Source organism: Eumetopias jubatus, unplaced genomic scaffold (assembly GCF_037043125.1).
Source record: "Eumetopias jubatus isolate StellerSeaLion01/CBP00866 unplaced genomic scaffold, mEumJub1_p1.0 scaffold_2, whole genome shotgun sequence".
NCBI classification, from domain to species: Eukaryota; Metazoa; Chordata; class Mammalia; order Carnivora; family Otariidae; genus Eumetopias; species Eumetopias jubatus.
Window position 1 is genome coordinate 60,437,535 of NW_028274808.1, and position 288,358 is coordinate 60,725,892.

At 35.7% G+C, this 288,358-nt stretch overlaps 1 protein-coding gene, 1 non-coding gene and 2 pseudogenes across 2 annotated transcripts; 3 read left to right on the forward strand and 1 right to left on the reverse strand.

Annotated features, from left to right (window-relative positions):
• The first annotated feature begins 3,492 nt into the window (after positions 1 to 3,492).
• LOC114210212 (U6 spliceosomal RNA) lies at positions 3,493 to 3,597 on the forward strand. The gene has a single exon (XR_003609484.1). It is a non-coding gene; the product is annotated as a U6 spliceosomal RNA (small nuclear RNA).
• A 626-nt stretch (positions 3,598 to 4,223) lies between these two features.
• On the forward strand, positions 4,224 to 111,460 carry LOC148164839 (putative ATP-dependent RNA helicase DDX60; annotated as a pseudogene).
• A 2,243-nt stretch (positions 111,461 to 113,703) lies between these two features.
• Positions 113,704 to 221,999, reverse strand: ANXA10 (annexin A10). Its single transcript, XM_028104337.1, has 12 exons — positions 221,877 to 221,999; positions 178,746 to 178,827; positions 164,090 to 164,184; positions 140,282 to 140,395; positions 138,533 to 138,623; positions 137,429 to 137,508; positions 123,049 to 123,102; positions 122,859 to 122,952; positions 122,067 to 122,162; positions 119,578 to 119,636; positions 115,760 to 115,882; positions 113,704 to 113,772 (listed from the first exon to the last, which is right to left on the reverse strand). The coding sequence occupies exons 1-12, from the start codon at positions 221,997 to 221,999 to the stop codon at positions 113,704 to 113,706; spliced, it is 1,080 nt and encodes a 359-aa protein (XP_027960138.1).
• A 58,472-nt stretch (positions 222,000 to 280,471) lies between these two features.
• Positions 280,472 to 280,975, forward strand: LOC114210189 (peptidyl-prolyl cis-trans isomerase A pseudogene; annotated as a pseudogene).
• The last annotated feature ends 7,383 nt before the right edge of the window (positions 280,976 to 288,358 follow it).

The following is a 288,358-nucleotide window of genomic DNA, read 5'->3' on the forward strand; positions in this document are numbered from 1 at the left end:
AGAAATGACCCAAATCAACAAAATCATGAATGAAAGAGGAGAGATCACAACCAACACCAAAGAAATACAAACAATTATAAGAACATATTATGAGCAACTCTATGCCAGCAAATTAGATAACCTGGAAGAAATGGTTGCATTCCTAGAGATGTATCAACTACCAAAACTGAACCAGGAAGAAATAGAAAACCTGAACAGACCTATAACCACTAAGGAAATTGAAGCAGTCATCAAAAATCTCCCAAGAAACAAAAGCCCAGGGCCAGATGGCTTCCCAGGGGAATTCTATCAGACATTTAAAGAAGAATTAATACCTATTCTCCTGAAACTGTTCCAAAAAATAGAAATGGAAGGAAAACTTCCAAATTCATTTTATGAAGCCACCATTACCTTGATCCCAAAACCAGACAAAGACTCCATCAAAAAGGAGAATTACAGACCAATATCCTTGATGAACATGGATGCAAAAATTCTCACCAAAATACTAGCCAATAGGATCCAACAGTACATTAAAAGGATTATTCACCACGACCAAGTGGGATTTATCCCTGGGCTGCAAGGCTGGTTCAACATCCGCAAATCAATCAACGTGATACAATACATTAACAAAAGAAAGAACAAGAATCATATGATCCTCTCAATAGATGCAGAAAAAGCATTTGACAAAGTACAGCATCCTTTCTTGATCAAAACTCTTCAGAGTATAGGGATAGAGGGTACATACCTCAATATCATAAAAGCCATCTACGAAAAACCTACAGCGAATATCATTCTCAATGGGGAAAAGCTGAGAGCTTTTCCCCTAAGGTCAGGAACGCGGCAGGCATGTCCACTCTCACCACTGCTATTCAACATAGTATTAGAAGTCCTAGCCACAGCAATCAGACAACAAAAAGAAATCAAAGGCATCCAAATCGGCAAAGAGGAAGTCAAACTCTCACTCTTTGCAGATGATATGATACTTTATGTGGAAAACCCAAAAGACTCCACCCCAAAACTGCTAGAACTCATACAGGAATTCAGTCAAGTAGCAGGCTATAAAATCAATGCACAGAAATCGGTGGCATTCCTATACAGCAACAACAAGACAGAAGAGAGACAAATCAAGGAGTCGATCTCATTCACAATTGCACCCAAAACCATAAGATACCTAGGAATAAATTTAACCAAAGAGGCAAAGGATCTGTACTCAGAAAACTATAAAATACTCAGGAAAGAAATTGAAGAAGACACAAAGAAATGGAAAAACGTTCCATGCTCATGGATTGGAAGAACCAACCTTGTGAAGATGTCAATGCTACCTAGAGCAATCTACACATTCAATGCAATCCCCATCAAAATACCATCCACTTTTTTCAAAGAAATGGAACAAATAATCCTAAAATTTGTATGGAACCAGAAAAGACCCCGAATAGCCAGAGGAATCTTGAAAAAGAAAAGCAAAGCTGGCGGCATCACAATTCTGGACTTCCAGCTCTATTACAAAGCTGTCATCATCAAGACAGTATGGTACTGGCACAAAAACAGACACACAGATCAATGGAACAGAATCGAGAGCCCAGAAATGGACCCTCAACTCTATGGTCAACTTATCTTTGACAAAGCAGGAAAGAATGTCCAGTGGAAAAAAGACAGTCTCTTCAACAAATGGTGTTGGGAAAATTGGACAGCCACATGCAGAAGAATGAAACTGGACCATTTCCTTACACCACACACAAAAATAGACTCCAAATGGTTGAAAGACCTAAACGTGAGACAGGAGTCCATCCAAATCCTAAAGGAGAACACAGGTAGCAACCTCTTCGACCTCAGCCGCAGCAACTTCTTCCTAGAAACATCACCAAAGGCACAGGAACTCAGGGCAAAAATGAACTATTGGGACTTCATCAAGATAAAAAGCTTTTGCACAGCAAAAGAAACAGTCCACAAAACCAAAAGACAACCGACAGAATGGGAGAAAACATTTGCAAATGACATATCAGATAAAGGGCTAGTATCCAAAATCTATAAAGAACTTATCAAACTCAACACCCAAAGAACAAATAATCCAATCAAGAAATGGGCAGAAGACATGAACAGACATTTTTCCAAAGAAGACATCCAAATGGCCAACAGGCACATGAAAAAGTGCTCAACATCGCTCGGCATCAGGGAAATCCAAATCAAAACCTCAATGAGATACCACCTCACACCCGTCAGAATGGCCAAAATTAACAAGTCAGGGAACAACAGATGTTGGCGGGGATGTGGAGAAAGGGGAACCCTCCTACACTGTTGGTGGGAATGCAAGCTGGTGCAACCTCTCTGGAAAACAGTATGGAGGTTCCTCAAACAGTTGAAATTAGAGCTACCATTCGATCCAGCAATTGCACTACTGGGTATTTACCCCAAAGATACAAATGTAGGGACCCGAAGGGGTACGTGCACCCCAATGTTTATAGCAGCAATGTCCACAATAGCCAAACTGTGGAAAGAGCCAAGATGTCCATTGACAGATGAATGGATAAAGAAGATGTGGTATATATACACAGTGGAATATTATGCAGCCATCAAAAGAAATGAGATCTTGCCATTTGCAACGACGTGGATGGAACTGGAGGGTGTTATGCTGAGTGAAATAAGTCAATCAGAGAAAGACATGTATCATATGACCTCACTGATATGAGGAATTCTTAATCTCAGGAACAAACTGAGGGTTGCTGGAGTGGTCGGGGGTGGGAGGGATGGGGTGGCTGGGTGATAGACATTGGGGAAGATATGTGCTATGGTGAGCGCTGTGAATTGTGTAAGACTGTTGAATCACAGATCTGTACTTCTGAAACAAATAACGCAACATATTTTGAGAAAAAAAAAAAAGAAAAAGAAGAAGATAGCAGGAGAGGAAGAATGAAGGGGAGTAAGTCAGAGGGGGAGACGAACCAGGAGAGATGATGGACTCTGAAAAACAAACTGAGGTTTCTAGAGGGGAGGAGGGTAGGGGGATGGGGTAGCCTGGTGATGGGTATTAAAGAGGGCACATTCTGCATGGAGCACTGGGTGTTATGAACAAACAATAAATCATGGAAACCTACACCAAAACAAATTATGAAATATATGGTGATTAACATAACAATAAAAAAATTAAAAAAAAACTAATGATGTAATGTATGGTGATTAGCATAACAATAAAACCCCTTCAATTTGTAAAAAAAAAAGTAATTTGGAATAGCTTATGCAAAGAGAGTTTATATAGAAACTCTGAAAGCATTTTATGTTCCATTTGTTTTAACAATGTGAAAGTTTTCTTTCTGAGAAACATGTACGGAGATCCTGGTGAGATTTACTGGAGAATCATTATTACCACCATAATTTATTCCTATCTTTTTCCTATGAGAGGAAAAAATTATACTGGCACTAGGCCTATAAATGGTCTTCTGGAAGAGCCATTTATTAAAAATTTGTATTTTGAGAAAATTATAGATGCAAGTGCTGGCATAAGAAATAATATACTGTGCTTGCTTCAGCACGGCATATACTAAAATTGGAATGATACAGAGAAGGTTAACATTGCCCCTATATAAGGAGGACATGCAAATTTGTGAAGTGTTCCATATTTAAAAAAGAAAAGAGAAATAATATACCCATGCATATATGGTTAATTAATATATGACAAAGGAGCCAAGAATATACAATGGTGAAGGGATCATCTCTTCAATAAATGGTGTTGGGAAAAATGGACAGTCATATGAAAAAGAATGAAACTGGATTACTATCTTACACCATACCCCAAAATTAATTCAGAATGGATTAAAGACATAAACATAAGACCTGAATCCATAAAAATCCTTGAAGAAAACTAGGTAAGTTCCCTGACATCGATGTTGGCAGTGATATTTTGGATTTGACACCAAAAGCAAAGGCAACAAAAGCAAAATAAACAGGGGGGACTATGTCAAACTAAAAAGCTTCTGCACAGCAAAGGAGACCATCAACAAAATAAAAAGGCAAAATGCCAAATGGGGAAAATATTTGCAAATGATAGATCAGATAAGGGGTTAATATCCAAAATATATAAAGAATTCATACAACTCAACAACAACAACAAAAAAAACCAAAACACAAATAACCCAATTAAAATGGACAGAGGACCTGAATAGACATTTATTCAAAGAACACATACAAATGGTCAACGGACACATGAAAAGGTGCTCACTAATCATCAGGGAAATGCAAACACCACCACAATGGGGTATCACTTCACACTTCTTAGAAGAATGACTATTCAAGTGTGGGCAGAAATATGAAGAAAAAAAGAAATGCTTGTGCCCTATTTTGGGAAGGATACAGCCACGATGGAAAGTAGTATGGGAGTCCCTCAGAAAATAAAATATAGAACTACCATATGATCCATCAATCCCACTTCTGAATATTTATCTGAAGGAAATGAAAACAACTCAAGAAGATATATGCACCCCTAATTCATTGAAGCATTGTTTACAATAACCAAGACATGGACTAAACCTGTGTCCATTGATGGCTGAATGGATAAATAAAATATCATATATATATATATATGAATATTATTTAGTCATAAAAAGGAATGAGATCTTATCATTGGCCACAACATGAATGGAACTTGAGGGTATTATGCTAAGTCAAATAAGTCAGACAGAGAAAGACAAAGATCATATGATCTCACTTATATGTGGAATCTCATACGTGGAAACAAAACAAAAATTGAACTCATAGCAGAGAAGAGATTGGTGGTTGCCAGAGGACGGGAGGTGGGGGTGGGCAAAATGGGTAAAAGGGGTAAAAAAAGGAGCAAACTTTCACTTGTAGAATAAGTAAGTCATAGGATGTAATGTAAAACATGGTGATTACAGTTAATAATGCTGTATTGTATATTTGAAAGTTGCTAAGAGAGTAAGTCTTAAGAGTTTTTATCACAAGAAAAAAAATTGTAATTATGTGTGGTGATGGATGTTAACTAGACTGTGGTGATCATTTCACAAAATATACAAATATCAAAACATTATGTTATACACCTAAAACTAATATGATATATCAATTATTCTCAACAAAAAAGAAATAATATAGAGAGATCCTATACGGCCTTTACACAGTTTTCCAAACTGTGTAACATTTTGGGAATGTAACATTTTGCATAATTATTGTATAGTACAATATCAGAATCAGGAAATTGGTATAAATATAAACCATTATTCAGATTTCATCAATTTTACATGCTCATTTGTGTGTATTTTATTGCATGTGTAGTTTTGTGTTCACCATTACAGTCAAGATAGAGAACAGTTCCATTACCACAAAGAAGCTTCTCCTTTTATTATTACAACCACTTCCCTCTCACTCCCTCCTGCTTCTCCCTTTCTGAGTCCCATCTGATTCCACACCCCTTCCCCCAACTTTAACCTCCACCAACCTCTAGATGTTCTCTATTTCTATAATTTTGTTATTTCAAGACCTATATAAATGGAGTCATACAGTACATAACCTTTTGAGATTATCTTTTTTCACTCAGCATAATTCCCTTGAGATTAACCCAGGTTGTTACATGTATCAGTAGTGTGTCCCTTTTTATTGCTGACTAGTATTCCATAGTAGTATGGTTGTACCAGTTTGTTTAAACATTCAACCCATTGAAGGACATTTGGGTTGTTTCCAGCTTTTGACTATTACAAGTAAAGCTGCTATTAATATTTATGTTTCTATTGTTTCTTGTTCTGTTTCTCATTTCTTCCCTTCCTATGAAATACCTAAAATTTTTTTGATTCCATCTTGATTTATTTATAGTGTTTCTGAGTATATCACTTTGTATAGTTTTTTTGGGGGTTGCAATATACTTATATGACTTATCATAGTCTACGGCATCAAAATTTTACTACCTTACTTTTACTTAAATCCATTTACTCTCTCTCCTTTGTGAATATAATTATTTTAAGTATTTCTCTACATACATTGAACATCACATCAGAACTTCACAATTTTTATTTTTATCATCAAATATGATTTAAGAAGTTCATGAGAAAAATATTATACTTAACCCTATTTTTACCCATTCTCATTTTCTTTTTCCCTTCTTGAAGGTGAAAGCTTTCTTTTGTAATCTTTCCCCTCTGTTTAAAGAACTTCCTTTACCTATTCTTGAAGGATAGGTTTGCTAGTGAAAATTTTCTCCATTTTCTTTCAGTGGACAGTTTTTATTTTCTCTTCATTTCTAAAAAAATATTTCCAATGGCTATAGAATTTATGATTGGCAGGTTTTTAAAAATTTCAGTTCTTGAAAAGTGTGCCATTTCTGGCCTTCATGGTTTCAGATGAGAAACCCAATGTCAATTGAATTAGTATTCTGCTATTGGTTTTGTGTTGTTTTTCTCTGTCTACTTTCAAGATTTTTTCTTTGTCTTTTGTTTCCAGAAATTTAATTATGATGTTTGCTTTGCATGTTTTTTTTTTTTTTTTAATTTGGGGTCCACTTACCTTTTTCATTCTATAAGCATAGTTTTTTTCTAAATTTGGGAAGTTTTCAACCATTATTTCTTTGAGTATATATTTAGCCCCACTCAGTTTTCCTCTCCTCCAAGACTCCAATTATATGAATGCTGGCTTTCTTATTTTGCCTTACAGGTCTCTAGAACTCTGTTATTTCCTTTTCAGTCTACTTTCTGTTATTCAGATTGGCAAATTCTATTGATTTACTGTAAAGTTCACTGATTCCATCATATGTTATCTCCACTCTGCCCTTGAACTCATCCAGCAATTTAAAAAATTTCTGTTATTCTATTTTTCCATTCTATAATCCCCATTTCATATTTTTGTAACTTCTATGTCTTTGCTGGGATTTTCTATCAAGAGAATGTGCATTTGTGGGACACCTTGTGGAGCAGTTGGTTAAGCTTCAACTTTTGGTTTTGGTTCAGGTTGTGATCTCAGCGTTCTGAGATCAGCCCCCTGTCAGGATCCACACTCAGCTCAGAGTCTGCTTGAGATTCTCTCTCCCTCTCCCTCTACTGCTCCCACTCATGCTCTCTCTCTAAAATAAATAAATAAATCTTAAAAAAAGAGAATGTGCATTTGCTTGTTGAAATATTTTAATGACAGATACTATAAAATCCTTATAATTTAATTTTGACATCAGCTTGATCTTGGTATCAGCATCAGTGTCTTCTCATTCAAGTTTTTTAAATTTATTTTTTAATTAATTTATTAGTTTAATTTATTATATGTTATGTTAGTCACCATACATTACCATAAATTGCATCATTAGTTTTTGATGTAGTATTCCATGATTCATTGTTTGCATATAACACCCAGTGCTCCATGCAATACGTGCCCTCCTTAATACCTATCACTGGGCTAACACATTCCCCCCACCCCCCTCTCCTCTAAAACCCTCAGTTTGTTTCTCAGAGTCCATAGTCTCTCACAGTTTGACTCCCCCTCTGATTCATCCCCTTCATTTTCCCCTCCTACTATCTTCTTCTTCTTTTTTTTAACATATAATGTGTTAATGTTTCAGAGGCACAGGTCTGTGATTCATCAGTCTTACACAATTCACAGGGCTGAGGATAGCACATACCTTCCCTAATGTCCATCACCCAGCCCCCCACCACTCCAGCAACCCTCAGTTTGTTTCCTCAGATTAAAAGCCTCTTATGGTTTGTATCCCTCTCTGGTTTCATTTTGTTTAACTTTTTCCTCCCTTCCCCTATGATCCTATGTCTTGTTTCTTAAAATTCTCATATCAGTGAGATCATATGATACTTGTCTTTCCTGATTGACTTATTTCGCTTAGCATAATATCCTCTAGTTCCATCCATGTCGTTGCAAATGGCAAGACTTATTTTTTTTATGGCTACATAATATTCCATTGTATATATACTCCACATTTTCTTTATCCATTCATCTGTTGATGGACATCTTGCCTCTTTCCGTAGTTTGGCTATTGTGGACATTGGGGTGCATGTACCCCTTTGGATCCCTACATTTGTATCTTTGGGGTAAATACCCAGTACTGCAATTGCTGGGTCATAGGGGAGCTCTATTTTTAACTTTTTGAGGAAACTCCATACTGTTTTCCAGAGTGGCTGCACCAGCTTGCATTCCCACCAACAGTGTAGGAGTGTTCTCCTTTCTCCGCATCCTTGCCAATATCTGTTGTTTCCTGACTTGTTAATTATAGCCATTCTGACTGGTGTGAGGTGGTATCTCATTGAGGTTTTGATTTGGATTTCCCTGATGCTGAGTGATGTTGAGCACTTTTTCATGTGTCTGTTGGCCATTTGGATGTCTTCTTTGCAGAAATGTCTGTTCATGTCTTCTGCCCAATTCTTGATTGGATTAATAGTTCTTTGGGTGTTGAGTTTGATAAGTTCTTTATAGATTTTGGAAACTAGCCCTTTATCTGATATGTCATTTGCAAATATTTTCTCCCATTCTGTCGGTTGTCTTGTGGTTTTGTTGACTGTTTCTTTTGCTGTGCAAAAGCTTTTTATCTTGATGAAGTCCCAATAGTTCATTTTTGCCCTAGCTTCCCTTGCCTTAGGCGATATTTCTAGGAAGAAGTTGCTGTGGCTGAGGTCAAAGAGGTTGCTGCCCGTGTTCTCCTCTAGGATTTTGATGGACTCCTGTCTCACATTGAGGTCTTTCAACTATTTTGAGTCTATTTCTGTGTGTGGTGTCAGAAAATGGTCCAGTTTCATTCTTCTGCATGTGGCTGTCCAATTTTCCCAACACCATTTGTTGAAGAGACTGTCTTTTTTCCACTGGACATTCTGTCCTGCTTTGTCGAAGATTAGTTGATCCTAGAGTTGAGGGTCCATTTCTGGGCTCTCGATTCTGTTCCATTGATCTATGTGTCTGTTTTTGTGCCAGTACCATACTGTCTTGACGATGACAGCTTTGTAATAGTGCTTAAAGTCTTGAATTGTGATGCTGCCAGCTCTGCTTTTCTTTTTCAACATTCCTCTGGCTATTCGGGGTCTTTTCTGGTTCCATACAAATTTTAGGATTATTTGTTCCATTTCTTTGAAAAAAGTGGATGGTATTTTGATAGGGATTGCATTGAATGTGTAGATTGTTCTAGGTGGCATTGACATCTTCACAATGTTTGTTCTTCCAATCCATGAGCATGGAAATCCTTCCCATTCCTTTCTGTCTTCCTCGATTTTTTTCATGAGTATTTTATAGTTTTCTGAGTACAGATTCTTTGCCTCTTTGGTTAGATTTATTCCTAGTTATCTTATGGTTTTGGGTGCACTTGTAAATGGGATCGATTCCTTAATTTCTCTTTCTTCTGTCTTGTTGTTGGTGTATAGGAATGCCACCGATTTCTGTGCATTGATTTTCTATCCTGCCACTTTACTGAATTCCTGTATGAGTTCTAGCAGGTTTGGGGTGGAGTCTTTTGGGTTTTCCACATAGAGTATCATATCATCTGCAAACAGTGAGAGTTTGACTTCTTCTTTGCCGATTCGGATGTCTTTTTATTTCTTGTTGTTGTCTGCTTGCTGTGGCTAGGACTTCTAATACTATGTGAATAGCAGTGGTGATAGTGGACATCCCTGCCGTGTTCCTGAACTTAGGGAGAAGGCTCTCAGTTTTTCCCCATTGAGAATGATATTGGCTGTCTGTTTTTCATATATGGCTTTTATGATATTGAGGTATGTACCCTCTATGCCTATACTCCAAAGAGTTTTGATCAAGAAAGGATGCTGTACTTTGTCAAATGCTTTCTCTGCATCTTCTGAGAGGATCATATGATTCTTGTTCTTTCTTTTGTTAATGTACTGTATTACGTTGATTGATTTGCAGATGTGGAACCAACCTTGCAGCCCAGGGATAAATCCCACTTGGTCCTGGTGAATAATCCTTTTAATGTTCTGTTGGATCCTATTGGCTCGTATTTTGGTGAGAATTTTTGCATCCATGTTCATCAAGGATATTGGTCTGTAATTCTCCTTTTTGATGGGGCCTTTGTCTGGTTTTCGGATCAAGGTAATGGTGGCCTCATAAAACGAGTTTGGAAGTTTTCCTTCCATTTCTATTTTTTGAACATTTTCAGAAGAATAAGTATTAATTCTTCTTTAAATGTTTGATAGAATACCCCTGGGAAGCCATCTGACCCTGAGCTTTTGTTTGTTGGGAGATTTTTGATGACTGCTTCAATTTCCTTAGTGGTTATATGTCTGTTCAGGTTTTCTGTTTCTTCCTGGTTCAGTTTTGGTAATTGATACATCTCTAGGAATGCACCCATTTCCTCCAGGTTATCTAATTTGCTGGCATATATTTGCCTATAATATGTTCTTATATTTGTTTGTATTTCTTTGGTGTCGGTTGTGATCTCTCCTCTTTCATTCATGATTTTGTTGATTTGGGTCATTTCTCTTTTCTTTTTGATCAGTCTGGCCAGGGGTTTATCAATCTTGCTAATTCTTTCAAAGAACCAGCTCCTAGTTTCGTGGATCTGTTCTACTGTTCTTTTGGTTTCTAGTTCATTGATTTCTGCTCTGATCTTTATGATTTCTCTTCTCATGCTGGGTTTAGGCTTTATTTGCTGCTCTTTCTCCAGCTCCTTTAGGTGTAGGGTTAAGTTGTGTATTTGAGACCTTTCTTGTTTCTGGAGAAAGTCTTGTATGGCTATATACTTTCCTCTTAGGACTGCCTTTGCTGCATCCCAAAGATTTTGTACAGTTGTGTTTTCATTTTCGTTGGTTTCCATGAATTTTTTAAATTCTTCTTTAATTTCCTGGTTGACCCTTTCATTCTTTAGTAGGATGTTCTTTAGCCTCCATCTACTTGAGTTCTTTCTGACTTTCCTCTTGTGATTGAGTTCTAGTTTCAAAGCATCATGGTCTGAAAATATGCAGGGAATGATCCCAATCTTTTGGTACCAGTTGAAACCTGATTTGTGACCTAGAATGTGATCTATTCTGGAGAATGGTCCATGGGCACTAGAGAAGAATGTGTATTCAGTTGCTTTGGGATGGAATGTTCTGAATATATCTGTGAAGTCCATTTGGTTCAGTGTGTCATTTAAAGACTTTCTTTCCTTTTTGATCTTTTGCTTAGATGATCTGTCCATTTCAGTTAGGGGCGTGTTAAAGTCCCCCACTATTATTGTATTGTTGTCAATGTCTTTCTTCACTTTTGTTATTAATTGCCTTATATAATTGGCTGCTCCCATGTTAGGGGCATAGATATTTACAATTGTTAGATCTTCTTGTTGGATAGACCCTTTAGGTAGGATATAGTGTCCTTCCTCATCTCTTATTACAGTCTTTGTTTTGAAATCTAATTTGTCTGATATAAGGAATGCCACCCCAGCTTTCTTTTGGTGTCCATTAGCATGGTAAATGGCCTTCCACCCCCCCCACTTTCAATCTGGAGGTGTCTTTGGGTCTAAAATGAGTCTCTTGCAGACAGCATATCAATGGGTCTTGTTTTTTAATCCAATCTGATGGCCTGTGTCTTTTGATTGGCATTTAGCTCATTTTCATTCACGGTAACTATGGAAAGATATAAATTTAGTGCCATTTTATTGCCTGTAATGTGCCTGTTACTGCATATTGTCTGTGTTCCTTCCTGGTCTATGTTGCTTTTAGGCTCTATCTCTTCTTAGAGGACCTCTTTCAATATTTCTTGTATGGCTGGTTTCATGTTTGAAAATTCCTTTAGTTTTTGTTTGTCCTGGAAGCTTTTTATCTCTTCTTCTATTTTCAATGACAGCCTAGCTGGATATAATATTCTTGGCTGCATATTTTTCTCATTTAGTGCTCTGAATATATCATGCCAGCCCTTTCTGGCCTGCCAGCTCTCTGTGGATAAGCCTGTTGCCAATCTAATGTTTCTAGCATAGTAGGTTACATATCTCTTCTCTTGAGCTGCTTTCAGGATTTTCTCCTTGTCTCTGAGACTTGTAAGTTTTACCATTAGATGTCGAGGTGTTGACCTATTTTTATTGATTTTGAGAGGGGTTCTCTCTGCCTCCTGGATTTTGGTGCCTGTTTCCTTCCCCAAATTAAGGAAGTTCTCTGCTATAATTTGCTCCAACATCCTTCTGCCCCTCTCTCTCTTTCTTCTTCTGGGATCCCAATTATTCTAATGTTTTGCCTTATGGTATTGCTTATCTCTCGAATTCTGCCCTCGTGATCTGGTAGTTGTTTATCTGTCTTTTTCTCAACTTCTTTATTTTCCATCATTTGGTCTTCTATGTTACTGATTCTCTCTTCTGCCTCATTTATCCTAGCAGTTAGCACCCCCTTTTTTGATTGCACCTCATTAATAGCCTTTTTGATTTTTACTTGGTTAGATTTTAGCTCTTTTATTTCTCCAGAAAGGGTGTCTCTAATAACTTCCATGCTTTTTTCAAGCCCAGCTAGTATCTTTAAAATCATCATTCTGAACTCTAGGTCTGACATCGTACTAATGTCCATATTGAGTAGGTTCCTGGCAGTCGGTACTGCCTCTTGTTCTTTTTTTTGAGGGGATTTTTTCCATCTTGTCATTTTGTCCAGAGGAGAATAGATGAATGAGAGGACAAACTGCTAACAGGGTAAAATGTACCCAGAAAATATACTCTAAACAAATCAGAAAAGACCTGAAACCAGGGGAAAAGAAAGGGAAAGAAAGAAAAAATAAAAAGAAAAAGATACAAACAATTCAGAACAAAGCAATAAAACCAGAATATGATTAAATATGATGAGGCTGGTGCATAGATCAGTGCCACACACTAGATTTCAGGTGTATTTTGGTCTGTTAAAAGAAAGTGCCTCCCAAAATTTTAAAGAAAGAAAAACTTACATATGTACAAAAATAAGGGTTGATACGATGAAGGGATGGAATATGACCGTAAAGATGAAAATTATAAAAAATTTTATAAAAGGAATTGATAAGATAAGAAGTTGTCTGAAAAAAGAAAGAAGAGGATTAAAAAAAAAGAATAAAATTGAGAGAATGTGATCAGTTAGGAGGTTAGAACAAAGCCATATACTAGAGATTTAAGGTATATTTTGATCTGTTAGAAGAAACTGTATCTCATAATTTTAAAGAGAGATCAACTTATATATATATGCTAAAAATAAGGGTAACTACTATGAAGGGATAGAATACGACTCTAAAAATCTAAAATAAAAAAAAAAATTTTAAAAAGGGATTGATAAGATGTTGGTTGAAAAAGGGAAAAACAAAAAAAAAGACAGTTAAAAAAATTAACTTTGAAAGACTTAAAGGATCATGGTAAAAAAGCCATGGATTCTATGTGCAGTATTCCCCTAGCGCTGGAGTTCTGCCGTTCTCATTGATCGGTAAACTTGATCTTGGCTGGCTGTTCTTGCTGATCTTCTGGGGGAGGGGCCCGTTGCCTTGATTCCCAGATGTCTTTGCCGGAGGCACAATTGCCCCGCCCTTGCCTGGTCCAGGCTAAGTAATCTGCTTGGGTTTGCTCTCAGGAGCTTTGTTCCTTGGGAGCTTTCCCTACAGCTTTGGAGAATGAGAGTGAAAATGGTGGCCTCCCAATCTCTGCCCCGGAGGAGCCAAGAATGTGGGGACCGCTCCTCAGTGCAGCCCCAGAGAAAAGCAGTCAGTCACTCCATCTCCCCGGTCTCCGGCCGCACTACGCGCTCACCTGGCCTGTGACCGAATGTTTCTATCTCTGGCACCCAACCCTGTGTGGAGGCTCCAAACCCAGCAGATCCCTGGTGTGCTCCCACACCGCTCCTCCCAGGGGAGGAAGGGGAGTCTCCCTGGATCTGCTGCTTGTTCGGTCCCAGCTGGAGGAGCAGTGGCCCGACTGGGCCGCGGATCACAGTTTATGGCAACCCCGAGCTGAGAGTTCGCTCCTCGGGTCCGTCTCTGCAGCCGGCTTCCCCGCTCTGATACCTGGGAGCTCTGCCTCACCCAGGCACCCCCGGTCTTTCTGTGACCCCGAGGGTCCTGAGACCACTCTGTCCCATGAGGGTTCCACCCCCGGCTTAGCCACTGGAGCGACGTCCCTCAGCGGAGCCGACTTCTAAAAGTTCTGATTTTGTGCTCTGAGGCTCTATCACTTGCCAGAAGTGGCTGATGGAGGCCCCCTTCCCCGCCATCTATCCTCCCACATGTCGCCTCGGATTCACTTCTCCGCACGTCCTACCTTCCAGAAGGTGGTCACTTTTCTGTTCAGAGAGTTGTTGCTATTCTTTTCTTTGATCTCCTGTTGAGCTCATAGGTGTTCAGAATGGTGTGATCCCTATTCAGCTGAATTCCTGAGACCAGATGAAATCCAGGTCTCCTACTCCTCCGCCATCTTGCTCCGCCCCCTAACATTTCTTTTTGTTTTTTTTTTTTAAGATTTTATAATTTATTTGACAGTGGGAGAGAGAGAGAGAGTGTGTACAAGCAGGGAGAGCAGAGGGAGAGGGAGAAGCAGACTCTCCGCTGAGCAGGGAGCCCAATGTGGGGCTCGATCCCAGGACTCTGGGACCATGACTTGAGCTGAAGGCAGATGCTTAACTGACTGAGCCACCCAGGTGGCCCTTTATTTAACATTTATATAGAAAAATATATCACAGAAAAATAAATTTTAATCATCTTAAAATTCTTAACACTTCGTATTGTCTCAATATGATAACTTGTACACAATTCTAATCTTTAGAAAAATCACTAGTTACTCTATTTTTATCTCTAATATTAATACTGGTTTCCTTTCTCTACAGGATGCAGAAAATATGTATTTTAATTACTTGAACTTCTTGTACTTTGTACCACATTGATTCAACATTTAGGACACAATGCTGATGTCACTATCATACAGAATTTTGCAATTGTCTGTCAACAGAATGGGAGGTATTTCTTACAGAATATTAACCATATTTCCTAATTGTCTCAGAAAAGGGAATAACACCTCATCAAACAGACTTTTTTTTTATGTTCAAACATTTTTATTATTCATACTCTTTAGAAGAAAATCAATATTCAGCAGCCTTTGGGAATAGTCAGATGTCCTTACAATTTGTGGATACTGTGCCTCAAGTTACTGTGTTCACAAATGGTTTTTTGCAATGGTAAGTTAGGTTAAGTTGCTCAGAAGAAATGAATGATATAATATGGGAAAAATTAACAGAGAACCAATGGCATAAGTCTTCATTTGAAAATTCTGAGTATAAAGAGACTCCGAAGGAGCATTCTAACACAGGGAAGGAGGGCAAAGATATTTTTATATGGCTTTAGCAACAGAGGTTCGTTGAAGTTCTTGTGGATTAAGACTTTGTGTGAGCAATTTTGAGAGATGGGGAGGAAAACTATGCACAAAGTTCAGATACAAGAGGCAATGGGGAGAAACAACTCAGAGAGGCCAAGGACATCTGAGGATCACAGTGGGAAATTCTCAGTCAGTGTCTTGTAAATAAATGTGTAAATACACATACACATATTCACATACTCACTTATATACTCCTATGTATTACATATGTATACTTTTTGTGTATATATTTTGTATATATAAGTGCATATATATTATGATCTGTGATTTTTCTATTCTTTTAAAATTAAGATAAAAAGATAAAAATTAAAAAATTAAGAAACATGATAGGGAAAATATTTTATTATCTTATTTGTTAGTACTTTTTTGTAGCTATTTTGAATGGTTATGTCCATTAAAAATAGATAGCTATGAATATTAAGGGTTTAGAATATCACTTACAATTTTCTTTCTTCCTCCCTCTTTCTCTCCCCTTCCTTCCTTCCTTCCTTCCTTCCCTTTTTCTCTTTTCCTTCCTCTCTCTTTCTTCGGTTCTCTTTCTTCCTCTCTCCTTCCTTTTTTTTTTTTTTTTTTTAAGATTTTGTTTATTTGACAGAGAGAGACACAGCAAGAGAGGGAACACAAGCAGGGGGAGTGGGAGAGGGAGAAGCAAGCTTCCTGCAGAGCAGGGAGCACGATGTGGGGCTCCATCCCAGGACCCTGGGATCATGACCTGAGCCGAAGGCAGACGCTTAATGCCTGAGCCACCCGGGCACCCCTCTTTCTTTCTTTTAATAAGAGACCAGTGTGGGGAAATACAAACCAATTATACTACTACTAAGACCAGTAGTTTCTTAATGGCCGGTTTATTAGAAATAAATGCATTTAAAATTTTCTTCTTATATTCAAGTAACCTCAACAGTGAACAGTCCAAGCCAAAAGAGTGAAAATCTATTTTGCTTGAACTGATGTTTTTTTCTGTAGCTGAATGATCATGAACATTATTTTCCACCTTGTATTTCGTTTCACTAGAGGTTTGTAATATGCATTTTTATTTGAACCAGAATATTTACTTGTGTGTTTTGTTTTTTAGAATGAAAAACATTTATGGCGTGCCTTGCCTGTCTACATAATTGATTACCAGAAGTCACAGGAAACAGAAATATGGTTATTTGAAACTAAACTTGGGAGACATGCAGAAAGGTAATAACACATTTATTTGGAAACTAAAGTTCAGCATCTAGGAAATATAGTTTTAATGATTTGTTGTTTCTGGAAACAAACATTTCCTTTCACAGCATCCATGTTCTTACTGATTATATAGACTTACATCTTTGGGATGTATTCACCATCAAGATGTATAGCACTGAAGCAGGAGGAGCCTTGCTAAATTTATTGATTACAAAACCCTAGTCATTTTCTAAAAAGAAAAAAAAAACAAAACAAAACCCAACTTTGTATAAAATATACACTAAAATTGAAGACAATTACTGTGTTAATTTTAAGATATCAAACTTTTATTTTTAAAATATACGAAGGACCACTGAGGAATTTTATTCTAAGAAGATAAGAATTTTTCAGTATTTTGGAGAGGAAAGATATCTATAGAGCTAATCAATGGAAGTTAAGTAATTGATTCTTTGGTAATCTCTCATGAAGAATATAACCAAAGTCAATGGTTAGTCTACCCTTTTGGTTTCTTGAAACACATCATCTGACATTGTTTTCCCTTCAACAGATCATTCTTTTTGAAAGAGTAGATATGATGTGATGATGTAATCAGGGTCCTATGACTCTGGATTAAATATGCTTACAAGCAAGGTATTTAATTTCTCCTGTATCTAGCAACTTATTAGACATCTCCACATTAATTTTTAATAGGCACTGAAGACTTAACATGGCTTAAACAGATCCTTACCCCAAACCCACTCCATTGGAGTATTCCCCATGTCAGTTAATGGCATCTCTATTCTTATAGTTGTTTAGGACAAACACCTGGGAGGTGTCCTTGACTTCACTCTTTTCTTTATACCCCACACATCATCCACCAGTCATCCTGTCACTATGCACCAACTTCTCACCATCTCCATCACTATGACATTAATTTAACACTATCGTCTCTTCCATGGACAAATGCAGTAGGCTAGCATACATTAACCTACTTATATTTCTCCTTCTGTCCTTGATCTCATATGATTTACTTTCTACACAGTAATCAGAGTGATCTTTTAAAAATATAAATATGATGTCATGTTACCACTCTACTCATAACTCTGTGGAAGGGTGTTAATCAATCTTAGAATAAAATCCTATAAACCTTACATAATATGTAGACAGTAAACAAACATTTTTAAATGAATGAATGAGGTTAAGTGACTTGTCTAATTAACATTGTAAGTTTTTAGGAGAAGCTAAGTTTTTTGAGATCGTGATACCCTGCCAAAGACAGAGCAAGATTTCTTAAGTCTGTGTAGCTACCTCCTGCTCTTATTTATTTATCTTGCTGAACTTGTCCATTTTTTGCACTTTTCCAACTTTCCCCAAATACAGACATTGTAGTGATAATATTGTTTAGTAGTAGTAGTTCATAATTACTAACCTATGAGAAGATAGCTGTTGAACATCAGATAAATACACAGTATTTGTCTTATTTGTGGCCACTGAAAAATGTCTGACCTGCCAGCACTAAGGAATTTACAGATTAATTATTCAGAGACTTGCAAATTAGGCATGGCTTATGCAGACTTATTAATAAGTATACAGATCCAGAGGAGAAATAGTTGTTAATATTCAAATGGCGCTTAGAACCTAGTGAGATACAGTGCATTCTCATTTTCCATTAGACATATTCCAACTGTTCTTTTCCCTTCTTAGGCATTTCTTTGATATTTTTTCTTTAATTTTTTGAAAGATTAAATTTTAATATTAATATTACTAATGGGAAAAAAAGAAACTCCTTTTTCTAGGGTTAAATATCACCTAGGTTTTGAATATTGTCTCTTGTAATCACTAGGCTTTTAAAAAAAATTTTATTGTAGGTGCATCAAACCTTGTCCTTGCTTCAGAATCTGTGGCTGGAAGGAGCTGACAGCTGAAGTGTCCTTTGCTCTGTTTCAGGCTCTGTGATACTAAAACTCTGTAAAAAAAGTTACATGCTACCCAAGACTGTGAAAGCCTTATTACATGCACCAAAAATCATAACACCCAAGTGAGATTCCTTCAAAAATTAATATTTAATTTTACTTTTAAAGATGTGACAGTGCTTATGAGTAGTAGCCAAATGTGTAACCTCATCATCAAACAGAAAATATGTGTTTGTTATGTGTTTAATAAACATTTGTATAAGTATATTGATCATATTTTTATGAAAGCATATAGGGCTCTTTTCAAAACAAGTTAAGATTTTTTTCCCTTATGGTGAGCTTGTCACTTCTTTCTTCCCTGACCAAAGAATAAATATCTATTTTATTCTTGACTCAGCTGATCCTCACTGCTGCTGAAATTTCAGAGGCCAATTTCAAGGCATAGGTGGTAATATCACACAGGAGATAGAGCTTTTATAAAAGCTCTTAGGAAAGGTGTTACTGGTGGCAATGATTATGGTGGTGATCAAGATATCTAAGCCATCTACTCTGTTGCTTAGAACATACATTTTCTGTTAAGAAGACCAATAAAAATGGTGATATTACTATTAATAGCAGTTAACTTTTGAGTCTTTATTTTATGCTCATATCAGGTTCATTATTCACATTATCATTAATTTTTTACAGCCACTTGGCACATTAGATATTCTTGTTATCCTGCTTTATAGGTGAATAAGAATGAAACAGCTAATTGATGGGCAGAGTTGGGATACAAACCCAAGTTTTTTTTGTTTGTTTCTGCTGGTATAGAGATCTTATCTCCTACTCAGCCCTGGTCTTTCACATGGGAACATGTATGACAATAGGAAGCTTTATCACTTTTCTTGTATTGCTGCTTTGAGATTGTAAATAAATACATAGTAGACATACCTCCAATGAGTGACCATCCTCCACCATTTTAAAAAATGCAAGTATTAGGGGCACCTGGGTGGCTCAGTTATTAAGCATCTGCCTTCAGCCCAGGTCATGATCCCAGAGTCCTGGGATGGAGCCCCGCATGGGGCTTCCTGCTCACTGGGAAGCCTGCTTCTCCCTTTCCCACTCCCCCTGCTTGTGTTCCTTCTCTCACTGTGTCTCTGTCAAATAAATAAATTAATTAATTAAAAAAAATGCAAGTATTAGATACAGTGAATGCTAGGCTCTATTTATTTTGAAAAATCTTCACTCAGGCAAAAGGACTAGTTATATTGCTTAGAAAAATAAATTATATGCTTATTAAATTTTTTCTTAAAATGATTCTGAAAAAAGAAATCTATCATATGGGAAAGCCATGGATAAGATACTTTAAGATACTGTTATTGCATACCTGAATTTTTACATTATCTATCTGTAGGTTGATACTTTCTAAATTCATGTTTTTCTAGGACTCCAGGAATCCCCAACACTAAATGAAGCAGCAAATCTTTGCAGAATGTACTGCCTTAGTGAGATTGTCCTTCAATACTTACCTCTGTTTCAAAGAGCTAAGAATAAAATTATTAATTCTATTTGGGACAGAACACTTACACCATTTCTAAAAATGGTAGGTCAACCACATGGAAATCCACAAACATTTTAAACTCAGTAAGGCAAAAGTTTAAAGGCAAAATACTTCGCTTTTCCAGATACTGCTTTTTTTAAATATGTGTCTTAAAAATTGCTACCAGCAAACAATGAATGTTTCTAGGAAAAATAGTTCCATCATATGTAAAAGTACTCAACAAGAGAAAGTATTTCAACCATATATAAAATGATACATATTCCTAAGAATTCCAGATAATAGTATAATTTCTTTGAAGAGACAACACTACTGATACACATTTACATTAAAGTAATAATTTACATAAATTGTGTGTTTATCCTTTATTAATTAAAGTATAAAGTATACTTTAGAGATAAAGTATAAAGAGAAAAAGGAATGTAAAAGTCATTTGTCAGCTATTGTGAAACTAAAGAATCTTAGTTTCCATATTTAGCATGGTGCTTCCCAGTTTAATATTATTTTTGTATAGTTTATTGCAATCTCATTTTGGATTGACACCTTAGCTCAAGAAAAAGGATACATTTTGGAGTGGATTTTAACCAAAGAACATGAAGTGGGAGAGAGAGGTTGTTGTCTCATGGAGTTGAAGAATGAATCTCGCAGACAAAGGAGAGTGAGTAAATCGATAAAATTTTATTAAGTGAAGATACAGAAAAAGCTCTCAGGAGTGAGAGGGGTCCCGAGAGGGTTGCCACTGAGGGCTTTTAGGGTTGGTCTTTTATAGAAAGCTAACCAGGGAACTTAAGTCCTTTTAACATCTCTATTGATAGCACCTTGGAGTAAGGACTAGTGATAACACCTTCAATGGCCCACTTCCTTTTTAAGGTCTGGTAATTCTCTGTTGGTCACAAGCAGCTGTTATAACAAGACCCCACCTCCTGACACCTAAGACAGGATGGTCTGGTTTGTTTCCTTATCTCTGGTTTCCTTACACATCCACATTTTGGGGATTTTTGTGACCCTGATCCCATAGCCCCCTACCTATCTCTCCCTACTTAGTCCCTGCCTGTCCCTTATTCAAACATCATGTAATATGTTGTTATAATAACTTAAGCCTGATAAGAGAATTATTCCCATTGCCTTAGCACAGTATAAGATAAAAGGATACTAAGTTACATGAAGCTAAAGCAATGCCTTTGTGAAATATTGAGAAACCCATATAATACAATACATTAAAGCACGGTTGTGTAGTTGTAAAACTACATTGTTGATTTTATTATCTAGTTGCTGTCAACACAGTATCACTGTGCATGCAAATGACATTCCATTGTATACTAAGAAATCCCTTTCGGGCGCCTGGGTGGCTCACTTGGTTGGCGACTGCCTTCAGCTCAGGTCATGACCCTGGCGTCCCGGGATCGAGTCCCGCATCGGGCTCCCTGCTCGGCGGGGAGTCTGCTTCTCCCTCTGACCCTCTTCCCTCTTGTGCTCTCTATCTCTCATTCCCTCTCTCAAATAAATAAATAAAATCTTTAAAAATAAAAAAAAAAGAAATCCCATCTGATATGTACTTGTGTTTTATTTAGGTCTAACCAATGAAATGATGCCATAAACAACATTTTTAAAATAATTCATTTATTTTAAAAATTTTATTATTTCTTCCTTGATATATAGTTGACATACAATGTTATGTTAGTTCTAGGTGTATGCAATAGTGAATCAACAGTTTTGTACATTACTCAGTGCTCATCATGATAAGTGTAGTTACCATCTGTCATCATATGATGGTATTACAATACTATTGACTACATTCCCTATGTTGTACTTTTCATCCCTGTGACTTATTCACTTTATAGTAGGAAGTTTGTACCTCTTATTTCCCTTCACCTATTCTCCTGCCCCATTCCAGCAATCACCAGTTTGTTCTCTGTATTTATGTCTGTTTCTGTTTTTTTTGTTTTGTTTTGTTTTTTTAGATTTCACAAATAAGTGAAACCATATGGTATTTGTCTTTGTCTGACTTCTTTTTTTTTTCCAATTTTATTTAAATTCCATTTAGTTAATATACAGTGCGATTTTAGTTACAGGGGTAGAATTTAGTAATTCATCACTTATATACAACAAGTGCCCTCCTTTATCCCCATCACCTGTTTAATCCATCCCCCACCCACCTCCTCTCCCATAATCATGTTTATTCTCCAATTTTAAGAGTCTGTTTCTTGGTTTTCCTTTCTCCCCCTTCCAATATTCATTTGTTTTGTTTCTTAAATTCCACATATGAGTGAAATCGCATGGTATTTTTCTTTCTCTGACTGACTTATTTTGCTTAGCATGATACTCTCTAACTCCATTCACGTCATTGCAAATTGGCAAGATTTCATTTTTTTATGGCTTTGTAATACTTTGTTGTAGATATATACCACATCTTCTTTATCCATTCGTCAGCTGAGGAGTGCTTGGGTTGCTTCTGTATCTTGGCCGTTGCAAATAATGCTGCAATAAACATGGGGATCTTTATACCTTTTTGAGTTAGTGTTTTGATTTTCTTGGGGTAAATACTCAGCAATGGAATTACTGAGTCATGTGGTATTTCTATTTTTAATTTTTTGAGGAACCTCTATGCTGCTTTCCATAGTGGCTGCACCACTTTACATTCCCACCAACAGTGCATTGACTGTTCCTTTTTCTCCAGATCCTTCACCAACACTTGTTATTTCTTGTCTTTTTGATACTAGTCATGGTGACTGATATGAGGAGCTATCTCATTTTGGCTTTGATATGCATTTCCCTGGTGATTAGTGATGTTGAGCATCTTTTCATGTGTCTGTTGGACTGTATATCTTCTTTGGATAAATGTCTATTCAGGTTCACTTCCCATTTTTAAAGATTTGTTTCTTTGGTGTTGAGTTAAATACGTTCTTTATATATTTTGGGTATTAACCTCTTATCTGAAATATCATTTCCAAATATCTTCTCCCATTTAGCAGGTTACCATTTTGTTTTATTTTTCTCAGTTAAAGAAATGTGAATTTTTCATCCTAAAACAATTAGAAGCTAGACATAATTGGAATGTGAATTTCACTGGCTTGCCTGACTTAACTGATAATATTTTATGGAAGAATATTGCTTATTATTATCATATTTAATACAGTAGAGGTATGTTTTAAATAACTGTATAATTATGTCTTTTATTCATTTTTTTGGTGAGTGGGTCAGAATTGTATTTGACAAATAATTACAGTTGACTATTCATCACTTAACTACAATTGGGTAGGAAGCTTTCTTCACAGATATTTTCTGTGAAAAATCTGTATTTTCACAAGGGGTAAGTGATTCTATTGAAGGTCTAGTAACTGACTATGAGATAATGTGAGGTATTTGAGAAAAAAGAAAAAGGAGGTTAAATTGAAGGAAACTATAGGAGCTACCCCTAGAATACTAGACAGTTGTTACCATTCATTATGTTACCTTTCCTAAATCAGATATTTTGCATACATAATAAAATTTGCTGTTGATCATTTTAAAAAAGGTATTGTTTCTATGAAAACTGAAGAGGAGTGTCAGATTGGAGTAGTATTATCTGAAGGAGGAAGATGGACAGTTCAAAAGCCCTGTCCCGCTTCACCCAGCATGACTTTCAGCATGATGTTGATTCCTGACTCCTTCACTTACCATATTGGAGCCATGGGCTGCCTTCTCATTGACCTATCTGGTTCTGTTTTCTGAGTGAGAGAAAAATATAGCAACACCAGTAACAAGTTCAAAGATACTTTACTGTCTTATAACATTAGTTCCAACATGAAAAATATGCCAGGACCTATTCTATTTTCTTTTAAGCATCCAAAATGAGATACAGACATAAACTTATGAAATAATTTATATACTCATAAAACAAAAAACATGGTGACTATCACTCAGACTTTAATTATAGTTTGAATATATTTTCTTGTTCCACACAGGGCTAAATTTAGGATTGAGTGACAATTTGATGCAGGAATATCAGAAGCTGTGGAACGCAGCCTTAACACTATCGGGGGTGATAACTTTGGAAGACCCATGCCCTTGAGGACAACATCCAGACCATTTCTTACATAGGAAGACCCATGTCACCAAGAAGTGCTGACAACGTTTTCAAGTTGATCTCATTCAGGACAGAAAAAGATTAGCTGTATAATCTTTGTATAGAAAATAGATCTTGTCCTTTAAAGTTTTGTCTTTTTGCAGCATTGGTCCTGCTGATTACCTGGCATACCTAGAGCACCTTCTTTGCCTTCCTCTTGTTATTTGTTCGTTTATTTAAGTGAGAACATGAGAAAGGGAGCTAACATTTATTAAGCACCCATTCTGTCAGGTATTGTGCTTTGCCCTTCACATGATATTTGAATTTCCTTTTCAAAGCAGCCCTACTTATATTACTGTCATTCTCATTTAATAGATAAGATCTTGGGAAGTTGTCTTAAATCACAGAGCAAATTCATAGTAGAGAGAAGATTTGGATTCAAGTCTGTCTGTCTCCACAGCCAGGCAGAGAAGATACCTTGTAGTACTATCTTTAGTGTATTTTCTATAAAAAGTAATAGTTTTGCTAAAGCATATTTGCAGAAACCAGCTTGTATTTAAATAGATCTCAGGGGATTGTGATTGACAGATTAGACCAGGCTGTTTATGTAGAAAAACTTTATTTGGGATTTAAATGAAATATATAAAGGTTCTTTAAGTTTCAACTATTCAGAGATACAGAATTAACTTTATTACTTTTCATTTTATTAATACTGATGATTACATTTAGAAAATTTTTATAAACTTTACAACTTGCTTCCTTTGGTCTATGGAAAAAATAGGTATATTTCTTACTGTGGCTCAGAATAAATACTTGTCTTTTCCAGATTGCATGGTGATCTTTTGACATTTCTCAAATGGGTTCAACTGCAGTTGAAAGGAAATTCTACATCAGTTCACTCAATATATTTTGACATTGTCATTTAATAGGTGTAATATAAATTTTATTTAAACATCCTGATTTGCAACAATTTCTATTGAAGTATTATTTATTTTGTAATAAATATTGAAAATGTTTAGCTTTGTTCTTTTAGAAATACTTGCATCACAATGGTAAATTCTTTAGAGTTCTGTGTTAAAATATTAAGTGTATTCCTAAATACTACCAGAATCAAATCAAGAAAATTACAAATCAGGACTCATTCCCCTGAAAATTGAGATTATAGTAGATTATGCTGGAGATATTTTGTCAGAACTACTTTTCTAAGAAAGTACTTATAGAAAAACTTTGCCTTGTTTGTGGTATTTATTTTCTGTATTATTGGGTATAATGAGCTGGATTTACTGTTGTATATGCTGTACATGCATGATTAAAATTCATACTGGGAAATAAATTTTAATGATAATTTTAATGAATTTTCTTTATACATAATTGATTATTATGATTTTAAAAACATTAAAAAATTTCTTCAAACAACTTTCCTTCATCCCTCGCATGTAAAGATACCTCTTTTACCTTTATTCTCTATAATGGGCATGATAAATTAAGGGTATAATTAAAGGGAGTGAGTGGCTGAGGTGTTGTGGTAGCCAAGATACAGAATTTAAAGGCCAGATGTGAAATGAATCATCAGTGTGGATTTTGAAATCATCAGGAACAATGAGAGAAGAAGATAATTAAGGGAAAGATTTTTATATCTTCAGTGAAAGAAAGGGAATAGCAAGGAGAATAACTGAGCAGGGAAAGGTGTTTGAAATTGACACTGAAGTAAGGCTGCATGAGGGATATTAATGCTGAAATGTATCCATTTTTTATCTGAAATTCAAACTTGTCCTACATTTTTATTTGCCAAATCTATTGGTCTTATGTCAGAAGCATGTATTTCAATGGAGTAGAAAGGGAAAAAGAGGTCTCGAAACAGCAAAGAAGAACAAGTAGTGTATTAAATTGCCTCTGGGCCCAATAGTAAAGGATGAAGAAAATGAAGAAAAATTAGCCAGACATGAAGAAGAAGCAAAGGAAGCAGAAAAATCCTCAAGAAAGAGTCAGGTGTTAGTCAGGAACAGTTGGGTAAAAGGAATATTCAGAGTTTATGGATATAGGGAATTATTGATCACAGTCCCTAAGGTCTAGAAGATACAGTGAGAAGGTTTGTTGAGGTTATAGAACTAGATTCATAGGAACATTAGAGTCTGGTTATAATTGATAGTGACCTTGTAAGTATAGTTGTTGGGTGAAGAATGAGATAAACAGAGGCGTATGGCTTGATGAAACTAATTTTAAATGTGGTTTAGGTAATCCAAATATTAACCATCATTCGAGGGATGGGTCTTTTAGGCATTAATGGTGATGAGACAAGGTATGCTGAAATGTGTATGGTGGGGAGAGTATGAACATTAATGGTCTCACAAGATTGGTGCATTTGGAAGCAAAGGTGATCCGACCAATTGCATATATGGCAGGTATGACAAAACAAATCATGGTGAAAATAACAAATTATTCTGCAAATATTATATGTTTTTTAAAAAAATGAAAGTCTATCCCTAGATGACACTATGCAACAAAATAAGTCTTAAGTTGGTAGAAATCTAAATGTGAAAGACAACAGTTGCACTTGTGGAAAAAAATATAGGAAAGTATTTTTATGCCTCAGGGTAGAGGTATTCAGAGCATTCAAATGCTATATAAAACTTACATCATTAAGAAACATGTGATACATTCGACAATATTAAAATTAAATGCTGTAAGGCAAAAATTGTGGAGATGTTTAAAATGTATATAACCAGCATAGAATTAATATAAAGGATTTAGTATAAAGAATTCCTAAAATTCATAAGAAAATGATGAATGAGAAAGAAGAAAAAGAACAAAAGAAGAGAAGCAGTTATTTAACAGAAGAACAAGTGTGATAATAGCCAATAAAACTGTGAAAAGATGTTTAACTTCACTGTTAATCAAGGAGATGAAGATTTAATTAGGATTAAAACTACAATTGGCCGTTATTCAACACCCTTTGTTTTGATAAAATTTACAAGACTGAGAGATGCCAAATATGTGTGGCAATGGAAACAATCTAGAGAAGCAATGGAAACACTGTTTATTTTTTTATTTTTTTAAAGATTTTATTTATTTATTTATTAGAGAGCGAGAGAAAGAGAAACAGCATGAGAGGGGTGAGGGTCAGAGGGAGAAGCAGGCTCCCTGCTGAGCTGGGAGCCGGATGCAGGACTCAATCCCAGGACTCCAGGATCATGACCTGAGCTGAGGGCAGATGCTGTACTGACTGAGCCACCCAAGAGCCCCTGGAAACATTGTTTAAACATCGACCTGGAGATAGAAGTTGGTAAAACCTAGTGAAATTTAAGATGTACATTTTCTACAAACTGTAGTTTAATGAGAGGAACTCTTGTATATTTGCATAAGGAAAAATTGCATTAATGATCATTGTAACATTGTTGCAGTAAGCTAAATATCCAGCAGTAGGATAATGAGAAGTAAACTTTGGGAAATTAATATAATGCAACACTTCACAATAAAGAGAAATAACTGCACACAAACACACACATATCAACATGCATGAATCTCAAAAGCATATTGTTAATATAACACAGAAAGTTAGAGAATGATACACCTGTTATGATTTGATTTATGTGCTGTCTGTTTAGCAATGGTATGTAAATACGCCTGGGCATGATGAATACAAGGTAGCAGTTACTTTTGGGAGAGAGATGAAAGTGTTTCTCAGAGGTAACTAGGAGGCTTAAAATATATCTGCAATGCTTTATTTTTTAAAAAAAACAAATAAGATCTGAAGCAAACCTAGAAAACCATTAACATTTGACTAAGTAAGTGGTCATTCCTTTGGTCACCTAGTGTCATGGTTTTAAATATCATTTTTTTTTTTTGCTATAATATCAGCAAGTCTTGAATTCATATCTCTAGCATTTTGCCTCTAAATTCCCAAAATTGTACCTTGATTCAAGTCTCTAAACTCCCTGATTCTAATTGGATGTCTCATAGACATCCCAAACTCTATGGAAATGCCAACTCTTGATCTCACGGGAATCTGGTCTTCCCTCAGTGTTTTCTGTCTCCATCTTCTCTTTTTTTCCAGTTTCTCAGGCCGGAATTCTTGGAATCATCCTTGACTTCTTTTTGTATTTCTCATATCCCATTCAGTCTATCAGTCCACCTCATTTCTCCTCCTTCAAAATCCATGGAGACTATTTCCTTTTCTTGCTTCTGCCCGTCCTGCCTATCCTGTACAATCTACCATCACCTCCTGATTATTGCAATAGCCCCTTACCGGTCTCTTACTCCTGCCTTTGCCTCTTTCACTATGTTCTCAACACAGCAGCCAGAGTGATGTTATGGGGGGAAAATCAGATTATTTCTCTATTTGCTCAAAGCCTTCCAAGGAGTTTCAACTCGCTCAGATTAAAAGGACTATTGGGATCTACTGCTCTCTATCCTCCAAAAACTACTCCCTCACTTCTTTTTTCTTAAGATTTTACTCATTTGTCGGAGAGAGAGAGCGAGCACAAGCAGGGGGAGCGGTAGGCAGAGGGAGAAGCAGGCTCCCTGCTGAGCAAGGAGCCCGATGTGGAACTCGATCTCAGGACCCGAGGATCATCACTTGATCCAAAGGCAGACCCTTAACCGACTGAGCCATCCGGGAGTCCCTCTTTCTTATCTCTTTGACCTCATTTCCTACTAATCCCTCCCAAGGTCTCTGGCCCTGTCCATGTTGTCCTCCTTTCTGTTTCTACTCACAACCCCTCCTACCCCCCGCCCCCACCCGACTTCTTAAGATATAATTGACATATAACATTGTGTAAGTTTTAGGTATAAAGTATGATGTTGTGATACATGTATATATTGCAAAATGATCAGTATAATTAGGTTAGATTAACACATCCATCACCTTACATAATTGCCTTTTGTTGTAAGAACACTTAAGACCTACTCTTTTGGGGCGCCTGGGTGGCTCAGTTGGTTGAGCGGCTGCCTTTGGCTCAGGTCATGATCCTGGAGTCCCCGGATTGAGTCCCGCATGGGCTCCCTGCTCAGCGGGGACTCTGCTTCTCCCTCTGACCCTACCATCCTCTCTCTCTCTCTCTCATTCTCTCTCTCTCAAATAAATAAAATCTTTAAAAAAAAAAGACCTACACTTTTAGCAACTTTCAAGTATATAAAACAGTATTGTTAACTGTAGTTAGCATGACATATATTAGATCTACAGGACTTATTCATCTTAAAACGGGAAGTTTGTATCCTTTGACCAACATCTTTCCACTTTCTCCATCCCTTAGCCCCTGGCAACCACCAAACTACTCTGTTTCTATAAGCTTGCTTTTTGTTTAGGTTTTTTTTTTTTTCTTGGTCTGGCTCTTTGCACTTAGCTTAATACCCTCAAGGTCTAACCATGTTGTCATAAATAGCAGGATTTCCTTCTTTTTTATGACTGAGTAATATTCTACTGTATATGTGCACCACATTTTCTTTATTCATTCATCTATTGATGGACATTTCAGTTATTTCCATGTCTTGGCCACTGTGTTTCTTGAAAACAACAGTTGCTCTCCCACCTCTCAACCTTCTTGCTGTTCTATTTGGTCAATTTTTTCTGACTCAAACAACCTTTAACCCATTGCTCAAATACCTTCTCAGCAAGGCTTTTCCTAACCATCTTGCTTAGAATCACACCATCTCTAGCTCCCAGAACTCACTATTCTGTCTCCCTGCTTTGTTTTTTTCCTTCATGCTTTTTTTTTTTTTTTAAGATTCCACCTATTTATTTGAGAGAGAGAGAGAGAGAGAGAAACAGTATGAGAGGGGAGAGGGTCAGAGGGAGAGGCAGGCTCCCCGCCAGTAGCCCGCTGCGGGACTCGATCCCAGGACTCCGGGATCACGACCTGAGCTGAAGGCAGTCGCCTAACCAACTGAGCCACCCAGGCGCCCACCTTCATCGTTTTTTTAATCATCTGGCATATTATATATTTTGTCTTTATATTTCTTTATTTTCTGTAAACTTCTGTTAGTATATAAACTCATAGACATGGTTTTTTGAATTTTTTAAGTCTGTGTTATTCACTGATGCAGTCTCAGAATCTGGAAGACTGCCTGGCACATAGCAGGCATTCAGCGAATAGTTTGGAATGAATGAATAATACGTTCACAGGTGTCTTTTTTCTCTAATCTTTTCTCCATGTTTGAAATGTTTTACAGATTCACACATACCCCCACAAACAAACAAGCTAAGATAATCCAGAGGGTCTTTCAATTTCAGAAATATCATGTTTTATCAGTGAGGCTATATCTCCTTCAACATTATTTGGTACTTCATTCAATCTCATATACACATAAATTCTTAGCATGTTCTTTTTATCACCATAGAGACAATTTTACAGATATTCCTGCCCCCTTCTTAACTATTTCTTCAAGAAATACATTAAGTTTTTTAAAACCTATTTTGCTTATTCATAGTTATAAAATTAAGGATAGAGACCCATTAAATAAGTTCATGGCTAGAACTTTTTAAAGTAGAAATTAAAAAAAATCATGCATATTATACTGTATGCCTTTCGTTTTTTTTTTTCCCCAGTGATGATCCAGCTATTTTATCTCTTTTTAAGAGGAGCGAACGTGATGAACTCACACATTGGCATCCTTTTAGACCCCTCAGTGATGATTTTGAAAGGACTAGGTGCAATAGTAATGGTAAATATAACTAATATCTAGTAAACACTTTCAACATTCTTGTTTATTAAAGAATTATATCATACATATCAGAAAAATAAAAGACTCATCTGAGATGAATGAAGTCTAATTCAAACTCTTCTTTACTCTCTCTGCCACCATACAAACTCCCAACATTTCGCAGCAGAACTGGAAAGAAACTAGTTTCTATAGTATGAAAAATGATATTTCAATTGATCTGTTGGGGTAAAAAGCTGTTTTGTCTAGACAGGATCTTTAGCTTTTTATTTTTCTTAGGTTGCTACAACATATTTACATATTATTATTAAAGTTTCTTTAGTTCTTTGTTCCTCTTGGTTAAAAATTCCTGTTGTATTATCTTGTAAGGCCCAATGCCTTCATTAATCATGTTATATTGTCATTGTTTCCAAAATTACTAACTACATTAGTTATTTGCTCTAAAATATTATTTAGTAATTGTATTTATTAAGTGAAATAAGGTTTAAATGTTCAAATAACCTACTAATTATTTTGGCAATAAGATATTATGGGCCAGTGTAGTTTTGTAATCTTGTTCTCTTCTTGGATTTCAAACTGGTACAGGAAAATCAGTGTAGGAAAAATTAAAAATCAGTTGCACACAATTAGGATTTCTTATAGTTTAGGAAGTGGCAGCCAGATTGGTATTGCAGATCTCTGACACACTCATTCAACATCTATCCTATGAATTGAGACCTACTATGTGCACAGCTCTGTGTCAGGTTCTGGGAATACAACAGGGAACGTGAAAGATATTTCTGTTTTTGTAATGCTTCACAGTCTAGCAAGGCAGATATTAGACAAACCATTACAGAGATCCTTCTTTAAAATTACGAATACTACAATTAGCTAAAGGGTATGAAGAGGGTACACTACAAGGGTTGGGGAATTTTTCCAAGCCAAATCTGAAAGATGAAAGCAATTAGCTGGGTGTGTGGTAGTGGGGGTGAGGGAGGATGTAGTCAGTAGAGGGATGCCATGACAGGAAGTGGCCAATGAGCTTGGAGTACAGAGAGTGATGTGAGATGAGTCTGGATCTTGCAGACTTCTGTAGGCCTTAATGAAGATTTTGAATAATAAAAGAGCAACAGGAAGCCATTGAAATGTTCAAACCACATGAGAGACATGATCAGGTTTACATTTTAGATTTGCTTTGGCCTCAGTATGGAAAAAGGATACACTCCTTTTAGGTGTATGTAGTACTGCTGCAGACTAAGAGTAGTCTGAAAATTGATAATATCTTGTTTCCAAGCCTACTCTATGATATCACCTGGAATTTGATTAAATTGTTTTAGCCAGTTATTTCTGACTTAATTCTGGGGTAGTTTTCAGAGACTCTGTTTCCAAATCCAATGCTCTTATGGAGTGTTCACATGCTTTGTTCTTGAGCTTGTGCTATTGCCATCAACAATGCCAAAGAGCTGGTGTTTTCTCTTGTGGTTTTGATGGCCCAGAAGGAAAGAAGGGCATAAGCTCACCATCAACTTATTCTATGGGATATACCCATAATGCCTAGTAGATTGTAAGAAAGTGAAAATGCAAATACCAGATGCTGATTTAGATCCCTCCAAGATATTTAAATATGGCTCAAATAATTTGAGTTCCTATATCTCCATCTCTAACATGTTTAAAATTAGATTAATGTGAGTTGTAAGGGTATCTGTCAAAGCCTTTTTCACTAATGAGACTCATAAATAACATTGTCAGCATATTTTAATAATTTATTTCCTACTGCTAAATCCAAACATGCCAAAGAAAGAAGAGAAATACAGAAATTACATCATTTTGATGACTTTGTCATGTGGGGGTCCTAAGGCTCTACTCCTTCCATGTGAGATCCTCATTAACAATATCCAGCATTGTACAGATTGATAATCTTGTGTTATTAGAGAAGAAAAAACTCATTTTTCTAAAAAAAAGAAATAGCTGCAAATCAAGCATACTCTAAATACTAACCATGAATTACAAAAGATAAAATAATTTATTCTCCTTTTAGAATAATTGTAAAATGAAGAAACGTGTAATGGAGCAAAACATCCTAATAGGATCTTCATACAGAGTTAAGTGCTGTTAGCATGTGCATTTCTTTGTACTCATTTTCCCTTTCATATTATTAAAAATTTTTTGAAACACAATTTTGTAGCTGTATAATTTGTACTATGGCCATGCTATTATTTGCTTATTTCCTTTTGAAATATGGCAAAATAGATAAGAAAAGAAGCTATCTTACAGATAACCACTATTATCATTTTGACATATAACCTTTCAGTCATTTTTATTCATATGGTGTATTTTTTTACAAGAAAAACCCCTTTCTATATTTTTAACATATTTCCCCACCTATCAACATACAATGGGCATTTTTCTGTGTTATTAACTATACTTCCATAATAGCACATTGTTTCCCAAATTTTTAAATAGCTTTAAAAAAAAGATTATACAGGCCAAACACATCTAGTAAATTTAGGTTATCTGGAAAAGTATCAAAAAAGTGAGAAATCATTAAAATTTTAACTCCCTCCAAAGTTACATCTATCAACTTTCGGGTGACTGTCCTTCCAAATATTTCAATCTGTACATATTTATAAATATACACAAAATTTTAAAATGTACATGCGGTTTTATTATTTTCCCTCTTACACAATGTATTTTGGAGAGCCTTCTGTTTCAATGAGCTAGAAATAAAATTTTCCTTTTAGTATTTGCATTATTTTCTATAATGTATTTATTTATATTATTGTTTATTATATTTTCATTACTTTACTGTGATAGCCTGTGCTATGAATCTTTCTACCTTTTTCTAATTACTTAAAGAAGTAATTCCTGGGTCAAAGACTATGAAAAATTTTAAGATTTCTCATATATACTGATACGTTCTTATTTAAAAGACTATAACAATTTTTATGCTTATTTTAATACTAATACATGTAATAATAATAATGTTATCAATTGGAGCACCTGAGTGGCTCAGTCGTTAAGCATCTGCCTTCGGCTCAGGTCATGATCCCAGGGTCCTTGGATCGAGCCCCGCCTCTGGCTCCCTGCTCCATGGGAAGCCTGCTTCTCCCTCTCCCACTCCCCCTGCTTGTGTTCCCTCTCTCGCTGTGTCTCTCTCTGTCAAATAAATAAATAAAATCTTTCAAAAAATAATGTTATCAATTTATCCAACTCTTATGTGAAAAACACTGTGCTAAGTTACATAGTGAGTCACTGACCCAGGCTGGACTCGAGAACCTGCCCTTTTGACCATTCAGCTATAATTACCATCACGAGTATATGAGAGCCCCTGCTTTTTCTTCCTGGAATCCTCTCAGGGATTTTAATCTCTTGAACACCAGTGACATGAGTATCTTTTCAAAATTTGGAGTTCTTTTGTGTCTCTTCCTTATTAATTTTCCTTTCATGTCCTTTATCTACTATTGCTGTAGTATTTTCTTTTTGCTTATTCATTGCTTGCAGCTACACATTTTTTTAAAGGTTTTTATTTATTTATTTGACAGAGAGAGAGACAGCGAGAGAGGGAACACAAGCAGGGAGAGTGGGAGAGGGAGAAGCAGGCTTCGTGCTGAGCAGGGAGCCCGATGAGGGGCTCCCGGATCTCAGGACCCCGGGATCATGACCTGAGCCGAAGGCAGACGTTTAACGACTGAGCCACCCAGGCGCCCCTTGCAGCTACACATATTTAAAACATAATATTCTTTGTCATATAGGATGAAAATCTTTCCTTAGTCTCCATTCTCTTTTGTGCTTAAGGAAGAACATGTTTCTGGGTGCTACCACACTTTCCAAAGATATCCTTTTACCCCTGGTTAGGTATGTGCTCCTCCTCAGGAGCTAACATTACTTCATTGGTACTCAGGAGTCCTTCATCCTATTGTTTCCATATAGAGGAGGTAGAGGGTGAAGGAGATCTGAAGAAGGACATGCCCTGAGTTCTGGAAAGAAAAGTTTGTCACAGATTGTCTATGGCAGCATTCTCTATTGCATATGGTAATCTAGATATTAAGATATTAGACCAAAGGACTGCTTCTACTGTAACCCATTCAGACTGATTAGATTTCTTTTGGGAATCGCTGGGCAAAAGCTTCATTTCTTCTTCTATGAAGTGCAGCATGCAACAGGCCTGGGCAGTTTTTGTGATTATACCACAATTTGTCTAGTCTTATAAATGATATCTATCTCAATTGAATATTAGTTTGAAATAGACTTTTTTTCTTAAACTCAACCGCACAGACTTGGAATGCCAGAACACTGATTTTCAGCATAAGGGATTAAGGAAATAATAGCTGAAGAGACAGACAAGGGAATGACAAATTATCATACTTCCATAAAGTATAGACATTTGCACTTTATTTAGGAACCTCAAGATCCAATTTGATGTGCTACTTGAATGTCCTAAATGGTAAACTAATGGTCTGAGATATTCAAGATTTCTCTCAAAAATATCAAATGTATTATCCTAAAAACATTTGTTTCATTGTTAATTTTTGTTCTATTTCTTTGTCTCATAGAAGGCAAATGCAGAAGGACTTATTGAAGAAAATCAAAGGAGACAGCTAAACTAGAGAAAAGAGAAGAAGAAATTTGTCCCTGTATATTAAAAAGGAAATTAAAGAAAATCATAGTTGTGGAATAAAAAGACTAGAAGATTTTCTCCAAACACGTTTTGTTAAATCTACAAAATTTACTGCAGAAATGGTAGGATTAGATGCCTGCTTCAAATTATGGATAGAATACTGTTCAAAACCGGGTATATAAGTATGGTAGTTTTAGAAATGTTTTTGAAATAAAAGGTCAAAAGAATTGGTATTGGCCACATAATTCTTATTCTTCTGTCCTGTATGACTTTGGGAAACTTTTTGATGTCTAAAGAATAAGATTTTCTCTTGTTTAATCCAGTAATAACATCACGGCTATTTGTGTATGTGATAGGTCTTGGTGGATGGATTCAGTTTGAAATTCAATTCAGGAAACAGTTCTTCAAGATCAATCATGAGCTAAGTATCTTGTTAAGTACCCATGGAGCTTCTGAAGAGAATAGCACTTGCTCTGCTCTGAAGGTGGTTAATAATCAGTATCTCAAGGGACTCAGGCACATGCTGAACTAACTGCAACAAAATGCAGTGACCACAACCATATATATATATATTTATATAATTTTTACACATTTATGGAATCATCATAATAATTGATATGTAAATTATAAAGTTTTATTAAATATGATTTATCATTTTTTATAAATTATCATTTATTATAATATAAAATAATATATAGTATTATATTAATATATTATATATGTATAAATTCTTATTTATTTCTCACAATTCTTTGAGGTAGGTTCTGATACCCTGATATTACATGTAAGAAATCAAGTTTCCAGGAAAACAAATTATACCCAAATGTCAGTGGAAGAGCAAGGATTTTAATATAATACTCTTTCTCCAAGGAACATGCACAAATTAAATAATCAGCAAATTGGGACACAACCATGTTGTGAATTAGGGCCAGAGAATGAACATTTTTGATTGGAGGGAAGATGAAAGACATTTATCTCTTGATTATGGTCACGGGAAAGTAAATATTAAAAGAGTAAAACATGGAAAGAAGATCTTCTTAAAAAATGTCAGTTCAGCCCATACTTTATATTAATCCTTATAATTAATAATAACTCCTGCCATTATGGTATCATTTTATGTGGATTAATTTGCTTAAATCATATAATAGCCACAGGAGGTGAGACTTATTAGTATCCTCATTATATGTATAAAGCAAATAGGCTTGGAGATGTAACTTTCCAACTTCCTAAATCAAGCACAGGCAAGTTAAATTTGAATTTCAGATAAACAATTAATTTTTAAAATATAAGTTTGTGTCATGCAATAATATATATCCCAAACTGGGTCTTCTATATTTTTATTTGCAAAAGCGGGTATTACTCCTCTAACTCAAGAGCCCACCTTCTTAACTGCTACTGTTCTAAGCATTAAGTGAAATGATGTATGTAAAGCATCTAATATATTGTCTGGATGTAAACAATGATCAATAATTGGTACTGTTCGCACTTGATTTTTATTCATTTTATTGCTTAAAACTCTCTAGGTCCAGCAGTTATTAAAAGACAGGATTTGACACTTTTGAGTGGCTCAGTTGGTTAAGTGTCGGCCTTCATCTCAGGGCATGATCTCAGGGTCCTGGGATGGTGCCTGCTCAACTGGGAGCCTGCTTCTCCCTCTCCCCCGTCCCTGCTCATGCTCTCTCTTGCTATCTCTCTCTCAAATAAATAAAATCTTAAAAAAAGAGAGAGAGAGCATGGACAAGTTCACGAGAGAGAGGGAAGGAGAGGGAGAGGAAGCTATTCTCAATTGTGCTGTGGTCGGATAAATGCTCTGTGGAATAGCCACTGATGACTATAGGCTTCTTCCTTCCCTGCAACTGTATAAAGTAGTCAAGAAGCTCTTGGCTAAATCAGAACTTTTCTCTTCACCCAGAAGGGACTCAGGGTGTTTCTTCCTCTCTCTTTCCCTAGGGGAACCCTTAATTGCAAGCCTTAAAGATGCACTGAGGGAAGAGATTCAGAATGCTTATGTTGGGAAGGATCATCTGTATTGTATGACCCAGTCCTCTCACTTTAGAGATGAGGAAACTGGGGCTTAGTGAAATTAAGTAATGCATCTATCATTGGATAGCTAATTCAATTTTTTAATAAAAAGCATCTGATTTCACCTGTACAGCTGTATATCACATTTATGTGGCATAGATTGTTGTTTATAGTTTCTAGCCGTCACATCAATAAACATTGTGTGATATATTATACATTAGGAAAAACTTTAAAATGGACCAGCAGGAACCATTTAGATACAAAGTACAGTTGACCCTTGAACCCAGGGTTGGGGCACTGTCACAGTCAAAAATCTGAATATAAGTTTTGACTCCCCCAAACCTTAACTGCTAATAGCCTACCGTTGACCGGAAGCCTTACTGATAACATAAACAATTGATTAACATATTTTGTATGTTAAATATACTAAAAAATGTATTCTCATAATAAAGTAAGCTGGAGAAAAAATGTTATTAAGAAAATCATAAGGAAGAGATAATACATTTACAGTACCGTACTGTATTTATTGAAAAAAAATCTGCATAGAAGTGAACCTGCATAGTTCAAACCTATGTTGTTCAAAGGTCAACTGTAATTCTTTTATTAAGAAAGAGTTATATAAAATTGGTACTGTACTTTTTTGCACGTAAATTGTTACAGACATTGGTTTACTTTAAACAATTTTTTACAGTCTAGTCAATAATTACTGAATAGCAGATTATGTCTTTAATGATTTAAGTTTCTTGTTAGTCAAATGGTAGAAACTGTCTGCAATTTATTTACCAAAGCACTGTCAAAAGGACTAGTGGTGTGTAGAGTTTTTACAAGAGATTACTGTCATAACACCTTGAATGATCAGGTTACTTAGAAGACATACACATGTAATAGATATTAACACATATTATGGCACTTCATTATGCACTTGAAGGTTTTAATGTGAGGATAAATTAAATTCACAATTTCCTTGACAAATACATTTGAATGGATTATTTATATGATTTTTCTTATTTAATAGTTTGGTCAATGTTCAAATAATTATATTTTCTATACAAAGTAGAATGCTTTCCTTATCTGACATTTTAACATGAGTAAGTAGCTTCCTTTAGTGGTGATGGTTTCAAACTGTAATGATTTCATATTCCCAATGTATTGTGTGAGAGAATATTTTTTAATGAAATAAGCTTAAGTCCTTTTGAATGCATCAACCACAACATACATTTGTTATGCAAATTCATTTCATTTTTCCACAAATTAGATTGTTGTTTTAATGGAAATGTCAATATGCACATACTGTGCCATCTAAAATATGTTATTAATTTTTTCTCTTTTTATTTTTATTTGCATTTATTCTGCAGAATTTACTCCCGGGCCATAAGTTTTTGTTTCTTCAATTTCTTCTGTGATATCTTCTTCTTCTGTGCAACCTCCTCTTCTGGTTTAGGAACAATCTGCTCTTTTTCAGTAAGGATCATCTCAATGTGGCAAGGAGAGCTCGTGTATGGGTTAATCCGACCATGAGCCCTGTACGTTCTACGCTGTATCTCGGGGGCTTTGTTCACCTGGATGTGCTAATGTTTAAAAGTTAAAGCTTGAACTTTTTTAAAGCATCGAGTCAAAGTTTCTCTATTTTTTAAATTTAATTAAAAAATTTCTTCAAATTTTTATTTAAATTCTAGTTAGTTAAAATGCAGTGCAATATTCGTTTCAGGAGGAGAATCCAGTGCTTCATCACTTACATATAACACACAGTGCTCATCACAGCAAGTGCCCTTTTTAATATCCATCAACCATCTAGTCCATTCCCTACTCACCTCACTTCATTAAGCCTCAGTTTTTTCTCTATCTTTAAGAGTCTCTTGTGGTTTGTTTCTCTCTCTCTCTCTTTTTTTTGGTCCTCCTCCCATATGTTCATCTGTATCGTTTCTTAAATTCCACATATGAGTGAAATCGTATGGTATTTGTCTTTCTCTGACTGACTTATTTTGTTTAGCATAACACACTCTAGTTCTACCCATGTAGTTGTGAGTGGCAAGATTCCATTCTTTTTGATGGCTAATATTCCATTGGATATATATACCACATCTTTTTTATCTGTTCTTCAGTTGATGAACATTTGATCTGTTTCCGTAGTTTGGCTATTGTTGATAATGCTGCTACGAACATCAGGATGCACATACTCCTTTAAACCTATTTTTGTATCCTTTGGGTAAATACCTAGTAGTGCAATTGCTAGGCTGTAGGGTAGCTCTGTTTTTAACTTTTTGAGGAATCTCCACACTGTTTTCCAGAGTGGCTGCACCAGTTTGCATTCCCACCAACAGTAAAAGAGGTTTCCCCTTTTTCTGCATCCTTGACAACATATGTTGTTTACTGTGTTGTTAATTTTAGCCATTCTGACAGGTGTGAGCTAGTATCTCATTGTGGTTTTCATTTATATTTCCCTGATGCTGAGTGATGTTGAGCATTTTTTTCATGTGTCTGTTAACCATTTGTATGGATTCTTTGCAGAAATGTCTGTTCATGTCTTCTGCCCATTTCTTGACTTGTTTGTTTGTTTTTTGGGTGTTGAGTTTGACAAGTTCTTTATTGATTTTGAATACTAACCCTTTATAAGTTATGTCATTTGCAAATATCTTCTCCCAGTCCATGGGGAGTTTTGTTGATTATTTCCTTTGCTGTGCAGAAACTTTTTATCTTGATGAAATCCCAATAGTTCATTTTTGCTTTTGTTTCCCTTGCCTCTGGCAATGTGTTTAGTAAGAAGCTACTATGGGCTGACATCAGAGAGGTTGCTGCCTGTGTTCTCCCCTAGGATTTTGATGGATTCCTGTCTCCCATTTAGGTCTTTCATCCATTTTGAATTTATTTTTGTGTATGGTGTAAGACAGTCCCCCAGTTTCATTCTTTTGCATGTTGTTGTCCAGTTTTCCCAGCACCATTTGTTGAAGAGACTGTCTTTTTTCCATTGGGTAGTCTTTCCTGTTTTGTTGAAGATTAGTTGGCCAGAGAGTTGAAGGTCCATTTCTGGGCTCTCTATTCTGTTCCACTGATCTATGTGTCTGTTTTTGTGCCAGTACCATACTGTCTTGATGACTACAGCCCTGTAATAGAACTTGAAGTCTGGAATTGTGATGCCACCAGCTTTGGTTTTCTTTTTCAATATTCCTCTAGCTATTCGGGGTCTTTTTTGGTTCCATACAAATTTTAGGATTATTTGTTCCATTTCTTTGAAAAAAAGTTGGTATTTTGATAGGGCTTGCTATGAATGTGTAGATTGCTCTAGGTAGCATAAACATTTTCACAGTATTTTTTCTTCCAATCCATGAGCAGGGGATGTTTTCCCATTTCTCTGTATCTTCCTCAATTTCTTTCATGAGTATTCTATAGTTTCCTAGGTACAGATCCTTTGCCTCTTTGCTTAGATTTATTCCTAGGTATCCTGTTGTTTGGGGTGCAATTGTAAATGGGATTGACTCCTTAATTTCTTTTTCTGTCTCGTTGGTGTATAGAAATGCAACTGATCTGTGTGTATTGATTTTATATCCTTCCACTTTACTGAATTCCTGTATGAGTTCTAGCAGTTTTGGTGTGGAGTCTTTTCGGTTTTCCACATAAAGTATCATATCATCTGCAAAGAGTGAGAGTTTGACTTCTTCTTGCCAATCTGGATGCCTTTTATTTCTTTGTGTTCTCTGATTGCTGAGGCTAGGACTTCTGGTCTATGTTACTTCTAGTACTATGTTGAATAGCAGTGGTAATAGGGACATCCCTGCCGTGTTCTTGACCTTAGGGGGAAAGCTCTCAGTTTTTCCCCATTGAGAATGATATTCGCTGTGGGTTTTTCATAGATGGCTTTTATGATATTGAGGTATGTATCCTATATCCCTGCACTGTGGAGAGTTTTAATCAAGAAAGGATGCTGTACTTTGTCAAATGCTTTTTCTGCATGTATTGAGAGAATCATATGGTTCTTATCCTTTCTTTTATTTATGTAGTGTATCACACTGATTGATTTGTGGATGTTGAACCAACCTTGCAGCCCAGGAATAAATCCCACTTGGTCATGGTGAATAATCCTTTTAATGTACTGTTGGATCCTATTGGCTAGAATTTTGGTTAGAATTTTTGCATCCATGTTCACTAGGGATATGAGTCTGGAATTCTCTTTTTGATTGGGTCTTTGTCTGGTTTTGGGATCAAGGTAAGGCTGACCTCATAGAACAAGTTTGAAAGTTTTCCTTCCATTTCTATTTTTTGGAACAGTTTCAGAAGAAAACATATTACTTCTTTAAATGTTTGGTAGAATTCCCCTGGGAAGCCATCTGACCATGGGCTCTTGTTTGTTGGGAGATTTTTGATTACTTCTTCAATTTCCTTGCTGGTTCTGGGTCTGTTCATGTATTCTATTTCTTTCTGGTTCAGTTTTGATGATTTATATGTCTCTAGCAATGCATTCATTTCTTCCAGATTGTCTAATTTGTTGGCATATAGTTGTTCATAATATGTTCTTATAATTGCTTGTATTTCTTTGGTGTTGGTTGTTATCTCTTCTCTTTCATTCACGATTTTATTTGTTTGAGTCCTTTCTCTTTTCTTTTTGATAAGTCTGGCCAGGGGTTTATCAATCTTATTAATTCTTTTGAAGAATCAGCAGCTAGTTTTGTTGATTGGTTCTACTGTTCTTTTGGTATCTATTTCACTGATTTCTGCTCTGATCTTTATTATTTCTCTTCTCCTGCTGGGTTTAGGCTTTATTTACTGTTCTTTCTCCAGCTCTTTTAGGCATAGGGTTAGGTTGTGTATTTGAGACCTTTCTTGTTTCTTGAGAAAGCCTTTTATTGCTTTATACTTTCCTCTTAGGACTGCCTTTGCTGCATCCCAAAGATTTTGAACAGTTGAGTTTTCATTTTTGTTTGTTTCCATGAATTTTTTTTAATTCTCCTTTAATTTCCTGGTTTACCCTTTCATTCTTTAGTAGGATGCTCTTTAGCCTCGATGTATCTGAGTTCTTTCCAACTTTCATCTTGTGACTGGTTCCAGTTTCAAAGCATTGTGGTCCGAAAATATGCAGGGAATGATCCCAATCTTTTGGTACTGGTTGAGACCTGATTTGTGACCTAGGATTTAGCTATTCTGGAGAACATTCCATGGGCACTAGAGAAGAATGTGTATTCTGTTGCTTTGGGATCGAATGTTCTGAATATATCTGTGGAGTCCATTTGGTCCAGTGTGTCATTTAAAGTCTTTATTTCCTTGTTGATCTTTGGTTAGATGATCTGTCCATTTCAGTGAGGGGACTTTAACAAGTCCCCCACTATTATTGTATTGTTGTCAATGTGTTTCTTTGCTTTTGTTATTAATTGGCTTATACAATTGGCTGCTCCCTGGTTAAGGGCATTGATATTTACAACTGTTAGATCGTCTTGTTGGATAGACCTTTTAAGTAGGGTATAGTGTCTTTCCTCATCTCTTATTACAGTCTTTAGTTTAAAATCTAATTTGTCTGACATAAGGATTGCCACCCCAGCTTTCTTTTGATGTCCATTAGCATGGTAAATGGACTTCCACCCCCTCACTTTCAATCTGGAGGTGTCTTTGGGTCTAAAATGAGTCTCTTGCAGACAGCATATCGATGGTTTTTTTTTTTTTTTAAATCAATCTGATACCTTGTGTCTTTTGATTAGGGCATTTAGCCCATTTACATTCAGGGTAACTATGGAAAGATATGAATTTAGTGTCATTTTATTTCTTGTAAGGTGACTGTTACTGCATATTGTCTCTGTTCCTTTCTGGTCTATGTTACTTCTAGGCTCTTTCTTTGCTTAGAGGCCCCCTTTCAATATTTTCTGTAGGGCTGATTTGGTTATTGCAAATTCTTTTAGTTTTTGTTTGTCCTGGAAGCTTTTTATCTCTCCTTCTATTTTCAATGATAGCCTAGCGGGATATAGTATTCTTGGCTGCATATTTTTCTCATTGAGTGCTCTGAATATATCCTGCCAGTCCTTTCTGTCCTGCCAGGTCTCTTGTATAGGTCTGCTGCCAATCTAATGTTTCTACCATTGTAGGTTACACACCTCTTGTCCCAAGATGCTTTCAGGATTTTCTCTTTGTCTCTGAGATTTTAAGTTTTACTATTAGATGTCAGGGTGTTGACCTATTTTCATTGATTTTGAGTGGAGATTCTCTGTACCTCCTGGATTTTGATGCCTGTTTCCTTCCCCAAATTAGAGAAGTTCTCTGCTATAATTTGCCCCAATATACCTTCTGCCCCTCTCTTTCTACTTCTTCTGGGATCCCAATTATTCTAATATTGTTTTGTCTTATGGTATCGCTTATCTCTCAAATTCTGCCCTCATGATCTAGTAGTTGTTTATCTCTCTTTTTTCTCAGCTTCTTTTCCCTCCATCATTTGGTCTTCTATATCACTAATTCTCTCTTCTGCCTCATTATCCTAGCACTTAGAGCCTCCATTTTTTATTGCACCTCATTAATAGCTTTTTTGATTTCAACTTGGTTAGATTTTAGTTCTTTTATTTCTCCAGAAAGGGATTCTCTAGTGTCTTCATGCTTTTTATATGTCCAGCTAGTATTTTTATATTCGTTATTCTGAACTCTAGTTCTGACATCTTACTAATGTCCATATTGATTAGGTCCCTGGCAATTGGTACTGCCTCTTGTCCTCTTTTTTGAGGTGAATTTTTCCGTCTTGTCATTCTTGCAGAAAACTATAAAGCTGAATTCCTGGGACCAGATGAAATTTAGATCTCCTACTCCTCCGCCATCTTGAACTCTCCTCTGAACCAACTATCTTTTAAGGGTTACTTCCTATTTACTTAGTACCAGGTACATTGATGGCTAAAATTAGACATGTTTTCTCTATTGCCAGTTTAAAAATGCTTCATACTTCTAGCTAGCATTAGTTTGATGAATTTTACTAGGAAGTAATTCAAAAACAAAATAGAAACAAGCAAACAAAAAAGGTAAACAGACTAAAACAAGCAAACAGAACAAGCAGGTTATAAATTTAGGAAGATGAAATGTAATTTGAACATTACTTCTCAGGTCTTTTTTTCTTTCTTTAAATTTTTTTATTGTTATGTTAATCACCATACATCGCATTACTGGTTTTTAATGTCGTTGTCCATGATTCATTGTTTATGTATAACAGCCAGTGCTCCATGCAGAATGTGCCCTCTTTAATTCCCAACACCAGGCTAACCCATCCCCCCACCCCTCTCCCCTCTAGAACCCTCAGTTTGTTTTTCAGAGTCCATTGTCTCTCACGGTTCGTCTCCCCCTCTGATTTTCCCCCCCTTCATTCTTCCCTCCTGCTATCTTCTTCTTCTTCTTTTTTTCTTAACATATATTGCATTATTTGTTTCAGAGGTACAGATCTGTGATTCAACAGTGTTGCACAATTCACAGTGCTCACCATAGCACATACTCTCCCCAATGTCTATCACCCAGCCACCCCCTCCCTCCCACCCCCCACCACTCCAGTAACCTTCAGTTTGTTTCCTGAGATTAAGAATTCCTCATATCAGTGAGGTCATATGATACATGTCTTTCTCTGATTGACTTATTTCGCTCAGCGTAACACCCTCCAGTTTCATCAACATCATTGCAAATGGCAAGATCTCATTCCTTTTGATGGCTGCATAATATTCCATTGTATATCTATACCACATCTTCTTTATCCATTCATCTGTCAATGGACATCTTGGTTCTTTCCACAGTTTGGCTATTGTGGACATTGCTGCTATAAACATCAGGGTGCACATACCTCTTTGGATCCCTACATTTGTATCTTTGGGGTAAATACCCAGTACTGCAATTGCTGGGTCATATGGTAGCTCTATTTTCAACTTTTTGAGGAACCTCCATACTGTTTTCCAGAGTGGCTGCACCAGCTTGTCTTCCCACCAACAGCGTAAGAGAGTTCCCTTTTCTGTGCATCCCCGCCAACATCTGTCATTTCCTGACTTGTTAATTTTAGCCATTCTGACTGGTGTGAGGTGGTATCTCATCGAGTTTTTGATTTGGATTTCCCTGATGCCGAGCAATGTTGAGCACGTTTTCATGTGCCTGTTGGCCATTTGGATGTCTTCTTTGGAAAAATGTCTGTTCATGTCTTCTGCCCATTTCTTGATTGAATAGTAGTTCATTGGGTGTTGAGTTTGGTAAGTTCTTTATAGATTTTGGAAACTAGCCCTTTATCTGATATGTCATTTGCAATTATCTTCTCCCATTCTGCAGTTGTCTTTTGGTTTTGTAGACTGTTTCTTTTGCTGTGCAAAAGATTTTTATCTTGATGAAGTCCCAATAGTTCATTTTTGCCATTGCTTTCCCTGCCTTTGGTGATGTTTCTCAGAAGAAGTTGCTGCAGCTGAGGTCGAAGAGGTTGCTACCTGTGTTCTCCTTTAAGACTTTGATGGACTCCTGTCTCACATTGAGGTCTTTCAACCATTTGGAGTCTATTTTTGTGTGTGGTTTAAGGAAATGGTCCATTTTCATTCTTCTGCATGTGGCTGTCCAACTTTCCCAACACCATTTGTTGAAGAGACTGTCTTTTTTTCCATTGGATATTCTTTCTTGCTTTGTCAAAGATTAGTTGACCCTGGAGTTGAGGGTCCATATCTGGGCTCTTGATTCTGTTCCATTGATCTATGTGTCTGTTTTTGTGCCAGTACCATACTGTCTTGATGATGACAGCTTTGTAATAGACCTGGAAGTCCGGAATTGTGATGCCACAAGCTTTGCTTTTCTTTTTCAATATTCCTGTGGCTATTCAGGGTCTTTTCTGGCTCCATATAATTTTAGGATTATTTGTTCCATTTATTGAAAAAAGTGGATGGTATTTTGATAGGGATTGCATTGAATTTGTAGATTGCACTAGGTAGCATTGACATCTTCACAATATATGTTCTTCCAATCCATGAACATGGAACGTTTTTCCATTTCTTTGTGTCTTCCTCAATTTCTTTCATGAGTATTTTATAGTTTTCTGAGTACAGATCCTTTGCCTTTTTGGTTAGATTTATTCCTAGGTATCTTACCGTTTTGGGTGCATTTGTAAATGGGATCGACTCCTTAATTTTTCTCTCTTCTGTGTTGTTCTTGGTGTATAAGAATGCCACTGATTTCTGTGCATTGATTTTCTATCCTGCCACTTTACTGAATTCCTGTATGAGTTCTAGCAGTTTTGGGGTGGAGTCTTTTCGGTTTTCCACATAAAGTATCATATCATCTGCAAACAGTGAGAGTTTGACTTCTTTGCTGATTCAGATACCTTTTATTTCTTTGGGTTCTCTGATTGCTGTGGCTAGGACTTCTAATACTATGTTGAACAGCAGTGGTGATAGTGGACATCCCTGCTGTGTTCCTGACCTTAGGGAGTAAGCTCTCAGTTTTTCCCATTGAGAATGATATTCTCTGTAGGTTTTTCATAGATGGCTTTTATGATATTGAGGTATGTACCCTCTATCACTATACTCTGAAGAGTTTTGATCAAGAAACGATGCTGTACTTTGTCAAATGCTTTTTCTGCATCTATTGAGAGGATCATATGATTCTTGTTCTTTCTTTTGTTAATGTATTGTATCACGTTGATTGATTTGTGGATGTTGAACCAACCTTGCAGCCCAGGGAAAAATCCCACTTGGTCGTGGTGAATAATCCTTTTAATGGAGTGTTGTATCCTATTGGCTAGTATTTTGGTGAGAATTTTTGCATCCATGTTCATCAGGTATATTGGTCTGCAATTCTCCTTTTTGATGGGGCCTTTGTCTGGTTTTGGGATCAAGGTAATGGTGGCCTCATAAAATGAGTTTAGAAGTTTTCCTTCCATTTCTACTTTTTGGAACAGTTTCAGAAGAGTAGATATTAATTCTTCTTGAAATGTTTGGTAGAATTCCCCTGGGAAGCCATCTGGCCCTTGGCTTTTGTTTGTTGGGAGATTTTTGATGATTGATTCAATTTCCTTAGTGGTTATAGGTCTGTTCTGGTTTTCTATTTCTTCATGGTTCAGTTTTGGTAGTTGATACATCTCTAGGAATGCATCCACTTCTTCCAGGTTATCTAATTTGCTGGCATATAGTTGCTCATAATATATTCTTATAATTGTTTGTACACAGACAATATACAGTAAAAGTCACCTTACAGGCAATACAATGACACTAAATTCATATCTTTCAATAGTTACCCTGAATGTAAATGGGCTAAATGCCCAACTCAAAAGACACAGGCTATCAGATTGGATTAAAAAACAATACCCATCGATATGCTGTCTGCAAGAGACTCATTTTAGACCCAAAGACACCCCTAGATTGAAAGTGAGGAGGTGGAAAACTATTTACCATGCTAATGGACACCAAAAGAAAGCTGGGGTGGCAATCCTTATATCAGACAAATTAGATTTTAAACCAAAGACTGTAATAAGAGATGAGGAAGGACACTATATCCTACTTAAAGAGTTTATCCAACAAGAAGATCTAACAATTGTAAATATCTATGCCCCTAACATGAGAGCAGCCAATTATATAAGGCAATTAATAACAAAAGCAAAGAAACACATTGACAACAATACAGTAATAGTGGGGGACTTTAACACCCCCCTCACTGAAATGGACAGTTCATCTAAGCAAAAGGTCAGGAAGGAAATAAAAACTTTAAATGACACACTGGACCAAATGGACTCCACAGATATATTCAGATCATTCCATCCCAAAGCCATGGAATACACATTCTTCTCTAGTGCCCATGGAACATTCTTCAGAACAGATCACATCCTAGGTCACAAATCAGGTCTCAACTGGTACCAAAAGATTGGGATCATTCACTGCATATTTTCAGACCACAGTGCTTTGAAACTAGAACTCAATCACAAGAGGAAAGTTGGAAAGAGCTGAAATACACAGAGGCTAAAAAGCATCCTACTAAAGAATGAATGGGTCAACCAGGAAATTAAAGAAGAATTAAAAATATTCATGGAAACAAATGAAAATGAAAACACAACTGTTCAAAATCTTTGGGATGCAGCAAAGGCAGTCCTGAGAGGAAAGTATATAGCCATACAAGCCTTTCTCAAGAAACAAGAAAGGTCTTAAGTACACAAATTAACCCTACACCTAATGGAGCCAGAGAAAGAACAGCAAATGAAGCCTAAACCCAGCAGGAGAAGAGAAATAATAAAGATCAGAGCAGAAATCAATGAAATAGAAAGCAGAAGAGCATTAGAACAGATCAACAAAACTAGGAGCTGGTTCTTTGAAAGAATTAACAAGATTGATAAACCCCTGGCCAGACTTATCAAAAAGAAAAGAGAAAGGACCCAAATCAATAAAATCATGAATAAAAGAGGAGAGATCACAACCAACATCAAAGAAATACAAACACTTCTCAGGTCTTTTGTAATACAGGCATTTGAAGGTTATATATTAATCTGAAAGTACTGTTTTAGCTACACTTGAAATATTTAATTTTTCAATCATTCAATTTAAAGTGTGTTTTAATTTTCATTATGATTTATTTTTTGGTCCACTGAATATTTCGAACTGTATTTCTTAATTTCCAAAATTACTATTTTTTAAACTATCTTTTTGTTTCCTATTTCTAGCATGGTTACATTTAGGTCAAGAATATAATATATTTTATTATTATATTCCATATTATATTTTATATTGTATTATATATAAGATAATACATAATATTATACATTATCTTATATATAATATTTTATTTTATTATTATATTCTATATTATATTTTTTATCCTTTGAAGTAAGTAATTTTCATGGTGGCAACATATGTTGAGGAAATGAGATAATCAAAAATTTTAGCAGTGGGGCGCCTGGGTGCCTCAGTCATTAAGCGTTTGCCTTTGGCTCAGGTCATGATCCCAGGGTCCTGGGATTGAGCCTCACATTGGGCTCCTTTTCCGCGGGGAAGCCTGCTTCTCCTTCTTCTACTCCACCTGCTTGTGTTCCCTCTCTCGCTATGTCCCTCTCTGTCAAATAAATAAATAAAATCTTAAAAAAAATTTTTAGTAGCATTTATAATAGCACAAAATATATGAAGTACTTCAGAATAAATCTTTAAAAAGATGTGTAAGAGTTTTAAAAAGACATCTTTAAACTTTACCAAGTGATATTTAAATTGAATTTTTAAACAAGTAATAAAACTATTTAAATAGAGATACATAGAGACATAGTCCATGTTTTTGTTTTGGAAAATTCAATATTATTATTATAATTGCCTGAATCTGTAGATCAGTTTAGACACACATATTATTAGGTCCCTAAATTGTTCTGTAGATTCAGTATAATAACAATAAGTCTTCCTGATTTTTTTTCCTTGTGTTTCCATTTTGGGGTGGGGGTGGGTGTGCTTGATAGGAGGAATGAGAGGTTGATTATCTGATTCTGAAATTTACGTGAAGATGCAAAAGGACAAAAGTATCCAAGATACACTTGAAAAAGATCAAGGTGAGCAAACTTGCTCTCTCAGGAGTCAGAGTTTATTACAGACCTATGATAATCAAGACAATGTCCATTGAAACCAGGGATAAACACAGTGGCAAAATGCACCAGAGAACCAGAAACAGAACCTCATATAGATAATTTATTTAAGGAAAAAGTGACATTGCAAACAGTATTGGAAAAATTGGGAATCCACATGAAATAAAATTAGATCACTTCTTCCCATCATACACAAAAATCAATCCCAAATGGTTTAAAGCATAAATGTGAAAAGTGAATGAAACTTTAGAATACAATATCTGAAGAGAAAATCTTCATTTCCTACAAGACACGTAGAGCACAAACTATGAAACATAGATTAGCAAATTTAACTATATGAAAATTAAGAATTTTTATTCATCAAAATATTTCATTAAGAAAATGAAATGACAAGCTACTGAGTGGAAGGTATTTGTAACTTGTAACTGGCAAATAACTCTCATTCAGAATATGTAAAAATTTCCTTTAAATTATTAAGAGAAAAGCTATTTGCAAATGATTTCCAAATGTCCAATACAATCCTGAAAAGAAACTCAACTAAAATACAAATTAAAATCACAATGAGATACATCCACCAGATCAGTAAAAATTAGAATCTGACTGTATCAAGTGTTGCAGAAGAAGTGGAGCAACAGGAGGCCTCAGAACCTGCTGGTAGGTGCTACTTTGGAAATTGTTTTGACAAAATCTAATGAAAATGACAATACCTTATGGGCAAGGAATTCCAGTTCTAATCATATACCTTAGCAGTAGAAAAACAAGACCGTTAACTAAGACAAATTAATACAACACAGAATAATTGTAACATAAAATTGAACAAAGGAAACTAGACACAAAAGAACACATGCTATGTAATTCCAATTATAAAAATATACAAAACTGGCAAAACCAACTTGTATTGTTTATGAACATACACATATGTATATAGAGAGAAGTATAATGAAAAAGGAGTCAGAATTTTTTTTAAAAAGCAACATCGCTTTCAAAGAAGGGCGCTATTATAATATGGATTGGATTTCTGAGGTCTTGGGAACATTTATCTTGATTTATGGGGATGTTTACTTTACTTTGTTAATCTGAATATTGCTTTGTTAGTATGAGAGTCTATATTTTATACAGTTTATTGACTGTTATATTTGGCAGTAAAAGATCAAAAAAGAATATGAGATTGATATCGATCTTAGATATGAATGATTATATTGCACATATTACTATACATAATATCTATCACTATTTTAATGTTTCTATGGGCAGTTTTTCTATTTTTTTAAGGATTTTATTTATTTATTTATTTGAGAGACAGAATGAGATATATAGAGAGAGAGCATGAGGGTCAGAGGGAGAAGCAGACTCCCCGCTGAGCAGGGAGCCCGATGCGGGGCTCGATCCCCGGACTCCAGGATCATGACCTGAGCCGAAGGCAGTCGCTTAACCAACTGAGCCACCCAGGCACCCTACTATGGGCAGTTTTTCTAAACAATTTCCAGCTATAAAGCCATTTACTCTTCAGAAAAACCCTGTGAGGTAAGTACTATTATTATAGCTACTGAATTGAGCCAAAGGGAGATTAACTTTCCCAAATTCACACAATGTTAAGTGGCAGAGCCAAGGTTAGAATGCAGACAGCCTTCCTCCATTTTTGTGCTTGCTATGTCACATTGCAGCACAGAGATACAGAGTTATTTCTACATGTAAAAAGAGGAGATTAAGTGTATTCAAACATAACACTGAATTTGAAAGCTACAAAATGTTTATGTTATTTTAAATCTTATCTTTTATAAATTCTATATTCATCTCTGATCTATCACTCTCTGGTACAGCAAATGTACACTCATAATTGTTGAACTCTATTAAAATGATCTAATCAATATATATTTGATGTCCTTTACATGCTTTTCTTTTCCTTTTTTTCTTCCTATTTTGAAGAAAAGTGCTTTGAAACCTTCTCTTTACTTCTTCACAGTACCTGTTACATAGCGACCTTTAAAGGATATATGTTTTAGTAAAAATCAGAAATAAAAAATACACACAGGACTTTTGAAACTGAATTATTTGTTTGTTTTTTCCTTCACATTTTCTTATTCTCTTAGATATAAGGCATAATATATATATGGATCTAATTTTACTAAAAAAAAACCTTTATTATTAGTTGAGAATTTTATAGAAAATTTTTAAGGGGTGCCTGGGTGGCTCCGTTGGTTAAGCGTCTGCCTTCAGCTCAGATCATGATCCCAGGGTCCTGGGATCGAGCCCCGTATCGGGTTCCTTGCTCAGTGGGGAGCCTGCTTCTCCCTTTCCCTTCGCCAGCTGCTCTCCTTGCTTGTGCTCTCTCTCTGTCAAATAAATAAAGTTAAAGAAATTTTTTTAATAAAAATCAAGTTCAGTTGTTCCTGCTTTCACATATTATTATTAATTGCACTATTTATTTATTTATTTATTTATTTATTTATTTTAAATTCAGTTAGCCAACATATAGTACATCATTAGTTTTTGTTGTAGTGTTTAATGATTCATTAGTTACAAAGAACACCCAGGGCTCATCACATCACGTGCCCTCCTCCAGATGCCCATCACCCACTTACCTCATCCCTCAACCCACCTGTCTTTCTGCAACCCTCAGTTTACTTCCCAGAGTCTAGAGTCTTTCATGGTTTGTCTCCCTCTCTAATTGCACATATCACTGTGGCAAAGTTATAACAAATCATTCATTTACCTTGCCTCCATTTACAGGCACAGGACTCAAGCTTTCTTTAGATTTCTAATTAGTATAGAATAAATGCTCTATGTACATTTACAGGCTAAGGACTGGAGTAGTTAATTGATTTCAAATTAATTTATTTTATAAACATTTTTTGTCTGTATTTCAGTGGTGGGATTGTGGCACGTAAGTAAATGTTTTATTTTGTAGTTTTTTCATATATTTTCTTTTCATGACAATCTATATTTTAACCAAAATTTCATTTGTAAATAAAAGTTACAAAATTTGTGTGTGGGGGGGTTGTTCATTTGTTCTTATTTATGAATTATTACCATGGCATGTAGCAATCTTTATTATAGTTTAGCTGTCATAATGCATGGTAGAGCAAGTTATTTTTCAATATATATTGGTGAAGTCTCAAATCCACTTTTATTCTTCTCAAAATCATGTTGGATTCTTTGACCAACTTTGTCAGTTGGTGAATGAATTACTGAATGTGGAGAGAGAAGGAAATAATAAGTTCTGGTAGCATAATAATTAGCATTTTGGAAAAAAATTGTAACTGATTTTATATTGAGTCTATTTAACCACATTGCCAGGTTTACTGTCTGGGGGCAGAAATTGGAGCAGTAGTTTGGGAACATCTTGTTGTGATTTGGTGTCCCTTCCTGCACTTTCTGCTAGTGTAAGTAATCCTGAACATCTCACTGAGTAAGCCTGAGTTTTACATTCGTTATTGTCACAATTAATAGATAGCTAATTCTATCTGGTCATGGGTTATTTAAAATAACCTCTAAGACAAAACAAAACAAAACAAAACAAAACAAAACAAAACCTCTCTTCAAACTTATTTTCTTTGAATTTGGTTGCATTTAAGTAGAAAACATTTTCTCTTATCCTTTGACTAGATGTGATTTACATATTTACCTGATCCCTTAAGAACTTCGTATGAGAGTGATTTAATTTTCCTGTTGATAGTTTGATATTTAGGTTCTCAGAGAACGGCAGAAGGCAGTTAGTTTAGAATTATCCTTGCAGTACACTTTGCATACTACTTTCTTATGCAAAACACCAAAAAATGTTTTCAAAATGGGACATGTATAGTGGAAATGGATATGACCAATATATTTAGTCAATGCATTTCTTGAGGAAATTCAAAGTATTAGTTCTTGGTATAAAAAGTAATAACTGACTAAACTATGTGAACATAAATATAGTTTTTAATGTGTTCAAAATTAGAGAAGATTTTTATTCTCTTAAAAATCACTTTTTAGGGGCACCTGCTGGCTCAGTCAGTAGAGTATGGTATTCTTGATCTTGGGGTCATGAGTTCAAGCCCCATACTGTGTGTAGAGCCTACTTAAAAAAAACTATTAAAAATAAATTTTTAATGATTTTTATTAGAAAACAAATGATACTATAGAATTGTTTTTCTGTAACAATAATACCTTTCTTTCTTTCTTTCTTTCTTTCTTTCTTTCTTTCTTTCTTCTCTTTCTTTCTTTCTTTTTTTTTGTTAAAACTAGATGGTTGGTGTTAACTAAAAGGTACTGGCAAAGTCTTGGGAGCACAATGGAAAATTCTGGTTCATCACAAAAAAGCTAAAAGAAACAACAAAGAAAAAGAATAGAAAAGCCATTGTACAGAGTTAGACTAGGTATGACTATGTCAACCGAGGGAGAGGGGGCTCAGAATTATTGAGCATACTCTATGTGCTTCTGACAGATTAGGGTCTCTTATACATTTAAAATAATTGGTCCTTATTTAACTCTGAAAAGAAATCAATTTTATTTTAATTTACAGAGGAAATAAAAAAATAAACTTAGTTCTAAGAGATTAAGTAACATGATGAAGTCCACACAGCTAATGGTAAACCTATTAAACTTGAAGATGAAGCTCTTTCCCAAAGATTATCTATTTTGAAATAATGTGATTTACTGCAAAATTTAGTGTGACTAAGGATAATGTAGCTAGGGTGTTTTACACCTTATTTTATAAGAACAAAATCAAAGTAAAAAACATATCTGGAGGGCAGTTTGGGCTTGAAGAAAAATAATTGCTTTGAAATACCTTATTTCACTTGTGGTCTAGTGCTACGCTGTCATTCCTGTTTCATACCACAGGAATCTCCTTTTTCATGTATTTTCTTGATATCTGGATTATTCATGTTTCTCTAAATCTTGCCTTGCTTTTCAATTCCTTTATCTGGAATGACTTTTCCTCCACCCTTGAGCAAATCCTATCTATTCATTATTTAAAAAATATTGTCTAGAGGCACAGCTCAAATACTACCTTGATTGTCTCAGTTCAAGTGCCATAGTATGCCCTACATTATAACATTTTCTACTGCCTATTATAAGTATTTTTATATGCTATATTTTCTTTGAAAAATGCTAGACATTTAAAAAATATATATTTAAGTAGACAATGTTATTTATATAATATATTAAGTATATATATTTGCTTTTATCTATGTCATGGTGTTTTATATTTTATATGTACTCCAAACATTTTACTAGTGAGTTAATGAATGTATCTTATACACTTATGACTATTTATTTTCATGCGGATTCTCTGAAGTAGTATAAAAGCATACTTTTGTGGATATTTTCCAACCAAAAGCAGCAGATCCCTATATGTAACATTCATGCTTTTCCTTAACAAATATTAAAGTGCCTAACATGTGCAGGCTCCATTCTAATCCCTAGAGATACAATAGGAAACAAACTCTTTCTTTTCATGCAGCTTAAATTTTAAGAACATAGAGATTAAGCAAGATATATAATAATAATAAAAAAAACCAAACGTGTAAATTAAAAAATATAGCATGTTAGGTAGTGATAAGTGCTTTAAAAAAGTCAAGGGCAATATTAATAGAGACATCTGGAATATCAGCTTTTTAAATTTTAAAAAATGGACAAGGGATGAAAGAAGACACATATTCTTTCTGTGACCCAGTAACATTATTCTCAAAGATGGGGAGATAGTAATACCTAATGTTCTTAATTAGATAATTGTATGACTATATATGGATTACATTACACAAAGGCATACTTTATAAGAATACATAAAGAAATAAATGAGAAAATCATAATTAAATACCAGGAACTGAAAAAAGAATGATAGATTGTAAGCGAAAATTAAGACCAGGAGGAAAAGTAAAGCACATATATGCAATAGAGGTCATTAAATCCTTTCTCTTTCTTTCTTTCTAATATATATATATATATATATATATATATATATATATATATTTCAGAGACAGAGTGAGAGCGTACAAGTATGAATGGGGGGGAGGGGAGAAGGAGAAGCAGACTCCCTGCTGAGCAGAGTTCGAAGCAGGGCTCGATCCCAGCACCTGGGATCCTCACTGGAACTGAAGGCAGACATTTAAACTACTGAGCCACCCAGGCACCCCCTTTTGAATCTTCTTTCGTGTTTCTTCCCACTGCAGAAAAACAGTTCTAGGGTTTTATTAACAATGGGCTCATGCATAGCTCTCCCTAGGCCTGCTTGTAATTGTAACATAATTACATCATTGTTTTGAAAGCAAATAGGTCTTGGTGATCATTTCAATCCTGTATTTACAGTATGTTACAAAGAGTGATGCAACGATCTAGAAAAGTATCTGTGTTTCCTAAAGGATAGCAACTTTCTCATTGAGCACTATCACCCATGTGCTGCACTTACAGTCAATCTTGTAAGTATAAGCCACTTTGGAAATGAGTAAGTATCAAGATTGTTAAAGATCTGCATATGGGATATATAATTAATAATTTTGCCTTTTATTGTTTTTAGGTAGAGAAACATGGAATGCCTTTAGACCTTGGATTTCCTCCTCAGGAAAGCATACTGCTTTCTGATGCTATGGTACACATTTGGCCAGAATGACCAAGAATGCAGGTATGTGTATATATATATTCTATGGCTGACATTTATAATCCTTTGCCTATGACAGTCCATCAGGAATGAGCATATTTATGAATGGTATCCTGGATTAGATAAGAGCAGCATATTTCATTGTTAAGGAGCTGAGATGGCCTTCAACAGACAAATGATAAAGAAGATGTGGTCCATATATAGAATGGAATATTACTCAGCCATCAGAAAGGATGAATACCCACCATTTGCATCGACATGGATGGGACTGGAGGAAATGATGCTAAGTGAAATAAGTCAAGCAGAGAAAGTCAATTACCATCTGGTTTCACTTATTTGTGGCACATAAGGAATAGCATGGAGGACATTAGGAGAAGGAAGGGAACAATGAAGGGGGGGAATCAGAGGGAGAGATGAACCATTAGAGACTATGGACTACAGGAAACAAACTGAGGGTTTCAGAGGGGAGAGGGGAGGGAGGATGGGTTAGCCTGGTGATAGGTATTAAGGAGGGCATGTACTGCATGGAGCACTGGGTGTTATACACAAACAATGGATCATGGAACAGTACATCAAAAACTAATGATGTACTGTATGGTGACTAACATAACATAATAAAATAAAAAAAAAGAGTATAAACTCTAGAACTGGGCAAATTAGTTATATTTTCTATATATGCATCTTTCCTTGCCAAAAAAGATAATATCTACTTTATAGAGTTATTATGAAGATTAACTGAGTTGTTATTTGTGAATGGTGTCCTGCCATATTTAGTTTTAAAATGAACATTTTAGGAATTTTAATTTCTTTTATCTCGAAAGCTAACTGCAATATTAAAAAAATTTGTGTGTTGATAGATTCTAATGAAAAGAGAATAATATTCAACCATTACATAGAGAACGTATCTATTAGCCTACATGTAGTTAACTCTGTAACTGAATATGGATGGGTATTGACTGCTTAAGAGATTTATTTCATAGTGGTATAAATGGAAAACTTTAGAAAGAATGATGACTTCATTTTCTTTGACATTTGTGGTTCTTTATTTTCAAGGAGTTGGAACTTGAAGAATTCAGCTGCCTCAAAGATAAAGTAGCCATCAAGGGGGCAGATGTGAGGAAATATGAAGAGGAATTGAAAAAGGGAATGATTTGTTGGATACAGCTGGACCCAAAACCATTTAGGATTTGTTTAAATGTAAGATTAATATGGAATGAGTCTGACTTCTTCTTTTAAGTTCAGGAGAATCACTCATAAAGCTCTTGTGAATTTGAAGGTGGGTATCTCATTACCATGCTTTGCTTTTCTACCTTAAATTTAGTTACCTGGAGGTGGAAAAATGCAAAAGATTATTACTTAGGCCCTACCTTGGACAACACATACATGCTGGTATCACATCCTTTTTGAATCTGAGTTTCAAACAATAAAACCCAAGTTGGGCTATTGCTTTTCATAGAAGGTAGGATTTCTCTGATTTCTGATACTACTAAGTCATTACCCTGATTTTTTTCTCTAATATTTCCCCAAGGAAGACCTTTTGTCTACTTCTTTGGAAAGGTGAATGCCCAGTTTCTTTCTGTAAACAAACTGGAGGGATAGGAGGAGTTTTTAAGAAGTATACTATTTATCTTACTTTGGGTTCTATTTCTCGACTTTACTATATTCTGATAATAAAAAATCCCAATGATACTTTAGTTTTTGAAAATGGGTACTGCAATATTTCAATGGCATGAGCAGTGGCACATATCTAAAGTTACCCGGGGCTAGCTGACTGGACTACTAGAAGGAAAAGAATCCAGATAAACTCATTCATATATATCAACAAGTAGTAAATATCAAATAATTTTGACCACTTGAGACCCTGTATCATGGTTAAGATATAATCATTTTTTGATCAGCATGGTCTCAGGTAAAGGAAGAAGTATTTCAATCCATTTTTAGTTCTCATCTGCTCATTCTATGTGGGAAGAAACCCATTTTTTCTTTTTAAATTTTAATTGCACACTGACTTTGGCAGAGTACCTGATCTGCCACCTAATGTCCAGAATTACTATTATATTAAATAGACATTTTCAACACTAGCTGCTTATTAAAATCACCTGGAAGCTTGGTCTCATTTCTAAAAATTATAATTTGTTTGGCCTTGCATGGGCCTGGGGCACTGGAATTTTAAAACTATGTTCTATGAAATTTTAGTGTGCAGTCATGGTTGAGAATCTTTGGTTCACCATTGCCATTATCTGGCATTTAATACATTGGGATATATAGATGTCAACCTAGATCAAATCTAATTTTACTTACTTCTCTTGGCTTGCTATCTTAGGAGGTGGCAAACTTCTAGGCTCCAATTAGCTCCATTCAGTACCCTCTCCAGCAAACACTAACCAGACATTTCCTTCCCTTTGAGTTTATGACATGTCTCATGGCAATAAACTGTGCCATTCATAACATGAAAATCCTCTTCTCTCCTGTATCTTGTTTGATAATTTTTTTTGGTTATTTTACATTCTTTTCACTTAAAATTTTAGTTTTAAGTATTGACTTTTTTATTTTTTAAATTTTAGATATTTTGTTAAAAATATTATTTATGGGGCGCCTGGGTGGCTCAGCTGGTTAACCAACTGCCTTCGGCTCGGGTCATGATCCTGGAGTCCCGGGATGGAGTCCCATATCGGGCGACCTGCTCAGCGGGGAGTCTGCTTCTCCCTCTGACCCTTTTCCCTCTTGTGCTCTCTGTCTCTCATTCTTTCTCTCTCAAATAAATAAATAAAATCTTTAAAAAAATATTATTTATGGACCAATAGGATATGTATAGGATATTGGTTGAGTGAATAAATGAATAAAACTGTCTCTTATTTTTATTTTTTTACCAGGTATCCTCTGATTTCACAAGTCATGGTACAGTAAACCAAATTGTGCTGTCAGTAGGGGCACCTGAGTAGTGCAGCTGGTTGACCTCTGACTCTGGTTTCAGCTCAGATTGTGATCTCAGGGTCATGAGACTGAGTCGCATCTCAGGCTCTGGACTCAGTGCAAAGTCTGCTTGAGATTCCCTCTTCTTCTCCCTTTGTCCCTCCCCTCTGCTATCTCTCTCTAAATAAATAAATAAATCTAAAAAAACTGTGTTTTCAGTCAAGAATTATGTGGACAACTTTTTCTTTCACTATATAATTTTCATTCAATATTCTTTTTTTTCAAATTTTTATTTAAATTCTAGTTAGCATTACAGTGCACTATTGGTTTTAGGAATAGAATTTAGAGATTCATTATTATATATAACATTATAACATATATTATATATAACATATATATATAACATTATTATATATAACATGCTCATCATCACAAGTACCCTCCTTAATATCCATCACCCATTTAGTCCATCCCCCACCCACCTCCCTCCATCAACCCTCAGTTTGTTCCTATTATCAAGTCTCTTTTTATTTTTATTTTTATTATTATTATTATCATTTTGTTGTTGTTTTATTTATTTTTTTATTATGTTATGTTAATCACCATACATTACATCATTAGTTTTTGATGTAGTGTTCCATGATTCATTGTTTGCATATAACGCCCAGTGCTCCATGCAGAACATGCCCTCTTTAATACCATCACCAGGCTAACCCATCTCCCCACCCCCTCCCCTCTAGAACCCTCAGTTTGTTTCTCAGAATCCATAGTCTCTCATGGTTCATCTCCCCCTCCAATTTCCCCCCCTTCATTCTTCCCCTCCTGCTATCTTCTTCTTCTTCTTCTTTTTTTTCCCCTGTAACGTATTGTTTCAGAGGTACAGGTCTGTGATTCAACAGTCTTACACAATTCACAGCGCCCACCATAGCACATACCTCTCCAATGTCTATCACCATCCCTCCCACCCCCCACCACTCCAGGAACACTCAGTTTATTTCCTGAGATTAAGAATTCCTCATATGAGTAAGGTCATATGATACATGTCTTTCTCTGATTGACTTATTTCGCTCAGCATAATACCCTGCAGTTCCATCCCCATCGAGGCAAATGGGAAGATTTCAATCCTTTCGATGGCTGCATAATATTCCATTGTGTGTGTGTGTGTGTGTGTGTGTGTGTGTGTGTGTGTGTGTGTGTGTATACCACATCTTCTTTATCCATTCAAATGTCAATGGACATCTTGGCTCTTTCCATAGTTTGGCTATTGTGGACATTGCTTCTATAAACATCAGGGTGCACGTACCCTTTCGGATCCCTACGTTTGTATCTTTGGGGTAAATACCCAGTAGTGCAATTGCTGAATCATATGGTAGCTCTATTTTCAAATTTTTGAGAAACCTCCATACTGTTTTCCAGAGTGGCTGCACCAGCTTGCATTCCCACCAACAGTGTAGGAGGGTTCCCCTTTTCTCCACATTCCTGCCAACATCTGTTGTTTCCTGACTTGTTAATTTTAGCCATTCTGGCTGGTATGAGGTGGTATATCTTTGAGATTTTGATTTGGATTTCCCTGATGCTGAGCAATGTTGAGCACTTTTTCATGTGTCTGTTGGCCATTTGGGTGTCTTCTTTGGAAAAATATCTGTTCATGTCTTCTGCCTATTTCTTGATTGGATCATTTGTTCTTTAGGTGTTGAGTTTGATAAGTTCTTTATAGATTTTGGATACTAGCCCTTTATCTGATATGTCATTTGCAAATATCTTCTCCCATTCTGTTGGTTGTCTTTTAGTTTTGTTGTTTCTTTTGCTGTGCAAAAGTTCTTTATCTTGATGAAGTCCCAATAGTTCATTTTTTGTCCTTGCTTCCCTTGCCTTTGGCATGTTTCTAGGAAGAAGTTGCTGCAGCCGAAGTTGAAGAGGTTGCTGTCTCTGTTCTCCTTTAGGATTTTGTTGGACTCCTGTCTCACATTGATGTCTTTCAACCATTTTGAGTCTATTTTTGTGTGTGGTGTCAGGAAATGGTCCAGTTTCGTTCTTCTGCATGTGGCTGTCCAATTTTCCCAATACAATTTGTTGAAGAGACTGTCTTTTTTCCAGTGGACATTCTTTCCTGCTTTGTTGAAGATTAGTTGACCCTAGAGTTGAGGGTCCATTTCTGGGCTCTCGATTCTGTTCCATTGATCTATGTGTCTGTTTTTGTGCCAGTACCATACTGTCTTGATGATAACAGCTTTGTAATAGAGCTTAAAGTTCGGAATTGTGATACCACCAGCTTTGCTTTTCTTTTTCAATATTCCTGTGGCTATTCGGGTCTTTTCTGGTTCCATACAAATTTTAGGAGTATTTGTTCCACTTCTTTGAAAAAAGTGGATGGTATTTTGATAGGGATTGCATTGAATGTATAGATTGCTTTAGGTAGCCTAGGTATTTCAACAATATTTGTTCTTTCAATCCATGAGCATGGAGCGTTTTTCCATTCCTTTGTGTCTTCCTCAATTTCCTTCATGAGTATTTTATAGTTTTCTGAGTACAGATTCTTTGCCTCTTTGGTTAGATATATTCTTAGGCATCTTATGGTTTTGGGTGCAATTGTAAATGGGATCGACTCCTTAATTTCTTTTTCTTCTGTCTTGTTGTTGGTGTGTAGAAAGGCCACTGATTTCTGTGCATTGATTTTATATCCTGTCACTTTACTGAATTCCTGTATGAGTTCTAGCAGTTGGGGTGGAATCTTTTAGGTTTTCCACATAAAGTATCATGTCATCTGCAACGAGTGAGAGTTTGACTTCTTCTTTGCCAATTCAGATGCCTTTTATTTCTTTGGGTTGTCAAATTCCTGAGGCTAGGACTTCTAGTACTATGTTGAATAGCAGTGGTGATAGTGGACTTCCCTGGCCGTGTTCCGGACCTTAGGAGGAAAGCTCTCAGTTTTTCCCCATTGAGAATGATATTTGTTTATTTTTTATTTTTTTTAAAGATTTTATTTATTTATTTGAGAAAGAGAGAATGAGAGATAGAGAGCACGAGAGGGAAGAGGGTCAAAGGGAGAAGAAGACTCCCCGCTGAGCAGGGAGCCCGATGCGGGACTTGATCCCGGGACTCCAGGATCATGACCTGAGCCGAAGGCAGTCGCCCAACCAACTGAGCCACCCAGGCTCCCGAGAATGATATTTGCTGTAGGTTTTTCATAGATGGATTTTATGATATTGAGGTATGTACCCTCTATCACTATACTCTGAAGAGTTTTGATCAAGAAACGATGCTGTACTTTGTCAAATGCTTTTTCTGCATCTATTGAGAGGATCATATGGTTTATGTTCTTTCTTTTATTGATGTATTGTATTACATTGATTGATTTGCAGATGTTGAACCAACCTTGCAGCCCAGGGATAAAACCCACTTGGTCGTGGTGACTAATCCTTTTAATGGACTGTTGGATCCTATTGGCTAGTATTTTGGTGAGAATAATTGCATCCATGTTCATCAGGGATATTGGTCTGTAATTCTCCTTTTTCATGGGCTCTTTGGTTTGGGGATCAAGGTAATGGTGACCTCAAAAAATGAGTTTGGAAGTTTTCCTTCCATTTCTATTTTTTGGAACAGTTTCAGGAGAATAGGTATTAATTCTTCTTTAAATATTTGGTCAAATTCCCCTGGGAAGCCATCTGGCCCTGGGCTTTTGTTTGTTGGGAGATTTTTGATGACTGCTTCAATTTCCTTAGTGGTTATAGGTCTGTTCAGGTTTTCTATTTTGTTTTGGTTCAGTTTTGGTAGTTTATACATCTCTAGGAATGCATCAATTTCTTCCAAATTGTCTAATTTGCTGTCCTATTGTTGCTCATAATATGTTCTTATAATTGTTTGTATTTTTTGGTGTTCGTTGTGATCTCTCCTCTTTCATTCATGATCTTATTTATTTGGTTCCTTTCTCTTTTCTTTTTGATAAGTCTGACCAGGGGTTTATCCATCTTGTTAATTCTTTCAAAGAACCAGCCCCTAGTTTCGTTGATCTGTTCTACTCTTCTTTTGGTTTCTGTTTCATTGATTTCTCCCCTGATCTTTATTATTTTCTTCTCCTGCTGGGTTTAGGCTATATTTGCTGTCCTTTCTCTAGCTCATTTAGGTGTAGGGTTAGGTTGTGTATTTGAGAGCTTTCTTGTTTCATGAGAAAGCCTTGTATTGCTATATACTTTCCTCTTAGGACTGCCTTTGCTGCATCCCAAAGATTTTGAACACTTGTGTTTTCATTTTCATTTGTTTGCATGAATATTTTTAATTCTTCTTTAATTTCCTGGTTGACCCATTCATTCTTTAGTAGGATGCTCTTTAGCTTCCATGTATTTGAGTTCGTTCTGACTTTCCTCTTGTGATTGAGTTCTAGTTTCATGGCATTGTGGTCCAAAAATATGCAGGGAATGATCCAAGTCTTTTGGTACTGGTTGAGACCTGATTTGTGACCTAGGATGTGATCTATTCTGGAGAATGTTCCATGGGTGCTAGCGAAGAATGTGTATTCCATTGCTTTGGGATGGAATGTTCTGAATATATCTGTGAAGTCCATTTGGCACAGTGTGTCATTTAAAGTCTTTATTTCATTGTTGATCTTTTGCTTAGATGATCTGTCCATTTCAGTGAGGGGAGTTGTTAAAGTCCCCCACTATTATTGTATTGTTGTTGATATGTTTGTTTGATTTGGTTATAAATTAGGTTATATAATTGGCTGCTCCCTGGTTAAGGGCATTGATATTTACAACTGTTAGATCGTCTTGTTGGATAGACCATTTAAGTAGGATATAGTGTCCTTCTTCATCTCTTACTACAGTCTTTTGTTTAAAATCTAAATGTCTGATATAAGGGTTGCCACCCCAGTTTTCTTTTGATGTCCATTAGCATGGTAAATGCTTTCCACCCCCTCACTTTCAATCTGGAGATGCCTTTGGGTCTAAAATGAGTCTCTTGCAGACAGCATATTGATGGGTCTTGTTTTTTTATCCAATCTGATACCCTGTGTCTTTTGAGGTGGGCATTTAGCCCAGTTGCAATCAGGGTAACTGTGGAAAGATATGAATTTAGTGCCCTGTATTGCCTGTAAGGTGACTGTTACTGCATATTGTCTCTGTTCCTTTCTGGTCTATGTTACTTTTAGGCTCTCTCTTTGCTTAGAGGACCCCTTTCAATATTTCTTGTAAGGCTGGTTTTGTGTTTGCAAATTCCTTAGTTTTTCTTTGTCCTGGAAGCTTTTGATTTCTCCTTCTATTTTCAATGACAGCCTAGCTGAATATAGTTTCTTGCATATTTTTCTCATTTATTGCTCTAAATATATTATACCAGTCCTTTTGGGTCTGCCAGGTCTCTGTGGATAGGTCTGTTGCCAATCTAATGTTTCTACCATTGTAGATTACAGATCTCTTCTCCTGAGCTGCTTTCAGGATTTTCTCTTTGTCTCTGAGACTCGTAAGTTTTACTATTAGATGTCGGGGTGTTGACCTATTTTTATTGATTTTGAGGGGGGTTCTCTGTGCGTCCTGGATTTTGATGCCTGTTTCCTTCCCCACATTAGGGTAGTTCTCTGCTATAATTTGCTCCAATATACCTTCTGCCCCTCTCTCTCTTTCTTCTTCTTCTGGGATCCCAATTATTCTAGTGTTTTGTCTTATGGTATCACTTATCTCTCGAATTCTGCCCTCATGATCCAGTAGTTTATCTCTCTTTTCCTCAGCTTCTTTATTTTCCATCATTTGGTCTTCTATATCACTAATTCTTTCTTCTGCCTCATTTATCCTAGCAGTTAGAGCCTCCATTTTTGATTACACTTCATTGATAGGCTTTTTGATTTCAACTTGGTTGCTTTTAGGTCTTTTATTTCTCCAGAAAGGGTATCTTTAGTATTTTCCATGTTTTTTCAAGCCCTGCTAGTATCTTTAAAATCATCATTCTGAACTCTAGTTCTGACATCTTACTAATGTCCGTATTGATTAGGTCCCTGTCAGTCGGTACTGCGTCTTGTTCTTTTTTTTGAGGTGAGTTTTTCCATCTTGTCATTTTGTCCAGAGGAGAAGAGATGAATGAGAGAACAAAATGCTAAGAGGGTAACAACGTCCCCAGAAAATATACAGTAAACAAATCAGAAAGGACTGAAACCAGGGGAAAAGAAAGGGAAAGAAAGAAAAAAGAAAAAATAAAAGAAAAAGATAAAAACAAACAAAGCAAAACATAGGAATAAAACCAGAATATGATGAAATATGATGAGGCTGGTGCATAGATCAGTGCCACATACTAGATTTTGGGCATATTTTGGTCTTTTAGAAGAAAGTGCCTCCCAGAATTTTAAAGAAAGAAAAACATATATGTACAAAAGTAGGGGTTAATCTGATGAAGGGATGGAATATGACTGTAAAGATGAAAATTATAAAAGATTTTATAAAAGGAATTGATAAGAAGTTGGTTGAAAAAAGAAAGAAGAGGATTTAAAAAAAAATAAAAAGGAGAGAATGTGATCAATTAGGAGACTAGAACAAAGCCATACACTAGAGATTTGGGGTATATTTTGGTCTGTTAGAAGAAACTGTATCCCAAAATTTTAAATGGAGAACAACTTATATATATATTCCAAAAATAAGGTTAACTACTGTGAAGGGATAGAATAGGACTCTGAAAATGAAAAATAAAAAGATTTTTTTAAAAAAGGGATAGATAAGATGTTGGTTGAAAAAGGGAAAAAGAAAAATTAAAAAAAAAAGAAAGTTCAAAAAAAAAGTTAACTTTGAAAGACTAAAGAATCAGGGGGAAAAAAGCCATGAATTCTATGTGCAGTATTCCCCTAGCACTGGAGTTCTGCCGGTACTCATTGATTGGTAAACTTGGTCTTCGCTGTCTGTTCTTGCTGATCTTCTGGGGAAGGGGCCTGTTGCTGTGGTTCCCAAAATTCTTTGGCGGAGGCGGAATTGCCCCACCCTTGTCAGTCTGGGCTAAGTAATCTGCTCATGATTGCTCTCAGGAGCTTTTGTTCCCTGCAAGCTTTACGTACAGCTTTGGAGAATGAGAGTGAAATTGCGGCCTCCCAATATCCGCCCTGGATGAGCCAAGAACTCGGGCCCCGCTCCTCAGTGAGCCTGCAGAGAAAAGCAGGCAGTCACTCCCGTCTCCCTGGTCTCCGGCCGCACTCCATGCTCACCCGGCCTGTGACTGAGCATTTCTATCTCTGGTTCCCGACTTGGTGTGGAGCCTCCAAACCCAGCAGATCCCTGTGGTGCGCTCTCGTGTTGCTCCTCCCACAGGAGGAAAGGAGTGTCCCCGCATCTTTCGCTTGTTGGGTCCCTGCTGGAGGAGCAGTGGCCCGACTGTGCAGCAGATCACAGTTTATGGCAACCCCGAGCTGAGAGCCCTCTCCTCGGCTCCATCTCTGCAGCCCGCTTCCCTGCTCTGATACCTGGGAGCTCTGCCGCACTCAGGCACCCCTGGTTTTTCTGTGAGAAAGGGGTCCTGAGACAAGGGTCCTGAGATGACACTGTCCCAGCAAGGGTTCCACCCCCCACTTAGCCACTGGAGCGACGTCCATTAGCAGAGCTGACTTCTAGAAGTTCCAATGTTGTGCTCCGAGGCTCTATCACTTGCCAGAAGTGGCTGACGGAGGCCCCCTCCCCTGCCATCTATCCTCCCGAATATTGCCTTGGATTCACTTCTCCACAGGTCCTTCCTTCCAGAAAGTGGTCGCTTTTCTGTTCAGAGAGTTGTTGCTATTCTTTTCTTTGATCTCCTGTTGAGTTTGTAGGTGTTTAGAATGGTTTGATCCATATCTAGCTGAATTCCTGGGACCAGAGGAAACTTAGGTCTCCTACTCTTCTGCCATCTTTCTCCTCCCCCTTATCATTAACTGTCTCTTATGGATTGCTTGCCTCTCTCTCTCTCTATCTCTTTTTTTCCCCTTTGTTCCCCTTCCCATATGCTCATCTGTTTTGTTTCTTAAATTCTACATGAGTGAAATCATATGGTATTCATCTTTTAAATTCATTAATTTTAATTGGAAGTTTGATTATAAACATTACCTTTTCCCAATCATTTTACTAGATAATCCTGTAATCATTTTGCTTTTTAGTTACTTCATTTCTTTGTGGTTTGATATTGCTTTGACTTATGTTACAATTTTACATGATTGGATGCCAACACACTTTCCAATTATGAATTGGGTACCGCTCAGCAAATATTTAACTAGTTCAAGTTGACATACTTCAGGATTAGGGCTCCTAACCTTTTTTCTTGCATTGGCATCTTTAATGATCCTTTGTTTTTCTGTGGTTCATGGAAGGTAATTCCTTCCAAAAGTCTAGTTTTACTATGTTCAAGAAGAACTTGCATTGTAAGTCCCTTTTTTCAAACTTTCTTTTCTTTGTCTTTTTTGGCATTTTTTTCCCTCACTTTTCTAGTTCCTTTTCTTACCCATGTTCCACCTCATTCTGTTCTTTTGGCACTGAATCTACTTATTTATATTTTCCAGGGCTTGTTATTCTGGGATTATTGTTCTGCTTCTAAATCCTCATCAGATTTTTGCAATCATTGTCCTGGATCTCTGTTTATTTTCTTCTTGAGAAGGGGTAATATTTCCCTTCTTAGAAGTTAGTAATTTTAGGATTGTCTTCTGAGCATTGTGAATATTCTGTTGTGGGAATTCTTTATTCTGTTATAGTCCTCTGAGGAGTACTATTTTATTTTATTTTATATTATATTTTATTATTTTATTTTATGAGGCAGTTAAACTCAAATTACAAACCCTCTCTTCTGAGGAACAGCTAAAATCTTCATCCTTTCATCCTTAGTTGGGATGCTTAGAGTTTCCTTTGCAGGTGTATGGGTCAGTAATTAGATAAATTTGGGCCTACATTATTCACAGACTTTAGGGATTTCCTTTTTTAGTTCTTTCCTTTCTGGGATTCTCCCCTCACTCTTAATGGCTATTGTTCTGAGCTCTGTTTTCTCTTTCTTCAGACAAAAAGATTGTGGGATGTACGGGAGGGAGAGTTTATCAACATTTTGGCTTCTCTACATGTCCCCAGGCTAAAAGCCATGGAACTGGGGTTTCCACTTCTGTTGTTCTCTTTTCCTGTTCCTCCTCCAGAACATCTCTGCTTTTGTTCACTCTTCAGTGACTTCCGGTTACTGTTTTGTATTTTTCTCAGAGGTTACAGTTGTACCTGCAGGAGGGTAGGGTCCGTAGGAACTCATTCAGCTGTAACAGAAGCAGAACTGATTTTCTTTTTGTTTGTAGAGAATTTCTCTCATATCCCTGAGGGGTCAGATATATATTCTAAAGGATTGCCATAACTCTCAGAAAATTCTGCTGGTGTTTTTCACATACACTGGCACTTTTCACATTTATCTTTCTGTTCTGTTTACCTAAGAATAAACTGACCACTGGTAAATGCACATCTATTTTTTTCTCAAAATATTGAGCAATAGTATCACAAAACCCCCCTCATTGAAAGGCAAAGCAACATTCATTCACACAGCAATTTTTCTTTAACTTTCTGTCTCCCCTATTAAAGCTAGAGATATTGAGGCTTGGTGGGGGTCATTTCAAAGGTCCACACCAGGGAAGGGTGAGTCACCAGGTTCTTGTGGACTGGATTAACCTCTACTTTATAATCTCTGCAGATGGCTCTGAGAAGTGCTTCTTCAGGGTGGCTTAGCTAATGAAGTACAAGTAATGAGAAGATGGAACACAGCTTGTTTGAAATTTTTATGATGTATTTCTTTATTATGTATACATTGAGTTATTAAAAATAAAAAGGTAAGGAAGCAGGGTACATATATTTTGGAATACAGGAACAGTTCCCCTAGTGTCCCATTCCTCCTTGAGCTTATATTGAGCTGCACACTGCTTTAATTCTAACATTTGTAGATTAGATCAATAACTGATTTGTTGTGTCTCTCAGGACTGGGTTCCTTAATATTTGGAGAATTAGCTGAATTCTGCTTTAACATAATTCCATTTGTTCAAGTTTCCTAATTTTACAGGACAAACCAGGTTTGCATCTGTTGTTTTAACTTAATTGTTAGTATCTTCCTCAATATTTACTCTCCATATTGGTTTGGGTGATAAATTGGAAGAATAATCTCTGACTTGTCCTTGGAGAGTTTTGAACAATTTTAACTCTATTTATGTTAAAATTATACTTATTGTATCCTGTATTTACCCTGTTAATAACCAACATTAATTTGTGACAGTCTTTATCCTCTTCCATGATCATAGTGCCATGGAATTACCTACACTTGATTACAATATTGTAGAAATATATAATCCAAGTTTTCTGAGATTTTAGTTTTATTTTTAAATATTTAGTGCCGATTTAGATATAATTCCTGATTCCTCCATAAAAATTCACTGTCTTGCAAATTTGATTTTCAATCTCAAATGCCAGTTGATTTTATTATCTTTTCTTCACAATCACATATATTTTATGGTATATCATTTTACTTATAATTTTGTTCAGGTGAATCAGTTACTAAAATACCTCAAACCTCAAACTTTTGACAATTGCAGATATTGAAAAGCAAAGAATGTTTCCCTGTTTTGTGGAAAAATGTGAAATGGATAGGCTGCCTGCAGGAGGGCTGGGTATTATACTCAATATTGTATGAATTTGGAGGAGGAGCAAGATGGCGGAGGAGTAGGAGACCTAACTTTTGTCTGGTCCCAGGAATTCAGCTGGATAGGGATCAAACCATTCAGAACACCTACGAACTCAACAGGAGATGGAAGAAAAGAACAGCAACAACTCTCTGAACAGAAAAGCAACCACTTTCTGGAAGGTAGGACATGAGGAGAAGTGAATCTGAGGCTATATTCCGGAGGATAGACGGCGGGGGAGGGGGCCTCCGTCACCACTTCTGGCAAGTGATAGAGCCGGAGCACAAAATCAGAACTTTTAGAAGTCGGCTCCGCTGAGGGACGTCGCTCCAGTAGCTAAGCGGGGGATGGAACCCTCGCGGGACAGTGTGGTCTCAGGACCCTCGGGGTCACAGAAAGACCGGGGGTGCTGAGTGCGGCAGAGCTCTCAGGTATCTGAGCGGGGAAGCCGACTGCAGAGACAGAGCCAAGGTGCGGGCTCTCAGCTCGGGGTTGCCATAAACTGTGATCTGTGGCACAGTCGGGCCACTGCTCCTCCATCAGGGACCCAACAAGCAGCAGATCTGTGGAGATATTCTTCCTCCCCCAGGAGGAGCAACAAAGGTGTGCACCACAGGAATCTGCTGGGTTTGGAGACTCCATATGGAGTCATGTGCCATAGATAGAAACACTTGGTCACAGGCCGGGTGAGCACGGACTGCGGCTGGAGACCGGGGAGATGGGAGTGATTGACTGATTTTTCTCTGGGGGCTCACTGAGGAGTGGGGCCCCAGGTTCTCAGCTCCTTCAGGGCAGAGATTGGGGGCTCGCCATTTTCACTCTCGTCCTGCAAAGCTATACGGAAAACTTGCAAGGAACAAAATGCTGCCAAAAGCAAATGCGAGCAGATTACTTAGCCCAGACTAGCAAGGCATTTAGGAACCATGAAAACAGGCCCCTCCCCCAGAAGATCAGCACGAATACCCAGCCAAAACCAAGTTTACCGATCAATGAGAAGGGCAGAACTCCAGCGCTAGGGGAATACAGCACATAGAATTCATGGCTTTTCCCCCCCTTATTCTTTAGTCGCTCAAAATTAATTTTTTTAATTATTTTTCTTTTTTTCTTTTTTTAATTTTTCTTTTTCCCTTTTTCAACCAACATCTTATCTATCCCTTTTTTAAAAAATCTTTTTATTTTTCATTTTTAGAGTCATATTCTATCCCTTCATTGTAGTTAACCTTGTTTTTGGTATATATATGCTGTTCTCTCTTTAAAATTTTGGCATACAGTTTCTTCTAACAGACCAAAATATACCCTAAATCTCTAGTGTATGGCTTTGTTCTAGTCTCCTGCCTGATCACATTCTCTCCTTTATTTTCTTTTTTAAATTTCTCTTTTTTTTCAACCAACTTCTTATCTTATCAATTCCTTTTATGTCTTTTATAATTTTCATCTTTACAGTCATATTACATCACTTCATCATATTTACCCTTATTTTTGTACATATATAAGTTTTCTGTCTTTAAAATTTTGGGAGGCACTTTCTTCTAACAGACCAAAATACACCCAAAATCTGGTGTGTGGCACTGATCTATTCACCAGCCTGATCATATTTCATCAATTTTTTTAACTTTTTTTTTCTTTCTATCCCTTTCTTTTCCCCCATTTCAGGTCTTTTTGATTTGTTTAGTGTATATTTTTCTGGGGTCATTTTTACCCTGTTATCATTTTGTTCTCTCATTCATCTCTTCTCCCCTGGACAAAATGACTAAACGGAAAAAATCACCTCAAAAAAAAGAACGAGGCAATATCGACTGCCAGGGACCTAATCAATACAGACCTTAGTAAGATGTTGGAACTAGAGTTCAGAATGATAATATAAAGAGACTATCTGGGCCTCAAAAAAGCATGGAAGATATTAGAGAAACACTTTCTGGAGAAATAAAGAACTAAAATCTAACCAATTTGAAATCAAAAAGGCTATTAATGAGGTGCAATAAAAAATGGAGGCTCTAACTGCTAGGATAAATGAGGCAGAAGAGAGAATTAGTGATATAGAAGACCAAATGATGGAAAATAAAGAAGCTGAGGAAAAGAGAGTTAAACAACTACTGGATCACGAGGGCAGAATTCGCGAGATAAGTGATACCATAAGACAAAACAACATTAGAATAATTGGGATCCCAGAAGAAGAAGAAAGAGAGAGAGGGGCAGAAGGTATATTGGAGCAAATTATAGCAGAGAACTACCCTAATGTGAGGAAGGAAACAGGCATCAAAATCCAGGAGGCACAGAGAACCCCCCTCAAGGTCAATAAAATTAGGTCAACTCCCCAACATCTTATAGTAAAACTTACGAGTCTCAGAGACAAAGAGAAAGTTGAAAGCAGCTTGAGACAAGAGGTCTGTAACCTACAATGGTAGAAACTTAAGATTGGCAACAGACCTATCCACAGAGACCCGGCAAGCCAGCAAGGACTGGCATTGTATATTCAGAGCACTAAATGAGAAAAATATGCAGCCAAGAATACTATATACAGCTAGGCTGTCATTGAAAATAGAAGGAGAGATAAAAAAATGTCCAGGACAAACAGAAACTAAAGGAATTTGCAAACACAAAACCAGCCCTACAAGAAATATTGAAAGGGGTCCTCTAAGCAAAGAAAGAGCCTAATAGTAACATAGACCAGAAAGGAACAGAGACAATATGCAGTAACAGTCACCTTACAAGCAATACAATGACACTAAATTCATATCTTTCTTTTTTTTTAAAGATTTTCTTTTTCTTTTTTTTTAAGATTTTATTTATTTATACATAAGAGACAGAGAGAGAGAGAGAGAGAGAGAGAGAGAGAGAGAGGCAGAGGGAGAAGCAGGCTCCCTGCTGAGCATGGAGCCCAATGCAGGACTTGATTCCAGGACTCTGGGATCATGACCTGAGCCGAAAGCAGACGCTTAACCATCTGAGCCACCCAGGTGCCAATAAATTCATATCTTTCAATAGTTACCAATACTATATCAATACTATTTCAATACTATATCCAGCTAGGCTGTCATTGAAAATAGAAGGAGAGATCAAGAGCTTCCAGGACAAACAAAAACTAAAGGAATTTGCAAACACAAAACCAGCCCTACAAGAAATATTGAAAGGGGTCCTCTAAGCAAAGAGAGAGCCTAAAAGTAACATAGACCAGAAAGGAACAGAGACAATATACAGAAACAGTCACCTTACAGGCAATACATGGGCACTAAATTCATATCTTTCCATAGTTACCCTGATTGTAATTGGGCTAAATGCCCATATCAAAAGACACAGGGTATCAGATTGGATAAAAAAACAAGACCTATCGATATGCTGTCTGCAAGAGACTCATTTTAGACCCAAAGACACCTCCAGATTTAAAGTTGGGGGGGTGGTGGAAACCATTTACCATGCTAATGGACACCAAAAGAAAGCTGGGGTGGCAACCCTTATATCAGATATTTAGATTTAAACAAAAGACTATAATAAGAGATGACGAAAGACACTATATCCTACTTAAGGGTCTATCCAACGAGACGATCTAACAGTTGTAAATACCTATGACCTTAACCAGGGAGCAGCCAATTATATAAGCCAATTAGTAACAAAATCAAACAAACATATCAACAGCAATACAATAATAGTGGGGGACTTAAACACCTCCCCTCACTGAAATGGACAGATCATCTAAGCAAAAGATCAACAATGAAATAAAGACTTTAAATGACACACTGTGCCAAATGGACTTCACAGATATATTCAGAACATTCCATCCCAAAGCAACGGAATACACATTCTTCTCTAGTGTCCATGGAACATTCTCCAGAACAGATCAAATCCTAGGTCATAAATCAGATCTCAACCAGTACTGAAAGTTTGGGATCATTCCCTGCATATTTTTGGACGACAATGCTTTGAAACTAGAACTCAATAACAAGAGGAAAGTCAGAAAGAACTCAAATACATGGAGGCTAAAGAGCATCCTACTAAAGAACGAATGGGTCAACCAGGAAATTAAAGAAGAATTAAAAATATTCATGCAAACAAATGAAAATGAAAGCACAACTGTTCAAAATCTTTGGGATGCAGCAAAGGCAGACCCAAAACGAAAGTATATAGCAATACAAGCCTTTGTCAAGAAACAAGAAAGCTCTCAAATACACAACCTAACCCTACACCTAAATGAGCTAGAGAAAGGACAGCAAATATAGCCTAAACCCAGCAGGAGAAGAAAATAATAAAGATCAGGGCAGAAATCAATGAAACAGAAACCAAAAGAAGAGTAGAACAGATCAACGAAACTAGGGGCTGGTTCTTTGAAAGAATTAACAAGATTGATAAACCCCTGGCCAGACTTATCAAAAAGAAAAGAGAAATGACCCAAATAAATAAAATCATTAATGAAAGAGGAAAGATCGCAATCAAACCAAAGAAATACAAACAATTATAAGAACATATTATGAGCAACTATAGGCCAGCAAATTACATAAACTGGAAGAAATGGATGCATTCCTAGACATGTATCAACTACCAAAACTGAACCAGGAAGAAATAGAAAACCTGAACAGACCTAAACCACTAAGGAAATTGAAGAAGTAATCAAAAATCTCCCAACAAACAAGAGCCCAGAGCCAGTTGGCTTCCCAGGGGAATTCTACCAAACATTTAAAGAAGAATTAATAATTATTCTTCTGAAACTCTTCCAAAAAATAGAAATGGAAGGAAAACTTCCAAACTCATTTTATGAGGCCACCATTACCTTGATCTCCAAACCAGACAAAGACCGCATCAAAAAGGAGAATTACAGACCAATATCCCTGATGAACATGGATGCAATTATTCTCACCAAAATACTAGCCAATAGGATACAACAGTACATTAAAAGCATTATTCACCACGACCAAGTGGGATTTTTCCCTGGGCTGCAAGGTTGGTTCAACATCCACAAATCAATCAATGGGATACCATACAGTAATAAAAAAAAGAACAAGAACCATATGATCCTCTTAATAGATGCAGAAAAAGCATTTGACAAAGTACTGCATCGTTTCTTGATCAAAACTCTGCAGAATATAGTGATAGAGGGTACACATACCTCAATATCATAAAATCCATCTATAAAAAACCTACAGCAAATATCATTCTCAATGGGGAAAAACTGAGAGCTTTCCCCCTATGGTCAGGAAAACGTCAGGGATGTCCACTATCACCACTGCTCTTCAACATATTATTAGAAATCCTAGCCACAGCAATCTGACAACAAAAAGAAATAAAAGGCATCCGAATCGGCAAAGAAGAAGTCAAACTCTCACTGTTTGCAGATGATATGATACTTTATGTGGAAAACCCAAAAGACTCCACCCCAAAACTGCTAGAACTCATACAGGAATTCAGTATGTGGGAAGATATAAAATCAATGCACAGAAATCAGTGGCCTTTCTATACACTACCAACAAGACAGAAGAAAGAGCAATTAAGGAGTCGATCTCATTTACAAATGCACCCAAAACCATAAGATACTTAGGAATAAATCTAACCAAAGAGGCAAAGGATCTGTACTCAGAAAACTATAATATATTCATGAAAGAAACTGAGGAAGACACGAAGGAATGGAAAAACTTTCCATGCTCATGGATTGGAAGAACAAATATTGTTCAAATATGTAGGCTACCTACAGCAATCTACATATTCAATGCAATCCCTATCAAAATACCATCCACTTTTTTCAGAAAATTGGAACAAATAATCCTAAAATTTGTATGGGACCAGAAAAGACCTGAATAGCCACTGGACTATTGAAAAAGAAAAGCAAAGCTGGTGGTATCACAATTCTGAACTTCAAGCTCTATTACAAATCTGTCATCATCAAGACAGTATGGTACTGGCACAAAAACACATAGATCAATGGAACAGAATAGAGAGCCCAGAAATGGACCCTCAATTCTAGGGTCAACTAATCTTCAACAAAGCAGGAAAGAATGTCCACTGGAAAAAAGACAGTCTCTTCAACGAATGGTGTTGGGAAAATTGGACAGCCACATGCAGAAGAATGAAACTGGACCATTTCCTTACATTACACAAAAAATAGACTCAAAATGGTTGAAAGACCTAAATGTGAGACAGGAGTCCATCAAAATCCTAAAGGAGAACAGAGGCAGCAACCTCTTTGACCCCAGCCACAGCAAATTCTTCCTAGACACTTTACCAAACGCAATTGAAGCAAGGGCAAAAATGAACTATTGGGACTTCAACAAGTTAAAAAGCTTTTGCACAGCAAAGGAAGGAGTCAACAAAAACAAAAGAAAACTGATAGAATGGGAGAAGATATTTGCAAATGACATATCAGATAAAGGGCCAGTATCCAAAATCTATAAAGAACTTATCAAACTCAACACCCAAAGAACAAATAATCCAATCAAGAATTGGGCAGAAGACATGAACAGACATTTCTGCAAAGAAGACATCCAAATGGCCAACATACATATGAAAAAGTGCTCAACATCACTCGCCATCAGGGAAATCCAAATGAAAACCTCAATGAGATTCCACCTCACACCAGTCAGAATGGCTAAGATTAACAAGTCAGGAAACGACAGATGTTGGTGGGGATGTGGAGAAAGGGGAACGCTCCTACACTGTTGGTGGGAATGCAAGCTTTTGCTGTCACTCTGGAAAACAGTATGGAGGTTCCTCAAAAAGTTGAAAATAGAGCTACCCTCTGACCCAGCAATTGTACTACTGGGTATTTACATTTGTATTTGTAATTAATTACAAATTTGTAATTAATTACAAATTTGTACATTACATTTGTAATTACGTTTTAATTGCAAATGTAATTACATTTGTAACTTAAATGTAGTGATCCGAAGGAGTATGTGCACCCCAATATTCATAGCCGCAATGTCCACAATAGCCAAAGTGTGGAAAGAATCAAGATGTCCATCAACAGATGAATGGATAAAGAAGATGTGAGATATATACACACACACACGCACACACGCACACACACACACACACACACACAATGGAATATTATGCAGCCACCAAAAAAAGAATATCTTGCCATTTGCAGCGACATGGATGGAACTAGAGGGTATTATGCTAAGTGAAATAAGTCAATCAGAGAAAGACATGTATCATATGATCTCACTGATATGAGGAATTCTGAATCTCAGGAAACAAAGTGAGGGTTGTTGGAGTGGTGGGTGATGGTAGGGATGGGGTGGCTGGGTGATAGTCATTGGGGAGGGTATGTGCTATGGTGAGCGCTGTGATTTGTGTAAGACTGTTGAATCACAGACCTGTACCTCTGAAACAAATAATACATTATATGTTTAAAAAAAAAAAGAAGAGAGTAGGAAGGGAAAAATGAAGGGGTTAATTGGAGCAGGAGACGAACCATGAGAAACTATGGACTCTGAGAAACAAACAGGGTGCTAGAGGTGAGGGGGGTGGGAGGATGGGTTAGCCTGGTGATGGGTATTAAAAAGGGCATGTACTGAATGGAGCACTGGGTGTTATATGCAAACAATGAATCATGGAACATTACATCAAAAACTAATGATGTAATATATGGTGATGCACATAATAAAATAAAATTAAAAAATATGAAGTTTTGCTTACAAAAAATATTGTATGATTTTGAAGACTTTAGAAAAGAATAATTAAGTCAGGACATACAATTTCTGATCCATATTAGTAAAATTGTGAAGAACCTTAACTCTATGTTGAAGTTATACTTACTATACCAAGTCGAGTATAGTATTAGAGGAAGGAGTACCTCTCCTATTAAATTATACTTTAAAACCTAATGTATAGTTTATTTTAGTTAGTACAGTGGGATTCTTTGGCCCATCAGTTATTTAAAAAGTTCTATATATCATCAAAGTAAGATAAGGGAAAAAGAATAAAACTGTGTTGTATCTTTGCCAAAAGATAAAATGTACATTAACACACACATGCATACACATATATACATATGACCTCACACTAAATATTTGTTTTGTACCTTGTATTCAAAGTGATTACATCTAAATCCTTCACTGAAAAGAAGGATCTTAGAAAAGTTTTAAGACAGTCTGCTAGTTTCCTGTTTCTATTGTTCCCTTTTGAGTGTTGAAAAAAGTTAGATGGGACTTAGTAGTGGCATCAAATAATTAGCAATCATGTCTTCATTGTACTTAAAATAATGGTTTTCCTTTGTAAAATATTTAGTTGATCTGTATGGATGAAATGAGTTCACATTCAGGTCATTTGTCTCTGCTTCTTGGTGCTGCACCCAGGACTTGTGAATGCATAAAATATTTGGACATGGCTGCCCTTAAGACATTGACAGTAGTTGGGAAATAATGATGTATATGACCCTGAAGCAGTTATAGTTGACCCTTGCACAACGAGGGTTTGAAAAGCATGAGTCCACTTATATGTGGATTTTTTCAATAAATACAGTATAGTACTATAAATTATTTTTGCTTCATTATGATTTTCTTTTTAAAGATTTTATTTATTTGACAGAGAGAGACACAGTGAGAGAGGGAACACAAGCAGAGGGAGTGGGAGAGGGACAGGCAGGCTTCCCACTGAGCAGGAAGCCTGATGCGGAGCTTGATCCCAGGACCCTGGAATCATGACCTGAGCCAAAGGCAGATGCCTAAGGACTGAGCCACCCAGGCGCCCCTCATAATGATTTTCTTAATAGTGTTTCCTTTTCTCTAGCTCACTTTAATGTAAGAATACAATATGTAATACATATAATATACAAAATTTGTGTTAATTGATTATGTTACCAGTGAGGCCTCCAGTGAATAGTAAACTATTTCTGGTTAAGTTTTTGGGGAGTCAAATGTTGTATGTGGATTTTTGGTGGTGCAGGATGTCAGCGGCCCTAACCCTCACATTGTTCAAGGGTCAACTGTAAATTCAGTAGTATAACCAGTTAGTAAATAAACATTTACTAAACATTTTGGGGTTCAAGGCATTCTATAGGCATTGTAGTGAATATGAGGAGAGATTTGGTACCTCTGGGAATTTAGGAGTAATATTTTATTATTATTTTTTTAATCATTCTTTTTTTTATTATGTTATGTTAATCACTATACAGTACATCATTAGTTTTTGATGTAGTGTTCCATGATTCATTGTTTGCGTATAGCACGCAGTGCTCCATTCAGTATGTGCCCTCTTTAATACCCATCACCAGGCTAACACATCCCTCCACCCCCTCCCCTCTAGAACCCTCAGTTTGTTTCTCAGAGTCCATAGTCTCTCATGGTTCATTTCGCCCTCCAATTTCCCCCCCTTCATTCTTCCCCTTCTGCTATCTTCTTCTTCTTCTTCTTCTTCTTTTCTTCTTCTTCTTCTCCTTCTTCTCCTTCTTCTCCTTCTTCTCCTTCTTCTCCTTCTCCTTCTCCTTCTCCTTCTCCTTCTCCTTCTTCTTCTTCTTCTTCTTCTTCTTCTTCTTCTTCTTCTTTTCTTTTCTTTTCTTTAACATATAATGTATTATTTGCTTCAGATGTACAGATGCAGTACATTATTAACTATGAAGTATATTCTTTCAAGGGCATGTAACATAGCATACATTCTAAAAAATGTGTGATAAAACATTAGGTGCTTTAGAGTTTAGTGTGGAGAGATAATGCAATGGGCTGGAGTGGTCAAAGGCATTTTCACAAAGAAGCCAGGTCTCAAAGGGTAGATATGCTAGATATGGAGGAGAACGGAAGGACTTTGAGCCTAGGTCCAATTTATTCTGCTCCATTTGAAACAAAACAAGACCTCTCCAAAAGAAACAAATGAATGATAGATTATGAGCAGAACTTATATTATACATATGTAATATAATTATACATATAATATCTCTTTCACATAGATCTCTTATATTATCTTATATATCATATATACCTCATATATTTCTCATTTATGTCCAGTGTATGTGAGAAAGATAAAGAGAATAGCTATGGCTTGAGATTATTTTAATTTAGGACTATATATTTTGATATGTATACATCCACCCACCTTCTTATAAGCTTTATATGCACATAAATATACAAATTTCATAGTTCAAAGGGTCATTTCAGACTAAATTATTAATGCCTTCAAATGCCTATAACAGAATTTGCATTTTATTTTTTTGTAAATAGGAAACTTTTTGAGCAAAAATAAAAAAGTTAAGCCAAGTATGAAGTACAAAAACATTCATAGAAACCCCCACAAATAAATTCCTAAACTGCATTTCATAGGTGAAAATGAACTAATGAGTAAAACAACAAAAAACCATAGTCTATTCTTCACAAGTATTCAGGAATCTTAATATAGGGAATGTTTAAATTGGGAAGAGAACAATTTTAATCCTAACGTTTATTTATTATAACTTTAAAATTAAGCTGTCTAAAAAATTCTGATCCCTTCTTTCACTCATACAAACTCTGGTTTGAGAATCAAAAGGACGGGGCGCCTGCGTGGCTCAGTCGGTTAAGCGGCTGCCTTCGGCTCAGGTCATGATCCCAGGGTCCTGGGATTGAGCCCCGCATCAGGCTCCCTGCTCGGCGGAGAGTCTGCTTCTCCCTCTCCCTCTGTCTGCTGCTCTGCCTACTTGTGCTCTTTCTCTCTCTGTGTGTTAAATAAATAAATAAAAATCTTAAAAAAAAGAGAATCAAAAGGACTAAGATGAATGGAAAGCAGAGAATTATATTGCCCAAAAAAAGTCCTTGCTTTTAAAAATTCTATTTAGTAGTGCAAATAGATTTAGTGTGATGTAAACATGCAATTGTAAGAAATTCTCACATATTTTAAATTTAGATATAATATTCACTCAGTGGAAAAATCAGCTTCATGACTTCTTGCTAATCATCACCATCAAAATTCTGAAAGAGTGAAGAAAAACTTGAACAAGAAATTATTGAAAGCTATAAGGTGTCAAAAGAGAAACTATGCTGTGGAGTATTACTAATTAAATTGTGGAATTAAATGTTTAGTTAAATGTCTGAGTACTTAGTTCTTTTTAAAAAAAAATTTAACTTAAATTCAAATTAGTTCACATAGTGTATTATTAGTTTCAGGGGTAGAATTTAGTGATTCATCAGTTGCATATAACACCCAGTGCTCATTACATCAAGTGCCCTTCTTAATGCCCATCACCCAGTTACCCCATTCCTCCATCCACCTCCCCTCCAGCAACCATCAGTTTGTTCCCTATAGTTAAGAATCTGTTTTCTGGCTTGCCTCTCTCTCTCTTTTTGATCTTATTTTATTTTTCCTTCCCTCTCCATATGTTCATCAGTTTTGTTTCTTAAATTCCACATATGAGTGAAATCATATGGTATTTGTCTCTCTGATTGAGTTATTTCACTTAGCATAATATACTCTGGTTCCATTCATGTCATTGCAAATGGCAAGATTTCATTCTTTTTGATGGATGTGTAATATTCCTGTGTGTGTGTATGTGTGTGTGTGTGTGTGTGTGTGTGTGTGTGTACACAGCCTCTTCTTTATCCATTCATCCATTGATGGACATCGGCTCTTTCCATATTTTGGCTATTGTGGACATTACTGCTCTAAACATTGGGGTGCTTGTGCCCCATAAAATCACTATTTTTCTATCCTTTGGATAAATACCTAGTAGTGCAGTTGCTGGCTCATAGGGTAGCTTATTTTTTACTTTTTGAGGAAAATCCATGCTGTTTCCCAGAGTGGCTACACCAGTTTGCACTCCCACCAAAAATGTAAGAGGGTTCCCTTTCTCTGCATTCTCGCCAACATCTGTTGTTTTCTGAGTTGCTAATTTGGTTTTGACGTGTATTTCCCTGATACTGAGTGATGTTGAGCATTTTTTCATGTGTCTGTTAGCCATTTATACTTCTTTTTAGAGAAATATCTTTTATGTCTTCTACCCATTTCTTGACTGGATTTTTCATTTTTTGGGTGTTGAGTCTGATGGGTTCCTTATAAATTTTGGATACTAACCCTTTATCTGATATGTCATATGTGACTATCTGCTCCCATTCTGTGGGTTGCCTTTTAGTTTTGTTGATTGTTTCCTTTGCTGTGCAGAAGCTTTTCATCTTGATGAAGTCCCAATAGTTCATTTTTACTTTTGTTTTCCTTGCCTCTCAAGACATGTCTAGCAAGAAGTTACTGCAGCTGAAGTCAAAGAGGCTGCTTCCTGTGTTCTCCCCTAGGATTTTGATGGATTCCTAGCTCACATTTAGGTCTTTCATCCATTTTGAATTTATTTTTGTGTATGGTCTAAGAAAGTGGCCCAGTTTCATTTTTTTGTATGTTGCTGTCCAGTTTTCCCAACACCATTTGTTGAAGAGACTGTCATTGGGTATTCTTTCCTGCATTGTTGAAAATTAGTTGACCATATAGTTGTGGGTCTATTTCTGGGTTTTCTATTCTGTTCCATTAATGTATGTGTCAGTTTTTGTGCCAGTACCATACTGTTCTTGATGATCACAGCTTTGTAATAGAGCTGGAAGTCTGGAATTGCGATGCCGCCAGCTTTGCTTTTCTTTTTCAGGATTGCCTTGGCTATTCAGGGTCTTTTGTGATTCCATACAAATTTTAGGATTGTCTGTTCTAGCTCTGTAAAAAATGCTGTTGGTATTTTGATACGGATTGCATTAAAAGTTAGATTGCTTGGGGGAATGTAGACATTTGAACAATGTTTTTTATTTCAATCCATGAGCATGAAATTTTTTCCATTTCTTTGTGTTATCTTCAGTTTCTTTCATAAGCGTTCTGTAGTTTTCAGAGTAGAGATCTTTTACCTCTTTGGTTAGGTTTATTCCTAGATATCTTATGGTTTTGGGTGCAATTGTAAGTGGGATCGATTCCCTGATTTATCTTTCTCCTGTTTCATTGTTAGTGTATAGAAATGCAAAAGATGTCTGTAGGTTGATTTTATATCCTGTGACTTTGCTGAATTCCTGTGTCAGTTCTAGCAATTTCTTGGTGGAGTTCTTCAGTTTTTCTTCATAGAGTATCATGTCGTCTGTGAAGAGTAAAAGTTTGACTTCTTCCTTGCTGATTTGGATGCCTTTTATTTTTTTATGTCATCTGATTACTGAGGCTGGGTCTTCTAGTACTATGTTGAACAATGGCGGTGAGAGTGGACATCCCTGTCATGTTTCTGACCTTAGGGGAAAAGCTCTCAGTTTTTCCCTGTTGAGGGTGATATTTGCTGTGGCTCTTTTGTATATGGCCTTTATGATGTTGAAGTATGTTCCCTCTATTCCTATACTGTGGAGGGTTTTTATCAAGAAAGGATGCTGTATTTTGTCAAATGCTTTTTCTGCATCTATTGAGAGGATAGTATGGTTCTTATCCTTTCTTTTATTAATGTGGCATATCATGTTGATTAATTTGTGGATATTGAACCACCCCTGAAGCCCAGGAATAAATCCTACTTGGTCGTGGTGAATAATCTTTTTAATGTGCTGTTGGATCCTATTAGCTAGTATCTTGGTGAGATTTTTTTTTTGTATCCATGTTCATCAGGGATGTTGGTCTGTAATTCTCCTTTTGTCAGGTCTTTGTCTGGTTTTGGATTAAGGTAAGGTTGGCCTCATAGAATAAGTTTGGAAGTTTTCCTTACATCTCTATTTTTTTGAACAGTTTCAGAAAAAAAGGTATTACTTCTTCTTTAAATGTTTGGTAGAACTCCCCCTGGGAAGCTTTCTGGCCCTGGACTCTTGTTTGTTGAGAGATTTCTGATTACTGATTCAATTTCTTTGCTGGTTATGGGTCTGTTTAGGTTTTTTACTTCTTCCTGCTTCAGTTTTGGCAGTTTATGTGTTTCTAGGAATTTATTCATTTCTTCCAGATTGCCTAACTTGTTGGTATATAGTTGCTCATAATATTCTCTTATAATTGTTTGTATTTCTTTGGTATTGGTTGTGATCCCTCCTCTTTCATTCATGATTTTATTTATTTGGGTCCTTTCTTTTTTCATTTTTATAAGTCTGGCTAGGGGTTTATCAAACTTTTCAATTCCTTCAAAGAACCATCTAGTTTTGTTGATCTGTTCTACTGTGTGTGTGTGTGTGTGTGTGCTTAATTTCTATGTCATTTATTTCTGCTCTCATCTTTTTTTTAAGGATTTTATTTGGTTATTTGCAAGGGGTGTGGAGAGAAGGAGAGAGGCAGAGGGAGAAGCAGGTTTCCTGCTAAGCAAGAAGCCTGATGTGGGACTCAATCCCAGGACCCTGAGATCATGACCTGAGCCGAAGGTGGACACTGAACCACCCAGGCATCCCTCTGTTCTCATCTTTATTAGTTCCTTTCTTCTGCTGGATTTAGACTTTATTTGCTATTCTTTTTCCAGCTCGTTTAGGTGTAAGTTTAGGTTGCATATTTGAGCCTTTTCTTGTTTCTTGAGGAAGGCCTGTATACTTTTCTCTTAGGACTGCCTTTGTTGTACCCTAAAGGCTTTGAACTGTCATATTTTAATTTTCATTTGTTTCCATGTATTTTTTAAATTCTTCTTTAATTTCCTAGTTGACCCATTCATTCTTTAGTAGGATGTTCTTTAACCTCCATGTATTTTTCGTCCTTCCAAATTTTTTCTTGTGGTTGACTTCAAATTCCATAGCATTGTGTTCTGAAAATAGGCAAGGTATGATCTCAATCTTTTTGTACTTGTTGAGGGCTGATTTGTGACCAAGTATGTGATCCATTCTGGAAAATGTTCCATGTGCCCTCGAAAAGAATGTGTATTCTGCTGCTTTAGGATGAAATGCTCTGAATATATCTGTTAAGTCCATCTGGTTCGGTGTGTGATTCAAAGCCCTTGTTTCCTTGTTGATCTTCTGTTTAGATATTCTGACCATTGCTGTGATTGGGTATTGAAGTCCCCTTCTATTATTTTATTATTATACATGAGTTTCTTTAAGTTTGTTTTTAATTGATTTATATATTTGGCTGTTCCTAAGTTAGGAGTATAAATATTTACAATTGTTAGATCTTCTTGTTGGATAGACCCTTTTATTATGATATAGTGTCCTTCTTCATCTTTTATTACAGACTTTAGTTTAAAATCTAGTTTGTTTGATAAAAGGATGGCTACTCCAGCTTTGTTTTGATGCCCAATAGCATGATAAATGGTTCTCCACTCCCTCAGTTTCAATCTGGAGGTGTCTTTGGGTCTAGAATGAGTTTCTTGTAAGCAGCATATCAATGGGCCTAGTTTGTTTGTTTTTTTTTTTAAATCCATTCTGATACCCTATCTCTTTTGATTGGAGCATTTAGTCCCTTTACATTCAGAGTAATTTTTAAAAGATATGAATTTAATGCCATTGTATTAACTGTAAAGTACCATCGTTCCTGTAGATTGTCTCCATTCCTTTCTGGTCTTTGTTACTTTGGTCTCTATTTACTCTCAAAGGGTCCCCTTTAATATCTCTTGCAGGGTTGGTGTAGTGTTCATGAATTCCTTGAGTTTTTGTTTTTCTTGGAAACTCTTTATCTCTCCTTCTACTCTGAGTGATAGCCTTGCTGGATAATGTATTCTTGGCTGCATATTTTTCCCATTTAGCATGTTGAACATATCATGCCAGTCCTTTCTGGTCTGCTGGTTCTCTGGACAGATCTGCTGCCAGCCTTATGTGTCTATCTTTGTAAGTTAAGGAACTCTTGTCTCTAGTTGCTTTCAGGATTTTCTTTTATCTTTTTAATTTGCAATTTTCACTTATAAAGGATAGCCATTAAAATATCAAACATCTAATTAGAGCAAGCTATCTAACATTTACTTTTAGTATAACTTTCAAGAAATATATTTTTAGGTTTTTATTGTAATGTCTTAATGTAAAATACACAAATGTGTAAAGAAATTGCTCTTTGTTTCATTCTAATGTATAAATTTACCTGGGAAATAAAATTATTTATGATAATAGTTACAAATACCCACCCTCATTCATGATTCTTTCCTGGTATTTGTCCTTACCTACTGTTGAAAGAAATGACCATAAATAAATTATTCTCTTCTGACTGTTTTGGGTGTATTTCTGAGATGGGGATGTTTGTACAGAATAGACTTGGGTCTTGAAAGAGTGAGATTCACATATCTGTGAACCCAGGTTTTAGTGGCCCAGAGGCCAGTTGATATCTTACAGGATGGCTGATACAGGCCTGTTCTAATGACCAAGGAGGCTCTTCTCCCTTCCTCTCTACATCATTCCATCCAAACAATGAGTTATTGATTGAGGAATACCCCAACATATCTCAAGGCTAATTTTGGCACCCACAGAAAGTCAATTACAGTGTATGTTAGAAAGAAGAGATCCTGGTAGATAAATTTTTTCTATACTTATCCAGCTATAAAGTACTTGAATTTGTATGCAATTGTTAGGATAATTAAATTTTTTTCATCAAATTGAATGTTAAAAATGCAATTCCACCAAATATAGAAAATAAGTAAAAATTTGGTGGGTATGAAAAGTGAGAGAGGTGCAGAGGTTTTTAAATTTCTTGTTAAATATATATTAATGCAAATTCATGCAAATTAATTAAATGGTAAGCTGATAGACAACATAGGTAATGCCTGATGAATATCCTCTAATAGGGGCAGTTATGTTTTGGGCTTGAATTACCTGGCATTCTTTTGACCTGGGGTCCATAGACATAACCTTAAAGTTAAAAAATAAAGGAACACATTATAATCAATATATTTACTAATTTTTCTGAGCATAATTTTATATTCAGTTTTTAAAATCAGTTTTAACAGCTTGAGTTCAAAGAATAATTTTGTGGATGGCTGAAATAAAAGAAATGAAGAAAAACCTTAAAAAGCATTATGAAATTTCTCTGGCTTGTACTTATACTGACTATGCAGTTGTGGATAATCAGGTAAGAGAAAAAAAAATGGGATACATTTAGTTTGCTAACACTGTTGTAACAAAGTACCACAGACAGAGGGCTTCAACAACAGAAATTTATTTTCTCATAGTTCTGGAAGGTAGAATTCTGAGATGAAGAGGTCAGCAGGGTTGGTGCCTTCTGAGAGTCGTGAAAGAAGAAACTATTCCAAGTCTCTTTTCCGGCTTGTAGATGGCTGTCTTTTTTCTCTATCTTCACATTATGTTCCCGTTTTGTGTTTGTGTCTGTTCATTGGTATCAGATTTCAAGCTTGAATGTTGGGTACTATGGAACTATTCTATTTAAATACCATGTATCAGATATTTTATAGGTTAAATAGGCTCTGGGTTCTAGCCTAAAACACAATTCTCTTTTTAGAAGTGTGTTTAACTCTGCACTGATTTCTAAACATTAAAAAAAAAATTTATTTAAATTCAATTTAGTTAACATATACTGCCTTATTAGTTTCAGAGGTAGAATTTAGTGATTCATCAGTTGCGTACAACACCCAGTGCTCAGTACTTCAAGTGTCCTCTTTAATGCCCATCACTCAATTACCCCATCCCTAACATATGACACAATTGTTAAGTTGAAGAATAAATGCTTTAATTTGATATTGTGTACTCTTTGGGTATTTCAGACTTTAAGGAAGATCTTACACAGACTGAGAGGAACAAGACAATGCTTTAAACTGCATTGTCTGTTACAGTGGGACATTGGATATATCATCACAGATCGATGGAGTAGAAACAAAAACAAATTGTAGAGATGCTTTTCAGACTGAGGCACATCAAGGTTGGTAAAGTCTGTTGATCATTTTCCTAAAAACACTGCCTTCATTCCTTTGGACTAAGTAGGGGAAAGAAATGTACCCTGATGGCTTATAGGAAAGTCACCCTATCTACCTTCTCTATAACCCTTCCACTTAGAGGGATGCTCTGCTAAGGTTTTAGCATATTTTATTCCATTCTTTTAAATACATTTGTACATGGTTAATATATAATGTGTATACAATTTGGTATCCTGTCTAGTTGCCTAATAGTAAATAATTAAGAATATTATTAATTGGCATTACATAATAAACACTTTATGACTGCATCAAGATATACACGTATATAATTTACTTAAATATTCTGCTAATTGTTGAAGCTTTTTGCCTATAAACATATATCAGCATTTCTGATTTTTGACTTGGAAATCAGTTGATTCTGCAAAGTGAAATAACAGTTCAGAGGGCAAAAGTAATTTTAAGTCTCTGAGAATATATTGCCAAATGTCTTTCCAGAGTGACTCTGTTTACTTCACCTTGACAAATTTTGAGTATTATGGTTAGAAAGTGGAGTTGTATATATAGTACAGAGTATCCTATATACCACACACCCAATTTCCATATTATAAATATCTTGCATTACTATGGGTATATTCATTACAATTAATGAATTAATACAGGTAAATTATGTTTTAACTAAAGTCCATTCTTTATTCCGATTTCTTCAGTTATTCCCCCTAATGTCTTTTGTCTAAAAGTTCCAAGATCCCATCCAGGAGACCACTTTACATTTAGTTGTTGGACCCCCTGACTGCCTCTTGGCTGTGACACTTTCTCAGATTTGCCTTGTTCTTGAAGATCTTGGTGGTTTTAAGGATTACTGGCTAGGTGTTTTGTAGAACATGCCTCCATTGGAATTTCTCTGGTATTTTTCTCATCATTAGGCTAGGGTTATGTATTTCTTGAAGGAAGACCACAGAGGTAATGTCCCACTCTTACCATATCAAATCAAGGATAAGACTACTGACATGACTTAACCACTATTGATGTTAATTTGGGGCACCTGGCAAAGATAGTATTAGTTATATTTTTCCACTATAAAGTTACCTCTTCTTTCTGTTTTCCATACTGTCTTCTTTGGAAAGAAGTCACTCTGTGTGGCCCACAGTTAAGGACTAGGTAGTCCTTATAGTCCAACTCTTTATAGTTGGAGTAGCTACATAAATTATTTGGAATTCTTTTATACAGGTGATATGTCTTTTCTCCTCCATTTAATTATGTATCCAACATTTATTTATATCAGTATGGACACATGGGCATTTATTTTACGCTTTGGATTATAGTTCAGTGCTACTTTATTTTTTTTATTGCTCAAATTGTTCCAGTTTTGACCATTGGGAGCTCTTTCACTTACTTCTTGCATTCCTTTGGCATGCTTCCATTATTGTGTGTTGTTGTTGTCATTATTGTTGAACACTTTCTTACTTTCCAGCAAAATAAGATGTTGCAGGCTCACCTTGTATGTTTCTTGTCCCAGTCTTAGAATCAGTCATTTCTCCAAAGAGACCTAATTTTTTTTGGGGGGGGGACAAGTCTGAGAAACTATTACAATTGAGAAGAGCCTAGTGACACATGTCTACTAAATGTAAAGTGATGCCCTGGATGGATCCAGGAAAAGGACACTAGGTAATAATGAAGAAAATCTGAAAAAAGTATGAATTTTTGTTAATAATCCAATATTTTTTCATTAATTGTAACAAATGTAAGTACAAACTTAAAATATTAGTAATAGGGGAAAGTGGATGCAGAGTATTTAGGAACTCTGTGCTATCTTTGTAAATCTAAAAAGGTTCTAAAAATAGAGTTTATTTAAAAATGTGTTCCATACATGAATTAAAAGATGTGTTCTACAGGTACTGGCTGTAGTGTCCTGTCAGGGTTCTTAATTTAATCTGTATTAGTTATAATTTGTTTTTTGGTCTTCTATCAATTACTGAGAGTGGAATTATTGAGAGTAGAAAGTGTTAAAATCTCTCACTCTTACTTAAAAAAAGTAAAATTTTTTATTTCTTTTTGTAGTTCTGCAAGTTTTAGTTAATATGTTTTAACATAAACTATATTGTATAAGGATATAGCCTTAAGGACAAAGCACATAGTAAGCTCCCTGAGGAAAATAGAGAGATTACTGTAACTGACTTCCTGAAAAGAAAAATTAAATCCAGATAAGTAAAAATTTACCTATAAAAACTGGAAGAAATAATCATCCAATTAGATTTTTATACAAAGCAAAGCTATCCTTCAAGAATGAGGGCAAGTGGAAAATTTTGGACTAATAAAAACTGCGAAAGTTCATCATCTCACCTGATCACCAAAATGAAACTAAACAATTCAGGCAAAATAAAGATGATTTCAGGAAAATAAAAGATGGTCAAACATACACAAAAGATTCTAGAAAATGTTAAATGGGAGTAAATTAAAACTATTATTATCTAAATAAAAAAATTTATTTTATTTTTATTTTTTTAAAGATTTTATTTATTTATTTGACAGAGAGCAGAGAGAGAGAGCACAAGCAGGTGGAGTGGGAGAGGGAGAAGCAGGCTCCCTGCTGAGCAGGGAGCCCGATGCAGGACTCCTCTCAGGACCCTGGGATCATGACCCGAGCCAAAGGCAGATGCTTAACTGACCAAGCCACCCAGGTGCCCTAAATAAAAAAATATTAAATAACATCTTAAAATAAATAAAAAGATAAAATATGTTACAATAGTATATGTTTCAGAAATGGGAGTTGTTTGAGGTAATGTTCAAAGGGAGGACAAAATTATTGATAAATTTTGGACTTTTTTCTTTTAAAGATTTATCTATTTATTTCAGAGAGAGAGAGCAGTGGGAAGGAATAGAGGGAGAAGGAGAGAAAAACTCAAGCAGACTCCATGCTGAGCACAGAGTCTGACTCGGGGATCAGTGCCATGACCCATGAGATCACTGCCACGACCCATGAGATCAGGACCTGAGCTTAACTGACTGAGTCATGCAGGCACCCCAGTTTTGGACTTTAATAGGATAAATACAGATTATGTAAATTTGTCAATACTCACCGAGAGAATAGAATTTGAGTGTATAATATCCAAACTGCAGAGGAAAAATGAATAGCATGAGAAACATCTAAATCAATCAAAAAGTAATCAAGAAAGCAGACAAAAAGATTTAAAACACAAATAGAAAGCACAATATAAAATGGTAGCTACATCATCAAATATATCAATTATATTAAATGCATTGGAGTTCTTGCTTTGTCTCCGATTTTATTCCCTACTCTTTTCTCTTAGAAATATTTTAACATAAAAGGAATACTCCTTTTATAACCTATTGGTTTTATTTATACAAAAAAAGAATGTTTACTGAATCCACATTATTTTGTAATCTGGATTTCACATAATTTTGTAATCTGGAAATGTAATATTAAGGAAAAACATTAAAGTGAATGCATATCTCTAGGAGACTCACAATTATTTATTCCAAATGAAAATGTAGTTTGCATTTTTGGCTTCCCATTGGATTTTACTCACAATTTCAGGGGGTCTAATTAAGTCAATATTTAGTGCCTATGTATACACCCATGTATTTGTATGCTAAATTTGTTTTTCTGATTTTTTTCTACCTTCCACCCATAGGTAGTAACAGCTACCTCAACCCTTGCTTTGGGAATTAATATGCCATGTAAACCTGTGGTTTTTAAAAAAGATTCTGTTTATCTGGATGCCTTGAACTTTTGACAGCTATTTATGCTACATGCTTTTTTACATTTGTATGCACAGGGATCTGGAACATCCATTCAGTAAGCCAAGGTAAATCACATTTTTTGTGAAACATTTGGAGACTACATTAAATATTTGAAAATCGGTTCTAGATATATGACATGAATATGATTATATTTAGAGATGTTTTAAGCAATCATTGACTGGCTAAACAGATTAGTTTTCTTGATAATATTCTTGCTTTGGTAAATTTTATTAAACTTGAACAAAAATAGTATGAAGGAGAGGTAACCACATCTTTGGAGTACTTGATTGGTTCCAGGCACCAGTGATTATAAATGGGCTGTCTACAATGTTCTCAGTTCAGAGTAATTTCTAGAAATACATTGGTAAATAAGATGAAAATTGTCTTGCTTAAAAATCATGATCTTCGAACAGGGATTACTAAAAAAGGGATTACTAAAATAAAAAATATATTACTACATTTTAGTAATATATTTGTAAAATAAAATATTTTAAACTTAGCTAAAATTAACATACCAACCAACAAAGGACTCTTTCAAGGTTTTTGTGAAAGTTTAGTATTTCACATGATATAGGTAAATTAGACATTAATCAATTACAGAGACAAGACATGAAATTATTTAAAAGTTATGTGATCATCTCTTTAGATGTCTGGTCATGCAGGAAGACGTGGAAAAGATCTTATAGGAAATGGGTTCTTCTATGATATTCCATTACCTATGATAGCACTTAAAGTCTAATTTGTCCATACAGAAGGGTCAATTTCCTCTAATAATATCTTTGGTTCTCTGACTTATGCTGTTAGTTGCTAAAGCAAATGACAAAGAGGATGCCAAAGCAAAGGTAAGCTGTTTAATATTATTTAAATTACTTTAATGAATATAATTATTTCAGCTCAACTTTATAATAAGTTACATAACATGAAGGGAATAAAATGACAATGTGCTGTAAATAAACTCACTGTAACATTTGCTTCTATTTTACAGTACCCTTATTTAACACAAAAGCATGCTTTTAACTTTCATGCTTTTAACTTTCATGCTTTCAAACATATGGAGAATTAAGCCCCTGATTTTTCTGTTATAATTATCCCTGGGCTCTGCATATGTTAAAAAAGAAACTTTTTTCTGTAAATATATATGGGCTAAAATATTTTAAAAGTCAATTTCAAAAAAATAATTAATGGTTCAAAAAATGTACAAAATACTGAAATGTTCATAATTCTTTGTTCTAAATTTTTGTTTACTTCTCACCTGTCATGCAATTGTGATTACTCCTCTCTCCCTCTGAATTTTTTTACCATTTTCTGTTTATACACACATGTATTTAATATAAAACATTACGAAATACCTAATTATAATAAGTATTACAATAATATAATAAATAATATAATAAAGCAATATGAGTGCCTAATTTAAAATGTAAAAATGTACCATACATTGTATATAGTTCATAAATATATATAGTAACATGTTCCATGATAGAAATGTTTAGTTGTCCTTTTGGGTATTACATTTGGAGGACCTACTACAAAATTTGCTTAATATCTAACTTGATATTTTGATATATGTCTCTATAGACATTATCAGTTCTCCAACATTCATTGACATTCTCCAAGCAACTAAAGATCAAGTTCATGTTAAAATTTTATTTTATATATTCTTTGCAATTCTGGGTCACAGAGGTAAGATTTAAACCTGTTTTTCACTAAGTCAAGGTGTTAGTACATGTATGTACCTCTACTGTACTAACATCTCTCTTGTTAGTTTGTTTGATAGTTCTTATTTATTTGATATTTCTGAGATCAAGAGACTAAGGTTAACATGTTAAAATTGATTTCTAGGAGTATGTGTGTCAAGAATGTATTCCCATTGGATATTCTAGACTTGTGTCCCATTTGCACTACCATGAACCTGTGAATTTTGTTTTAGTAAGCTTGCTAGTGAAAGGTTTTTTCACAGGTTGTGTATTCTGAAACATAGATGGTAAACAAGTTTTCCTTTCTCAAACTTCCACTCATTAGATAGTGTGCTTACACTGATAGAATTATAGCAAACTGTTTTCAGTTTTTTATTCCTTTAATGTTGTGATACAATACACACAATATTTATGAAATAAATATAATTCAATGATGATTACTTTCTATGATCCTTTCATGGAAAAATATAGACTCATATAGATTAAAGGCTTTATGGTGTGATCTAGTAGTTACTAAGGAATGTGATATAATATTATTTTAATTATTTTTATATAATGGAATATTACTCAACCATCAAAAAGAATGAAATCTTGCCATTTACAATGACGTGGATAACTAGAACTAGAGTGTATTATACTAAGTGAAATAAGTCAGTCAGGGAGACAAATACCACATGACTTCACTCATATGTGGAATTCAAGAAACAAAACTGATGAGCATAGGGGAAGGGAAGGAAAAATAACATAACATAAAAACACAAAGAGAGGCAAACCGTAAAAGACTCTTCCCTAGAAACAAACGAAGGGTTGTTGGAAGGGAGGGGGCGGGGGGTAATTGGGTGATGGGCGTTAAGAAGGGCACATGATGTAATGAGTACTGGGTGTTATATGCAACTGATGAATCACTAAATTCTACCCCTGAAACTAGTAATACACTATATGTTAACTAACATGAATTTAAATTAAAAAAAAAAAAAAGGAGAAGCTGAAAGAAAGAAAAAGTAAAAAAAAAAAAAAGCCGGATTCGTGGACTCCAGCTCTGCCACTTAGCATGTAGTATCCGGGGCTGTTTCTTATCTGTAAATTGGGAATCACAATACTATGTGCCTCAAAGGATTGCTATGAAGATTAAAATAATTCATATATGTAATTGGCACCGTTAGCTCTTAATTTCATAACTAGTGTTATTTTCAGATGAAATGACTGGCCACTGGAAAAGCCAAAAGAATCAACAGAAAAAAATGATTACAATTAATCATTTAGTTTAGTAAGTCTTCAAATGCAAAATAGGTATAATAAAATGTATAGTTTTCACACATTCTAAAGTTACAGAGAAAATAAAATGTAGAATAATCTAACAGTAAAAAATGGAAATTAACAAGATACTATAGTTCATTTGTTAATTTGGCAAAGATTGCAATTACTAGTTATGTTGATAGGGCTATAAATAGTTTTATGATTTAAAAATATTCTTTAATGTAGTAATTCTACTTCTTAGAATTTATAATAATTATATAATCAAAGATACAAAAATGATGTAAAAATATATTTTATTAGTTTCCTAAGGCTGCTGTAACAAAGCATCACAGACTGGGTGGCTTAAACAACAAAAATTTGTAAGCTCTCAGTACACTGGAGGCCAAAAGTTCAGGCAGGATTAGTTCCCTCTGAAGACTGAGGGATAATATTCCTTGCCTGTCTCCTAGCTGCTGGTGGTTTGCTGGCAATTTTTGACATTCCTTGGCTTGTAGTCAAATCAGCCCAATATCTGCCTTCATATTCATGGTGTTCTGCCATGAGTTGTTGAGTTAGCCCCTGGTACTGAACTCGAGACATCCTAATGCCGGTGGTGCTGAGGGCAACACCTGACCGGCCAGCAGGCTCACGATAAGAGGGATGGCTGTGGGGAATGTTGGGGGTGGCTAGGAAGTCTCCATGTAAGTGGGGCATCGCTCCCGGGGAGGACTGAAAGATCAGGTAAGAGACTGACAAGCATGCACGATTGATGGAGTGGGGTGATGCAGATATATACACCTTGATCACAATCCAGAAAAGTGTTGTTAGGTGCACAGACCTGACTGTGGCCCGTGACAGGAGAGGAAGGTTTCCGTACAGTGGTACTGGAGCCAGAAAGGGATAATCTGAGGTCCCCGGTGCCAAGGTGGGAGGTGATACGGTGGACTGGTTGAGGATGACACCTAGGTATTGGATGGGACCAGGCTTCATACAGATCCAGCAGTCAGACGCTGAGGGTGGATTTGAGTGGTTAAGCACTTGGTGGGAGGTGTTAATCATACCTAACAGTTGTTCTATAGATGCTTGCTGTGTGTGGATGGGGGACCGAGGGATATGCCAGGGCGAGTTATTTTCTGTCTGACTCTGAGGGTTGACTGCAAGGCTTGGGGCGAACATGGACTTAATCATAAACTTGGACATGGGGTCGGTCCCTATAGAGTGATATTCGCCCAACAGGAGAGTGATTCTTGTGGCCCATGATGTGGCACTGGGTTCTAGGACTGAGAGAGTGAGCGGAATACAATGATTGTTAGAGCAAGAGGATGGGGTGGTGTTGTGTGACAAGGAAATCTGGATGTCACTGTGCTGGATGAGGTTCCACCACCCATTGGACCATTGTTCCATTCCCAGCCAAGTTGCCACCCAGGACTTGCATCCCCAGGCTTGTGAGCAGAACTGGGGGCAGGTGTTTGGCTGTTTCATAGGGCCCCTGCAGATGTAGATATCTACCAGCCAGTAACCTGAGTGAGGGCCATGGTAGGAACACTGTCTATGAGGTTCCTAGGCAGTATCAAGAAGCTGGCATCCATCAAAATGGAGGTCAAACTTTGGTGTGTGCCCATCCCAGGTGGAAGAAGTCAGTGGGGGTGCTGGTGCGGGATTGAGGGGGATAAGATGGAAAGTCCATTTGCCAGTAATGGTGATACGAGAGTTTGCCCCCTTGCCGGGCTGGGCAAGCTAGAGGCAGTGAGGAGGAACAGCACACCAGGTAGCAGAAGACCAGGACTGACTGCGGCCAGGAAGACCACGGTGAAATGCGCTCAAGGGTAGACTGCAAAGGGCCAGTAAAAATGGGGTCTATGACCTTAGGTAGAGGGAGCCATCGTGCCTAACCCGAGAGCAGATGAAACCTGTGGACAAGTGAGTGCAGTAATACACCCTAGGGTGACCCAATAAGCAATGACAATAGTAAGCCTCTGGGGAAAAGTCCAGTCAGGAGGGGCAACAATGAAGAGTCTGACTCCCAAGATAAGGGAAATCATGCCAATGAGAGCCAGGGACCATGGTGAGCAGGTGTCAATCAGTCGGTGGGATCTTGTTGAAGGTGAAGCCAGAGCGGATTCATGTGGACTCTCCACTGGCATGGCTCCTTGTTCAAATGATGAGCTTTCTTCACTCTTGAGTGGTGGACCCACGGGGTGACACATGAGACCTTGAGGGCAGTAGGGGTGGTTAGAACAACAGTGTGGGGCCCTGTCCACTGTGCTTTGAGGGGGTTTTTCTTCCAATATTTGACCCAAACTGAGTCCCCTGTATGGAAGGAGTGTACCTGAGACCCTAAGGAGATTGGGGCCCTCTCAATGGTATACTTTTGTAATTTATTTAGGGTGGTCCCCAGGGCCTGAAGCTGCTCCTTTATTTTTTTATCTCCAACCTGATGTAAGTTTCCTGGAAGGCTCCCCAGGCATGGGGGTGACCGTCCATATATTAACTCGAATGGGGAGAAACCTAATGTCTCAGGTGTGCAGTGAGCACACAGGAGAGATGGGGTAGCAGATCTGGCCATGGGAGGTTAGTCTCCTGACAAAACTTTGCTAAGGTCCCCTTGAGGGTGTGATTCATTCACTCTACCTTTCCCTGAATTTGGGGGCTGGTAAGCAGTGTGGAGTCTCCAGGTGATGTTAAGAGATTTGGTCAAGACCTGTACAATGTCTTCTACAAATGCAGGTCCATTGTCACTATGATTGTTAATGGCAGGCCGAACTGGGGCACGATCTCCAGCAAGAGGACTTTAACTACCTCTTGGTTTTCCTCCATCCTGGTCGGGAAGGCTTCGACCCACCCAGAGTATGTGCATACTATTACTAGGAGATATCTGAACCCCCTGCTCGGCTGCACATCTGCGAAGTCTACCTCTAGATCCTTGAAGGGGGTTGCTCCCACCCTCTGGACACCTGGAGGGGGGCGCTTTGCCATCCGAGCATTATTTTTAGCGCATGTTATGCACTGTTCACTCATTGCTTGACACAGTGCTGGCAGTTGACTGATGTAGTAGTGCTTCTTGAGAAGGGCCTCTAATGCAGTTTTTCCCAGATGAGTTTGTTGGTGGTATTTCTTGACTAGATGCCCTTTAGTTGCTGTTGGAACAAAGATGAGCCTATCTGGCATTATCCACCATCCCTTTTCAGTCAGGGTGGCTCCCTCAGCCATGGCCCATTCTTTCTCTTTTTCAGTGTAACTGGGCAGAGGGACTTCTTCTGGGTGTGTCATGGCCATGGTGAGGGAAGGGGCTCTGTTCATGTCCTCACTGGCTGCGGTCTTGCCTGCCTCATCTGCCAGATGATTTCCCCATGCTATAGGGTCGTCTCCTTTCTGGTGTCCCTTACAGTGTGGGATTGCTACTTCCTTTGGAAGCCAGATGGCTTTGAGGAGTCTCAGTATCTCCTCCTTGTTTTTGATAGCCTTTCCTCTGGTGGTTAGGAGGCCCCTTTCCTTGTAGATGGCCCCATGTATATGTACAGTAGCGAAGGAGTACTGAGAGTCAGTATAGATATTGACTTGCTTGCCTTCACCAAGGGTGAGGGCTTGGACTAAGGCATATAATTCAGCCCGTTGAGCTGACCATCCAGCTAGTAATGCCTTAGTTTCTAGGACTTTAGTGGTTGTGGCTACTGCATAACCCGCTTTCTGGGCACCCTCCTATAGGTAACTGCTGCCATCGCTGAAAAGCGTGAGCTCTGGATTCTTTAGGACTTGATCCCACAGATCTGGATGGCTCACGTAGACCTCATCAGTTCCCTTGGAACAGTAATGGTCTGGTTCCCCCTCTTCCGTGGGGAGAAAGGTTGCTGGATTTAATTTACTGTTTCAAGGGTGACGCACGGGTTTTTGCAGAGGAGCCCTTGGTATTGTGCTAGCTGAGAGTTGGAAAGGAAGAGGTGCCCCTGTGTGTTCATGAGGGACACAGCTGTATGAGGGATCTTGACATTAACTTTTTGCCCCAGGGTGAGCTTGTCTGCCTCCTTGATGAGCAGGACTGTGGCTGCCAGCGCCCTGAGGCACAGTGGCCATCCTGCTGCCACGGAGTCCAGCTTCTTTGACAGATATGCAACTGGCTGTTGCCAGGGCCCAACAGTCTGGGTGAATACCCCGAGCACTATCTTTTCTTTTTCATGTACAAAGAGATGGAAGGGTTTCCCTATTTCTGGTAGGCGCAGGGCTGGAGCCAACCCCAGGGTGGTCTTCATCTCTGTGAAGGCGGCTTCTGCTTCCTTAGTCCAGGCAGGGGGTTCTCGATCTGGTCCCCCTAAGAGATCATAGAGGGGTCTTGCTATTGCCAAGAACCCAGGGATCCAGATATGGCAGAATCCTGCAGCCCCCAGGAATTTTCACAGGCCCCTTTTTGTCTGGGGCTGTGGCAAGGAGACGATGATTTTCTTTCTCTCCAGCCCTAGTTCTCTCTTCCCTTGGGTGAGGAGGAAACCAAGGTATCAGACCTGTTGTTGGCAGATTTGTGCCTTCTTCCATGAGACTAGGTATCCCAAGTCTGACAGGAGCTGTAGGAGGGCCTTTGTGCCTTTTGTGCAGTCTTCTTGTGTGTCACTGGTGAAGAGGAGGTCATCTACATACTGGAGGAGGGTGCATTGTGTGGCCTCTCTTGGGAAGCTGGAGAGGCCCACGGCCAGTGCTTCCCTGAAGAGGGTTGGTGAGTTTTTAAACCTCTGCGGGAGGTGCGTCCAAGTCAGTTGCATCTGGTGCCCTGTGTCAGGTTCAGACCATTCAAAGGTAAATGGTGGCTGGCTCTGGGGAGCTAAGTGGAAGCAGAAGAAGGCATCCTTCAAATCTAGGCAAGCGAACCATTTGGCTGACCCTGGGATTTGGCCGAGGAGGGTGTATGGATTAGGGACCACTTGGTGCAGAGAGATGGTCACCTTGTTGATGGCCCGCAGGTCTTGAACTGGTCGGTATCCCCCTCCTGGCTTCTAGACTGGCAGGAGTGGGGTATTCCAGGCTGACTCGCACTCGACTAGAATACCTGCTTCTTTGAGTTTGGCCAGATGTTCTTGGATGCCGATCTTAGCTTCTTGTGGAAGGGGGTATTTCCTTTGCATCTGAGGTTGGGCTCCTGGGATCAGTTCAACAATGATAGGGGCCTGATTCCGGGCTAGTCCAGGTGGGTTGTTTTCAGCCCATACTGAGGGAAGACGAGTCTGAACTCTGGCGAGCTGCTCGGTTGGGCTTGGGCACAGAATAGCCTCCATTCTTCTTCCCTCAGTGTGGTAATTGCTAGTACAAGAGACCCCATCTCCTCTTGCCTTGGGTTCAGTCGGAGGCTTGTGTGTCCAGTGGGCTTAAAGGTTATCTGAGCCCTAAGCTTAGAGAGTATGTCTCAGCCCAGGAGAGGGGTGGGGCAATCAGGCAGATAAAGGAATTCATGTCAGACCTTGTGGCCCCCGAGTTCACATTGGCGAGCCTGGCAAAAGGGCTTTGTATTGCCCATGTCCTGGTGGCCCTGAGGATGGTTGCAGTCCTTTAGCTGAAAGGAGCCACTGGGTAGGTGACAACAGAGTGCTCAGCCCCAGTATCAACCATAATGGTCACTGGCTGGCCCCCCACCTTCATTCTGATCATGGGCTCATGGGGGCCAAGGAAGAAAGAGCCTGGTCCCCCTCAGTCTGAGTCCATTCCTGCAAGGCCTATGGGGTCCTCCTCTCGGGGTTCTTCCTTGTAGCGGCTGGGCTTCTCAGCCTTTCCCCTGTTGGGACATTCATTTTCCCAATGCCCTTTCTCCTTATAGCAGGCAACTCTCTTGCCATGGGGGTTCTGGGTCTCCCCCCTTTTTGGTGGTCGGGGTCTCCCTGCCTTTGTGTTGTCCTTTTCTTTCAGGGTGGCGGCGAGGAGGCTGACTTTCTTTTTCATCTTTTTGTCGGCTTCCCATTCGGCTGTGACCTCCCTGCTCATGTAGACCTTATTGGCAATCTCTGTTAGCTGGGTGATATTCATCCTGGTGAAACCCTCTAGTTTCTGAAGTTTTTTTCTGATATCTGGGTGGCCTGAGCCATGAATCAGTGTTTACCATCTGTTGGCTTTCCTGTGCCTTGGGGTCAAATGGAATGTATATCCTGTAGGCTTCACGTAGTCTTTTGTAGTAGTCCCCGGGGGACTCCCCTGGTTGTTGAGTGACCGAGGATACCTTAGTCATGTTCATGGGTTTCTTAGCTCCTGCCCGGATTCCCCGGAGGAGGGCCTCCTGATGCCAGCAGATGTGGGCCTGTCCCTCGGTTGTGGTGAAGTCCCATGCTGGGTGCTCTTTGGGTGCAGCCGTATTAGCCCAGGCAGCAGGGTTGATTACTCCCACTGGTCTTCCTGGTACTGCCGTGCACCTTTCATTATTCTCCTACTTTCCTCTGTGTTAAATAGGGTGCAGAGTAACTGTTGGCAGTCTTCCCAGGTTAGCCTTGGTCTGGGGGTGCCAGTTGATCCTCTGGGCCTGGGCGCCAGTGGATCCTCTGGGCCCGAGGGCACAGGTGAGGCTGATGGCGGCAGAGTGTCTGGGGGCCAGGTGTAGACAGTCTTGGAGGTATGTACAGTCGGGGCAGGGTCGGTTCCCACTCGGAATGTCTGGCTAGGATTTGTGGAGACTGGGTCTTTTGCTGATTTTCTTTAGGTCACTTGGATGAGGTGATTAAGACTCTGCCCTGTCCCTGCCTATTGCAAGTGAATCGCACCCAGTGGGGGGAAGGTCTAGGCAATTCCTAGCCAGGGGTCAATGTACAAAAACTGGTCAGGGTGTCCTGGTTCTTCTGTTAAGACTCACCATACTCGACGAATCATTGGGACATCCAGTGTCCCTTCTGAAGGTCACCCGACATCAAAGGTGGGCCATTCCAATTCGCATAGGGTTCTCAACTTGCCAGGGTTCATCCTGACTCCATAGTCTCCCGAAAATCCCTTCTTGAAATTTTTGATCATGGTCTCTAGAACCATAGGTTTTCCCTGCCCTGACCCCATGGTGATGTCCCTGTGTGCGGTGTTGCAGAGACAGACAAAGGCAGGGATGCCTCCTGAGGTGAGGAGACCAATCAGATGCCCATCTGGCTGCGTCCCAAAGGAGCTTAAGTGAGGCTTGGCCATAGCGGTCTCAGCATTGTGACTTACGATCTGAAACAATTCTGATGCCACCATAGACTGCATGCCATTCACCATGGAATTGCAGATGGGCCCACTCAGACTCCATAGGCTTCTGGGGACTTTAAGGGTGCCCACCCGTGGAGTCACAGAATCAGTCTGCTTGAGCAAGCCAGGTCAGAGTGCACATTCACTCACACATTCACTCCAGAAGTTATTACATTCCCTCTCTGGGAATCCCTACTTGTGAGACCTCTAAGGTCTCTGGGGGGTGATCAGGCTCCCCTTCCACCCTGACGGGCAGGCCTATCTGGGTCCTGGGGCCCTAGGCCTTACCATAATCTGATGTCAGGACCAGGTCCTCACTTGTCAAGTCTCCTGGAGTCTGGCGGGAACAGCGGAGTGGGGCTCGCCCGAGGCGACCAGGGTAGGAGGCTGCCGAAAATTAGGCAGGGTGTGCCTTCTCCCTTATGATCTCTCATTCTGTCACTGCCCCGCTGTTGCCCCTAAACCGGTGGCAACAATGGGCCAGCATGGTTGGGTTTCCTGGTCAGGGAACCAAAAGTTACAGAACCTGGACTGGATTGCCTGACGGAAGAACCAAACGGCACTCAGAGATCTTGGATAGGAGGTTTATTTAATGCCGGCAGGCTCAGAAGAGAGTGATCTCCAAAGGTCTGAGCCCCAAGCACAAATAAAGGGGGTAATTTATACACTTCTACTTCTACATACTGGGCACTCTTGGTGTGTGCGTGAAGTGGGGCAGGGAGAGGAACCCGGATTGGCCATGCGTGGGAAGCAGAACAGAGAGAGAAGAACCCAGAAGAACCCTGAGACAGGTGCTGGGACTCCCTCGTTGGCTCGGTCGACCATCTTAGGACACAGATTTTTCCTTATCATTGGGAGAACTAACATTGCAGACTGGATTTTCTAGATTGATCCAACATAATCACAAGGGTCCTTATTAGTGAAGGAGAGGGGCAGGAGAGTAAGAGAGATGTGATATGAGAGAGATTTAACTGATCCTTGCCCGCTTTGAATGTGGAAGGGCTCAAGAACTGTGCAGCAGCTTGTAGAAGCTGGGAAAGGCAAGGAAGGAACCAGCACAGCTCTGACTACACTTTGGTCCAGAACTTTCATAACCAATTTAGGTTGTGTTAAGCCAAAAGTTTGTGGTAATTTGTTACATCAGCATTAGGAAACTAATACAGCTTCTGAGAAAAGGGACAAGTACATAAAAAAGAATGACAAATAATAAGCAATGTTTTTTCTTAAGTTTCTGTGAATTGAGGTAAAATTCATATAACATACAATTAATCATTTTAAAGTATATAGTTCTGTGGGCATTTGGTATGGTAAAAATGTGTGAGCACCACTTCTATCTAATTGAAACAAATATAATCAGACAATTAGGTTTTTTTTTTCTTTTAATTCCAGCTGGTTAACAGGATCAGGTGATTGTAACTGTTAAATAGAAACTATTTAGAGTTTCTATTAATAAATCCAAGTCATGCATTTAATTTTGGGGGCTTAAGGGTCAAGCATTAAACCCTTGTGTTTTTCCTCTAAAGTTGGGATTAACAGAACAATTAATGTGGAAGTGATATGGATGAGGCTGAATTAGCATGAGTTGCATTCTCAGTCAAATGTGGCTTACAAAACATAGCCCCAAGTGAAACTGCAATTACCTGTCCCCTAAATAAAACAGGAATGTCCCCCTCCTTAGATTCTGTCTTCTACGTTACTACATAATAGGGAAAATACAAGGGTGTACCTTCTTAGGAGGAGGGGCGTCTGAAATAGAGAGAAAGACAAAGAGAAAGGGACAGACAGAAAGACTGACAGAGGAAGACACAAAGAAGTGTGTGTAGGAAAGGTAGAGCTACATAAGGAGAGAGAAACAAAGACAGATACAGAGACAGACAATCAGGGAGAGAGAAGTAGGGAGAGATAACCAACAACATCAGTGTCCCCTGCTAGAAATGATGAATCTTCGGAGCCATCTCAAAACTAGTGAGTCCAAAGTACACAAACATTTGAGAAGCCCTGCTCTAAGTCTTTTTTTTTTTCATTTTAAAGAGTTTTATTACACGATGTTAATATTCAGGACACTTCAGAGCACCTTATACTTCTAATCAGATATTTGGTAACTGGTTTTAAAGTGTTACTTGAGTATTTTTCTCATACTGGCTTTCAGTCAAAAATACTACTTAGTGATTGTTTAAGAGATGTTAATTTGATTAAACAGTTATCCTTAGTAACCTGAGACATCAATCCATGGATAGCTTCTATGGTAGTTTTATAGCTGTCTCTTGTAGCTTTGGCAAGTTTGTCTTCTGACTTTCTGTCATGTGTTTCTAAACCCAACATGAAACTCCCTCGTCCCAGCTGGGCTTCTGACTGTTCTAATTTTTCAGACAAATCAAAGACCTGACCAGTGGTATAGTCTGCATTAGTAAGCAAACTAGAGGAACTCAGCGTGTTCACCCAGTATTTATTCCACAAAAGCTCAAGCAATTTGCGATCCAATGAGGATTTGAAATATGAGACTTCTAAGGCATAATATGGTTTGCAGTGTACACCAAAGTCTTCTATTTTATTAAGTGGGATAGTCTGGTACTCAGAAGGTTCTTTATCAGGGAGTTTGTAGCCCTTTGGGTATGTCCTAAAGGCTTCAAGATTCACTTTTCCTGCAGATATTGTTCTTGTTGGGTCAATTACTACGGCTATGAATGGTGCCTGGAACTGCTGCTTGAGCATCTGAGCACTAACATCAACCCCAGAAAGCCAGCAGCCATAGCCAGGATGGATGTGATACCAGCCAATTGCATTTTCAAGGCCACCAACCTGTTTGGCATTTTCTATATACGCAGCCATGTACTCATATGCAGCAGCCTGAGCATTTACTCGGGTTTCAGTGCCCTCTACAGGCAAGCAAAACTGTCCATAATGATCATGGTTTCACCATCCACCTTTCCCAGCATTAAGCCCATCACTTCCAAGTTGCCTCCTGATCTAGCATGCATCACCATTTTCAGTAGAGCCAATGCTGAGATTTTGCAGTACTTAAAGTAATGGTGACTCGCTAGGTTCCGGGGTGTGGGCTTCGGACCCTTCCCACCACAGGTGCAAACTCGTACTAGTCTCGGGAGGTAGCCATGACTTGCTATAAGTCCTTTGAGGGTAGTTTGTGTTTGTTTATTTTTATGATCCTTACACCTAAAAATGGTATATGGTACAGAGTAGAAACTCAATAAACATATATAAAATACTTTAATTTTTTAAACTAATGTAAGAACCACTTTGTTTACTGCCCCACATGATTGGGAGCAATGACACAGCCAGGCCCCCTAGACTCCTGACAGCATGTCCATAGCACTTTGATAGGAAATAAATTCTAATGACTACTCATATCATTTGCCCAAATCAGACAATTACATCCTGAAAAACAGTTTAAGAAAAAATAGGGGTGTATGGAAAGGGGAAGAAAAAGCGCTATTACTGTTATGTGTATCTGATACCAATATAAGTTTGTGGGCTCACAAGTATTTTTTCAAGAAAAATGGATTAAAAATGCAGTATATTTCTGAGGTTATAAAAGTAACTATGTAGCTTCAAATTTTGAATAAATTAGAGATATATTTTCTCTGGTTTCAAAAATAGTTTTGCTATTTTAAGTACTGGCATTTTTACTGATTTTATTTGGTCATTTAAAGTTTGGAGCATCTTAATATACTGAACATTTGACAATATTTCATTAAAATGTATTGGCTTATTGCTTTAGTTTGCTATATGTAAGCAAAGAAAAATGCTAACCAAGCTAAAATTTCTGCATATCCACAGGCCATGTTACAAACAGTTGATGTGAATGTAAACAATGTATCCACTGAATGCTTACATATTGGACTTCTACAAACATGGTTCCCTGTTAGCACTGATTGAGGGTAATTTTTATGACCTTTTCTATTTTAACATTCTTTATAGACATATGTGCTTAATTAATGTTTAATGTGGTATGACATTATGACGTGAGAATAATTTTAAGATGCAATAATTTTAGAGGTCATTAATATCTAAATTATTTTAGACTTTTTAAAATACGATTTACTACTGTTATTATTGTGGTGAAGTTTACATAACATTAAATAAAATAAACCACTCTGAAGAGAATTATTTAACATTTGGTACATTCATAGTTGTGCAACAATTAACTCTATCTAGTTACTAAACATTTTCATTAACTCAAAGGGAAATTTTGTGCCCATTAAGTGGTAACTCCCATTCTCTCATTCCTTCATTCCCGCAACCTCTGGCAACTACCAATCTGTTCTCTGTTTGTATGGATTGACTTACTCTGGATATTTAGTATGAATGGAATCACCCAATATAGGTAGCCTGTTGTGTCTGACTTCTTTCACTGTAATATTTCGAGGTTCATACCTGTTACAGCATTAACGGTACTGCACTTCTTTTTATACCTGAATACTATTCTTTTGTATGTTATACACAATTTGCTTACCTAGTTGATGGATATTTGGGTTGTTTCGATTTTGGGTTATACTAAATAGTACTTCTATGAACATACATGTACATATATTTATTTGAGTACTTGCTTTCAATTCCTTGGGTATATGCCTAGGACTACAATGGCTGGATCATATAGTAACCATATGTTTAACTTTTTGAGAAACCTTACCACATCTGTAATTTTCCTTTTTTAAAAAAAAATTATAGCCATTCTAGGTGGTATGAAGTGATATATATCTCATTGTGGTTTTTGTTTGCATTTACCTAAAAACTAACGATGTTGAGCATCTTTTCATGTTATGACACAATGTATATATTCTCTTTGGAAAAGTGCCTATTGAAGTCCTTTACCCAATTCTAATTATGTTGTTCTTTTTGTTCTTGATTTGTAGATATTCTTTGTATATTTTAGATATAAACCCTTACCAGATGTATGATTTGCAAATATTTTCTCCTATAAGGTATCTTTTCCTTTTCTTGTTAATGTTCTTTGGTACACAAAAGTTTTTCATTTTGATGAAGCCCAGTCTGTTTTTTCTTTTGTTGTTCACGCTTTTGGTGTTATATCTAAGGATTCATTTACAAATCCATATTAATGAAGATTTATCCCTACGTTTTCTTTCCTTTTTTTTTAAGATTTATTTATTTTGAGAGAAAGAGAGAGAGAAAGAGAGGGATAGTGGGGGGAGGGGCAGGTAGGGGGAGAGAGAGAGAGAGAGAGAATCTCAAGCAGATTCCCTACTGAGTACAAAGCCTGAAACAGGGCTCAATCTCATGACTCTGAGATCATGACCTGAGCTGAAATCAAGAGTTGGGCCCTTAACCAACTGAGCCACCCAGAAACCGCTCTACCTATGTTTTCTTATAGGAATGTTAAGGTTTAGCTGTTGAATCCATTTGAATAAGTTTTGATATATATCGCTGATACATTTTGAATAAATTTTGATATATATATGGCTTTTAAAAAATTTATTTATTTATTTGACAGAGAGAGAGAGTTAGCAAGAGCAGGAACACAAGCAGGGCGGGTGGGAGAGGGAGAAGCAGGCTTCCTGCTGAGCAGGGAGCCCAATGCAGGGCTCGATCCCAGGACCCTGGGATCATGACCTGAGCCGCAGGCAGATACTTAACGACTGAGCCACCCAGGCGCCCCTATATATGGCTTTTAAAACAGGGAAGTGTCTCTTACAAATTTGTTCTTTGTATTCAACATTGTTTTGGCTATTCAATGTCCTTTGAGGTTCCATTTAATTCAAGGATTCTTTTCTACTTCTACAAAAGGGGCTATGGGAATTCTGCTAGGGATTGCAATGAATCTATAGATTCATTGGGTAGCGTTGTCATTTTATCAATATTAACTCTCCCAATCCATAAACAAAATGTGTACTTCCATTTTTTAACTCTTCTTTAATATCTTTCAGCAATGTTGTAGTTTTCAGCATACAAGTCTTTATTTATCCTTGGATAAATTTATTCTTAAGTATTTTGTTTTTTTTGGTGCTATTATAATGGGATTTTTTTCTTTAATATACTTTTCAGGAAATACCTTGGTTGTGTGTAGAAACACAACTGATTTTTGAGCGTTATTATTGAGCTCTACAACTCTAAAATTTATTAGCTCTAATACTTATTTTGTGGATTCTTCAGGGTTTTCTATATATGGGATCATGTCATCTGTGAGATGTTTAGCTTTCTCCTTTCCAATTTGGATGCCTTCTTTTTTATTCTTCTTACCTAATTGCTCTGGCTAGTACCACCTGTAAAATGTTGAATAGCAATGGTGAAAGCAGACATTCTTGTTTTGTTGCTGATTTTAGGAAAAAGCTTTCAGTCTTTTATCACTATGTTAGCTGTGAGTTCTTCATAAATGTTCTTTCTTGTGTTGAGGAAGTCCTCTTGTATTCCTGGTATGTTGAGTGTTTTTATTGTGAAAAAGACTTTTTTCTAATGTTATCCTGTATTAACTCAGGTGATCATATAGCTTTTTTTTCTCACCTTCATCTATTAATGTAGTATATTACATTGATTGATTGTCTTATGTTGAATCACTCATGCATTCTTGGATAAATCCCACTGAGTTAGAGTGTATAATCTTTTAAACATGCTGTTGGACTCTTTCCTGGTATTTTGTTGAGGATTTTGCATCTATATTTATAAGGGATATTGGTGTGTACTTTTCTTGTGATGTCTCAGTCTGAATTTAGTATCAGGCAATACAGGGCTCCTAGAATAATGAGTGAGGACATATTTATTCCTCTTCTGTGTTTTGGAAGAATTTGAAAAAGATTGGTACTAATTCTTCTTTAAATGTTTAGTAGAATTTGCCAGTGTAGCCAGCTGGTCTGGACTTTTCTCTTTTGGGAGGTTTTTGATAACTGATTCAATTTCTTTACTTATTATAAGTTTTATTAGATTTTCTATTTTGAGTTGGCTTTGATAATTTATGTATTTCTAGGAATTTGTCCATTTAATCTGGATTATATATATATTTTTTGGTGTACTGTTAGCTGTTCATAGTACTCCTTATAATCCTTTGTATTCCTGTAGCATCAGTAGTAATATCCCCATGTTCTTTCTGATTTTATTTATTTACATCTTTTGTATTTTCTCTGTCAATCTAGCTATGTTTGTCAATTTCGTTGATTTTTTTCTGAGATCCAAATTTTGTTTTATTGAGCTCTCTATTGTTTTCCTGTTCTCTGTTTTATCACCAACTAATCTTTTTTATGTCCTTCCTTCTGCTAGCTTAGATTTTAGATTACTTTCCTTTTTCTAGTTCTTTAGGGTATGAATGAATGAAATGAAAATGAAAATGAAAAAAGCATTAACTGGTATAACTTTCCTTTGAGCACTGTTTTCTCTGTGTCCCATAAGTTTTGGTATGTTGTGCTTTAATGTCATTTATTTCTGAGTGTTTCCTAATTTTCCTGGGATTTTTTTCTCTGACCCATTGTCTGCTGTTTAATTTCCATATATTTGTCAATTCTCCAATGCCCCTTCTTAAGCTATATGATTTTTAATCATATAAATTTAAGCTTATGTGATTAGTTTAACCTTCTTAATCTTAATGATTTTTAGCTTCACTCCTTTATGGCCTGAAAAGATACTTTGTATGACTTAAGTATTTTTAAATATATTGAAACTTGTTTTGTGGGCTAATATATGATGTCTTCTGGATAATATTTGTACATGTTCTGCTTTTGTTGGGTATGTTGTCCATTGGGTCTAGTTGGTTATGGTGTTGTTTAAGTTAGTTATTTCCTTACTGATTTTCTATCTAAATGTTCTATCTATTATTGGAAGTAGGGTATTGGAGTCTTTATTATTTTAGAACTGTCAGTTTCTTCCTTCCATTCTGTTAATGTTTACTTCATATATTTGAGGGTTCTTTTTTGGGGGGTTTATATATTTTTAATTGTTATATCTTCTAGCTGAATTAAACCTTTTATCAATATATAATGTCTTTTTTAAATCTCTTGTAACAGTTTTTTTTTTTTAATTTATTTTTTTATTCCAGAGAGAGAGAGAGAGGGAGTGGGATGGGGGGTGGAAAACAGAGGGAGAGGGACAGAGAGAGTCCCAAACAGACTCCTCCCTGCTGAGTGTAGAGCCCAGTGTGGGGCTTAATCTCACAATCCTGAGATCATGACCTGAGCCAAAATCAAGAATTGGACGCTTAACTGACTGAGCCACCTAGGCACCCCCTCTTGTAACAGTTTTTGACTTAAAATCTATTTTGTCTGATATTAGGGTAAACTACTCAGTTCTCTTTTATTTGCTATTCGTATGGAATATGTTTTTCCATCGTTTCACTTTTAACATCTTTGTGTTTTTGGATTCGAAGTGAGTCTCTTACAGTCAGTATATAGTCAAATCATGTTTTTTTTTAATCCATTCTGCAATCTTCATCTTTTGATCTATTTACATTTAATCTATTTTACATATAAAATAATTACTGATTACAAAGAACTTACTTTTGTTGTTTTAATATTTGCTTTTTATAAGTTTTATGCCTTTGTCTTGTTTGTTTCTCAGGGATAGTTTCCAGTAATTTCATCTGTTAATTAGATTACTTCTATGTTTTTTCATGCTTCATAAATTTTTTTGAGAATTGTATGTTTTGAATATTATGATGCAGTAATTCTAGAATTTTTTTTTCTTCTTAACATTTGTTTTTGTTTCTAGCTGTTCACTGTAGCTGTAGTTTAGTGGCTTTTCTAAACAATTTTTTAATGTCTATATTCTTCATCATGTGTGGTCTCTGAAGTTCCTGCTTCTTTAGCTTGTATTCTGGCACTGTTTTGACAGAGATTTCTTTGAACACAGGAATGAGCAAGAATGAGAGAAGAAGAGGGGGAGAAGGAGGAATTAAGAAAAATATTTCTCCCACATTTTGTAGCTTGGCTTTGTGCTGGGATGCCCTTTCAATATTTAGATGATTTACAACTCTGCCTCGCCCTTCACTTTCTGCTTGGACTAATCCTAGAGGCCAGTCAATTGAAAGCTTAGGATCTTCTCAAGTGTTTTTAGCCATGTGTCCTGCCTTAGGCATGTGCATGGCTTTCTAAATCCCCCTATGTATGGGGAATGTATAGATTTCCCAAATTTTCTTCACAGGTTTTCATTACTTAATTACTTAATTACTGCTTCAACTGTAATCTTTTGCCCTAGACAGCTGCAAGTGGTTCATTTATCTTATGATTTTTCCTCCTTGAATGAATTCTGAGTTGGACAAAACAAAGACAAGTGCCTCAACTTGGTCCTTTAAGGAGCTCCCAGACAGAACAGACAGATAAACATATTCTTTGTTAATAAGCCAGATCTGCTTCTTCTAGAACAAGGAACCAGCGGTCCACCTTGGGGATAGGCTGCTGTCTTCAAAACTGTAACTGAGCTGGGAGGAGGATGGGGAAAGAATAAAAATGCTTTTTTTTGAAAAAAACTTTTCCTATCTTCTGTAACTTTTTCCTTGATTTAGACATAATTACTATTTTCCAGAGTTCTGACAAAGTTAATTCTGACAGTTTTTGCATGATTATTTTTGAAGCTTCTGTGGAGGGATGGGCCCTTACAGCAACCTACTCTGCCATTTTCAGTGACATCACATATTTGGCACTGTTGTTAACATATGTGAAATATTTAACTTTGGTGATAATAATATGCTATTATATAAGAACACTAAAAGTCATATTTTCTTAGCTAAATTATTAGCCTCTTTACAAATTTAACCTATTTAGGGCTAAACTGAGCGTAGTAAAATACTGAATGCAATGGACATAAACATGTTTCTGCAGCCTTTCCATATCTGATTTTATTTTGTCTCTGGAATGGCCAGCAATTCATTGGTAATTTACTTTCCTTTACTGGAGATTGGTAACACACTGAAAGCAAATTTATTCCTTTAAATTTTTTTTCCCCCATAGGTTAAATATGGGAGATGTTTTTTAATTTAATCAGAGATATTTCACTTGTTATTCAATCCATCAGGTATAGTAAACATTTGAAGATGATATAAACAGCTAAATAACATTAAACACAAATAACAATGATAATAATTTAGACACTTTTTTACAGGACTTCACTAAGTGAATTATGTAATGGTGAAGATGATAATGTTGTATTGGCATTTAAACAACTAAGTGAAGCATTCAAGACAAAACTTTGGAAAAAAAGACATTGACAATGTTGATCTTTACCCAAGCACTGTGATCCTGGAAAATAGAGATGATCAAGAAATTTCCCCACCCATTTGTGTTTCAGAAAATGGCTTATAACATGGAACCATTCTTTCTTATATGACTCAGATAAGACTTGCAGATGACCCCCTGTTTACCAATAACAGTCCTCAATACACCCTTCAAATTCCTATTCTTTGCCTCATAAATGATTAGTTGAACTGTTTTCCCCTACTGACCAATCTGGACAAAATGCATGCTAACTTGACTAAACTTTACTCAGGTTTCTTCCCTCACCACAGGTCCCTGGACTTTAATCCACCCTTTAGCTCCTGCTGAAAACTAACTAGAGGCATTCCCGGATCAGCTGTCCCAGATCAACTGTCCAATCTCAGATCAAAGACTGGCAATGTTAACCAAGACATTCCCAGAGGAATTGTCCAATCATACCACAAATTCATCCCATTCCCCCACACCTGATTCTTTCTAGTCTTGTTTATTCATCCCTATAAATTAAAAATCCTTTTCTGGCTGACCCTTGAGATCCCTGTAAACCCACATTCAGAACATTCTCTTTGTTGCAGTAGCCCTTCTTTACCTATTGCAGCTCCTATCCCCACTTATTGCAATAGACTTTTTGAATAAAATCCCTCCCTGTGTAAGTCCAGATTTGTTTTTGATTCAATAACAGCATGCCTTACCAAAGAAATAAAAGGTATTACCTAGCAAAAGTATAAATTTCACAATTTATTGAACTATTTACACAAAAATGTCCTAGCAAGGAAATTTTTTATTTAAATACCTAAATTCTCAGTAGGAATTCTAACATTTTTCTTGTATTAAAACTCTTATCTTAAAAATTATCTGGAAGAATAGCTATGCTAAATATCTCAAATAATTACTACCTTTGACTGAAATGTTAAAGATTTTTTTAAAGATAAAAATTAAAGTCAATTTAAAATGATATGACATCATACATCATAGCAGTAAGTTGAAATCTTGAAAGTGATTTCAGAAGTCTAATTTTTCTTAAATGTTTCATGTTGTGCCCAGTCACTGTGTTCTAAATGTCCTGAATCATTTCACCTGTAAGAAAACAGGTTCTGAATACGTTTTTCACTTCTCTTGAGACTGGTGAAGACAGATCTACAGGGACTGGGCTACAGGTTATTGAAAAAAAACCCTTCCATGTGGAACAGAGCACTCCTATCAACTTTGCCAGGTCATCTAGATTTATTGCATGTGTCCTCATTTTCCTAGCTTGACTTCATTAACTGCTGTTTCCTGTGATCTTGGGTTTTGTGTTTTCCCTTATATATATTGGGAGGCTTCTGTTGTGGACTCACCCATCTCTGTTTCTGCCTTTACTCTTGGCTAGTTTGTGGCATCAATCTAGATTCTCTCCCAAATCTGACCTCAGTATTTTTCCTTTGCTGTTCCTAATTTACTGAATCTTCAGACACAAAAGGGGCCAGGCTTTATGGATGGTACAAAGCACATAATAACTTCCAAATGGCTTTGATGCTGATGTTAAGAAGGGAAAACAAAAACAATGAGCAATGACTTTTCTGACATTGCATGGACAAATATTGGGTTGGTTAGGCACTCACATTAAAAAAAAATTAGCTAGAGATAAACTGCCTTTACCAGAATGGTTGTCAAATACCCACAGCCCCACCTCAAACACATGTCTGCACTCACACACAGATCCATACACCAATTTTTACATCCAGGTCTCTTACATATCAAAGCCTGACAAGCATCTATATGGTTGCACTTTGCTGTTTTATATCTTCATTTTCTTTTAAATAAAGGCAGCTTTAGATGTTCACTTTAGCTTTATTGCATTTGTACAAAAATCTTGAAAATTTCTCTAAGGGGGTTGGTCACACACCATGTTTTCCTCTTCCCAAGCATGCTAAGGACAGCTGTGAGCAGATTTTCTTGTTGTAGGGAATTGACAATTCACATTTAAATAAAATATATTTCAATGAAATTGTTTTTATTATTCCATTGTTTCATTATTCCATTTAGTAAATTGCTGATTTGAATGATAAGTACAAATCCAGTCTCATATAGTTTTATCAATAGATTTTTTTTTTGGCTTAGAATGATTTTAAAGATAGAAGAGAAAATATGATTCTATCGTTTTGCTATAATGCATCTAACAAGGCAAACATATCACAAACTCTGTATTTTGACATGTCTGTAAATAGGAGTGCAGTGTCCTCCACATCCTTCTTTTGACTTAGTAGTCTTCAGCATCACCGGCACAGATGGCAAGCAGAGCTTTCTCATAATGCCCTGAAGCAAAATTCTGAAACAAACAATGTATTTGAAATAAAATGTCATAGTATTTCTAAAAAGAAGCATGATTCCTCTGAATTATAATGAGAAAGATCCATGGGCCATTAGCGTTTCCAAAATTGTTGACTCTTTCTATCTAAAGATTTAATATGTTCTGAGAACTATTCCCAGGGGAAGTTATTGAAAAATAATACCATGGTTATAGTCAATAGAATAGGGTTTATATAAAGTTTATTGAATCCTAATGTGTATTTATGAAAAGAATAACTCACAGTAGAATTAAATCTCCTCAACTTTAAAAGCAGTGTCTTAATATTATTGTTATAAATCAGTTGAGAGTCTGTAGGGCAAATTGACAATATGCCTCCAAAGACTTAAAAATGTTTATACTTCCTAGTGCAGTAATTCTACTTCAAGAAATATATCCTAAGGAAATAATGATCAATTATTGAAGAGCACAAAAATGTACACTCAAAAATACAGACAACATTATATAGAATAGTGAAAAAGTAAAAAGCAGTATTTAATAATGTGGGGTAGTTTATGTATTTTTTAACTTATACAGTGGAATACCATGATTCAATAAAAGTATTCCTTTATGTAGTAAACCATATTAATGTTTACATATATTTTTAAAAAGCACCTACAATAACATTTCATTACTGATTGTCTATGGTGGAGAAAAAGGGCAAGTTTTATCTTCTTTTAGGGTCTTCTGTAGTTTCTAAGATTTTCAAGACAATAATAGTAAGAAATAAATGGAATTATAAAACCTATGTTAAAAATCAACTATCATATTAATGTTCTCTCACACAAAGTCATGCAATTACAATTCACTGTTTTAAATGCATATAGTAAAGTTACATTAATTACATGTAGACTTTAAGGTGGCTTGGTTAATTGCAGTATATATGTTAGAATTAGTTTATTTATTTAGAAAATGAGTTATGACATGTATTTCTCAATAAGAAATGTTTATTGCCGCTAAAAGTTTAGGGTTTTGAAGGTAGGTGAAGGAGAGTTTTATCAAAACAAAGGAATAAAATTTCTCCTAACTGCTGCAATGCCTCTTTTTAGAAAACACTTTGGCTATGCAAAGGCTTACAGGGTCTTCTGTATTTTTAGGGTCGTTTGGTCTTTAGGTTGTCAAGTTGCTTCTGGATCACTTTTAATAAACTAAAAAGCTATTTTATGCAATTGAAAATTTCAGTGTAAAACAATGTGAACAGGTAACAGCCCTTAGCTATGTGCAAATTATAAGGCAAGATTTATTTTCAGGGCCCTGTGCTTGGTTTAATGCTCTGCTGATGCCATCCCTAAATTCTTTATAAGTTTTTGAATGAAAGGTCAAATATTTTAATTTTAGATGGGGTGCCAAAAATTACATATGTAGCCCCAAGGCTTTGCTAGGTTTTATCAAAATCCAGAATAAAATTTAGACATATCAGAATGGGTAGGTTGGTTTGTTTACTTCTGAATCATTGTTGCTTTGCCCTTCAAGGGCTAAAGGGATAGGAGTGCATAGAATTTTACATGACTATCAGTGTTAAATCCCTCCAAGTTACCAGTTTATGGGATTCGACCTGCTGCGCTGCATTCTATGACCGTATGAGAGCTAAACTGACCTAAGAAGCCTCTTTACAGTTAGTGTGGCCTTACTGCAAAACGTTATTTTTCCTGATACTGATCACGCTTCAAAATTTAACTCACGAAGCACAATTACACAATTAGGGGATGAATGTTTTACATGACTCCATCAACAATTTTTGTTTGAAACACATCGAAGAGAAACAAATTCTGTTACTGAGGTGAAGGGGTTTCCTAACGTAGCCCCCGGTTGACGCACTAAAGGCTGTCTGATGTACTAAAGTAGATCATCTTTGTCAGAATAGTTAGCTTTTTAGACTCCAACATGAAGTTACTTAAATTAAAGCTCTTATTTCAGTTTCAAAAAGGATAAAATCTGGGACAAAATAAATCACGTGTAGGAGATTTACTTTGATGTCATGAAACAGGGATTTTCCGTATCTCTCTTTGTATCGTTTCCTGATGGTCATCAGATCTATTTCGCTTCTGGCGATTAGAATCCTGATTACGGTTTTATTATGGAAACCGAAGTCCTGAAAGATACAGAAGAGGAGAGAAAAAAATTAGAAAACAGTACCTTAAAGTTAATCTATCTAATACAGACTCATCCTCTTTTCTGTGGCCATTTATTCATCCTTTACTCCTCAAACACTGACATGGCGATCGGGGGAGTAGGGGCCCAAGTCTGACTCCGTCCCCTCTGAGACTTCTCCCTCTCTCATACGGTGTACATAAGGTGAAGTATTCTACCTATTTGACTTCTTTCCTTTGCTTTACTTATGTATTTTGTTGAAGTATAATTGACATACTATTGCCTCTTAGTTCCAGATGTACGTCACAGTGAGTCAGTATTTTTATACATTACAAAATGATCCCCATCGATCTAATTTCTTACCATACAGTTTTTTGCCAAACATTTATTACAATATTATTGACTACATTCCCTATGCTGTATATCACCATGATTTATTTATCTTATAACTGGAAGTTTGTACCTCTTAATCCCCTTTAGCTATTTTGCCTGTTTCTCCACCCCTCTCCCTCAGTGACCAATAGTTTGTTTCCTGTATCTGTAAGTCTGTTTCTGCTTTGTTTATTCATTTGTTTTGTTTTTTTAGCTTCTACACATAAATGAAATAATATACTATTTGTCTTTCTTTGACTTATTTCACTTAGCATAACACCTTCTAGGTCCATCCATGTTGTTGCAAATGGCACGATTTCATTCTTTTTAATGGCTGAGTAATATTCCTGTGTGTGTGTGTGTGTGTGTGTGTGTGTGTGTGTGTGTGTGTGTGACAGTCTTTATTGATGTACACATAGGTTATTTCTTGGCTATTGTACATAATACTACAATGAACATGGAGGCACTTATATCTCTTCAAATTGGTGTTTTTGTTTTCTTTGAGTAAATACTCAGAAGTGGAATTGCTGGATTCTATTTTTGAGTTTTTCAGGAAACTCAATACTGTTTTTCATATTGACTGCACGAATTTACATTCATACCAACAATATATGAGGATTCTCTTTTCTCCACATTCTTGCCAACACATGTTATTTTTTGTCTTTTTGATAATAGCCAGTCTGGCATGTGTGATATCTCACTGTGGCTTTGATTTGCGTGGCCCTGATGATGAGTGATGTTGAGCATCTTTTCATGGGCCTGTTTGGCCAGTTGCCTGTGGTGGGACTGCTGAAGCTGGTGTGGGTCAGGGGCCCGGGGCATGCTGGGGCCACCCTAGCAGGCTGGGTAGAGCATCTGGACCCTGTTTCTGTCTCTGCTATCAAGGTGGAGGGGGAATGTGAAAATTGGTGCTCATTCACACATACGACCCTAGAGAGGCTTCCCACAGTTCCTCACCCATTTGGTGGATGTTTTAAGGTTAATGAATGAATTTCCTTTACTTATAGTCTAGTTGCCCTTTAAACTGCTGTGTCTTCACTGTGCCCAGGGCAGGTGAGTCTGTGCACGGGGACCTCAGTGATATCCCTCCCTATTATAGGTCTTTGTGTAAAGGTTACTATGTCTCCAACTCTCCTATCCTTCTCTATGCGGACCCTTCATTATTTGTTGTGCAGAAGCTGTTCAGCTTTCAGTTCTTCAGGCGGAATTGCTCTATATGTAGGTGTAGATTTGGTGTGTCAGTTGGAGGAGGTGAGTTCAGGGGCTTCCTACATCAGCATTTGGGCCCCCTTTCTATGTTACTTCTTAAATGTCCCATATCTATTTCCAGTGTAACTGCCTAGATGCTGGCCCGTATCCTTTCACCCTGATTCTGCAACAGTTCCTTTTAGCCCCTGGCCAACCCTCACACTCTCTCCTTCCTGATTCTGCAACAGTTCCTTCCTTTTAGCCTGGTGTCCCTCACACTACATTATAAAATACAAATCTGATCATGTGCTCTTTCTAGGTAAAAATTCTAGGCCAGGGAGGGAGGTGGGTTTTGAATTATGTTAGATGAACTTTGATATGTCTGAGTGAGACAGCAATTACATTTTTATTTTACAGTCTATTACTAAAAATTGTAAAAATAAAAATTCCAGGTATTTGAAATATTTTTGGATTTAAACTCAAATACTGAAAAATACAAAAATAAATTTTTGTATACTAGCTCCAGAAAGAATATTGCTTTATAAACCAATTTCAACTTGTCTTTTCAAATGGAGTAATGGGGACATCCAGTGGCCAGTGAGCATAATATAAATATATATATGCATATATATATGTATATCTATATTTGAGGATAATAAAATTTTTGATGTCTGAATGTTTTGGATATAGACCTCTAAGCAATCTTTTCACAATTTGATGTGATTAAATTAAATGATTTATCCAAGTTTCCATATTTAGGTTGTATATCATTTACTTAGAGTGCACTCGAGAAAAATACCTGCAGTTTTCTTTGGTTAAGGGTAATATAAACAGCTTTGACCAATATTTTACATTTGAAGTCATTATATATCAAAAATTCAATTATTTGAGTATACAATCCTCCTCTTGTGAGTACATGTATATTCATTTTTGCATTGAAACACACACAGAAGGAATAGAATTTTTATTTATTATTAGAATAAGTAGCCCTCAATTTGGACAGATTTGGAACCAGACTAATTATGCTTATTTCCCCATGGTCATTCACAAGTGAAACTTCATTCTATTTTTTGGAGAAGGACACTGTTGAAATCATTCCATAACATTGTCCAATATATTATTTAAATTTTTTTTAAATCAAGTCAACTTTTTCTGCTTGGAAATAGAAAAAGATAGAAGTGAAGTCTGTGACCACAGGATACATGTGTTTTGAGGATACATAAGTTGGTTCTTGTACATAAATAAAAAATACACTTCACACAAGATATATAATAGAAATATTCTCAACTGTTATCATATTATCCCAGCATGCTAGCTACTTTTAATAAGTTGGTCTGGAAAAATTACTTTGCGGATAAAACATTGACTCTTAAAACTACTGTATTACTGACTTTAAAAAAAATAATTTTCACCGAGTTTTTGAAGGTATGATATATGTATAATGGTTTATATCAGAACTTTCTTTTTCTAAAAATGTGTTATGCACATTATGGATAAAATGTGCATTGTTTCATGCATTTAAGTGTTTGTTTCTTTAAAAATAAATGTACCAAAGGATGTGTGATTGACTATCACACTAAACTATGAACAACATTCTCATTTAATTACAAAATAGATTTAGAGTTTGTTGTTATCAGCCATCTCTTTTTAAAGTACTTTTTAAAATAACACTTTAGGTTTAAAAATAACCACTGCCATTATTTCATGTTTTTAAATTTCAGAAATGTATTAATTTCTTACTAAGGGTTTATAATGTTTTGACATTTCCTGCTTGACACTTTGTGTTTTGTACTTGAATTAAGTATGAAATAGGGGTCTTTGGCAAAATACAAAAGCTTTTGGATTTGCCAGTTTATTCATATGCTAAGAAGAGCTAAAGCACATGGGGGAGATAGGTCCCACGGAGTCATACTTCTCAGGTAACTCAATTTGATGCAGAAAGCAGAGTATTATTTATTTGGTGGTTCTTATTTTGGTGTATAATACATTTTTTTTCCGCTTGAGCATATTTTGTTTGAAATGAATATATTTGCATACAAGTTCAAAAATGTTTAAATAATAAAAGTAAACCTAGTGCTTTGAGAAAGTAGACATGATTTTCTGGGGAAATTTTAAAAATATGTGGGTCATACTTACATGGATTGCACTATATAGTCTATAAGCAAAATAGGCTGGTTTGTCTCGAATACAGAGAACTAGGAAAAATGAGAGAAAAAAAAGAAAGTTTGAGAGTGACGATATATATTTTCTTCAGAATTTGGGAAACAATGAAAACACTTCTTTTTTTCTGTTAAAATCCTGGGAGAGTGAAACTTTTTGAGTCCTATGCGGATCCCTCATTGTACATTGTAGTGAAATTTCAATATTTAGAATGGTGGTAAAACCATAACCTATAGAAAAAGGTAAAGTAACAATATTATAATGACTCATTCAGATTTTCATTTAGTCTATCTCTTAGAGATCTCTTAGTTCCTTTACAGTGTCTAGTGAAGAAAAATGTGTCCCTTTTATCTGAAAGTTAAATAAAGCTTCAAAGAGACCCAGGTTATCACCACTATTATAGATTTTTATTATTATAGAATTCAATATGCAATTGATTCACTTTCCCGAACACTATTTTTAATCCCTTGTAGACTTATGAATAGATCTGAGGTCTTTCTCTCTTGTTTTTAAAGATTTTTAAATTTATTTGAGAGAGAGAAAGAGAGACAGAGACAGAGAGTGGGTGGGGGAAGGGACAGAGAGAGAGAATCTCAAGCAGACTCCCCATTGAATGTGGAGCCTGCCACATGGGGCTGGATCTCACGACCCTGAGATCATGACCTGAGCCGAAACCAAGAGTCAGATGCTCAACCAATTGAGCAACCCAGGCACCCCAAATCTGAGGTCTCTTAAAAACAAAACAAAACAAAACTGGATGGGCGATAAGGGGCCTGGACCAGTGTTAGAAGTCATCTTACCAAAAGCATTATGGCATTAGAACAACTTACAGCCTAGTGAATTGTTGTACTTGACGGAGGTCAGTTGATGATTATTGACATTCAATAATGTTTATTTGAATAAGTAAATAAGTTAATAAATAAATGAGTAACATATGTGAGGCTATAACTTTTGGGTAAAATAAAGTCATCACAACAGTGCTTTCGCTATAGTTCAAATGATAATTTTAGATTGTAAGACCATGCCTTCATCTTTTACTTTTATTTATAACTGTGAACCTCATAGCACTCTTGAGTCACTGTTAGAATGTGGACACTTTGAGGAGAAGGAGCTTTTGTTGTTTTTGTTGTTTTACTGTTCCATTTGCAGGCACTGAATCAATGGACAGAATAGTAGATGACTCAATAAATGTTTATTGAATAAATGAATGAATCAGTTAAATTGTTTTCTGGTATTTCTCATTTCCATTATTTCCTCTCACCCACTGCTTTGTTTGTGGTATGGTCTATAGTGGAAAGAGAGCTATCTTGAAATTCAGATGACTTGAGTTCTTGTCATAACTTTGTTGTTCATTAGTTGATAGACTTTCAAGTATTCAATTAACCTCCTTGGGCCTTTGTTGTTAAATAAGTTGTGATGTGATATGTGGTTATTAAATTATATTGAGAATTAGCCACAATAAATGCACCATATTCTCAGAAAAACACACACATATTCATATATTATATACTATTTTAAGGATTTCATAGAACCCACCAAAGCTTTTTAATGGAACCCTTGCTTAAAACTCCTTTACAAACTAAGCTATAAAAATTCTGTTCCCTATAATGATGTAATGTATGGTGATTAACATAACAATAAAAAATTAAAAAAATGCACAGCAATCAAAAAAAAAATTCTGTTCCCTACTATCTCCAATGCCCATGTATGTTTGTGCCATTCTAGGAATGGAAAAGCATAATGTACATTTATCCAACAAATATAAGTGATTGCTTGATGTGTGTTCTCTCTGGGGATATTTCACAAAGACCCTTCATTTGTAGTTCCTACAATGTATGCTGTCAAGTCATAGCACAGCACAAGGTACAGCATGGGTAGTTTAATAGTAGTCATTATGGATAGCTACCACTGTTTTCCTCTCTGTGGGAAGATATCTTTCCTTAGGAAAGAGATGGAGGTGTGTCTTTCTCACAGTAGCCTGCAGAAATCACTACTGAGTAACAACTTGGTAAATTTTTATGGTAGAACTTACCCCTAAAGGCAAAATATTAAAGATGATGAAAAAAAAAAAAAACTCTTCCTCTTGGAGAAAAGGGAGCCATATTTCTAGCTTTTATCTGCTCTTTAACAAGGGAATGGAAATCAGTACATATAAAATGAATTTAAAGGTATGAGATCCCAGTTACCTGAGAGAATATCTGAGAATTCAGTTTCAGAGTATGAAAGTTGAACCAGCTATTAGAGAAGGGTATTTGTTCATTAAAGTTATCAAGTTGCCAGTTTAGTGCATTGTATCAGGAGTTAATGTACTTTCCTCTATAGAGTTAACATCCTTACTAAATAATTAAATTCAGGGGAAAGTGACTCAATGAAGAGCAAAGTCATGCATCTTTAATTCAATCAAGCTAATCGGCATTTATTGTGGAATGAAAGGTCTGCTGTACACCGAGTAAATTATTACTTACCAATTGCAACTAGCAACTCTTGGAAGTATCCATCATAGCATTCATTAATGGCATCTACTATGTCTTGCCCAGAAATATTTTGAAATTCCTGGAAAACTTCAACAAATTGATATAATTCAAAGGAGATTTTGTACATATTATAAATTTAAAATATAAATATTACAAATTTAAAATATAAATATTGATTAGATTGCTACAAATAGTGAAAGTAAATAAAGTATAGGGGTACAGGTTGAGTTGGGGTAGGCTGTCTTTTACAATTTTTTATAGCGTTTTACTTATGTAGAAAAAACAAAACAATTTTTTTAACTAAAAGAAACAGAAAAGTATAGAGGTCAAACAATGTGCAAACTAATATGAGTGCACCTCTGAGACAAATATGGCAGCTTCACATAAATCATGACATTAATAATAATCTCCTTGACTTGTAATGGACTAGTTAAACCATGTTTACTATATTCTTTTCAAGAAAACATATAATATGCCTAATAGAAAATAGCTGATTTATTTGAGTAAGTTCTCCATCAGAAACAGAGATGATTTTAAAAGATTCAGTATTTAAAGTTTATGTAATTCAGTTTTTGGAAAAAATAAAATTATAAGAAAATTTTATTCCTTAGTAATGTCATTAGATAAGACATGTCTGTATAAATGTAATTCAAAATAAGTACCTTTGTGATGACTAGTTTTCCTCTATATGTAATATTTACCTTTTTCTCCCTTCCAATTAACTACCTGCTTCCTATTATACTATCAGTTAAGTAGCTGAAAAGAAACCTGATTAATAATTACCCAGCCACAGTTGTTGATAACTTTTGTTGCACAGGATCATTTGCAGCATGGTTTTGTGTTCCCCTGTCTTCTGCTGACAGGCTTCCCACAGGACCTGAAACATCATACCGCTAGGAAGTAGCCCCATAACCACCCCAGACCATTTTAACAAAGGGTTTTCATAGTCACTTTGAGATCTGGTTCTTGTTACCATTGCATCCTGAGCAGCCAGAGCAGGGTCTGTATATCCTTCCTCTCTGGTTCCCTGTAAAATAAGCACAGGTTTTCCTTTGTAAATTTTCTTAATTAACAACCCATATAGGATTATTGGGACAAAAATCTTTGAACCCCCAAATACATTGGTAATTCCTAAGAAAATTCTATCATTATTTGGAGTTTACATTTGTTGAATACTATATGAAACATAGGTCCTTTTTAAAAATGTGGGTTTTATCTTTTCTTTGCACCAGTGGTCATCTTTCAAAGACGTTGAAATGTTTTTCACTCTTCTGTGCAGTTTCTTCTTCCCATCAAACTGAGCATCCAAGGCCTGGCAGTGGGTAATACAGATGGATTTAACATTTTAGAGTGAAAATGCAGAGAGAAAGAATGAGTTAATATTCTGTCTCTGACTTGTCAAATAGGATACATGCAACAATAAAATAATAATGAAATCCAGATTTTGTGGAGTAAGAATATTTTACAAATCTGTATCATGCCCACCACTCCCAACCATTTATCATATAAAGAACAGACATGGCCAAGTTGATCAGAGATGTCCATTGCAAACAGGATGGAAGGAGGGTTAGCCAGTGCAGGAGCTTCTGGTCTCCAAGGATTATGACTATAAGGGGTGGAGGGAAGAGTTAGGAGACATGTGATCAGACAGTTCATTTAATGTTTCCCTTGGGTTGAGATCTGGAGGGAATGCTTTTTTCTCTTCTCTTTTCTTCTTTCTCTTCTCTTCCCTTCCCTTCCCTTCCCTTCTCCTCTCTTCTCCCCTTCCTTTTTGTTTTCTTTCTTTCTTTCTTTCTTTCTTTCTTTCTTTCTTTCTTTCTTTCTTTCTTTCTTTCTTTCTTTCTTTCTTTTTCTTTCTTTCTTTCTTTCCTTTCTTCCTTTCTTTCTTTCTTCTTTCCTCTCTCTTTCTTTCTCTCTCTCCCTCTCTCTCTTTCTTTCCTATGCTGAGAGAACACTGAGAATACAGTGGTTTCTGCTCCCATCATGATTTTGGACTTGGAAATAGCCACATCACAAGGAACTCAGTGATATAGCAAGATCAGGCTGAGGAAAGTCCTAAACACAACTCTTTTGAATTGACCTCAATCCCTAAGTAGCATTAATGTGTCCCAAATTTCTTATCTGCTCCTGATGGAGGAACTTGCATGCTAGCTGAGAACCTGGCTGGGGAGCTTGAAAGATGGAGTCGTTTATGACCATGGCAGGGAGAGACTGTTCCAGTAGCCAAGAGCTATAAAGTAGACCACATTGGTAGACTGTGTGGGACCTAGAACTTAGGGGATTCTTCAGCTCTGGTGAGAGTAAAGATGAGGCTAAACCATCATAGAAGGTTACTCGGCTCTGACCAAATTGAGACAGAAAAAGGATCATAAGTTAACAAGCTCCGTGGTTTGGAAGCTGGTACTAAGAAATGCTCATACCCTGGACATCTATATTTCATCAGCTGCATGTCCAGAGTTGTTCAGAACTACCATTCCATAGTCAAGATGAGCAAGGATGCAGAAAATATCTTCATGATCTGAGGCACCATCACTCTCATAAAGATATCTCCTAAACCACACACAAATGCCTCTCCACCAACAGGGCCAGAAATCTGAGAGTTGAGTATTTAACTCAATAACTGTGTAAATGATACTGAACATGTACTCACATTGACTATTCAAAGTACTGTATGGATTAAATTTGTTTATTAAATTAAATATTAGGCTTTTTTCCTTGCTAACCCAAAGCTGGAAGCATATGAGAAAGATCAATTTATTCATAGGGAAATAAATAAACTACATACTTTTGTGAGTAAATCTGTAGCTCTGGAAAATTTAATATGTTTTAATTATAACTTAGAAGTTGTGTATCACTTAGAGGTGTCCCCCTAAGGAAAAGTTGATACAAACTATTTTTCAAGACACTGTATACATTTTTATTGAACCTTTTAGTTTAAAACATGAGGTAAAAGGAAAGCCAGTTCTCCTTAACCAATATTTTACACAAATGTAGTAAAATATTTCAAATTTTAGGGAATTATAATGGATTACATATCTTAAAAGTTGGGGATTGATTAAACAACATCCAACTTCTTGAATTTTCCTGTTGACTCTTCCTTTACAACAGTAACCAGTTCTAATTAGTTACATAAGTTTCTTCAAGGCCATGTTTTATTGTCGCTGGTGTCTTTATGTCTGAAGCATTGCTATTTCAATCAATAGCCATAATTCCACTTCAGAAATCGTTTTGCTTTGGTGGAATTTTGACATCAGGCTGTCATTTATTTCCATAGGCCCACTTTCGTTCCATCTCTAGTTGAGCCTTTTCTCTTTTACTCATAGTCAAGAGTGCTTCATCCCATCCTCTGATGACTTTGCCTATTCCAACCTTAAAACTTAAAGGCGTGGCATTTTTCTTCTCCTTTGAACTCTTTTGAATATTAGTATCAAAAACATTAGTATGGTAATTCATAGTCTTCATCTTATTTGACCTATATCAGTAGGGTTTGATGCAATTGCTCACTCTCTCCTCCTTGTTATGCCTTCATCACTGGGCTTCCAGGATCCTGCACTCTCATTTTCCTTCTTTGTACTTCCCTGGTTACTCATTCTCAATCTTATGTATTGGGCCCACCTTTTACTTTTCAATCTCTTAATACTGGAAAGTTGTAGTACTCAGTTTTTAGTACTGCTCTTGTCTGCATGTACAATCCTTCCCTTGTTAATCTTTACTGTTCATGTGGCTTTACATTCCATCTATGTTGTAATGATACCCAATTTTACATCACTAGCTTAGATCTACCATCTGAATGTCAGATGCATATATTCCAATTGCCAACCAAACATCTTCACTTGGATTTCTAATATACATATTAGACACAACACATTCAAAATCTATCTCCTGATCTCCCTCCAACTTAAAAAACCTCTTATATCCATAACTCTCCACATTTCAGTTTATGATAACTCCACTGTTCCTACTGCTCAGACTAAAAAACTGAGTAACGTTTTATTTCTTCTTTTTTACTTTATATCCTACATCCAGTTCCTCAGGAAATAATATAGACATTACCTTCAAAACACATGCAGAATCTGGGCACCTTTCATCACCACCAGAGATTTCCTATGGGTCCAAATTAATATTGTATCTTGACATTTTTTTTTTTTTTGCTGATATAGCATCCTTACAGGCTTGTTTCTATCCTGTCTCCCTACTTTTTCCTCAACATTGCATCTAGTGTGAATATTTTTTTTATTTAAATGAGTTGTCTCTGTGTGTATGTCTTTTCTCAAAGTAGACCAATAGTTTTAAAGACCAATGATGTTGAACATCTTTTCACATACTGTCATCCATTTATCTTTGGTGAAAGTATGTTCAAATATCTTTTTTCTTGTTGTTAGAGTCTTTGATTTGTTATTGAGTTTGGTTTTCTTAATGAACAGGTTTATTCAGGTATAATTGCCATGCAACAAACTGTACATATTAAAAAAAAAGATCATATCATTCCTTTTCTCAAAATCCAGTAATGATTCTCCTTTCTCCATTTCATTCAGAACAGAAGCAAAAGTCCTTACAAGGCACAGATTTGAACTTTCTGACATTACTCACCACTACTATAGAACATTTTCTTGGCTTGCTCAGACGGCACCACTTGGCCTTCTTGCTATTCTTCACAACTGTCAGCCACTCCCTTGCCTTAGAACTTTCCCTTAACTTTCCCTTTGCCTGGAATGCCCTATCATTACCATTTATTTGCTGACACATTCTTTCCAAATGTTTGCTCATATCTTATCTTCTCAATGAGATTTCCCTGACCAATCTATGTAATATTGCAATCTACCTACTGTGCCCAGTCCAACAATTTCTATCCCCATTATCCTGCTCTGCCATATCTTTCACTGCCTTCTAACATTCTATATAATGTACCTGTTCATTAGATTTCTCTTGAATTGTTCCTATTCCCCCATTAGATTTTAAGCTTCTTAAACACTGATGAGGTCCTTGTCTCTTTTGTTCATTGACAATTCCCTATTGCCTAGAATCATGCTTGGCACATTGCAGGCACTTGACAAATACTAATTGAATCAATACTAAATGAATGTAGGAAAGCTAAAGAAATGACTTTTAGATAGTGGAATTCAAAGATCAGTTGTATTACTCCAGCATTGTAATATAACTTGAAGTCTAGAATTATGATACGTCCACTTTTGTTTTTCTTTTTCAAGAGTGCTTTCACTATTTGGGGTCCTTTGTGGTTCCATACAGATTTTAAGATTGTTTGTTCTAGTTCTATGAAAAAAATGCTGTTGGTATTTTGATAGGGATTGCATTAAATCTGTAGATTGCTTTGGGTAGTATAGATATTTTAACAATATTTGCAATCCATAAGCATGGACTGTCTTTCCATTTCTTTGTATTGTCTTTAATTTCTTTCATCAATGTTTTATATTTTTCAGAGTATAGGTCTTTCACTTCCTTGGTTAAGTTTATTCCTAGGTATCTCATTATTTTTTGTGCAATTGTGAATGTCATTGTTTTCTTAATTTCTCTTTCTGCTGCTTCATTATTAGTGTAATAGAAATGCAACAGATTTCTGTAGATCAAAGGAACAGAATAGAAAGCCCAGAAATAAATCCACAATTATATGGTCAATTAAACTTCAACAAAGCAGGAAAGAATATCCAATGGGAAAAAGACAATCTCTTCAACAAATGGTATTGGGAAAACTGGACAGCTGCATGTGAAAGAATGAAACTGGACCACTTTCTTGCACCATATACAAAAATAAACCCAATGAATTAAGGACATAAATGTGAGACATGAAACCATAAACATTCCAGAAGAGAGCACTGGCAGTAATTTCTCTGATATTGGCCATAACAACATCCTTCCAGATATGTCTCCTGAGGCAAGGGAAACAAAGGAAAAAATAAAGTATTGGGACTACGTCAAAATAAAATGCTTCTGCACACCAAAGGAAACAACCAAACTAAACTAAAAGACAACCTACTGAATGGGAGAAGATATTTCCAAATGACATGTCCAATAAAGGGTTAGTATCCAAGACGTGGTAAAGAACTTATACAACCCAACACCAAAAAACCCAAGTAATCTAATTAAAAAATGGGCAGAAGACCTGAACAGACACTTCTCCCAAGAAGACATCCACATGACCAATAGATGCATGAAAAGATGCTCAACATCACTCATCATCAAGGAAATGCAAATCAAAACCATAATTAGATATCACCACACACCTGTCAGAATGGCTAAAATAAAAACCCCAATAAACAAGTGTTGACACAGATGTGGAGAAAAAGGAACCCTGATGCACTGTTGGTAGGAATGCCAACTGGTGCAGCCACTGTGTAATAGTATAGTGGTTCCTCAAGAAATTAAAAATAAGCTACCCTACAATCCATTAATCACACTACTGGGTATTTAGCTAAAGAATATGAAAACACTGATTTGGAGGGATATATGCACTCCTATGTTTATTGCAGCATTATTTACAACAGCCAAACTATGGAAGCAGTCAAAGTATCCATCAGTGGATGAATGGATAAAGAAGATGTGGTGTATATACACAATGGAATATTACTCAGGCATAAAAAAGAATGAGATCTTACTGTTTGCAATGACATGAATGGAGCTAGAGAGTATAATGCCAGACAGAGAAAGACAAATACCACATGATTTCATTCACACATGGAATTTAAGAAACAAAACAAATGAACAAAGACAAAAAAAGGGACAAATAAAAAAAACAGACTCTTAACTGTAGAGAACCAATGGATGGTTACCAGAGGAGATGTGGGGGTGGGGGATGGGTGAAATAGGTGAAGGGGATTAAGAGTACACTTATTTTTTTTATTATTATGTTCAGTTAGCCAATAAGGAATACACTTATCTTGAGGAGTACTGAGTCAATATATGAAATTGTTGAATCACTATATTGAGAGCTAAAACTAATATAACACCATATGTTAACTACACTGGAATTAAAATAAATAATAAAAAAATTAGTTAATAGATGTAGGAAAAATTTACGGATCATTGAAATTTTGAGTGATTTCCAATTAAACTACATAGCTAAGTAAACACCTACCCTTACAAAGTTTGTGAGAAATATTTAAGAATTTTCTGCAGTTCTCTGTATCTGAAATATTTTTTGAAACATAAAAGTTTTGACATTGAACTTGAAATGGTGCTTGTCTGTTCATTTCTTTGTGCAGTTACTTACCAAAAGTGCTTTAAGCAGACTGGTGGATTAAAAAATGTGAATAAGTAAATTGTGATTTAGCTTTTTCCACCGAGGGAGAATCAAGCTGGTTTGTCATGTAAAAAACCTAAGAGAACAGCATGGTGTGTGTAACTGATGTAAATGCTAGAGAAATAGCATAAATTAGTACAGGATTTGGGTTGGGGCAAAATAAAACTGTGGAAAGAAGAAATTAAGGGGATGAAAATCTAGCTGAAAATATTTGAAATAGGTAAGTTGACTACAGATGATCACTAAAATCTGATGGCAATAACATCCCCAGAAATCTCACTCTACAAGTTTGAGAAACCATTGTAAGGAAAATCCTAACAGCTAAAATGAAGAGTAAGCATCCAGTTGGGTCATTTCCTCTCCTTCTGTGAAAACATTTATCATCTCCAGTGTGATTTGCACACACCGATTAATTGGTCTCCAAGTGATTAATTTTTTATTATTTGACAGATAATTAGATCTAGTGTAAATCTAGTTAATAAAAGCATGCATGAAGTGTTGTAAGCACGTTTAATGATTGGCATTAGTTTTCAAGAAGAAGGTGTTCTGGCTGAGTTGTTTCCTTATTAGAAATATCCTTTTTGGAAAATACTAAGATTAAGTAAAGAATCTCTCCCAGAAAATATGACAATAATTTTCAACACTTTCCATTTCATGAATATCTTAAGGCTCCTATGCTCCAATTCCCTTAATCTCTATTAATTCACAAAAGAGGTGTGCCTGATTTTTATGAAGTTAAAAAGATGAAAGCCACAGACAGTCTTTACTTTGATTCTGAAAATCAAATAAAATGCAGAGGGAAGCAGTGGATGTAATTACAGTAATTGAAGAATTTTAGAATATTTGTATTGGGAAGGAATTGAGAGACTAATGGGTTCATATTCCTTAATTTACAAAGTAAATCTCCCTAATCTGAATCTCAAGAAGGTAAAATAATAAAGATAAGGACATACAATTGACTTATAATATGGTTAAGAGGAAAAGATACGTAGATATATACCTTGTTTTACACAGAGAATATCTATCTATCATCTATGTATATATATATATAGAGAGAGAGAGAGAGAGAGAGAAAGGGAAAGACAGAGACAGACAGAAATAGAGAGAGAAAGAGAGAGAGATTGAGAGAGAGAATAATGATCCCAACTTTAGGGTAGAAGAGACTTGTTTACACTAAAGTAGCCCTCAGTTATCTGGTTGGAACTCATCAGTCTAAATTGCACAACCTTTAGGAAGGAATTCCATTTCCTTTTTGTAAAATGTCTAGAGAGATTCTCTCTCAAGTGGTGTATACCACAGATAGTGGTCAGGGGAAGTGATAAACTTTTTCAGTTCCCTAAATTCACTTTTTATCTTTTCCCAACCTTCTAGATTTACTAATCCAAATGTTAAATCAGAGGCTCAAAACTGAAGAGCCGCTAATGTAGAAGTTGGGAGTCAATGGGAAATCTTCAAAATATTAAAAAAAATCTAAAAGAAATTATACATTTAATTATATATATCATTATTTATACATAAGCATTATGAATTACCGTGAGACTTCTGATCTTCAAAAAGACTATTAAAGGAGATTATACTAAGATACCTCTTTTTACTTCCATTTTCTATTGTAATTTAAGTATTTTCTATGAAATGCATATTATTTTATACTTGTAGAGTGTGTTTTACATTTTAAGAGAAATGTACTGTGGGCGCCTGGGTGGCTCAATCGTTAAGTGTCTGCCTTTGGCTCAGGTCATGATCCCAGGGTCCTGGGATCGAGCCCTGCATCGGGCTCCCTGCTCAGCGGGAAGCCTGCTTCTCCCTCTCCCACTCCCCCTGCTTGTGTTCCCTCTCTCTCTGTGTCTCTCTCTATCAAATAAATAAAATCTTAAAAGAAAAAAAAGAGAAATGTACTGTGAGACCTTACAAGTATTTAATCTTTAAGTAAACCTTATTAATTTTCCTTGGCTTCTTATAAAATCTAGGTCTCTGTTCACCCTCATTTTTGATATTCTCTATTGGAAGGAAAAGTTTACTACATTGAAAAGCTATTTCTAAGTTAAACACACAAACACAATTTAATGTTCCAACCCTAGAAATTGAAATTAATAAATAATACTTTATACTATAAAGTCATAACCCAAATTAGATAAAACCCCATGATGACATAAATTAGTGCATTGTTTTAAAATATGTATATCTATATAGATAATATTACTTTATATACAAATGCACACACATATAGACTTTATCAATAATAAAGCATTATTGTTTAATTTCACAGAAAAAGAACTACAATTATGAATAAGATTGATTGGCCTATTACATTGAGAAAACATTGTTCATTGATTATTTCCCCCATGACTTACTTTCCGTCATGCTTAATTTTCAGAACTCTGTGGTTTTTTTTTTTTCTGGAATATAAGAATCTTTGCTTTAAAAAAATCCACTGCAATCTTGATTCTGAGATGTCAGTACTTTTAAGTGGTTTATAGCTCAACCATTTAAGAGGCACAGAGATATTAAAAGGTTATTTGCATATTGGTCATTTGACATTTTACAAAATAGAAGTAGAACTGGAGTGGAGTCAAATGGGGTTGAAGATAAGAGAAATTAGATTTAAACAATGGGGTGATAGTGTACTTAGGCCTCTTTTCATATTGGCCCTCTCATTCAGTAGATGTGTAATGGTAATCCCTCTAAGTCTGGGTATCCTTGTCTCTACAAGGAGGAGATATAGCCTTTGGTTTCCTTGGAAAGCTGAGTCTGAGAGGAGATCAGCACATGTCTTATTTATTACGGAGTGGGCTTGGGAGAAACACGGAAGGGAGAGGAAGGAAGCAGGATTCTGGAGCAGAAGCTGGACTGTGATATAGCTTTAATGGAATGCAAGGTTATCCTAATAAAATACATTTTGTTTCCTATCAGAGAATGTATATTTTTCATCAATAAATTGAAATAAATTTCTATTTGGATATTAAGAAAATAGAAACTTGTTTGATACTAGGGTGCAACTCATGGATTTACAATGGGACCATTGGCTTTCCTTTATTAGGGGCAATGCCTATGCCAATATGAATTTCTGACTGGGAAACTGTTGTTTTAATTTATATTTTGTAGCATCATTAGTTGAAAATTAAAAAAAATTATGACTTTTTTATTTTTATTTTATTTTTTTAAGGATTTTATTTACTTATTTGACAGAGAGAGATACAGCGAGAGAGGGAACATAAGCAGGGGGAGTGGGAGAGGGAGAAGCAGGCTCCCCGCTGAGCTGGGTGCCCAATGCGGGGCTCGATCCCAGGACCCTGGGATCATGACCTGAGCTGAAGGCATATGCATAATGACTGAGCCACCGAGGCACCCCCAAAATTATGACCTTTTTAAATTGAGAGAATTTTTTAAAAGTTTTTGTTTAAATTCCAGCTGGTTAATATACAGTATAATATTAGTTTCAGGTACACAACACAATGATTCAACACTTCCATAAGACATTGGGTGCTCATCACAAGGACTCTGGGACCATGACCCAAGCTGAAGGAAGACAACCGAGTGAGCCCTCCAGGAGTTCCTGAAAATTTTTAATTTAATTGAAAGTCAGTGGATTTGCTTAGTACTATATCACCTTTTTCAAGTGAACAATTTGAAGAAATCCAATCAGTCCAAATTACCAATCTCTCCTTAATCTGGTGTAGTTAATAATTGGCTTCCTCAACAATGTTTTCCTTAGGGAATTTTTATTCCTAATTCAAAACTGAGAATAGCTTGGGAACACATACCCATGCTGCATAAAAAGGATAAAAAAGAAGTAAAATCCATGTTGTCTGGTAATGAATGGAGAGTTAGTGCTCCAATCTAATATATTTATTAATTCTTGAATTCAATAATACAAAATATGTGTGAAGTACAACATGACTTTTTTTTAAAGATTTTATTTATTTATTTGACAGAGACACAGCGAAAGAGGGAACACAAGCAGAGGGAGTGGGAGAGGGAGAAGCAGGCTTCCCGCGGAACAGGGAGCCCAATGTGGGGCTCGATCCCAGGACCCTGAGATCATGACCTGAGCCGAAGGCAGATGCTCAATGACTAAGCCACTCAGGTGCCCCAACATGAAGTTTTTAATCATAACAAATATATATTAAGGGAAACCATACCACCTGTGTTTGATTGGACATGTTAATCCACCCCAAATGAAGAAGACAGCAAAATAACATAAGAAAAGAAGGAAAATGAAGTAGTAATTCACTGCCATTGATATCTTAGAAGAAAAATTCATTAATAATAGTCATGCTCTCACTTTAACTATTTTTGTATACAGACTAGTTTTAGACAAGGTAGAAATAATTCTTAATTTTTATCTTTCTTGTGTACAGTAATATAATATTTTAACTTCAGAAAAGTTTAAAAAAACTTTGTTTTTTTTAAAAAACTAAGCTTTATAGAATTAAAAAAAATAGAAATCTCTGTAAGGTAAATATTTGAATTTGTAATTTCGGGACAAATCAGCATATGGCTTTGGGTGTGTTTTCCTGAATAGCTGGGGAATATTCTGTATTTTTTTTCCTATATTGAATGCTTCCTTGTTTCCTTGTTATTCTTTATTCACTCAGACTTTTTAAAGAATTTGTTCTTTGCAGCATTTATTTCAAAAAAATCTGACCTGCTTTCCATGTATCATACACAGACCCTTGTTCTAAGACTATAAAGTTGAATAGGACATAGTTCTCACGATTGGGAAACTGAAGCTACTGGGGTAGGTGGGTATGTAAACACATCCCACATTATACGGTAAGATAGACTAAAAATACATAAGACAGGCTCGGAGAAGAGCAATTCCTATGGAGCAGAAGGAGGCTTTGAAGAGTAGGGTCGGTCAGAGGCTTGATGGGAACTGATTACTCCCATGCTAGCTTTCATACTAGCATTTTTGAAATGTGCTTGTTGGAACAACTCAGCAATCAATCAATCAAGTACAGGTAAATGTTGGACTGATTTTTTTTTTTTTTACACATACATAGTTTATCAAGGCTGAACACAAAACAGAAGGAATAAAAGATTAAAATGGAGTTGGGTTTTTGTTCATCTCATATGAATTAAGTATCCATGATAGGATTAGTTATATAGAAATTTAAAATATAGCTAATATATTCAGATTAAAATTGTATACTATATACATAGTATATAGTATGATGAACATTATCATTCTACAGGTAAGATTAGAAGTAGGGCCAAGAAACTTTCACACAGTCATCTTTTAAAGATAATTAAAAATGGTGACGCAATAAGGATATGTCAAAAAACCTAAAGCATGAATAAAAATGCAAAGACATTTACCCTTTAAAGTACTTTTAAGAAATAATGCAGGACATTTTATTTGTTTCTTTTTTACTACATTGCTATCCCTTGGGACATTCTCTATTTTGTGCCCCAAATAGTCATCCTCATAGATTTCCTGTTTATTGCCATAAATGTCTTCATTCTTCCATCTTCTGTTGCTCACTGGCCTGTTTTGGTTGCAGCTTTTTAAGTCTCATTTTCACATTGATAGCTGATCTCCAAACTTGTTTCATCTTCTTTGAGGACAAACAACTGGATATATTTTACAGCTACCTTTGATATTAAGGGGAGTTATCTGATGGAGGTCTAGCCAATGAAATGTGAGCAAAAGTGATAGACATCACAGCTAGGCCCATAAAAATTCCTGGGAACAATCCTCCAGTGTCTTTCTGCTTTTGTAGATTGAGGACAGGCATGATGAAATTAGAGGGAAGGTGGAAAGATAGATTAGCCACTAGATGGAAAGAGACTGAGTCTCTGAATCACTTCTTGGAGGAGTGCTGTATTCTGATCAGTAGCACCTGTTCTGGTCTCCATGTGAGCTTGAGAAATGGCATTTACTTTATGCTAGTGGCCATGTATTACCAGAAAGAGATGAGGTCAGTAAATAACTGGCTGGTTTGCAAGCAGAAATAAAAGAGAATAGAGAGAAAGTCCAGGTGTTTGGTGTCTCTAACAGTTCAAAGGGGAAACCACTGACTCCAAGCATTCTTGAAGAAGATTTGAAAAGCAAACACCTTTTAAGACTCACCCCTGCAGCAAGTATCTGACTAAATTTATTATCTGAGAGGACTTTCAAGGCACTGGCTTTAAGTCGTGAAAAACAAGAAATATGGTCAGGGAGAGTGAAAGGATGCACGGAAATATGTCTAGGAGAGAAGTTTGGGTATGGCTAAGTGGTATACAGTATTCCCTGGAAGCAATTACATTAGAATTCTTCTAAGTTTCTTAGATATTTACATTTCCAAGGACATCATTAATCCAGATTAAAGAAAAGTGGGCTACTCAAGCTGCAAACAAACTGCTAGATCTCTAAATTTGCCAAAATCGAGCTGTGAAAGAGATACAACCCTCACAGAGGATATACTACACAGTACCACTTCAGATAAACCAGAAGAGGATAAAGGACAAGGAAGAATATCTAGAGTTTGGCAATAGTGGCCATAGAAATGTTTAGGTTAAAAAAAATCTAGCGACTCATAGAGGCAATTGGTATAGGAGTGGCTCAGGGAAAAGGAAGAAAGAACATTCCATGTTCTATCCCATGGTTTCATCTGGTGATTCGGACTCTCCCCCTGAACATGTGGGGCCCTGGGTTTCCCAGGTCCTCTGGCAGCATTCTCACCCTAGTCTCCTCCTTCTTGGTCTTTTGCTCTCTTTCTAGGTATTGCTCTTCCACCTTTATTCCCTAAAAGGGCTACCATTTATTCTTTTTTCTTTAAAGGCAATGAAGTCTTTTCTTAATTTTACATCCCCATGTATAAAATTCTATCTACTTAATGTTTCTTACTGAAATTTTGTGCTAACTAACCAACTACTTGGTTATGTTCTTGACATAAAGAGAAAAGTTTGGGGGATTTTTTAAAAATTTTATTTATTTATTTGTCAGGGAGAGAGAGAGAAAGAATACACAAGCGGGGGGGAAGAGCAGGCCGAGGGAGAAGAAGGCTCCCCGCTGAGCAGGGAGCCCGATGCTGGACTCGATCCCAGGACCCTGGGATCATCACCTGAGCTGAAGGCCGACACTTAACCAATAGATCCACCCAAGCATCCCAAGTTTGGGGGATTTAGAAGTGCTTCTTTCATTACACACACACACACACACACACACACACACACACACACACACACACACACACACACACACACACACAGATACTCGTACAACATAAACCAAACCAAAATACTGGTTAAGACATTTTTCCCATGAACTTTTAGATTTTCTTTCTGTTTTTTAAATTTTATTTTATTATGTTATGTTAATCACCATGCATTACATCATTACTTTTTGATGTAATGTTCCATGATTGATTGTTTGCTGTGAATTGTGCAAGACTGATGAATCACAGACCTGTACCTCTGAAACAAATAATACATTATATGTTAAAAAAAAGATAGTAGATTTTATTTTTTGATAGTAAAGAACTGCACATTGATTCTCTTTACATTCCTGAATGCCTTTGCTGAATTGGATGACAGGCATATTTAAGAATATGCATAAAACAAAGGCTAATTATATCTAAAAATATTATTACAGTGCTAGTATGTGGGATGTTTTCAAGAAATACTAATTGAATGAAATAATTATGTACCATCTTGTCAGTGCAGAAAAACAAAATAACTGTCAAATTTTAATTTTAATTTGAAGTAGTGTTCTTCTGTGGTAATGTATGGTACCACAGAATCTTCAGAGGCAGTGCTGAGGATCATATGCTGGCACTTGGGAGTCTATAGGATTCAATTCAAATTCTGGATTTCTCATTATTAGCTCTTTAGACAGAGAGCTAGAACCTAATATAATTATTTATGTGTGTGTCTCTAATCATAATCGTCTTATATATAGATTTTTTAGAATAGAAATGGTGTATTATTCATATTCATTTGTTTCTATAGCCAAGCCAAGTTTCTATTATAGTGCTTTGAATTTAGCTGGTATTCAGTAAATATTATTATACAGAATTTACTTTTAAACTGGAGTTTTCTGTTCTAGTTTTTGAAAATGAAACATATATATTTTTTACTAGTGCAAAATGGCGTGAATTTTTGAATTTCATACCTGGACCAGGTTCATGAGCGTATCTCTGAAGTGTCCTGAGGTCTCTGAGTAAATGTCTTCTTGAAGGTTGCTGCTATATTCTAGGAAAGAACTTCCATGTTAAAGGTATGATTTATAATAGAACCACATATCCACATACTTTGAGTAAGTTAATATTATTTCCTCAGTTGTGAGGGGAAAATACAGGAAATACAATCAATCTGTTGACATTTCTTTGTCTTTTACTGCTTTCTACTCAGATGAAGTCAATTTCCTAGAGTCCACCAGAGAAATGTGGACACCTAACAGTAACATAGGCACAAGTCTGTTTTCTTAAAAAGCCATTATCTTTATTCCAAAATTGAAAAATAACATGAGAGTCATAGCACATTCTCTAATTCTCAAAATTCAGAATTCTGCATTCTATTTCCATAGACTGCTACGCAGCTCAGCACTTTTCCCAAGTGCTTTGTTTCCTTTAATATTTTAAATGAAGGTTCTTACTTCATTCCCTTTGGGAAATTCCCCCTTGTTCTTGCTCAAATGCAGCAGAGGTAACTGTCTAGAATAGTTTCTTGACATTCAGTGAGAGGTAATACATGATGTGATGAAGCTTAAGGCATTAAACTTTTTTGAAAATGAAAATAGTTAACTTTTCTACTTTTAAAATGTGTAAAAATCTGATTTTGAGATAGATCACAGTGATTATAAGATTTATGTAAAGTGAAGTAGTTAACCGTATATGTCGAATTTGCTAAGCAGTTATTGTTCTTTGCTCTATTTTGTCTAGATACCTGGTTTCTCCTGGGTAAGAAATAAAAGGGCCCCTAAGCATGGTGCTGGGCACTTGCCTGAATTAATGTAAACACTCACCTCATAGAAACTTGCAATTATTTTCCTGGAAACTTTGCTTAACTTGATTGTCCAGAGAATCGGTTCAGTTTTGATAACCTAATCATCAATTTTACTTAGTGAGTTAATTGGTCTTGAGTGAGTGATATTTCAAATATAAGGGTGTCTTAGAAAATTTTTAAAAACACATAAGCTGGAATATTTTGTGTGCTATTTGAAAAATATAAAGCTTATATGTGTGTAAAATATATGTACATATGTATATTTCCTTACGCAAACAGTAGGTTTCTCGCATCTGGAAAATTTCTCCATTTGTTCTTGAAGCTAAAATATCAATGAGGCAATTTTCTTCAGTGCCTGCTCCCTGTAATACAGAGAAAGGGAGAAATATAAAGGCATTTGTATTGGGAATAATAGTGCATCTAATGTATAATAAGGATTTACAACATTCCTGGTATTCTGAGAGGCGGCAGAGGAGAAAGAAAGCGTGTTTGGGATAAAGATAGGCCCAATTCAGTTCTGGCTCTGCTATTTACTAGCTACTTGACCCTGGGAGGATACTATTTTCTGAAACCCTGTTCCTTCATTTAGAATAAAACAACATGGGCATTTCTAAATAATGTGGAAAAAGATGTTTGAACAAGGCTCATGACACTGATTTTTTTTTTTGCTACTAGGATATCAGTCTTTGGAAAGCTGAAATTAGAACCAGGGTCTCCTAGTTTCCTAAAGATGTTTCAGGGCTTGATCCCTGCCTCTCCCTAAATGTGGATTTTTGTACCATCTGTCTAAGCATTGGACTGGGTACTTTCTACGGTCTCTTACAGCTATATGCATCTATTTTTCTGTGCTAGTGATAATAAAGACAACACATCTTCCAGAAAGTTTCATAAATCCTTACCATTCCATGTGATACTGATAAAATATAAGTTTATCTAAACAGTAACCTGAGACTTCCTTCTTATAGTTTGTAGTCACATCATTTTGCAAGAGGTAAGAATTGCCATATGCAATTTATAAAAAAGCGATTGGTTGAAATGCATATGAATTTTATACAATGTCTATTCTCATCTGCAAATATGATGGCCAAAATCCAGGTTCCCTTAGTTTATTCCCCTTTCCTCTTTCCTGTCACATTGTTCACAGATTGAGTAATCTGGTCATTGGCAGGCATGGTATTGGAATGATTACAACAGTTCTGCAGGTGTTTAATATCAGTATTTGGAAAGATGTAAAAAGCCTTTTGTACCCCATCCGTAAGCAACAAAGTCTCTAACAAATCTGTAGTCAATTTATTTCATGGAAATGACTTTCCTGTAAGGACATTATTTTTAATTTTTCAGAAGTAAAATTTTTATATATTTGAGCAATGGTTTTTGTAAAGGACTTTTAGGGTCACAAAAATAAAGACATCATCTATATTTTGTCTGACTCAGTATCCCATTTTTACTTAGTGAGTCCAATTTTTACAAATAATTTAAAGAGGGTCACATGACTTAGAACATTTTTGTTTAATTTATTAATACATACTAGGGAGAGACGAACATGAACAACACTGGAAGCTTATTTAGTTTTTTCTTTTGGTAGTTTGGCATAGAGCTGGGTCAGTGGATCTGAGTTTGTACAGCAAAAGAACAGGCTGATCCCAGCTACTAGGGTGTAGAAGCCCCTCTTCTTAACAGGGTCACTTATCCTGAGCACAACATTTTCGTTGTTTTATTTTTGCTCAGATATTCCCTCCCCAACCCCTGATCACATACAGCAACATCACAGGGCAGTTTCCCCTCTACTGAAATATTGCCTTGTACTTATTACAGATATGACAGAGAGAGACACAGCAAGAGAGGGAACACAAGCAGAGGGAGTGAGAGAGGGAGAAGCAGGCCTCCTGCTGAGCAGGGAGCCCGATGTAGGGCTCGATCCCAGGACCCTGGGATCATGACCTGAGCTGAAGGCAGATGCTTAACGACTGAGCCACCCAGGCACCCCTATTACAGGTATATTTTTGTGTCAGACCACTACCTTCATGGCATGCCACAGTTCGTGAGCATCGTAAGATGGCGGTGGGTACATGAGGCCAACCATGATGTCTTTGAAGTGATCTGAAAGCTTCTCCTTCAGGTCACCAATTAGGTCCTATGGATGGAAAAGTAAATACTTTTATTACATTAGTTACCAATTTTACAAGAGAAATGAGATAATTACAGAAAGTCATCTACTAGGACTTCCTTTTCTATGTTCATTTCATGTAGTAAAAAGCCTGGTTTTGATGCACATATATGCACACACATGCACATACAAATATGCACATACATGGATAATAGGAACGATGGACTTGAGGGTTTGGAAATGACTGATGTAATCACATCTCTGCATGAGAGGTCATCTACATGGACATTCTAGTCATGTAAATATAAAATGATCTTCTTTCCCCAATTCCAACACCAACTTCTCTGTTGATCTCATTATGAAAATAAGTAAATATTGAAACCTGAAAACATTGTGGTTGGGAGTTCTTAGTTTTCTTGTGTGGAATTAATGAAACATTAGACCTTAAATAAAATATGCATTTTATTTTATCATTGCTGCAGTGTCTTTTAGCAGGAGTTTCTGGTTATCCTATTGCCAAAAAGCTTGTGTAAATGAATTGAGTAATCTAAGAGCTTTCATCAAATAGCCACATTAATACATATATTTTTTAAATAGTGAAAGTTAAACACTTAAGGAGAAAAACAAACATGCTGAATGTTTGTTCTTGGAATACATATTACAAAAGTATGAAATTGATCATTTTAATTTTGACTTTTATTTTATTAGTGTAGAATGGATATTTAAAAAAACATATGTTAGGGGTGCCTCAGTGGCTCAGTCAGTTATGCATCTGCCTTTGGCTCAGGTCATGATCTTGGGGTCCTGGGATGAAGCCTGGGTTGGATCCTCAAATCAGGCTCCCTACTCAGTGGGGGAGCTACTTCTCCCTCTCCCTGTACCCCTCTCCCTCTCCATCTGCCCCCTCCCTGCTCATGCTCTCTCTCTCAAATAAATAAAATCTTTAAAAAATATATGTTAGATGTATTTTTTGTTAAGGTTACAAAGATATCTGAAAGATGTTTAAAACTTAACATTTCCTGCTAAAATATATAGAGTATATTCAGTTTTACTTTAAAAATATGCAATATTTTAGTTCAGAGGTGATTCAATAATAGAATTCAAGTTAAAGATACCAATGAGGCATAATAAGCTCTATTGGAATAAAAAAAATGAAACAGTCATTATTTTTATTTTATTTACTATAATCTGACAACACCATTCCTGTATTTCTTTTTAGCAAATAAAAGCACTTATCCATAAGGTGGTAACTGGTAATACAGAGAATCTGTTGAATTTTTGCTAGGGTCAGTACAATTCATTTAATGAGCAATTAATACATGTCTAGAGTTGTGTCAGGTGCTTGGAGCATATACCAGCAGCATAAGATCCCCTCTTCCATAGAACTTATATTGTATTTAATTCCCTCCTTATGCACCATTGACTATTTCTAAATTCTTTACCAAATGGTTGTTAAAGTGATATGAGCCAGGCACTCTTCTAGGTACTGGGGCTATATCAATGAGTAAAACATATATATCATATATATACATATGAGCCTGTGAGACATATTCTTATGCATTCTCATGCAGGAGCATACAAATTTTTTTTGAATGAAAGATTGCAGTTATTCAATACTGTTTCATTTAATACTGTTTCCAAGACACAGTGGTAGGTGCTGGAGAAATGCAACAGAGTCTCTGTTTTCAAGGAGATTCACATTCCACAAACCCAGAGATAACAAGTAAAAATGTGAGTTAATACACTTTCTAAGGCTTTCAAATGTCATTTTTCACAGCATAAGATCCTAAAGTAGTAGTACAAAATGGTTAGAAGAATTCAGATAAAAGATCAGAATAGATTTATAGGATTAGGGAACCAGGTCATTTTTAGACCAGAGAGGACAAGTAACTCTGTGACAGGAGATGAAAAAGCCATTTGTATGGTTAATTTTATGTGTCAGCCTGGTTGGGTCACAGTACCCAGATATCAGGTCATACATGATTCTAGATGTTTTTGTGAAGGTGTTTTGTAGATGAGATTAACATTTACATCAGTAGGCTTTGAATAAAGCATTATTCTCCAAAATATGGGTGGCCCTCAGCCAGTCAGTTAACAGCTTTAATAGAAAAGGCTAACCTCCCTTGAAGAAGAGAGAATTCTGCCAAGAGACCACCCTTGGAATTCAATTGACGCTCTTCCCTGAGACTCCAGCTTGCAGGCCTACCTATGGATTTCTGAGTTTGCCAGTCACCATGACCACATGAGCTAATTCCTGAAAATCTCTCTCTCTCTCTCTCTCTCTCTCTCTCTAGCTAGACAGAGATAGATCCTGTCACTCTCCTTGAACTGTTTTCCATTGCTCTTACAGGAAATTTTGAGCCCCTTATCATGCCCTGCTATAAGGTCTTACATGATTTGGAAAGGGAGAGAGCGAGTGAGGGAGAGGGATTGAGGGAGAGAGAGAGAGATTTTTTTTTTTCCTTTTATTTGCTATGTAGGAGGAGTAGGTGTGGGTCTGGATGGCAGGGCAGGGCCAGGATGGGCTGGGATGTGCCAAGCGTCAGAGGTGGGTCAGAGGACGGTTGAACCAGGCCTGCGGCCTGCGCAGGTGAACAACTCTCCCCAGATGGAGCCCCAACTCGCGGGATCTCGGAGCTCCTCCACCCGAGACCAGCGCCGGCAGGGGATTCCTGTGATGAGAAACACCTGCGTGCTGCAGGTGCCAGAGACCCCCTTCCCAGGCTCGTCCGTAAGGAGTCTGGCTCACGCCACCTATCAAGCAGATGTGCACATATAGTCATATTATGTTGGTTCTGTTTCTCTGGAGAACCCTGACTAATCCACATTCGAAAAGGTAAGTCAGTAAAAGAGAAGTGCGCAGCTGGGGGTAGTCCTTGTGTCTCCGTATGTGTGTTTTCATATGCGGTGTGTCTAAGTCAATCTGAAGGGACTGAAAGATCCACTTGAGGAGGAGATGAGTATTAAATTAGACTTATAGCACAGAATTATGTGATGACTGGATCTTTGCTCCTGTGGGAACTCAGGAAGCAGGGCAGCTTTTGGTGACAAAGGAACTCTAAACCTGTGTTCCTTTAATTCACCAAATAATTATGCTTCTTAAAATGATGATTTTTTAAAAAGATTTATTTATTTGAGAGAGAGAGAACTCATGAGCAGGGGGAGGGGCGGAGGGAGAGGGAGAGGGAGAAGCAGGCTCCCCGTTGAGCAGAGAGCCCGATGTGGGGTTCCATCCCCTGAGGTCATGACCTAAGGTGAAGGCAGAGGCTAAACCGACTGAGCCATAGAGGTGCCCCAAAAGTGATGATTTTTTTCTGAATATGCATTGTCAAGAGAGATAATCTTGATTAATATTACTATTTTAACTTTAATTTCTACTCCTTAAAATTTTTCAATGTAGTATCTTTTGTGTAAAAAACAAAACAAAACAACAACAAAATACCAAACCTGTGCCCTTGGAATTATTTCCACAAATAATTTCCCATTATTTAGTTGTTTTAAACATCTAGGATACAATGCTTGCTTTTTTTCTTAATGGTCTCTCTCAGATAAAATTTTAAGAAAATACTTTTTTAAATGGACTCATATTCATGTGGGACTCTATCAAAGTCTGCAATAGATCTAATAACTACCTTTTATTAAAAAATTACAAAGTAATTTTAATCTCCCTTACTCTTCCTCCTCTCTAAGTCAAATTCTACCTTGCATAGGTGTTTTGAGGGTGAAGTCGAGTAGGTGTGGTACTTGGCTCTTGACAACCTACACTCAAACTTCAACTTTGTCCTTAGGATCATGCTTTCTGTCTTAGACATGGAAATAGAAGATTAACTCCCCAGCTATGCTGTCCTGACTGGGCTTTCTTTGCTTTCTCAATCCTCTGCCCATTCACTCTTTCCCATGCCCACCTGTAGCTCCTTGAGATGTTTCCTTCAATATGGCTTGTAATGTGCCTCTTTGTGACTTTGTTCTCTCACTACAACGCAATTAACTTCAAAACGAAGGATAAAACTATATCTGGAGAATCCCAGATATTTGGAAGTTAAAAAATGTATTTCTGCATGATCCAAGGATAAAATTATAAATCACAAGGAAGTTAGAAAATACTTTCAGTTTACTGAAGGTAAAAACACAACATGTTAAAATTTGTGGGATGCAGCTAAGACAGTGTCTGAAGATAAATTTTTAGCTTAAGAAAAACATATGAAATAAATAACCTAAGGTTCCACATCAAAAAAACTGGAAAGAAAATTAAATTCAGAATAAGAAGGAAGAAAATAATAACAGGATCAGAAACCAATAAAATAGAAAATTGATAAATACTAGAAACTGTCAATAAAGTAAAAATCTGATTCTCTAAAAAGATCAGTAATGTTAATAAAATTCTAATTAGATTGATCAAAAAAAAGAGAGAAAATACAAAATATCAATATTGGGAATGTAAGAGTGGCATGTACAAATACCACAGACATTAAAGGAAGAAGTATTATGAACACATTAATGCCACTAAGTTTTAAAATTTATTTGTAATGGGCCAATTTCTTGAAAGATAGAAATTATCAAAGAAAACTCAAGCAGAATTTTACACTCAATCTGAATTTCCTTATATTAAAGAAACTGAATTCCTAATTAACACTACCTTGCCCATCTCTAGACCCCAGTGGAATCACTGATAAAATCCATCAAACATTTAAGGTAGAAATAAAGTCAACTCTATACAAAATCTTATAGAAAACTGTAGATGAAAGGGGAGACTGGGTGGCTCAGTTGTTAGGCGTCTGCCTTCGGCTCAGGTTGGGATCGAGCCCCGCATCGGGCTCCCTGCTCCGTGGGAAGCCTGCTTCTCCCTCTCCCACTCCCCCTGCTTGTGTTCCCTCTCTTGCTGTGTCTCTCTCTGTCAAATAAATAAATAAAATCTTTAAAAAAAACTGTAGATGAAAGATGACTTCTCAATCTATTTTATGTGGCCAGTATTGCCCTAATAACAAAATCAAAAAAACTTCACATGCAAAGAAAATTGCACATTGATATTCCTTATGAATGCAGATGCAATAAAAATGTGTGCCCAAATATTTATAAATCAAAGCCATCAATATATAAAATATGTCAAAAGAATAACATGTAATGACTAGGAATGCAAGGTCAATTTACACTTGAAAATCAATAAATACAATTCCTCATTTTATCAGTAAAGGAGAAAAGCTGCATGATATCAATAGATATAGCAAAAGCATTTGAAAAAAGTTTAACACATAAACATAGTAAAAACTCTTAGGAAATAATAAATAGAAGGAATTTCCTTCATGTTGATGGAGGGCATTTATAAAAACTTTAGAGTTGAGATGGTACCTAGGAGTGAAAAGTGAATACTCATGCCCTAAGATTGGGAACAAAGCAAAGATATCTGCTCTTACTGTTTGTATTTAACATTATGTGAGAGGTATACACCTAAAAAGAAAAGCTAAAACTGTAAATCTTGTAGAAGAAAGCATAGGAACAAATCTTTGAGTCTTGGTGTAGCAAAGAATTCTTGGTTAGTACATAAAAGTAACAATCCATAAATGGAAAAAAATGATGAATTTGACTTTATCAAAATAAAAACTTCAGTTCTAAGGAAACCACAGGTATCATTTCACATGTCTGACAATAGACTTTGCCCAGAAGGTATAAAAATTTCTTAAAACTCAATAATAAGTAAAAACTCAATAATAAGACAACAACCTGATTAAAAATACAGACAGGATTTGAACTGATAGTTAACCTGAGAAAATAAGCAAATGGGAAATAAGCCCACAAAATGATACTTACCATTAGTCATTAAAATAACAGGAAGTAAAGCCACAATGAGGCAACACTACACATTCTTTTGAATGGCTAAAATTACAAAGACTGATAATATCAGGTATTAGCAAGGATGTGGATCATTTGGAACTATCATATTTGTGAAAACTCACCAAGTTGTACTGAAATGAATGTTCTATATAAATTGTACCTCAATATTGTGGATTTTAAATTTTATTTTAACATGTTATTTTGGCATCTACAAAGTGACTATTTTCTAAAGTTTCAATTTATTTAACTCTTTCAAATAGAGTTACTTTACTATATTTATATGCTGTACTAGTTAATACCTAATTTCAAAATATCATCTAATTTAGTAGTTTTTAGCATTTTTTTTCCACACTAGAATTATACACCCATCATAACACTGGTGTGATAAAGCGATGATTCTTTAATTAGACTGGGGTGGGGGGCCATATGAGAATCTTAGGTGAGAGGAAGAGTTTGTAAATTTATTCAGATGAGTAATATAATATCCTGTTTGGAGGTAGGATGCTTGTTCTTTCATTCCAACTGAACATTACCGAAATGGAGAAGAACAGGACATATGCAGTTAACTCTAGCTCTAAATACACATTGAATTGATTTGGAAATCTGGATGTTTTGAAAGAGACTTGGATGCCAGTTATTCCAATGTCCCTTCTAGTTCAGAGAGAAAAGGTCCTAATAGTGGAGATTTAAGCAGAGGAGTGTGATGATTATATTAACCACTAAGATTTAATGTTCACTATCTGTTAGACAGGATTCTGCATATTAGGGTAACAGTAATAGTTCTTTATGACACGGAACTATGAACATCCCGTGATATAGGTGAGAAAATTGTGGCACATGGAGCTTAAGTAGCAAGTTCTGTATAAGTAAACAAGTGAGTGACAGAGCCAGGATTCTGGCCTCTTTTTCCATGTTATATATGCCATAGAAAGCCACTAGTGATATATAAGCAAGTTAATAACAAAACATATAGGTGGTGAATGTAGTGGTTATGAACTTCTAAATCTAGTGGCAGTGTATCGAAGGTTTAAATGCAGACGGACCAATGTAATATACTTTTATTGTGAGAAGATAATGGTAGCTGGCAGTTGATGGAAAGGTAGAAATATTAGAATTATCATTTCTTATGAGCTTTCCTCTAACTCTAACTGAAGTTGATTATTTCTTTGCCACCATTGCTCTATCTTTGCATTTATTACACTAGATTTTCCTGACTATATTATATGCATTTATTTCCAAATTTTACTAAATTCACCTTCAGTCTCTAGTGCTGAGTATAGAATGTTCAGAGAATATATTATATATATAATTTATAAATGAATATATAAACAAATGTAAGAATAAATGAATGAGTGTTCATTCATTAAGAGAAAAACCCTATTTTACTGATTATATGTAAAGGATAAAGTCAGTGTTCAAGCTGACAGTCACTTGGGCATTGCAAGTCGTTTATTTGTCTACAATATCTGTGATGACCATTCCTCCCAAATATTTGTAACAATATCTTCAGTTACTCTGCATATTATGCCATCCTATGCATAGTAACACTGAACACGGATCTATGTATTCCACCGCAGACCGAGATTAGTCATGCCACTAGATGGCGCTGGTATATCTTTGTTTTGTAACTCAGGTGTGCGTGTGCATGTACACGGCTATGGTAAACCGATTTTATAAAAGATGGCAATGAAATTATGTAATTTCTGTGAAAGAAGCAGTATCAGATATCAGCTAATGCCATTAGAGTGTACAGGTTGGAGAGGTAAAGTATTTAGGTTTGTATCCTGGGTGTGTGAAGTGGCAGCTGTGAGATTGCAGGCAGGTTGCTTAATCTCTTTGTATCTGCTTCCCTATCTGCAAAGTGAACATAACAACAGCGTCTACTTCACGGGTTGATCTAAGTGTAAAAATATTTAACTCAAGTGAAATTCTTAAAATATTTTCTGGCACATATTAGGTACTCAAAAATGTTTTTTTATTTTCTTCAAAAACTACTAAATAATTTGCTACAGATCAAAAATGGCTGATACCGGACTGTCTCCCTTGCTCTCCTCTCTATCTCTCTTTGCTCTCCACATCAGAATCTTGTCTATTATATTGTATTTCTCACAACTTTTGTATTATCCAATTGTCAGTAAATTCTATTGTCTCTAACTTAGAAATATATCCAGAAACTGAGGATTTCTTACCACTTTCACTGCTACAACCCTCATCCAGGCCACTACCGTCACTCCCCTGTGTTAAGGTAATAGCCTCCAAATGAGTTTCCCTTCTGTCTTTGCACCTTACAGTCTCCCCTCAACACACCCTGACAGTGTGATCCTGTAAAAATACAAATCAGATCAGTCACTTCTCTGCTCGAAATGTCCTTTCCCTCTCTACACTCCAGGATAAACTAATACTGTTTTCATGTAGTTGATCTCAAATTAAGCAAATGAGCCAGGTATTTTATTCCATGCCAATGCCAGTGTCTTTACAGTGACTCACAAGGTACACAATATGTTCTTGGTCACTTCTCTGCCCACATCTCCTACTCCTCTTCTCCATGCTCCTGATTCCTCTCCCACTTACAGCCGGCTTCTTACAGATCCTGGAATAGCAGACCTATTTCTACCTCAGGGCCTTTGCTTTTGCCTCTCACTCTTCCTTGAGTGTTCTTTCTCTAGATATTCACATGGATCACCCCCTCCCTGTCTTTTTTTTTTTTTAAGATTTTATTTATTTATTTGAGAGAGAGAGTGAGAGAGAGAGAGCCCAAGAGGGGGTAGGGTCAGAGGGAGAAGCAGACTCCCTCCCTGTCTTTTTAATAAAGCTTACCTTTGTCACACTATTTTAAATTATACCTGGTTCCCTAATACTTGCTAGGAACTTAGCAGGCTTTATCTTTTTTTCCATAGCACTGTTACTTTCTAACAAGACACATTTTACTAATTTTTTTTTATCTGTCTCACCTGGGTAGAACATAAGCTCCATCATGGCAGGGCTTTTGGTCTGTTTTATTCATGGCTATTTCACCATCCCATAGCACTGTGCCTGCTACATAGTAAGCACTTACAAAATTGGTATACGATAAATAAATGGATGAAGACTACTTATAATTCAACAATTATTTATTTGGAGTCATTCTTGGCTATTCAAAGATGAACAAGCGAAGGTCCCTATCCTCAAGCAGTTTTATTTAGTGGAGGGGGCAGAAACACAGGAATTATAATTACCTTGCAATGCAAAATGTGCTAAGTGCTATCGTAGTAGAAATAGTCTGATATTATCAGGACATCTGGAAGGAGATATTACTTTCCGTGGGGAAGATAAATATTGAATAATATGTTTAAATAGCTAATCTCTGCATGTTCAAAGAGGAACCTTCAAATAGGTGCTCTAATTAAAACCTTAAATTTTCACTGGGAGTTATATAAATAACTCTGCAGATGCAACCTTTGGAGTGTTACTTTCCCCAGCCTGACTGACTCTACTTTCTTGTTTGCCAAAAATTTGCCCTAAAGGAACTCTGTAGGAATCACAGCTTGGCCTTGCATTAAGCTAATGAGTACTTGCTCTTCCAATTGAGCTGTTCTATGCTGCTGATGAAACTGTAGATTACCCGTGGTGCAGCTCTTCTGACCACTCCATTTAAACTAAAAGTAAAATAGTAGTTTCTTCTTCCTTGTTCCTCTTACCTTTATATAATTATGTGTAATCAGGGGCAAGAAGTAGACATATGACTAACATTTTGCTTGTCTGAATATGCTCAGGGGAACATTTTTATATGCTTTTAACTTATATGCCTTCTTCTATTACTGTAAAAAATGATACTTGCTCTTTAAACACTCAGTGATGTAGGCCCATATAAAGTATGCCTTAGAATTTCTCTTAATTCTACCTTCCCCAATATTCATTGTATAAATACTCACATGATTTTATTTATTCTATCATAAAAACACTTGTGCAAGCTGCATTGTCATCTCACAGTGGTAAGTGAATATTCTTTTGAACAGCTCCACTTTGTAGATGTTTTCACAGTTTACTTAATGATTCAATTTTCAGTGGCAATTTGAGCTAATTTTTGTCTGGTAATGATGATAATACTTTGGTCTCCTGGAGAAACATAGTATATTAAAACTGAAGTCCTCCCCCATAAACACTACAATAACAATAAGATTCTTTTAAAAGTATGCTTGATCTCAGAATAAAGAGAAACCTCTGGGTGCAAAAACCAAGGGATAAATGAACATCAGAGGATAAGCAAAGGAGCCGACCTTGGAGATGACCTTGCAGGTGACTGGGGAGAGTAGAGGTTGGTTTTGAGCACTATTTGTTTTGGGTTTCAATGCCCAGTGTGGGACATTATATGAGGACAAGAGAGCATTTATGGGGCTAGTGTAATACAAGGAACTAAGTCTGAAACCTCTATGAGGTTGGGAAACTCAAAGAATTATACCCTCAGTAAAAGTATGAACTAGAAAAAAAAAATACCATTCAGCGTTGGAAGATGAGCAGAATGCTAACCTTTCATTGGGTTTTAAGTAGAAGCATATTTTCCCTGAGAATTCAGAATAATGGAGCTGTATCTCCCTTGGACATAACTTTTAAATGTATTCTACTGTACCCATATGAACTGAGACCTCTATGAAGAGAAATCATCATGAAAGTTGATCCAGGACTGGTGATTCTCCTGGGACACCAGGAAGAAGCAAATGCCGAACAAATCTAGAGAGATTCTCTGACTCTCCAGGAAAAAAAATTCTCACTGAAAAAAATGAGCATACTTTAAAAGTTCTCACAATAAAAATATAATTTGCACTTAGAATCAATTTTTCTAGAGGATAGACCGTGGACTCTACAAACAACTGAATTAAAACTTCAATTTGAGACAATTGATAACAATAGGAAAGAACACTATGAAAAAAATGGCACTTAAAAAGAAAGCAAATTAAATTCTAGAAATGAAAAACTTCTAGAATTTAAAAACACAATATATTCTTTAAAGAGTAGCTAATAACTGAATTGGAATTAGTAAATTGGAAAACTACCTGAAAAAATTATAAAAAATCCCACAGAAACAGACAAGAAATAGATGATATGAATATAAGGTTAAGAGACTTGGAAGACTGAATGGCAAGAACAAACTTTTGATGGATAGGATTTACAGCAGGAGAGAATGTGGACAATACCAGGGAGACGCTATTTCAAATATCATATAATATGTGAATCCTCAGTTATGTAGATAAAGCACATGAACCTATTGACTAATAATGTAAAACTGCAGAATACCAAGATTAAAAAAAATCTTAAAAGCAAACAGAATAAAAGGTAATCTACAAAGGAAAACTCTTAATGAGAGAAGGGATTTCTCAAAAGTTACCAATGAAGGCTAGGAAAAATAAATTAAAATTTTATCTGCAAAGACCTAAGGAAAAGTAACTGGAATTCAGCTAAGGATGCTATAGCCATCTAAACTAATATTCAACACTGAAGAAAAAAAGATAAAGGTATTCTTAAGGAGAAGACTGGAGTAATTTAACAATCATTTGTTATTTCTGGAAAAAAAATGCTAAGAAATGTCCTTTGGAAAAATGACATTGAGATCAGAGACATGGAGTTGGATATTAGAAGAAAAATGAACAAAGAAATAGAAAATTATGAATAAAACTTAATAAGCATTAACTTTATCAAAAGCATAATAAGGATTAATTTGGGGGAGTATAAAACAAGGTAGAATAAAAATACTCAACAATAATAGTATCCTGTCTGGAAAAGTCCCCTAGCTCTTATGTTAATACCAAACACAAGGTGTCATCACAAAGACACAGCGGCACTTATACAGAATCCATTTCAAAGATGGACTCACTAAAAACCTTTTCAAATGTTAGCTAACTCCCTATCAGTCAAAAGGACCAAACCCTATGCCTGTGGCCAGAACAAAATGTGGCTCTGGCTACTGAGTCAAGAGTGCACCAAGTTGAAACATGGTGTCAGCAGTGATGAACTTACCCCTTGAGGCAGAACTTTGTGTGTGGGCCCAAAACGTGGAAGTTCATTTGATTGAGGTGGGCACAGGTGACACACAGAAAGTAAATATCTTGCTTACTGATGCAAATCCTCTTTATTTTCTCATGTGTCCTTTCTTTCCCTCCCTTTGACCCCAGCCTCTACTGCTTTCAGAAGAGAAATAATTGGGTCTTCCTGTCCCATTGTGGACTAAAACATTCATGATGTCTGAGTATGCTGGGGGATTTTGGGGAATGGAAGGACTCAATTTTTTATGAATTTGTTGGATACAGCTGCCACATCACCATTCTCTGTGGACCTGTTGGTTGAATTTGGTTCTTCCCCAAATTCAAATGATGGGTGTGGGCAAGGTTTGCAGTGGAGAAAGAGAAGCTAAAGGAACTTGTAATCAAGGCCTTTTGGGCTGCTTTCACCCTACTGTTATAATAACTTCCATTTTTGAATATTGTTGGAACTTATGTTTATTTGTCTCTCCTGGGAATGCTTATAAGTACGAAAGGAGATGCTCTTGATAAGAAATAGGGAAGTGCTTCTGCCTAAAGCACAAATGGGGAAGGTCCCATAACTGCAGTGATTACTATCTGCTACCCATCTCTGTGACAGATGGTTTGTTGATTGGAACCTCTGGCAAGAAGAGGCAGTGTCTCAGAGGTGCCTCTTGGTGTCTTAAACTTGTTGCCTTCCTGATACAACTTCTGGGTACACCACTTTTGAAAAGCAGCTATCAGCTTGCTGCTGGACTCAGAAATTGAATGCCTGATAGTCTCATTTTGGTGGGTCAACTGGGACTCAATGACCAGCAAGGTAGGAAGGAATCAACAAGTCTCATCAAATGGAAATGGCACACTGAAGAAAACAGCTGGCCTGGCCCCAGGAGTATCATGATTTTACATGAAAAAATGGCAGCTCTTCATTGGGGGAAACTTTAACCCCATTGTGCTTCTTGAAACAAGCTGCTGAATCAATGGAGACTTCAGTCAGTTGCCCTAAATGCCTTGACTTGGTTTATTGATGGTTCAGATATGCTAAAACCAAATGATGTCCACTGGGCTGCTGTGGTGGTTCAACTCATTGATAGCTGTGAAAAACCAAAAATAGATCATTTTTGTTCAATGGGCAGAGATCAAGGCTGTTTTCATAGTTCTGGCCAGTATACCCCTTGATAAACTTTTTAATCACTCAACAGTAGACTGATAGTTAAGCTATCTGATGGATCTTCCATAGTCTCTACCATCCATAGGCTTCTGGTATTGGTGATAATTGACTGACTCAGTAAAATTTCTGACTTTGTCTTCTTTACCTCCTTCTGATGAGCACACTTAGCAGGGCAGTTGGTCACTGAATGCAGTTTTCACTCCTGGATAATAATCATAATGAAGTATATATATATATTTGGTCTTCATCCCCCATGCCTGGTACAGAGCTCCTAAAGCCTTGTTCTTTTCTGATAGGGGTGAGAGGATAATCTTTTGTTATTCATAATAACCCCCTTTCAATCATATCTGAGTTTATGCCAATAAGGTGATCTTAGAGGAAGGGGGCTGATTGTCAGAGGATTGGGTTGGAATCCTCAGCCCTACTGATCTCTAGGGAAGAGAGAAGGGCTGGAGACTGACTTATTCACCAGTAACCAGTGATTCAATCCATTGTGCTTATATAATGAAGCCTCTATAAGAACTCTACACAGGTTTAAAGTTGAAGCTTTCAGGTTGGTGAACACATCAAAGTTCTGGGAAAGTGACATGCCCAGAGAGGGCATGGAAATCCCTCATCCTGTCCCACATACCTTGCCCTATACATCCCTGCCATTTTGCTGTTCTTGAGTTGTATCCTTTATAATAAACTAATAATCATAAGCACAGCACTTTCCTGAGTGCTGTGAGCCATTCTAGCAAATTATCGAACTCAAGGAAGAAGATCTGGGAGCCTCCAATTTACAGCCAGTCAGTCAGAAGTACAGGTGACAATCTAGGATGTCTGAAGTGGGAGATAATTTTGTGAGACAGCCTTTAACCTGGAGGATCTGTGGTAACTCTGGGTAGTTAGTATGAGAATTGTTTAGCTTGAGGAAAATAATCTACACATTTGGTGTCAGAAATGAAGTGTTGAATAGTGTAGAGAGAAACAGGAGTTTTCTTATAATTATGTAGATCTATTTTGAAAAATGGGGATTCTATCCTCACCATTCCTGGGCATGATGATCCTTTTCTTTCTCCAACATTGTCAACCTCAGGGTATACTGGTTGGTCTACTCTGCGGGTGGCAGTCTAAGAAAAAGTGTCCCTCCTGCATCTGATCCTTCCAAAAGAAAGTTTTGGGTATGAGTTAGAAAAAATAAGAAAAATGATGAAGTACTAGAAAAGTGACAATTTTCTAATGGTGGAGTAAGAACAACACTCTTGGCACCTGGGGAAGGAATACCTAATCACGCCACTTTGGCTTTAGAAGGTATTTAGGACAACCTCAACTCACTGGCCAACATTGTTATGGATAATAGACTTGTTCTAGACTTCCTCCTTGTGGGCAAAGGTGAAGTCCCTGCCATCACTAAATACCTCTTGCTATATCTAAATGAAAACTTCAAACCAAGTAGAAAGGTCATTACTAAAACTTAAGAACAAGCCACTCAGCTTTTTAAGATAGGCCTTGATGATTTATGGGATTTGCTGAGTTCACTGGGTGCATGCCCCTGTGGGGCATGGTTGGAATCAATACTGCCAATTGACCTCCCTCTGCTGCTTCAAATCCTTTGATAATTAAATGCTGTATGAGACAAATTGATGGATTTAGTCTCAGCCTTTTTTAGTCAGAATGATAGGAATGGCTTGGGGATTGGTGTGCTCGTAGGAAAAAAGCCAATAGTGAAAATGGCATGTAGTGAAATGAAATGAGTTGTGATGTTGGAAGACCATTTTCTGTAGGTCTCATGTTTCTGAATGTTACACAGAGTGCGTCACTGACAGCCCTTTGTTCTAGACTAGCTTGCCAATATAGTGAATAGTATCATAAGATAGAGATAGTGTTTCCCTTATGAGCAATGGGCAGCCATGCATTCTGATTCAAGTTTCTTATCTTACGGTTTCTCTTCTGCAGTGCAACCCACTGCATGTGCAGGTGTTATTTGGTCATCTTTGCCTTGACTTTTGGGATTGAGGCTCAGGGAACTCTTGCAAAAATTCTGACACTTTGGCAACTACTATGGCCATGAGTGATAAACTGTATTTTGTCTTTGACTCAGGAGTCTACCAGTATCTATGTTATCTTGGCTGGTTAGCTTGCTATCTTGTATGTCAAAGTCTCATTACCTTTCACAGTTTTTGACAGAAGTTTGTACAACATAATTTGAGATTAATCCATATACTCGGAGAAAATATTTGTACTCTACATACACAAGAAATAACTGATGTCCAAATTATATAAATAACTACAAATCAATAAGTGACAAGCTACTGAAAGAAAAATAAGAGAATATAGAGTTAATTTAAAAGAGGAAGAAAACAGGAGGTTAAAAAATATGAAAAGATGCTCAACATTACATTTTATCAGGGAAAAAGGCAAGTTAAAACCATAATGAGGTCCCATTTATATCCATAAAATTGGTCACAACTTCAGAAGTTTTATGAAGATTTAAGGGAAATGAGAACCATTATATATTTATTGTAGGTGGGTGTGCAAATTTACAGAACTGTTTTAGAGAGTGTTTTGAAGCCTGGCTTTAGGAGTATCTAATTTTCTGTCTCCTTTCTTCTTATTTCCTTTCCTCCCTCTTTCCCTCCTTTCTTCTCTTCTTTCCTCCCTCCAGCTCTCTGTTCCTCCATTCCTCCCTGGCAGATTGTATGTTATTTTAAAGACAAACAATTGCTCAGGCTGTAACAAGCATATATAGAGGTTTTTCTAAACTTACAAAATTTTGATTGGTTTTGTAGAAAATTATCTTGAAATTATAAATTATTTTCCTGTTAGCTAAGTTTCACCAAAAGGAGTATATCTAATCCATTATATATTTGAAAGATAAGGTAGTTGGACCATTTTAAATTACTTAATTCATACTTATAAAATTGATCTGTGATAAATTGTATAATGAATTTAAGCTTTTGAGGCTAAAACTACATCTACCCCTCACTTCTAAAGTAAAAGTGAGGATAGCGGAAAAGATGCCACACCTGTTACTTGTGCTAGTGACATGATAATACTACCTCTAAAGTAGGTAAGGTAATTTTCTAGCCAGCTACTTCCTAGGTATGTTGATAGTTCAAGATCTATATTTTTAACCATGAAGCTGAGACGTAATAGGAAAAGAAAAAAATGTTATGAGAACAAGATGGGTGTGAAGAGTGAACTTGAACTCTGCACACATTCACAAGTCTGTTTTTTTCCATTGGATATTCTTTCCTGTTTTGTCAAAGATTAGTTGACCATATAGTTGTGTCCATTTCTGGGTGTTCTATTCTGTTCCACTGATGTATGTGTCCGTTTTTGTGCCAATACCATACCTGTCTTGATCACTACAGCTTTGTAGTCTGTACCTTGAAGTCTGGGAATTCTGATGCCTCCAGCTTTGCTTTTCTTTTTCAGGATTGTTTTGACTATTAAGAGTCTTTTGTGGTTCCATACAAATTTTAGGATTGTTCTAGCTCTGTGGAAAATACTGTTGGTATTTTGATAGGAATTGCATTAAATGTATAGATTGCTTTGGGTAATATAGACATTTTACAATGTTTGTTCTTTCAGTCCATGAGCATGGAATGTTTTCCCATTTCTTTGTATAGTTCTCAATTTCTTTCATAAGTGTTTTATAGTTTTCAGAGTAGAGATCTTTTACCTCTTTAGTTAGGTTTATTTCTAAGTATATTGTTTTTGGTGCAATTGTAAATGGGATTGATTCCTTGATTTCTTTTTCTGCTGCTTCATTATTGGTGTATAGAAATGCAACAAATATCTGTACATTGATTTTATCCTGTGAACTTGCCAAATTCATGTTTTAGTTCTAGCGATTTTTTGGTGGAGTCTTCTGGGTTTTCTACATGGAGTATCATGTCATCTATAAATAGCGAAAGTTTGACTTCTTCCTTGCTGATTTGAATGCCTTTTATTTCTTTGTGTTGTCTGATTGCTAAGGCTAGGACTTCCAGTATTATGTTAAATAGTAATGGAGAGAGTGGACATCCCTGTTTTGCTCCTGACCATAGAGGAAAAGCTCTCAGTTTTTACCCATTGAAGATGATATTAGCTATGGGTCTTTTGATATGGCTTTTATGATGTTGAGGTATGTTCCATCTATACCTACTTAGTTGAGGGCTTTTATCAAGAAAGGATACTGTAGGGGCACCTGGGTGGCTCAGTTGGTTAAGTGACTGCTTTCGGCTCAGGTCATGATCCCAGAGTCCTGGGATTGAGTCCCACATCAGGCTCCCGGCTCGGCAGGGAGCCTTCTTCTCCCTCTGACCCTCTCCCCTCTCATGCTTTTTCTTTCTCTCTCTCAAATAAATAAAAATCTTAAAAAAAAAAAGAAAGGATACTGTATTTTGGCAAATACTTTTTCTTCATCTACTGAAGGACCATATGGTTCTCACCTTTCTTTTATTAATGTGGTGTATCACATTGATTGACTTGTGAATATTGAACTACCCCTTCAGCCCAGGAATCAATCCCACTTGGTCATGGTGAATAATCCTTTTATGTACTGTGGGATTTGACTTGCTAGTATCTTATTGAGAATTTTTGCATCCATGTTCATCAGGGATATTGGTCTGTAATTCTCCTTTTTAGTGGGGTCTTTATCTGGTTTTGGAATCAAGGTAATGCTGGTCTCATAGAATGAGTTTGGAAGTTTTCCTTCCATTTCAGTTTTTTTTGGAACAGTTTGAGAAGAATAGGTATTAACTCTTTTTTAAATGTTTGGTAGAATCCCCCTGGGAAACCATGTGGCCTTGGAATTTTGTTTGTTGGTAGATTTTTGATTACTGATTCAATTTCTTTGCTGATTATGGGTCTGTTCAGGTTTTCTATTTCTTCCTGTTTCAATTTGGTAGTTTGTATGTTTCTAGGAATTTGTCTATTTCTTCCAGATTGCCTAGTTTGTTGGCGTATAATTTTTCATAATATTCTCTTGTAATTGTTTGTGTTTCTGTGGTGTTGGTTGTGATCTCTTCTCTTTCATTCATGATTTTATTTGGCTCCTTTCTCTCTTCTTTTTGATAAGTCTGGCTAGGGGTTCATCAATTTTATTAATTCTTTCAAAGAACCAGCTCTTAGTTTCATTGATCTGTTCTGTTTTTTTGTTTGTTTCTATATATTTATTTCCTCTCTAATCTTTATTATTTCCTTTCTTCTGCTTGTTAAAAGAAGCTATATCTAAAAAAAAAAAAAAAAAAGGAAGCTAGATCCTATTTCTCCTAGAGCTGAAGTTTTGCAGTACTCTATGATCAGTAGACTTGGTGCTTGCCAGGGGTTTGTGCTACTCTTCTGGGGCCTGTTGTGCTGATTCTCAGGTAGACTTGCCCTATGGAGATACACCTGAAGGGTGCAGAGGGGGCGGGGCTGATGTAAGTGGCTCCAACCTCCATTGGGTGATGCTGTTTTGCTTACTGAAGTCAGTCAGTGCTGAGGGGATAGTGGGAAATGAAGTTGCCTGTCTCTTTCTTGTCCACAGAGCAGGGAGTTCACATCTGCTACTCTTCAGGAAGCCCTCATAGAAGAACAAGCAAGCACCTCTCTTGTGTCCCTGGCTTCTGTCAGATCCTTGCCTGCATTGGAGCTGTCCACTTGCCAAGTGGCACAATACTTCTGTGTTTTATCTTAGGCACACAGTGAGTTTCACAACTCCAAATTTTAGAGATCTGTGGGATAAGTACTCATGCTGATCCTATAGGGGAGGGTCTCGCCGCACTGTAGCTGGTGCTGGTTTGTCCCAGAAATTGGTTGTGTGACCATGCAACTGTTCAAAGTTTTTTTAAAAAATATTTTATTTATTTATTTGAGAGAGAGAGAGAGCACCAGTGGGAGTGGGAGGGGCAGAGGGAGAAACAGACTCCCCAGTGAGCAGTGAGCCTGAAGTGGGGCTCGATCCTGGGACCCTGGGATCATGACCTGAGCCAAAGGCAGATGCTTAACCAACTGAGCCACCCAGGTGCCTCTCATCCATTCTAAGTTTATGGTAAAGCACAGCCAAAAAGCCAGCACCAAGGTTTGCTGCCTCCAGCCTGTGTTTTTGTTCCTATGCTAGGGAACAGGGCAGCATGTTGGCACCACCGGTATTTTTGTCCCTAGAGAGGCTGTGCTACCACTCCCAAATGCACTCCAAGCAGGGGAAATGTTCCTCCGTGTGTGGCCCAGGGTATCCTCTGACCATGCTGCCCACTCCCAGATTTCCACCTTCCTCTCCCACCAGAGCATTGCCAAGCCCACCAGGCATGACCCTGGCGACGGTGTGGACCACCAAAACTTCAGACTTTGTGCTCCACTCTTTATAAAATCTTGCGGTAGATAGTCCCTCTCCTTTTTCCAGTCAGTGGTTTTGGGGAAGAATTCTTCTTGTGCGATCCCCTTTCTCTCTCTCTCTCTCTCTCTCTCTCTCTCACTTTTCTGTGATCAGGGTTCCTTCCCCTTCATAGCACCTGTGATTCTTTTCTCCCCAAAATCAACTCTCCACAGCTCCTGCCTTCCACAATGTGGCTGATTTTCTATCTCTAGTTGTGCAGTTTTCTCTCTCAGTCCTCTGATCAATTTCTTGGGTGTTCAGAATGATCTGATATTTAACTAACTGTGTTTGAAGGATGAGGCAAGCTTAGAATACCCCTACTCTTCTGTCATCTAAACTTCTCCCCACCTCTCTATTGAGTATCAACTGCATTAGTATGCTCAGGTTGCCCTAACAGCTAACCATAACTGGTGGTTTAAACCAAAGAAATTTATTTTCTTACAGTCTGAAGTCTGGGAGTCCCAGGTCAAGGTACTGGTAGGGCTGATTTCTAGTGAGGCATCTTTTTTTGGCTTACATATGGCTGTCTTCTTGTTGTATCCTCATATGGTCTTTCCTTTTTGCATGCACTGCTGGTGTCTCTTTCTCTTCTTTTAAAGAACACCAGTCCTATAGAATTAGGCCCCCACCCTTATGACCTCATTTAACCTTAATCATCTCCTTAAATGCCCTATCTTTAAACACAGTTACTTTGGGAGATTAGGGCTTCAACATTTAAATTTTGGATGCAGTTGAGTCTGTAACACCAGCTATGTGCCTGCCACTGTCATAAGTGCTTTGGACACATTAGTGAACAAAACAAAGATTCTTCTCCTTGTGGGGCTTATATTAGGGAGAGGTGGAAAACAATAAATAATTATATATAAATAAATTATGTAGTATGTTAGAAGGCAGTGAGTGTTATAGAAAAACAAAACAAAACAACAGGTGAAAGGGATCTGGGCTTTGGGGTAGGTGACAGTTTTAAAAAGGGCAATCAGATTAGGCCCTCTTGAGTAGCTGACATTGAGCAAAGCCTTGAAGAATATGAGGGAGTTAACAGTATAGATATCTGCTCTTGTTAAATCTGGTATTTATTCAGTTGAGAACAACAGGCATTATTAAGAAACTTTGAAAGACATGATTTAGAGCCAGATAACCTTGGTTTAAGTTCTAACTTTGTGTGACTCAGGGCAACTTAGCCTCTACACTAAATTATATAACCAACACCACAATTTTAATGAATTCCAGATGCCAGGATATTTCAGAGCTGATTATCCCTGTTTCAGATGAGCACTGAGAGAATAAATTACTGCAAGGTTGAATTTGAACCCCATTCAGGAATCACTGTCTAATCCTAAACTTATCAGATATGTATAGTTTCTCTGCCTAGCCCCAGAGGTGTTTCATTGTTCCCTTGGTTTCACTGCCTGGCTTTGGTGTGGAAGATAGGAGTGACCTCATTAATTATGTTGATAAATAAATAAATAAAAAAGGGCGCCTGGGTGGCTCAGTCATTAAGCGTCTGCCTTCGGCTCAGGTCATAATCCCAGAGTCCTGGGATCAAGCCCCGCATTGGGCTCCCTGCTCAGCCGGAAGCCTGCTTCTTCCTCTCCCACTCTCCCTGCTTGTGTTCCTGCTCTAGCTGTCTCTCTCCATCAAATAAATAAATAAAATCTTTAAAAAAATTATGTTGATAAACATGTCTGTCAGAGGCATTCCAAAAGGCTTTTCATTTGAGTGTAGGGATTAGTGTGCTTTTGGGTGAGGAAAAGTTGTTGATGAAATTCAGCGGCTCTTCACTAATGTAAAATATCAAGTAATAAGTATTTATGAAGCATGCTTAGACTTGCACTTTGCTCAGCAGCTAAAAAAAATAATTCTGTCAAATCTTAATTATCCATATTAATAAAAAATAAAAATATCAAAGGACTAACATACAGAAAATCTATAAACTCTCACCACAGAAAGGGAAAGAGCAGAAGATACCAAAAGTATAAAGTGGGTAATACAGGGATATCCCCTCCTCTTTTTTAAACAAAATGTAAATAAACAAAATATAATTTCTTAGATTCCCTTATTCTGTAAATGAAATTCATCTTTTATGTTAGAGCCTGGGCTGAGTTCTGGAAGGATAGTAGCAAATAACCTGGTCCCTGATTTTCTAGGAGATTACAGTCTAGTCATCAAGAGAAAAAAGTAAACCAACACAACCCAGTGTGTCAAGGCCATGGTAGCAGTATGTACAGGGAATTCTGGGACCCCAGCAGGAAGCACCTAGCCCAGGGCAGAGGGTGAGTGTGACAGGCAGAAAAAGTTTATAAGAGCAGCCAAAACTATGCCTTCACACTGTCATTCAGTAAACATAATTAAGCAATCTTGGCATGTTAAATAGACCCTTGTGCTAAACTTTCTGGATGAAATGCATTCCAACTTTTGAGGATTTAGACTGGAGTAAAGGGAAACACATATAAACAAGCTCACTAATGTGTCATTAGGTACCGAGGGGGAAGTTATGTAAAGAATGCAGTAGCAGCACAAGTCCATTCCACTCTGTTTAGGGTTAGTGGTGTGAGGAAGTGTGCAGTGTCTGGGATGATGGGCAGGTGTGCAGCTTGTGGTGGGGGGGAGTCAGGCCATTGAAATAGATAAAACACCCTGATTAAAGGTAAGGGAGTAGGCACAGTTAATTTGTAGAAGTACAAGTAGTTCAGTTTGGCTGCAGTTGATGGTGTGTGAAGGGGGAGAGGGAATAAAATGGAGAACAGAAACAAGGTAAGCTAGGCTTTGTATGCTCTGGGAAGGTATTGGCTTATTCCATGGACCTGTGGATATTTGTGAGGCAGAAATAAGATAAACATTCAGGGACCGAATGAGGGAAGCAGAAATCTAGTTTTGGAATCATTCTGGCTTCAGTGTGGAGGCTAGACCAGAGGGGGAAGGCATGAAGGTAGCAGGTACCAGTTATAAGTTTCACATTAGTCTGGGTACCAAATGAATCAAGACTGTGTTAAGTGAGAGAAGAAGAGAGAAATGTGAGAGGAAAAATAATTTTCAAGACTTGATAACTGACTGTATGACAAGGATATTTTGGAGGAAAGGGGCCAGCATGACTCATTGTCTTCCATTGGTGAGATTGTGTTGTTAGCCAAGATTTCCATGCAATATGGATTGTTCAACAGAAGGTAGAGTTTAACAAACTTTGAGACCTCTGAGAGTATAAATTTTTCCATGTATTTTACATTCCTTGAGTGTAAGTACCTCATTTCTTAATGTTTTAATCTGTCTTAGTGTAATTTTGTAGAATATAGTAAAGTAATGCCTTCAACCTAAATTAACCTGATGTATAAAGTGCAAAGATGTATGCAAACCTTTGGGTTAAAAAAACACTGAAAAATGACCATTCTTATGACCTATGCATATTAAAACAATATTAGATTAGTGATGCTAGAACTTTTATAATTTTTATGTTCTCTTTCAAAAGAAAACTAACACTGGCATCATAGGAATATAAGCTACGATAGCAGTTTTACCTGGAAAAAAAAAAAGCATAACTGGTTTCCTTTTATGGCTAAATTCAAATAATATAACTAGTAGTGGTAGCTTCTTCGATTATTAATTTATTCTACAACAGAGAGCTATCCTTATTTCATGTATTATAGCTGTTCAAAGACTGAGATTTAGAGATGGAGTGAATTTATAAGAGCTAACTCTATAGGGAAAGTTTTATGATAGTGTTTCATCAATAATGCTCAGTTGACAAAGTAATTGCGATTTCAGGCCCTTTTGGCCTGAAGAGTTTTTGTTCTGAATCTGTGGTTTAAATGCATAACAAAAGAAAGGAATCTTTAATGGTACTTGCTTTGAAATTAGAATGCGATTACTTTAAAGCACTATGGATAGTTTTATTGCCTTAAACTATTGCCTTTAACTGCCATTCTTTTTTAATGGTCTCTACAACTGCATGCTGTGAGAAGAAAAGCTAGTCAGAATTCACTTTGGTTGAGAGTTAGGTGAAGACCTGTGGAGAATTGCAGGAAAGATCTTATTTTTTTGACCTAGTGATCATTAGCCCTTTCTATGCCTTCCCTAAAGCTTGACACAGGGGTGTTTCCAGCACAACATTTTTAGCCTAATTGGACCAACTAGCAGTGTAAGACTATCAGAACTTTCATTTTATGGAGCTGAATGATTTTTGAGAGAGGACTGATGGAGTCACTGTGTGAACATACCTCACACATAGATACATCTTTCTTACATTCCTTGAAACATGGTAGAGGCATAGGAACTGTTTCTGACATACAGTGGAGTCTGAGATCTTTGTCGTCTGTGAGACTGAAAAGAATAACAGTATCTGTTTTCTGAAAGGGTTGTGATTTCCCAGGAGTTTGCCCTAGAAACAGGTCAAGATGAAGAGACCCTACCCGGCCATACATGCTCTGGTATGCCTCTGCAATCATCAGCCTTTGTGCATTACAGCGTTGAGTTAGAATGTTGATCAGCATGTCTTTGTCACAGCCTGGAAAAGAATAATATTTGAAGATTAGTAAAGTTGCTATTCTGTAGTTTGGAAGAAGCCATTATCTAAGGATCAAAAACTATGGTGCTCGCATTATCTCTGATGGTACTTTAAAGCAGTGAGCAATTTTAACTAAAATTGGAAATCACAGAGCAACACTTGATGAAGGCTATGTTCCTATCTCTCATTTTGGTGCTATGCCTACAGATTTTCCTTTAAAAAGATCCAATTAAAAAATACAGAAGAATAAAAAATATGGTCTTTCTTCAGTCACCTTTCCTACCCACCAAAAAAGGCTTCCTTGACCTTCAAGCTGATTAGTATTTAAATGGGTACAACATCTTTCTCATTTTACAGTTAAGGAGATAGAATTTATAATGAACATACATTAAGACAAAAATAACAGCTACAGTTCAAAACCTCCAGAAGAAGGAAGAGTAATGGACAAGGAAAGTATAAAAGTACGAGGGCTGTGTAACCTTCTGAGGGACTGTGTGAACCTCTTATGGTTGGCATGGAATATGGCCTCTTTCTCCTGTAACTGAGGCTGTTTCTGGGCTGTATGAGGCTTTTGTTTCCTTATATGCCAACTTACTGTACTGGCATAGCACCTGAATGCACAACTAGTTCAGACAAATTTAGCTCTAACTATAGTCATAGTAGAATGACCAAAAAGGCCTTAACATTTCCCTCAGCGTGACTAAAATTTAGACAGGTTTCTTTGTTGACTGTATGCCTTTGATCCCCCTTTTCTGAGAGCATTTACTTTGGAAAACTTGCAATTATAAATTCTTCTTTACTCCTTTGAGATATAAATCTGCCAATCACTTGCCAGTTTTACAATCCAGAAATGTCTTTCCCAAAATATTGGGAGCTATCTCTTTGAAATATAGTCATCAAGAAAGATAGAATCCCTATCTCCTAGTCTCTGTGGGCAGATAGGAACCTAACTTTCTCAAGAACTAATTAGCAAAAACAGATGACCTAATTGCATTGACAAACACCCACAACTCCCAGTGTTCTCCAGTACTTTTCAACTAGTCTCTCACCTCCCCCTGTGTGCTTAAAAACTCTCTTGCCCTTTGTTTCAGAGGAATTGAGTTCTTTCCTCTGTTGCTAAAGTCTTGATTTCTGTTGCAATAGTCTTGAATAAAGTCTTCCTTGCCTGTTTAGTTCTGTGTTACAGATTTTCTTTGACAAAAGTAGATATTTAATGGAGAAGAGGAGAAAAAGGAATTGAAAGGCTAGGATGTTAAGCAGATCATCTTTTTGGAAATTAAAGCCATCCTGGATGCCCTTGGTTCTTAGGAAAGCTGAGTCAGGTCCTGAAATATCTAGTGAATGAGGACTGGTGACTAGGATTTACATAGATAACTACGCCCTGTGAAACAAAAGAAAGAGCAGGGTGTTTTATGCAGGTGAGAGAAATGATAAAATGGAAGGAGGGAGGCATAGAATCAGCTCCAAACACTGAAATTTATGGTTTATGAGAGGCATAGAGCAACATATTGCCCTGGGCCTAGCTTGTTAATGCCCTGGACTCAAAGGACACTAAGGAGTTCTGTAGGAGTCTGTTAACTGCATGATGGGAATTCCAAAGGGGACAAATTTTTAATAATAAATAGAAGATTTTTTCAGTTATATCCATTGTTATTTTTACTGTCTTCATATTTATATTATTCTTATAGTCTTCTTTTTTTGTGTGTTGTTCTGTTGAGATTATCTACAACCTACCTCTCTGACTGTATCTCCATTTTTCAAAGTGTTCATAGCAATTCTTGCTCATTTATTCTACCAGGATATTTCAGATTAATTTTATATGAATCTCAAAACTTTATTAAAAATTTTTAATTAAAATAACTGTAAATTTAGGAATCCATTTTGAAAAGTCTTTTTGTCACTATATCTGCTGAATTTTTTCATTGTTTTTCTTTTCTGAAAGATTTAGTAAAGTTTTGTGGAGTTTTTGTAAATGGCAAGAGACTTTATTTTGTTAAAAAATATTCATATTTGCATTTATATTGACATTAAAGTTACTTTATTTTGTTTCTTAACACATAATTGCTTAAATAAGTGACATTGAATTTTATAAACATAAAATTACCTTGTGTTCAAAAAAAATTACTGAACTCTCATTATTTTTAATAACTTTTTCATTGATTAGCTTAGATTTCGAGATACAAACAATATACTCTGCACATAATAAAAATTTTGATTTCTCCTTTACAGTCATTTTAAGTTTTTCTTATTCTCTTGCATTCTGACAGGAATTCCTAGGTAATTCTTATTTCCTGGTTTAACAGAAAAGCATGGCATAACAAACCATAGCAATTTTATTGGGTTCGATGATACACAGTGATTCTTGTTATTTGTGGTAGTTTTCTACAAAGTTGTTATGAATACTGAATTAACAGATGCAGAACTATGGCTCTGAGGGGAAATACACAGATTTCAACAACCTCTGATCACAATATTTTTGTCAACAGAAATGCCATTTACAACAAATATGTTTGTTTGCCAATGTCCTTAAAAAAATAAGCCTGTCTCATCAGCATTGAAATCCTTCTTTTTCTGATACACTTTTCCTGTATAAAATTTAGGAGGTGATTTTAAAGAATATCTTAAGGAGGTATTCTTCTACAGTCTACTGATCTACAGAACTTGTTCACCTGAAAGTTTAACAGTTTTTATGCTGTATCACCTTTTTTAAAAATTTTATTTTATTATGTTATGTTAATCACCATGCATTACATCATTAGTTTTTGATGTAGTGTTCCATGATTCATTGTTTGCGTATAATACCCAGTGCTCCATTCAATATATGCCCTCTTTAATATCCATCACCAGGCTAACCCATCCCCCCATCTACCCCCAGAACCCTCAGTTTGTTACTCAGAGTCCATAGTCTCTCATGGTTTGTCTCCCCCTCCGATTCCCCCCCTTCATTTTTCCCTTCCTACTATTTTTTTTAACATATAATATATTATTTGTTTCAGAGGTACAGATCTATGATTCAACAGTCTTACACAATTCACAGAGCTCACCATAGCCCATACCCTCCCCAATGTCTATCACCCAACTACCCCATCCCTCCCACCCCCCACCATTCCAGCAACCCTCAGTTTGTATCCTGAGATTAAGAATTCCTCTGTATCAGTGAGATCATATGATACATGTCTTTCCCTGATTGACGTATTTCACTTAGCATAATACCCTCTAGTTCCATCTATGTTGTTGCAAATGGCAAGATTTCATTTTTTTGATGGCTGCATAATATTCCATTGTGTATATGTACCACAACTTCTTTATCCATTCATCTGTTGATGGACATCTTGGCTCTTTCCATAGTTTGGCTATTGTGGACATTGCCGCTATAAACATTGGGGTGCATGTACCCTTTTGGGTCACTACATTTGTATCTTTGGGTTGAATACACAGTAGTGCAATTGCTGGGTTATAGGGGAGCTCTATTTTCAACTTTTTGAGGAACCTCCATACTGTTTTCCAGAGTGGTTGCAGCAGGTTGCATTCCCACCAACAGTGTAGGAGCGTTCCCCTTTCTCCGCATCCCCGCCAACAACTGTCGTTTTCTGACTTGTTAATTTTAGCCATTCTGACTGGTGTGAGGTGGTATCTCATTGAGGTTTTGATTTGAATTTCCCTGATGCCGAGCGATGTTGAGCACTTTTTCATGTGTCTGTTGGCCATTTGGATGTCTTCTTTGGAAAAATGTCTGTTCATGTCTTCTGCCCATTTCTTGATTAGATTAGTAGTTCTTTGGGTGTTGAGTTTGATAAGTTCTTTATAGATTTTGGATGCTAGCCCTTTATCGGATATGTCATTTGCAATTATCTTCTCCCATTCTGTCGGTTGTCTTTTGGTTTTGTGGACTGTTTCTTGTGCTGTGCAAAAGCTTTTTATCTTGATGAAGTCCTAATAGTTCATTTTTGCCCTTGCTTCTCTTGCCTTTGGCGATGTTTCTAGGAAGAAGTTGCTGCGCCTGAGGTCAAAGAGGTTGCTGCCTGTGTTCTCCTTTAGGATTTTGATGGATTCTTGTCTCACATTAGGTCTTTCAACCATTTTGAGTCTATTTTTGTGTGTGGTATAAGGAAATGGTTCATTTTAATTCTTCTGCATGTGGCTGTCCAATTTTCCCAACACCATTTGTTGAAGAGACTGTCTTTTTTCCATTGGACATTCTTTCCTGCTTTGTTGAAGATTAGTTGACCCTAGAGTTGAGGGTCCATTTCTGGGCTCTCTATTCTGTTCCATTGATCTATGTGTCTGTTTTTGTGCCAGTACAATGCTGTCTTGATGATTATGGCCTTGTAATAGAGCTTGAAGTCCGGAATTGTGATGCCACCAGCTTTGCGTTTCTTTTTCTACATTCTTCTGGCTATTTGGGGTCTTTTCTGGTTCCATATAAATTTTAGGATTATTTGTTCCATTTCTTTGAAAAAAGTGGATGGTATTTTGAAAGGGATTGCATTAAATGTGTAGATTGCACTAGGTAGCATAGACATCCTCACAATATTTGTTCTTCCAATCCATGAGCATGGGACGTTTTTCCATTTCTTTGTGTCTTCCTCAATTTCTTTCATGAGTATTTTATAGTTTTCTGAGTACAGATCCTTTGCCTCTTTGGTTAGATCTATTCCTAGGTATCTCATGGTTTTGGGTGCAATTGTAAATGGGATCGACTCCTTAATTTCTTTCTTCTGTCTTGTTGTTGATGTATAGGGATGCCACTGATTTCTGTGCATTGATTTCATATCCTGCCACTTTACTGAATTCCTATATGAGTTCTAGCAGTTTTGGGGTGGAATCTTTTGGGTTTTCCACATAAAGTATCATATCATTGGCAAAGAATGAGAATTTGACTTCTTCTTTGCCCATTCGGATGCCTTTCATTTCTTTTTGTTGTGTGATTGCTGTGGCTAGGTCTTCTAGTACTATGTTGAATAGCAGTGGTGATAGTGGACATCCGTGCCATGTTCCTGACCTTAGGGGGAAAGCTCTCAGTTTTTTCCCATTGAGAATGATATTTGTTGTGGATTTTCCTAGATGGCTTTTATGATATTGATGTATGTACCCTCTATCCCTAAAGCCTGAAGAGTTTTGATCAAGAAAGGATGTTTTACTTTGTCAAATGCTTTTTCTGCATCTATTGAAAGGATCATATGGTTCTTGTTCTTTTATTAATATATTGTATCACATTGATTGATTTGTGGATAAATCCCACTTAGTCGTGGTGAATAATCCTTTTAATGGACTGTTGGATCCTATTGGCTAGTATTTTGGTGAGAATTTTTGCATCCATGTTCATCAGGGATATTGGTCTGTATTTCTCCTTTTTGATGGTGTCTTTGTTTGGTTTTGGGATCAAGCTAATGGTGGCCTCATAAAACAAGTTTGTAAGTTTCCCTTCCATTTCTGTTTTTTGGAACAGTTTCAGAAGTATAGGTATTAATTCTTCTTTAAATGTTTGGTAGAATTCCCCTGGGAAGCCGTCTGGCACTGGGCTCTTGTTTGTTGGGAGATTTTTGATTACTGCTTTAATTTCCTTAGTGGTTATAGGTCTGTTCAGGTTTTCCATTTCTTCCAGTTTCAGTTTTGGTAGTAGATGCATCTCTAGGAATGCATCCATTTCTTCCAGGTTATCTAATTTGTTGGCATATAGTTGCTCCTAATATGTTCTTATAATTGTTTGTATTTCTTTGGTGTTGGTTGTGATCTCTCCTCTTTCATTCATGATTTTATTTATTTGGGTCCTTTCTCTTTTCTTTTTGATAAGTCTGGCCAGGGGGTTATCAATCTTATTAATTCTTTCAAAGAACCAGCTCCTAGTTTTGTTGATATGTTCTACTGTTCTTTTGTTTTCTATTTCATTGATATCTGCTCTGATCTTTATTATTTCTCTTCTCTGGCTGGGTTTAGGCTTCATTTGCTGTTCTTTCTCCAGCTCCTTTAGGTGTAGGATTAGGTTGTGTATTTGAGACCTTTCTTGTTTCTTGAGAAAGGCTTGTATTGCTATATACTTTCCTCTCAGGACTGCCTTTGCTGCATCCCAAAGATTTTGAACAGTTGTGTTTTCATTTTCATTGGTTTCCTTGTATTTTTTTAATTCTTCTTTAATTTCCTGGTTGACCAATTCATTCTTTAGTAGGACGCTCTTTGGCCTCCATGTATTTGAGTTCCTTCTGACTTTCTTCTTGTGATTCAGTTCTAGTTTCAAAACATTGTGGTGTTAAAATATGCAGGGAATGATCCCAATCTTTTGGTACCGGTTGAGACCTGATTTGTGACCTAGGTTGTTGTCTATTCTGGAGAATGTTTCATGGGCACTAGGAAGAATGTGTATTCTGTTGCTTTGGGATGGACTGTTTTGAATATATCTGTGAAATCTATTTGGTCCAGTGTGTCATTTAAAGTCTTTATTTCCTTGCTGATCTTTTGCTAGATGATCTGTCCATTTCAGTGAGGGGGGTGTTAAAATCCCGTACTATTATTGTATTGTTGTTGATGTGTTTCTTTGATTTTGGTATTAATTGGCTTATATAATTGGCTGCTCCCATGTTAGGGGCATAGATATTTACAATTGTTAAATCTTCTTGTTGGATAGACCCTTTAAGTAGGATATAGTGTCCTTCCTCATCTCTTATTATAGTCTTTGTTTTAAAATCTAATTTGTCTGATATAAGGATTGCCAGCCCAGCTTTCTTTTGGTGTCCATTAGCATGGTAAATGGTTTTCCACCCCCTCACTTTCAATCTGGAGGTGTCTAAAATGAGTCTCTTATAGGCAGCATATCGATGGGTCTTGTTTTTTTTTCCAATCTGATAGCCTGTGTCTTTTGATTGGGGCATTTAGCCCATTTACATTCAGGGTAACTATTGAAAGATATGAATTTAGTGCCATTGTATTGTCTGTAAGGTGACTGTTACTGTTTATTGTCTCTGTTCCTTTCTGGTCTATGTTACTTTTAGGCTCTCTCTTTGCTTAGAGGACCCCTTCCAATATTTCTTGTAGAGCTGGTTTCTTGTTTGCAAATTCCTTTATTTTTTGCTTGTCCTGGAAATTTTTCAATGACAACCTAGCTGGATATAGTATTTTTGGCTGCATGTTTTTCTCATTTAGTGCTCTGAACATATCATGCCAGTCCTTTCTGGCCTGCCAGGTCTCTATGGATAGGTTTGTTGCCAATCTAATGTTTCTACCACTGTAGGTTACAGATCTCTTGTCCCGAGTTGCTTTCAGGATTTTTTCTTTGTCTCTGAGACTCATAAGTTTTACTATTAGATGTCAGGGTGTTGACCTATATTTGTTGATTTTGATGGGGGTTCTTTTTGTGTCCTGGATTTTGATGCCTGTTTCCTTCCCCAAATTAGGGAAGTTCTCTGCTATAATTTGCTCCAATATACTTTCTTCCCCCCCGCCCCCCGCCTCCTTCTTCTGGGATCCCAATTACTCTAATATTATTTCATCTTATGGTATCACTTATCTCTCGAATTCTGCCCTTGTGATCCAGGAGTTGTTTATCTCTCTTTTTCTCAGCTTCTTTATTTTCCATCATTTGATCTTCTATATCACTGATTCTCTCTTCTGCCTCATTTATCCTAGCAGTTAGAGCCTCCGTTTTTGATTGCACCTCATTAATAGCCTTTTTGATTTTGACTTGGTTAGATTTTAGTTTTTTTATTTTTCCAGAAAGGGTTTCTCTAGTATCTTCCATAGTTTTTTCAAGCCCAGCTAGTCTCTTTATAATCGTCATTCTGAACTCTAGTTCTGACATCTTACTAAGGTCTGTATTGGTTAGGTTCCTGGCAGTTGGTATTGCCTGTTTTTTTTTTTTTTTTGAGGTAACTTTTTCCATCTTGTCATTTTGTCCAGAGGAGAATAGGTGAATGAGAGAAGAAAATGGTAACAGGGTAAAAAGAACCCCAGAAAAATATACAGTAAACAAGTCAGAAGAGACCTGAAATAGGGGAAAAGAAAGGGAAAGAAAGAAAAAAGAAAAAAAGAAGAAAAATTTAAAAAAAATAAAGAATATGATCAAATATGGTCAGGCTGGTGAATAGATCAGTGCCACACACTAGATTTTGGGTGTATTTTTGTGTATTAGAAGAAAGTGCCTCCCAAAATTTTAAAGAAAGAAAAACTTATATATGTACAAAAATAAGGGTAAATACGATGAAGGGATGGAATGTGACTGTAAAGATGAAAAGTATAAAAGATTTTATAAAAGGAATTGATAAGATAAGAAGTTGGTTGAAAAAAGAAAGAATAGAAATTAAAAAAAAAGAGAGAATGTAATCAGGCAGGAGTCTAGAACAAAGCCATACACTGGATATTTAGGGTATATTTTTGTCTGTTTGAAGAAACTGTATCCCAAAATTTTAAAGAGAGAGCAACTTATATATATACCAAAAATAAGGTTAACTACTATGAGGATAGTCTATGACTCTAAAAATGAAAAATAAAAAAGAGTTTTAAAAAAGGGAGTGATAAAATGTTGGTTGAAAAAGGGAAAAAGAAAAATTCAAAAAAGAAATAGAAAAAGAAAAAAGTGAAAATTAAAAATATTAACTTTGAAAGACTAAAGAATCAGGGGGGGAAAAAAGCCGTGAATTCTATGTGCTGTATTCCCCTAGTCCTGGAGTTTTTCGTTCTCATTGATCAGCAAACTTGGTCTTGGCTGGCTGTTCTTTCTCATCTTCTGGGGGAGGGACCTGTTGCCGTGGTTCCCAAATGTCTTTGCCAGAGGCAGAATTGCCCTGCCCTTGCCAGGCCGGGCTAAGTAATCTGCTTGGGTTTGCTCTCAGGAGCATTTGTTCCCTGCAAGTTTTCCGTGCAGCTTTGGAGGATTAGAGTGAAAATGGTGACCTCCCAATCTCTGTTCTGGAGGAACCAAGAACTCGGGGCCCCACTCCTCAGGGAGCCCCCAGAGAAATGCAGGCAATCGCTCCTATCTCCCTGGTCCAGGGCCGCACTCCGTGTTCACCCGGCCTGTGACCGAGCATTTCTATCTCTGTTGCCTGACCCAGTGTGGAGTCTCCAAACCCAGCAGATCCCTGTGGTGTGCTCTTGTGCTGCTCCTCCCGGGGGAGGAAGGGGAGTCTCCCTGGATCTGCCACTTTTTGGGTCCCTGCTGGAGGAACAGTGGCCTGACTGTGCCGCAGATCACGGTTTATGGCAACCCCGAGCTGTGAGCCCACTCCTCGGCTCTGTCTTTGCAGCTGGCTTCCCCGCTTCGATACCTGGGAGCTCTGCTGCACTCAGGCACCCCTGGTCTTTCTGTGACCTCGAGGGTCCTGAGACCACACAGTTCCAGCGAGGGTTCCTCCCCACACTTAGCCACTGGAGTGACGTCCCTCAGCGGAGCAGACTTCTAAAAGTTCCGATTTTGTGCTCTGCTGCTCTATCACTTGCCAGAAGTGGTGGACGGAGGCCCCCTCTGTCTATCCTCCAGAATATCGCCTTGGATTCACTTCTCCACAGGTCCTACCTTACAGAAAGTGGTCGCTTTTCTGTTCAGAGAGTTGCTGCTATTCTTTTCTATGACCTCCTGTTGAGTTCGTAGGTGTTCTGAATGGTTTGATAACTATCTAGCTGAATTCCTGGGACCAGACGAAATTTAGGTCTCCTACTCCTCTGTCATCTTGCCCCTTCCCCCACTGTATCACCTTTTGAAACATGCAAGGCATCTATCACTACTTTCAAGAGAAAGCTGATCACTACACTTTTTATATTATTAGTTTTTTGTCATGAACTCAGAAATTTAGCTGCTTTTCCACAGCTTTATAACTTAGAACAGATTTTACTTTAGCATTTTTCTGGGCAGCTTCATGCATAGGCAGTGAATTTTATCTTTTTTTCTGGATGTACTATATTGGTGATTTATTAACATTAATCTCATGGCCAACAGCATTAGAACTAATGTCTGAATGAAGCTTATTGATGCACATATTTTCTCTGTAATATTTCTTCTTGTGCTTGGGAACATTTGACAGCACTTTATCACAACATTTGGAGGGCGTTTAAAAGAACACAATCACGAACAAAGAGCATAAAGATACAAAAAAATTGGAGCATTAAATAAACCACAAAAAGGACACTTGTTAATAGTGTAAGAGCTGAAACAAGAAGGAAAAGCATCATCTTGTCTAATCTCAGCTGGAATATGTGCTCTGATGACTCAAAGTTTACACCTCTCTGCATATTCCTGTTAATGACCATGAAAGTCCTGCAAATGTTGATTTTGGTGTTATGAATGAATTTTACAAGTAGACAAATTAGCATATGTGGAATCTGTGAATAATAAACATTGATTATATGGTCAAGTAGGTAAAAGTGGTCTACTAAGCAGGAAAATAATTATTACTAAAATTTCAAATTATATCTAAATAGCACTGAGTGATCTACACAGATAGATTATAATGGAATAGAGGAAGATATACTATGCTAACATACTGAAAAAAAAGCTGGAGTAGCTATATTAATTTTAATACAAAAAACTTCAGAAGAAGGAAAATTATCAGGGATGAAAAGAACCATTACATAATGATAAAGGGGCCACTTCTCCAAGATGATATTATAAATCTTCATATGTGTGAGCCCAATAAAAGAGCATCAAAATACATGAGTTAAAAACTGATAGAACTGCTAGAAGAAACAGATGAATCCACTATTTTATCAGGAATTTAGTACCTCTTTATCATAAATGGACAGATCCAGCAGGCAGAAAACTTATAAGCACATGTTTGAAATCAGTAACATCATCAATCAACTTGATATAATTGATATCTATAGAATACTTCAACAACAACAGGTTGTTGTTCTCAAGCTCACATGTAATACTAAGATAGACTACATAAAATATACCTTAACCAGTGTAAAATAATAGAAACCATACAAAATAAGCTCTCAGACCACAGTGGCATTAAACCAGAAATCAATAACAGAAAGATAGATGGAAAACCTAAAATTCTTGGAGCTTAAACAACACACTTGCAAATAACACAAAAAAGGCTCAAGAAAATTAAAAAAAATCAAACTAATTTGAAAATGAAAATATAAACTATTAAATTTGTGAGATGCAGCAAATGAAATGCTTAGAGGAAAATTTATGGCCTTGAATAAATATGTGGGAAATAAATACCTAAAAGCACTAATATAAACTTCCACCTTAGGAAACTGAATAAAAGAATGAATTAAGTCTAAAGTAAGCCAAAGCAAATAAACAATGAAAATTAGAGTAGAAATAAATTCAATTGAAACAGGAAATTTATAGAGAAAATCAATTAACCTGAAAGCTCATTCTTTGAAAAAAATCAATAAAATTGATAATCCCCTAGCCAGGTTAACTAACAAAAAAAGAGAAAAGATACAGTTACTCATATCAGAAATGAAAGAGGGTACATTGCTACAGATACTATGGATATGAAAAGGATAAGAAAGGAACACTAAGAACAACCCTGTGCCCAGAAATTTGATACTGTAGATGAAATGGATCAATTTCTTCAAAGACACAATCTACCCAAACTTACACAAAGAGAAATAGACAATATGAATAGGCCTATATCTATTAAAGAAGTTAAACACATATTAAATAACTTGTCAAGACAGAAAGCACCTGGCCCTGATGGGTTCACTGGTGAACTCTACCAAACTTTTGAAGAATAAAATTTTATGATTTTTTTGTTTGTTTACGGTCTCTTCCGGAAGATATAAGCAGAGGCAATACTTCCTAAATCATCCTATGAGGTCAGCATTACCCTACTACCAAAACCAGAGAAAGCATTACAAGAAAGGAAAACTACAGACCAATATCTGTCATGAACACAGATGTAAAAATTCTTCAAAAATATTGGCAAATTGAATTCAATACTGTATAAAAAGAATTGTGCATTATGACCAAGTGGTGTTTCTTTCAGGTATGCAAGTCTTATCTCAACATTTGAAAATCAATTAACATAATTTATTACATCAATAGAATAAAGAATAGAAACTGTTGACTGTATCAACAGATGAAAAAAAAGCATTTGACAAAATCTAACACCTGTTTAAGATGAAAACTCTCAGCAAAACCTATAGGGAACATATACTTAATAGGGACAAAGATAAGGAACAAAGCAAGGATGTCCACTCTAAATAGCACTGACTATTTCAAAAAAGATTTTGACTTGATGTTGCTTTGTCAAGAATTAGGCATGTAGGTTAAAAATAATTCCAGTTGTCTAGCATCTCACAGGGATGATTTGGGAAATACATATGTTAATTGAGACAAAATAAACACAGTTATTCTAAGACTGCACAGACTGGGAAAATAGCTTCTAATGGTAAGGATACTGGACTGCACTATTAAGGAATATTAACTGAGAGTTATTCCTTTTTAGTGTGATTGGTGAATTTTTATATAATTTAAGACAATTTTTGTTAAAACTACTCATTTTTGTTTGCTTTGGAGTATTTTTTCGCTTTCTGATTTTTCTAAGTAAAACATAGTAGCCAAGTCAAAAATCAACAAGTGGAACTACATCATCAAACTAGAAAGCTTCTGAAGAGCAAAAGAAATAACAGAATGAAAAAGCAATCTACAGAAAGGGAGAAAATATTTGCAAACCATATACCTGATAAGGGATTAATATCTAAAATACATAAGAATCTCATACAACTCAATAGCAAAAACCAAATAATCTAATTAAAAATGGGCAAAGAACCTGAATAGACATTTTTCTAAAGAAGACATACAAATGGTCCATAAGTACATGAAAAACTGCTCAATATCACTAATCATCAGGGAAATGCAAATCAAAACTATAATGAAATATCACTTCACACCTGTTAGAATGACTATTATCAAAAAGACAAGAAGAAATGTGGAGAAAAGGGAATTCCCATTGGTAGGAATGTAAATTGGTACAGCCACAATGGAAAACAGTGTGGAAGTTCCTCAAAAAATTAAAAACAGAATGATACAGCAATCCTACTTCTGGGTGTTTATCTAAAGTAAATGAAATCATTATCTCATAAAGATATCTGCACCTCCATATTCACTGTAGAGCAAACCACTGAAGTTCCATCAACAGATGAAAAGATAAAGAAAATGTGATTCTCTCTGTCTCTCCTGTGCCAGGGTCATCAGGTTGGACAGACTTTAAAGCATTTTGAGATGTGTTTTTGCTGTGGCATGCTGGAGTGGACAGTATGTGATCAAACCCTAAACCTCCTGGAATTCTTCAGTCTAAAACACTGACAAGCAAAAAATTACAATGGTCAAATTGAACCTACATTCTGACCCTAAAGTTGCTATGACAGGAGAATTGAAACTGGAGCAAAGAAAAATTTTTTCAGTGAATAGATTGATGTATAGTTTTAAAGCAAAAATTACTCTCCTGAAGACAAAGTTAATCCATAACTTTTTGTTAACTTGTCTCTATTTTTCTAGTGATGCCTGATATTTTAAAAGGCATGAAAGCATTGCAAACTCCTCAAGTCAGCTTTAGAGAGCATATTTAAAGTCCTTTATTGTTTTCATGTGAGATTCTGCTGGTGAATAAAACACAAAAATGAGCATGCATGCATGTGTTCATGCTCACGTACGCATACATATGCACACACACAGAGCATAGTTATCATAAAGGCGACTTTGTCTTTAAAGTTAAGAGCTTGTTTCTTATGAAAGGCTTTGCATGTTTTATGCAAAATTTCAGTGTTTATCTTCATACTCATCAGAAGTCTTAAAACAGGTTTTAGTTAAGGAAAATATATGGATGTTTACCAGCTCCATTTCATTTCTTAAAGATTAAATCTTTTTTTTAAAAGAACTCAACAGTTTTCCTCCCTTATCTCTACAGTCCTTTTCTAAACTCTAGTTTCATTCATTGAACATCCATTTATTAAGCACCTGCATGCCAGACACCACATTCTGGGAGCTCTCTGAAGTCTGAGGTGACACAAAGGACAAGTACAATGAAAATGAGATCAGTGACACAAGAGTGCAGAAGAGGGTGCCCTGGGGGTTGGCATGGCTGGTTGAGTTTGGAGTGCCCAAAGTATGAGTCAAAGAGGAAGAATTATTTGAAGAGAATCTTGAAAAGAATTTGGATGCAAAATAACAGAAGAAAATAGCATTCCGGGCAGGGGATTATTGGACTAGTCAGATCCAATTTGGGGAATAGCAGGAAGTTTGATTTGGCTGGAAATGGAAGTAGCAAAAAAAAAAAAAAAAGGCTAGTAAACAAACAAGGTCAAAGAAGGAAGTTTTTTCCTAGGATGATTTTTGGTTTGGGATTTCATTTAATGTAGTTAGTGTTGAGACATTTAAGGATTTAAGGCAAAAACATGTCAAGATCAGAGTTGCAATTGAGAGAGCAAATTGGCTTACCATTATTGTCCTTTTCTATTATTTTTCTTCTTATTCTATTTCTTTGCCCAGATTTTTGTTTTAATCTGTGTTTGCCTTCTGTTAGACATCAGCTATTTACACCCATATTACAATCTTAAAACAAGGTAAAGTGAAAAAAATTACAACAAAAGATAATGGAAATAATCAGGCTTACCAAATCCTTGGAGTGCTCCCCCTAGCATTTGGGCATCCATTATGGGATTGAAATTGGGAGCTGGGAAAATGGTTCCTTGCACCTGGTGGGAATAGTCAATGAGAAAGAGATTGTAGTATTTTATAAGAAAGATTTCAACATTTTTTTGCAGATAAAACAAAAACATTCTATGTGTTTAAGACACACAAATTTATTAAACAAATGTGTTAATTGTATGGAGCAAATTTGGTTGAATTTCTTTTAATCCAATGGCCTCTATTATATTGGCTCTCTTATTCATCTAGGAATTTGAGATACTAGAACCAATAGTGGAAAATGTGAGAGTCAAATAAATATAAATCTTGGTAATAAACTGTAAACATTTTCTTAGGAATTTGTGGCTATTTAAAGAAACTGAAAGGAGAATTCTATTGGAATTCATGACATTTATATCGATTAGAAGTGGCACTTGCCACCATAGCTTTTTCACACACCAGGGTCCCTAAAATCATACTAAAAAAATTGAAATATTTGAATTTGGGTTGTGAGATTCATAAAAATCTAGGTGATATAGATAGGGCAGAGATTTTTTTAGCTGAAGCTTGCAGCTGCATAGGAAAACATAAAAACCTGACTGACATTCAATTTAAATTTTCTTTCTTGCTAATAATAAAATAGCAGAACACTTATGTTAGACTTTGAATTCACGTGGTCTATTATTTCAGACAGAGCCAGCCAGGACTAGGTACCATATCATCATACTCACCACAGGAGAACTATCAATCAAAATTTATTAAGAATGGTCCCTCTCCCCTGTTTGTTGTCAGTGTGCCCAGAAACATTGGGAAAAAATGTCTTCCCATAGCAAATGGGTCTACTAGGCCTTGAGAACTCAGGCATTCACCAAGTTCTTCTACAAGAATAGTATCTTAGCGGAAGATGAAGTTTTCTAGTGCCCATTTTCTTACAGTAGAAAATTAATTAATGAGAAGAAGATGGCACCATAATGTCTAGTCCAAGAAATATATGTATACTAACACCAAAATATTTATGAAAAGATTTTGAGGGACTAAGGACATTGTTCACTTGAGTTAAAACTAAAAAAAAAAAAAATCAGTTTGGATTTCATTTGATTAATATTAATGATGATGCAGTTGTCTATTTGAAGTAGACTGGAAACCATATAATAATTGTGATATATCCATATTTTCTTAAGTTCAGCCGTGTTAATGAAACATACTTTTTAAATGCCTGTATGGATAGATATATGTAATTAAAATAAGTATGGTCTGCATCTTACATTGCTAAAGTGCATGCAGTTTGCTTTGGGTATTCAAGTTTATTGGAGATGATCTAGAGACTAAGTTGTCTTGAGCCAATCCTCACTTCTGCGAGCTATATATTAGACAATATGAGTGTTATCTCCTTTATCCACTAACCTTTTCCACTGGGACTCTATTAAGACCATTTGAATATATTTACTATTTAAATATAATAGTAAACTATTATTTTTATGCCAATTATTATGTTTCATTTAAGCTCAGGTCAGCAACATTATTCCATATAAGGTACATACTTAATGTTCTTTTTACTTATTTTGTCATTGGAACACTGATTTTGTCTTTTAATGACAATATTTTTCTAGCTTTATTAAGAGGTCATTGATATATAACTGTGTAAATTTAATTTGTATAACATGATTTAATATGTATATATTATGAAATGATTACCACAATAAGGTTGATTAACATATTTATCACCTCACAGTTGCCCTTTTTTTTTCTGATGAGAACATTTAAGAGCTACTCTTAGAAACTTTCAAGTATACAATATAGTATTGTTAACTAAAATCACCATGTTGTACATTAGATCCTCAAACTTTTTCCTTATAACTGTAAGTTTGTACTCTGTGACCAGCATCTCCCAATCCCCCCTCCCCTCCCCCACACTCCAGCCAGTCCCTGGCAATCACCAGTTTTTTAATGATCATTTTGACTAAACTGACCAGTTAAGTCTATTGAAACAGTCAATTATCAGTTTTAATTTTGTTCCCTGAATTAAGCAGTTATTTGAAAAAAGATTGTTTTGGGCCATAAAACTTTTTCAAATGACTACGATATACCTATAGATATATATTCATCTATTTTAAGGTAATTTGATCTTTCCTTTGGATATTTTTTCCCAAAATTTGTGCTCAACCATAGTCTGTGCATTCCTTAATATCCAACATCAGTCTCTGATGAAATGAATCTATTCTGACCACTTCTTTTACTAACTCCCTAGAACTTACTGCATTTGTATTTAAAATCAGTACCTTATGTTTTCCCATTTGCTACCTATTCTTTTTTTTTTTTAAGATTTTATTTATTTGAGAGAGAGAGAATGAGAGATAGAGAGCACGAGAGGGAAGAGGGTCAGAGGGATAAGCAGACTCCCTGCTGAGCAGGAAGCCCGATGTGGGACTCGATCCTGGGACTCCAGGATCATGACTTGAGCTGAAGGCAGTCGCTTAACCAACTGAGCCACCCAGGCGCCCATTACCTATTCTTAAAACTGGGAATTTCACTACGTAATACATAGTACATGTTATTTTATAACATAGTGCTGTACCAAGTAGTTATTCTTTGGCTACATTTCTTGTCCCTCTAATTATATTTTATGTCCCTTGATTACAGTATATCAAATCTATACCATGATTTTCTATGTAGGGAGACTTCTTTTTAAAATGTTTTCATCTAGGGGCGCCTACGTGGCTCAGTCGTTAAGTGTCTGCCTTCAGCTCAGGTCATGATCCCAGGGTCCTGGGATGGAGCCCCACATCAGGCTCCCTGCTCAGCGGGAAGCCTGCTTTTCCTTCTCCCACTCCCCCTGCTTGTGTTCCCTCTCTCGCTGTGTCTCTTTCTGTCAAATAAATAAAATCTTTAAAAAAATGTTTTCATCTACTGGTGATGTCACTTAAGTTAAATGATTTCTTAAAAAAATGGGATTGTTGGCTGAATGACCTGGCTTTATACGCAATAAATATGATAAACTTTTTTTTTTTTTACAAATACAGGATATACATGAATTAAGCAGATTCTTTTATTCATTATATTTGTCATATTTGTTGGTTTGTATTAGGAAAACTGAACAGAGACAAATAAATGAGACAGACAAACAAAAATTACCCTGGAGAAGAGGGTGCAGGAGAGAGAGATGTTCCTGGTTTGATAGGGCACAATTTTTTCCAGCCATATGTATGAACAAGTAAGTTATCTGGGAAATGGGAGCACAGTGTCTCAAGACTCTCTTGTGAGAGTAAAATAATCTGATTTGAGTTCTAATAGTAACACTCTATAGCAATGTGAAGGATGAAACAAAAAGAAGTTATACAGGTGGCAGAGGTAGCTAATTTGGAAACCGGTTGAAATTCAGTGCACCCCTGAACTGAGACAAATAGCATGTTCTTAATAAATATAGATTGCTTAGTTAACTGAATGTAATTTATTTTACTAATTTTTAAGATTTATTTTAAGTTAACACAGTAACAGTAGTTAAATCTTTTGAAAGAGTCAGAGACTTTTGTTTCAGGTGTTTTTGAGCATTTTGCCTTTTAAAGCAATGTTATTTTTTATATACATGTTCCTAATTTTTCACATCTTAGAGCAAATTGGAAATTTTGAAAAATTGGACACTTTCTGGTGTGACATGAAAAATAATGTGCGTATGGTAAAATTATTTTATTTTTCTTGCTCTGAAAATTGACAGATTTAGAAATAGTATCACTTGTCTAAGGCAAAATAAATTCTAATGCCTGTCATTTCAATTTAAATTCTTACCACAAGGTAATCAAAATATAATCTTTGCTTCTAGTCATTTGTGAATTTAGGTTTTGACAGAGGAATACAAAATACTCCCTTTTTGAAGGACAGAATAAACTGCTTCATAAACTCACTAAGCAGAAGAGCATGAGTAATTTGTAGATTTAAAGTTGGTTCTAGAATCTACCCTGAATAAATAATGAATAGATTTCTTTAAAATTATTATCTGGAACTGAATACAAACTGAAAAAAAATTCACATATATTTTGCTCTTGAGGTTGATAAAATTGTTTGCATCATCTCATATCAATAGGTACATCAAAAAGTAGATCATATTTTATTTATTCACAGCTAATCCAGGAGCTAGAGTCCATAAAACCATATCCCTCCAAAGTCAACACTGATAAGCTACCTACATTTTAATCCTTTTTCTCATGTGGCTTTTGAGTTACACTCATATTGAGAATCTGAATGCCTCAAGACTTTTGACTTTGAACTATTAGCCATGCAGGTTGACAGTTTTACTGACTGGATGCTTGTTAGAGTACAGGTTTTTTTCTTTTTTCTTTTTTTTAAGATTTTATTTATTTATTTTTCAGAGAGAGAGAGAGAGTACAAGCAGGGGGAGCAGCAGGGAGAGGGAGAAGCAGGCTCCTCACTGAGCAGGGAGCCCTATGGGGACTGGATACCAGGATCCTGGGATCATGACCTGAGCCGAAGCAGATGCTTCACAGACTGAGCCACCCAAGTGCCCCAGAGTACAGGTTTCAGTGGATAATTCAGCTTGAAATACCTTGGTTTTGGTATTGTTGAGATGACTAAATCTCCAGTGATATTTAGGATTTTTGGAGCCGTGAAAGGAAAATCTACAGGAATCTTAGGATTCCCTTTCTATAGAGCACTTCCTTGAACCAGACATTTATTCACCTTTGGGGCATTGGTCCTTGGATCTCCATTGGCTCATTCCCAAATGCCTTAAACTCTCCTGAAGGTCTTCAGCCACCTAATCTCTGACTCATATCTGACAAGAGTTGTGGTGATGGGGTTTCAGTGGCTTTAAACACAACACCGAAAGATGGGTTAACAAACATATTGTTCCTCTCTCTTACCCTTCCACAACCAATCTGCCCTTCAGTCCAATCCTGTCAGCCCTATCTTCACAAAAGCTTTCATGTATTTCCCTTTTTTAAAATTTCTGTTCCTACTACCTTAGTCTTTACCACTTTTCTTTTGGGTTTATTTCAATATGCTGCTAAGTAGGTCCAGTTTCCTTTCACTGCTAGAATGATCCTTCTAAAAGATCTAACACATCATTTGTCTTTCCATGCCTAAAATTCTTAATACGCAAAACATTGCTTCTCAATATTTGTTTTCTACTGTGGTGCACAGAATGGATGATTTTCACATGAAAGAAACATCCCTGGGAACATATAGGGTTATGAACACATAGCAGTATGCTAGCCTTAATGAGTGTTTATTTTTGCCTTCTCAACAGAGAGTTTGTAATGCTGAATGAGACTCTCATAGGGCAAAACATGAATTGTAAGGAATAGAAAAATACATTCGTACTTTGGCTTATTAGTATTAATGGCAATATTTATTTTCAGTGCTTACTGCAATTCATTCCTATGACCGAGAATAGATGACTTGTGGGATTCAATTCAAATATTTTGACAGAATAAGCAATGTTCTTTATGACCTGGTCCTTTACTATCTGTGTGGGTTTATGTTTTATTTTCTCTCTCCTGAACCTCTCAACTCATATGCCATACACACATAGCTACACACTCCAGCTAAAAGGGACACTGTATCATTATTTGTTCTGTTCTATATGTGTGGAATATCCCCCCTTCCTCCCACAACACACCTACTCATCTCCTGACTCCATCTTATGATTCTGGTAAACATCTATTCAAGATTTAACTTTCAAGCTTTAGCTCCAGTGTCATCCTTCACAGGGAGCCCTTCCTGATGCTTCTAGTAGAATTGCCTGCTCCTACCCTGGTGCCTACAATTTATCCTATGCCAGAGCTGTAGTATATCCTGTTAGAGCACTGGTAGTATATTGGCAGAAAATATTCATTTCTAATTTTACCAGGTTTCTAAGAATAATGAGTCAAATTACCTTCCTTTGTTTTGTTGAGAATGAAACAATGTGAGTGGTTGTGCAAATTTGGAGGTTGAACTGTTCTCATGAATAAAGGAAGAATATTTGGATTGCAAATATTGCACTTTACCCTCAGTTTGGTCTAAAGGATTTTTCAGGACCTGAGAGCGCAGCATTAAATCAAAGTGAACAAGAAGAACCTGCAGGGTTACAATAGCTTCCTCCCCCAAATAGAAACACATGGCTGAGACCACTGTGAGACTGATCATCAGATGGTACTCTACATAACTATTTCAGCTGAAAGAGAAGAACTTGTGTTTTTATATGATCTTTTTGAAAGCTCTATTGTTTAATGTCCCATGCTAATAAGGCTAAATGTGCACTTTTCCCTTTTCTTTTATAGCTTCACAACACTCCCCAACCCTTAATACAATGGCAGAGCTCCATGTAGGTGAGCCCTTGTTCACCAGAAGCTTAGTACTTAGTTGGTAAGACAAAGATTATACGAAACCTGGAGTGATAGGATTTATTCCTGCTAAAACTGAAAGAATACAACATGTATTTATTAATAGTCTGGTACATTTTTAAAAGAAGTTATTTTGGAGTACACACTATTATTCCAGTTGTTCAAATATCCTTCTGGGGGCAACTATTTCAGTATTGCTTTTAGAGCTATTTGAATATTTATCAGTTAATGATGGATTTGATGTTTCTAATTAGCTGAAGGCAGGACTAATGATATGAAAAGTAATATAGCTGGATAATTCCCCATTTTTTTTCCTTTGGTGAAAAATACACTGTGAAATTAGTGAACCTGGAGGCAATTATTAAAATTAAATTAAAAATAAAATTTTGATAATAAGTTGCATAGTGTTTCATTACCCTATGCTTCAATAAACAAAACTTCACTTAGTTGATAGGTCTCAAAAAGAATGGATTAAAAAATATGAATGGATTTGGCTTAAACCTATCCCAACTTCCGGAAAAATATTTGTCTTACTGAGTCCTGGTCAGTAGTCATCCTCTAGGAGGAATGACACAAATTTCTAACACTACCATTTTATCATACTAGAATCTTTTCTTAGTTATTAGAATATTCTGTAGTTGCAAATCAAAAAAAATTCTCTTTATAATAAACATATGAAATGTAAAAATAGTTCCTTTTGTTAACTATAGTTACTCTCAGACATATCTGATCTAGTAGCTAAGTCACAGAAAATTATTTATTTTATTTCTTTTATTTTGGGGTAGTTGAAGATACTAATTCTTTTTTTGCTCTGTTGTTCTGGTGATAGAGAAGGCAGTGGTAAACAACACACCTTCACTTTTGTGAAAGTAAATGGTCGCTGACCTTTATGATGTGTAATATAATTGGCTTGGAGGGAAACTGAAAATATAATTTGTACTCAGAGGGATCGATGCAGGGAAAATAAGCTGGAATAAATGATTTTGTGCAAAATCTCTAAGCTAGTCAACCTCTAATCTCAGTCTTTAGGTTTCATTCATACTTGTCAGTAGACTGTTTAATATTCATTGACCACATACTTCTTAGACTTAGATTTAAAAAACAAAAATCTCCACTTGCTCCATCTTAATGGATTATGTCCCACCCACATGCTAGAGTCACCTCAAATTCTGCCTATTATGTGAAGTCTTTTCAGATTGTATCAAGTATTATTTATCATTTCCTTTACATCTCTATTATACATGGCCTTGCAGTTTTTGCATTTGTCTTTTCCTCTAAATTTTAATCTTCTGGAGGGCAGGTACATTTTTTCTTCCTGCTTTTCAAAGCATTTAAGCTAGTGCCTTAGATATAATATAGGCTCTTGGAATGTTTACAAAGTATAAAAATACATGTACCACAGTGACATCTTTAGTTTACCCAGTAGTTTTTAAAATTCATTATTCGTATAAGCAGGCTATGCTCTATGTATTTTCATTTTCACTTCCTTGGTAATCACCTCAGCAGTCTTGTGAGACTGATAATACTAATCTTCTTTCACAGATGATGAGACTATGAGGCTGAGTAAGTTGTTTAAAGCCATAGAAGTAGTGTGTCATGAAGCCAACACTCAAATCCAAATTTAACTTCATGGCTACTGCCCTTTCCATTATAGCTGTAATTGATGTAAAATAAAATAGCATGTACTATTAAGGCCTTTTTTTCATCTTTGCAAGAAAAAATTCTATTTGCAAAGGATCTTGCAGGTAAAAACAAAACTAAAAGCATAAGCTCTTACTCTTAAGTCAGTTCTAAGAGAAAAAGAAACTGTGTGTGTGTGTGTGTGTGTGTTTGTGTGTGTGTGTGCATATGTTAGAAGGAGGGATTGAGAGAATATGAAAAAGATATCCAAAAATAGATTTCCATTGGCTGGATCACCAAAATGCGTTTAAGAACAGAATGCCTAATATTTAACTTCAGGGTATTTGCGGAACCCCAATTATAACACATCTGTAATCATGAATCTTCAATAAAGGTTGGTTGGGATGGCTTCTTGTTGATGGTATTTTGAAAGAGTGAAAATTAGGGTTGTGTCCATGATAGGGTGACCAACCACGGAGAGGGGATAGAATGCATGGGCTAGATTAAAAAAAAAAATAGAAACCTATCTTGAAGTGAGAAACCTGTAAATCTTTATTCCCTGTGTTCCTCTAGCCTCAGACAAGCATCTTTAGGGAGGCAGAGTCACAGAGATAATATTTTTGTGGGCGTAGTTTGAATCTTAAAGGACAGTATGACTTCAGTTTACATCTGGGTTATGCTTGCAGAGAAAGTTTGTATGTATTATATAATCAAAATAAAACTTGATGATCAGATGTTTAATACAGATAATGATATTAATATAGTCCTAGTTACACTAATTTTTCAAATTGATGCAGAAGGATTTATAAATATGAACTAATTACTAAATTAGTCATTGTAAAGTCTTAACAACTTAGTGAATAGATGTCAAGTAGTTTAAGAAAAAGAATTGAATTCACCCACACAGCCCCTTATAACTAAGATCTGAGAGTTTCTTCATTGACATGACTTTACTTTTTTATGAAACAATTTCCTAGGAAGGTATGATTGAAAATAACTTATCTGAGTAACAGTTTTAACTTTATCCTAATAATGTATAATAGAAGACTACTACAGTTAACCTAATTAGAGTAAAATTGATAGTATTGAATGACTACTTTTTAAGGCTCAAGATAGGTAATTCCTAATCCCTGGTGCTTGTGAATGTTACCTTATTAGGCAACAAGGACTTTGAGGGTGTAATTTAGTTAAGGATTTTGAGATGGAGAGATTATCCTGGATTACCTGGGTAAGCCATAAATGTCCTAAATGTCTATATAATACTCAAGAATGATTACAACCCAGTGAAATCTGAATCAGTGTAACATAGTAAGTGAACAAAAGAAGTAGTTTAATACTATTAATACCTCAATTCAAAAATTATCAACCCTCATTGAATTTTCAGTATATACCAAGAATTGTGGTAAAATAATTTGTTACCTTATTTAACTCCTAGGAATTAAACAAACAAATATGCAAAGAAGTGTGGTTGATACTATTACCACAGATAAGGAAACTGAGATTTTGAGAGGTTAATTTCTGTTTCTAGGTTACATGGTTAGTAAATAATTGTTCTCAGATTCAGACCCAGATCTGTCTGATTGCTAGACTATACTCCATATATAGAAGAAATACAAATGGAAAATTTTTATCACTAAATAATTAACATACACTCAATATAATCAATTTGGCAAATAAGGAAATCTCTGACCAAAAAAAGGTTAAAAAATAATTTGTCATCTTATTGTCTACAAATTATTGTTAACTATTTTAATCATTGTAATAAACAGAAACATCTGCCAAATACTCTTCTTATGCTTTCCATATCTTTACCTATAGCTACATTTTACCAAATGGGATCGTGTATTACATATCATGTGGTAATCTGTCTTTTCTTTTCATTTTGTAACACTCCACAGGTATTAAAATCTATCCTGCTCTTTTCTTATCTTTGGAGATAAAAATATCATGGAGCAGACCTAAAAATACTAGTTAACCTTTCTTATGAATGGTCTAAGAAGTTCTTATATCACTCTTAATTTCATTAATAATATATTATTTAAAAAGAACTAAAATAACATTTATGTCTAATGAACATATCCATGCCCCAAAATAAAATGATGTGTAAATATATTTTGCAAACCATAGCATTCTAGAGGTGGAGACATTTTGCTTCTTACTATTTGTATAGCTACTTTGTAATTGAAATAGTACTTTTATTTTCTTTATTTAATTTGAAGTTATCAACAGGGTTGGATCTGGCAAGATAAGTGTTCTTATTTCTATATTACATATAAAGATGACTCAGTATTTATGCAAACCCATTGGTTTCATAACCGGCAACTCAGAATAATAGAGTTCTGATTTTAAACCCAGTGCTTTTCCAGTATATCTTATCTTTCAACTCAATTCATTCTTTATTCTTTGTTGATTATTATTCTCATATTTCAAAACATTAATGCTGCTTTCATATTTGCTTATGTCTCATAAAGTGGTTAAAATTTTCTAATGCATATAATGTAATCTAGAGGGCATAAAACATAATAACTTAAAATTTTGGGAAGGTTAAATGAGAAGTGCATGCAGTATAGGTTCTAAGTGATTGCTCATACTCATGGAACACATGCAGTGGTGGATTTCCTACTTAAGACAGAGATTATGCTGCTATTTAATGGGTGAAGAATTGAATTTCATGGATATATTAAAACAATTTCTATAAAATGATGTTGCAATTATTAGATGAATAGTGATTCTAAAATTTCAGCAACTTTCCTCTAATTTGATATTTTTGGAGAAGTTAGTAACCTGTATTCTCAAAGCACAGTAATCTATTTCAAAAATAGAATCAGCCTCCTAGTAATGAAAATTTCTTTAGTTTTAATACAGAAATCAAAGATAATGTTTTCTAGTGAACTGTGTGTTTTTGAAATGGTAATGGGAAAAAAATGGCCTCTTTTGCCTACCATTTTACTTCCTCTTAGGACACTGTAAGACAACTATGGAAAATATGGTGTTCTGTTTCCACACAATTTTACCTTTATAATAATTCTTGGTTTTGGCTGGTTTTACATTTTTTCCTTTCTCTGAGTTAGTATTAACTAAAGCAAGAGAATATGATTTTAAGGAAAAGCCAGTTTGCAGCTAAATAAAATCTTGGCTGGATAATCCATAAATAAGGTGGTTACCTATATAATAAGGAACTTTTATATAATAAGGAACTTCTATATTTCTGTTTTAAAGGAAATTGAACCCAAACAAGTTTTAGAACTTTGAAATTAATCTTGATACACATATGACTAATATATATTGCAGAATTAAAGTAATGGTCAGTTTGTTTAGGGTAATATTTGCTTATTTTATTTTTTATTATTTTTTATTATGTTCAGTTAGCCACTGTATAGTACATCATTTGTTTTTGATGTAGTGTTCAATGATTCATTAGCTGCCTATAACACCCAGTGCTCATCACAACACGTGCCCTCCTTAATACCCATCACCCAGCTAACCCATCTCCCTACCCCGCCCCGCTCTGAAACTCTCAGTTTTTTCCTGGAGTCCATAGTCTCTCATGGTTCGTCTCTCCCTCTGATTTCCCCCCTTCATTTGTCCCTTCCTTCTCCTAATGTCCTCCATGTTATTCCTTATGTTCCACAAATAAGTGAAACCATATGATAATTGTCTTTCTCTGCTGGACTTACTTGCTTTGAACTTTTAAAAAGAAATGTCTTACATGGCATTTTATTATGTTTGGTGAGTGAAGATGTACAAATATCAAAAAAAAAAAAGAAAGGAAAAAAAAGAAAGAAAAAAATGAAGAAAAAGAGTATCATAATAAAGGGGGAAAGCATTCATTACTAGAAGTTTTCTTTATAGACATTAGTTGTACATCTAGCCATAATTTGCTCTAGGGATGAAAGAGACCAAAAGGAGCACATTACACATTATATCTTGATTGGTTTTATGTGAATTGGTTCATAGCTTTCTACTTTAATGAAATGCTTTGATGGCATTATAGTAAAGAATCTAAGATAAGTGAGATATCATAATTTTATTAATAGCTAAAAGGCTTTTAACAGTATTTGTAATTTTGAATTTCTTAAAAGTATCTGGTTTTATAAGGACATTGGACTTAAATTTTATTATGCTTTTCCTTATAAAAGTTCATCAATATTCTGATAAATAGCAACAAGTGATTTCATTGGGAAGTATATATCTCAGAAGTCATCAAATATTTAGGAAGTAAAAGATGATTCAGAAAATATTGATGATCACTAGATTATATGGTAAGGTGCCCCCCAACTGTTCTTTTAATTTTTGAAGTAATCTGTCAACCATTTGTCAAATTACACAATGATATCAGGATCGATTTAGGAAATGATAGTCATCCACTAAAGGGGGAATCCAATCTTATTATTTTATTTTTAAAAATAATAATTGGTTATTTTTATACTTCAAAGCATTGGTAATGCACCTAAAATTTTTGTAATATGTACTCAAGTACAATCCCTTTTTCTGCTCTAAATTGCATTTGGAATGTTTTTACATTCCTTTCTTCATTTAAAAAAATGTAATAGCTAAATGTAAGAGCTAAAGCAGTACTAGCATTTAGATAATTTACAAAAATTGAGAACATATGCTAAAATTCATCAACGTTCATATGGTATCTTAAGGGAAAATCTCTGCCAAATAAATATGGTGTGTTGAATAGGAATCAGTTATGGGTTGCTCCACACAAGACATATATTAATCTCCTTTTTGGAAAGTGAGGGTTGATAGAAATATTCATTTGATAGACAAATACCAGAAAAGAAGGGGCGAAAAGTCAACATGTTTATATAATACTATAACAGGATTCTAACTTTGCTCCCTTTAAATTCAGTTTTTATTGAGGCTCTAACCTGCTGGCAGAACAGTAGCTGCCAAGTGCATCCATATGCCAAAGTGAAGGATAAACCATCTGGGTGGGGCTTCCAAAGAAAATTCTAGAAACCAGTTTTCTAACTCTTAGCCGCTCACCAAGCTAGAGGATTGAAGAGGCTCTATTTAAAATTACAGGTGGGATTTATTGTGGTAGATAGTGTCCTGTGAGACCTTTCTGCCGTGCCATGGTAAGTGAGGTGAAAGCTGAAGGATGGTAATATCATCAAGGAGACAACATAGAGAACCCGATACATGTTCATGGAATTTGGGGAGCACAGTGGACTCACAATGGGAAAGGCTAAAGGTGAGACTGCATGGATAACTAGCTGCTTTATGTGAAGAAGGCTTCACAATGAATGCCTGAACTCCCAAGAATTTATGTACCTCCCGAGTTTGTCACACTCCCAGAGTTTGTTGGGACATGTCTTGAATGTTTATCATAGGCCAATTGAGAGCCACAAGATGGGAAGAGTTAGTCATTTTGAAGGATCTGGCTCCAAATCTTCTTTCAGAAGGACTGATAAGAACTTTAGGAGCACAATGATAAACTTGAGGAGAAGATTCCTGGCAATGAGAGGTATCCCAAAAACCTACTGTGGTTCCAAAGAAACATCTTCTTTGACCAGAGAGCATCAGTGCTATGTGACTAAAATACCTGTTAAATAAGACCAAAGACATTCCTGAACATTTTCCCACATACTCACCCTTCCCTAATCCTGGACGTATTGAAAGCCTGTCAGACTGCTCTCAGGTGTGAAGGACTGAACCAAAGAAGGATAAAAAAAGTCAATCTTGCCCTCTTTTCTAATGTAGGAGTTTGGCCTGAAGCTGGCAGGAACAGGTGAGGGAAAGAAGCTTTAACTAAAAAGAAATGTTCAAAATTTTACCTCCACAAACATAGACATTTTTTAATTTCTATAAATTTTTTGTGAGTAGAAGTGACTTATTAATATTTAGTTAGGTGAGAGTAATCAAGTCATGATATCTCCAATGAACTGAATATTTGTGTCTCCCAAATTCATATGATGGAGCCCTAATTCCCAATGTAATGGTACTAGGAGGTGAAAGCTTTGAAAGGTAATTAGATTTAGATAAGGTAATAAGTGTGGGTCCCCCATGACAGGATTAATACCCTTGTAAGAAGAAGAGACCAGAAGAGTCTCTCTCTGTCATGTGAAGACCCAGTGAGAAGAAACCCTTCTGCAAACCAGGAAAAACGGCTCTCACCAGAAACGGAATCTACTGTCACCTTCATCTTGAACTTCCTAGGCTTTAGAACTGTGAGAAATAAATGTCTGTTGGTTAAGCTACCAAATTTATTATATTTTCTTATAGCAACCTGAGCTAAGACAGGACCTCTGGGAAACTAGCCCTATAGAGTTTAAATGGATAGTGTAGGATTAAAAAAAAGCCACTTATAGTTTTGTTTTTAATTAATAGCCCAAACTTAACTACCTGAAAAATTATTTTGCTGTTTTCCAAAAATACCTGTTAAATAAAAGATAAATAATGTAATAGTGCATTAATTTATATCATCAGAAGATTAAATTAACAATGTGTCAGAGATACTCATTTAAAAAAAAAAACTCTAGGGGCACCTGGGTGGCTCAGTTGGTTAAGCGACTGCCTTCGGTTCAGGTCATGATCCTGGAGTCCCGGGATCGAGTCCTGCATCGGGCTCCCTGCTCAGCAGGGAGTCTGCTTCTCCCTCTGACCCTCCCCCCTCTCATGTGCTCTCTCTCTCTCACTCTCTCTCTCAAATAAATAAAGAAAAATCTTTAAAAAAAAACTCTAAAGCTTAATTTGCTTTGTATCTTTCACTGAAATTCTTTGTTCTGCTTCACTCCATTACCCCCCTTAATTGACTTTCAGTCTATATTTATTTCATTCCTAAAGAAACAGTGAGAAGTGAAACTAATTAATAGCTATTTTGACTACAAATTACGAAGTTTTGTCCTTTCTGTTTTTTTTTTTTTAATTTAATTATTCAATCTTTGGTTTGTTATCAAGTAAATCCACACTCTCTTTTTGATTGGTCTGCTTATACCATTGCTCATGGGGTCCATGTGAAAAGAATACTGATATGGCAATGTTTTCATGGTGTATTTTGGTCTTTAGATGACTCTCCAGAGAAAAGTTATGAGGTCCCCCAACTAACATGGAGTGTTAACTATACTAGGATCTGCATGAAGTTGTCAATGCTTTATGCCACTAATTTAAATATCTCCATCTCTATATCTAATGCATCTTTATTTTCTATGGTTTATCACATTCCTGAGTAGAGGAGGTGGGGTAAAGAGAAACATACATCTATCAAATAAATGAAAAAGTAAAGCAAATATCATGTAGCATATAGCTAGGAAACATCTGAAACAGCTTTTCTGGATATTATAAAAAAAATAAAGGGTAGCCAGTAAAAGTTAGGGCCTTCTCTCCATTTCCCTTGTTGATGAACACATATATTTCACTAGAATAAGGCTGGCTTGATTTCAAATAATCATTATCCCTTGTTGGACAATGTAGCACATTATCTAAACTCTCCTGATTCACTTTTTGTGGAGTTACAGTCATAGATACTTTGTACACTTGAGTTGTTTAGAGGTTAATGGGATATATATTCCAGTCAGTAATAGTTTTTATTAATCTTATTCCTCCTCTTCCTCTTCCTAATTATCATTAGCTTCAATTTATAATCCCACTTAGGTTTTAATTGTTCTTATGAGAGTTCCATGGGACAACATCATTTTCAAAAACCATTTAGATACAAAATTAGAAATAATAATTGAGTTGTAAAATTAAAACTTGCAGTCTTTTAGATACCCACATATATATTTATAGTATTTTCCCATTTCTTATGTACCTTAGAAATTTGTAAATTCATAATAAATGCTCTAAAATATTATTGACCTAAAATTGTTTATACTGTGCAACATTAAGAACTTGATCACAGATCCTAGCAGCTTTCAAGACCAAATGAACTTTTTGTGATCAAAAATAGACAAGAGAAACAAAATCAACCATCTACCTTCATCATGCAAGGTTGGTGTCTATGGTACTTATAAAGGAAAATTTATAGCATAAATGCATATGTTAAAACAAAAGAAAGTTTCCAAATAAAAAATTTAAGCTTTTATCATAAGAAATTAGAAAAATAATAGAAAATTATACTCAAAGCAAAGACATTTTAACAATGCTAATTCTTCCGATCCATGAGCATGGAATGTTTTTCCATCTTTTTGTGTCTCCTTCAATTTCTTTCATGAGTGTTCTATAGTTCCTAGAGTATAGATCCTTTACCTCTTTGGTTAGGTTTATTCCAAGGTATCTTATGGTTTTGGTGCTATTGTAAATGGAATCGATTCTCTAATTTCTCTTTCTACATTTGCATTGTTAGTGTATAAGAAAGCAACTTATTTCTGTGCATTGATTTTGTATCCTGCCACATTACTGAATTGCTGTATGAATTCTAGTAATTTGAGGGTGGAGTCTTTTGGATTTTCCACATAAAATATCATGTCACCTGCAAAGAGAGAGAGTTTGACTTCTTTACCGATTTGAATACCTTTTATTTCTTTTTGTTGTCTGATTGCTGTTGCTAGGACTTCTAGTACTATGTTGAACAATAGTGGCGAGAGTGCCCAGAGCAATCTATACCTTCAATGCCATCCCGATCAAGATTCCAATGACAGTTTTTAAAGTGCAGGAACAAACAATCCTAAAATTTGTATGAATCAGAAAAGACCCCGAATCACCAAGGAAATGTTGAAAAAGGAAAACAAAGTGGAGGCATCACATTGCCTGATTTCAAGCTATATTACAAAGCCATGATCATCAAGACAACATGGTATTGGCACAAAAATGGACATATAGAACAATGGAACAGAATAGAGAACCCAGATATGGACCCTCAACTCTATGGTCAAATAATCTTTGACAAAGCAGGAAAAAACATGCAATGGAAAAAAGACAGTCTCTTCAATAAATGGTATGGGAAAATTGGACAGCTATATACAGAAGAATGAAACTCGACCATTCTCTAACACCATACACAAAGATAAACTCAAAGTGGATGAAAGACCTCAATGTGAGACAGGAATCTATCAAAATTCTAGAGGAGAACAGACACTTCTCAAAAGGAGACATATAAATGGCTAACAGACACATGAAAAAATGTTCATCATCATTAGCCATCGGGGAAATTCAAATCAAAACCACTTTGAGATACCAACTTACACCAGTTAGAATGGCAAAAATTGACAAGGCAAGAAACAACAAATGTTGGAGAGGTTGTGGAGAATGGGGAACCCTCTTACACTGTTGGTGGGAATGCAAGTTGGTACAGCCACTTTGGAAAACAGTTTGGAGGTTCCTCAAAAATTTAAAAATAGAGCTACCCTATGACCCAGCAATTGCACTACTGGGTATTTACCCCAAAGACACAGATGCAGTGAAAAGAAGGGCCATGTGCACCCCAGTGTTCATAGCAGCAATATCCGCAATAGCCAAACTGTGGAAAGAGCCGAGATGCCCTTCAGCAGACAAATGGAAAAAGAAGATGTGGTCCATATATACAATGGAATATTACTCAGCCATCAGAAAGGATGAATACCCAACTTTTACATCAACATGGATGGGACTGGAGGAGATTATGCTAAGTGAAATAAGTCAAGGAGAGAAAGTCAGTTATCATATGGTTTCACTTATTTATGGAACATAAGGAATAGCATGGAGGACATTAGGGGAAGGAAAAAATGAAGGGGGGGAAATCGGAGGGAGAGATGAACCATGAGAGACTATGGACTCTGAGAAACAAACTGAGGGTTTTAGAGGGGAAGGGGGTGGGGGTATGGGTTAGCTCAGTGATGAGTATTAAAGAGGGCATGTGTTCATGGAGCACTGGGTGTTATACAAAAACAATGAATCATGGAACACTACATCAAAAACATAACATAATAGGGGCACCTGGGTGGCTCAGTCATTAAGCGTCTGCCTTTGGCTCAGGTCATGATCCCAGGGTCCTGGGATCGAGCCTCACATTGGGCTCCCTGCTCGGTGGGGAAGCCTGCTTCTCCCTCTCCTACTCCCCCTGCTTGTGTTCCCTCTCTCACTATGTCTCTCTCTGTCAAATAAGTAAATAAAATCTTTAAAAAAAATAAAATAAATAATAAAATAATATTAAAAAGAAAGTAGAAGATAACACTTTCTAACTCATTTTATGGAGCCATAATTGCACTAATACCAAAAACAAAACCAAGATTACAAGAAACAAAACTTACAGAACAGTAATCCTTATGGACAAAGATGCAAACTCACACAACCTAATATAAAAAAATCCAATGCAAAAATATATAAAAAGAATAATGTAGCATGACTGAGGTTTATTCCAAGTATGCAAAGCTGATTTTACATTAAAAAATTAATCAACTTATTTTGTCATATTAATTAAGAAGAAAACTCATATGATCATCAAAATATGCTATAAAAAACTCAAGTATAGCATTCATTCATGTTTTAAAATCTCAGCAGATTTGAAAGAGAAGGCAACTTATTTTTTTAAATTTAGGGTATTTTTATTTTATTATTATTTTTTAGAAGACAACTTCTTTAATCTGATTAATGACATATACAAAAACTTTTGAAGCTAACATTATACTTAATGGTGAAATATGGATGTACTCCACCCATTTGTCCCCATCACTGCCCTGCCCATATTGGAAACAAAGCAAGGATGTCTTTTCTCATTACTTCTTCAACATCCTACTCAAAATCATAGTGCAATAAGAAAATTAAAAAAAAAGGCATATATATTATACAGGTCTTTCACCTTTTTGGTTGAATTTATTCCTGGGTATTATTATTATTTAAATTATTATCTTAATTTATCATTTTGCTGCTTCATTATTAGTGTATAGAAATGCATTGGATTCTGTACACTGATTTTGCATTCTGCAACCTCACTGAATTCATATATTAGTTCTAGTGGTTTTTTGGTAGAGTCTTCAGAGTTTTCTATATATATTATCAAGTCATCTGCAAATAGTAAAAATTTTACTTCTTCCTTACCAATTTGGATGCCTTCTTTCCTTCATCTTGTCTGATTGCTGTGGCTAGGACTTCCAGTAATACATTGAATAAAAATGGTGAGAGTGGACATTCTTGTCTTATTCCTGACCTTAGGGGAAAAGCTCTCAGTTTTTCACCGTTGATTGTGTTAGCTGTGAAAGCTATAAAACACTGATCAAAGAAATTGAAAACAACACAAATAAATGGAAAGATATTTCATGCTCATAGATTAGAGGAACAAATATTAAAATGTCCATACTACCCAAAGCAATCTATATATTTAATGCAATCCCTATCAAAATACCAAGAGCATATTTCACAGAAATAGGACAGAAAATTCTAAAATTTGTATGGAACCACAAAAGACCCCAAATAGCCAAAGCAATCTTAAGAAAAAGAAACAAAGCTGGAGGTATCACAATATCAGATTTCAAGTTATATTGCAAAGCTATAGTAGTCAAAACAGTTTGGTACTGGCATAAAAACAGAGACATAGATCAACAGAACAGAATAGAAAGCCCAGATATAAACCCAGGATTTTATAGTAAATTAACCTTTGACAAAGGAAGCAAGAATATGCAATGAGAAAAAGTCTCTTTAACAAATTGTGTTGGAAAAACTGGACAACTACATGCAAAAGAATGATACTGGACCACTTCCTGAAACCATACACAAAAATAAACTTAAAATGGTTTAAACGTCTAAATGTGAGACCTGAAACCATAAAAATTCCAGAAGAGAGCACAGGCAGTAATTTCTCTGACATCAGCTGTAACAGTATCTTTTCATATATGTCTCCTGAGACAAGGGAAACAAAAGCAAAAATACATTATTGGGACTACATCAAAATAAAAAGCTTCTGCATAGGAAAGGAAACAACTAACAAAACGAAAAGACAACCTCCTGAACGGAAGAAGAAATTTGCAAATGACGTATCCAATAAAGGGTTAGTATCCAAAATATATAAAGAACTTATACAAGTCAACACCAAAAAAAAAAAAAAAAAACCCACAAAAAACCCAAATAATCCAGTTAAAAAAGTGGGCAGAACACATGAACAGACATTTCTCCAAAGAACATGTCCAGATGACCAACAGACACATGAAAAGATACTTAACACCCATCATCAGAAAATACAAATCAAAACCATATGAGATATCACCTCACACGTGCCAGAACTGCTAAAATCATCAACACAAGAAAAAACAAGTGTTGGTCAGGATGTGGAGAAAAAGGAACCCTCATGCAATGTTGGCGGGGATGCAAACTGGTGCAGCCACTGTGGAAGACAGTATGAAGTTTCCTTAAAAAATTAAAAATAGAACTACCCTATGATCCAGCCATCCGACTATTGGGTATTTACCCAAACAATACAAAAACACTAATTCAAAGGGACATATGCACACCCTATATTTATTGCAGCATTATTTGCAACAGCTAAATTATGGAAATGGCCCATCAATAAAGACATGGTATATGAATATTATTCAGCCATAAAAAAGAACGAAATTTTGCTATTTGCAACAACATGGTTGGCTCTAGAGAATATAATGCTAAGCAAAATAAGCCAGTCAGAGAAAGACAAATACCATACGGTTTCATTTATATGTGGAATTTAAGAAACAAAAGAAATGAACACAGGAAAAAAAGAGACAAACCAGAAAACAGACTCTTAAATACAGAGAACAAACTGATGGTTACCAGCGGGGAGGTGGGTGAAGGGACTGGTGAAATAGGTAAAGGAATTAAGTGTACACGTATCCTGATGAACACTGAGTAGTATATGGAATTGCTAAATCACCATACCATACACCTGGAACTAATATAACACTGTATGTTAAGTACACAGGAATCAAAATTTTTTTAAAATATTTTTTTATTTTAGAGAGAGAAAAAATGCATGAGCAGGGTGGGGAAGGGAAAGCAGATATATGGGTTTGTATTTTCACATTTTTTTTCTGCTCTGTCATGTTAAACAGCTTATAAACAGTGATTCCACTGTAGAAATGAGCACACCCAGCATCCAGATCTCAGTTTTTAAATATTATTATTCAACTAAGGGTATCAGGACTCCTTGGAGAAGTGGTTAATTCCAGGGCTGGGGCAGGGAAAAGTACAGTAGACCATTGAGCACACTAGTGTACATTATATCTATTCTAACAATTAGTTCCTACATCAAATTTTAGATTACATGGATTTGCTTTTGAATACTTTCTAAATATACAAAGATAATTAAATAGGAAATAAAAGGAAATAAACCTAGATCATAAAGCTGCACTCTTGCATCTCTTTTAGGAGAGGGGATGAAGCATAATATTTGAAAGGGAAGCTGACTCACCTGTTTCTTGTTATTGGCAGACAAGTTATAGATAACCCTGTGATTCTGAGAACAGGTGTTATTTAATATTTACTTCCCTCTGCTAAATAAGTTAAATAACATTTTCTAAAACGATTTCCATCTCTTAAGAATTCATATTAGTCCAAATCAGTATTATACATAAGAAAAAGACCAAGCCCACCAAATTGTAAAATTAGAAGACATTTAGTATCTTGAAGGAAGAAGTATCATATCCATACACTATCATCCTACTATTCACAATATCTGGGATGAAACAAAATAAGGACTGTAGGGTAGTGAGATCTTGAAGAGTGAGTTTCTAGTGGACGTTAAGTTGTGAAGGTTCAGTGGTGAACTTGGTTGCACAAAAAAATTCTCATTTCAAAGCCAATAATTCGCCTATCATGAGGGTTCATAAATCTGACCTTTTTTTTTTTGCTTTGAAGGGACTACTGTACTATGAATATTTACTTTTCTATATACGAGCCACATGATTAAACACAGTCAGGTGATGAAAAGTACACAGAGGGTGTGTGTACCTCCAGGTACCAATGCCTCTACCGTACAGCACATCTGTCTGTTTTCTTACTTATCCTTTAAAACACTGACATTTTGAGACTGACAACTAAATTACAGTCTGGAAGAATATGCATATATATTCAACATCTCTAAAGAATTGAACAATAATAGCACAAATGTTGCAATTAAGAAATACGATGATAAAATACATTAAGACATCTTATTGCTTTTTTTTAAAGATTTTATTTATTTTATGACACAGAGAGACACAGTGAGAGAGGGAACACAAGCAGGGGGAGTGGGAGAGGGAGAAGCAGGCTTCCCGTGGAGCAGGAAGCCTGTTGGGGGGCTCGATCCCAGGGATCATGACCCGAGCCAAAGGCAGACGCTCAATGACTGAGCCACCCAGGCGCCCCCATCTTGTTGCTTTATTATAAATTGCCTCAAAATGAAGAGGAAAATCCATCCAAAGCAGCCTCTGAGTAAAGTTGATTCCCATTTTATCTATAATAGTACATGAAACACATCTTATGTATAAATAGCCTATAATTATTTTTATGTTTTATACTTGATACTTATCATACTCTCAACATTTTTTTCCCCTGGTTTCTTCTAGCATAATAACCAGAATGTCTGAAGAACCTAAATAGAAGGGTAATTTAGAAAGAATATATTCATAATTATGTGTTGTGATAAGATGGGATGTTGACAAAGAAAAATGGGTCTTAAGAGGCAGTTTTTTAAATGCCTGAATGAGAAAAACATGTCCACAAATTATAAGCAGAGTTTTTTTTTAAAGATTTTGTTTATTTATTTGACAGAGAATGAGGGCACAAGCGGGGGAGCAGCAGAGGGAGAGGGAGAAGCAGACTCCCCACTGAGCAGGGGGCCCGATGTGGGGCTTGATCCCAGGACCCTGGGATCAGGACCTGAGCCGAACGCAGACGTTTAACTGACTGAGCCACTGAGACACCCCTATAAACAGAGTTTTAAGAATCTTTGGAGATAATTCAAAAGAGGCTGAGTCAGGGAGATTGATAGCATCAACTCTGAAATACTTTCTAAAAAAACCCTGCAATCCATTCTTTTTTGGTGAATCAAGCTAGGCTTTTCCTGATTACAAGGACTTTCTGCTGATAGAAGAAATCTATGGTAGATAGTGGGCTGGGTGTTGGTCTGAGAGGTGGTAATACAAAAGGAAAAATCAGTAAGTAATGCCCTCTAAATAGTGTCTTTCTATTTGCTTTCTCCATTCCACCTAGTCCCAGAAATATATGACTCATTAAAATAACTATGAGTCTTATTGCTCAAACATAATTTCTTGACTTTAATCTTATGATTTAACAAAAGAAGTATAGTTTTTAAAAGTGATTTGTGATAATCTGATGACTTTTTTCCTGTGCTGTTTGTTAAATAGGTTGATTAAATTAGAAAAAATAAAAATATAGTTAGTCATATTTTTTTCTGTTGTGGCTTTTACAGTTTCCAAAGTTGTTTAAACTTGAAGAGGGTTTGGGTTTAACCTGATGTTTATTTAAGTGAGTGTACAGTAGTATGTTAATAGTAGAAATATAATGCCAAAATAACTTTCTGAATAACTTTAAATCATCTGGACACTCTGGCTTGTAAGAGAAGTCAACAGATCTAGAGAGGAGAAAGTGGTATCATATCTTCCACAGGCCCTATGTTCTGAATACTGTAAGCACTTTTGGAATTGGAAATGAGTCTACAAATTTAAGTTTTATTATTGTTCTTGCTATTATGGTGAATGCTCTAAGAATTTGTAAACAAGGACCAAAATCTTTCTCATAATTGCCTCTTTAATGTTTTTACTTCCTACTTCATGACTTTGTTTAATTCTGGAATAATGATGGTTCCTATATATCAGTGGAATTACAATAATGCAGAGGTTTTGACAATCATATTCACTGTTGTATCCCTAGTACCTAGGGATTTCAATAATGCAGAGGTTTTGACAATCATATTCACTGTTGTATCCCTAGTACCTAGAATTGAGTGCAGGGCAGAAGTAGGGAGACCAGGTAGGAAGCTGTTTCATAAAGTGGTAGGTGATGATAATGGTAGCTTGGACCAGGGTAGTTGTAGTGAAAGTGGTGAGAGGTGGTCAGAAAATGAATATATTGTGAATGTAGAGCCAAAATATTTTGATAAATAGTCTGTTTTTAAGATATGAGAGAAAGAGAGGAATCAGAGAATTATGCTGAGTTGAGATGCAAATTCAAGGAAGACTGTGTGTATACCTTGCAGTTAAACCATTATATTGGATATAATGACAAAAGGAGAGGCTATAAAATAGGAAAAAGAAAAGTTTCAAGAATTGAAACCTGGAACATTCTTGGCAAAGGAGACTGTGTCAAACAACACTCACATATATGATGAAAAATGAGACCGGGGCATGGGATTCGGGCACATGGAAGTCACTGCTTATGTACATAAGGACAGTTTAGGTGAAGTGTGTTTGGGTGAAAACAAGTTAAAGTGGATTCAGAGAATTGGAGGAGAGGAATTGAATACAATGAATGCAATGCACTTTTGAGGAATTTTGCCATAAAAAGGAGATTCTGGTGGTAACTGGTGAGGGAGGAAAGTGGGATTATGAAAATTTTAGCATGGTAGAAGCTATTTACAAAAAAGATTATGCTGAGTTTAAGAAACTATATTTCCATTAATGAAACTTCTGATGTTATTCAAATTTATTAATAAATTTTATGAATAGTTGTATACATATATGTGTGTATGTGTATATGTGTATACATATGTGTGTTTGTGTGTATATGTGTATGTGAATGATTGAACACATATATGTGTGTATATGTAAACTTAAATAACAAACTTAACTTCATCTCCAGAAGTAGTGCATTGGGTTGCTAAAGGCCAGAGCTTTTGAGTTAGAGTTGGGTTAAAGTGTGGGAACTGCTACTAAATAAACACTAATACCAGCATACCTTTTTGGAGTACTGTTTATGCTTCAAGTTGCCTTAGTGCTTTATCTACCACGTAATTCTCAAGAGGTTCTTATAATATAGGTGCTAGTAACACATCCATTTCACAGATAGGAAAACTAAGATGCAGAAAGATTAAGTAAATTGTTCTCAGTCATATGGATCCTATGGGGTAAAGCTGTCTCAGACTTTATGTTTCATTACTATTCTACAGTTGTATTTGCTCAGCCTTTACATTTAAAAGCAATCTATAGCTATTATAAGAGGGCTTAAAATAATTAACAGCATGCTTATATATCACTTTAAGGAAAAAATTACTACATTTAATTTTTCCAGTCCAATTCAACAGAGGCTTCAGTAAAAGTTGATGCATAACCAGCATGATTCATAACTTTTGTTGAGTCAAAGTGTGTAAAGTTCAGACAATGTAGTCTTGTGATAGTAGAAAGCAATCTAAAGTATGAATAACCTTTTATTAATATTTGTTCAGTAAGTCATATTGCAGATAAATAATCAAAGTCAGATTTCTTGGATGGAAGTTTTTCTCTCAGGAATACCCTTCAATAGGAAAAGGCTGCTTTAAAAATAATCTTGCCTAATCAACAGCTTCTGCTCCCATGGGAGGTCCTCTCAGCTTGCAATCACTCTTGGATAGAATGCCCTGAATTTGTTTCTGATTTACTGAGTGCTCTTCCTTCACTGCTAAGTACCAATGCATTTACTCCATATTAGTTGGGCTAAAATGCAGACCATTATGTTGCCCACACTAGACATTGACTAAATTGCTGTTGTTTGGCTTTGGTGCTCTTTGGGGAGCCATTCTAGGGACAAATTTATGAGTAAGAGCATCTTTGTTAAGTTACTGCTGTTAATTTTCTGCCTCTTAATTGGGTTCCCAAAGGACCTACTTTGTGCTTTGTAGCATGAAGTCAGTAATTATGTAGGATAATCACACAGGCATTTTTACCTTTTTTGTGTGTTAGAAATGGTTTTGGAGTTAGACAGGATCCTGCATCACTACTTCCTGGTTTTTCACTTGGAGGAAAGTAATGACCTTCTCTAAGCCTCAGTATATTCATGTGGAAAATGGGAATACTTTCCTTGAAGGTTGTGAAGACTAAAAATAATATATTATAAAACCACTGAACAGAATATCTGGTGTTTCCAAAAGGAGTTTTAAAACTTTTACATGTTAAATGGTATTTTTGTGAAAAGATTTGCTCTGACAGTTAAATTAGACAAAGTGTGCAAAGCTCCTGATGTCTAGTAGAGATTCAGATAATTTTAATAATTGTTTCTCTACTTTAGGTATAATACATAATATTAATTCAGATATGGACTATGATATCAGTATATTTTATTGCTTGTAATACTCCTACAATTAATATTTTTCTATCAATCAATAAATATGGTAGAAATAGGAAAGTTCTCAAAAAGATTGGAAAAAGAAGAGGATTAAAGTTTACTTTGAGTCAAAAAGGAAGAGTATAATCAAATAAATCAAACCATAGTAAATAAAATGCTACTGTATAAAAAAGGGGATCGGTTAATGATGAAACAGGACATAAACAGCCAACAATTTCACTAGAAGAATCAGGCCAATATATTTGGATGAGGCAGTATATTATAGTGGGTAAGAGCTCAAATTATAATGACAGAAGGATGACTGGGTTTGGATCCTGGCTTTGGCAAATATATATATATATATATATATATATATATATATATATATATATATATATATAGGGATTCAAGCACAGGGAGGCACTTTATATATATATATACATATTTATATATAAATTATATATAATTTAAATAATAATTAAGAAGTATATTTATTAATAGAATTGATAATTATATAAATATGATGAAATAATTAGAAATATGAACAATAATATTAATAAATTTAATAATTTATATTATTTAAAATATATATTTATATATAATTAACATTCTACAGTGCCATTTCCCTCAATGTAGGAGGCATATTAGAATAACATCTTCCTGAAAGGTGATTTATATCTGACTAATTAATAAAACAATCCCAGGCTTGCCATAATCATTTAATTAAATCTTGCTTTCAATAGAGAGTCTTATGGTCAAGCACATACGTAAAATACACTTATTGCATTAAAGGTAAATTTACCTTCTTAATGTAACTAACCCACTTAAACTACTTTAATCATTAAGGTTTATCTACCTCCATAATTATAGGAAGTACTTTTAAAGGATTACATATAATTATTTCTTGCAGAAATGCAACTACTTTCCTATGACTCTTGCCTCTTGCTTGACTTATATTTAAATTTTCTATATTTTTAATTGATTCTAATGAATTACCTCAGTGGCTCTCAAAAATGGTCACATATTTATATCAAGCATATAAGTTCAGATGTCATATATTGAATAGAAACTTCTCAGTAGAGGACCTACGAGTATAGTTTTGAGAAGCGACCTAGTCAGTAATCATCCACACCATAGTATGAGAACTTCTGCTTTATTGCCTATGGAAGAGCTCGTCTTTTGCTTGAGAACACCAGACTCAAAATAGAGATTAAACAGATGAACTTAACCTCAACTGTTGGTCTCTTGAACACCAAATTCTAATCACTTGGGCCATATATTTCAAGATAATAAATAATTGACTTAAAATATAATGACATTGATTATGTAAAACTATTTGATCATCAAAATGTGCTTTGGATAGATATCTGATAGATATCTGAAATACACAGATAAATATCTATGTATTTAGATAATACACAAAACCTAACATTTATCTCTTAAATGATCAAAAATACTTAAAATAAATATTTAAGCTTGCTCAAATCCAACTCTTTAGTCTCTCATATTCTTTATCAGCTCCAGAACCATAGCCAATCATTGCATTTTTTTAAATCTTGTCATTGTCATAACTTTTAATATTCCCTGAAATATAACTTAAATATTCTCTAAATATTCCTTTGATAAATTGTCATACACAGCATACAGGCTATAATATTATTTCCAAATAATTATACTTGAATGAATAGAAAGGGAGAAAACAGTAACTTTTTACAAATTAAATTATTTACCATGCTGGTCTGAATTACTTCGTGACACATTTCTCTTTGATGAAATGTAACTGCTGCACAATTAATAAAACAGTAATGATGTTTCAACTACCTATGAGATCCTAGAATCTCAAGATGAAATTAAGCTTCTTAAGGCAACAGTGATGAAAATTGGCCCCTTTTTTGATCCTCATTTGATATTTAATTTGAAAAACAAAATAAAATTTTCTTGGAAATTAATACTTTTTTAAATAAGTAAATAATATTATTTTTGTGCCAACGTTTAACCAAATAATTGTTGTGATTTTTTTGCATAAAAATTGCAGTAAAAATAAAAAGCTACCCGAAAGTATTTTTTATTATATAGATTCAAAAAATTGTCATCAACATAGAGCTCAGCTACATATAATTTCTAAGACCATGTGAAATGGATATCTTTTTTGAAATGTACATTTAGAAAACTCAGTGTATATGTCGACTCTTTGAAAGTTTGTGGACTATTAGAGCAGTTGGATTGAAATGATTCAGATAAAAAAATACTAAACTGAGTTATACATTGCTTAAATTCAACAATCATTCAAAAATAAACTATTTTCTGAAGAGATCATAGATTTAAAATAAAAATTGACAATCACATTTATTTTTAGTTTCCTTTTTTTTTTTTTTTAAGATTTTATTTATTTGCCCGAGAGAGCCACAAGTAAGCAGAGCAGCAGGCAGAGGGAGAGGGAGAAGCAGGCTCTCTGCTAAGCAGAGAGCCTGATGTGGGGCTCGATCCCAAGACCTGGGATCACAACCTGAGCTGAAGGCAGACATCCAACTGACTGAGCCACCCAGGTGCCCCTATTTTTGGTTTCTTACAGAAATACATATGGGGAAAAATCTTATAACTTTAGTGAAAATTCGAAGTCAGGTTACTTATGCAAGTAATGGCATCTAAATTGCCTTTATAGAATAATAAATTACTTCAAAATTAGCATAGGTTTGAGATTTAATAATATAACTTTGTTTAATAGTTATATTGAACATCTACTAATTAAAAATTTAATGAAAATAAATTAAAACATCAATATTTCCTGATGAAAATGTCAAGCACCACACATGAAATTTTATAAATAAGGTTCAAATCTCCAAAGACTGGAAAAGTTTTATAGAAATAGTCATTATACTTACATAGTCTCCACAGAACATTTTGATGATAGTGGTTAACTTCAGAGTAGAACAAAAGAGTTTTAGTAAGTGATCAATTTCATAGGCTTGTTTTCCTATGTAGCTAGAAAGAATTGAAGTTCACTGTTCAATCACATTTATATGTCTACCGTTCACCTCAGTTTCTCAGGAAAGAAAAAGTAGGGTCAATTCTGGATACAACATGTCTCAAGATAGAGTATTTACACTGAGCTATCAGTCATAGGTGCGTAGGTAGAATTGTTGCATAAAATAAATAGAAACTCTGGTCCTGTGTTGATTTAAGAAACATACATTAGCCAACCAATGAAAGAATGTAATCTTAAGAAAAAGCAGATGACTTATGGAAAGGTAGAGTTGATTAACCACAAAGTTAATGATTTATTTTTTGCTTTATCATTTTTAGATACTCTTTCAGGTACTCTGGCCCCTAGCTTCATGTTTCAAATTGCTAAGTTCTTTGTGCATCTATACTTGATTCAGTAGTATTTTTAACTACTGTGTATCTGGTCATAAGTTAAAAAATAATGTATTTAGGTCAGAATTGAAGACCCAGCAATAAATCTTTGGAGAAACCATATATATTCACTATCATTTTCGTACTTCGTATATATTTTCATTTTAATATTTAGTTTTATTACATTTTAAGGAAACAATTTAAAAAATACCTTCAAATTCTAATACATTTTTAGGAAATATCTATCCCCATAAGTTTCATACATTATTCCAGATATCACAAAATAAATGTGTATTATATCATTTTACTGCCATTTAGTGAACAACACAGTGTTCATTTAGTCTATAAAAATTTTTTAAAGATTTTGAAAGTGAATTACAGATAAATAACTTTTGGTTGAAAGAACATAAAATTACAATATGTATCAGTAGATCAGTATCCATAACTACTTTGTCCAAAATCAATCTGATGTTAAAATATGGATAAAAATCATTAAGCAGGATATCTTAATATAATGTGTAATATAAAATGTAATGTAAATATGTAATGTAAAATATCTGATGCCTGCAGCATCAATTCATAAGATTCTGATTAATAAATTAATAATATACTTGGTACCATGTAACATGTAAAGAAGCATTATGCCTGCTTTTGAAGAAATTATAATCTAATAAATCATTCTACAAAACGTGTGTGTACACATGTATGTATGTATATCTGTGCCTATGTCTGTATTTGTCTTATGTTTTCTCTGTGTATATTTAAAAAGCATATAGTAATTACTAAATAACTTTATACTTGTATGTATAGGATTCAAAATTAAAAGCAAAGGAAAATGAGTTTTTCAACTAAAAGTATCATTTTCTTTCTTTTTAAAAAAGACTTATTTAGGGCGACTGGGTGGCTCAGTCATTAAGCGTCTGCCTTTGGCTCAGGTCATGATCCCAGAGTCCTGGGATTGAGTTCCACATCAGGCTCTCTGCTCAGCGGGGGGCCTGCTTCTCCCTCTCCTACTCCCCTTGCTTGTGTTCCCTCTCTCGCTGTCTCTCTCTGTAAAAAAATAAATAAAATTAAAAAAAATAAAAAGATTTATTTATTTATTTTAGAGAGAGAGCACTAGCAGGGGGAGGGGCACAGGGAGAGGGAGAGAATCTTCAAGCAGACTCTGCGCTGAGCATGCAGCCTGACACAGGGCTCAATCCCGGGACCAAATGGGATCATGACTTGAGCTAAAATCCAGAGTCGGCCACTTAACTGATCCACCCAGGTTCTCCCATTTTATTTCTTATGATTATTTTCAAAAGTTGTGTGATTTGTGGCTCTAATTATAGACTAAGTATGTTAATGTGAAATGAAAATTTTCAAAATATTTGAGGCAAACATATTTTCTCTAATAGTATCAGATAATTGAGAGAAAAGAGATTTGGTAATATTTCCTAATTTCCTTCCAGACAATGATTACTTTATTTTTACTCATCATTACTTTATGACTTAGCTTTTTAAAAAATGAACTCAATTAAGACTATGATGTCCAGGATTTGCTTTATAACACTTCATGCAAAAAAGATGTGGTACATATTAATCCAGTATGGCAAAATCTTGAAAGTTGTTGAAGAGATGGTAGTCCATTAGATAATTCTATTTTTGTTTATATTTGAAAATTTTCATAATAATTTTTTTAAGTTTGAGTTTAACTTATTTACTCATTCAAATACGATTTGAGTATCTAATATATGGAAAGTAAGAAATGCTAACAATAGTTGAGTTTTTACTCTATATTTAGCACTGTTTCAAGCAAACTTGCCTAAAATCACACCCTAAGAAGTGCTTCAGTGGAAATTTAAGCCTAGGTAGTCCAGCATCAGAACCTATAACCTCAGTCTCTGTGCTATGCAGGTATTCTGTTAAGAAGTAAAAGAAGATAACAAATATATACAACAAAATTTAAAAGCCTATTTCTTGATTCAAAGGTATTTATATTTTGGTAGATAGGTAAAATTCATAGACTACAAGATGAGAAATGATAAGTACCATAAGCAAGTTACAGAATATATTATGTACAATTTCATAAAAAGCAAATTACTATAGGCTGCAAGTAAAGCAAGAAGTAGCATTTGAAATGTAGCTTAGAAGTACAGAAAGAGTCTTCCAGTAGAGAAACCAAGAAACAAACACTCAGGGATAGAGTAAGGAGGTGGGAGGTCTGAGGTGTGTATATGTGGATAAATCCAAAGGCAGGTGAATTAGTTAGAAAAGCATAGAAAAGTGTGGCAAATATTGGTAGTACCCACTAATAATTGCTTAAGTTAGGGGTGCATTGACCTGAATACCAGGTATGTTGTAGGTTATGTTATTGTTCATGATCATTCACTTTCTTAATTTCTGTTATATGTATATACTTTTATGTACCTTTGATTTTGGGTTTAGTCATGTGACTTGCTTCAACCAAATGAATATGACCAGGTGGTATACATCTGAGCACAGGCTTTTAGATACATGGAGATTTTCTGCTGCTCTTTTCTATTACTTCTGCTCTCTGGCACCATTCTCTGCCAGAATGTGTAGAAGCTTAAATGAGAAGCCAGTGGAAGTAGGCCATAGGAAATCTACAACCTCTTAGATTTGCAGTAGCTAACTAAGGCAATCCCAATATGGGCAATATTTGTCATGCTATTCTGGCTGGAAGCCATTCAACATTAAACTTCTGATTTTTTATTTTTGAAAACCATTTGTCAGGCAATCTTCTAGATAAAATTTGAATTCCTATATGGTATGCCATACCAAACCATCATTTAATCCTCCTAGGAGTCAAATTTTATATCATTTGATTTATTAGCAAATATTTATTAGGTAACTAATATGTGCCTGGAAATGTACTAGGTGCTTGGGGTACTTCACTGAACAAGACAAAGATTCCTGTCTTGTGCTTATATTTATTAATTAATAATTTGGAATTTTAATTTTATACATGATTCCAAAAATGCGTTATTAATATAAGTTGTTTAATATAAATTTTTATATATTTGTATAATAATACTGCTTCCTTGAGCACTACAAAATATCTAAAAACAACAATTGTAAGGTGGCTATAAATAGAACAAATTTCCTTCCAGTTAGACAGTGATTTTGTCTCAATATTCCCTAATGAATATTTAAAAAATTTTTTTTAAAAGATTTTATTTATTTGTCAGAGAGAGAGAGAGAAAGAACACAAAGCAGCAAGAACAGAAGGCAGAGGGAGAAGCAGTCTCTCTGCTGAGCAAGGAGCCCGATGTGGGGCTCGATCCCGGGACCCTGGGACCATGACCTGAGCCGAAGGCAGACGCTTAACGACTGAGCCACCCAGGTGCCCCCCCGGATGAATATTTTTGTAATTCTTATTTATGTATTTGAGAGCCAGAGAGAGAGAGTGCATGAGCAGGAGGAGGGACAAAAGGAGAGGGAAAACAGACTCCCCACTGAGCAGGGAGCCAAGAAGTGGGGGTGCTCAAGGCCAGCTTGAGGCCGGGCTGGATCTCAGGAGGCTGAAATCATGACCTGAGCCGAAGGCAGACATTTAACTGACTCATTCACCCAGGTGCCCCTTCCCTAATGAATTTTGAAGAACAATGTACCTCTTTATCATTTTTAAAGGTGTCATATAAATATTTTTATTCAAGATTAGATAGTTGCAATTTATCTTTCTACTTTTCTAAAAAATCTACTGAGATTCAAATACCATAGCAATTCCATTCCCACTATCATTTAAAAAACATATAATAAGCTCTTATTTAACAGTTGAATATTCTGCGTCCTTCCTCTGCCTCTCTGAACTCCTATTTCCATTCGACTTCCCTTTTAGATGTTTATCATGAGGTAATTTATGTTTGTATATCTTTTGGAGAGGTCATCTTATTAAATTATGTGTATACATTTTTTTCTCTAAGCTTGCCTGTAAAGGTTTTCATTTAAATCTTTAAGCCAATAGTTCTTTTCCACTAATCTTTGTTATTTTTATAAACAACTTTAAATTGTCTACAATTAACTGCATCCATTTAAAGTATATTATGTTCTAATTTTTGAAGGTATATACATCTGTGAAACTGAAACCACAAACAAGATTCAAAACATTTCCATCACCCACAAAGGTGTTCCCATATCCCTTTATAGCTTCTCCCTCCATCCATCTCTTGCCCTAGGCAACCGCTGATCTGTTTTTTGACAACCACAGATTAGTTTGCTTTATCTAGAATTGCATATAAATGGAATCATATGATATGTATTCTCTTTTGTCTGAATTTTTTCAGTAGACTATTTTTAAGATTGATTCATGTGTAATATCAAGAGTTCATTCCTTTTATTGTTAATATTCCATTGTATGGATATACTACATATTATTTACTCATTTACCTGTTGATCACCTGGTTGTTGCAAAAATAAGAATGCCTTTAAGCCAAAAATTGACATTATCATCTCTTAAAATTTTAGTTTAATAACTGGGGTTATATCACATTATGCTTCTCTTTTTTTATTATTATATTATGTTATACATACATTACATCATTAGTTTTTGACATAGTGTTCCACGATTCATTGTTTGCATATAACACCCAGTGCTCCATTCAATACGTGCCCTCTTTAATACCCATCACCAGGCTAACCCATCCCCCCACCCACTGTCCCTAGAACCCTCAGTTTGTTTCTAGGAGTCCATAGTCTCCCATGGTTCATCATCCCCTCCAATTTCCCCCCCTTCATTTTTCCCTTCCTGCTATTTTCTTCTCCTTCTCCTTCTCCTTCTCCTTCTCCTTCTCCTTCTCCTTCTCCTTCTCCTTCTCCTTCTCCTTCTTCTTCTTCTTCTTCTTCTTCTTCTTCTTCTTCTTCTTCTTCTTCTTCTTCTTTTTTTAACATATATTATTTGTTTCAGAGGTACAGGTCTGTGATTCAACAGTCTTACACAATTCACAGCACTCACCATAGCACATACCCTCCCCAATGTCTATCACCCAGCCACCCCATCCCTCCCACCGCCCACACTCCAGCAACCCTCAGTTTGTTTCCTGAGATTAAGAATTCCTCATATCAGTGAGGTCATATGATACATGTCTTTCTCTGATTGACTTATTTCACTCAGCATATTACTCTCCAGTTCCAACCACATTGTTGCAAATGCCAAGCATTCATTCCGTTAGACTCATTCCTTTATATATATATCTATGTATATATATCTCATATATATATTGTATATATACCACAACTTCTTTATCCGTCCATCTGTTGATGGACATTTTGGCTCTTTCCATAGTTTGGCTATTGTGGACATTGCTGCTGTAAACATTGGGGTGCATATACCCCTGGGAATCCCTACATTTGTATCTTTGGGATAAATACCCAGTAGTGCAATTGCTGGGTCATACAGTAGCTCTATTTTCAACTTTTTGAGGAACCTCCATACTGTTTTCCAGAGTGGCTGCACCAGCTTGCATTCCCACCAATAGTGTAGGAGGGTTCCCCTTTCTCTGCATCCTCTCCAACAACTGTCGTTTTCTGACTTGTTAATTTTAGCCAATCTGACCGGTGTGAAGTGATATCTCATTGAGGTTTTGATTTGGATTTCCCTGATGCCGAGCGATGTAGAGCACTTTTTCATGTGTCTGTTGGCCATTTGGATGTCTTCTTTGGAAAAATGTCTGTTCATGTCTTCTGCCCATTTCTTGATTAGATTAGTAGTTCTTTGGGTGTTGAGTTTGATAAGTTCTTTAGAGATTTTGGATGCTAGCCCTTTATCTGATATGTCATTTGCAAATATCTTCTCCCATTCTGTCGGTTGTCTTTTGGTTTTGTGGACTATTTCTTTTGTTGTGCAAAAGCTTTTTATCTTGATGAAGTCCCAATAGTTCATTTTTGCCCTTGCTTCCCTTGCCTTTGGCAATGTTTCTAGGAAGAAGTTGCTGCAGCTGAGGTCGAAGAGGTTGCTGCCTGTGTTCTCCTTTAGGATTTTGATGGACTCCTGTCTCACATTGAGGTCTTTCAACCATTTGGAGTCTATTTTTGTGTGTGGTGTAAGGAAATGGTCCAGTTTCATTCTTCTGTATGTGACTGTCCTATTTTCTCAACACCATTTGTTGAAGAGACTGTCTTTTTTCTACTGGACATTCTTTCCTGCTTTGTCGAAGATGAGTTGACCCTAGAGTTGAGGGTCCATTTCTGGGCTCTCTATTCTGTTCCATTTATCTATGTGTCTGTTTTTGTGCCAGTACCATACTGTCTTGATGATTACAGCTTTGTAATACAGCCTGAAGTCCGAAATTGTGATGCCACCAACTTTGCTTTTCTTTTTCAACATTCCTCTGGCTATTCAGGGTCTTTTTTGGTTCCATACAAATTTTAGGATTATTTGTTCCATTTCTTTGAAAAAAGTGGATGGTATTTGGATAGAGATTGCATTGAATGTGTAGATTGCTCTAGGTAGCATTGACATCTTCACTATATTTTTCTTCCAATCCATGAGTATGGAACATTTTTCCATTTCTTTGTGTCTTCCTCAATTTCTTTCATGAGTATTTTATAGTTTTCTGCGTACAGATCCTTTGCCTCTTTGGTTAGATTTATTCCTAGGTATCTTATGGTTTTGGGTGCAATTGTAAATGGGATCGACTCCTTAATTTCTCTTTCTTCTGTCTTGTTGTTGGTGTATAGGAATGCCACTGATTTCTGTGCTTTGATTTCATATCATGCCATTTTACTGAATTCCTGTATGAGTTCTAGCAGTTTTGGGGTGGAGTCTTTTGGGTTTTCCACATAAAGTATCATATCATCTGCAAAGAGTGAGAGTTTGACTTCTTTGCCGATTTGGATGCCTTTTATTTCTTTTTGTTGTCTGATTGCTGTGGCTAGGACTTCTAATACTATGTTGAATAGCAGTGGTGATAGTGGACATCCATGCCGTGTTCCTGACCTCAGGGGGAAAGCTCTCAGTTTTTCACCATTGAGAATGTTATTCACTGTGTGTTTTTCATAGATGGCTTTTATGATATTGAGGTATGTACCCTGTATCCCTATTGTCTGAAGAGTTTTGATCAAGAAAGGATACTGTACTTTGTCAAATGCTTTCTCTGCATGTATTGAGAGGATTATATGGTTCTTGTTCTTTCTTTTATTAATGTATTGTATGACATTGATTGATTTGCAGTTGTTGAACCAACCTTGCAGCCCAGGGATAAATCCCACTTGATCATGGTGAATGATCCTTTTAATGTACTGTTGGATCCTATTGGCTAGTATTTGATGAGAATTTTTGCATCCATGTTCATCAGGGATATTGGTCTGTAATTCTCCTTTTTGATGGAGTCTTTGTCTGGTTTTGGGATCAAGGTAATGGTGGCCTCAAAAACGAGTTTGGAAGTTTTCCTTGCATTTCTATTTTTTGGAACAGTTTCAGAAGAATAGGTATTAATTCTTCTTTAAATGTTTGGTAGAATTCCCCTGGCAAGCCATCTGGCCCTGGACTCTTGTTTGTTGGGAGATTTTTGATGACTGCTTCAATTTCCTTAGTGGTTATGGGTCTGTTCATGTTTTCTATTTCTTCCTGGTTCAGTTTTGGTAGTTGATACATCTCTAGGAATGCATCCATTTCTTCCAGATTATCTAATTTGCTGGCATAGAGTTGCTCATAATATGTTCTTATAATTGTTTGTATTTCTTTGGTGTTGGTTGTGATCTCTCCTCCTTCATTCATGATTTTATTTATTTGGGTCCTTTCACTTTTCTTTTTGATAAGTCTGGCCAGGGGTTTATCAATCTTATTAATTCTTTCAAAGAACCAGCTCCTAGATTCGTTGATATGTTCTACTGTTTTGGTTTCTATTTCATTGATATCTGCTCTGATCTTTATTATTTCTCTTCTCCTGCTGGGTTTAGGCTTTATTTGCTGTTCTTTCTCCAGCTTCTTTAGGGGTAGGGTTAGGTTGTGTATTTGAGACCTTTCTTGTTTCTTGAGAAAGGCTCGTATTGGTATATACTTTCCTCTCAGGACTGCCTTTGCTGCATCCCAAAGATTTTGTACAGTTGTGTTTTCATTCTCATTGGTTTCCATGAATTTTTTTAATTCTTTAATTTCCTGGTTGACCCATTCATTCTTTAGTAGGATACTCTTTAGCCTCTATGTATTTGAGTTCTTTCCTACTTCCCCTGTGATTGAGTTCTAGTTTCAAAGCATTGTGGTCTTAAAATATGCAGGGAATGATCCCAATCTTTTGGTACTGGTTGAGACCTGATTTGTGACCTAGGATGTGATCTATTCTGGAGAATGTTCTATGGGCACTGGAGAAGAATGTGTATTCTTTTGCTTTTAGACAGAATGTTCTGAATATATCTGTGAGGTCCATTTGGTCCAATGTGTCATTTAAAATCTTTATTTCCTTGTTGATATTTTGCTTAGATGATCTGTCCATTTCAGTCAGGGGGGTATTAAAGTCCCCCACTATTATTGTATTGTTGTCAATGTGTTCCTTGGCTTTTGTTATTAATTAGTTTATACAATTTGCTGCTCCCATGCTAAGGGCATAGATATTTACAATTGTTAGATCTTCTTGTTGGATAGACCCTTTAGGTAGGATATAGTGTCCTTCCTCATCTCTTATTACAGTCTTTGGTTTAAAATCTAATTTGTCTGATATAAGGATTGCCAGCCCAGCTTTCTTTTGGTGTCCATTAGCATGGTAAATAGTTTTCCACCCCCTCACTTTCAATATGGGGGTGTCTTTGGGTCTAAAATGAGTCTCTTGCAGACAGCATATCGATGGGTCTTGTTTTTTAATCCAATCTGATAGCCTTTGTGTTTTGATTGGGGCATTTAGCCCATTTGCATTCAGGGTAACTATTGAAAGGTATGAATTTAGTGCCATTGTATTGCCTGTAAGGTGACTGTTACTTTGTATTGTCTCTGTTCCTTTCTGATCTATGCTGCTTTTAGGCTCTCTCTTTGCTTAGAGGACCCCTTTCAATATTTGTTGGAGGGCTGGTTTCATGTTTGCAAATTCCTTTAGTTTTTGTTTGTCCTGGAAGCTTTTTATCTCTCCTTCAATTTTCAATGAGAGCCTAGCTGGATATAATATTCTTGGCTGCATATTTTTCTCGTTTAGTGCTCTGAAGATATCATGCCAGTCCTTTCTGGCCTGCCAGGTCTCTGTGGATAGCTCTGTTGCCAAACTAATATTTCTACCATTGTAGGTTACATATCTCTTCTCCCGAGCTGCTTTCAGGATTTTCTCTTTGTCTCTGAGACTCGTAAGTTTTACTATTAGATGTCGGGGTGTTGACCTATTTTTATTGATTTTGAGAGGGGTTCTCTGTGCCTCCTGGATTTTGATGCCTGTTTCCTTCCTCACATTAGGGAAGTTCTCTGCTATAATTTACTCCAATATACCTTCTGCCCCTCTCTCTCTTTCTTCTTCTTCTGGGATCCCAATTATTCTAATGTTGTTTTGTCTTATCATATTGCTTATCTCTCGAATTCTGCCCTCATGATCCTGTAGTTGTTTCTCTTTCTTTTTCTCAGCCTCTTTATTTTCCATCATTTGGTCTTCTATATCGTTGATTCTCTCTTCTGCCTCATTTATCCTAGCAGTTAGTGCCCCCATTTTTGATTGCACCTCATGAATAGCCTTTTTGATTTCGACTTGGTTAGATTTTAGTTCTTTTATTTCTCCAGAGAGGGTTTCTCTAATTACTTCCACGCTTTTTTTCAAGCCCAGCTAGTATATTTAAAGTCATGATTCTGAACTCTAGGTCAGACATTGCACTAATGTCCGTATTGAGTAGGTCCCTGGCTGATGATATTATCTCTTGTTCTTTTTATTGAGGTGATTTTTTTCGTCTTGTCATATTGTCCAGAGGAGAATAGATGAATGAGAGAACAAAATGCTAACAGGTTAACTTTGTCCCCATGAAATATACTCTATACAAATCATAAAAGACCTGAAACCAGGGGAAAAGAAAGGGAAAGAAAGAAAAAAGAAAGAGAAAAGAAAGAAAAAAAAAAACAAAAAGAAAAAGATAAAAACAAAAACAGAACAATACAAAAAAAACCAGAATATGATCAAATATGATCAGGCTAGTGCATAGATCAGTGCCACACACTAGATTTTGGGCATATTTTGGTCTGTTAGAAAAAAGTGCCTCCTAAAATTTTAAAGGAAGAAAGACTTATATATGTACAAAATAAGGGTTGATACAATGAAGGGATGGAAGATGACTGTAAAGATGAAAATTATAAAAGATTTTATAAGAGGAACTGATAAGATAAGAAGTTGTTTGATAAAAGAAAGAAGAAGATTTTAAAAAAAAAGGGAGAGAATGTGATCAGGCAGGAGACTAGAACAAAGCCATACACTAGTGATTTAGGGTATATTTTGATCTGTTAGATGAAACTGTATCTCAAAATTTTAAAGAGAGGACAACTTATATATATGCCAAAAATAAGGGTAACTACTATGAAGGGATAAAATATGACTCTAAAAATGAAAAATAAAAAATGTTTTTTTAAAAAAAGGGATTAATCAGATGTTGGTTGAAAAAGGGAAAAAGAAAAATTAAAAAAAACAGTTAAAAAAATTAACTTTGAAAAACTAATGATTCATGGTAAAAAAAAGCCATGAATTCTATGTGCAGTATTCCCCTAGCGCTGGAGTTCTCCCATTCTCCTTGATCGGTAAACTTGGTCTTGGCTTGCTGGCCATTCATACTGATCTTCTGGGGGAGGGGCCTGTTGCTGTGGTTCCCAAATATCTCTGCCGGAGGTGGAATTGCCCCACCCTTCTCTGTCCGGTCTAAGCAAGCTTCTCAGGTTTGCTCTCAGGAGCTTTTGTTCTCTGCAAGCTCTGATACAGCTTTGGAGGACCAGGGTGAAAATTGTGGCCTCCCAATCTCCACTCAGAGGAGCTGAGAACTCGGGCCCCTGCTCCTCAGTGCGCCCCCAGAGAAAAGCAGTCAATCCTGTCTCCCTGGTCTCCGGTTGCACTGCGTGCTCACCCGGCCTGTGACTGAGCGTTTCTATCTCTGGCACTCGACCCCGTGTGGAGTCTCCAAATCCAGCAGATCCCTGCAGTGCGCTCCTGCGCCGCTCCTCCCGGGGGAGGGAGGGGAGTCTCCCTGGATCTGCTGCTTGTTGGGTCCCTGCTGGAGGAGCAGTGGCCCGACTGGGCCACAGATCACAGTTTATGGCAACCCCCAGCTGAGAGCCCGCGCCTCGGCTCCGTCTCTGCAGCCGGCTTCCCTGCTCCAATACCTGGGAGCTCTGCTGCACTCAGGCACCCCCGGTCTTTCTGTGACCCCGAGGGTCCTGAGACCACACTGTCCCGCAAGGGTTCCACCCCCCGCTTAGCCACTGGAGCGATGTCCGTCAGCGGAGCCAGCTTCTAAAAGTTCCGATTTTGTGCTCCTCGGCTCTATCACGTGCCAGAAGCGGCAGACAGAGGCCCCCTCCCCCACCGTCTATCCTCCCGAATATTGCCTCGGATTAACTTCTCCACACGTCCTACCTTCCAGTAAGTGGTCGCTTCTCTGTTCAGAGAGTTGTTGCTATTCTTCTCTTTGATCTCTTGTTGAGTTCGTAGGTTTTCAGAATGCTTTGATCCCTATTCAGCTGAATTCCTGAGACCAGACGAAATCCAGGTCTCCTACTCCTCCGCCATCTTCGTCTGCCTCCTAAGTGGCCAACTCTTGATTTCGGCTCATATGATGATCTCAGGTGGTGAGATCGAGCCCTGAACTTGGCTCAGCACTCAGTGGAAGGTCAAAGCCTGCTTGGGATTCTGCCCCTCTCCTTCTGCCTCCCACCTCCTGCTTATGTGCTCTCTCTCTCTCTAAAATAAATAAATAAATCTTAAAATATTCCTGTGAACATAAGCCTCTAAGTGTTAAAATTGTTTCTTCTTGATAGATTTCCTTGGAGTAATGGTGCACATTTTGCCAAAACCATAAATATCTTTAAAATATATTGTAATAAATGAAATAGATAAATTACTTTCTCAGTGAGTACATGTATCCAGGGATGAATGTTACTGACAGAATGAGAGAGAGTATAATACACATTCTAGTTTTACCTTTTTAATAGGTGTAAACTCTGAAAAGTGTATTCAGATAAATACTTTGGTAGGAATGGTAGTTTTGTTACAAGAATGTAACTTGGAATACCTACCATTGACATGGATGGAATTGGAGGGTATTATGTTAAGTGAAATAAATCAATCAGAGAAAGACAATTATATGGTTTCACTCATATGTGGAACATAAGAAATAGCACAGAGGATCATAGGGGAAGGAAGGGAAAACTGAATGGGAAGAAATCAGAGAGGGAGACAACCCATGACAGACTCTTGGCTCTGGGAAACAAATTGAGGGTAGCGGAAGGGCAGGTGGGTTGGGGAATGGGGTAACTGGGTGATGGGCATTAAGGAGAGCACGTGATGTGATGAGCACTGGGTATTATACACCACTAATGAATCATTGAATACTACATTAAAAAAAATGTAACTCAGGGCACCTGGATGCCTCAGTTTGTTAGGCATCCAACTCTTGATTTTTTGATTCAGGTCATGATCTCAAGGTTGTAAGATCCCGTCCTGCATTGGGTTCTGTGCTCAGGGGGTACCTGCTTGAGATTCTCTCTCTCCCTCTCTCTCTGCTTCTCCCTCTCTGTGTGCTCTCCCTCTCTGTCTCTCTAAAATAAATAAATAAATCTTTAAAAAAGAATGTAACTCAATTCTGTAAAGCTCTGAGTGATTTGAACATTGTAATTTATTATCAAAATATCAGTTTGTTAGTTGACAAACATATTTGGTTCAGAAGGATTTGCTATTCAGTCATAATAATCATTCATTTCAATTTCCAGTAAATACACCGAAAAGCAAGACCTCTTAAATGACTACTGGTTTTGCTTTTATTCTTTTCTTAGATACATCTTGTTGTCATAGTTAAAATTAAACATAACTGAGGAAAAGCAACTTTATAAATAGGAAAATTTTTGGTCAAACTTTCTGTTACCTGGTAATAAAGACCTATATAGTTATGCTAATGTTTAATTTTCTTTCTTATTGTTTAATTATCTTTAAGTCCCTTGAAAAGACTTGGCAAATGTACAGAAGATGTATTAATAATTTCATATCATGTCTGAAAATAATTAAGTCTATAATTTTGACTTTGACAGAGTTAGAACAGCAATAAACATCTGAGAAAAAGTAATTACTCTTATTTTAAATGATGATGGTTTTCCAAAGTCCCATGTTCCAGACTGGAGTGAAGGATATTTTGTCCTATATCCATAGTTAAGTTGATGTTCTTTTTAGAATGTAGATTTGTGTACTTTGGAAACATTAATACTAATGAAGTAACTATTGGACCATTAAAAAGTGCAGGGCTTACAAATTACACTAATAATTCTTGCTAAGTCTGTTGTTTACTATAAAATTCACATGTTTGTGTTATGTTGGTTGATCTAAATTTAATAAGTGTGCAGTCAAAATGTTTATGGAAGAAGAGAAATATGTATGGTCACATCACAATAAGAAACACATATACACAATAAAAACAGATTGATTGAGTACAACTTAAATATATGACAGAAAACATCAAGCATGTGATAATTGGGTCTGAAAATCCTGCTCATCTTTTCTACTCTCTTGAAGGTCTATTTCACGTACTGATTTTCGCCGAACCTCAAACCCCCACACTCTTCCACACTTCGAACTTATAGCAGATGCCTCTTTTATTGTTTCACTGAGGAAGTATGCATTAATATAAATCATGACGTTTTCATCCGTCATGTACGTCTGTACAATTATATTCTTTCTCAACCTCTGTAATAATGGTCATTGCTCCTAACTTAGGCTCTTTTCCTATCTGTGTCCAAGCACTTGACTTATGCATTCTCTCTTAACTTATACAAGGTTTTTAATCTTGAAATCATCCCATTTCTTCTCATCATCATTTTATTCTTTTAATATTTCCATTAGCCCCAAAATATGTCATAGCAATTGTCATTTTAAAAAGCAAGCGACCAACTAACCAGAGAACAAATTCCCTTGACTCTACACTCTCCACCAGCTACAACTCCATTTTTCTTTTCCTCTACATAGGGAAAGGTCCTTCACACAGTTCCCTATACTCCCTTTCTCTACTTTAACTATACATGCTTCAGATCATTTCAGTCAAGTTTTCCCCACTACCCTGAAACTGTTTTTGTCATGAATGATGGTAATCTTTGTAAATCTAGTGGCTTATTCTCTGTTTTTATCTTATTTGGAAGAGTTGTCTTATCGCTCCTTTTTGATACATGTTGTTCACTTGGCTTTTGGAACACCACTCTCTTCTAGTTTTACTTTGACTTCATTGGTTGCAACTTCTCAATCTCCTTTACTGTAAATTCCTCTTCTGAATTTCCATATTTAGAAAATTTCCAGGGATTGGTCTTCGATCTTTTTCTGTTTTTATGTAAACACTTGCCCTTTATTGTCAAACTTAATCTCTGAGCTTTAATCCCTGAGCTTTAAAACTATCCATATATTTATGAATCTCAATTTCATGTCTTGTCTCTGAGCTCCAAAATATTGATTCAACACCTTCATTTAAATATCTAAAACTATATTAAAAGAAATTCACATTTTTGCTTTACACCACAAATTTGCTCTTCTATGTCAATGCCACTACAATCCACTGAGTTGCTTTAGCCAAAAATCTAGGTCTCATCTTTTACTACCTTTATCTACCCTGAAGAATCAGCAAGTCCTATTGATGCTATCTTTATCATATATCCTCAATATGATCACTCACTTTCATCTCTTCCACCACAACTGTCTTAATCCAAGCTGAGACTACTGCAAAATCCTCCTCACAGAGCTTCTTTGACAACTTGCTTTACCATATAGAGTCCATTCTTCACACAGGAAACAGAGTAAATTAGATATGTTACTCATCTTTTCAAAATCCTTCAGGGACTTCTGAAAACCCTTCAAATAAAATCCATACTTCTTCCCAAGTCATACAAGATCTTCCATGATCTAACCCTGACTATATTTCTGCCTTCTTCTCCAACCTCTTCGCCAATGGCTCATTCTACTACAGACTGAATGCCATCTTCTTGATGTCTTGTAGACACCAAGCTTGCCTCATACTCAAAACCTTAGCAATTTACATTTAACTTGCTTTTCATTTATGTATATCCCTATTCTCCATGTTTTGGCAAGGGTGGCTCTTTCTCTTATCTAGACTTTTGCTTAAATATTGCCTCCTTAGAAATATCTTACTTGACCTGTTTTTAATAGATCCTTCCACTTACAACACCATTTCTACCTTTGTTTTTTTTCTTCATCTCCTCTGTAATGAAAATGATATTTTTTCCTTTATTTAAAAAAAAATATGTCTCTACCACTAATTAAGCTCTATGAGGACAATTTCTTGGTCTTACTACCATACTGAAAGTACATAAAAAAGTGTATAAAGTATAAAAAGTACCCCAAAAATATTTTTTGAATTAAGGAATTTGATTTTCTCAAAATTTAGAACTGAGGGCAAGATCATTAATCATGTTGGTGGGGCCATTAGACTTTCCCTGGTGGCCATACTCTATGACAATTCTCTTAGTCTCTAATGCACAAACAAATGATCTTTTAGTGTAAACACCAAAATTATGTGTCATCCAAATACACGTACTATTTTTTAAAAAAAATTCTTGTCCTAGAACTTTAAAAATATGATTATTGGTCATCCTAGCTAGCAATCTCTATAATCTCACTTTTTGTTTACTTCAAAGTTCTTCCTGACACAAAATAGCAAAAATTATCTTTCCTGAATTATATTGATTATCACTTATAACAATAGATTTTTATTTAGTATATCACACATGTCCTACTCAAAATGCCATGTCAATTTTTATAAATTGATGAAGGTAATTGATGTTGAAATTTAAAGCAATTTTTCAGGCAAATTCATGTATAATTAATAACATATATCCATGTCATGGATAAATGAACAAAATGTGATTTTAAAAATTATCTTTATCTCTGCAGTTTAGACATACTGATATTCTAAAGTCCATTTAAATTTCACTCTAATTGGAAATTTGCACTGACCCTTTCCATTTTGTAGCAATAGAATTCATGAATAAAAATAACCCATTTTTAATTATTTTTCAAATCAGATCTCCAAATCCTTATAGAAGAAATTTAATTAAAGTCAAGGAAAAAAGGAACATACTATAAAATTATTTTCATCACTTTGAAAATTAGATTCTAGCACATTAATCATGTATATTAATTTGAAACAAAGTTCATTTTCCTGGAATAATAATTCTTATATATTTCACAGAGATTAGAAGTCAGGGAATCATTATCATTAATGAAGAAGAAATATTTGTGCTGCTAAATTGGTCTCGTCTGAAATTATTATTAAAAGCAAAGTATATTAAAAAGTATCAAATATTCTGGATCATATTTAACTTTTGGTTTATAAATGCTTTTTCTTTTGTTTTGAAATAAAAGATATGATGCATCTTATTCATCTTTGATATTTTTAACCTGGTAATAGGGAGAAATGTGTTCTTATAGAGCAAATGTGGCAAAAGTAGAGCCTTAAACTTGATTTAACTTTTCTTGAAATAGAAAGTAAGCTCATATCATAGTATGAAAATATTCTGTTTCCAACATATACATATGCTAATCTTTTCCATTGAAATAAATATGTTTTTGGTAAAATAACAGATTCTTTTATGATGTGTAACTATGAGGTAATTAAAAAATAAACATTAGAATTCATATACCCACGTATGTATGCCACTTTACTTGGGAGATTATACATTTGACCAAGCTAATGATGCCATTGTTCCAGTGATAAAAATATTTTTAAGCACCTACTGTTATAGCTTTGTTGTAAACACTTTAAGTGATTTCATTTATTCCTCAAAACAATCTTATGAAATAGGCATTATTGCTCCATAATCTAGATGGGGATTGAATAGATTTGATTCAAAATATCTGAAAATTAGATTCAGATAATGCTACATGGCATCTTTGTATAGGTTTTTAATAAAGGTAAGAGCATAATATGGCAGGAAAAAGGGAGTTCAGGCAAACAGTAGGAGCCTGCATATCAAGGTCCTTCTTGTTTGCAAGGTTATAATTAATCTCCAGATTGAGCCATCATTTGTGCAATGTATCTTGCTTTGTAAGAGCTTGCTGAAAGTTTTCTGTGGGATCTTTAATGTCCTTCTGCATAGAGTGAGTATGGGGGGAGAGAGGGTTGTTTTAAGATAAGTTTGGGTAATAACGTTATAAAGGGATTGATTGTGCTATGTTTTTTAGATCCTCAAAAGAAGAAATAAAACCTACTCTTTCTTTCTTTTTTTGGATATTAAGATATATATATTTTTATTATTATGTTATGTAAATCACCATACATTACATCATTAGGTTTTGATATATTGTTCCATGATTCATTGTTTGTATAACACCCAGTGCTCCATTCAATACGTGCCCTCTTTAATACCCATCACCAGGCTAACCCATCCCCCCACCCCCTCCCCTCTAGAACCCTCAGTTTGTTTTTCAGAGTCCATAGTCTCCAATGGTTTGTCTTCCCCTCCGATTTCCCGCTCTTCATTCTTCCACTCCTGCTATCTTCTTCTTCTTCTTCTTTTTTTAACATATAATGTATTATTTGTTTCAGAGGTACAGGTCTGTGATTCAACAGTCTTACACAATTCACAGCACTCATCATAGCAATACCCTCCCCAATGTCTATCACCCAGTCACCCCATCCCTCCCACCCCCCACCACTCCAGCAACCCTCAGTTTGTTTCCTGAGATTAAGAATTCCTCATATCAGTGAGGTCATATGATACATGTCTTTCTCTGATTGACTTATTTCCCTTAACATAATTCTCTCCAGTTCCATCCATGTTGTTGCAAATGGCAAGATTCCATTCCTTTTGATGGCTGCATAATATTCCATTGTGTGTGTGTGTGTGTGTGTGTGTGTGTGTGTGTGTATATATATATATATATATATATATATATATATATATATATACCACTTCTTCCTTATCCATTCATCTGTCGATGGACATCTTGGCTCTTTCCACAGTTTGGCTATTGTGGACATTGCTGCTATAAACATCGGGATGCACGTACCCCTTTGGATCCCTACATTTGTATCTTTGGGGTAAATACCCAGTAGTGCGATTGCTGGGTCATACAGTAGCTCTATTTTCAACTTTTTGAGGAACCTCCATACTGTTTTCCAGAGTGGCTGCACCAGCTTGAATTCCCACCAACAGTGTAGGAAGGTCCCCCTTTCTCTGCATCCCCGCCAATATCTGTCGTTTCCTGACTTGTTAATTTTAGCCATTCTGACTGGTGTGAGGTGATATCTCATTAAGGTTTTGATTTGGATTTCCCTGATGCCGAGCGATGTTGAGCCCTTTTTCATGTGCCTGTTGGCCATTTGGATGTCTTCTTTGGAAAAATGTCTGTTCATGTCTTCTGCCCATTTCCTGATTAGATTAGTAGTCCTTTGGGTGTTGAGTTTGATAAGTTCTTTAGAGATTTTGGATACTAGCCCTTTATCTGATATATCATTTGCAAAAATCTTCTCTCATTCTGTCGGTTGTCTTTTGGTTTTGTTGACTGTTTCTTTTGCTGTGCAAAAGCTTTTTATCTTGATGAAGTCCCAATAGTTCATTTTTGCCCTTGCTTCCCTTGTCTTTGGCGATGTTTCTAGGAAGAAGTTGCTGCAGCTGAGGTCGAAGAGGTTGCTGCCTGTGTTCTCCTTTAGGATTTTGATGGACTCCTGTCTCACATTGAGGTCTTTCAACCATTTGGAGTCTATTTTTGTGTGTGGTGTAAGGAAATGGTCCAGTTTCATTCTCCTGCATGTGGTTGTCCTATTTTCCCAGCATCATTTGTTGAAGAGACTCTCTTTTCCATTGGACATTCTTTCCTGCTTTGTCGAAGATTCTTGACCTTAGGGGAAAGCTCTCAGTTTTTCCCCATTGAGAATGTTATTCACTGTGTGTTTTTCATAGATGGCTTTTATGATATTGAGGTATGTACCCTGTATCCCTATAGTCTGAAGAGTTTTGATCAAGAAAGGATGCTGTACTTTGTCAAATGCTTTCTCTGCATGTATTGAGAGGATTATATGGTTCTTGTTCTTTCTTTTATTAATGTATTGTATGACATTGATTGATTTGCAGTTGTTGAACCAACCTTGCAGCCTAGGGATAAATCCCGCTTGGTCGTGGTGAATAATCCTTTTAATGTACTGTTGGATCCTGTTGGCTAGTATTTGATGAGAATTTTTGCATCCATGTTCATCAGGGATATTGGTCTGTAATTGTCCTTTTTGATGGGGTCTTTGTCTGCAAGGTAATGGTGGCCTCAAAAACGAGTTTGGAAGTTTTCCTTGCATTTCTATTTTTTAGAACAGTTTCAGAAGAATAGGTATTAATTCTTCTTTAAATGTTTGGTAGAATTCCCCTGGCAAGCCATCTGGCCCTGAACTCTTGTTTGTTGGGAGATTTTTGATGACTGCTTCAATTTCCTTAGTGGTTATGGGTCTGTTCATGTTTTCTATTTCTTTCTGGTTCATTTTTGGTAGTTGATACATCTCTAGGAATGCATCCATTTCTTCCAGATTATCTAATTTGCTGGCATAGAGTTGCTCGTAATATGTTCCTATAATTGTTTGTATTTCTTTGGTGTTGGTTGTGATCTCTCCTCCTTCATTCATGATTTTATTTATTTGGGTCCTTTCTCTTTTCTTTTTGATAAGTCTGGCCAAGGGTTTATCAGTCTTATTAATTCTTTCAAAGAACCAGCTCCTAGTTTTGTTGATCTGTTCTACTGTTCTTTTAGTTTCTATTTCATTGATATCTGCTCTGATCTTTATTATTTCTCTTCTCCTGCTGGGTTTAGGCTTATTTGCTGTTTTTTCTCCAGCTCCTTTTGGTGTAGGGTTAGGTTGTGTATTTGAGACCTTTCTTGTTTCTTGAGGAAGGCTTGTATTGCCATATACTTTCCTTTTAGGACTGTCTTTGCTGCATCCCAAGGATTTTGAACAGTTGTGTTTTCATTTTCATTGGTTTCCATGAATTTTTTAAATTCTTCTTTAATTTCCTGGTTGACCCATTCATTCTTTAGTACTCTTTAGCCTCCATGTATTTGAGTTCTTTCCTACTTTCCTCTTGTGATTGTGTTCTAGTTTCAAAGCATTGTGGTCTTAAAATATTCAGGGAATGATCCCAATCTTTTGGTACTGGTTGAGACCTGATTTGTGACCTAGGATGTGATCAATTCTGGAGAATGTTCCATGGGCACTGGAGAAGAATGTGTATCCTGTTAATTTGGGATGGAATGTTCTGACTGTATCTGTGAAGTCCATTTGGTCCAGTGTGTCATTTAAAGTCTTTATTTCCTTGTTGATCTTTTGCTTCAATGATCTGTCCATTTCAGTGAGGGGTTGTTAAAGTCCCCCAGAATTGTATTGTTGTTGATGTGTTTCTTTGCTTTTGTTATTAATTGGCTTATGTAATTGACTGCTTCCTTGTTAGGGGCATAGATATTTACAATTGTTAGATCTTCTTGTGGATAGGTCCTTTAAGTAGTATATAGTGTCCTTCTTCATCTCTTTACAGTCTTTGGTTTAAAATGTAATTTGTCTGATATAAGGATTGCCACCCCAGCTTTCTTTTGGCGTCCGTTAGCATAAAACCTACTCTTTCTCAAAACCCCACTCAAATAGGGCTTTCTTCTTTTTCTTTTTCTCTTCTTTCTTTTTCTTTCTTTCTTTCTTTCTTTCTTTCTTTCTTTCTTTCTTTCTTTCTTTCTTTCTTTCTTTTTCTTTCTTTCTTTCTTTCTTTTTCTTTCTTCCTTTCTTTCTTTCTTTCTTTCTTTCTTTCTTTCCTATAATTTTATAAATAGGGGCTAATAAATTTCTCAGATATGATATCTGATTTCTGTAGAAACTGAACAACTAATTCAATTTTAATACTTTTTGCTTTGATTTTTGGAATTGACAGTAATAATAACTTATTTTTAGTTGTCTGAGGAATGCCCTAGTCACTCTTGTCTAGGAGATTTCTAGGCAGTTTACCATTTTTGTTGAACCCTGTACTTTAGTTAATCAGGCATCCTCTGGGGTCATATGATTAACAAGCATTTATAAGTAAGTTTTAACTTAGGTTTAAAATTGATACATAAATAATATACCATTACTATAATAAGTAACTGTACTTTCCAATTGAATCAAGTCCAAGTTTATCTCTAATACCCACAATATATAAAGAACACAACTCAATAGCAAATAAAACAATCCAATTAAAAATGGGGATTGGGACTGAACATTTTTCGAAAGAAAACTTATTATACAAATGGCCACAAGATACATGAAAAGGTACCCAGTATCACTATTCATCAGGGAAATGCAAACCAAAACCATGAGATATCACCTAACCTGTTGGAATGGCTATCATCAAAAAAATAGGAGATAACAAGTTTTGTCAAGGGCGTGGAGAAAGGGAATTCTTCTTCACTGTTGGTGGGAATGTAAATTGAGGCAGCCAGTATAGAAAACAATATGGGGTTTCCTCAAAAAATTAAAAATGGAACTACTATATTATCTAGCAATTTCACTTCTGGGTATATATCCAAAGGAAATGAAAACAAGATATTGAGGAGCTATCTGCACTCCCATATTCACTGTAGCATTATTCACAATAGCCAAAGTATAGAAACCACCTAAGTATCTGTCAATGTATGATGGATATGAAGATGTGTTTTATATATACTATGAAATATTTTTCAGCCATGAGATAAAAGGAAATTCTGCCGTTTGTGGCAATATGGATGGCCCATGCGGACATTATGCTAAGTGAAATAAGTCAGAAGAAAACAAATACACTGTCCTGTATCATCTCATTTATATGACTTCTGTGCTGAAGTCACAGAAACAGAGAGTAGGATGGTGATTATTAGGGCTGGGGTAAGGTAGGGGAAATGGGAAGTTGTTGGTCAAAAGGTTTATATTTCCAGTATGATGAATAAGTTTTGGGGATTTAGTGTACAGCAAAAAAAAGTATTTCATTAGGTATAGGAATAGCAGAAGAATTTAAATATCTTTCTGAAAACACAGTAAAAGCATATTTTCCATCCATGTCACATGAATGCAAATTGGCCTTGAATTTATTTATGAGTTAGAAATAGAAAAGAAAGCATTAGCTAAATTGATCACAAAACTAGCATTGCTCTTACCTTATTGTACAGTTTGAATATGTAATATCATATTGTGTACTACTTTTGGCATGGGGGTGTTATTTATTAAGATTTATATAATCTGCAGTGACTCTCTCCAGGATTTATCAGCTTTTCACAGGTCATTAAATAAGGAATTTGTGGGTATCGATACACCTGCATCTAAAAGAACTTTAATTAAAATTAGAATTTCTTTATGCACCTCAGGTATCCAACCCTAGTCTATCCTAATTGTTTTAAATTAGCTACTTGACTGGGCTTAGATAATTTTAAATGTTTCCATCTACCATGTGCCACTAGAAGAGAATGAAACACAGATTTTTAAGACAACTCTTTTCCCCAATATTTTGGGTAAGGTAAGAGTCTTCCATTTGAACATTACATCTGTTCCCATAATATGTTCTGGCAGGGTAAGACAACCATATAAAGATTTGTTAATAAATTCCTATATTTTAAGCCACAATTTTACCTGTATCCTCTACAGTTGCTCATTACATCTCCCCAGATGTATTATATTGCCTGTTAACTTTTCCTTACCAGGTTTTAGTATGACATTATATTGGGCACCAGTGTCCAGCAATGTAAAGCTTCTTCACCACCCTCAGGATATTTTACTCATATTAATGTTAACAGCTTTGCATCACTTGCTAGGTGGTTGAACTAACTGACTTTGGCCCTCCTGTCACCCAGAGTCATATTCTTCACTTTTTTTCCACTCAATTTTAACTGCCATTGACTCAAGGATTATAAATTCCTTGTTTTATGGTAATCAGAGTTTTCAAAAATTATTAAGGCTAGGGCAAATTGAGCAAATCTGTCACAGTTTTTTCATAGTTTGAAGAGTTGGTGAGGCAGTCAGATCGCCTAATCTTTATATAGTGATTCATTAAAATTTTAGAGTAACACCATCTATTGTCTCCTTTTTAGTGCTATTTTAAATCAGTCTTCTGAATACTTAACATCCAGTTTAAACTGTTTGAGTTGTTTCAAACTCTTTTTATGCTTATTTTCTTTCTTTTGAATAATTATAATTATTTTTCCATCATTAGTTTCCATTTGCAGTAACTGGGCAAGGAGTTCCCCCAAGTTCCCCTCATTTCATCTTGCCCCTACATCAATTTAGTCATATCAGGAGTTCAAGCAGCTGGAGCATCTTCTATCAAAGCATCGACCATATCTTGACCAGTAGTGCAGAATTAGGAGAAATTTTAGAATTATTACAGCTAATCAATGTTACTTATGCTCTCTACATCTCAGTGGCCTCAGAAGAAGTATGCTTTAATATTTAAGGATAGATTTGGACAATTCTTTTTAGATGTGTGTTATTTACTTTGACCTTCATAGAGCTTAACAAATTAAGTATTTGCCCCTCCATCTATATTTCTGCAAAAGCTTCAGTAAGTGAGGGTCCTGAGTAAGAACTAACATGCTTGTCCATTTAACAGTATCTGATACAAGGGAGATAGCTCTTTGATTTCCGAAGCACAATGGTTGATTTCAGTAGAAGTTCAGAAATGAGTTCGGAATAATCTGTAAAGTAGCTTAATGATTGAACCGAATATGTTTGTGTTTCTGTAGTCTCTTGATTTTCTCCCACCTTTGTAAACTTTTAGTGATTTTTGTTCATATGGGGGCTATATTTTGACAAAAATAGTCACCTTTAAAACTCTCATTGAGCATTATTGACTGAATCACATGTGGCAAGTCTGTGGCCCTAGAAGCCGCCAGCTGTTTCTGTTAACTATGCTTTTCCTGACCTTCCTTCCCTTCTTTATTTTTTTATTCTCCCAAATAGAGCCTTCACTATTACTTAAATTATAAACTATGCCATTTGCACAGGTTGCAATGGGTCACATAATTGAAAGGACTCCAAGGACTCCATAGAACATACACCTGAAAGGTTTTAATAAAGGCAGTGGAGCAGTAGAAAGACTGGGGAAGAGCCAAGATCCAGAAGAGATTTCCAGGTGCAACTTCTCAAAGTCTTTCTCATTTGCACAGAACACACTTCATGTCCAGATTGAACCATCATGATATGTGTGATAAACCTTAGTTTTGAGAGACGTCCCTAAAAGTTTTCAGTGGGATTTTTAATGCCCCTAATCACTTAATTAATCAAAGGCATCTAACTGGAAATACCAGTGTAAGCCATAAATAAATTCACCGGTTTGGTGCCACCAGGGAGGAGTTTTTGAACTTTAAATAATACATTATAAGTTATTAATTATAACACTTACTTCCCTTATTTTGATCAAGAGTCAGTTCCAGACTTCCAGTTGACCCTAGAGATAAGCATAGAGGTTCTTTTTCAGCTGTATAATAACTCTTTTACCCAGGCCTGGCCAAAGTTTACTCAGTTAATAGGGGATAGAACAAGAATTTGAGCTCAAGCATCCTGGCTCAGCAAGCCTACACTAAGCCCTAAGTCCTTGGAAGCATTTCTGTAGTATTTTGTAATTACTATAGAGTCATTTAGAGTGTCAGAAGACAAAAGTCACTAAAACCAACAGCTACTAGTAAACAACTGAATTGCTCTATATGATTATTGAATTATTAAAAGTGTATTAATGAGGTTTAAAATTGTATACAGACTCTAAAACACTGAATTGGGATTTCAACTTTCAATGAACTCACAGGAGAGGAGAGTAAGGAAGATGTGGGGTCTTGCAAAGCTCCATTGATCTGTGCTGTTGTTTAACTTTTCACCAGATTTATGGGTTAATCCCAGCACAGGACACAGTGAAGCTACCTGCTACTTGAAGTAGATCACTTAGAACTATTACCTGCAGCTGCTTGCAGGTGCAGTACATCAGAAACAGCAAGTAGCTGTCTGTACTTCAAAAGGATTCACAAGAAAAGTGGCTCAGACAGTTCAAGTCTCCTAATAAGCCAGACCTCAATTATTTTTCAGTTTTAGGCACATTTTTTATTCTATGTAAAGCTTTCCTATTCACTACTTAATTTTCTGCTTTCACTTGTGTATAGACATAGTCTAGTAACTAACTCCAAGTTTATTTAAGTTGCTAAAATAAAAAAGTGGTGTTTTGTCTTCCATTCGTCGTAAAATTACTTTCTCATATATTTATTTTAATATGATGAGCTATAAATGTATGATTGTTAATTGCTATAATTTGATTAACTTCTTGAGGCTATAGCCATTATTATGCAAGTTTAGCTTAATACAATGTTCTTCTCTTTCTCTTTTAGAGAGACTGCAAGCAGGGAGTGGGGGTGGAGAGGCAGAGAGCGAAAATCTTAAGCAGGCCCCACACCCAGCAAAGAGCCTGACACGGGGGCTTGATTTCATGACCCTGAGATCATGACCTGAGCCAAAACCATCAGTCAGATGTTTAACCCGCTGAGCCACTAAACACCCCATTGTTCTTTATGTTTTTAAAACAAGGCCAATGAGGGGCTCCTGGATGGCTCAGTTGGTTAAGCTTCTGCCTGCCCCTCCCCTTGCTTGTGCTCTCTCTCTCTATCAAATAAATAAAATCTTTTACAAAAACAAAAAAAAATTAAACAAGACCAATGATGTCAAGATATTAAGCTATCCTAAAGTAGATCAACAGGGACAATATTAATATTTTTATTAATATGAATATATGGTCAAGTCTTTTTCCTAAATAATTTCTAAGTCTATTAGAAGCTATCTTCATAAGAAAATATAGGAAATGCACAGCAGCCACGCAAAGGTAAGAATAATGCATTTTTTTCTAGCCCAGTGCACATTTAAATTCTGTTAAAAAATGCATCATAGGCACACAAATTACTAACAGGTAAATATTACCTTAAAGCAATGGTTTCCCAAAGTGGTTATTAGACCAGCAGGGCTATTTCTCTTAGAAAACTGTACGAAATGCAAATTTTTTGGTCCTACCCCAGACCTACTTAATCAGAAGTTCTGAGGAAGAAACCTACAATCTTTGTTTTAAGCAAATGATTCTGATAAATACTAGTTTGAGAACCACAGCTTTATTTTTTTTTAAGATTTTATTTATTTATTTGACAGAGAGAGACACAGTGAGAGAGGGAACACAAGCAGTGGGAATGGGAGAGGGAGAAACAGGCTTCCCGCTGAGCAGGGAGCCCGATGCGGGGCTCCATCCCAGGACCCTGGGATCATGACCTGAGCCGAGGCAGACGCTTAATTGAGCCACCCAGGCGCCCCGAGAACCGCAGCTTTAAAGGATGATTGTTCTTCGCATAAATTGTCAAGGAGTAGGATTTATAATTCAAGTGAATCTGCTTGTTGTTTCCAATTTCTACTATTCTCCAAATGTTGAATCTTTCCTCATAGCCTTCTTCTCATCCTTAACTTGGCCATTACAGGGTGGTACAAAAGTTGTGTTTGGCTTTGAGAACTAGAGGTTAGGCCAAAGACAAATTTGTTTTCGGATGAGTGAAGAGGGGTAGGTGTAATATTATAAACTAAGAGTGAAGTATAACAAATGTGGTAAAGATGTGGAGAAAAGAGAATCCTTGTGCACTGTTTGGGGAATGTAAATAGGTTCAGCCACTATGGAAAACAGTATAAAGTTTTCCCAAAAAATGAAAAATGGAAATATCATATGATTCAGCAATTTCACTTCTGTGTATATATCCAAAGACAATTCTGAAAACAAGATCTCAAAGAGATAATCTGCACTCACATGTTCATTGCCGCATTATTGAAAATAGACAAGATATGGAAACAATCTAAGGGTCTGCCAATGTACAAATGAATAAGGATGTGTTGTATATAACAATGGAATATTATTCAGTCACGAGAAAGAAGGAAATCCTTCCATTTGAGACAACATGGGTGGACCTTGTAGACATTATGCTAAGTGAAATAAGCCAGACAGAGAAAGACAAATACTCCATGGTATCACTTCTATGTGGAAAAGATTAAAAAGATAAATAAATAAGTCAAACTCACAGAAACAGAGAAAAGTGGTTTCCAGGGCCTGGGAGTAAGGGAAAATAGGGAGAGGTTTGCAAAAGGTACAAACTTTCAGCTATAAGATGAATAAGGCCTGAGGATCTAATGTATAACATGGTGACTTTAGTTTATAACACTGTATTATATCACTGAAATTTGCTAAGAGAGTAGAATTTAAATATTCTCACACACACACAAAGAAAAACACCTGAGGTGGTGGATGTCTTAATTAACTGAATGGGGGATATCCTTTCACATTATATAGAAATATCAAATCACCACAATATATACTTTCAGTATCTTATAATTTTATATGTCAATTATGCCTTAATAAAACTGAAAAGGAGAAAAATAGAGTAAAGGCTTGAAATTGGCTATGCTTTCACAAAGTTGCCTCGGCTCTCAAACCAAGACCTGTGAAAAAGGGGGCAAATGGATCACAAGAGGTTTACATTACTCATATGATTTGCAGTTTCACCTAGACATCCCAGCCATCTCCTGAAGGGTTTTGATGTGATCAATAGCAAGGCTATTACTCATTAAAGTCCTGTCACTGAGGCCTGTATGATTCCAGTCACTTACTGGTGACACATTTTTGTCCAAGTAATATAACATCTCTCAATTTAGTTATCTAACTTTTTATGATGTATTATTGAATACCAATCTAGCTGATTTATTTATTGTGGGCTCTTTAGTTTTATTTAAATAATCATATAGCATTATTTAATCTGTCATAAATTTAGAATATAAACCTTCTAGATTTCAATATAATATGTTTTATTACCACATGTGTTTTCATATAGCACCTTATTATATGCAAAGCATTTTCCCATGTGTTTTTTCATTGGGCCATGGAACAAGAGTATGTTACACTGAGAGACATGTGTATGAAAATTGCACTGATGTAAACACAGGGCCAACTTCATGCTGGTAGCTGCCTTGTCGTAGTTACTCTATGTGGTTGTGCTGAAGATAAACTCATGGGTTTTAAAATTATTATCAGTGTTAAATAAAGGGTAGCCATTTTTAAGGAAGTGAAAGAGGCCATTGTGTAATTTGGATTCTATTTTGTTTGATTTGAGGGAAGAAATAAAATACCAATCTTTCTCTGCATGAAAATAATGTGGCTGCCACTTTGAATTGTCATCAACCTGAATTGACTTTGCTTATTAATTTACACCTTAGTTTACCCTTTGTTCTGGGAAGTCCTTAGGAACATGAATTTCTATTATTTAAATATACATTTAATCTTTTCCCTCATCATTTATCAAATCATCTTCATTTATTAAAATACAGACTTAAAATGTAAAAATGGTCCTTTTAATCACATTAAATTCAGAACTTTGAAGAAAATGTTGAAAACATATCAAGCGTTCACCATTTACTAATTTGGTTGAAGTTAAATGGACACACCAATAAAACAGGAACCCAATTTTGATAAAAATGCAGTATATATTTTCTATACACAGTCTGCATGAAAATCTCTTATGTTGCTCCTGAATTACTCTGAATGTTGAATATTTCCCAAACTGAAATTTGTGATATTATTGTGATATTATAAATTGATGATTTGCAATTGCTATTGATTGACTTTGCACACTGGAAAAGACATTCTTGTTGTTTATTGATCACTACCTATTCTAAAATAAATAGAAAAGGACAAATAATGAAGAATAGCACTGGATTCATGGTATATGCTTTAATCAGAAGAGAAAAATTTTCTTCATACATAATTTTTATTTAATTTTTCTTGTAGAGAGACTTTTAGATTTGTCTCATTTTTTTAACTGCCATAGGTCTGAAATATTTAAGTATATAGTAAATATTGTATTTGCAATGTTTTTATGTAATATACTATTACTGACACAACAACTTGATGGTGTCTTGATGTTTTCTTTGTATTTATTTTGCTTGGGGTTTGTTGAAATTTTTGAATCTGTAAATTTATAATTTTTATGTTATTTGGAAAAATTTTGGCCACTTTTCTTCAAATACTTTTTCTAGTTCTTGACTTTTTCCTCCTCTTTTCTGGAACTTCAGTTACATGTCTGTTAGGTTGATATCCCATAAACTATTCAGACTTTATTTGTTAATTGCCATTTTTTCTTTTTGTGCTTCAATTTGTATAGTTATTACTATATCCTCAAGTTCGCTCTTTCTTAATTTGCTTTTCATCTCAGTGAATATTTTATTTCATAATTTTCATGTTTGTTTTTCTGTATGTTTGTTTATATATGTTTTATATTTTTTCCCTACCTTTTCCCTTTTTATTACTAGTTTCAGTTTCCTGGACATTTTTGCAATAACTGTTTTAAGGAACTTGATGGCTAATTCTAATATTTCCATCATTTTTTGGTCTGTTTTTATTAACTGATTTTTATCCAGTTTATAGATCACATTTTGTTTGTATATTTTTTGGGGGGACAGGAGAGATTGCATGATTTTCATTAGATACTGGCATTGTATTTATTATTTTGTTGAATATCTGTATTTTCTTTTTCTCTGTAGAATTTTGGGCCTTGATTTGGCAGGCATTTTAACTGTTTGTTTCTGACTTTTTCTTAAGCCTATTAGGATGGGTCTTAAGAATTGTCAGATTAAGATAGAGGAAACCCAGTCAATTTGAAATCCAGATAATCAACAAATCATTTTTTTCAGTATTGTCCCAGCAATACTATAAATAAAATAAACTGAACCTTCAATTGCAATATTTGAGACATATTTATATAAAAAATGTTGTTTTATCTGAAATTCAAATTGACTAGGTATCCTATATTTTTATTTTCCAAATTTGACAATCTTGGGAGTAAGTCTATTAGGAATCTACTAAATGACCCAGATATTCACCCAGATCTCTCTACTTTGCCAGGTTGGAAATTGATCATCTCTTATCCCCATCTGACCGCTAGGAATTTTTCAGCTGATAGCTTATATATGCTTTTCTTTGCTTGATCTTGTGGATTTTCATTCTATGTGGTGCAGTTCAGTTTTTAGACAAAGACTTAAGAAGAAACTTGTATACGTTTCTTAGACTCTTCAGTTTCCTATGACTGTAATAATTACTATAGACTTGATGGCTTAAAACAACAAAAATTTATTCCCTCACAGTTTTGGAAGCTAGAAGTCTAAAATTAATATCACTAGACTGAAGACATGTGGCCACTTATAATTATATTTATCTAAAAATGAGCAGATTCTTAGCATGTGCAACATAATACTCTCCATTCTTCAAAACACACTGTTTCTCACCTTCTTGCTATTGTCTTTTAGCATACTATTCCATATGCTTGAAATGACCTTTCCATTGTTCACCAACTTTCTAATTAGCTTTCATCTCTTCTGGGAAACTCTACTTTGATTCTCTTAGGTAATAACACATCCTCACCCTGTGTTTACCTGTTATATTTTATATTTTTTGTAAATACCATTTATATTCCTTTAATTACTATACACACCATTGTGAAGTTAGAATATAGTCCACAAGATTAGTTTCAGATTTGATAATTTGCTGGGAGGACTCACAAAATTCACTGAAAGCTGTTATACTCACAGGTATGGTTTATTAGAGCTAAAGGATACATTTTGAAACCAGCCAGGGGAAAAGGTGCACAGGGCAGAGTACAGGAAAGATCTAAATGTGGAGCTTCCAGTTGTCCTCTCCCCATGGAGTCATGGACAGCCTTAATTTTCTGCTATTGATGTGTAATGATACACATGGAATATTGCTAACCAGAAAAGCTCACCTGAGCCTTGCTATCTAAAAATTTTATTGGAGATCTATTGTGGACTGTCTGCAAAACTGAGCTTCAGTCCCCAGCCCCTCCTGAGATAGAACAGAGATTGTGTGGCTAATTTTCAGACTCCAGCCCCTCCAGAGGTAGAACAAATGTGTAGCTGGTATTTTGACTCCAATCCTTCCAGAGGTGCAGCATATACTGTATGGCACAAAGCTCTTATCATAAATCACACTGATAGGTTGTTCAGTGGCCAAGGTCTCCACATACTCTCTTGGGCAGGACATTCCAAAGGCATAAAGACCACCTCCCCGGAGTTGAGACAAATCCAGATTTCTCTTTGGATAAGTTTAATTTTCATCATAATTTTTGCTCACTAGATTTTCATACGTTTTATAAACTTTAGCATATGTTTTATAATCTTTAGAGCAATAATAGATGTTCCATAGATATTCTCATATTAATGAATACATATTTTCAAGTGAATGAATATGTAAATGTGATATGTTAATTTAATTTTCGGTATGTAATTCTTTGATTTCTCAGCATATGTGGTACTATTTCAAAATCTAAGTAGTGAATTCTATGTTTATGTTAATGAATTAGCATAATTCTAATTTGAAGCAAAGATTATTTCTTACTATGTATATGAGAGAAAGTATGAGACAGAATAGAGGAAGTGGAGTAAAAGATTAGTTCAAACCAAGGACACTGACTTCTGAAGGATTGTTGTGGACTGAATTCAGTCTCTACAAAAATCATATGTTGAAATCCTAATCTCCAGTACCTAAGAATATGACTGTATTTGGAGATAGGGCCTTTAAAGTGATGATTAAATTGAGACCATTAGATGGACCCTAATCCAATATGCCTGGTGTCATTAAAAGATGAGGAGATTGGGACACACAGAGAGATACCACGATGCATGCACAGAAAAAAGGTCATGTGAGGACCCAGCAAGAGGCCATCTGCAAACCAAGGAGAGAGACCTCAAAAGATACAAAACCTGCTGCTTCCTTGGTCTCGGACTTCTAGTTTCCACACCTGTGAGAAAATAAATTTCTGTTAAGTTACCCAGTCTGAGGTATTTTGTTATGATAGCTCTAGCAGACTAATATAGAAATCCTTCTGCAAACTCCACAAAAAGCTGTTCATTTTATTTCAAAACCAGTCCATGAAGGATCAATTGAAAATTAAATACAACTCAAAGCTCTCAATCTTGACACCTGCTAGAAATGACTCATCTTGAATTGTTTACACTTACAAATCAAAGCGATAGTAGTAAATGAGGGTGAAACTTCAGGAATTCCCACTCACAGACATCTGAAAGCCTGATGCTGTTTGAGACTGCTGGGAGTAATTATACGTGGATATAATTCTGTCACAGATTTCAGACCCTTTAAGTTAAAATACAGCAGGAGTCCTCAAAGCAAGAATCACCACAATGTAATCTTGATTAAAAGCAGTTCAGGATAAGTGAGACACTGTTGCATAATAGAAGGATCATTGAAAAGATAAATTAATATGTCTGTGTGTCTGACCTTGTTGCAAAGTTGCAGGAGCCCCTAAGGAAAGAAAAATGCAATACGGTGAGAGAAAGAGAAAAGGGGGAATGGAGGAGAGTTGGTGGGATAAAAAAAGTGTTGAGTGTATATCATACCTAGCGTAGACCAAGCAAGCAGCGGACATAATGTCATAGACGGGTTCTTATTGGAAAAAAACTAAAATGATATTCCAGATATGATAGATTTTAAATGAATTTTGCATAGGGTAAGAACTTATCGATAGTGTGTTTCAAAATGTTTATATTGCCGAAATAGTAAGAAGTATAGAGTGATAGGGTGAGAGGAAAACCATAGACACGTGACCTTACTCTAACCCTTGGAGTCTAGCTCCACAGGGACTTTCCCCTCTGTTCTTTCTAAGGCTAACTGCCTGAAGAGTATTCTTTTACAAAAACATCCTGATAATTTATTCAAAAATTAATTCAAAAGTATTTATTGACTATTTCCTCTGTGCCAGGCTTTGCTATGAGTGCTAAGGTTATAGCTGTGAATAAAACAGACAAAAATCACTAACTCATTACCATGACAAGGTTAAACACCGAAAGAGGAAGAGTAACAAAATCAATTTTAAAATATAAAGAATGTTAGATGCTATAAGTAGCATAGAGAAAAACAGTAGGGAAGGGAAATAGGGAGTGCCATGGTAGACTAGGTTCACTGAGAGAAAATGGCTTTTGGGCAAAGACTTATAGAAGGTGAAGGACCATATCATGAAGATATTTAAGAGAAATGTGTTTCAGGCTTAGGAAAGAATAAAGTCAAATTCTCCAAACTTAAAAAAATAAATAAAATAACATAAAGTTTCCAAACTTAAAATGTCCCTGGCATGTTTTTTTTTTTTTTAAGATTTTTTATCTATTTATTAGGGAGAGAGAGAGCACAAGCAGGGGGAGTGGCAGAGGGAGAGGGAGAAGCAGGCTCCCTGCTGAGCAGAGAGCCTAATGGGGCTCCATCCCAGGGCCCCAGGATCACGACCTGAGCCAAAAGCGGACGCTTAGCTGAATGAGCCACCCAGGCATCCCTGTCCCTGCAGTTTAAGAAAAAAAAAAAAAATAGGAGGCTAGTGTTTATGCAGATGAGGAGACAGGGAAAAGTAGCAGGTAATAAGACAGAAAGGGGAAACAATTGGTGAACCCATCTCGGGACTCGTAGACAAGAATAGGACCTTTGGCTATTGTTTTAGGAGGGATCGGAAGACAATGGAGGTTTTGGCCTGAGAGGTGACATGATCTGACTGAATAACTGATTATTGGGTTGATGATAGACCAAAGGGGGTAAGGGAGCAAGCAAGTAGAGTACTCAGGATGCTAAAATGTTAAAAACAGTCATGATATAAGCCAGGGAAATAGCATCAATACAGTGAGAGATACTTAGAATTGGAAGGTAGAGCCAACTTGATTTCCTGATAAATTTAAGATGTGAGGAAAAAAGATGAGATGGATTTAACTTCTAATAACTGATATGGGAAAAATAGAGAGAGCTGATTTTGGGAATGAGTGCTGCAATTTTTTTTTTTTAATATATTGAGTTAGATCCCGCTAGACCTTAATGTAGAGGTGAAGTAATGTGTTGTATTAACTTGGCTGGTTTCTGATGTAAGGTCAAATTGGAGATATGTATTGGGAAACCTCAGCATATAGATCTTATTTACAGCCATAAAACTTGATGCATTCATTAAGGGCACTAGTATGGAGTATATATTTAAAGATTGAGCCTTGGTACAAATAGGTTTAAGAGGGCTGGAAAAAGGGAAAAAAGTAATCAGTGAGTAGGAGTAAAATTAGGAAATTAAGTGAAGAAGTATTTGAAACAAATGATCAGGTTATTTTTTCTTACTTAAATGCTGTGGATAGGTCTACAAAAAGGATCAGTGTCTTATCATTGGATTTTGTTGGAGGTAATTAATGACCTCAATAAAAGCATTTTCTGAAGTTGAAAAAGCAAAGCCTGATTTGGGTGGATTTATAACCCATAAGGTTTGATGTTGATAGCAAATTCCATAAAACTCAAGAAAGATGTCTAGAAGGCAAGCCCTGACCATATTGTAGCAAACAGTATTTCTTCTGTAAACTCCACCTTTTCTACACTCAGAATCATTGTGCTCTTGTGCTGATCTGGGTGATGTTGGAAGACAACAGGTAACCTATTAAGAACAGTCTTACTATAGTGATAGGTTAAGATCTAGGACAAATTGAATTTTTAGTGGGAGTATTTGGGAAAGGCAATGATTAACAACACATAGGAATGATGTGCTATTTAAAAAATTTATTGACACAGATTTGGAGTTTTGTCTAGTTCTACATAGAGTTCGTTAGTTGACTTAGAGAAGTTTTAATTTTGCTGGGTCACTTTCACATCGATGAATAAAGGGACATTGATTAGTAATTTACTCATTGCAAACCCAATAGCCACCCCTTCCCCACATCAGAAAAAAAATATTAAGAATGGATACAGAGTTCCCAATTTTTAATTTTACTGAAAATCACCTTTAAAAGAGATTATCACCATCATTTTATTAAGGCGAATACAGCTTAATACCAGCAAATACTCTAAGATGTTATCTTAGAGTAAAATTTAACATTTTTCTAAGAAATTTCTGCTGGCTGTAATTTTGCCCTGATGCCAAGTGGTATAATTTTGTCATTAATCAATATCGGTTTATGGACAAGTGTTTGGGAAGCAGTGGTCTAGTCCAGTGGTTCTCAAACTTGTGCAAGCATCAGCATAACCAGCAGGACAAGATGGAATTGATTGCTGGGGCCACCCACAAAATCTTTGATTCCATAGTGCTGGATTGAGGCCTGATAATTTTCACGTCTGATATGTACTCTGGTGATGCTGATGTTACTTATCCAGGGACTACACTTCCAAAACCACAGGTCTTGATAATTTGTAATATCCTCAGTATGCTAACTTTTATGATTGTGCTGATTCTTTTATAACTAATCATAAGCAAATCAGAGACATAGCAGAAATTGTTATGACTGAATATATATTTTCCACCTACCAAAGATTTTAAATATAAATTTTTTTTTAAAGATTTTATTTGTTTATTTGACAGAGAGACACAGGGAGAGAGGGAACACAAGCAGGGGGAGTGGGAGAGGGAGAAGCAGGCTTCCTGCTGAGCAAGGAGCCCGATTGCGGGGCTCGATTCTAGGACCCTGGGATCATGACCTGAGCCGAAGGCAGACGCTTAATGACTGAGCCACCCAGGCACTCCTAAACATCAAAATTTTATTGAAGTATAATTAACATACAGTGTTACATTAGTTTCAGATGTACAATATAGTGATTCAACAATTCTATACATTTTCAGCTCATCAAGATAGGTGTATTCTTAATTCCCTTTATCTATTTCACTCATCTGCCCACCCGTCTTTCCTCTGGCAACCACCAGTTTGGTCTCTGTATTTAGGAGTCTGGGTTTTTTGTTTGCTTGTTTCTTTTCTTTGTTTGTTCATTTGTTTTGTTTCTTAAATTCCATATATGAATGCAATCATATGATATTTGTCTTTTTCTGACTTATTTATTTCACTTAGTATTATAGCCTCTAGACCTATCCATGTTGTTGTAAATGACAAGATTTCATTCTTTTTAATGTCTGAACAATATCCATTATGTGTTTTATATGTGTGTGTGTGTGTGTGTGTGTGTGTGTGTATACATATGTATGTATATACACACATACATACACATATGTATACATACACATACATCTTTATTCATTTATCCATCAATGAACAGTTGGGTTATTTCCATATCTTGTATATTATAAAAATACTGAAATAAATATGGGGTGCATAATCTTTTTGAACTAATGTTTTCATTTTCTTTGGGTAAATATCCAGTAGTGGATTACTGGATCATATGGTAATTCTATTTTTAACTTTTTGAGGAAACTTCATACTGTTTTCCACAGTGGCTGCACCAATTTGCATTCCCACCAACAGTGCACAGTGCTTCCTTTTTCTCCACATCCTCACCATTTGTTATTTCTTGTGTTTTTGATTTTAGCCACTCTGACAGGTGTAAGTTATATCTCATTGTGGTTTTAATTTGCATTTCTCTGATAATGAGTGATGTTGAGCATCTTTTCATGTGTCTGTTGGTCATCTGTATGTCTTCTTTTGAAAAATGCCTATTCAGGTCCTCTGCCCATATTTAATTGAATTGTTATTGTTATTATTATTGGTGTTGAGTTGTATGTCATATATTTTGGATATTAATTCCTTAAAAGATATATCATTTTAAACATCAAAACTTTAAAAGCTAATTTATATAATGTATTCCACTTGTAATTAATATGAGAAAATTTGAGGTTAAATATTACATTTTTATTTACAAGTGCTACAAATTATGCAATCTTTACACAATTAAAAATTAAGACTCTACAGAAGAAATAACACCAGACAATGAAAAGCAGCGTGCACAAAAATTCTCTTATAAATATATTTTTAAAGTTTAGAAAATGTAAATCAGAAAAAAATATGATCAAATGATTCTTTTAAAGTCTCATATGTAATTTTTTTGTATATGATTTATGTGAAAGTGAAATGGAGGTACAAACCTTCTTAATTTTACATAAAGTGATTCTTTTAAAAGAAGGAGAAATCTCACAATATTCTAAAGCATATTTTTCTAACCAGTAATATAGAAATGTTTTGGGATATAAATACTCTGTAATTATTTGCTTTAAAACCTAGACAAGGATACAATCAAGCATAATTAATAGTGTTTCAATATAACTTTAATGGTAGTGTTTAAATGTCAAAGGAAGAATTTCTGACCTAAGCATTGTAATCTCATAGATGTTTGACTTTATGCCCTATACACCCATCTAGGAAGCAGACTGCATAAGCTAAAGGAGCAAAATACCCACCTTTTAGTATTCAGCTGTTACCTTGACAACTGATAATTGGTATTAACTGTTGTTTCATTTGTAAAGTGACCTGATTTTTTAAATAGGCACTTTTATTAACCGCAGTTAGTTTAAATATATAATTGTGGACATCTCAACATAATTGGCATTGTACATGCAGATGGCTGAAAATGTCACTTTTTATTATTTTTCACTACAGTTATCCATTTATCAAGCAAATGTATTGCATTTAACTTTCTAAGGGTTAGGGTATGAAAATAATTTCTTTTTCTTATTTGTCATGTTTGTCTACCCCTAGCAAGTTTTATTATCTATCTATCTATTTATCTATCTATCTATATCTATCATCTATCTTTTGCACATATATACTTGTGCTTGGCTTTTCATATTTTTAAAAAACTATTTTTACAGACTATAAATTTTAGGGATATGGTATGAGCAGACATTAAAAAGAACAAATTAAAGAAAAATATGTTACAATAAGGTTATTAAGAGTTTATGTTTCCAGTGTTAATATTTACCTGATAATTTTCCTTGTGGATCTAAGCCTTTGGATGAAAAGCCTTAAATTTTACACCATCATTGCAGGAAATAATTAAGGAGAGGATTCATTCTTAATGGAGGAAAGGATAGTATTAACCTTAGGCAGAGCTTTTACATTATCAAGGGATAAGAAAACAAAAAGAGTAAATACCAATAGGGTACATGCTACTCTTCTTTATGACTATGATGCTGGGGGCTGTCAAAGCCAGGCTGCTTTGGCAGATATCTGCCTTTCTATTGTTGGAGATTTCACTGGAAGTTGATGGGCAATCTTGCTTTCACCTCTGATATTCAAATGATGGCTTCCAGTTGAAACACATAATCAAAAGTGGTCCCAAAATAACAACAAAGAAAGCAGTTGAGTAAATAGTTTAATCCAAGTGAGAAATAATGACTCTATCAGAGAAGACTAATAGAAGAAAAGCTCAAGAGATGTTTTGGAAGTAGTGTTATAAGATTTGGTGTTCATTAAATACATAGTGGTGAAAAGTAGGTGTGGGTAAGTCTGTGACTCTGACTGCAAATAGGTGGCTTTAACTCCATTAACACAGATAGGACAATTTGGATATTTAAATTGCCAGTCAACATTTAGATACAAATAGCCAATAGGCAGTTGAAAAGAGAAATATAGAATTCAAGAGGGAAATTTGAATTGAGGAAACATTGGGAAGTCCTTCACCTACAAACTGCAAGCTGATAGTATGGGTGTGGATTAGATAATTGAAGGAGGATAGATGAAACAATACTAGAACAGAATTGGAGCAAATCCCTGAGGAACACCAATATTGAGAGGAATTAAAAGAAAAACAATTCTATCAAATATAAGAAGATATAATACCAGTACCTCATAAAATCTTCCAGAAAATAGAGAAACTACTTCTTAACTTATTTTATGAAACCAGTAATGCCAAAGCCAGACAAAGATATCATAAAAAAACTAGAAGCCAACATCACTCATGCCTATAGATTCAAATTTCTTAACAAAATATCAGTAAACAAAATCCAGCAACATATAAAAAAGGTTCTATACTATGACCACCTAGAATTTATCCCAGTAATTCAAGATTATCATCAGAACATTAATTAATGGACTACACCATATTAGTAGAATAAAGGACAAAACTACATGATCATCTCGGTAAACATAAAAAAATGACAATATTTGAAATCTACTTCTGATTAAAACTGTCAATAAACTAGGAATAAAAGTGAGCCCTTTCAATCTGATAGTGGGCATCTATGAAAAAAAAACTATAGCTAAAATCATACTTATGGAGAGAGTGAATGCTTTCCCCTCAAGTTTGGGAACAAGGGAAAAATATTTAACCTTATCGCTCTTATTCAACCTTGAACTGGGGTTCTAGCTGTGCAATAAGGGAAGAAAAAGAAACTAAAGTCATCTATATTGCAAAGGGAAAAACGAATCTGTCTTTATTTATAGATTACATGATTATATATGTAGAAAGTCCTAAGGAATCCAAAAATTCACTTCTAGAGCTAATAAACAAGTTTAGCAAGTTCACAGGCAATAAGAACAATGTACAAAAATCAATTACATTTCTATATACTAGCAATGAACAATATTAGAATGACATTCAAAATTCAATACATATTGGCATCAAAAGAGTAAAATGCCTAGAAATAAATTTAACAAAACTGTACAAGATTTGTACACTGAAAACTACGTAACATTGAGAGACATTAAAGATTGATTGATTGATTGGGGGGTGGGCAGAGGAAGAGGGAGAAAGAGAATTTTAAGCAGGCTCCATTCTTGGTGTAGAGCCTGACATGGGGCTTGATCTCACAACCCTGAGATCATGACCTGAGCCAAAATCATGAGTCAGACACTTAACCAGCTGAGCGACCCAGGTGCCCTGAGAGACATTAAAGATTTAAATAAATTGAGACAAGTTCATGGATTGGAAGATTTAATATTGATGAGAATGCTGATCTCCATAAAAATTCCAAAAGGCACTTTTCAGAAACTGGCATGTTAATCCTAAAATTTATATGGAAAGGGAAATGATCCTGTAGAGCCACTATAGTTTTTTAAAGAAAAGAAAGAACAAAGAGTACTTATACTTCCTGGTTTCAAAATTTATTTATAAAGCTACAGTGATCAAAACAGTGGTATTACCATCAACATAGCATTTAAATCTATAGAGTAGACTTGTCTATATAGAATTTTACCTTTATAATGAGTTGATTTTTGATGAAGAAACAAAGGGAATTCAATGAAAAGAAGATGGCCTTTTTAATAAAGAGTTCTGAGACAATTAGATATTCATGTACACAAAGATGAATTTAGACCCAACTTCATAAAGTATACACTCAGCTAAAAATAACTCACAGTGGATTGTTGACTTAAAAGTAAGAGAGAAAATTATAAAATTTTAAGAAAAACTTAAGAGAACATCTTCAAAGCCTGAGTTAGGCAAAATATTCTAAGATAAGACACTAGACGCACAATCAAGAAAAGGGGAAAATGATTAATTAAAGTTCATCAAAATTAACAACACTTAACCTTCAAAATATGGTATAAAGAAAATGAAAAGAAAAGCCACAGACTTCAGAGAAAATACTTCAAAATCAAATTTCCTGGGGCGCCTGGGTGGCTCAGTCATTAAGTGTCTGCCTTTGGCTCAGATCATGATCCCGGAGTCCTGGGATCAAGCCCCGCATCGGGCTCCCTGCCCAGCGGGGGACCTGCTTCTCCCCCTGCCTCTCCCCACTGCTCGTGCTCGCTCTATCTCTCTCTCAAATAAATTAATTAATTTAAAATAAACAAAAAAATCCCCAAATCAAATTTCCTATAAAGGACTTGTATACAGAACAGATAAAGGAATTAGAAGACAAACAACCCATTTTACAAATGGGCAAAAGATTTAAATAGCCATTTCACCAAAGAAGTTATGCAATGCAAAGAAGGTATGACCAATAAACACGTGAAAAGATACTCATCATTATTTATTAGGAAAGTGAAAATTAAAACCACAATGAGGTATCATTTCACACCCACCATCATTAAAAAAAAAAATGAATAGTAGCAAATGTTGGGAAAGATGTGGGGAAATTAGAACTCTTTTACATTGCTAGTGGGAATGTGAAATGGTATAGCCACTTTGGAAACAGTTTAGCAGTTTCTTAAAATGTAAAATATAAGTTTACCTTATAACTCAGCAATTCTATTCCTAGGTATCTCCTCCAAAGTAATGAAACATACATATACACATAAAGACTTGTACTTGAATGTTCACAGCAGTATTATTCACAACAACCAAAAAGTGAAAATAATCAAAATGTCCATCAACCGGTAAATTGAAAAAAATGTGGTATATTCATTTAATTGAATATTATTCAGCAATAAAAAGGAATAAACTATTGATACATGCTACAACATGGATAATCCTCAAAAATATTATGTTAAGTGAAAAATCTAATTCAAAACTATATATTGTCTGATTTTACATATACAGAAACAGAAGAATGGATTTTGCCTGGGACTGTATTGGGGGTGGGAGAAATGGGGCAAAGGAGGAGAAGTGATTGAAAAGGGACCTGTGGGATCTCTTTGTAGTGACGGAAATGTTTTAAAACGATTCTGTTGTTCGTTACACAACCCTGTAAATTTACCAAAGAGCGTTCAATTGTATACATTACTTATTGTCTGCGATGCAATTCAAAACCAGAGAGACAGTGAAAGTTAAGAGAAGGAAGAGATGTTTCTGTTCCTTTATTACATTCCAGAGGCAAACAACAATCAAAACGGAATTTTGTGAGCATTACTACTATAGAAGTTATTTAAAAGTTTTAAAAGGAAAGGTGTTTCACGTAAACACAGCTGTAGGTGGACGTAACACATAGAAACATATTTAATCTGAAGAATATAGTTAAAATGTGAAAACAGATTGAGGAGTTTCTCATCATTGCATATGTAAAATCAACGAAACTCATTTGATATAAAAATATATTTAATATGTTGCACCGTATTTAATTTTAAAGAAAACCACAGGAGAATTAAGTATTAAAAAAATGCAGATGAGATATTCATTGTTCACAACATAACTTTAAATGAGAATAATGCAAATTTTATCTGGCTTTAGAAATTCACTGAACTGAAAACCACTTTGTGGGCCTCCTGACCATCATATTGTATACAGTTGATAAATGAATATATTTAAATAATCACTTTCTTTATCTGGATAACAAGATTGGATACTATGACCCACCCCAATAAAGATTTTAAGAAAACCATTGGCATTTAATAGCATAAATCAATTAAGGGTAATGATTTTAAATTAATTTAAAATAGTTTTGATAATTTATCGGAACAAATGTTTTCTTTTTTTTCCATCTGAACCCTCTGACAAAAAGAGCCTGGTTGCTATAAGTGTGTACGTGTGTGTTTGTGTGTGTGTTTGTGTGTGTGGTATGTGTGTGTGTGTATATGTGTTTTGGTGGTGTGTGTGGCAGGTACAGATGGATGGTGGGTAGAGAAAGGGCATGAGGGCATAACTGGAGGAAAAAAGTCCAATACATATTTTTTCCTAGGAGATTTGTCTAAAATAATATTATCTTGACGTGGATGAAACTAGAGGGTATTATGCTAAGCAAAATAAGTCAATCAGAGAAAAACATGTATCATATGATCTCACTGATATGAGGAATTCTTAATCTAAGGAGACAAACTGAGGGTTGCTGGAGTGGTGGGGGGGTGGGAGGGATGGGGTGGCTGGGTGATAGACATTGGGGAGGGTATATGCTAGTGAGTGCTGTGAATTGTGTAAGACTGTTGAATCACAGACCTGTACCTCTGAAACAAATAATACATTATATGTTAAAAAAAAAGGAAAAAAAAGAACATAGCAGGAAGGGAAAAATGAAGGGTGGGAAATTGGAGGGGGAGATGAACCATGAGAGACTATGGACTCTGAGAAACAAACAGGGTTCTAGAGGGGAGGGGGGTGGGGGGATGGGTTAGCCTGGTGATGGGTATTAAAGAGGGCACGTCCTGCATGGAGCCCTTGGTGTTATATGCAAACAATGAATCATGGAACACTACATCAAAAACTAATGATGTAATGTATGGTGATTAACATAACAATAAAATTAAATTAAAAAAATAAAATACTGTCTTGAGTACATTTTCTTTTACTATTTTTCTCAATAGTTGCTTGCATGAGAAACATGAACTCATCAGAGGAAAAAATCTGCTAAGAAAACCTGCAGAGAGACTCATTATGTAAAAACCTTGAAAAATGCTTTGTTTCAACGTGCTTCAAGCGTTATTCTCCTTGATTATTACTGAGGCAGAAGCTAGGGTGGTTATTTTGTTACTTTATTTTTTCTTTTGGCAGAAATTCTTCATCAGTTATAATAAAATTGTAGGTGTTTCCAGATCAGCAAATAACTAATCGAATACTTAGAGATTTCATGCTATATTTTTTGTTTCATAAAAAGTACATTTTCTTTAACTTCAAATATTATTTTTTCTTTAAAATTTGATAGTGTAGTGATTTTCACTTCTAACATTATAACACTGTATTGTTAGTCATATAAAGAGCAAAAGCTGAATATATATACATAATTTAATTATGTCAAATCCAATGGTAAAAATATTACAAATACCTTTTTAAATATAGAATATGTTTAAATTTTGTGAAGTTCTGGTGCAATTCTGTATGTAGTGATTTTTATCTCTCTCTTTTTTAAACAATGGAGTTAATTACATCTGTTTTCCAGTAATAACATTCAGAAGATATGGCTTATAATTAAAGTACTTTTAAATACAGAGGATGATTTTGCCTGGACAGATTCCAAAACTGTCATTACTTTAGTTGTTGTTAAAAACAGTGTTTAACTGTGAAATTAAAGGTAATATAAATCATTCCATATAAAGCAGTGTAGTCTTAAACCTATTGTTTTCATACTTATTACTCTCCCCATATTGTGCTTTTTGTTGATATCATAAAATATCAATTTTATCTGAGATTTTATCCTGTCAAGTTTCTGTAATCATTTGATGTTACAAACTATTTGTTTTATATATATGATAGTTATAATTCTCTATCTTTTATTTCTGTAATTTGGTTATTATATTTTTTATTATTCTACTTATATTTTTTATTGTTTAGGTAATCCATATGAAAAAATATTTTGCTATAATATGCATGGATATATAATACATATACTATTATGCAAAGAACATTTTAACATGAGATCTACTCTCGACAAATATTTAAGTGTACAATACAGTATTGTTAACTGTAGGCATAATATTGTACATCAGATTCTAGAACTTATTCATCTTATACTACTTGGATATTAGTTTTAAATTATTTTTAATAAAAGTCAAAGTTTGTACAAAGGAAATAAATTTTTTGCATTGATGACTATGACTATTTATTTGATAAATTTGACATGTTACAATTTGCAATTTTAAAGTGTAGAGTATTGATTTGACACATTTATATATTGTAATATGATTGCCATTGAAGCATTATTTATCATTCTCACATTCTATCATTATATTACAGTATTATTGATCATATTCATCTTACTGTACACTAAACCTCTATGGCATATTTACTACTCATTACATGTTTGTACCCTTAATCACCATCAGTCTTATCCCTCCTTTACCCACCCTCTGGTAACCACCATTTAACTCTTTTTTTTCTCCATAGGTTTGACATTTTTCAGATTCCACATATAAGTGATATTATACAATACTTGACTTCCTCTGTCTGATTTATCTCACTTAGCTTAATGTGCTCAGGGTCCATCCATTTTGTCACAAATGGCAGTATATCTCCCTTTCTTGTGGCTGAATAATATTCTGTTTTTATATGTACCATATGTTTTTTATCTATTCATTCATTGATGGGTATTTGGGTCTTTCCATATCTTGGTTATTGTGAATAATACTGTGAGAAGCATGGGTGTGTATATATCTCATTGAAATCCTGTTTTCATTTCCTTTGGGTATACGTTCCCAGAATAGGAATTACTGCATTGTATGGTAGATCTATTTTTAACTTTTTGAGGAAACTGCATATTGTTTTCCATAGTGGTTGGACTAATTTACATTCTTACCAACAGTGGAGAAGGGTTTCTTTTACACCACATCCTTAGCAGCACCTGTTGTCTCTTGTCTTCTTGATGGTAGCCATTCTAATATGTATGAGGTGGTATCTCCTTGTGGTTTTGATTTGCATTTCCCTGATGATTAGCAATGTTGAACATCTTTTTATTTGCCTGTTGGCCATTTTTAATGTCCTCTCTGGAAAAATGTCTATTTAGTTCTTCAGCCCATTTTTTATTGGATTTTTTGTTACTAAGTTGTGTTAATTCTTTATATTTTGGATATGAACTACTTATCTGATATATATAGTTTGCAGAAATGGTCTCCCATTCTGTAAGCTTCCATTTCATTTTGTTGTTTCTTTTGCTCTGTATAAGCTGTTGAGTTTGATGTAGTACCATTGGTTGATTTTGCTTTTGTTGTTTGTTCTTTTGGTGTCATGTCCAAAAAATCATTGCTAAGACCAATACCAGTGAGTTTCTTTTCTATGTTTTCTTCAAGGAGTTTTATGGAATCAGGTCTTATGTTTAAATCTTTGAACGATTATGAGTTATTTTTTTGTGAATGGTGTGAGATAGGGGTCTAATTTTATTGTTCTATGTCTTTCTCCAGTTTTTCTAGCACCATTTGTTGAAAGACTATCCTTCCATTATTGGATGTTCTTGGCTCCCTTGTCAAATATTATTTGATTGTAAATGCTGGGATTTAATTCTGGGCTCTCTATTCTATTCTATAGGTCTATGTGCTATTTTTGTGCCAGGACCATGCTGTTTTTATTACTATGGCTTTGTAATATAGTTTGAAATCAGGAAGTGCAATACCTCCAGCTCTGCTCTTTTATCTCAGGATTGCTTTGGTTATTTGGGGTCTTTTGTGGTCCCACATAAATTTTAGGATTGTTTCTTCTATTGCTATGAACAGTGGCTTTGGTATTTTGAAGGAGATTGTGTTGAATCTGTAGATGGCTTTGGGTAGTATGACCATTTTAATGATACTTATCCTTCCAATCCATGAAATTGGGATATCTTTTATTTGTTTGTGTCTTCTTTGATTTCTTTCAGCAAAGTTGTAAAGTTTTCATTGTACAGATCTTTTACTTCCTTGTCTAAATTTATTCCTAAATACTTTACTGTTTTTGATGATACTATGAATGGGATAATTTTAATTCTTTTTCCAATGCTTTATTGTTAGTGTGATGGAATGCCACTGATTTCTATAAGTTGATTTTGCAATCTGCCACTTCACTGAAATTATTAATTCTAACAGTTTTTTGGTTGACTCTTTGGGATTTTCCGTATATAAGATTACACCATCAGAAAATAGTGACAATTTTACTTCTCTCTTCCCAATTTGGAGGCCTTTTATTTTTTTGTCTTGCTTAAATACTCTAGCTAGGAATTCCAGTATTATATTGAATAGGAGCAGTGAAAGTGGCCAACCTTTTCTTATATCTGATTGCAGAGGAAACCCCTTCAATTTTTCACCATTGTTTATAATGTTGGCAGTGGCTTTATCATATATGACCTTTATTGTATTGAAGTATGTTCCTTCTATACCCAATCTCTTAAGGGTTTTTGTCATGAAAGGATGTTGTATTTTGTCAAATCCTTTTTCTGCATCTATTGAGATAACTATGCGATTTTTAATCTCTCTTTTTATTGATGTAATGAATTACATTTATTAATTTGCATACATTGAACCATCCTTGCATCACAGGGATAAATCTTAACTTGATCATGGTGTAAAATCCTTTTAATGTGTTCTTGCTTTTGTTTTGTTAATGTTTTGCTGAGAATTTTTTCATCTATATTCATCAGGGATAGTGGCCTATAATTTTCTTTTCTTGTGAATATTCTTATCTGGTTTTGGTATCAAGGCTTCATAGAATGAGCTGGGAATTGTTCCTTCTTTCTTGATACTTTGGAAGAGTTTGAGGAGGATTAGTATTAATTCTTCTTTAAATGTTTGGTAGAACTCACCAGTGAAGCCATCTGGCTGTGGCATTTTCTGTCTTGAGAGTTTTTAAATAACTGACTCAGTCAATCTTGACTCATTATTGGTCCATCCAGATTTTCTATTTCTTCCTGATTCAGTCTTGGTAGCTTGTGTGTTTTTAGACATGTGTATATTTCTTCTAGGTTATGTAGTTTTTTGGCATATAATTGTTCATAATAGCATCATAATTCTCTTTATTTCAGTAGGGCCAGTTGTAATGTCTCCTATTTCATTTCTAATTTTGTTTGTTTATTTCTCTCTTTTTCTAGTCTAGCTAAAAGTTTGTCAGCTTTGTTTATCTTTTCAAAGAACCAGCCTTTGGTTTCATTGGTCCTTTCTATTGTTTTCCTGGTCTCTATTTCTTTCTTTTCTTTTCTTTTCTTTTTCTTTTTGAAAATTTTTATTAACATTTAATGTATTATTGGTTTCGGAGGTAAAGGTCTGTGATTCATCAGTCTTATGTAGTACCCAGTGCTCATTACTTCACATGCCTTCCTTAATGTCCATCACACAGCTACCCCATCCCCCACCCCACTCCTTTCCAGCAACCCTCAGTTTGTTTCCTGAGATTAAGAGTCTCTTATGGTTTGTATCCTCCTCTGGTTTCAATTTGTTTCACTTTTTCCTCTCTTCCCTTATGATCCTCTGTTTTGTTTCTAAAAATCCACATACCATGAGATCATATGATAATTGTCTTTCTCTGATTTACTTATTTTGCTTAGCATAATACCCAGTAGTTCCACCCATGTCATTGCAAATGGCAAGGTTTCATTTTTTTGATGGCTGCATAATATCCCATTGTAAATATACACCACATCTTCTTTATCCATTCATCTATCGATGGACATCTGGGCTCTTTCCATAGTTTGGCTATTGTGGACATTGCTGCTATAAACATTGGAGCGCAGGTACCCTTTCAGATCACTACCTTTGTATCTTTGGGATAAATACCGAGTAGTGCAATTGCTGGGTCGTAGGGTAGCTCTATTTTCAACTTTTTTGAGGAACCTCTATACTGTTTTCCAGAGTGGCTGCACCAGTTTGCATTCCCACCAACAGTGTAGGAGCGTTCCCCTTTCTCATCCTCACCAACATCTGTTGTTTCCTGACTTGTTAATTTTAGCCATTCTGACTGGTGTGAGGTGGTATCTCATTGTGATTTTGATTTGTATTTCCCTGATGCCAAGTGATGTTGAGCATTTTTTCCTGTGGCTGTTGTCTATTTGTATGTCTACTTTGGAGAAATGTCTGTTCATGTCTTTTGCCCACTTCTTGATGGAATTATTTGTTTTTTGGGTGTTGAGTTTGATAAGTTCTTTATAGATTTTGGTACTAGCCCTTTATCTGATATGTCATTTGCAAATATCTTCTCCCATTCTGTCGGTTGTCTTTTGATTTTGTTGACTGTTTCCTTTGTTGTGCAGAAGCTTTTTATCCTGATGAAGTCCCAATAGTTCATTTTTGCCTTTGTTTACTTACCTTTGGTGATGTGTCTAGGAAGAAGTTGCTGCAGCTGAGGTTGCTGCCTGTTTCTCCTCAAGGATTTTGATGGATTCTTGTGTCACATTTAGGTCTTTCATCCATTTTGAGTCTATTTTTGTGTATGGTGTAAGGAAATGATCCAGTTTCATTCTTCTGCATTTGACTGTCCAATCTTCCCAACACCATTTGTTGAAGAGACTGTCTTTTTTCCATTGGACATTCTTTCCTGCTTTGTCAAAGATTAGCTGGCCATAGAGTAGAGGGTCCATTTCTGGGTTCTCTATTCTGTTCCTTTGATCTGTGTGTTTGTTTTTGTGCCAGTACCATACTGTCTTGATGATTACAGCTTTGTAATAGAGTTTGAAGTCCGGAATTGTGATGTCACCATTTCCCTCCCCCAACATTCCTTTGGCTATTCAGGGTCTTTTCTGGTTCCATAAAAATTATAGGATTATTTGTTCCAATTCTGTCAAAAAAGTTGATGGTATTTGATAGGGATTGCATTGAGTGTGTAGATTGCTCTAGGTAGCATAGACATTTTAACAATATTTGTTTTTGCAATCATGAGCATGGAATGTTTTTCCATTTCTTTGTGACTTCCTCAATTTTGTTCCTGAGTATTTTATAGTTTCTGAGTACAGATCCTTTGCCTCTATGGTTAGGTTTATTCCTAGGTATCTTGTGGTTTGCGGTGCAATTGTAAGTGGGATCTCTTCCTTATTTTTTCTTTCTTCTGTCTAATTGTTAGTGTATAGAAATGCAACTGATTTCTGTACATTGATTTTATATCCTGCCACATTGCTGAATACCTGTATTAGGTCTAGAAATTTTGGGGTACAGTCTCTTGGGTTTTCCACATAGAGTATCATGCCATCTGAAAAGAATGAGTTTGACTTCTTCTTTGCCAGTTTGGATGCATTTTATTTCTTTGTGTTGTCCGATTGTTGAGGCTAGGACTTCTAGTACTATGTTGAATAGCAGTGGTAATAGTGGACATCCCTGCCATGTTCCTGACCTTAGAGAAAAAGTTCCCAGTTTTTCCCCATTGAGAATGATATTCACTATGCGTTTTTCACAGATGGCTTTTATGATATTGAGATATGTCCCCTCTATCCCTGCATTGTGAAGAGTTTTAATCAAGAAAGGATGCTGTACTTTGTCAAATTTTTTTTTCTGCATCTATTGAGAGAATCATATGGTTCTTGTCTTTCTTTTATTAATGTAGTGTATCACATTGATTGATTTGCAAATGATGAACCACCCTTGCAGCCCAGGAATAAATCCCACCTTGGTTGTAGTGAATAATCCTTTTGATGTACTGTTAGATCCTATTGGCTAGTGTCTTGTTGAGAATTTTTGCATCCATATTCATCAGGGATATTGGTCTGGAATTCTCCTCTTTGGTAGGGTCTTTGTCTTGTTTTGGGATCAAGGTAAGACTAGCCTCATAGAAAGAGTTTGGAAGTTTTCCTTCCATTTCTATTTTTTGAAACAGCTTCAGACGAATAGGTGTTAGTTTTTCAAATGTTTGGTAGAATTCTACTGGTAAGCCATCCAGCCCTGGGCTCTTGTTTGTTGGGAGATTTTTGAGTCCTGCTTCAATTTCGTTGCTGAGTATGGGTCTGTTCAGGTTTTCTATTTCTTCCTGTTCAGTTTTGGTAGTTTATACATCTCTAGGAATGCATCCATTTCTTCCAGGTTATCTAATTTGCTGGCATATAGTTGCTCATAATATGTTCTTATGCTTGTTTGTATCTCTTAGGTGTTGGTTGTGATCTCTTCTCTTTTATTCATGATTTTATTTATTTGGGTCCTTTCTCTTTTCTTTTTGATAAGTCTGGCCAGGGATTTATCAATCTTATTAATTCTTTCAAAGAACCAGATCCTAGTTTTGTTGATCTATTCTACCATTCTTCTGGTTTCTATTTCATTGATTTCTGCTCTGATCTTTATTATTTCTCTTCTATTGCTGGGTTTAGGTTTTATTTGCTGTTCTTTCTCCAGCCTTTAGGTGTAGGGTTAAGTTGTTTTTATTTGAGACCTTTCTTTTTTCTTGAGAAAGGCTTATATTGCTATATACTTCCCTTTTAGGACAGCCTTTGCTGCATCCCAAATATTTTGAATAGTTGTGTTTTCATTTTCATTTGTTTCCATGAATTTTAAAAATTCTTCTTTAATTTTCTGGTTGACCCATTCATTCTTTAGTAGGATGCTCTTTAGCCTCCATGTATTTGAGGTCTTTCCAACTTTCCTCTTGTGATTGAGTTCCAGTTTCAAAGCATTATGTTAAAAAAATATGCAGGGAATGATCCCAATCTTTTGGTACCAGGCAAGGCCTGATTTGTGCCCCAGTATGTGATCTATGTTGGAGAATGTTCCATATGCAATAGAAAAGAATGTGTATCCTATTGCTTTAGGATGTAATGTTCTGAATGTATCTGTGAAGTATATCTGGTCCAGTGTGTCATTCAAAGCCCTTATTTCTTTGTTGATCTTCTGCTTAGATGATCTGTCCATTGCAGTGAGGGTGGTGTTAAAGTCCCTTACTATTATTGTATTACTGTCAATGTATTTCTTTAGTTTTGTTATTGTCTTATATAATTGGCTGCTCCCATGTTAGGGTCATAAATATCTATAACTGTTAGATCTTCCTGTTGGATAGACCCTTTAATTATGATATAGTGTCCTTCCTTATCCCTTATTACACTCTTTGTTTTAAATCTAATTTGTCTGATATAAGGATTGCCACCCCCCACTTTCTTTTGATGTCCATTAGCATGATAAGTGGTTTCCTACCCCCTCACTTTAAATCTGGGGGTGTCTTTGGATCTATAATGAGTCTCTTACAGACAGCATATTGATGGGTCTTGCTTTTTTATCCAATCTGATACCCTTTGTCTTTTGACTGGGGGATTTAGCCATTTACATTCAGAATAACTAGTGAAAGATATTAATTTAGTGCCATTGTATTACCTGTAAAGTGACTGTTTCTGTATATTGTCTCTATTCCTTTCTGGCCTTACTTTTGGGCTCTCTCTTTGCTTAGAGGATCCCTTTTAATATTTCTTGTAGGGCTGGTTTGGTGATCACAAATTCTTTTAGTTTCTGTTTGTCCTGGAAGTTTTTTTTTTTTTTTTTTGAATGACATCCTAGCTGGATAAAATATTCTTGGTTTCATATTTTTCTCATTTAGCACCCTGAATATAGCATGCCAGTCCTTCCTGGCCTGCCGGGTCTCAGTGGATAGGCCTGTTGCCAATCTAATATTTCTACCCTTGTACGTTATAGACCTCTTGTCCCAAGCTGCTCTCAGGATTTTCTTTGTCTCTCAGATTTGCATGTTTCACTATTATATGTTGGGGTGTTGAGCTATTTTTATTGATTCTGAGGGGGGTTCTCTGTGCCTCCTGGACTTGGATGCCTCTTTGTTTCCCCAGATTAGGGAAGTTCTCCGCTATAATTTGCTCCAATATACCTTCTGTCCCTTGCTCTCCTTCCTCTTCTTCTGGGATCCCAATTATTCTAATATTATTTCCCTTTATGGTATCAGCTATCTCTCCAATTCTCCCCTCATGATCCAGTAGTTATTTATCTCTCTTTTTCTCAGCGTCTTTATTCTCCACCGTTTGGTCTTCTATATCACCAATTCTCTATTCTGCCTCATTTATCCTAGCAGTTACAGCCTCCATTTTTTTATTGCATCTCATTAATAGCCTTTTTGATTTCGACTTTGTTCAATTTTGGTTCTTTTATTTCTCCAGAAAGAGATTCTCTAGTGTCTTCTATTATTTTTTCAAGCCTGGCTAGTATCTTTATAATCATTATTCTGAACTCTATTTCCAACATCATACTTATTATGTCCATACTGATTCGGTCCCTTGCAGTCAGTACTGCCTCTTATTCTCTTTTTTGAGGTGAGTTTTTCTGTACTGTCATTCTTACAGAAAGTGGTTGCTTTTATATTTTTAGAGTTGCAGCTATTCTCTTCTTAGATCTCCAGATGAGTTCACAGGTGTTCAGGATGATTTGATAGTTATCTAGCTGAATTCCTGGGACCAGACAAAACTAAGGTCTCCTACTCCTCTGCCATCTTGGACTCCCAAGCTCCTGGTCTCTATTTCGTTTATTTTGCTCTGATTTTCAATTATTTCCTTCTGTTAACATTGAATGTAATTTTTTCTCCTTTTTCTAGTTCTTTGAGGCATGAAATTCATTATTGATTTGAAGTCTTTCTAGTTTCTTAATATGTGTTTTTATTGCTATAAACTTGCCTCTTAGAACTGCTTTTCCTGCATTCCACAAAATTTGATATATTGTGTTTTCATTTTCATTTGCTTCTGGATAATTTTTATTTTCCTTTTGGTTCCTTCTTTGACTTCTTGGTTTAGAAGTGTGTTGCTTAATTTCCACATATTTGAAGATCTACTTACTTTTGTCTTATGCCATTGTGATCAGAGAAGTTTGTTGGTATAATTTAAATCTTCTTAAGTTTGCTAAGATTAGTTTTATAGTCTATCTTGTGATCTATCCTGGAGAATGTTCCATGTGTACTCAAGTAGAATGTGTATTATGCTGCTGTTGGATGGAATATTCCATATATGTCTGTTAAGTCCATTTGTTCTAACACGTGGTTCAATTCTAATTATTCTTTATTTTCTGTCTGGACCAAGTAGCCATTGCTGATAGATATTAAAGTCCCCTATTATTATATTGTTGTTTAATTCTCCTTTAAGTTCTGTTAGTATTTGCTTAATATATTTTAGTGCTGAGATTTTGGAAGCATATTTAATTATGATTATTGTATTTTCTTGATATGTTGACCCTTTGTCATTATATAATGACCTTTGTCTCCTGTTACAATTGTTGCCTTGAAGTCTGTTTTGTCTGATATAAGTGGGAATACACCCACTTTCTTTTAATTATCATTTGCTTGGAGTATCATCTTCTACCCATTGATGTTGAACATATGTTTGTCTTTGGAGCTTAAATGAGTCTCCTGAAGGCAGCATATATTTGGGTCTTGCTTTTTAATTCATCCAGACACTGTGCCTATTGATGGTGAGTTCAATCTATTTACATTTAGACTGATTATAAGAGGACTTACTACTGCCTTTTTACCTATTATTTTCTGATGGGTCTGTATTTTTGTTACTTTTTTCTTGTGTTTCTGTCTACCTTTTCAAGTTGGTAGTTTTCTGTGATGATTTCCTCATTTCTGCCTTTTTTGTTTTGCATCTTTGCTCTGGATTTTTTTTTGTTTGTTTGTTTGTTTACCATGAGGTTTGTGTGAAATGTCTCATCAATAAAAATAGTATGTTCTTTGCTGATAGCAACTTACCCTCATTGGCCCCTACAGTTTTCATCATTTTCTCCTCCCCTATTATATTTTTGTTGTCACAAATTGTCCCTTTTTGTGTTGTTTGTTGCCAAATTGTAGTGGTTGTTTTTAATGCCTTTTCCCTTTAACCTTTATGCTATAATTAAATGTTTAACACTCCATTCTAAAATAGTTATAATTTTTCAATTTGTCTGTCTGCACCTTACTCAGTTTGTGCACTTATGTTTCTTTATATTAGGTAGAATAATTTATTTCAATGTATCTTATAAGACAGGTCTAGTGGTAGTGAACTTCCTTGGCTTTTGCTTGGGAAAGCCTTTATTCTCCTTTATATCTGAAGGATAACTTTGATGAATAGAGTATTATTATTATTTTTTTTTCAGTTCTTCAAAATAATTCTTTTTTAAAAATTTTTTTATTGTTATGTTAATCACCATATATTACATCATTAGTTTTTGATTGAATAGAGTATTATTGATTAGCAGTTTTTATCTTTTAATATTTTCAATATTAATGTATTCAAAGGAATACATTATTTAAAACGTATTTAATACAATAATACATAATTATTGCTGAGAAATCTACTGATATTCTAATGGAGTTTCCTTTGTAAGTTACTTTCTTTTTTTAGCCTGGCCACCTTTAGGATTATTTCTCTATCATTGAATTTTGATAGCTTTATTGTAGTATGTCTTGAAGAGGGTCTTTTTGCATTGAGATAGTAAAGTGATTAGCTTTGTGCAGTTCTATGCCTACTTCTTTCCCCAGGTTCGGAAAGTTCTCAGTTATTATTTCTTTAATTAACTCTCTGCCCCCTTCTCCTTTCTCTGCATACCCATTATTCTTATGTTGACTCTTCTAATGGAATCTAGTGGATTTCATAGGGTCTTAACTTTTTAAAAATCTTTGTTCCCTCTCCTCTTCTACCCAAATCATTTCTAAATTTCTATCTTCCAGATTGTTTATTCTTTCTTCCCTCTGATCCGCTCTATTACCAATGCTTTATAATGAATTGTACCCCTGAAACAAATAATACATCATATGTTAATTTAAAAATTTATTAACATTATACGTTATATTAACATTAATTATATGTATTATATTATATTAACATTATATGTTAATAAAAAAAGTTTAACAGGTTGTCAATTAGCGGCCATTCTTTTTTTTTCCAGCAGGTGGTCATATAGCACAAATTTTTGTTTCTTTTGCCTGCACTGCCTTGAAGCTATGTTTGTAAATGCATACTTTCTGCCCTCCACACCCTCTGCCGGAGGAGTCACTGGCACTGGTGTTCTTGCTGCTGGGGTTGCCAGTGTCCTCAATGCTGCCAGAGTTTCTGAGTTATGGGTGTTGCTGCCAGGGTTGCCTGGGATTCAGGTGCTGTCCTTGCTTCTGGAACTGCCAATCATCGGTGCCCACCACTGGTGCTACGCTGGTTCTGCCACCTCCACCAGGTTGAATCCATCCACCTTCTGGTGTACAGATGTATGGATCTCTCAGACATCCTGCTGTGCTGGAAGAGAGGCCTTCGTTGGTCCATGTCCTACTGGTTGTCATTTAAAGGGAAGAGACAAAGGTAACAACTTATATTGCCCTGATGCTGACCAGTGACTATGCCTTTAGAGCATTGAATGGTCTATGAAGAAGTTTGGTTTTGATTTCACAGACTTACAAGGGGTATTATAATAGTAGTGTCCAGAAAAATACTTATCTTCTAGTAAAACATTTAGACTAAATTTATTTTATTTCATGTACACCAATAATGAAATGAGCATTTATTATTTTTTTCATGTATTTGATTGACCAATATGTGAAACATGTACCTGTTTCTTAGAGGAAACATGGGATTTTCAAAGTGTTTACTTTAGTTATATTCTTAGAAACTAATTTAAGGGGCACCTGGGTGGCTCAGTTGGTTAGGCATCTGCTTTCAGCTCAGGTTATGATCCTAGGGTCATGGGATCAAGTCCTGCGTTGGGCTCCCTGTTCATTGGGGAGCCTGCTTCTCCCCCTCCTCCTTGCTCATGCTCTCTCTTGCTATCTCTTGTCACTCTCTCAAATAAATAAAATCTTTTAAAAAACAGACACTAATTGAAAATTACCTCTGGTTTACTGAAGGATAAACTGAATGATGACTTCTGAAATAATATTTAGATCAATAAAAGAGAATTCCTGCAGAATATACCTGCTGATCGATCTAAGATCTCATGATGAGGTTTTAGAAGCTAAATTAAACACACACACATCTCATGGCTTATGGATTTTTCTAAGGGAAATGATCCACAGGGAAATTGTATTAATCATTGGAATCTCCATTTTATGGATGTGATATAAGTGGTTGTCAATTTAACATGAAATTCTTGGTGTTTATTTATAATTTAAATTTATTTAAATTTTCCTTTTGTTGTCTGTTTTGGTAAAATGCATGATTGAAAGCAAAACAAAGAGCATAGAGGAATTTTTGTTTATTATATTATAAAACTAATTGGGATATAATATTTAGGCTTTTTCTTTTCTGGTCAAGCTGTATCAAATAAAGAAAACTTTTATGTATTTATATACATTCCAAAATTACACTGTAACATTTGAATTTTACTCTCTCAAGAACAGTACAAAAATACTTTCTTACACATTAATTGTGTGTGTAAATTCTATATGAGGTATTCTTTGTTCAAGAGCTCCAAAATTATGTGGAAAGGAAAACAATGTAGGGTGAGCTATTTTTTTTAAATATTGTGATCAATCTCACTCCCAACTAAATCTATAGACTATTTTCCCCCTACTAAGAGGATAAGTTTCAATCAAATCACTAAAACTTAGCTGCTTTCATTATTTTTATTTGTTCTATTAAGTTAATGGTTGAATATGGCTGACTAGTTATGACAAAGAAAATGTCAATATAACCTAGGCCTATAGAATAGGATTTCATAAAGGGACTGTTTGTTATGAAAATATCACAATTATACCAATCCACACTGCAACCTTGAACTGAAATAAAATCTCAATAGAGTCTCTGAAGTTGTTGTTTTAATAAAGGAATTTCCCCCTGATCGATGAGCATACACAAGGCAGACTCCTTCGTGTTTGGAATTACTAAGTATATGGCATAATTTGTGAGGTTCCAGAGTCTGCAAAGAACAAACAGTCAGGGCCCAGGAAAGGGAAATAGACCAACGACATCTAGGGTAATAACTCAGAATGGGCAAAGAAACAGCCTGGTGGAGAATTTTTGACCTTGAGAATCTATGACCCATTTCTGCTTTCTGAATTCAGCCAATGGTGAAGCTCAACTGATGCTTCTGGTCTGAGTAGGGCTCTGAGGCCATGATGATGTTTAACAAACCTGGGCCATCTCCTTTTCTAATGCCTCAGCCCGCAGGATTTAGCTCTGTGTCTTTGATGAGAGTTTTCTTTTCTTTTCTGTGATTAAATTCTGTATAACCTCATTATGCTATGCTTCAAGTTCTTATCTTTTTATTATTTAATACTTTTAAAAAATTCCAAATTAAGACCAACACCTGGGGCACCTGGGTGGCTCAGTCATTAAGCATCTGCCTTTGGCTCAGGTCATGATCCCAGAGTCCTGGGATCGAGCCCTACATCGGGCTCCCTGCTCAGGGAGGAAGCCTGCTTCACCCTCTCCCACTCCCCCTGCTTGTGTTCCCTCTCGCTGTGTGTCTCTCTCTGTCAAATGAATAAAATCTTTTTAAAAAAAGACCAACTCCTATAAAACATTATCTGTCACCCACTTAAAAACATTATCTCTTATTATTTAACTGGCTTCCTGTGTTAACTAGACATAATCTTTGACTAAATGATGGCTTCTAACATTGATGCCAGCTGAGAGCCTAGCATGGTGTGTTATAGAAATGATCATTTGGAGTTTATAAGATAATTCATTAATAAAATGCTTATTTTTCCTGAAATCATATTTTTGATCAGTGTGTAAATAGATTTGAAAAAATGAAACTTTATTTCTCATATCTAATTATCTAAATTGAGATTGTTCTATTGGAATTCATAGGTGATAACATCCAATGCATATATGATAATTTTCTAATAGGCACAATATTGTTCAAGAACATTATTATTGTCTTCTGATAATTAGATGTCATTTCCATCTGAAGCTTCATGTTCCCATAAATCTCAAAAATTTGTATCAGTGTTATGTCTCTTTTTATGTGCTTTAGCCAGGGGATTCTTCTGTGCATTTGAAGAAAATGTGTATTCTATTTTTCTTGAATGGAATATTTTATATATGTCTTTTAGAATCATGTATTCTGAAGTATGCTTCAAATAAAAAAAAATGTTCTTGCTAAAAAAAAAAAAATAGCTTTAACTGAGGATACTTGTTTAAAAGAAAGCATACCAGAGGGGAAGTGAGTGGGGAAATGGGTGAAATAGTGAGGGGGATTAAGAGTACACTTAGATGAACACTGAGTAATAATGTATAGATTTGTTGAATTACTATATTGTACACCTGAAACTAATATAACTGTATGTTAACTATACTAGGATTAAAATTAAAAACTTAAAAAATATATCTGCATACTTGAGGTTTATCTCATCTTATCCAGAGACTGTGCCTAAATTTTGGAAGTTGGGAAAGGCTTTCTAAAGGCAAAGATGTTGGGATGGAGCATGTTGTCCTTGGAGTTATCAATCATTGACACCAGCTTCTGCTGGTTCATCCTTGTACTTGGTTGTACTTGGTTCATCTTTATCTTACGTTGTTGTCCCAAACAGGTAAGACACTAAAACTCTTCATTATTTCTTTTTTTTCTTTCTTCTTTTCCAATCCTTCTTTATTTACTTGTTTTTTAAATTTTATTATGTTATGTTAATCACCATACATTACATCATTAGTTTTTGATGTAGTGTTCCATGATTCATTGTTTGCATATAACACCCAGTGCTCCATTCAGGACGTGCACTTTTTAATACCCATCACCAGGCTAACCCATCCCCCCACCCCTTTCCCCCCTAGAACCCTCAGTTTGTTTCTCAGAGTCCATAGTCTCACATGGTTTGTCTCCCCCACTGATTCCCCCCCTTCATTTCTCCCTTCCTACTATCTTCTTTTTTTTTTTAAACATATAATGTATTATTTGTTTCAGAAGTACAGATATGTGATTCAACAGTCTTACACAATTCACAGTGCTCACCATAGCACATACCCTCCCCAGTGTCTATCACCCAGCCACCCCATCCCTCCCACCCCCACCACTCCAGCAACCCTCATTTGTTTCCTGAGATTATTTCTAAACACAAGCTGGGCCTTTACTGTGTTGGTCTCAATTGCTACTGTGGAGAATTCTCTGAGACATTTTTGACACAGTATGGATACAAAAAAATATATATTTTTTTCCCTTATACCATGATGGTTGAGGGAAAGGCTTGGATCTTACTGGGTCAGTAGGCTTTATCATGGCACAAATGCCCTCTACTCTTGTATTACTGAAGCTGCTTCTCTTGCGCTCATTTTCACCCACATTCCCAGTCTTGATTCAAGGGTATAACTCAACTTTTCAGGTATCTGCTAGCATCTCAAGTCTTCCTTTCATATTCACCTTCCTTATGTTCAGGAAATCTGTCTCATCAAGGTCTCAAGATCCTACATGATGGTGTACATCATGCATTTTTCCAAATATTTGATTGTATGTCATTTATAAAAGTTAAGAATCAGATTTGATTCCTGCATTCTTCTGCCTTCCCTCTCCTGAAGCCAATGGATATCCTCACTGCCTGGGCTGGGGAAGAGGTCATGGGGTGTAGGAACTGCCTAAGGAAATAGTCTAGACTAATGTTTTGCAGTATTCTGCCACAACTAAAGAGTTGTCAGGAGGTTGTCAGGCTATTTCTGTCAAGATTAGATTTGTATCTTTCTCAAGTTCCCATCACCAACATATACACAAATCATTTCTTAGAGTAAGTTAATTCTATAAATGAATAAGGTCATCCATTAGACTGTCAACTATATGCAGTCAGGGTTTTCTTTTTCCCTCTGTTTTCTTTACTGCTTTATACGGTTTTTGGAATATTGCTTGATATGTATTAGAGACTCAATATATATTTGCTAACAGAATGAACAAATCTAGGCATGCTGATTGTGCTATTTTCAGAAAGTAATTCTGCCCCTGTATTCTGGGAGCAGCTTGTTGTATAGCTTTGTATGTAGTAGCCCCACTGGCCACATAGCATTTTATCTAGCATTTTGTGCAGAACTTTCAAAACTAGGTCAGAAATGAAGCATGTTGTCTGTTTGGCTTTATCCATATAGATTACATAGTTTGCTGAACTAGTGTAATTTTCTTGCTTTGGCTTCTGCGAGAGAAAGTATGAAGATTGGTGTATTCCTAATTATCTACTGTATTTAGTGACCAATATCACCCCCACACAGTACACATTTCAGACACATTGTTAGTACTGCTATTTACCTGGTTTCCAAAGTCAGAAATCAGTGTGATGTACAAAACATTCAAAAAATCACCCAAAACTAAAGATTCTTCCCCCTTTATTATTGTCATGCAGTTTATGACCTTGACATCACTTGCTTGATCTATTACAACAGTCTCCTCTATGGCAACAGACTATATGCTAGCTACACTTGTGGTGAGCATAGCATAATGTAAATAATTGTCAAATCACTTTTGTACACTTGCAACTAATGTAATATTGTGTGTCAACTATACTTCAATAAAAAAATCTCCTAATTGATCTTATTACTAAATTCCTTTTTATGATTAATACATACCCCTCATTTTCATATGACTGCCAGGGTTTTCTTTCTAAAGATATTTTTCTACCAAAAAATCAATTTTTAAATTGGGTAATGTTTTTCTTGCCTGTAAGATAAAATCTAAATTTCTTATCTTGATTTTATGAGGTCATTTAGAATCTAACACTAACCCATCACTCCAGCTTTGTCTCCAGTCATAATCCAATTTTTCCTCCTTCCTCCCACTTTATGTCTTGTCTACATTGAACCACTTTCTAACTATGCCAGATCTATATCCTTGAAAGGACATTTCTCTTCAGTTTGCAGGCACCTGCTCATTCTCAAGACTTAGCTATATGTCAATAGGTTTTTCCTGTGGGGTAGATTAAGCATCAACAAGAAAAATTTTGAAAATAGATTTAACCTATCGAGAAATAAGAAATACAAATTTTATTGTTAAAAGTATTTTAAGTTTCAAAAGTTATTTTGTATAATATCTATAAAATGATTATAACTTTTTAAATTCTAGTGAAAGTCATCATCATTAAATAAAACATTAAGTATGCTATCTGGCTAATATAAATTTCATGTCATAATATTAATTTCTCATTATATTTTGTCAGTGTTTCTGCCGATGTTCTTTGTATCTGTAGTAAATTATCCCAATATTCATCTTTAATAAGACTATACCAATTAGTTTGAATGTCTTACTTAGAAGTGTGTTGTAAAATTTATATTCTATAGTTCTCAAAATCTTTTATTTCTGAATGATGCAATGTTTAATTAGCAATTTTCAACACTTCACTGTCAATATTGTATTTCACAGGGACTTAGATAATTGAATACATTAAATTAACTGCTGGCACTTAAATTATTAGAGAAAATGAAAAACTGTATAATGACATATGCTTTGTGAATTAGAATTTATACTCTTGCAGTATATCAGTGAGCATAAATAATGTTTTGTTAACATGATTACATTTATAATGTGGACAAGTTTCTTTTAGTATTTAAGGAGTTATGTAGAATATTTTTAAAAAACAGGCACATATTTTATTGTATACTTTAGTTTTAAACTTTATTACTTTGTCTTAAGGTGACTATAGAATTATATAGTAAAAAATAATTTTTGAGAACATATAAGCTTATGATTATCACAGTTTAGACATGAGGGTAAAGGTAATTGTCCTATAATAATTAAGCATATATACAAGAGTCTGTTCTTTTGAGCTTGCAGTATGTCTGGTCTGACTGACCTGAAAGTTCCAGGTTGTCACTGACATTTTTTTTTTTTTTTTTTTACTGAGGGATGATTTTATTTTATAATTCAAACTTACAGAAAAATGATAAGAACAGCACAAAGAAATCCCAATAACCATTGCTCAGCTAGACAATTTGTTAACATTCTCTCCCATTTGCTTTTCATCTGCTTGTTCTTGCTCATTCTTATTCTTTCTTCATTTTCTCTCTCATGATCTCTCTTTGTTCTCTCCATTTCTCTCTCTATTTTGTACCCCTTCACACACATAAGCATATACAAACTCGTGTCATTTGAGTAAATAGAGTGAAATAAATTGGGAATAAAAGATTGAGTCATTTGAGGGCAAATTACAGGCATTAAGTATATACCTTATCCTTAAATATTTTACTCAGTATTACCTAAGGACAAAGAAAATTTTTCTTTCAGAACCATAATATGGGTATCTAAATCGGGAAATTTAATATTATACAATGCTACTATTTAATCTGTAGCTTATATTAAAATGTTGCCAATTGTCTCATTAAAGCCATTTATGGATTTTTTTTTGACTCAGGATTTAGTCAGATGCCTTCTATTGTAATGTCTTTTTAGTCTTTAACCTGAAAAAGCTCTTAAGATTTTCTTTGTGTTTTATGACCTTGACATTTTGAAGATACAGTCCAATTTATTTTCTAAATACTTTTTGGTATGTTTGTTTTAGGGTTTTTCATGATTATACCAAAGTTAAGCATTTTTATCAGGAATACAAGATCCCGTGATGCTGTTTCCTACACACTGCATGTCAGGAGGTGCATGGTTTCAGTTTGTCCCATTACTTGTGATGTTAAATTTGGTCAGATTTCTTCACTGCCAAGTTATTATTGTTCCCATTGTAATCAATAAGTAATTTGTGGGTATATAGCTTATTCCTCATACAAACATTTATCCTTTAGGTTTAGCCTTCATTGATGATTGTTGCCTGAAATAATTACTATGTGGCCAAACTCATTTTCTAACTCCATAATTCGTTCTACATTTATTAGTTGGAATTCCACACAGTAAGGAAGATCTCCCCCACCCTTCCTTTTTTATAAATTTTGTCATTTATTTATATCAATACAGACTTACAGCTTATTTTCTCACATTTTCTTTACTTCAATGCCTCTTCTCTCAGATTTGGCCAGTAGGAGCCCCTTGAAGCTGATTTCTGAATCCTTTGGACAATGTTCCACCATTTTTTGAGAGCACCTTTACTTTAATTCACAAAGTTTTTTTTTAAAGATTTTATTTATTTATTTATTTGACAGAGACAGCGAGAGAGGGAACACAGCAGGGGAAGTGGGAGAGGGGGAAGCAGGCTTCCTGCTGAGCAGGGAGCCCAATGGGGGGCCTGATCCCAGGACCCTGGGATCATGACCTGATCCAAAGGCAGACGCTTAATGACTGAGCCACCCAGGCACCTCAAATTCACAAAGTGTTTGAGAATCATCTTGTACTTGCTCTGCTTAGACTTATAATCAGTCACTTTTCCAAAGACACTTGGTTTTTTTGAGTGGAAAATGCTGTTTAGGAGCCAAGATTTGTACCTATGACTACTAGGGTTTTATTGCATTTAGGCCTTCTTAGCAGACAGGCTTTCGGAAATCATCTATCTATCACCGATCTATCTATCTATCTATCTATCTATCTATCTATCATCTATCTATCATCTATCTATCATCTATCACTGATCAATCTATCTATCATCTATCTATCTGTCATCTATCACCGATCAATCTATCATCTATCTATCTATTATCTATCTATCTATCATCTATCTATCTATCTATCTATCTATCTATCTATCTATCTATCTATTTATCTATCATCTATCATCTATCACTGATCTATCTATCAACTATCTATCCATCTATCATCTATCTATCATCTATCATCTGTCTATCTATCATCTATCACTGATCTATCTATCTATCGTCTATCTATCATCTATCTATCATCTATCTATCATCTATCATCTATCTATCTATCATCTATCTATCACCTATCATCTATCATCTATCTGTCATCTATCTATCATCTCTCATCTGTCATCTATCATCTATCTATCATCTATCATCTATCTATCATCTATCTATCATCTATCATCTGTCTATCATCTATCACTGATCTATCATCTATCTATCATCTGTCTATCTATCATCTATCACTGATCTATCACTGATCTATCTATCATCTATCTATCTATCTATCTATCTATCATCTATCTATCTATCATCTATCTATCTATCTATCATCTATCTATCACCTATCATCTATCATCTATCTATCATCTATCATCTCTCATCTATCATCTGTCATCTATCTATCATCTATCTATCATCTATCATCTATCATCTATCTATCTATCATCTATCTATCTATCATCTATCTATCACCTATCATCTATCATCTATCTATCATCTGTCATCTATCTATCATCTATCATCTGTCATCTATCATCTATCTATCATCTATGTATCATCTATCTATCATCTGTCTATCATCTATCATCTATCAATCTATCTTCCTCCTCCCCCTTCACTCCCTCCCCCTCCTCTTTCTCCTCCTTGTTTTTGTTCTTCTTCTCTTCCTCCTCCTTCTTCTTCAGTTCTCTCTTTACAAAACTCACACACACACACATATAAACTAATATTGTACATATAAAATTTTTATCTATCATCTTTCTATCCATCTTTCATTCACATATTAAAAAATGAGTCCACTCTGATACTTTTAATTCCAATGTAACACTTCATGATTGATATTAGTTCCATCTTTTCTGTATTTGTAACTTCTTTCTCTAACAGTGAGAAATCACCTCTGTCATCCAATATATTAATCATTTGATTAATCTTATAGAAATACAAAGTAGTTCAGAAATGTTAACCCACACTGTGAAAAAGATACCTACTAACTAGAGGTCAGCACTTCTTTTCAGTTCTGTTTGACTTTGGGCAGGTTATGTTACTTGAGTTAGTTTCTTTTACCCCTTTTAGTGTAGTAACTGTGTATTTATTTGAAATATTGTTTGGTTCACTTGTTTCTATTCAGTATTCTATTTTATGGTGATTGCCCTTATTTCTCATGGAAAGTTAACATACTATTCTGGCTAATGTTGCTGATTTTAAAAACAATACCCAAACAACAGTGGCATAAAATTCCATTTTATTAAGTTTATAGACTCTATGGGTCAAAAATTCAGACAGGGCACAGTGGAAATGTTCCATGGTTTCTAGATCTCCAGTTGGGAAACCTTGAATACTGGAGTGACTCAATGACTGGGTCTGGAATAATTTTCAGGCTCCTTCACACACATGTTCTGTGGATGACTTGTTGTTGCCTGTGACTTTAACTGGGCCTGTTGACCAGACTATCTGTGGCTGGCCTCTTTGTGTTGTTTAGTCTCTCTAAAGGTAGTCAGACTTTCTATTGACCTAGCCTCAAAAGTCACACATTTCTGCCACATTCTGTTGGTTACAAATGAGTCATTATTCCTGCCCAGATTCAAGAAGGGAATTATACACCTTCTCAGATGAGATAAGTCCTTCTTATTGGATTTCCTGTTAGTATGCTGTGGCATAATACCCGTAAGTGTTTTTTTAAGCCCAATTGTTTAATGGAGTAGATCTGGCATTCCTTTAAGACCCTAAACAAACCTTTGTCAGTTTGAAATGGCCTACAAAATGCTACCTTAGATCTTTCTGCATTCTTAGTAAGAATTTTATAGCCCCACCCCAAATTTGATCTTTCCTCAAAGCCATTTTTTAATTCAAGAACTTTTTGCTGGCTGAAAAGACTGTTCAGGTCCTTTATATTTTCCCATAATTCCACTAAAAAACCTAGTCATTATTTCATTTATCTCTCCTCTCTCATTTCATTATGGTTGGAAAACAAAAACAAAAACAAAACCTGATAATACCCTAAACATTTTGCCTGACAATCTTAACCATATTATCAAGTTCATTAGTATATTTTGTATTTTCTACATTACTATGGGAAATAGTTTTTCTAAACTTCATATTGCCATGTAAGAAGTGTAATCTTTCTTCTAGCCCCACCTTGGGCTCCCTGTCCAGCAGGAAGCCTGTTTCTCCCTCTCCCACTCCCCCACTTGTTTTCCCTATCTCACTGTGTCTCTCTCTCTCAAATAAATAAATAAAATCTAAAAAAAAAGTACCTGTTTCTCTGTTTGCCTCTCTTTCTTTTTTCCCTTTGCTCACTTGCTGTGTTTCTGAATTTCTACATATAAATGAAATCATACATTTCATTTCAGTTTTTGTCTTTCTCTGACTGACTTATTTCACTTAGCATAATACTCTTAGCTCTCTCCATGTCATTGCAAAGAGCAAGATTTCATTTTTTTTATGGCTGAATAATATTCCATTGTATATATATACCACCTCTTCTTTATTCATTCACTAGTCAATGGACACGGGCTGTTTCCATAATTTGACTATTGTAGATAATGCTGCTATAAACATTGGGTGTATGGATTCCCTTAAATTAGTATTTTTGTTTTCCTTGGGTAAATACCTAGTAGTGTTATTGCTGGATCATCAGGTAGTTTTATTTTTAATTTTTGAGGAATCTCCATACTTTTTTCCAGAGTGGCTGCACTAGTTTGCATTCCAACCAACAGTGTAAGAGGGTTCTCTTTTCTCCACATCCTCACTAACACCTGTTGCTTCCTGTGTTAAGTTTAGCCATTCTGTCATGTGTGAGGTGATATCTCATTATAGTTTCTATTTGTATTTCCCTGATGATGAATGATGTTGAACATCTTTTGATGTGTCTTTTGGCCATTGTATGTCTTCTTTGGAAATGTCTATTCATATCTTCTGCCCATTTTTAAATTGGATTATTTGCTTTTTGGGTATTAAGTTTTATAAATTCTTTGTATATTTTAGATACTAGCCTCTTATGTCATTTGCAAATATGTTCTCTGATTCTGTATGTTCCTGTTTAGTTTTGTTGATTGTTTTCTTCACTGTGTAGAAGCTTTTTATTTTGATGAAGTTTATTTTTGCTTTTGTTTCCCTTGCCTCAGGAGACATATCTAGAAAGAAGTTGCAATGGCCAATGTCAAAGAGATTACTGCCTTTGTTCTCGTCTAGGATTTTTATGGTTTCAGGTCTCACATTTAGGTCTTTATATATGAACCTACTTACTATTGTTTTTGTTCTCTGGAGAACCCTAATAACAGTGACGTAGGAGTCCATACAATTCTTGATTACATTTAACAGAAAACAGACAAATTGGGGTGCATTCTGAAGAAATCCACTGATATGAAGATAAGTCTTTAAAACATTTCAGGTACTAATAAAGAATAATGAATGATTTAGTTTAGAGGAAAGTAGCCACGAGAAGAAATTAGAGCTTTCAATATTAAAGGAGATGTCATAAAAACAAGGGTACCTGTTATTTGATCTCGTAGATTTGGCTAGTTGAAGTAAAGGACATAATTGTTCTGAGTTGACCCAGCATAAGATATTATTATATGGGTTACAAGGAGGCAGGAATCCATTTCTAACTGTTGAACTGATATATTTTTTTAAAGCAAAATCATAATGATCACCACTCTGCATTCAACAGTTAGAGAACATACAGATGGAACATTTATAAAAATCGTCCATGCACAAGGCCATGAAACAGGGTTTCAAAAATTTTGAAGAAATGGTATCATACAACTAAGTTTTCTGGCCACAAATGGAATTAAGTTAAAGATTAATAACACAAATCTCAGTAAAAACATAGACACAAATTCACATACACATTTGGAAGTTAAAAAGCACATTTTCTAAATTCCTTATGAATCAAAGAAGAAATCATAATGGAAATTTAAGAAATACTCAGAATTAAATAATTATGAAAATAATACCTATAGGATGACACAAACATGGTACCCTAAGGGAAATGTATAATTTTCAGTGATATTATTATTTTTTAAATTAATATATAATGTATTATTAGTTTCAGGGTTAGAGTTCAGTGATTTATCAGTTGCATATAACACCCAGTGCTCATTACATCATGTGCCCTCCCCACTGTCATCACCCAGTTACCCCATCCCTCCACCTCCCTCCTCCAGTAACCCTCAGTTTGTTTCCTATGATTAAGAGTCTCTTATGGTTTGTCTCCCTCTCTGATTTCATCTTGTTTCATTTTTTTCCCTCTTCCCCTATGATCCTCTGCCTTGTTTCTTAAATTCCACATATTAGTGAGATCATATGATAATTGTTTATCTCTGATTGACTTATTTTGCTTAGCATAATACCCTCTAGTTTCATCCACATCATTGCAAATGGCAAGATTTCATTTTTTTTTGATGGCTGAGTAATATTCCATTGTATATCTATACCACATCTTCCTTATCCATTCATCTATTGTTGGACATCTGGGCTCTTTCCATAGTTTGGCTATCGTGGACATTGCTGCTATAAACATTGGGATGCAGGTGCCCTTTCAGATCACTACCTTTGTATTTTTGGGGTAAATACCCAGTAGTGCAATTGCTGGGTCTTTGGGTAGCTCTATTTTCAACTTTTTGAGGAACCTCCATATTGTTTCCCAGAGTGGCTGCACCAGCTTGCATTCCCACCAAGTGTAGGTTTTTCTCCTCATCCTTGCCAACATCTGTTGTTTCCTGACTTGTTAATTTTAGCCATTCTGACTGGTGTGAGGTGGTATCTCCCTGTGGTTTTGATTTGTATTTCCCTGATGCCAAGTGATGTTGAGCACTTTTTCATGTGTCTGTTGGCCATTTGTGTGTCTTCTTTGGAGAAGTGTCTGTTCATGTTTTCTGCCCATTTGTTCTTTGGGTGTTGAACTTAGCACTGACTATTTTATTATAAAGAAATGTTACTCGATGTTGGATGTGCTTCAATGAGGAACAAATGGTACTACTGCAGAAATGTTTAAAAAATTTTTTTAAATGCGTCTTTACAACTTTTTCAGCTATATAATTCAGTGAGTCTCATTCAAACTGATTAGAGGTTATAGTGGTTTATATATTCAACTTCACTTTTTGTTCAGACTATCCTAAAGGATAAAGGAACTTTTAATTTTCTTCTAGATTTATTGATATTTGCCCTGGATAAGATGATTTGTGACCATATATTATTGTTATTTTTAATTCTGTGAAATAATGTAGAAAATAAAATATCTTTGCCATAATTTTTAAATTTTAATTAGAAAGGTAGAGCAGAGAAATAATTTCACCTGGTAATAAGCATAGGTTAGTTAGTAACATAGATGAAAGGGAATTAGGGTTATAAATTATTTATGATCTCAACTACTATTTTGAGTTCTATCCCTAGAACCTGAAATTTACTTGAAACAATGCAATAACAAATATAACACTTTGTACAAGTATATGTAACATTTGATGTAACTGGACAAATTTTAAATTTTCTACTGGAAGAAAGAATTTGAAATTATTTTTATTTCTGTTTAGGACAAACTGCTGGACTTTCCATTGATTCTGCTCATTTTTCCTTCATTTTAAAATGTAATGGAATTTTTAGAGTTAGAAAGGATCCTAAAAATTAGATTAGATGAACACTTTTTGTTTTGTAGGTGAGAAAAGAGTGAATTTATGACTTATAAGAGTTTGCAAAATTATTCTTCCAATGCTGCCAAAACTAGAATTAAGAAGCAGTCTATTTTTTCTTTGCTATCTTCTTTGACTCTGCACAGTGAAATACTCTGAACTATAGGTGGTAGCCCATGGATAGATAGAGTTACCCTCTACCAATATTTGCCTTTGCTTAGGCCCGCCTCTCTGAATTATTGTTCATGCACCAGCAAGACACACAATTTTTTATCATTTCTTACTTGAAAGCCAAATTACTAATAGACTTTAGCAATATTGAGTCCTATTTATTTAAATTAAAGTCAACTTTAAATTGAATTCATTTATTTTTTAAATTGACTAAAGTCCATCAACTTCAAGTTTAAAGATAGCTTGCACATTAATACACTCAGCTGTTTTTCCTAAGATTAGAAAGCTTATTTTTATGACTCAGGATTTTAATTCACTCAAAGCTAACTTCTTCACCAACCCTGCCTACTGTAAGTGCTCCATTACTAATCTGGAGATAGGATGTACTCAAAAACGCTTGTGCTAGAAAAATTTTATTTTTTGATATTGATTTTTTCTTTCTCTCTCTCTCTCTGCACTTTGAATGCTATAACTCATATTTGAGTTTCTTAACAATAGCATAGATTATGTGCTTGAGCACATGTTTTAGCTGTTATTTTTTAAAATAAGTTTTTGCTTTTAAATGCAAACTGACAAAGTAATCTTAGATGTTAAATGAAACTATTGCCAGATTGTGAATCCTTATGGAGATATGTACAAGTGAAGATAAAATATTTCAACATTTGTTATAAATGTTTGCTAATGAAGATGGCCTTTAAAATGTGAATAGCTTCAACTCCCTCTCATTTTTAAAATACATATTCAGCTAAAGAAAAACACAATAGTGTCCATATTCTCAGAATCTTTTTTTAAAATAAAATATGCATGAAAAGTTACCTATGTTGTCAACATTGAAAAAATGTTCCTTATGAGGTATTCTGTAGTCCTTCTGTTTGCCACAAATTTGCTTGAACATTAAAACTTCATATTTAGTTTTTTTCCCAAGACAAATAAAAGCTGTCAGTGGCAAAATTAGAATTGTCATCTCTACATCCTATTGGTATAGTAATACCCAATATGATTTTCCTTCCAAGGAGACCCTTTAGTAATTACCATGACTCTAATTTTTCTTTATTAAGAAGCATTTTAGTGTCCTTTAGGGTTCCCATAAATTCATATGAAAATCATTGTTGAAATATCTTTAAATGCATTTTCAGATCTCTGTGGTATATTATTTGCTATTTCTCTTTGATATTAAGATGTTTTGTGGCAATAGCTGGGACATGGATGATTTATTATATTGTATTATAGGGGATTATTACTTCCTATGACATAAGACCTTTGCCTACTTTTTAAAGATCCCAGCCTACTGTCTTTCTCACTGCTATTGTTCCTAATGATTCCTTATATTGCACCTAAAAGCACGTTTAAATTTGGCATATTTTAGGTTTTTTTTCATAAATGTATGAGATTGGGGGTATTATGCCTATTTGGGGGAAAAAAAACACCTTAGGAACAAAGTTTGCATGATTGTGGATTCAGTAATGAACTTTAACTGTCATTTGGGTTTGAATCAGGAAGAACATGATTGAAATAACAAGAATAATCTGCGAGATACTTACATGCCAGGAATAGGAAGTTTAGAAATCAGAGATTATACGTGTCTGTCTGTTGCTACAAACACAACTATCTGTTGTTATTAGAATGCTGCCTCACAGCATCAGATGGGAGAGGTAGTTAATATATGAGTAACTACTTATACTTCATAGTAAGTCAGGAGTGGCAGACAGATAAAATTTGTGATTAATATACCACGCCATGTTTAACTTCTGTTTCTGTCCATGAAAATTTCTGGTGCAGACCTTACTATCTGCTAAAAAAGCTAGATAAAATATATGAAACATCTGTGTCCAGTCATTGGCACAACAGGAAACACTGACTGCAAACCTTGAGAGAAAGTATAAATGAGATGAGAACTAAAATTTCACTGGACTTCTTAACTAGATGTGCTTTTGAGACCACAGTACAAGAAGGGAGAATACAAGCAGAACTGGGCATTCTTCTTTGCCTGAAGATAGGAGCTGTTAGTATCTGAGGCAGCTGAAATTTTCAGGACAGAAAAATATAGTGAGGTAACTATAAAGTAAAAAGAGCTTAAGAAATCAGCAGAAAGATCCTATTGAGCCTTTGGCTATTTACTGATCTATACCTACACAATGTGTGACTCCAGGAATCCAAGCAAGACAACTCTCAGGGAATTATAAATTGAATAATTCCCAGTGCTCACACAGAGCTGAGAATTATTTGCATTTCTTTCAGCCAAGTAGGATCCTGAATTAAGCATGCAAAGTCAAGCATCCAATACAAAATTACTAGACATATGGAAATTTTCAAATGTGACCCACAACCAAGGAAGAAAATCAGTTAACAGAAAAAGACCTAGAAATAATAGAGATCATGGGATTTGAAAACAAGGCTTTAAAATATTTATTTCAAGTTTAACAAATATGCTCAAGGATGTAGAGGAAAAAGGAACATAATTAGGAGAGAAATTGCATTCCTAGAAAAGAACAAAAAGAATTTTTCCAAATGAAAAATGTAATAGCTGAAATGCAAAAATCACTGGATGAGCATAAAATAATGTAAAACATTGGAGGAGAAAAATGGAAGCAGGGAGAACTTAAAGGACCATTTAGGCCAAAATATAAAGATTAAAAAAAAAAGATACACAGCTATTTCATCAAAAATAATGTGACCCAAATAATAGTGGAATTATTATTGGCTGCTAATTCAGAGTCACCATGCTGCCCAGCCATGGTCAACCCCACTGTGTTCTTTGGCACAGCCTTGGGCGGTGAGCTCCTGAGTTGCATCTCCTTTGAGCTGTTTGCAGACAAAGTTCCAAAGACATCAGAAAACTTTCCTGCTCTGGGCACTGGGAAGAAAGGATTTGACTATAAAGATTCCTGATTTCATAGGATTATTCTGGGATTTAAGTGCAAGGGTAGTGACTTCACATGCCATGATGGCACTGGCAACAAGTCCATCTGTGGGGAGAAATTTGATGATGAGAATTTCATCCTGAAGCATACAGGTTCTGGCATCTTGTCCATGGCAAAAGATGAACCCAACACATAGGGTTCCCACTTTTTCATCTGCACTGCCAAGACTGACTGGTTGGATGGCAAGCATGTGGTCTTTGGCAAGGTGGAAAAGGGCATGAATATTGTGGAAACCATGGAACACCTTGGGTCCAGGAATGGCAAGACCAGCAAGAAGATCACCATTGCTGACTGTGGACAAATCTAATAAATTCGACTTATGTTTTATCTTAACTACCAGATCATTCTTTCTACAGTCCAGGAGTGCAACTCTTCATCCCCACCTGCTTGAAATATCCTACAATCTTTGTGTTCTCACTGAAGTTTTGTGACTTCCATATTTTCCTTATTCCTTCTAAGTCTTGCTGGATTGAAGAATTAAGGTTATGATTATGAAATAAAAACTAAACAACAATAAAAAGAAATGGAAGAGCATCTTCAAATTGCTGAAAGAAAAAAAATGTGCCAAACTATAAATTTCTGCACAGTATAAATACCATTTAAAAATGAATGTGACTCAGTCAAGCTTGCCTCAGTCCCAGCAAGGCAGGCCCCTTACCCAGAAGACCAGCACAAACCCCTGCCCACACCTTGTCTCTAAAGCCTAGAGTTTTAAAAGTCTGCAGGTATGGCTGGGATAGAGCCCAGAGAGCACTTACTTGCTCCTGGACAGAAGGCCATAAACACAGAGACTCCACAGGGAGGCAGCACCGCATGAACACTGGCTGCCTAACTTGCTTACTCCAAGCCCTACCCTGCCGCACTACGGTGTGACTGCCCTTCTCAGTCAAGCTTGCCTCAGTCCCAGTGTAGCAGGCTCCTCCCCCAGAAGACCAGCACAAACCATTGCCCACACCACATCTCATGACCAGAGTTCTGCTGGGCCTCAGTTCTGATGGAGTTCCTGTCAGGTCTTATTTCACAAGAAGATCTGAGCTCACCTAGTTAAACCTCATCGCATTCAGGCCAGGGACCAAACACTGTGCACAGCAAGCAAGGAGAGCCTTTGTAGACAACTGGCCTGAAGGGTAGAGCAGCCAAAACAGCAGCAAAGTTCACACAGCACACACTGGAGACAATCCCTGAAGCATCAGGCCCTGGGCACTCCATGACCTCTTCATAAGTCATTACTTTTGGGAGCAGGAGACATAACTGGCTTTTCTAACACAGAGAAGAAGGCAGAGACAGACAAAATGCCAAGATGGAGGAATTCATCCCAAATGAAAGAACAGGATAAGGACAAGGTCAGAGACCTAAATGAAATAAATATAAGTAACACGCCTGATGGAGAATATAAAGCAAAAATAATAAGGATACTCTTTGGGCTTGAGAAAAGAATAGAAGACATCAGTGAGACCCTTGCCACAGTGATAAAAGAGTTAAAATAATCAGAGATGAAGAATGCAATAAACAAGATTGGAAATATACCTGATGCAATAACAGCAGGCTGGAAGAAGCAGAAGAATGAATTATTGACATAGAAGACAAAATAATGGACAATAATGAACTGAACAAAGGACAGAAGGAAGAACTATGCAACACAAAAATAGACTTAGGGAACTCAATGACTCCATCAAATGTGGTAACATTCATATTACAGGAGTCCAAGAAGAACAGAAAGAAAAGGGGGCAAAAAATTATTTGAAGAAATAATAGCTGAAAAATTTTCTATTCTGGGGAAGCAAGCAGATATCCAGATCCAGGAAGCACAAAGAACTCCCATCAAAATCAACAAAAGCAGACCTATACAAGACATATTGTAATTAAGTTTGCAAAATGTAGTGATAAAGAAAAAGTCTTAAAAGCAGCAAGATAAAAGAAGTTCTTAACTTACAAGGGAAAACCCATAAGGCTAGCTGGAGATTTTTCAACAGAAATGTGGCAAGCCAGAAGAGAGTGGCATAATATATTTAAAGTGCTGAATAGGAAAAATCTGTAGCCAAGAATACTCCATCCAGCAAGACTATCATTCAGAATAGATGGAGACGTATAGAGTTTCCCAGAAAAACAAAAATTAAAGGAGTTCATGTCCACTATACCACCCCTGAAAGAAATATTAGTGATTCTTTGAGTGGAAAGGAAAGACCAAAAGTGACAAAGACAAGAATGGATCAGAGAAAATTTTTGGAAACAACCACAAAACAAGTAATAAAATGGCAATAAATACATATCTATCAATAATGACTTTGAATGTAAATGGACTAAATGCTTTAATCAAAAGACACAGGGTGACAGAATGAATGAAAAAAAAAAACAAGACCCAAGTATATCCTGCCCACAAGAGATTTATTTCAGATCCAAGGTCACCTGAAGATTGAAAGTGAGGGGATGGAGAAATATTTATCATGCAAATAGATGTCAGAAGAAAGCCAGAGTAACAATATTTATATTGGATAAAATCGACTTTAAAACAAAGACCATAACAAGAGACAAAAGAGGGCACTATATCCTAATCAAGGGGACAATCCAACAAGAAGTTATAAAAACTGTAAATATTTATGCATCCAACATGGGAGACAAATATATAAAGCAATAACAAATAGAAAGGAACTATTTGATACTAATAGAATAATAGTAGGGGATTTGAATGCCTCACTCGCATCAATGGACAGATCATCTGAACAGAAAATCAACAAGGAAAAAATAGCTTTGAATGATACACTGGACCAGATGGACTTAACATATATATTCAGAACATTCCATCCTAAAATAGCAGAATACACATTCTTTTCAATGCACATCAAACATTTGCCAGAATAGATCACATATTAGGTTACAAAACAGGCCCCAACAAATACAAAAAGATTGAAATCATACCATGCACCTTTCTGACAGCAACACTATGAAAACTAGAAGTGAATCCCAAGAAAAAATCTGGAAAGACCACAAATAAATAGAGGTTAAATAACATGTTATTAAACAATGAATGGGTCAACTAGGAAATCAAAGAAGAAATTAATAAAAATATATGGAAACAATGAAAATGAAAACACAATAGTTCAAAACCTTTGGATACAGCAAAAGCAGTCCTAGGAGGAAAGTATATAGCAATACAGGCCTACCTCAAAAGCAAGAAAAATCTCAAATAAACATCTTAACTTTATACCTAGAAGAGCTAGAAAAGCTACAAATGAAGCCTAAAACCAACAGAAGGAAGGAAATAATAAAGATCAGAGCAGAAATAAATGGCATATAACCTAAAAAAACAAAAGAACAGATCAATGAAACAGGTGCTGGTTATTTAAAAAAATTATTAAAATTGATAAACCTCTAGCCAGACTTATCAAAAAGAAAAGAGAAAGGACCCAAATAAATAAAATCACAAATGAGAGAGGAGAAATAACAACCAACATCACAGAAATAGAAAAGATTATAAGAGAATATTATGAAAAACTATATGCCAACAAATTGGACAATGTGGAAGAAATGGATAAATTCATAGACATATAATTCAATAACTGTATCAAAACTGAAACAGAAAGAAATAGAAAACTTGGACAGAACAATAATCAGCAAAGAAATTGAATCAGTAATCAAAAAACTCCCAACAAATAAAAGTTCAGGACAAAAGAGTTAAATCTATTCTTCTCAAACTGTTCTAAAAAATAGAAAAGGAAGGAAAACTTCTAAATTCATTCTATGAGGCCAGCATTATTCTGATACCAAAACCAGATAAAGACTCCATGAAAAAAAAGAATTACAGGCCAATATCCCTGATGAACACAGATGCAAAAATTCTCAATATTTTACTAGCAAACTGAATCCAAAAATAAATTTAAAAAATCATTCACCAAGATCAAGTGGGATTTATTGCTGGGTTACCAGGGTGATTCAGTATTCCAAATCAACCAGTATGATACATCACATTAATAAAATAAGTCATAACAACCATATGATTATTTCAATGATCAGAAAAGGCATCTGACAAAGTACAACATCATTCGTGATAAAAACTCTCAACAAAGTAGGTTTAGAGGGAACATACCTCAACATAATAAAGGGCGTATATGAAAAACCCACAGCTAACATCATCCTCAATGGGGGAAAAACTGAGAACTTTTCCCCTAAAGTCAAGAACAAGATAAGGATGTTCACTCTCACCACTTTTATTCAACATAGTACTGGAAGTCCTAGCTACAGCATCAGGCAAACAAAAAGAAATAAAAGGCATCCAGATAGCAAAGAAGTAAGCTTTTCACTATTTGCAGATGACATGATACTGTATATAGAAGACTTGAAAGACTACTAAAAAAACTGCTAGAACTGATAAACAAATTCAGTAAAGTTGCAGGATATAAAATCAAGGTACAGAAATCTGTTGCATTTCTATACACAAATAATGAAGCAGCAGAGAGAGAAATTAAGGAATCAATCACATTTATAATTACACCAAAAACAGTAAGATACTTAGGAATAAAACTGACCAAGGAGGTGAAAGACCTGTACTCTGAAAATTATAAAACACTGATGAAAGAAATTGAAGACAATACAAAGAAATGGAAAGACATTCCATCCTCATGGACTAGAAGAACAAATATTGTTAAAATATCTGTACTACTCAAATCAATCTATACATTTAATGCAATACCTATCAAAATACCAACAGCATCTTTCACAGAACTAGAACAAACAATTCTAAAATTTGTATGGAACCACAAAAGACCCTGAATAGCCGAACAATTTTTAAAAGAAAAGCAAAGTTGGAGGCATCACAATTCCAGACTTCAGGAGTTTTACATAGCTTTAGTAATCAAAACTGTATGGTACTGGCACAAAAATAGATACATAGGTCAATGCAACAGAATAGAAAACCCAGACATGGACCCATAACTGTATGGTCAATTACTCTTTGACAAAGTGGGAAAGAATATCCAATGGGAAAAAGAAAATCTCTTCAACAAATGGTGTTGGGAAAACTGGATAGCAACACACAAAAGAAAGAAAATGGACCACTTCCTTACACCATACACAAAAATAAATTCAAAATGGATTAAAGACCTAAATTTGAGACCTGGCAAACCATAAAAATCCTTCTTTCTAGGTATGTTTCCTGAGGCAGGGGGACAAGAGCAAAAATAAATTGCTGGGACTACATCAAAATTAAAAGCTTCTGCACAGTGAAGGAAATAATCAACAAAACTAAAAGGCAACCTACAGAACGGGAGAATATAGTTGCAAATGACATATCTGGTAAAGGGTTAATACCCAGAATATATAAAGAACTTACAAAGCTCAATACCCCAAAAATGAATAATCCAATGAAAAAGTGGACAGAAGATATGAACAGACATTTTCCCAAAGAAGACACACAGATGGCCAACAGACACATGAAAAGATGTTCATCATCACTTACCATCAGGAAATGTAAATCAAAACTACAATGAGATATCACCTCACACCTGTCTGAATGGCTACAATCAACAACACAAGAGAAAACAGGTGATGGGGAGGATGTGGACAAAAAGGAACACTCATGCAATGTTGGTAGGAATGTAAACTGGTGTAGTCACTGTGGAAAACAATATGGAGGTTCCTTAAAAAGTTAAAATAGAACCATAATTTGATGCAGCAATTGCACTACTTATGTACCCAAAGAATACAAAAACACTAATTCAAAGGGATACATGCACCTCTATGTTTATAGCAGCATTTTCTACAATAGCCTAATTATAGAAGCAGCCCAAGTGTCCATCAACTAATGAATGGGATATTATTCAGCTATAAAAAGAATGTGATCTTGCCATTTGCAATGACATGGGTGTAGCTACAGAGTATTATGCTAAGCAAATAAGTCAGTCAGAGAAGAGAAATACCTTATGATTTCACTCATATGTGGAATTTAAGAAACAAAACAAGTGAGCAAAGAGAAAAAAAAGAGAGAGTGAAATTATGAAACAGACTCTTAACTATAGAGAACAAACTGATGGTTACCAGAGGGGAGGTGGGTGGGGAGATGGGTTAAATATTTGATTGGAATTGAGGAGTGCAGTTGTGATGAGCACATGGTGATGTAGATATGATGAGTCACTATATTGTACACTAATATTACACTGTATGTTAACTAACTGGAATTTAAATAAACTAAACTAAAATAAGAGCAAAAAAAAAAAAGAATGTGAAGTAAATACATTTAAGATAAATAAAAACTGAGAGAATTGCCATAAGTTAAAAGCAAAAAATTGTAAAGTATACTCTGCAAGACTACCAAATATAGAAAGCTGGAATGACTATCAGTTAAAGTGAACTTTAGGTCAAGGAATTTCATCCGAAATAAAGAAAGACATTTTATAATAGTGAAATAGCAAGTCATTGAGAAAACATAATAATCCTATACATGAATGTGCCTAATTAAAGAGTAACACATGAAGTAAATCTAATAGAATTACAAGAAAGTATATAGACACATCCACAAATACAGTTAAAGATTTCAACATTCTTCTCTCAATATTCTGTCTAGTAAAGTAGTCTAAAATCCTATAGAATAAAGAAAATTTGAAAATTCTTCCGTAATTTGAACACTAGACTGAACAACTATAGAACGACTGTGTTTTATAAGTGTACACGAAATGTTCATCAAGATAAGCTTTCTACAGGGCCACATGAGAAGTCTCAACAAATTTCAAATGATTCAATTCATACAGAATATAACCATAATGGATTTTGTAACCATAATGGATTTAAATAAATGAGGAGTTATTTGGAAAAATCATGAAGATATGGAAACTAAGTAACATGATTTTGTGACAACTAAATTAAGAAAACATTACATTACAAATTTAAATAAATATTTCAAACTGAACAAAGAGAAACAGAACATATCATAATTCTTGGGATAATCTAGCACAATATTTAGAAAAAAGTTGATGGTTTTAAATACTTAGATTAGAAAATTGAAAGTTTCTGAAATTGAAGCTTTAAGCTTAAGAAAATAGAAAAAGAAAAAAATTAAAACCAAAGTAGAGGACAAATAATTAAGAGAGGATATTAGTGAAATTGAAAAATATAAAACAAAAAAAAGAACAATTAAAACTTAAATATGGTTCTTTGACAAAGACAATATCAGTAAACTTCTAGATTAAATGATGCAAAAATAAATTAAAAAAGAAAACTATCCAGGGGTGCTTGGGTGGCTCAGTTGTTAAGCGTCTGCCTTCGGGTCAGGTCATGATCCCAGGGTCCTGGGATCGAGCCCCGCGTCGGGCTTCCTACTCAGCGGGAAGCCTGCTTCTCCCTCTCCCACTCCCCCTGCTTGTGTTCCCTCTCTTGCTGTGTCTCTCTCTGTCAAAAAATAAATAAAATCTTCCAAAAAAAAAAAAAAACCAAACTATCCATTATCAGAAATGAAAATGTGGAATCAGTACAAATCCATAGTCACAAAACGTTTTTAAGAACATACAATGAAAAAAATGTGTATATATACAATAAATTCATCAATTTGAAAAATTTCGAAGTCCTTGAAAATCACAAGTTAACCAAAACTGAAGCAGGAAGAAATAAAATCTGAAAACAGTCCTATATCGACTAAGGAAATTGAATATGCTGTTGAAAACATTCTCAAAAGGAAAATTTTAGGACCAGATGACTTCAATGT

Coding starts and splice junctions, on each gene's coding strand:
- ANXA10 (XM_028104337.1), bottom strand. CDS start 221,999: ATGACGGATGAAAACGTCATGATTTATATTAATGCATACTTCCTCAGT. Junction 164,185..178,745: donor GGGAGCACTCCAAGGATTTG/GTAAGCCTGATT, acceptor ATTCTTTTCCAG/GCTGTGACAAAGACATGCTG. Junction 115,883..119,577: donor GACTATATAGTGCAATCCAT/GTAAGTATGACC, acceptor TGTATCTTTCAG/GACTTCGGTTTCCATAATAA.